Source organism: Ochotona curzoniae, unplaced genomic scaffold (assembly GCF_017591425.1).
Source record: "Ochotona curzoniae isolate NIBS_2020 unplaced genomic scaffold, NIBS_Ocur_1.0 contig_584, whole genome shotgun sequence".
In the NCBI taxonomy this organism is placed as follows: domain Eukaryota; kingdom Metazoa; phylum Chordata; class Mammalia; order Lagomorpha; family Ochotonidae; genus Ochotona; species Ochotona curzoniae.
The window spans coordinates 365,653-639,846 of record NW_024466480.1 but is presented as its reverse complement, the minus strand read 5'-3'; the positions used below and the strand labels follow the sequence as shown (position 1 = coordinate 639,846).

The 274,194-nt window shown below is 49.2% G+C and overlaps 11 protein-coding genes and 1 pseudogene across 12 annotated transcripts; 3 read left to right on the top strand and 9 right to left on the bottom strand.

The window, feature by feature from the left end:
* The first annotated feature begins 31,140 nt into the window (after positions 1–31,140).
* On the top strand, positions 31,141–45,092 carry LOC121162894 (vomeronasal type-2 receptor 116-like). Its single transcript, XM_040990129.1, has 6 exons — positions 31,141–31,538; positions 38,448–38,739; positions 40,323–41,129; positions 42,492–42,719; positions 43,002–43,125; positions 44,179–45,092. The coding sequence occupies exons 1-6, from the start codon at positions 31,141–31,143 to the stop codon at positions 45,090–45,092; spliced, it is 2,763 nt and encodes a 920-aa protein (XP_040846063.1).
* A 2,784-nt stretch (positions 45,093–47,876) lies between these two features.
* LOC121162893 lies at positions 47,877–73,180 on the bottom strand (annotated as a pseudogene).
* On the bottom strand, positions 72,587–85,345 carry ZNF558 (zinc finger protein 558). Of its 2 annotated transcripts, none has more exons than XM_040990090.1 (9): positions 85,278–85,345; positions 84,641–84,716; positions 81,612–81,895; positions 80,773–80,848; positions 79,998–80,062; positions 79,350–79,476; positions 75,806–75,901; positions 75,378–75,460; positions 72,587–74,826 (listed from the first exon to the last, which is right to left on the bottom strand). In XM_040990090.1, exons 3-9 carry the CDS (start codon positions 81,732–81,734, stop codon positions 74,044–74,046), a joined length of 1,353 nt encoding a protein of 450 aa, XP_040846024.1. In that variant the 5' UTR covers positions 81,735–81,895; positions 84,641–84,716; positions 85,278–85,345; the 3' UTR covers positions 72,587–74,043. The 2 variants fall into 2 exon arrangements, with proteins under 2 accessions (XP_040846024.1, XP_040846025.1); XM_040990091.1 differs by having other exon boundaries at positions 72,587–74,857; positions 75,397–75,460.
* A 1,107-nt stretch (positions 85,346–86,452) lies between these two features.
* Positions 86,453–87,034, bottom strand: MBD3L1 (methyl-CpG binding domain protein 3 like 1). Its single transcript, XM_040990128.1, has one exon. It carries the CDS (start codon positions 87,032–87,034, stop codon positions 86,453–86,455), a length of 582 nt encoding a protein of 193 aa, XP_040846062.1.
* A 4,984-nt stretch (positions 87,035–92,018) lies between these two features.
* MUC16 (mucin 16, cell surface associated) lies at positions 92,019–140,228 on the bottom strand. The gene is given in 58 exon segments (XM_040990127.1): positions 92,019–92,200; positions 93,639–93,718; positions 94,030–94,071; positions 94,988–95,154; positions 96,333–96,400; positions 97,245–97,408; positions 98,904–99,055; positions 100,679–100,746; positions 101,531–101,664; positions 105,992–106,164; positions 106,324–106,391; positions 106,474–106,595; positions 107,454–107,519; positions 108,606–108,641; positions 109,721–109,893; positions 111,202–111,269; positions 111,363–111,484; positions 112,660–112,695; positions 113,290–113,445; positions 113,790–113,874; positions 114,014–114,138; positions 115,380–115,415; positions 116,170–116,342; positions 116,876–116,946; positions 117,175–117,302; positions 117,729–117,767; positions 117,879–118,051; positions 118,189–118,256; positions 118,416–118,540; positions 118,987–119,022; positions 119,119–119,291; positions 119,377–119,444; positions 119,611–119,735; positions 120,184–120,219; positions 120,640–120,812; positions 121,346–121,413; positions 121,587–121,711; positions 122,221–122,489; positions 122,833–122,900; positions 123,017–123,153; positions 124,892–124,927; positions 125,265–125,437; positions 126,691–126,758; positions 127,403–127,578; positions 127,772–127,807; positions 127,897–128,096; positions 128,575–128,642; positions 128,832–128,959; positions 132,494–132,559; positions 132,749–132,784; positions 133,085–133,257; positions 133,532–133,599; positions 133,815–133,939; positions 134,849–134,880; positions 134,963–135,005; positions 137,025–137,197; positions 139,936–140,003; positions 140,121–140,228. Coding segments are annotated over 58 exon segments (6,075 nt in total). The 3' UTR covers positions 92,019–92,098.
* A 19,823-nt stretch (positions 140,229–160,051) lies between these two features.
* On the bottom strand, positions 160,052–170,841 carry LOC121162890 (mucin-16-like). The gene is made up of 4 exons (XM_040990125.1): positions 170,559–170,841; positions 168,298–168,875; positions 163,666–164,685; positions 160,052–160,108 (listed from the first exon to the last, which is right to left on the bottom strand). Exons 1-4 carry the CDS (start codon positions 170,821–170,823, stop codon positions 160,052–160,054), a joined length of 1,920 nt encoding a protein of 639 aa, XP_040846059.1. The 5' UTR covers positions 170,824–170,841.
* A 41,862-nt stretch (positions 170,842–212,703) lies between these two features.
* Positions 212,704–213,645, bottom strand: LOC121162889 (olfactory receptor 24-like). Its single transcript, XM_040990124.1, has one exon. It carries the CDS (start codon positions 213,643–213,645, stop codon positions 212,704–212,706), a length of 942 nt encoding a protein of 313 aa, XP_040846058.1.
* A 7,830-nt stretch (positions 213,646–221,475) lies between these two features.
* On the bottom strand, positions 221,476–222,468 carry LOC121162888 (olfactory receptor 7G2-like). Its single transcript, XM_040990123.1, has one exon. It carries the CDS (start codon positions 222,466–222,468, stop codon positions 221,476–221,478), a length of 993 nt encoding a protein of 330 aa, XP_040846057.1.
* A 6,312-nt stretch (positions 222,469–228,780) lies between these two features.
* Positions 228,781–240,500, bottom strand: LOC121162886 (olfactory receptor 7G1-like). Its single transcript, XM_040990122.1, has 3 exons — positions 240,490–240,500; positions 230,976–231,876; positions 228,781–228,816 (listed from the first exon to the last, which is right to left on the bottom strand). The coding sequence occupies exons 1-3, from the start codon at positions 240,498–240,500 to the stop codon at positions 228,781–228,783; spliced, it is 948 nt and encodes a 315-aa protein (XP_040846056.1).
* Positions 240,501–241,600: 1,100 nt separating this feature from the next.
* Positions 241,601–249,143, top strand: ZNF317 (zinc finger protein 317). The gene is made up of 8 exons (XM_040990088.1): positions 241,601–241,712; positions 243,399–243,416; positions 243,455–243,532; positions 243,863–244,002; positions 244,222–244,348; positions 245,022–245,150; positions 246,176–246,258; positions 247,702–249,143. The coding sequence occupies exons 3-8, from the start codon at positions 243,502–243,504 to the stop codon at positions 249,046–249,048; spliced, it is 1,857 nt and encodes a 618-aa protein (XP_040846022.1). The 5' UTR covers positions 241,601–241,712; positions 243,399–243,416; positions 243,455–243,501; the 3' UTR covers positions 249,049–249,143.
* Positions 249,144–255,936: 6,793 nt separating this feature from the next.
* On the bottom strand, positions 255,937–256,881 carry LOC121162851 (olfactory receptor 7D4-like). Its single transcript, XM_040990086.1, has one exon. The coding sequence runs from the start codon at positions 256,879–256,881 to the stop codon at positions 255,937–255,939; it is 945 nt and encodes a 314-aa protein (XP_040846020.1).
* A 10,690-nt stretch (positions 256,882–267,571) lies between these two features.
* On the top strand, positions 267,572–268,516 carry LOC121162850 (olfactory receptor 7D4-like). Its single transcript, XM_040990085.1, has one exon. The coding sequence runs from the start codon at positions 267,572–267,574 to the stop codon at positions 268,514–268,516; it is 945 nt and encodes a 314-aa protein (XP_040846019.1).
* Positions 268,517–274,194: the final 5,678 nt, after the last annotated feature.

Sequence of the window (274,194 nt, the reverse complement as noted above, 5' to 3'; positions counted from 1 at the left end):
GACAATGTTGGGTGTAGGTTCTGAGTACTTCGTATGTTCACAATGTTAAGGATGTAACCAGGAAGTAATACGATAGCTCTCTAACAGTGTATGTGCAGTAGCTCCCTGTCAGCAGTGTATGTAGAAGTATTGATTTCATGCCTTGTAGGAATCCACAAACAGTCTTGACAAATACACATCTCCTGTCTCTTGTTTTGAACTCAGTGTGATTTACTCAAAGGACTTGGTCCAGACTGTGTCATGCAGCAGTGGATGGTGATGGAGGCTCCCTAACAGAATCAACGTGTCAGCTGAGCACTGTTAGGTAGTAGGTCATATACAATCAGGTGGCATTAGTAACACTAAAGCAAGTATCTTGAAAGAGTGAGTGAATGTGTGCCAGGAGAAGAACAGTGCACTGTGATTCCATTGCCACTATGCCTAAGACAATGGATTTCCCATATGTGGGTTATGTGTTTTATACCTGTCTGATTGGAAATTTCCCCCTCTGCACAGGAAACACAAGTGTAGCAGCAGACAGCCGATCCTTCCTCTGGCATTTTCCTGAATGCTGGCCCACAGCTCTGGCTACACACAGATGTTGGAGTCTGAGGGAGCATCAAGAAGCATTGGTCAGGGTTTGGCACATCACGACACACTTTGAGAAGGTGCCACTGTTTCCCCCATCACCATCACAAGACTGGCCTGCATCACCATGCCTTCCTCAGTCTTGGTCCTGTTAACAGCACATAACCCTAGAATTTAGTGTTTCTTGATGTTCATTCAAGATATTCAACTCATTCCCAGATAGTGTCAAGACATCTAATCACATTCATTTCATTCATTTCCAGACATATGCCTATGGCAATTTTATGTTTCTGTTGAACTACTTGAACTGAAATCTTACAGATCAGGGTGTAACCATGAGCATATTGAAGGAGTGTGTGCTGAGAACTTGTCACTGTGCCCTGAACCTTGGCAGGAGGACGTAAGGCCTTTGGGAGTCCTTGAGACACGCCCCTAATGGCAGGTACATGAGTTGCCCCTTTGGAACATTGCCTATGTTACAGGCTCTACCAGAGTACTATCGGCACACTCTCCCTGAGCTTGCTTTTGTCCTTTTCAAGCAACTGTAACTTATCATCTAGAAAAGGAATGAAAGTTCATGAGACTTAGACATCACATTAGAAGCAGTGACTTGTTTATAACTGTGCATGGTGTAAACTATGTCTCTGTGTCAACTGTGTCAACTGCCTAGAAGACAGATGTCCCTGCATCCCTATCATCCCAGGATTGCCTGTTCTCAATGGTTGTTAAGAGATCCAGGTAGAATGGATGTAAGGAAAGCTGGCAGTAAGCATTTCCTTGGACCTATGGAATTTAGTTCCCTGTGACTTTTTAATATACCAGTGCTCCCCCTCTGATGTTGTGAAATCCAAGGAGATCCTCACTCACTCAGAGCCTTTTGAGCATGTCCAGAATTCTCCCCAGAACCATACCTCCTTGAATGCAACAGGCCATTTTATCATGTCTTCCCTGATGACCGGGTCTTGGTCACGTCCACTCCCAGAGGAAAACTTTCCAATGTTAACCATCACTCGGAGGCCTGCAGGAAAGTTGACAATGTTCTGAATATTGTAGTGTTCCTGATGAGGTGTTGCTTTGTAGAGGGACACATGATCCCCAGCATTGTTGGTGAACTGTGTTGTCCTCAGAAGTGGATGTAGCTGGATGGGAAGCAGAGTTAGAAACCAGAAAGCAATCCAATTAGAGATGGGAGGCACATATTCCTAGGAAATTCTTCCTTTTCCTTCACTTTATGCCCTGAGACGATACTGGCTGGATGCACAGGGGTCTGAGCAGTCATTCTGGCATGAGTTCAATTCAGGATAACTTGCTGTCACGATGTCTCCACTGATGTGAAGTAAACTTCATAAATGTTCCATTAGCTTCTCTCTGATCACCTTCATAATCCATTAACTTACTGCTTTAAATGTGAGGCCAGCATGTCCCAACTTGTGTGTGAGCTCTTATTGCAAGTAGGCCTAGAGTTTATACAGTGAAGCAATTTTTCTTGATTTCAAATTACATAGAAACCTAACGACAAAAATGTGAGCATGCCTTTTGTGAGACATTCCCTTTGTGTGATTAACGCAACTAATTTGGTTAGTACAATTTACTGTACATGCATGAAGATTGTAGTATCTCAATTGTCTCACATGGTAACAAGTTGTAATAAGGCAGGGTTAAAATCCAGAGGACTTTATTTATATATCTTGAGAGGTGCATTGTGTTTACAAATGCTCAGATGTCAAATTTAGTGAATGGTCTCTTAATAATCAAAGCTGGATTCAAAAGTAAGCTGTGAAAATTACATTTCTACATGCAGATGTTAGAATTTAGGCTTCTATTTCAGACCACATCTAGATATCATATCAAGATTTATGGAAAAACTAAATACTTAACCTGAAGTGATCCAATTACTAGAGAAAATTCTTTGAAATGCATAAGGATTAACCTCAGCCAAGAACCCTTTGGTAATACCTCAGACACAGAAGCAATAAAGACAGCTAGCCACTTGAGTTTCATCAAGCTAGGTTATCGGGGTCCCTCGTCCCGCGAGCAAAACCCTGATACAGTAAAGACTCTTTAAAAAGTTTATTGGTCAAGACTTCATGCGTAGTGGCAAAGAAAAGAAAAGAAAAGAAAGAAAAAGTTGCAACAGTTGTAAGATTTATTACAGTGAAGTAATTACAGCATAACCTTGAAGCATGCCCAGGGGAATCTCCTTTTAACCATTTTCTTACCCACAACCTTTTACATTACTCAAACCAATCCATACACAGCTCCTCACGTCATGCGATAAACACACCAATCATGACTTAGGTCACGTAGCTTCCCTGCGTGCTCGGCCCAATCCTCAGTAACTTCCCAAAACCTGTTTACCACCTTTGTGCCACGAAGCAATGGTCAGCAAGCGCTATCTTTGAGGCGCGGCTCCGCTCTCCACAGCTCCCCCTTTTTGTTTTATTAAAATAAGGGACCATGCCTGTCTTAGGTGTTCCGAATCCAGACTTTCCTTACCCGTCATGGGCTAACCACGTGGCTAAAGGCGTGGCGCCTGTCTTAGGTCGGTAAAGCTGTATCAGATACTTACCTGTCTCTGGCTACCGGTCAAGCATATTAAGCCAGGTACCTGAGGAATCACGCTTGTGGAGAGCAAACACAGCTTGAGCCATGATCTGTTGTTGCTGAAGCTGCTTACGTGAGGCACAATAAACGTAGCAATTAAAAATGAGTAACAATACCAGCACGCCAATAATACAACTTAAAGGAATAAACAATGCAGAAAAATAATGAGCAGTGGATGAACTAGAAAAAAGAAAATCCCACCATCTATTATTAGAATCCTGTATTACTGCAGTCTGTACTTGCAGTAACTTACCACTAGCTACAGTTGTAGCTACTCGATATTCTTCTAACTATCTTTCATTACATTTCAGATAGGCTTTCAATTCTTCAGAATTATGGAGAATTTGAGAAATAGGGAAAGAAACTGCAAGTTGGGGAATAGGTAACATACGAGGCACCCAAGATAATCGAACATCATCCACTAAATCAGGCAATAAAAAGAACACTTCATCAAAGCAAAAAAGAACCTAAAGTTGTTCTATGCATCCAACAAGTGGAGAGGGCAATTTCATACGAATTAAATCATCAGGCCTAGCATACGCTAAGCAAATATGCTCTAATCGGATTTCATACAGCACTGAATAATTAGCAACTGGAAACACAGTGAAATGCCATACATTGATAGCATGAGTAAGTAAACAAGGTTCCACAGCACGAACAAGACCGTTACACACTGGACCTCTATCAGTAGGGACACAATCTTGCAACTGATAAGTAACATTATGTTCATCAATATGGGTTGCATCAATTTGAGGCCTTAGAAAATTGGAATCAATTAATACAGGCAACACATGAAAGGAACACAACACTTTGGTAACTTGGGGAACATAATACACTACCATGCCATAACACCAAGTTGGGGTACAATTAGCAGGGGAGTGTGTCTTAGAAACCCAAGCATCTTCAGATATTTGTAACATAACACGCCACATGTCCGCATATCCTTGCATCAGCAGCCGCTGGGCATTCTCCTTTTGTATTAGCGCATAGATGTTTTGCATAGAGCACGTGGCCCAACTAAAAAATCTAGAAATGTTCCGAATGATCATGCTTAATCGAACAGCAGTATCATTGAAGACTTGCAATAGATGTTTCTCATATCCAAGAGTTTGTTGATGAGGGATCACAGTAGAAGGTAGCCATTGAGCATTAATACTGATGGCTTCTCCCACATCATGTCCAACTTGTTTGATTTTATGTTTCAAAGTCTCCAAATCTATAGAGTTGGCAATTCCAAATCCTGTTCCGGCTCCTCCTAACAAGGTATCATACCATGCTCTCTTACATTGAAGACAAGGGCGCAAGCTTGGAAAAGACATATTAAAATAGATAACATTTCTAAGAGCAACAATAGAAACATTAGTACAAGTGCGGGGAATTCGTACAATTTGAGTATCATTGAAATATCTAGTTTTATATGATCCTATACTAACCCAAACATGATCAGCCCAATGGATACGTCCAGAAATAGGAGTGCCATTAGTACATAATATAAATTGAGAAAAAGAAACATTAAAACTCAGTTCAGACTGATTACAGCTTAAAGCTGCATTCCACACACTTTGCACAAAACGATATTGTGTTGAAAGATTCACACGACAGCACTTAATACTGACTTGGGGAAGGAAAGACAACATGACATCAGTAGAACTAAATAATACTGTCCGATAGCTCTTTCTTTCTTTTGCCTGCCACAGGGTAATATTATTGGCAGAAGAGGCATTAATGTGAAGAAAGTAACAAACTTGGTTTGCGGCACAAGTGAAGCTGTCCTGGGTTCGACTGTGGGTGGAGTGCAGCCATCTCCACTTTCAGACAACATGCTTGGCTGTAATAGACTTAGTCATTGAGAACCCGGGGGTCCAAGCTTCCGTCATCTGAAGAAATATCAACCCGGTCAGCATCCACCACATCCAAAAGTTCATCTTGCTCTGGCTTTTTTATAATTCGCGTCAAACGTTCCGGCACCCACACTGGTCCGTCCAAATCCTGTGGAAAAACACAAACCGCACCTCGCATCCGTCGTAAAACAGGATGCGGGCCCTTCCATTGCTTTGTTAGTACATCCTTCCACATTATCCAATCTTTACAAGAACCTGGGCCTGTCGCATGACGTTCAGCAGCAGAGCAACCATCCAAATCCAAAATTAAGAAATTAAAAATATAAGTCACCAAAGCCAGCTGATGCTTAGGACTAGAGGGATATAGGGAGGCCCCTATTCCCCCTTTTTGTTTTATTAATAATGTTTTAAGGACCGAATGGGCACGCTCTACCACGGCTTGACCAGTAGGATTGTAAGGTATGCCTGTGGAATGCTTTATGCCAAATTCAGTGCAAAAGGTGGCAAAAGCTTTGGCTGCATATGCAGGCCCATTATCTGTCTTATAACATTGAGGAACACCCCAAGCAGCAAAGGCTTGCAGACAATGGGAAATAACATCCCGAACTTTTTCTCCAGTATGGGCAGAGGCAAAAAGGACTCCAGAACAAGTATCAATAGACACATGAACAAAGAAAGACGCCCAAAACTAGGAACATGAGTCACATCCATCTGCCAAATATGATTAGGCAGGAGACCGCGAGGGTTAACTCCTACCGAGGGTTGAGAGAGAAAAGGAACACAAGCCTGGCAGTGTCTGACAATATCACGAGCAGCTTTCCGAGAAATGGAAAAGCGTTTGGTCAATGTTTGAGCACTGACATGCCAACGTTGGTGAAAACATTTTGCTTCATCTTCCACTGAAAAAGCCAAAAGAAATCTAGAAGCAAAATCTGCAATGGCATTTCCCCTAGTTAAGGGCCCGGGCAAATTGGAATGTGCCCTAATAAAGCCCACGTATAGGGGGTTGCTTCTAGTCATTAGCAGCTGTCTTACTTGAGATAAAGCCGTATGCACCGTAGAACGAGGCGCGATATATTCTACCATTTCTAGGCGCTTAACAGCATTTACCACATAAAGACTGTCTGAGAGAATATTTAAAGAGCCAGGCACCAATTTTAAAGTTAAAGCAACAGCAGCCAATTCTGCAGCCTGAGGAGAAGATGTAGCGATTGCAACAGGAAAAATCTGATTATCAATCATTACTGCTCCTGTACCACCCTTGGCTCCGTCCGTAAAGGCGAGCCTAGCTCCATGGATGGGCCGCTCTTTGACTATTTTAGGAAAACATAAGGGGACTTCCTTACAAAATTGTAACCATGGGTGGGAAGGATAGTGGGTATCAAACTGCAAAGAAAAACAAGATATTAAAATAGCCCAAATATCAATGGTTTGGCACAAATTTGCAATCATTTCCTTAGAATAAGGAGTGATGCATAGACTAGGATAGATGCCAAAATTTTCACGAGCTCGTTCTATTGCTTTAAGAATTACCTGGCCCATTAATTCTGGAAAAGTAGCTAAAACTTTAGAGGGCTGCATAGATAAATATACCCAGACCAAAGGCCCACCCTGCCACAGCAATGCAGCAGGAATACTCTCAGGCAACACCATGATAGACAATGGTTGCGTAGGATCGCAACGTTCCACCTGAGCTTCTTGGAGTTTACACTGGACCAACTCAAGAGCTCTATGGCCTTCAGGAGTAAGTTCTTGGGGGGAATCTAATGCCGAGTCTCCATGCAAAATAGAAAAAAGAGGTTCCAAATCCTTAGTAGTAATACGGAGATAGGGCCGAATCCAATTAATATGACCTAATAGTTGCTGAAAATCATTAAGGGTTTTTAATCTATCCATCCTAATTTTAACCTGTAAAGGGGCAACATGATGAGCCATCATCTGTAAACCTAAATACTTAACAGTGTAGCCTTCTTGAATCTTTTCAGGGGCAATGTACAGACGCCAAAGTGCCAATGCTTGTTTCAGGCACACCAAGGCAGCCTGTACATCCGCCATACGCTCGCCTGCCAAAAGAACATCATCCATATAATGATAAAGGCAGAGATGAGGAAACTGTTTTCTCACTGGAATTAATGCCCGTGCCACATATAACTGACACATAGTAGGGCTATTCATCATGCCTTGTGGAAGTACTGCCCACTGGAACCTTTGAGCTGGGCCCTGGTGATTAATAGAAGGCAAAGTAACGGCAAAGCGTTCTGAATCTTGGGGATGTAGGGGTATAGAAAAAAAAAACAATCCTTTATATCAATCACAATGAGATACCATTCTCTAGGCACTGCGGTGGCTAATGGCACACCAGGTTGTACTGAACCCATAGGTTGCATAGTGGCATTAATGGCACGGAGATCATGTAAAAGTCTCCACTTCCCTGATTTCTTTTTAATAACAAAAATAGGTGTATTCCATGGAGATGTAGAAGGCACTATATGTCCTAAAGACAACTGTTCTGTAATTAATTCCTGGGCAGCCTTTAATTTTTCTGAGGTTAGGGGCCACTGCGACACCCATACGGGTTCATCTGACACCCAGGTAATTTTCAGTGGTTGCTGTCCTGCAGTGGCCCCGACTGAAAACCCAGTCCTGTTTTTCCCAGACATTGTGCAACTGAGATTGGTTCTATTCTTCCTTGTTCCTCTTTACCTAAACCTTTTCCTGAATAACCCGTATTTGCCATAATATTCCATGCTTGTTGGCTTCCCCTTTGGTAGGACTCATTACTTAAGTGAAGCCCCATAGCACTCAAAACTTCATGCCCCCAAAGGGTTACAGGAATGGCACAAACATAAGGTTGAAAAAATCCTCTGCGACCTTCACGGTCCACCCAGGAGATAACAGAGGCACTTTGTTGTGGCTGGTTAGCTACCCCAAGGCCTCGCAGGGTCTGGTTAGACTGCTTTAGAGGCCATTCTTTTGGCCAGTCAGATTGTCTAATAATACTGACATCTGCTCCAGTGTCCAAAAGGCCTTCAAAGGGGGTACCTTGTAACATGAGTGTAGCCACAGGTCGGTCCTGTAAGGAGACAGACAAATTAACTAAGGCATCTCCAGAGGACCCAAAACTTTTATTTCCACGAGTAGTGTGGCGACTCCGCCAGGCCTCATGACAACTAGGAAGAACTAACAATTGAGCAATACGCTCTCCAGGAGCAATAACAGCAATTCCCTTTGGTGAGGAAAGCATAACTTTAACAGTGCCAGTATAATCCGAATCAATTATGCCTGGGTGAACAAGCAGACCCTGCATAGTTTTGGAACTTCGTCTAAGCACCAATCCCACTGTGCCATTAGGAAGAGGGCCACAAAAGTCTGTATCAAGTGCTTGTGGGCCCATTTCAGGAGTCAATACCAAGTGGGAGGCGGCGCAGAGGTCCAATCCTGTGCTCCCGAGCGTGGCTCGGCGAACCGTCTGGTCATCGAGTCTGTCTGGTCTGAGTACACCCCGTATGCTCTGTAGGGGCCCCGGGGTGGCGGGCCCCTCTGGCCGTATTTTGGCCCAAACTCATTTTCTAAAGCACGGCCAGAGATATCCCTCCTAGAACGACATTCATTAGCCCAATGATTACCTTTGCCACATCTAGGGCATAGGCCAGGGCGAGGTGAAGGACGGCGATTTGGCACCCTCTGGCAACAGTCTTTTCTCATATGTCCAGGCTTACCACAGCGAAAGCAAGTCCTTTCCTGTTCTTTCCCTTGTACTACGGCCCCCAAGACCTTAGCTTGTTCCCTAGCTTGAAACACTCCTGCAGTAATCTGGTCATGTACATCCCGACAGATCTTAATCCACAGATCTAAAGTTTTATGTTTCCAAGGGCGTATAGCCTCTCGGCACCACTTATTGGCATTCTCATAGGCCAGCTGCTTCACAAGCGGCATGGCTTGCTCTACATCTGGAAACAACTTGCCAGTGACCTCCACAAGGCGGCTGACAAAATCAGCATACGGCTCATTAGGTCCTTGAATCACTTTTGAGATGGAAAACCGTATGTCACCCTTGCTCTGTACTGCTTTCCAGGCATTTTTGCCTATATTGGCAATCTGCAGATAAACTGGTTCAGGATATCTAATTTGATTGTGTTGGCCAACCCAGGCCCCTTCTCCAAGCAGAACATCCACATTCCATTCTGCATTTCCAGTCTGAGCATTGCGGCGAGCTGTGTCCAGAGCCAATTCCCTACATGCTGACCGTCAGACTAAGTACTGCCCTGGCGAAAGAGTGGCCTTGGCCAAATTCTGCCAGTCTTCAGGGGTCAAGGAATCACAAACAATCTGCTCTAGTACAGCCAAGGTGAAAGGCGCATGAATGCCATACGAGTCAACAGCCATTTTAAGATCTTTAACCAATTTAAAATTCAATATCTCATGTGAGCGAAATGGTGGATCTTGAGTACGGTCTTCTCTCACCGGAAACACTTGCCCTGCCTCTGCAAAATCACGCCACGATCGGGCACGATCAGGCAAAGCCTCAGTCGTCTGCTGAGTTCCTGATTGTGGCCAAGGAGGCGCACTAGGCAATAAAGGGCGTCTAGGAGATGACGGGGGTGGCCAGGCAGGCTTCTGAGAGCCCAAAGACACCCCTTCCAAGTTTTTTGCAATTTGATCTAATTCATCTCCAGATTTCTCTGACTCACTTCCCAAATCTGGTTCTTCTTTATGGCTTGTTGCCCGAGAGGACGCTTCCTCTTGTATATCCTTAAGCACTTCCCTTCCTTCCTGTAACAAATCCTTAAATTTATCTGTCTTATCTACCAAGCAGGACCTTATCAAAGTCCAAAATCCCACAGTGCCCGGAGGGAGAGGTTTAACTTGATCAGCTTTAGACAGGTCTCTTCCAAGGTGCTCCCACTGTGGCACATTCAACATGCCCTCTTCTATGAACCAAGGGGCATGCCGCTGCACTGTTTGCAGAAATGATAGTACCGTCCCAGCCTTTACAGGCGTTCCATGCTTTTGTAGCAGTTTCTGTAATAAGTTCTGCATACGTGCTGAGGAAGCCAAGTTCCCCATATTGCTCAGCACTGCAGACTTAGGCTTGTCCCTTTACCGGGAACTTGACTCGTCCCTTTACCGGGTACCTGGATTGTCGCCAACCTGTAACCCTGGCGAACCTGACGTGCACGTCCCCGCTGCAATTAGCGGCTCCCTGAGGTAAACAAGACCTCAGTTTAAATGGGCCCTCCGCTGTTGCGGCTTCCTGGGTATTAATCTCAGTTTCTTTCTAGGCAAATGCCGCCTAGCTTCTTATCTGAATTCACTTACCTATTATGATGCAAATTCTCTCAGGTCAAGGAGTCACGCACCAAATATCTTCTATCCGAGTCACGGCACCAAATATCGGGGTCCCTCGACCCGCGAGCAAGACCCTGATACAGTAAAGATCTTAAAAAAGTTTATTGGTCAAGACTTCAAGCGTTGTGGCAAAGTGAAAGCAAATTACAGCACTTGTAAGATTTATTACAGCAAAGCAAAGCAGCCTAGTGCTAGCTAGCAATAGCCTTGAAGTGATAGTGCTAGCTCTAGCTCTAGCCTAGCCTTGAAGTGCGCCTGGTGGAATCTCCTCATTAACTATTTTTCACCCAGACCTTTATACATTATACAAACCAATCCATACACAGTTCCTCACATCATGTGGTAAGCACACCAATCATGACTTAGGTCACGTAGCTTCCCTACGTGCTCGGCCCAATCCTCAGTAACTTCCCAAAACCTGTTTACCACCTTTGTGCCACGAAGCAATGGTCAACAAGCGCCATCTTTGAGGCGCGGCACCGCTCTCCACACTAGGTAACTTGTGTGACAGTACCCAACAGAGTGTAGCGACAATTGAATGAATAGAAAGCTAGACTTCTTTATATGTGTTCCACCACATATGATATCCCAAATATACCAGGCTAGAGAAACTCATCATAACAAGAAGATGATCCCAGCAATATGAGGGTTATGGATATAAATAGGCATTTTTCACGGATGAAACTGACATGACCAGAAATACATCAGCACAGTGAGGTTTTGCCTCACCATATTTGCAAGCCTAGCAGGAAAAAAAATTTTTAAAAAATGATAAACCCTGGTCATGGGTACATGTCTAGAGCAGTCACATCAATATTGAAATATGGACTCAGACATGAGTGGCTAAACAAAAGGTGTTGTATTATCATGGTGGAATATTACTCAGTCACCATACTAAATAAAATCATCACCTTTGAAACAAAATGCAATGAATTGCAGATTAGGAAACTGTGCAATGAACCAGACTCACCCAGGAAAACAGTCATACTTTATCATGTTTGTAATAGAGAATAAAAGCTCTGTCGCTGTCAGATGATTTACAAAGCAGTTATAAACATTGTTTCCTAGAATCTTCCCAGGAAATACAGCAGACTGAGAAAGATTACAATTTCTTTCAAGACTTATCATGCTGATGTCAAAATGAAATGTCCAAAAGACATATATCTGCCATCTGATGCTGAGTGCATGTCCTGTTGTGGAGGAGGCTTACCTGCCAGGGAAGAATCAGAGCTTGAGCTGTGTCTTCTGGGAAATCCATTTCTTCTTTCTCCAGAAACACCCGATGCAGTGCATGGGCCACTGCATACACAGCATTGTACACAAAATAGCTGGAGTCAGACACGGCCAGCATGTCAATGTGTCCTGGGAAATTTTTAAGGGAAACATTGGGACGGCAGACTCCTATGTGTCCACAAGCTAATACATCAGGTAGGCAGTGAAAAAAACGAAACCACAGCTCCCTGAAGTAGACATCTTCTGGGTAGTGGGAAGGATTCACTGTCTTGAGAAAAGTTTTGAGTCCTGGGATTTTGCCCTTGTGTTGTGAGAAGGAAAAGCCCCCATGGAAAGAGTGCAACATGTGATGTGTCTCATCCACAACAATGTCCCACTTGGCTGTCATGAGCCACACTTTCCCCACGGTTAGATAGTATGCACCAAGGTGTTCCATGGTAAAGAGGCACCTGATGTTACTGCACAGTATATGCACATTTGCAGAGGAAATGCTGATCCAATATAGGTAAGAGCTGTCAGTGGATTCATGCTTTGTCTTTGTCTCAGGGAGCTTGAAGGCAAAGGCCAAGCAGACTCCTCTCTTAACCATCTCAGCTTGGATGTCCTGATGGAACTGCTCTCTTTTCATGTCATCAGACACCAAGAGTCCCACCCATGTCCAGCCAAAACGCAGAAGAAGGGAGAACATGGCATGGGCCAGAGAGCTGTCACTGGTGGCCATCTGATAGAGTGAAGGGAACTGCTTCTTATCATTCAGCATGGGATCAAAAGGACCATAAGTGAGCTGAAAGAAAATCAGCATTAGCTGTCATGAGAAACATGAAAAAGTATGTCCCACAAAGAGAACATAATATTATTGGGTAAGGAAAATCTGCAGTTGAGATGGCCAAGTTCCATCCTATGGGTACGGAGAAGGGTATGTTTCACATGGGAAACCTCATTTGTGTCATTAGAGGAAATGTGTGAGTTCATCATCCAGGATAAGAACAGATGGGGCTTGAGTTTTGGATACAAGATCCAGAGCTGAGGCCACATGAAGGCAGAAACGTGAGCCTCTTGGGAATTGATCCAGTTCCCAGGTGTGACACCATGCAGAAGCTCAAGAGCTACAGAATGTCAATATTTAATCCTTCCCATTTAACCTGCTTCCACAGCTTCACCTGATTCTCCTTGAAGGATACCATCAGCTATGCTCTCTGAGTGTTGGTCAAAGGGATTTTCAGCCTAGACTCATCATTGGCTATTTTCTCTGTGTATTATGGATTCCAGAGTTACATGTGTCTGCATTGGGTCCCTTCTAGAATCTCGGAAAAGCTTAGAGTCTGAGAGGCAGCACCAATAGCCTGTGAAATGGACTTCCAGTCCCCTATTTGAAATACTTGAATGAATGGCAGGGTCCTGGAATTCACTACAGCCAGGCAACATTGGCACCATTGCAAATTTTCATGATTCAACCACGGAAAGGGAATCCACTGCTTGCAATGTTTGTTTTCATTTCTCTGCTTTCAAAGGTATAAACAATCACATATGCATACACACACACATGCACAAACACACGGTTCACTTTGAATGAAGCCTGTAAAATTAACTATGAATCTAAGTTGATGTCTGATTGGGTGTATATGAGCAGGGAAGAGTTAGGCAGAGGGCCTGAGGGACATCTGATTTAAGTGGAACTGTGGGGTGCTTTGACACTGTCATGGTCCTAGGAGAGATCCAAATGGAAGCTAGATACTTCTACATTATCACTTCATGACACATGTCAGAGTGACTTGGGAGGAGATTAAGGGTTTGCTCAACAGAATTCACATTCCACTCACCTGTGGGATTTTGTAGAGCTCCAAAATGGTCCCCATTTCAGCAGAAAACACTGAGCTTGTTCCAGCAAGGACAACAAATGATTTACTCCGTGTCTGGCAGATGTAGTTGGGAGTCAAGCTAAGGTCCCCTGTCAGCCAGTGCATGGCATTCAACAGTGTGAAGCTGTGACTGGCCAAAGCATTGTACAACTGGAAAACCAAGGACTTGTTTGGGAGCAGGTGGTGATCCCTATTGATCTCCTGGATGGCAAAGTAAAAGGCCAGCACGTATTGGTAGTTCTTCCACAGCCACCAAAGCAGAGGGGCAGTCACACAGAGGAGAATCAGACCATAGAATTCAGGGCAGCCACACAGCAATGCAATTGAGCAACAATAGACAGAATCAGGCACCATTCTGGGGTGGCTCAGCCATTCTGGGGAGCTGCAGAGAGGAGCTCAGCAGAGCTCTGCAGGATTTCAGAATGGCTCTTGGACACCTCTGCTCAAGCATCCCCATGAACCATCTAGGAAAAGCTCAATGTGCCCCAACCTGGACACACAGAGAGTAGAAAGCATTTCATTTATCCCTGATTTCAGCAATACTTTCAATTCTTCCTTGTTTGTCGGTTACTCCAATATTTTGGGAGTATTGTCCTCTTAAATAGATCCAAGAAAGCACTTTCCTGAGCCCTTTCTGAAAGTTCCACTGCCACATGTCAACTCCCATGGAAGCAACTGGTTAAGTTATATTTGCCTGACAAATTAACATTTGGCTCATGACTTCTCACAGCTTTTGCTTCACTTTCATTCATTCTTTTCCTCCTGCACTGAATTCTAACTTTTCAGTTTTGCATTGTTTTGCATTGCATTGTTTTTTATTTAGCTTGAGTGGAAGGATGGGGTTTAGTAAATGATCCTGGTTAGTATAAGTTGGACTGGAAGTTTTGTTATCTCAAAATACATACCTTTGCTACTGCTTTTATGAAACTTCTCATGTGATTTGTGGCAAAATGCATGTGTATCAGTTTCAAAAAAGAAGTATAACTAGAATGATTACTTTGGGCATTCATTCTAGAATCCAAGGCCACAATGGAACAGGACTTAAACGGCTCCATGGATTATTTTCTTGTAAGCATTGAAGTCATATAGATGCTGATATGGTTAACATTATACACAGAATGATGAAAAACATACACTTTTTACAACATGTCATGTTTAATAAACATGCACAATTATTTTGATGCCGATAAAAATCTAGATATGAAATTACTGTGTGAAGCAAATGGTACAAGGCATAGCCTGGAGAAAATATAGATTTATTCTCCAGTAATGGGTGCCATTTGCAAAAGATCCCAAATGCTATGAGTCAGTTCATATGAAATGCTTATCTGTGGAAGATCCAGGACACACCAGGTGAACTGGATGGGATGGAAGTACTGAGAAATGGGGACACACTGAAAACAGGAATGGGGACTGTGAGAGTGATGACCAACATGAATCACCATCAGGTGCTCACAAGTCTTGTACTGAGAAAGATCCAATTTCTGATCTTTGTGTGTGGAAGGTCGATCTCAGACACAATACGCTGAGCGCTCAGGGACAGTTTTTAAAAGCAATTCTTTAGACTGAGAGCCTAGACCTACATTGACCTCATGCCAAATCACCATTGCATGTGGTTAGCTCTGGGATGGAGAGGTTGAGACTAGAGTTCTGTCTGCCCCATTCATTTCAGAAATTTTAGGAGATAATGAGGACTCAATCAATGGAGAGCATATGAAATATTTCCTCTCTTCTCTTTCACCCTCCATTTCTTACTCTTGCCTTTTCTCATTAATCTGTGTTTGAAGGCATGGGGAGAGCAAATAGAAAAGTGGGAATGGAAGCATATTAAAGGGAAAGGGAGGAAGGACACACCAGCTTTCATCGGTGTGTCTTGAGGCAGCTTCTGTAGACATTGTTGAGAATTCTGAACAGGGAGTAAACACAGGGAGACACAAGCAGACACTCACACGCAGACATAAGCACAGCTCACACACAACTCAACCTTGGGCTTACCTGTCTGCTGCTACTTTATTGTTTGGCTGGGTTAGGAATAATAAACGGATCCTGGCTGAATCTGGTTTTATGTAGTAAAGGGGGAAAAACACACCCAGCAGCAGGTCTCCATCAGCGTCGATACTGGAGCCCAATGGCTTACAGCAGTGCTGGGGCTGGCTGCCCTGGGAACTGCCCCAAACATTCAGGCACAGAAACACCACAGGCAATGGCATGGTATAGCATCCCATTACAGGGTTCAAGCCCCAAGCAACTGCAGATAGTAAGAGAATTTGAGCTGGTTTTTGTTAGCATTCTCAGCTGTTTCTGTGGAGGCTAAAGCAGCATGCAGGGCACCCCCATTTCCATCTCCAGTCCTGCTGTATGCCTCCTCAGTCTCCAAGGCATTGACTCACCACTTGGATTATTGTGCGTGTCCCACCAGTGCCTAATCACTGGGCTAAGCTTCAAAGTTTGAAAAGTGAAATGAAAGTTTAGTTTGATTGGGTCAACAATGTGCAACTCCATGAAATAAATGTTCATTATTCACCTGTCGTGATAAAATATACCTTCTAATACCTTCTTAGCATAACTTGCTAAACATGCGTTTATGTAATCCACTCAGTTCTACCATGACATATTGTTGTTAGCTCCATTAACTCTTAGAAGGACATAAAATAGGTTTGTGTCTTTCTCTATATTGGTCTCCTGTATGAGGATTTACATTTCATTTGATATCCCAAGGATCAGTGTTTGCCCCAATTTCTGATATCTGCTTAAAAGCTATGTAGAGAGTGTTTTTCAGCTTGTTTGCTGGGTCACATGTCCATTACACAGGGCATAACTGATATGTCTTTGTTGAAACCACTATTATTTAAGTCTTCAAGAACTTGAAGACTTAGCATTCCCCACATCCAGAATGATTTTTTGGGAACCGAAGCTGATTTCAAGTGTGTTTCTCAGAGTTGAGTATAGGCAAGAACATGACATCCATCAACTATTCCTCTTCCTGTTCTAACATGGCAAAGACTGTGAGTCTGTTCACTAGTAGTCATTTTCCCTTGCTTATTTATTTAAAGAAAGAAGGGGGAAAAAAAGAAAGAAGTTATTCCAGTTGTTCATGAACAGTAGTGAAAATATCCTTTCCAGGGTTTTCCTGAAGCTAACCCAGATGTTGTTGCACGGTGCTAGTCCTAAGGAGTAGGTCAGTCAGTGAAGGGGGTGGGTGGACACAAAACTTTTCCTCTGTTTTTTCATTCTTTTGCATGTGGTCTCATATTCTAGAATCTGAAGAGCCATTTTTTGGACCATGGTGACAAAAGCCACAGTCCACTAAACAGAAGAAGAAAGTCAGTGGTTTGCATTCCTCAGAAGCTTCTCATTAACTAGCAGCTCCAAGTTGCTTCTGTGATTAAGGGCAATGCATCATCGACTTAGTTCAACCCCAAGTAATGTGCGGTTCACTTTTGAGTTGATGTAGCAGTAACTTTCAGCTAAATGGAGTAACCGATAAACCTATTCATTTTATTCATGTTTCATGTTTCTTTGAAAAGAATGCATATTCTCTGCTACTTGGACACAGTACGTGAACACAGCCTAATTGTGTTTTCAAATATAGTTTGTGTATTCAATTTCTTTATTCAGCAATGGAGGCTGTGAAGTTTTCCACTATGGTTACACATTGACATTCTTTCTGTAATTCTGTTCTTTTAAATTTACATACTTCATGTGCTATAAGCACATACAAGATTAGACGTGCTCATGTAATTTGTTCTTCATGAAGGGACCATGTTTTTATATAGAAAAAGATTACAATATATAAAAAGACATAGTGAAACATTTATACAGCACCTCTCATAAAACAAGCACTCTTGTAATTCTTTATGAGGTTAATGACTACACATCGTTGTATTATTGGTATTAATAATTATTATATTTTATGATCTTATGTAATCACATGTATGTCCATTATGTCTATTTTATGAATGAGAAAGAGGCTACAGTGTACTCTTCACTGGCTTATAACATACAATCCAAATTTGAAACCATATTTGACTAATAGCAACATTTAATGCATTTCTGTATGTCAAGCGAAGACCTATCATGAAAACACTTCATCCTAATTATGGTGAGACAGATATTAAAGATTTTTAACGTACATATTCTTTAAAACATGAAAATACTAAGAGATAGTTAATGGGGATTGGAAATATAATTTCATATAGAACAGGAAAGGGGCAAAACTCAGTTAAGCCCATTTGATCAGAGACCTGAGTGAGTGGTACACTGTACCATGTGAAGTTGTGTACTAAAACCAGTCTTAGCATGCAGAGGGTCAAATCCAGCAACTGTGACTAGAGTAGAAGAGCTGAGGAGGGATAGGTTGTGTTATAATCAGAGATATGACAGCTCCTAATCTTGCTGGGCCTTATGGATCATTGCAGGGATGTAATTTTCAATGAGTTGGCTGACCAGAGTCCCAGGAGGGAATGGCTGACACCCTCTGACTAGGACAATTCAGGTTGAACTTTCATAAAGGGGTTATAGAGTTGTGAACAGGATACAGGCAAGTCTCAAAATGTAGTGAAGCACTCGGTGGCTTGTTGATATCCAAACTCTGATGAAATTAGGTGAGGGAACAATTGCCCAAATCTGGAAATGACAGGGTGACATTCCAGGAGTTTATTGGGAGGTCATGTGGCAGCCAGTGCTGGATTTTTCAAGATAGAGTGAAGGCAGACTGCACACTCCATCCTTATGGAGTCAAAGCCTGGGCTTCCCCATAGGTAGAACCAAACCAACATCCACGGCCAGAGAGGTAACCTTCCTAGATATGGCAGGGTAGAGAAGGTGGACCATTAGTAAACGAGCTGAAACTAACCAGGAGTAGGTACCTTTTTAAAGTATTGAAATCTATTCTTCTCAATCACCTGGGTGAAAAGTTCCATATACCTTCTGAGGAATTTTTGTCAGCTCATTGTTTGTCCTAGGATCCTCTCAAGTGTGTTGATGCTTCCATTTGAAGCCTAAAACTTACAACTAATGCCAGTGTTCCTCACACAGGATGGTAAATAAGAGTATAGGAGGAAAAATGCAGCAATTAAACCCAAATCTTTGGATCCAGAGGAGGAACGCTTTGAGCAGGTAACCTGGTGGAAGAGTTCTGTTGAACTTTAGGCTGTCATAGTTTCCATACTAGCATATGTTAATATGCCTTACCATCATGAGTTAATGTTACCTGAATGAAGTGGGGCTGTTTTTAATTCCTTGGGGGCAGGAAGGAGAACGTTTGATATTCAAAATTTCCCTAATTAGTTCTCTTGATGTGCTTCATACTTTAATTTTTTTTGGTAAAGGGAGCATCAGGGTCCTAAGAAAGGCATGGTGAAGATGTGTCCAGATCTGTAGGTGTGAGGATCTGGATTAGACCTTCAACTATGTGTTGGGAATAGGCCTGATTGGGAATCTAAGGGGATTTCCTGGCTGTAATGTAGTTCCCAATGGTGAGATGAAGGGCAGAATCGGGCAACAATCTGGACTGAACATGGCCACAGTGTGCATTAGCATAGGTGTGGACTGCGTGTGAGGAGCTTCAGAATGGGCTAGATTGTAGAACCTACTGGTGCTTGTGAGACCCATGCTGGTTGGGTGTAGGATGGGCTGGGCTAGGTCTTGGCTCCCACTGAACCGCACGACAACTGAGTCAGGGGTGTGAACCAGGTGTTACTGGGATGAAACACCCAACAGTAAGAACCAGAATGGTTGTGGGCTGGTTGGGCGGGGCCATTGTTCTTGCCAGGACAAGAAGTGGACTCAGCCTGGGCCGAGGACACACTATTGTGCTTAAGATCTGTCACTGGGAGGGGAGATGATAGAGGAGCTTGGGGAAACTCCTTTGTCAGGACTGAGTCCCTAAAGTGAGCAGAAGAATGAAGGCAAGTAGTCTAGACCAGGCCTGGTTACAGTACATGCCAGCATATATGTGTGGCGGGGTCAGTTCATAACACCTACCAGCAGATCTGAGAAGAAGCATGATTTGCAGCAAAGGCCACTTTGGGCAGCAGCATCCATCAGCAGGAGCTTGAACTGGGGACAGACCAGGCTTGGCCAGGATAAAGCACTTGTTGGCATATTCTGAACTGAGCAGGGCATACCAGACTGGGCTGTACACGTGAGGCTCTGAGGCGAGCGTGATTGAACCTGGTAGGGGAGCTCTGGGGACTTCCCTGATTTGGGCCACTGCTCCTGCTGGTGAGTGTGAGATCTGCCCCTGGGGCAGACCAGGCTGCGCATTCAGTAACTGCACATGGCCTGCATGTGAACTGGGTTAGTGGGAGAGCCAGACTGGATTAATTGACTTTGCCTGTATCCACTGATGGAGGCATGGCATGAACCAGAGTAAATCCATGGAAACCTGTGGAGCACTTCTGGTACCATAGCAGAGGAAAAAAAGAGCAGAACAAATTGGGCAAAAAGGGCAGAGGAAAACTTGTAGCCCAGCGAATCTTGACTTCAAATTTCTGGGTGAGTGGAGACTTGGAGGTGGACTATGTCAGCCAACAGACCTTGGAAGGATTCCCTCATCCTTAGATCTATGAGACTAACAGTATGTCAGAACTACCAACGCCACTTTGACAGAACCTTTAGAACATGCTCCACATCGGGAACCTTGAGATGATGTCAGGTGACCATATCCCGTACAAGGGTACTGAGGTGGTTGTGAGGTGTATATGGCTTCTCCCCTTATCTCTCCCATTCCACCAGACACAGAAAGAGGAAAAAGATAACTCAGAAATAATGATCTTACCCACACTCCCCTAACCCTCAACCCCTCTTATCCTAATCAACTATTTAAACATCATCAAAAATAAGACTCAAAAGTAAATACATAAAAGCAAAGGTGAAATAAAAAAACCTAAAAACCCTCAAAGTATGCATTTTAAAGAACCAGCAATCTTTTAAAGAAGAAGAAATTTCTTTTAAAGAATCAACAGACTAATGATAACTTTGAACAGAACACAAGGCAATGAGAAGTATTGGAAGGTATCATGGAGATGCCATGCCTACCTAAATTTTTAAAAAAAACCTAAAAAATATCCTACACAAATGAAGAGAAACATATTTTTCAGCAGGACTTTCAAAAAACAAACTGGACACACTGAGCTTTGTAACAACACTGGAGAAAGCGCTAGAGTTTGTCACGCTGAAGGAAAATGATATTGTGTGGAGTTCAGGCAATGAAAAAACATAAAACAAATAAATATAAAGGAATATTAACTGTTTGACATAACCCTGTGTAGAATTAAAACATTCATTTCTAGGTACGTGTGGGGACATCTATGCTTTTTCTAAGTGAAATGCTCTGAAAAATACATCAAACTGTTCCTCTCAAAATAGAGAGAAGGCCATTCAAGAGAAACTGAGTCCTTCCTACAAGATGAGCCCTTCCTACAATGTGGGTCATCCCAGCAGAGTGTTATCTGTACCAGTAGGAGAGTTGACAGAGTCCTATCACGGGACTACCAAGCCTCTTCTAAATCAGAGACCACACACTAGTGGATCAGAGCAAGCAAAGCTTCTATCCAGACTAAACCAGGATTGGTGAGCAGCACCCAAGTCATGTCTACCATTAGAAATGGTAGATGCACTCCAAAGGGAATTTTTAAACTGCCTCTCAACTCTGGAGAATGGAGATCTCATAACCAGGGGCCTACACAATGCATACCAAGTAGGTAACCCAGTGACTGCTAGTCCCCCCAACACCACATAGAATAGAAGCTATTAAAGAGACCCTTCTTGTTCCAGTGGCTAGAGGTTAAACAAAGCCCCACGGAATAACTACCCCTACTTTCTACCATCTTCCCAGACTAGACAGAGTCATAGCCACATCAAGTTAACCTCCAGAGCCACCAAGCCCACTGTGGAGTTGCCAAGGAATGTCTCCATCATGTGACTCATGTAAAAATAGCAGCGTAAATAAACTTCCTATTCCCATACATATGTACAATTATATTTTCATGTAAATTTCTGATTGTGTCAGTCTGCACTTTACCCACTGGAGAGATGATGAGGACCATCCCCTGATGTGAATATCCACTGAGTTCCTGTGTCAAGAAGCCAGAAGGGAAGTCCCTGCATTTCCCATGGAGCCACAGGCTGTGAGCATCTCCACACTGAGGGAGCAAGGCCAATGGTACAGGAGGACTCTATGCCAACTCTTCTCCACCTCAGCCCTCTCTGGTGAGTAGAGAACCCACAGGGATAGCAAGAACATCCACCCATGTCCCTTTCCCTTCATGTCACTCTGACTTCCTCCACAGTGTTCTTCAGAGAGTGTTAGCTTGGAGCTTCTCTCCCTGCTGTTAGCTCAGAGAGAGTCCAAGTCTACATTTTCATAGAAGCCGATTTCTTGGGATGATGGGCCAGATTATCCTTCCACAATGATGTATTTACTTATTTAACTGAAAAGTAGAGTTAAATTGGAATGGGCTGCTGGAGAGGATATTCTATCTACTAATTCACTAGAGGTTTCTCCCACATTTATTTCCATATTATTTGCAAGGCAGAGTTAAGCACAATGCTGAGAGAGAGGATCTGCCATGAGTCACTATGTTCCCCAAATGGCCCCAGTGGCTCTTCCTTGGCCAAGAGGAAGTCAGGAGCCTGGGATTTCTGTTATTTTGATGATGTTTACATAGTTGATTAGGGCACAATGGTCGAGGGCTACAAGAAAGTTGGTAAGAGCATTGTTTCCACATTCTTCTTTTTCTGTGTCTGGGGTATGGAGGCAGGCAAAAGGAGAAGCCCCACTCAGACTGCCACTCATCCCACATCACTGACATGGGGCATGCTCTGTGGGCACTGTTGAAGTGATTCTGATAGTTCAACAGTTCTGAATTGCTGCCAATCCGGCCATTCCAAGCATGATGAAGTCTCTCCAGAATCCACCTTGGAGTCTCCATTTGCCAATTTTCACTGCCAACAAAGGGCATGTCCTCCATCCTCAGTTGTGGCACCAGGTGCCCTCTGCACGTTCAAATGGACTGCCATATCCTTCACGTGCACCTGGGTATGCTGTCCACTGTTCTGTCGGTGCTTCTGAGGAGGCTCAGGTTTTGACACCTGCACTCCATGATCAGACCATGGAACCTGCACTTCTCTTCATGGTTGGGGTTCTGATATCAGCAAGTGAGTTGGATGTATCCCAAGGAAAGTTTTTCTGATGCAATCCCATAACCGATTCTGGTGTGTGCATGCCAGTAGAGGGTCTGGCAGCATCTGTCGCCCAATCAGATTATGCACATGCTGGTGATTGCAGTTGATGGGTCAGTTCTATTTCCAAATTTATCTTCCACTTGAACCCATGGGTATTGCAGTCTAGCCTGATCCTGCCCACCATACACTTGGCCCTCACTCAAACCAGCAGGAACTGTAACATAGTCAGAGTGACCACAATAACCCCCACCAGGCTTCCCCCCAGCCCTAGGTCCCATGCTTGCCAGTATGTGTAGCAGACTGGTCCAGTCTGTCCCACATCCCATTCAGTTCTCAGACATGGAGATGGGCATTGAAGCCTAGTCAACTGAGGCATTTTCAGGATCAGAAAATTGGCCTATTATAACCAGCTTAATGATTTCCTTCCTTTAGAGAGAAATACATCACAAGAACTCCAAAGCCATCCTTGTAACACTCAGCTTTCTAGTTCTTAACAATTCCTCATTGAGTTACACTCTTTCATCTTGTATATTCACACAATATTTGATATTTATGCATTTGTGGAAACTGCTATGGACATCCATAAGTATTGCACCACCCTATAGCCTGCCCCTCAGCCAGGAAGCAGGCCCTGGTGTGTCCATGAGACCACAGGTAAATGCTACCATCTGTCTCCTTCAACTTCTATAGATGAAGAAGCATGAAATGTAAAATCTCTACACATGCCTCATAATCTATGACTATAAAGACCATTTCCCCAGCAGGCACTAGAGACAAGTGAAAAATGTCAGTCCAAGTCACGAGGACAGGCTGGGGCACACAGAGAGGAAACAATGATTGCCATCAACCCCTCATCCATATGCAATGATGCATTTGGCTGCTCTGTCCATCCCAGCATCAACTCTTTCACAATTGCCAAACCCACTCAGCAGTCCACTGCCCACACCTCCCATGGTCCCTGTGCACACAAGTTCACAGAGCTGCTGTCCAAGCCTGAGGTGGTCTCCAGGGCCCTATTGGGCCATGATGCAATCAAAGAGAGCAGGAGGCAAGGAGAGTCCACAACATGTTTTTCTCAAGTGTGAATCCCAGAAAGCATGATGACAGGTGCATAGCTTCAAGGCAGGACAATCCCTGGAGTGTCCCATGTGAGAAATTCAGGGCTGCAAGTGCATGCTAAATACAGGGCCAAAGAGGTGACATTGTAACAGTGCAGATCAGCTAGGCTTTGCCCCAACAGCAGTGTCCACTCTAGCCATCCCCCTATTCCTCATGCTTGTAAGCACACTCAGCATCTGTGTCTCCTGACAAGATGTGGTCTATGAGCATCCTCTTCCTGCTGTTGCCCATGCTGCATATATCACAAGGCATGACGCTTGATGAGTGCTTTACCTTCAATAAGCAGAGTGTGACCAGACATGGGGACCTGATGTTGGGTGGCTTTTTCCCCCTTTTCTACCCGGGAAGAAACAGCAGCAGCACCCAGCTCACACTGTCTTACTCTTCTCGGTCTTGGTAAGTTCATGTTTTCTGTGATTGTGATTGTGAGTGTAAGTGCCAATCGTGGTGTTTAATCCTTTCTGAGAGTGCTGAAACAATGTGCAACTGTTGCAGTAATGTTTACTAAGGAAAGCCCAGGTTCTATCTACATTTGTTCCTTCCATGCCTTAGCTACTAATTTTACATTTGCCTCTCTGTGCTGTGGGGACACAACAGAGTGACATCACCATTTCTGTGTCTGCTGCATTGGTTAGATCTCCAAGATGCAATGCTAGAAATGTTAGCGTTAGAGTCTTGGGATCACACATCCTGTGCTGTCAGCATTCATGGAATGGGCATAGAATTAAGGAGTCAGGATGGATGTCAGTGCTGATAGGAATGCTGTTGTGTGGCTGCTGGTAAGTTGTGTGTTCCTTGATTCTACCAGCAACCCAGACTGGGTTCCACCCCATGTAAAATACAGAAAAACTACATGATGAAGGTTTCAAATGCTGGACACAATACCAATAAAGGGGTTCATTCTTCCTGAGGGTTTACTAAGACCCTGAAGATTCTTTACTAAAAATGACACAGAAGCTGCATTACTCCTGGGTTTAGCACATCTGTGCAGCCTGTGTTTCTAGAACTGAGATTTTGCATCAATGCCTAACGAGGACATTGGGATGAGCAAGTCTGTGCCTGCATCCTTGTTGGTGGCCACAGTGCAGGATGCTCAGAAGGCAGTGAGGCCATGAACTGACTGTTCAGTTGGCATGTGTGCCTGCCCTTGCCAGTCTTAGGATTCCCTGCAATTCATCTCAAAATATTGCTATACATTGTGTGGCTGGGGATGAGTCAACTGAGGGAGGAGTTGGTTATCTGTGAAGCTTTCACTGTGTAGCCTGTAATCTCTCCCAGCCTGTGGCTTCACACTCTCCTTGTTCTTTCTCACTGTCTGCTTGAGTCTTCCTCTCTTGTGAGGGTGAAGGAATCTCTCCTCTTAATTGTGTCATATGGGAATCAGTGAGGACCTGCCTTGCTCATGTTCTCTGTGTGAGATTCTTCAGGCCGTGCCACACAGAGACAAGACTTTGCTCTCTGTTTTCATATCTCAGGTACAAATGTGTCTAGCTGTCCTTTCTTGTGCAGGTGTAATAGCCTTCATGTGCTGTCACACCCCAGAATGGCAGGTGCTTCAGTTTCATCTAGGCCATATGGATCCTGATTGATAAATTGTCCTGGAGTTGGACTCCAGTGCAGTGAGTGTACCTCCCTCCAAGTTCTGGAGCTCGGCTATAAGCCAGACAGACTCATTGAATCCATGCTGGGCACTAGATTTGATATTTACTTAGTGTGACTGCAGCAGCCTGGTGATGAAGTTAATTTGATAATTTTCACAAAGCTCTCAGATTGAGGTAACTTGGGTGAAGTAGTGAGTATGAGATAGTCTTTAATCAAGATTCTTGAATACCTACCAAATCATTGTTGAGTAACCTGTAGATTTTCCTCATCCTTTCCCAAATACCCACACTCTTTCTCAGTGTCTCACTGTCTCCCCTTGCCATGGGACAACCAAGGTGCCTATGGCTCTGTGCTTTTGCCTGTGATGGACACTTGGCATGAAGTGACCTGGGAGGAGAGCTTACATGCTTTCTCTATGTTCAGTTTGCAGCAACATTTGGTGTGTTTTTCTCAAATATCTTCCTATCTATGTGTGCTTCTGTGTAAGAAATGGTGATTGACTCCAAGAATCACTCTGCAGGTGTACAAGTTAAACTCCGTCAACTTAGCCTTTAGGAAAAAAGAGTTAAGCTGGTGAGCCTTCAGCTGGTAGCAAGTGGTAAAAAAGAATCCCAGGAACAAGAAATGTGCAATTCAAACAAATAATGTAAATTAGTAGGACCACATGATGAAAAGGAAATAGTATCTCAATAACTCAGATTTATAATTCTATTAATCAAGTTGAAGCTATGGATGGGTTGAATTTAAGGCAAGATGATTTTTTCTTCAGGGAATCTTTTACAGAATCTGAAAAACTAATGTGTTTAAGTGTATATAGAATACTACCATTTACCGAAAGCATACGATGGCATTTCAAATTGCAAATGTATAAATGTAAGATATTGTGTGAAAGGATCATGAAATGCTGCTTCAATAAAATCAAAACGCTGTCAATTACAGATTCTATCGTCTCTAAGTGGGGACAAGAAAATATCTTATTCAAGCAAAGGAAACAAACAAAAAGTCCCATAATTTTCAGTGAAACTAAAACATTTTCAGTGCAACTAAAGGACTTGTTATATTAATATATTACTTTCCTATCATTCATTAACATAAAGACTTCTATTAGCATTCAAATGATGCAGCATGTTTCAGGAAACTAGAGCCAACAACCAATAGTGAGAAAACAGATCTTCTGTTCTCTTAGTCCCATCAAGTGTGAGAGCCATTGTTACATTCCAAGAAGTCATATTTTCCCTTAAGAAACATGGTATGCTTGTAAAGTAAATTGAAACCACGGTATATCAAACAGTAAAAGGAAAAAGAATGGGGCAGATTGAGGGTAGGAAGAAATATGTTCATCTTCTTAGAATGTAATCTATGAAAATGTGAAATTGTTTTTTTTACTTTAAGCCATGTTTTAACACATGCAGGAAAAGGAAGAACCATGCAAGAGTAAATGATGGCATGCTAGTTGAGAATTCAGTACAGAAAAGTGAATAAATCAAACTAAGTGAACAGCCTGCATGATGTAACCAAGAGTTTGTCAATCAAATGCTGCTGTCTCAAAGTGAATGAGAAGTAGTACAACTGGTCTGATCAAGTGAAGCTTTAAGGTGGGGATTGCAGCAAGACCAGGGGAAACAGCCCAGGTGCAGCTGTTTACAGAGGCATGTGTCCTGTGATTTTAGAGTGCCAATGAGTCAGGTGGTTTTGAAGTGACCCCAAAGATCACTGACAACAGAAAGCTTGCACTTGCCTTTTTGCCCAGGTTTGAAGACATTGAGACTTATCTGGAGAATTAGTGAAGTGTCATGAATGCTGGAACCACTTCCTTCAGAGGGGTCCAAAGGCCACTCTGACATGCACTGGAGCTCTGGCAACCTTCCTCTCAGCCACTCCTTGTGCCAGGGCTGTGCCAGCACACAATGGCACCTGCGTCTGTGGCTGGTTCAGGGCTAGACTGTGCTATTGCTCTGAATTCCATGGTCTGATCTTTCTCTCTGGTGTTGGCTCATGTTTAGGTGGCTGTGGAAGAACTACCAATATGTGTTGTCCTTTTACTTTGCCATCCAAGAGATCAACAAGGATCCCCACCTGCTCCCTAACCTGACCCTGGGATTCCAGTGGTACAATGCCTTTCCCAGTGAACAGTTCACTTTCTGGTGCCTCCTGCACTGGTTGACTGGGAACACTGGTACTTTACCTAACTATAACTGCCAGACACAAGGCATGCCAGTGGCCACCTTTGTCGGAACCACTTCAGCAATGTCTACTGAATTTGGAACCCTTCTGGAGCTCTACAAAACCCCACAGGTCAGTGAGGTTTGAATCTGGAGGAGAGACATGTTTGAATCTTTCTAACCCATTTGGAATGAAGGTGGCCCAGTGCACACATCTGACTGTGATGTGGGAGGGATTCAAGCATTTACGGGTATATGCAATTTCAACTAGTACAAGCAGAATGGGATAAGTGAAAGAGCGGTGAATATTGAGACTGCCTAGATTCCTGCCTAGTGTCCAATTATGCTACTTCCGTATGCTGGTTACCACTTCTGTTTCATGTTGACACCTGATAGATTCTAAATGATGTGCCTGACATGCTGAAGTATCCTGTGGAAGGAGAACATTGTCATAAGATGCCACCCAAAACCTTTAGTGCTGGGGTTATGTAGTCCTCATATTGTTCCATTTTGGAAAAGATTGGTTCTGAAGTTGTAAAGGCTTGTTTTAAAAGACACATTTTTGGGCCACAATCACCGCCACTATGTTGGGGCAGAGGCCTCGGGCTTCTCCTGTCCCAGGAGCACGTAAATCCCCTCATGGGTGAGTACCCATAAGAGATTGCTGGGAGCTGGGGTATATTCCTAGCTCTGCCCTGCCCCGGAAGCCAAATGCTGGTGGCAGGACAGGTCGGGTGGGTCCCAGTCTCAGGGCAAGGGGCAGGCTTAATCCCACCCCCAAGGTGGCACTTGTGGGGGCGCTCCTGCCGGACAGAACCCCGTTGGGGTCTCGGCCATATTCCCCGCAGCAAGGCAGGGGCAGAGGCCTTGGCCTTGGGCGGCCAGTGCACCAAGTGGTACCAGTCTCTGCCTTCTATCTGCCCAGCGGCAAGCTCTGGGTTTTTTATGATATGAAAAACCTGCTAAGGAACACCCATAAGTAAGACCAGCATTAGTGTAGGTGAGGCACGGATTTCTGGTGATTCTCAGGAACAGGGACATGAAACCTTAATGCAAGCATGGCACTGAGACCTGAAGGTTTGGACTAAGCAAACTTTAGCCCCCAAGTATGATGGAACACAGGGTGGAGCTCAGGACAAGCCCAGCTAGGTTTTGGCTTCAACTGGTCCACATTAACCACAGAGTTGAGCCATGGTGTCTAAGGCAGGAGTTTTGACAGATGGAAGGGGCTGCGGTTGGGTCTGGATACAGTTGTTGTCTCCCTTGGCACAAGTGTGGACTGGAACAAGACACACTGGGCCGGGCCAGACCACAACACCTTCTGGTGCTTTGGAGGGTAGATGTGGGACAGACTAGGCTAGGTCTCAACCCCAACTGAGACATATACGAGTTATATGGGATTTGGATGAGCCGTGGCTGGGCTGAAACATCCTACAGCAAGAACCAGAATGGGATGAAGGTCAGTCAGGAAAGGCCCTGTTCCTGCTAGGACAGGAGGCGAACTGGCACTTGGACCCATTGGTATGCACGAAACCTGGCACTTGGACGGGTTCTGATGGAGGAGCCCAGGAAACTCCTCTGGCAGGACACAGACCCTGCAGGTCAGCGCAAGAAATATGGAAGGTAATAGCCAAGATGTCATGGAAAGTGTCCCACTGGCATGCATTTGACATGGTTCGGGGGCAGACTAGGCTGAATCTGTTCACGTCATCCACTGGTAAATCCGAACGCCAAAGCAGAGCATGGGTCAAACCAGGTCCAGTCATGACAAAAGCAATACACAATTTGGAATGCCAAGGTGAGGTAGCCTGTGCCGGATGCAGCCACAGCGCCCAACCAACACACGGGTCTTAGGGTGGGTGGGAAACTGGATGGGCCATCTTCCTCTATATCCCACTTTACCTAAGATATATGAAGGAAGTGGTATGAAATTGATGGTCTTGCCCACTTCCCTTTAGCCCTTGAAGCTTTTTTACCCTAATAAAATATGTAAAGATTGTCAAATATAATAAAAATATATATCTGTTAAAAAAAAGATACATTTATGTGTCCACTTGAAACCCAAAACAAGGGAAAAGTGACAGCAGGGACTAGGCATATATAAAAGAAATCAAGGTTCTTTGATCCACTGTTTCAAAGCCCACAGTCATATAGCAGGTAGCTCTGATCCAGGCACAGCCATGAGGCATGTGTCACTTGAGTTGTCCAATATGGCAGCAAAATCCTAGTTCTTCAGTCATACTTGACTATCTTGATGGACATATTTGTTGCCAGCCGCATCTTTATGTACTGGCCACATGCCGTACCCAAAATGGCGCTGGCCGGAAAAGCCACACCTTGGTTCCTGATGGAGAGTTACATAGCTTTTACGGTACTGCGCAGGCGCCTAGCGCATGCGCAGTGAGCTGAGGCGTGGCCGGCGCATGAACACTGGGACTGACGAATCCAGTCACCCCGGACCCTGAATAATCATGATGCAGACCTATCATTGGCAGAGGCGGGTCCAGTCAGCACATAAGAGCAGACAGCCTGCTGGGGTCGGAGCCTTTCCCTCCTCATCTTGGTGCGCGCAATAAAGATTACCGCAGAAGACTTCACTCGCGTCTGCCTCTTATGGACGGATGATAAGAAACGTGGGCGCAACACATATTAGCAGGAAAATGGGTCAGAAGCTGATTAGCCTGAATTGGAATGTGTGCTTTGACATGGAATACTAGTATGGAAATCATCACTTTAACTCACAAGCCCATGGCAGTGTTGAGATTATATTGGAGCAGTAAGTATTCTTGAGTGCAATGGCAGATTTTCGCAGCCTTTAAAATGACCATGGCACATACCCATGCATTCAGACATAATTCCGTCCATGTTTATTTGAGGAGAGAGGCAAACAAAGAGCACCCACCTTTTGGTTTACACAGCAACATGACAGATGTGTACAGCCAGGAACTCATTCCACTGACCAACGTAACTCAATGAATTAAGTCACCATTACTGCCTTCCCAGACTTACCTGGCATCTCAGAAAGATGTCACCAGGGACCCCCAACCTGAGTCAGAATCAAGACGTGTGCCTTTCAGACATAGGCTACCTTGTCATCACAAGGAAATCTTCATGGGAAAATTTCTCTGTCCACAATCAAATTGGGTTTAATGAGGATATTTGAACAGATTCAATAATTTCTATCACTGATCAGTTATCTCCAAATAACAGGAGTTAATACAGTAGAGATTTCTGTCTGAAGTATAGTTGATTCCAAGAGTGGCTGCTTGTTCTATCAATGACAATCCACTAGGAGATGGGAAGCAGAAGGATCATGGTCCCAGCACAGGTCACAAAGAAGAAAGAGAAATGGATGTACTTTCTCTAAAGATATTAATGTAACTTCTATGTATTGTCTGGAAGCAATGATCACCTGAACCATGGTCTTCTCTGTGACCAGCAGAGTAGCAAGTTTCATCTCTACTGCACACTTCCTCTTCAATAAAAAAAAGTGAATGACTGAAGTCCACCCTGGGATAATTGTTTTCATTCAAGTCCATTTCGCATACTCAAGAATCACATGGGGTGATTTTGATTTTTTTCTTCTTTCAGCTGACCTATGGCCCTTTTGATCCCATGCTAAATGAGAAGAAGCAGTTCCCATCCCTGTATCAGATGGCCAGCAGTGACAGCTCTCTGGGCATTGCAATGCTGTCACTGCTGCTGCATTTTGGCTGGACATGGGTGGCGCTCTTTGTGTCTGATGACATGAAAGGAGAGCAGTTCCTGCAGGACATCCAAGCAGAGATGCTGAAGAGAGGAGTCTGTGTGGCCTTCACAGTGAAGCTCCCTGTCACCAAGAGGCTGTATCAAGAGAGTGATCTGACTTTCATGAGCAGGATCCAAGCTTCAACTGCAAATGTGCACATCCTCTATGGTGATGTAAGGGCCCTCATTGCTGTGGACATTTCAGTGGAATTCTTTCTAACCATGGGGAAGGTGTGGGTGATGGCATCCAAGTGGGACATCGTTGTGTATGAGACAGACCACATGCTGCACTCTTTGCATGGAGGCTTCTCATTTTCCCTCCACAGGGAGGAGATCCCTGGCCTCAAGAATTTTCTCAAGACAGTGGAGCCTTCTCTCTTCCCAGAGGACTTTTACTTCAATAAATTATGGCTCTTGCATCTGGACTGCTCACCAGCAGGGTCATTTTGTGGACGCATTGGAAACTGCTCACCAAATGCATCCTTGGAGTTTCTTCCACCATACATTGACCTGATGACCCTCTCTGACTCCAGCTATTTAGTCTACAACGCTGTGTATGCAGTGGCCCATGTCATTCACACAATTCTTATGGAGAAAATGGAGCTGGGATCTCTGGGAGAAGCAGCCCAGCCAATGATTCTTCCCTGGCAGGTAACCCTCCCTCAGATCAACTTAGACATTGACCACTTGATGTACTCAGCTGGTGTTTCTTTGGAATACAACACCATGACACTTCTTTTACAACAAAGACAGCAGGATCAGTTGTAAAGTAGATGGGATCATTTCATGAGTTGCATTTCCGTCTGTTGTTGTCTGCTATGGCTGGAGATCCCATTCATTGGAGATCTTGTGTATTAACTTAGTAATTAGAAATTATTTAAAATGTTCTAGTGTAGGATGCAGTGCTACCAAAGATCCAGTGAAATCTGGGATGAAGTTTAAAAGAAAAAAAAATTGTCACACCAAAGCCAAGCATTGCTTTATCGAAGTTAAAATATAGAGAAATGTTGGCCAAACACTTTTTCCTTTCCTTTAAATTTTTCTGTATCATATTGAAAATTGTGATATTTGTGACTGATTAATCATATGCAGGTATTCTATACATCCACAAATATGAATGTTTCTCGAAACTTGCACCTTCATATCATAAAGAGATGGATTGCAGATAATGTTCTTATTAGGGGGAAGTAGGGTAATGTAATTTACATGGTATGTCTAATATGTCAATACACTACCTGAGTGTTATCCTCATAGTTTACACACAGTGCGAACCAATTTCTAAAAATCCGGGAAATGATGTTTATCTGGTCGGCTGGTGTATTTCTACCAGCCTAGAGATCCCCAGCTCATTACATTTTGTTGCAAATGTTGACCCAGTATGACAGAAGTAATAGACCATGATGAAATAAAATACATTTGTGAGAATAGAAATGAATTGCCTACACTTTCTTTGAATGATAGAATATGGATTTGAGCTATTAGACCCAATTTCCTGCAAAAGTACAGAGGGCATTTCTTACAAATGAGGCACAGGAGTTTAATTCATCTGAACTCAGGAAATGTTTGAGCATCCAGAGAAAAGTCATGCCCTATCAAATAAGAGAATATGGATACTGAGCACAACAAAGAAGACTTGTTCAGCACCTGTGCCCAAACACAACTGACTTGGATATTCTCCTTGTCTCCAATTCTGCCTGTCCTCCAGCTCCACCCAGTTCTGAGGAAACTCCAGTTCAGAAACAGTGCTGGAGATGATGTATCCATGTGTGAACCAAGACGTGGTGTGGCACGTTATGATATTCAGAATGTTGTGAATTTTCCTGCTGGATTGAGCTTGCTGGAGAAAATTGGAGAGTTTACCTGTACCAGTTCACATGAGCAGGGGCTGCTCATCCATGAAGACCTGATAGAATGGCCTACTGCCTTCAAGGAGGTATGGTTCTGTTTGGATGTATGATACCTCCTGGGAGATCTGAATGGAGCTGTTTGAAAAAAAAAAATTGTGAGGTGAATACTGCTAGGTTCTGTTGTTGTTATTGAGAGGCTTAAAGAGCAGCAATGGCCATGATGTGGTGCTGCAATGAATGCTTAGAAAACATCTCCAATTAGGGGGAGAGGATTCAGTTGTGACCTTCAAGTGAAAATGAAATGTATGTTGTGAGAGTGAATACACTGACATGCTTTGGAGTGGCTGATAACGCAGCAAATCATGCCCACGATTTCTCTTTCCCCTTCAGACTCCTCAGTCTGTGTGTAGCCAGAGCTGTGAGGTCCAGGATTCAGGATCTTGCCACAGGAAGGAAGACCCATCTGCTGCTACACCTGTGTGTTCTGTCCAGAGAGAGAAATGTCCAACCAGACAGGTAAAGTATGTAGAAATTCCAATGCATATAGCTTTACTTTCCTAATCCTTTCTCCATGAAAGGAAAACAAAAGTGTTTTGCAAGCTATGTGGGTGTCAAGTGCATGACAGTTTTCAATGCACAGATGCATTTGTTCATGCAATCTATCTGTTTAGATTCATTGTAGCCACTTGTGAATTTATCTGGCATTCCTTAGAGTGATGCCCTCCTCAGGAATCATTCAGAATCGTATCAGTGCCTGCCAGAAAAGAGTCCTCATCTGAATGATGCAGCTAGATAAATTGCATTCTAACTAAAACATGTCATTGTCATAATCACCAGTTTTTCATGAGCACATACAAACTTGATTACATCATGTTTAACATCCCAGTTCAGAAACATGGAATAGGTTCAGCTGGTGTGAATATCACATTTACATGAGGATGGATCAGAACTGTGTTTTAATTAATTGCCACACACCTAATGGCACTTTGAGTATATAGTAAAATCTTTTGAAGAACTGATGTGCCTTTATTTGAAAAATAGAATTATTTCTCCATCAATAACTTGATGAATATCACAACACCCAGATTTCCTACCATTACAACATATATATTTAAATCCCAGTTTTGTTTATTCAGTAAACTAAACCACAGCATCACATAGAAAAATGATCAAAAGTTTTCCAAGAGAATGAAGATGCTAAATGAGGGTGCACATGTTCTGTCATTTACTATATGAGAACTGAGAGCAATGGTTTTAGTAAGATAGCCATAGTTGTTTGCCTCTGCTCACGTCTGGGAGAGAAGAATCTAAAGTTGATGTCCCTAAGCAATACACAATGGTGACACACGACTTGACATGAAGGAGCATGAAAGGATGGATGAGGTGAAGGCTGGAAGACCCCATGTCCAAGGGGTCCTCATCAGGTCACAGAATGAGCATAACTTAGCACATGTCTGTTAAGATTTCTTTGAATGTGTTTCTTCCCATCAGCAGATGAGCACTCTGCCCTAGAAACAGGCTCTATTGTGCCCTAGTGCACAACACAACTGATCTGTATTTTAGGTACACTGCAGAGCTGACCCATTTTCACAACAGGGAATGATTCTGAATTTCCACAATGGATGCTCTGACTGTATCTCTTCCTATAGATGCAGAGCAGTGCATCCAGTGCCCAGAGCTGGAGTACCCAAACAAGGAGAGAACTCACTGCCTCCCCAAGCTCCTGACATTCCTGACCTTTGAGGATTCTCTGGGGACCACTTTGGCCTGCATGGCTCTGACCCTCACTCTCCTCACTGTTATGGTGTTGGGGGTCTTTGTGAAGCACTGAGACACACCCATCGTCAAGGCCAATAACCGCAACCTCAGCTACATCCTTCTCATCTCACTCCTCCTCTGCTTCCTCTGTTCCTTCCATCTCCTCCCTTTGTGGACACAGATGCACACTCTGAGCATGGACACATCATCCTCTTGTGCAACGAGGGCTCCATCACTGCCTTCTACTGTGTGCTGGGCTTCCTGGGCTCATTGGCCTTTGGCACCTTCACTGTAGCTTTCCTTGCCAGGAAGCTGCCTGACACGTTCAATGAAGCCAAGTTCCTGACATTCAGCATGCTGGTGTTCTGCAGTGTGTGGGTGACCTTCCTGCCTGTGTACCAGAGCACCAAGGCGAAGGTGATGGTGGCCGTGGAGGTCTTCTCCATCTTGGCCTCTGGTGTTGGGCTCCTGGGCTGCATCTTTGCCCCTAAATGCTACATCATTCTCCTAAGCCCTGAGAGGAATTGTTTGGAAGGTTTTAAGAAAAGAACATGCTCTAGGAGATTCTAAAACATATTTTTTTTCTTGTTCTGCTGTCATATTTTGAGAGGTATGAGCCTACAAGCATTATTGAACTTACATGCACACCATAAATATCATTAAGTAAAATCATTTGCTTAAGAGATTGTATATACAGCATTTAGCGGAGTAATCTGAGTTATTGACATCATCTTTGGTCTCTGGCTCCTTGTCTGTACTTCTGATGCCTTGGGTCTCTGGTAGCAAGTGCTGAAGTCTCATATGCCCTGGTTCTTATTTGCCCAGGTGAGGATACAAAGTTTTTCTCCTTGTTGGTTTGGTCACAACTCTGATGAGACATTGCGATGCATAGATGTGAGGTGTAGAGTAGAAGACTCCTCTGTCTCTGTCAGTAGCTTTCTGTTGTCTCCATCTCAGAAGAAGTGATGAAGACTGGAAAAGCATTTATATTCAGTAAAAATAAGACATGTGATAAGTGGATATTGCCATGTGCCCATCAAGCCTACAACACTTATGTCATTTATAGCTACAATGAAGATGAAATATAAAGACTGAATTACATTCTGTTCAGTTGTCCTGTGCAAATAATGTAATTGCTCAAATTTTCTATGATGTCCAAGTCACACATATTTTATATTTTGTACCACTAGCTTGTTTCATGCAAGTTATGTGTGATTTCTTTGCCAGTGATACTAGTCTGTTTGTGATGTAGTGCTACTCTGTGGGACACTGGACTGGCTAAAAGCATCTTAATAAATATTTATTATCAATCTTTGATGGAATGTATTTATTCTTGTATAAGTTATCTTCAATCATATAGGACACTGATTCTACACTTGCATGTCCATGAGCCAATGCATTGCTTTATCTTCTGATTTTGCTTTAAATTTTCATCTTCCCATTTACTTGGGGAAACAACTGTGTCTTGATGGATATCGAATACTCTAGCCATGATGAACCATTCCAAACTGGCTCATTCACAGTGGACATTTCCAATCGATATAGTTTGTCATTCAGCTTGCAACTTATCTAGAAAAACGCTTCTATATATGGACAAAACTGATTTTTATACCCTGATAAACTCTCTACAAATGATTTTAGCTTTAGTGTCCATGTTCTGGAACATCCTCTTCTTTTAAATATATTTTTTATTGAAAAGTCAGATACAGAGAGGAGAAGAGATAGACAGAAATGTGTTCTGTCTGCTGATTCACTCCACACGTGACCAAAACAGCAGGAGATGAGCTGAATCCAGGAGCCAGGAGCTTCTTTCGTTCTCATGCAAGGGTGCAGGGTCTCAAGGCTTTGGGCTGTCCTCGACTGATTTCCCAGGCCACATGCAAGGAGCTGGATGGCAACTGGGGCTGTTGGGATTAGAACCAGCATCCACATGGTGAATCAGTGTATACAAGGTGAGGATTTAGCCAATAGGCTGCCACACCTGGCCCTTGAGGACATCTTCTAAGCACTCATTGAATCCATGTTGCGCACTAGATTTGATATTTACTTTGTGTGACTGCAGCAGCCAGGTGATGTAGCTGACTTAATTAGTTTCACATAGCTCTCAGATTGAGGTAACGGGTGAAGTAGTGAGTAATGATAGTCTTTAATCAAGATTCTTGATTACCTACCAAATCATTGCTGATTAACTTGTAGATTTTCCTCATCCTACCCCAAACCCCACACACATGATGAAAAGGAAATAGTATTTCAATAACTTAGGTTTATAATTCTATTAATGAAGTTGAAGCTATGGATGGGCTGAATTTCAAGGCAAGATGGTATTTTCTTCAGGGAATCCTTTACAGAATCTGAAAAGCTAATGTGTTTAAGTGTGTATAGAATACTACCATTTACCTAGAGCATACAATAGCATTTCAGATTGCAAATGTATAAATGTAAGATATTGTGTGACAGGATCATGAAATGCTGCTTCACTAAAAGCAAAACACTGTCAATTAGAGATTCTATCATTTCTAAGTGTGGACAAGAAGACAGAAAAACATCTTATTCAAGCAAAGCAAAAAAAAACCCATAATTTTCAGTGTACCTAAGGGACTGGTTATATGAATATATTACATTCCTAACATTCATTAACATAAGGACCTGTGTTAGCATTCAAATCATGGAGCATATATAGTAAATTAGAAAAATCCAAGAGACGTATTTCAGGAAACTAGAACCAAGAATCCATAATGAGAAAACAGACCGTCCGTTCTCTTAGGCACATCAAGTGTGAGAGCCATTCTTACATTCCAGGAAGTCATATTTTCACTTAAGAGACATGGTATGGTTGTAAAGCAAATTCAAACCACGGTAGATCAAACATTCAAAGGACAAAGAATGGGGCAGATTGAGGGAAGCAGTGAATATGTTCATCATTTTAGAATGATATCTATGAAAATGTGAAATTGGTTTTTTACATTAAGCTATGTTTTAACACATGCAGGAAAAGGAAGAACCATGCAAGAATAAATGATGACATGCTAGTTGAGAATTCAGTACAGAAAAGTGAATAAATCAAACTAAGTGAACAGCCTGCATGATGTAACCAAGAGTTTGTCAATCAAATGCTGCTGTCTTAAAGAGAATGAGAGGTAGTACAACTGATCTGACCAAGTGAAGCTTTAAGGTGGGGTAATGCAGCAAGACCAGTGGGAAACAGCCCAGGTGCAGTTGCTTACAGAGGCAAGTGTCCTGTGATTTTAGAGTGCGGTTGAGTCAGGTGGTTTTCACTGACAACAGAAAGCCTTGCTCTTGCCTGTGTCTCCAGGTTTGAGCACCTTGAGGTTTCCCTGGAGGAATAGTGAAGGGTCATGAATGCTAGGATCACTTCTTTAAGCGTGTTCTAAAGCCCACACTGACATGCTCTGGAGCTCTTGGAACCATCCTCTCAACTGCTCCCTGTGCCAGGGCTATGACAGAACAGAATGGCACCTGCGTCTATCTGTTGCTGATTCAGGGCTAGACTGTGCTATTGCTCTGAATTCCATGGTCTGATCTTTCTCTCTGATGTTGGCTCATGTTTAGGTGGCTGTGGAAGAACTACCAATATGTGTTGGCCTTTTACTTTGCCATCCAGGAGATCAACAAGGATCCCCACCTGCTCCCCAACCTGACCCTGGGATTCCAGTGGTACAATGCCTTTCCCAGTGAACAGTTCACCTTACGGAGCCTCCTGCAGTGGTTGAATGGGAATACTGGTACTTTACCTAACTACAAGTACCAGACACAAGGCATGCCAGTGGCCACCATTGTCGGAACCACTTCAGCATTGTCCCTTGAATTTGGAACCCTTTTGGAGCTCTACAAAACCCCACAGGTCAGTGAGTTTTGAATCTGAAGGAGAGAAATGTTTGAATCTTTCTAACACATTTGGAATGAAGTTGGTCCAGTGCACACATCTGACTGTGATGTGGGAAGGATTCAAGCATTTTGGGGGGACATGTAATTATTCCTTGTGCAAGCAAAATGGGATAGGGGAAAGAGCAGTGAATAATGAGTCTGCCTCGATTCCTGCCTAGTGTCCAATTATGCTACTTCCATGTGCTGGTTACCACTTCTGTTTCATGTTGACACCTGATAGATTCTAAATGATGTGCCCAGCATGCTGAAGTATCCTGTGGAAGGAGAACATTGTCATAGATGCCCCCAAAACCATTAGAGCTGGGGATATGCAGACCTCAACTTCTGGTTTCGTTTGGAACAGATTGGTTCTGAATGTGTGAAGTCATATTTTAAAAGATACATTTATGTGTGCCCTTGAACCTCTAAACAAGTGAAAAGGAGGCAGGGACTAAGCATATATAAGAGCAATCAAGGGTCTTTGATCCACTGGTTCAATACCCACAGTCCCACAGCAGGTAGGTCTGATCCAGGTACAGCCTTGAGGCATGTGTCACTTGAGTTGTCCAATGTGGCAGCAAAATCCTAGTTCCTCAGTCATATGTGACTATCTTGATGGACATATTAGCAGGAACCTGGGTCAGAACCTGATTAGTCTGTATTGGAACGGGTGCTCTGACATGGAATACTAGTATGAAAATCAAAAATTAACCCACTGGCCCATGGGGGTGTTGAGATTTTCTTGTAGTAGATAAGTATTCTAGAGTGCAATGGCAGATTTTCTCAGCCTTTTCAACGACCATGGCACATAATCATGCATTCAGACATACTTTTGTCCATCTTTATTTGAGGAGAGAGGCAAACAAAGAGCACCCATCTTCTGCTGTACACGCAAGCATGACAGATGTGTAGAGCCAGGAACTCATTCCAGTGAACACCATGACTCACTTACTGAAGTAACCATTACTGCCTTCCCAGGCTTACCTGGAATCTCAGAAAGATGACTCTCCAACTAAGTAAGAATCAAGACGTGTGCCTTTCAGATATAGGCTACCTTGTCATCACAAGGAAATTTGCATTGGAAAATTTCTCTGTCCCCAATCAAATTGGGTTTAATGAGTATATTTGAACAGATACAATAATTTCTATCCCTGATCAGTTATCTCCAAATAACAGGAGTTAATACAGTAGAGATTTCTGTCTGAACTATAGACAATACCAAGAGTGGCTGCTCTGTCCTACCAATGACACCCACTAGGAGATCGGAAGCAGAATGATGTTGGTCCCAGCACATGTCACAGAGAGTAAAGAGGAATGGATGTACTTTCTTTAAAGCTAAGAGTGTAACTTCTGTGTATTGTCTTGAAGCAATGATCAACTGAACCATGGTCTTGTCTGTGACCAAGAGAGTAGCAAGTTTCTTCTCTATTGAACACTTCCTCTTCAATAATAAAAAAAGTGAATGACTGAAGTCCACCCTGGGGTAATTGTTTTCATTCAAGTGTATTTAGCATACTCAAGACACATATGGGTTTATTTTGATTTTTTTTCTTCTTTCAGCTGACCTATGGCCCTTTTGATCCCATGCTAAATGAGAAGAAGCAGTTCCCATCCCTCTATCAGATGGCCAGCAGTGACAGCTCTCTGGGCATTGCAATGCTGTCACTGCTGCTGCATTTTGGCTGGACATGGGTGGCGCTCTTTGTGTCTGATGACATGAAAGGAGAGCAGTTCCTGCAGGACATCCAAGCAGAGATGCTGAAGAGAGGAGTCTGTGTGGCCCTGACAGTGAAGCTCCCTGTCACCAAGAGGCTGTATCAAGAGAGTGATCTGACTTTCATGAGCAGGATCCAAGCTTCAACTGCAAATGTGCACATCCTCTATGGTGATGTAAGGGCCCTCATTGCTGTGGACATTTCAGTGGAATTCTTTCTAACCATGGGGAAGGTGTGGGTGATGGCATCCAAGTGGGACATCGTTGTGTATGAGACAGACCACATGCTGCACTCTTTGCATGGAGGCTTCTCATTTTCCCCCCACAGGGAGGAGATCCCTGGCCTCAATGATTTTCTCAAGACAGTGGAGCCTTCTCTCTTCCCAGAGGACTTTTACTTCAATAAATTATGGCTCTTGCATCTGGACTGCTCACCAGCAGGGTCATTTTGTGGACGCATTGGAAACTGCTCACCAAATGCATCCTTGGAGTTTCTTCCACCATACATTGACCTGATGACCCTCTCTGACTCCAGCTATTTAGTCTACAACGCTGTGTATGCCGTGGCCCATGTCATTCACACAATGCTTATGGAGAAAATGGAGCTGGGATCTCTGGGAGAAGCAGCCCAGCCAATGATTCTTCCCTGGCAGGTAACCCTCCCTCAGATCAGCTCAGGCACTGGCCACTTGATGCACTCAGCTGGTGTTTCTTTGGAATACAACACCATGAAACTTCCTATACCTCAAAGTCAGCAGGATCAGGTATAAGAAAGATGGGATCATTTTATGAGTTCCATTTCATCTGTTTCTTTCTGCTACGGCTGGTGATCCCATTCACTGCTGATCTTGAATATTTAGTTTGTAATTAGAAATTATTCTTAAAATGTTCTAGTGTAGGATGCAGTGCTACCAAAGATCAAGTAAAATCTGGGATGAAGTTTATTAGAAAAAAAATTGTCACACCAAAGCCAAGCACTGCTTCATCAAAGTTAAAATATTGAGAGATGTTGGCCAAACACTTTTTCCTTGCCTTAAAATTTTTTTCTGTGTCCAATTGAAAATTGTGATATTTGTGACTGATTCATCATATGCAGGTATTCTATACATCCATATATGTGAATTTTTCTGGAATCTTGTATATTAATATCACAAGGTGTGGGATTGCAGATAATGTTTTTATTAGGGGGAAGTAGGGCAATGTCATTTACATGGCATGCATAGTGAGTCAATACATTACCTGAGAGTTATCCTCATAGTTTATACTCAGTGCAAACCAATATCTAAGTATCAGGGAATTGATGTTAGTCTGGTTGGCTGGTGTTTTTTTTTTTATTCTATTTTCAAGGTTCAAGGGCTACGGAGAAGTGGGCAAGACCATCTCTTTCATACCACTTCCTTCATGTATCTTAGGTAAAAGGGGATATAGAGGGGAGATATAGAGGAAGAAGCCCCACCCAGTTTCCAACCCACCTTAACTTCCGGATGTGGGGTATGCTCTGAGATACTCGATCAAGTGTTTGCAACAGTTCACCATTCATGGATCATTACCAGTCTCGCCACTCCAAGCACGATGTTGTCTTTGAGGAATCCATTGATTGACGCAGTTCCTTTTAGAGTCTCCATTTGCCCAGTATTTTGCCGTGGAAGGTGATGACACAAGAGGGAGGAGAACACTATTTCGCTCCCAGGTCGCTCTCACTCCCATGATGAAATGAGATACTTTTTGTGAGCGTAGAAATGAATTGCATACAGCTTCTTGAAACGATAGGATATGGACTTTGAGCTATTAGACCCACTTCCCTGCAAAAGTACAGAGGGCGTTTCTTACAAATGAGACAGAGGAGTTCAATTCATCTGAACTCAGGAAAGGTTTGAGCATTCAGAGAAAAATCATGCCCTATCAAATAAGAGAATCTGGATACTGAGCACAACAAAGAAGCCTTGTTCAGCACCTGTACCAAACCACAGCTAACTTGGATATTCTCCTTGTCTCCAATTCTGCCTGTCCTCCAGCTCCACCCAGTTCTGAGGAAACTCCAGTTCAGAAACAGTGCTGGAGATGATGTATCCATGCGTGAACCAAGACGTGGCGTGGCACGTTATGATATTCAGAATGTTGTGAATTTTCCTGCTGGATTGAGCTTGCTGGAGAAAATTGGAGAGTTTACCCACACCAGTTCACATGAGCAGGGGCTGCTCATCCATGAAGACCTGATAGAATGGCCTACTGCCTTCAAGGAGGTATGGTTCAAGGAGATCTGAATGGAGCTGTTTGAAAAAATTGTGAGGTGAATACTACTAGGTTCTGTTGTTGTAATTGAGAGAGGCTTAAAGAAGCAACAATGACCATGATGTGATGCTGCAATGAATGCATAGGGAACACCTCCAAATACAGGGGGAGTGGATTCAGTTGTGACCTTCAAGTGAAAGTGAAAGGTATCTTGTGAGAGTGAATACACTGACATGCTTTGGAGTAACTGATAACGCAGCAAATCATGCCCACGGTTTCTCTTTCCCCTTCAGACTCCTCAGTCTGTGTGTAGCCAGAGCTGTGTTCCAGGATTCAGGATCATGCCACAGGAAGGCAGACCCATCTGCTGCTACACCTGTGTGTTCTGTCCAGAGAGAGAAATGTCCAATCAGACAGGTAAAGTATGTAGAAATTCCAATGCATATAACTTTACTTTCCTAATCCTTTCTCCATGAAAAGACAATAAAAGAGGTTTACTGGCAGTGTGGGTGTCAACTGCACCATAGTTTTCAATGCACAGATGCAATTGTTCATGCAATCTATCTGTTTAGATTCATTGTAGCCACTTGTGTATTTATCTGGCATTCCTTAGAGAAATGCCTGCCTCAGCACTCATTCAGAATGGTATCAGTGCCTGCCAGAAAGGAGTCCTCATCTGAATGATGCAGGTAGATAAATTACATTGAAACTAAAATGTGTCAGTGCCATAATCACCAGTTTTCCATGAGCACATGGAAACTTGATTAGAACATGTTTTGCATCCCAGTTCAGAAACATGTGGAATAGGTTCTGCTTGTGTGCATATCACATTTACATGGGTCTAGATCAGAATTATGTTTAGGGGAATTACCGCACACCTAATGTCACTTTGAGTATATAGCAAAATCTTTTAAAGTACTGATATGCCTTAACTTGAAAAATAAAATTGTTTCTTCATCAATAACTTGATGAATATCACAAAACACCCCAATTTTCTATCATCAAAACATCTATATTCAAATCGCAAATGAGGATCCACATGTTCTGTTATTTACAATATGAGAATTGAGAGCATTGGTTTTACTATGGTTGCCATAGGTGTTTGGGTCTGCTTACGTATGGGAGAGAAGGCTACAAAATTGATGTGCCTATGCATTATGCAATGGTTACACAGGACTTGACATGAGGGAGACTTAAAGTGATGGATAAGGTGATGGTTGGAAGCACCCGTGTCCAAGGGATCCTCATCAGGTCACAGAATGAGCCCACCTTAGCACATGTCTGCTCAGATCTCTTTGTGCTTTTCCCATCAGCAGATGAGAACTCTAACCTAGAAAAAGGCTGTATTGAGCTCTGGTACACATCACAAGTGATCCATATTTTAGGCACACTGCAGAGCTGACCCATTTCACAACAGGGAATGATTCTGAATTTCCAAAATGGACACCCTGACTCTACCTCTTCCTATAGATGCAGAGCAGTGTTTCCGGTGCTCAGAGCAGGAGTACCCAAACTTGAACAGGACTCACTGCCTCCTGAAGCTGGTGACATTCCTGGAGTTTGAGGATTCTCTGGGGACCGCTCTGGCCTGCATGGCTCTGACCCTCACTCTCCTCACTGTTATGGTGTTGGGGGTCTTTGTGAAGCACCGAGACACACCCATCGTCAAGGCCAATAACCGCAACCTCAGCTACATCCTGCTCATCTCACTCCTCCTCTGCTTCCTCTGCTCCTTCCTCTTCATTGGCCATCCCAACACAGCCACCTGCCTCCTAAGACAAATCACATTTGCCCTGGTGTTCACAGTGGCTGTTTCTGCCGTGCTGGCCAAAACCATCACTGTGGTTCTGGCCTTCAGGGCCATGAAGCCTGGAAGGACCATGAGGAGATTGCTGGTGTCAGGAGCCCCAAACACTGTCATTCCCATCTGCTTCCTCATTCAACTCACTCTCTGTGCCATCTGGCTGGCAACATCTCCTCCCTTTGTGGACACAGATGCACACTCTGAGCATGGACACATCATCCTCTTGTGCAACGAGGGCTCCATCACTGCCTTCTACTGTGTGCTGGGCTTCCTGGGTTCATTGGCCCTGGGCACCTTCACTGTGGCTTTCCTTGCCAGGAAGCTGCCTGACACGTTCAATGAAGCCAAGTTCCTGACATTCAGCATGCTGGTGTTCTGCAGTGTGTGGGTGACCTTCCTGCCTGTGTACCAGAGCACCAAGGGGAAGGTGATGGTGGCCGTGGAGGTCTTCTCCATCTTGGCCTCTGGTGCTGGTCTCCTGGGCTGCATCTTTGTCCCCAAGTCCTACATCATTCTCCTAAGCCCTGAGAGGAATTGTTTGGAAGGTTTCAAGAAAAGAACATGCTCTAGGAGATTCTAATACATATTTTTTTTCTTGTTCTGCTGTCATATAGTGAGAGGTATGAGCCTACAAGCATTATTGAACTTACATGCACACCATAAATATCATTAAGTAAAATCATTTGCTTAAGAGATTGTATATACAGCATTTAGCGGAGTAATCTGAGTTATTGACATCATCTTTGGTCTCTGGCTCCTTGTCTGTACTTCTGATGTCTTCGGTCCCTGGAAGCAAGTGCTGAAGGCTTATGTGCCCTGGTTCTTGTCACCTACGTGAGGATACAAAGTTTTTCTTCTTGTTAGTTTGGTCATAACCCTGATGAGACATTGGGATGCATAGATGTGAGGTGTACAATGGAAGACATCTCTGTCTCTTTCAATAGCTTTCCATTGCCTGCATCTCAGAAGTGATGAAGATTGGAAAAGCATTTATATTCAGTAAAAATAAGACATGTGGTAAGTGATATTGCCATGTGCCCATCAAGGCTACAACACTCATGTCATTTATAGCTACAATGAAGTTGAAATATAGAGACTGAATTGCATTCTGTTCAGTTGTCATGTGCAAATAATGTAATTTTTCAAATTTTCTATGACACTCAAGTCACACAGATTTTATGTTTTCTACGCCCAGCTTGTTTACTGCAAGTTATGTGTGATTTCTTTGCCAATGACATGAGTCTCTCCGTCATCTAGTGTTACTCTGTTGGGGACACTGGACTGGCTAAAAGTATCTTAATAAATAATGAATATCAATCTATGTTGGAATGTCTTTATTCATGCATAGGGGATCTGCAATCATACATGACACTGATTCTATACTTGTATGTCCATGAGCCAATGCATTGCTTTATCTTCTGATTTTGCTTTAATTTTCTTCTTCCCACATACTTGGGGATACAACTGTGTCTTGATGGATATCGAATACTCTAGCCATGATGAACCATTCCAAACTGGCTCATTCACAGTGCACATTTCAAAGGTATATACTTTGGCCATTCGGCTTGCAACTTATCTAGAAAAAACATTTCTATATATGGACAAAACTGATTTTTATACCCTGATAAACTCTCTACAAATGATTTTAGCTTTAGTGTCCATGTTCTGGAACATCCTTTTATTTTAAATATATTTTAAATATATTTTTTATTGAAAAGTCAGATACAGAGAGGAGAAGAGATAGACTGTAATGTGTTCTGTCTGCTGATTCACTCCACAAATGACCGCAACAGCTGGAGATGAGCTGAAGGCAGGAGCCAGGAGCCAGAAGCTTCTTTCGTTCTCATGCAAGGGTGCAGGGTCTCAAGGCTTTGGGCTGTCCTCAACTGTTTTCCCAGGCCACATGCAAGGAGCTGGATGGCAACTGGGGCATCCTCTCTTTACCACCTGGGGCGGGGGGGGGGGGGGGGGGGGGGGGGGGGGGGGGGGGGGGGGGGGCCCCCCCGGCGGAGGAGGAAAAGAGAGGATGCCCCAGTTGCCATGCAGCTCCTTGCATGTGGCCTGGGAAATCAGTCGAGGACAGCCCAAAGCCTTGAGACCCTGCACCCTTGCATGAGAACGAAAGAAGCTTCTGGCTCCTGGCTCCTGCCTTCAGCTCATCTCCAGCTGTTGCGGTCATTTGTGGAGTGAATCAGCAGACAGAACACATTACAGTCTATCTCTTCTCCTCTCTGTATCTGACTTTTCAATAAAAAATATATTAAAAAAAAAGGATGTTCCAGAACATGGACACTAAAGCTAAAATCATTTGTAGAGAGTTTATCAGGGTATAAAAATCAGTTTTGTCCATATATAAAAATGTTTTTTCTAGATAAGTTGCAAGCTGAATGGCCAAACTATATACCTTTGAAATGTGCACTGTGAATGAGCCAGTTTGGAATGGTTCATCATGGCTAGAGTATTCGATATCCATCAAGACACAGTTGTATCCCCAAGTATGTGGGAAGAAGAAAATTAAAGCAAAATCAGAAGATAAAGCAATGCATTGGCTCATGGACATACAAGTATAGAATCAGTGTCATGTATGATTGCAGATCCCCTATGCATGAATAAAGACATTCCAACATAGATTGATATTCATTATTTAATAAGATACTTTTAGCCAGTCCAGTGTCCCAAAGAGTAACACTAGATGACAGAGAGACTCATGTCATTGGCAAAGAAATCACACATAACTTGCAGTAAACAAGCTGGGCGTACAAAACATAAAATCTGTGTGACTTGAGTGTCATAGAAAATTTGAAAAATTACATTATTTGCACATGACAACTGAACAGAATGCAACTCAGTCTCTATATTTCAACTTCATTGTAGCTATAAATGACATGACTGTTGTAGCCTTGATGGGCACATGGCAATATCACTAACCACATGTCTTATTTTACTGAATATAAATGCTTTTCCCATCTTCATCACTTCTGAGATGGAGGCAATGGAAAGCTATTGAAAGAGACAGAGATGTCTTCCATTGTACACCTCACATCTATGCATCCCAATGTCTCATCAGGGTTATGACCAAACTAACAAGAAGAAAAACTTTGTATCCTCACGTAGGTGACAAGAACCAGGGCACATGAGCCTTCAGCACTTGCTTCCAGGGACCCAAGACATCAGAAGTACAGACAAGGAGCCAGAGACCAAAGATGATGTCAATAACTCAGATTACTCGGCTAAATGCTGTGTATACAATCTCTTAAGCAAATGATTTTACTTAATGATATTTATGGTGTGCATGTAAGTTCAATAATGCTTGTAGGCTCATACCTCTCACTATATGACAGCAGAACAAGAAAAAAAATATGTATTAGAATCTCCTAGAGCATGTTCTTTTCTTGAAACCTTCCAAACAATTCCTCTCAGGGCTTAGGAGAATGATGTAGCACTTGGGGACAAAGATGCAGCCCAGGAGACCAGCACCAGAGGCCAAGATGGAGAAGACCTCCACGGCCACCATCACCTTCCCCTTGGTGCTCTGGTACACAGGCAGGAAGGTCACCCACACACTGCAGAACACCAGCATGCTGAATGTCAGGAACTTGGCTTCATTGAACGTGTCAGGCAGCTTCCTGGCAAGGAAAGCCACAGTGAAGGTGCCCAGGGCCAATGAACCCAGGAAGCCCAGCACACAGTAGAAGGCAGTGATGGAGCCCTCGTTGCACAAGAGGATGATGTGTCCATGCTCAGAGTGTGCATCTGTGTCCACAAAGGGGGGAGATGTTGCCAGCCAGATGGCACAGAGAGTGAGTTGGATGAGGAAGCAGATGGGAATGACAGTGTTTGGGGCTCCTGACACCAGCAATCGCCTCATGGTCCTTCCAGGCTTCATGGCCCTGAAGGCCAGAACCACAGTGATGGTTTTGGCCAGCACGGCAGAAACAGCCACTGTGAACACCAGGGCAAATGTGATTTGTCTTAGGAGGCAGGTGGCTGTGTTGGGATGGCCAATGAAGAGGAAGGAGCAGAGGAAGCAGAGGAGGAGTGAGATGAGCAGGATGTAGCTGAGGGTGTGGTTATTGGCCTTGACGATAGGTGTGTCTCGGTGCTTCACAAAGACCCCCAACACCATAAGAGTGAGGAGAGTGAGGATCAGAGCCATGCAGGCCAGAGCAGTCCCCAGAGAATCCTCAAACTCCAGGAATGTCACCAGCTTCAGGAGGCAGTGAGTCCTGTTCAAGTTTGGGTACTCCTGCTCTGAGCACCGGAAACACTGCTCTGCATCTATAGGAAGAGGTAGAGTCAGGGTGTCCATTTTGGAAATTCAGAATCATTCCCTGTTGTGAAATGGGTCAGCTCTGCAGTGTGCCTAAAATATGGATCACTTGTGATGTGTACCAGAGCTCAATACAGCCTTTTTCTAGGTTAGAGTTCTCATCTGCTGATGGGAAAAGCACAAAGAGATCTTAGCAGACATGTGCTAAGGTGGGCTCATTCTGTGACCTGATGAGGATCCCTTGGACATGGGTGCTTCCAACCTTCACCTTATCCATCACTTTAAGTCTCCCTCATGTCAAATCCTATGTAACCATTGCGTATTGCATAGGCACATCAATTTTGTAGCCTTCTCTCCAATACGTAAGCAGACGCAAACACCTATGGCAACCGTAGTAAAACCAATGCTCTCAATTCTCATATTGTAAATAACAGAACATGTGCATCCTCATTTGCGATTTGAATATAGGTGTTTCGATGATAGAAAATTGGGGTGTTTTGTGATATTCATCAAGTTATTGATGAAGAAACAATTTTATTTTTCAAGTTAAGGCATATCAGTACTTTAAAAGATATTAATGTATACTCAAAGTGACATTAGGTGTGTGGTAATTCCCCTAAACATAATTCTGATCTAGACCCATGTAAATGTGATATGCACACAAGCAGAACCTATTCCACATGTTTCTGAACTGGGATGCAAAACATGTTCTAATCAAGTTTCCATGTGCTCATGGAAAACTGGTGATTATGGCACTGACACATATTAGTTTTAATGTAATTTATCTACCTGCATCATTCAGATGAGGACTCTTTTCTGGCAGGCACTGATACCATTCTGAATGAGTGCTGAGGCTGACATTACTCTAAGGAATGCCAGATAAATACACAAGTGGCTACAATGAATCTAAACAGATAGATTGCATGAACACATGCATCTGTGCATTGAAAGCTATGGTGCACTTGACACCCACACTGCCAGTAAACCTCTTTTATTGTCTTTTCATGGAGAAAGGATTAGGAAAGTAAAGTTATATGCATTGGAATTTCTACATACTTTACCTGTCTGATTGGACATTTCTCTCTCTGGACAGAACACACAGGTGTAGCAGCAGATGGGTCTGCCTTCCTGTGGCATGATCCTGAATCCTGGAACACAGCTCTGGCTACACACAGACTGAGGAGTCTGAAGGGGAAAGAGAAACCGTGGGCATGATTTCCTGCGTTATCAGTTACTCCAAAGCATGTCAGTGTATTCACTCTCACAAGATACCTTTCACTTTCACTTGAAGGTCACAACTGAATCCACTCCCCCTGTATTTGGAGGTGTTTCCTATGCATTCATTGCAGCATCACATCATGGTCATTGTTGCTTCCTTAAGCCTCTCTCAATTACAACAACAGAACCTAGTAGTATTCACCTCACAATTTTTTCAAACAGCTCCATTCAGATCTCCCAAAAGATATTATACATCCAAAGAAAACCATACCTCCTTGAAGGCAGTAGGCCATTCTATCAGGTCTTCATGGATGAGCAGCCCCTGCTCATGTGAACTGGTATGGGTAAACTCTCCAATTTTCTCCAGCAAGCTCAATCCAGCAGGAAAATTCACAACATTCTGAATATCATAACGTGCCACGCCACGTCTTGGTTCACGCACGGATACATCATCTCCAGCACTGTTTCTGAACTGGAGTTTCCTCAGAACTGGGTGGAGCTGGAGGACAGGCAGAATTGGAGACAAGGAGAATATCCAAGTTAGCTGTGGTTTGGTACAGGTGCTGAACAAGGCTTCTTTGTTGTGCTCAGTATCCAGACTCTCTTATGGGATATAGCATGATTTTTCTCTGAATGCTCAAACCTTTCCTGAGTTCAGATGAATTGAACTCCTCTGTCTCATTTGTAAGAAACGCCCTCTGTACTTTTGCAGGGAAGTGGGTCTAATAGCTCAAAGTCCATATCCTATCGTTTCAAGAAGCTGTATGCAATTCATTTCTACGCTCACAAAAAGTATCTCATTTCATCATGGGAGTGAGAGCGACCTGGGAGCGAAATAGTGTTCTCCTCCCTCTTGTGTCATCACCTTCCACGGCAAAATACTGGGCAAATGGAGACTCTAAAAGGAACTGCGTCAATCAATGAATTCCTCAAAGACAACATCGTGCTTGGAGTGGCGAGACTGGTAATGATCCATGAATGGTGAACTATTGCAAACACTTGATCGAGTATCTCAGAGCATACCCCACATCCGGAAGTTAAGGGGGGTTGGAAACTGGGTGGGGCTTCTTCCTCTATACCCCCCCTCTATATCCCCTTTTACCTAAGATACATGAAGGAAGTGGTATGAAAGAGATGGTCTTGCCCACTTCTCCGTAGCCCTTGAACCTTGAAAATAAAATAAAAAAAAAACACACCAGCCAACCAGACTAACATCAATTCCCTGATACTTAGATATTGGTTTGCACTGAGTATAAACTATGAGGATAACTCTCAGGTAATGTATTGACTCACTATGCATGCCATGTAAATGACATTGCCCTACTTCCCCCTAATAAAAACATTATCTGCAATCCCACAAATTGTGATATTAATATACAAGATTCCAGAAAAATTCACATATATGGATGTATAGAATACCTGCATATGATGAATCAGTCACAAATATCACAATTTTCAATTGGACAGAGAAAAAAATTTTAAGGCAAGGAAAAAGTGTTTGGCCAACATCTCTCAATATTTTAACTTTGATGAAGCAGTGCTTGGCTTTGGTGTGACAATTTTTTTTCTAATAAACTTCATCCCAGATTTTACTTGATCTTTGGTAGCACTGCATCCTACGCTAGAAATTTTAAAAATAATTTCTAATTGCAAACTAAATATTCAAGATCAGCAGTGAATGGGATCACCAGCCATAGCAGAAAGAAACAGATGAAATGGAACTCATAAAATGATCCCATCTTTCTTATACCTGATCCTGCTGACTTTGAGGTATAGGAAGTTTCATGGTGTTGTATTCCAAAGAAACACCAGCTGAGTGCATCAAGTGGTCAATGTTTGAGCTGATCTGAGGGAGGGTTACCTGCCAGGGAAGAATCATTGGCTGGGCTGCTTCTCCCAGAGATCCCAGCTCCATTTTCTCCATCAGAATTGTGTGAATGACATGGGCCACGGCATACACAGCGTTGTAGACTAAATAGCTGGAGTCAGAGAGGGTCATCAGGTCAATGTATGGTGGAAGAAACTCCAAGGATGCATTTGGTGAGCAGTTTCCAATGCGTCCACAAAATGACCCTGCTGGTGAGCAGTCCAGATGCAAGAGCCATAATTTATTGAAGTAAAAGTCCTCTGGGAAGAGAGAAGGCTCCACTGTCTTGAGAAAATCATTGAGGCCAGGGATCTCCTCCCTGTGGGGGGAAAATGAGAAGCCTCCATGCAAAGAGTGCAGCATGTGGTCTGTCTCATACACAACGATGTCCCACTTGGATGCCATCACCCACACCTTCCCCATGGTTAGAAAGAATTCCACTGAAATGTCCACAGCAATGAGGGCCCTTACATCACCATAGAGGATGTGCACATTTGCAGTTGAAGCTTGGATCCTGCTCATGAAAGTCAGATCACTCTCTTCATACAGCCTCTTGGTGACAGGGAGCTTCACTGTCAGGGCCACACAGACTCCTCTCTTCAGCATCTCTGCTTGGATGTCCTGCAGGAACTGCTCTCCTTTCATGTCATCAGACACAAAGAGCGCCACCCATGTCCAGCCAAAATGCAGCAGCAGTGACAACATTGCAATGCCCAGAGAGCTGTCACTGCTGGCCATCTGATAGAGGGATGGAACTGCTTCTTGTCATTTAGCATGGGATCAAAAGGACCATAGGTCAGCTGAAAGAAGAAAAAAATCAAAATAAACCCATATGTGTCTTGAGTATGCGAAATACACTTGAATGAAAACAATTACCCCAGGGTGGACTTCAGTCATTCACTTTTTTTATTATTGAAGAGGAAGTGTTCAATAGAGAAGAAACTTGCTACTCTCTTGGTCACAGACAAGACCATGGTTCAGTTGATCATTGCTTCAAGACAATACACAGAAGTTACACTCTTAGCTTTAAAGAAAGTACATCCATTCCTCTTTACTCTCTGTGACATGTGCTGGGACCAACATCATTCTGCTTCCGATCTCCTAGTGGGTGTCATTGGTAGGACAGAGCAGCCACTCTTGGTATTGGCTATAGTTCAGACAGAAATCTCTACTGTATTAATTCCTGTTATTTGGAGATAACTGATCAGTGATACAAATTAATGTATCTGTTCAAATATACTCATTAAACCCAATTTGATTGGGGACAGAGAAATTTTCCAATGCAAATTTCCTTGTGATGACAAGGTAGCCTATGTCTGAAAGGCACACGTCTTGATTCTGACTCAGTTGGAGAGTCATCTTTCTGAGATACCAGGTAAGCCTGGGAAGGCAATAATGGTGACTTAATTAAGTGAGTCATGTTGTTCACTGGAATGAGTTCCTGGCTCTACACATCTGTCATGCTTGCGTGTACAGCAGAAGATGAGTGCTCTTTGTTTGCCTCTCTCCTCAAATAAAGATGGAAGGAAGTATGTCTGAATGCATGGGCATGTGCCATGGTCGTTGAAAAGGCTGAGAAAATCTGCCATTGCACTCAAGAATACTTATCTACTACAAGAAAATCTCAACACCCCCATGGGCCAGTGGGTTAATTTCTGATTTTCATACTAGTATTCCATGTCAGAGCACCCATTCCAATACAGACTAATCAGGTTCTGACCCAGGTTCCTGCTAATATGTACATCAAGATAGTCACGTATGACTGAGGAACTAGGATTTTGCTGCCACATTGGACAACTCAAGTGACACATGCCTCAAGGCTGTACCTGGATCAGACCTACCTGCTGTGGGACTGTGGGTATTGAACCAGTGGATCAAAGACCCTTGATTGCTCTTATATATGCATAGTCCCTGCCCTCCTTTTCCCGTGTTTGGGGTTTCAAGTGGACACATAAATGTATCTCTTTTTTTTCTAACATGTATATGTGTTTATTATATTTTGACAATCTTTACATAGTTAATTAGGGTGAAAAAGCTTCAAGGGCGACAAGGAAGTGGGCAAGACCATCACTTCCATACCACTCTCTTCATGTATCTGAGGTAAAGGGGGGTATAGAGGTAGAAGCCCCACCCACTTTCCCACCCACTCTAAGTCCCGGATGTGGGGCATGCTCTGAGATACTCGGTCAAGTGGTTCCAATAGTTCACCATTCATGGATCGCTACCAGTCTCGCCACTCCAAGCACGATGTGGTCTTTGAAGAATCCATTGATTGACACAGTCCCTTCTAGAGTCTCCATTTGCCCAGTATTTTGCTACCACAAAACTGTATCCAGACCCAACCGCAGGCCCATCCACCTGTCGCAACCACTGCCTTAGACACCATGGCTCAACTCTGTGGTTAATGTGGACCAGTTGGAGCCAAAACCCAGCTGGGCATGTCCTGAGCTCCACCCTGTGTTCCAATCATGCTTGTGGGCTAAAGTTTGCTTAGTCCAAACCTTCAGGTCTCAGTCCCACACTTGCATTAAGGTTTCATGTCCCTGTTCCTGGGAATCACCAGAAATTCGTGCCTCACCTACACTAACGCTGGTCTTATTTATGGGTGTCCCTTAGCAGCTATTTCATATCATAAAAATCCCAGAGCTCGCTGCTGGGTGGGCAACAGGCAGAGACTGGCACCACTTGGTGCACTGGCCGCCCAAGGCCGAGGCCTCTGCCTGTGCCTTGCGGCGGGGACTGTGGCCAAGACACCAGCAGAGTTCCGTCTGGCAGGAGCGCCCCCGACAAGTGCCACCTTGGGGGGGAGGGGTTAAGCCTGCCACTTGCCCTGAAACTGGGACCCACCCAACCTGTCCTGCCGCCAGCATTTGGCTAGCGGGGAGCAGGGCAGAGCTAGGAATTTACCCCAGCTGCCAGCCATCTCTCACGGGTACTCACCCATGAGGGGCTTTAGGTGCTCCTGGGCCAGGAGAAGACCAAGGCCTCGGCCCCCACCTTGCGGTGGGGCCTGTGGCCCATAAATGTATCTTTTAAAACATGACTTCACACCTTCAGAACCAATCTTTTCCAAAAACAACCAGAAGTTGAGGTCTGCAAATCCCCAGCTCTAATGGTTTTGGGTGGCATCTTATGACAATGTTCTCCTTCCACAGGGTGATTCAGCATGCTGGGCACATCATTGAGAAACTATCAGGTGTCAACATGAAACAGAAGTGGTAACCAGCACATGGAAGTAGCATAATTGGACACTAGGCAGGAATCTAGGCAGACTCAATATTCACTGCTCTTTCCCCTATCCCATTCTGCTTGTACTTGGAGTAATTGCATATCCCCCAAAATGCTTGAATCCTTCCCACATCACAGTCAGATGTATGTACTGGGCCATCTTCATTCCAAATGGGTTAAAAAGATTCAAACATGTCTCTCCAGATTCAAAACTCACTGACCTGTGGGGTTTTGTAGAGCTCCAGAACGGTTCCAAATTCAATGGACAATGCTGAAGTGGCTCCAACAATGGTGGCCACCGGCATGCCTTGTGTCTGGTAGGTGTAGTTAGGTAAATCCTCAGTGTTCCCATTCAACCAGTGCAGGAGGCTCGATAAGGTGAACTGTTCACTGGGAAAGGCATTGTACCACTCGAATCCCAGGGTCAGGTTGGGGAGGAGGAGGGGATCCTTGTTGATCTCTTGGATGGCAAAGTAAAAGGCCAACACATATTGGTAGTTCTTCCACAGCCACCTAAACATGAGCCAACACCAGAGAGAAAGATCAGACCATGGAATTCAGAGCAATAGCACAGTCTAGCCTTGAACCAGCCACAGACAGATAGACGCAGGTGCCATTCTGTGCTGTCATAGCCCTGGCACAGGGAGTGGCTGAGACGAAGGTTGCCAGAACTCTAGAGCATGTCAGAGTGGCCTTTGGACCCCTCTGAAGGAAGTGGTCCTAGCAGTCATGACCCTTCACTAATCCTCCAGGGAAACCTCAAGGTGCTCAAACCTGGGGGAAAAGGCAAGAGCAAGCTTTCTGTTGTCACCGATCTCTGGGGTCACTTGTAAACCACCTGACTCATCAGCACTCTAAAATCACAGGACACATGCCTCTGTAAGCAGCTGCACCTGGGCTGTTTCCCACTGGTCTTGCTGCAATTCCCACCTCAAAGCTTCACTTGATCAGATCAGTTGTACTACTTCTCATCCCCTTGAGACAGCAGCATTTGATTGACAAACTCTTGGTTACATCATGCAGGCTGTTCACTTAGTTTGATTTATTCACTTTGCTGTACTGAATTCTCAACTAGCATGTCATCATTTACTCTTGCATGGTTCTTCCTTTTCCTGCATGTGTGAAAACATAGCTTAATGTGAAAAACCAATTTCACATTTTCATAGAAATCATTCTAAGAGGATGAACATATTCCTTCCTTCCCTCAATCTGCCTCATTCTTTGTTCCTTTGAATGTTTGATATACCATAGTTTCAATTTACATTTTAACCACACCATGTGTCTTGAGTGAAAATATGACTTCCTGGAATGTAAGAATGGCTCTCACACTTGAAGTGCCTAAGAGAACGGACGGTCTGTTTTCTCACTATGGTTTCTCGGCTCTAGTTTCCTGAAACATGCTCCATCATTTGAATGCTAAGAGAAGTCTTTATGTTAATGAATGATAGGAGTCTAATATATTCATATAACCAGTCCTTTAGTTGCACTGAAATTTATGTTTTAGTTGCACTCAAAATTATGGGGCTTTTTGTTTGTTTCCTTTGCTTGAATAAGATTTTTTCTGTCTTCTTGTCCACACTTGATATAATCTCTAATTGACAGTGTTTTGCTTTTAGTGAAGCAGCATTTCATGATCCTGTCACACAATATCTTACATTTATACATTTGCAATATGAAATGCCATCGTATCCTCTAGGTAAATGGTAGTATTCTATACACACTTAAACACATCAGCTTTTCAGATTCTGTACAGGATTCCCTGAAGAAAAACTCAATCTGACCTGGAAATTCTGCCCATCCATAGCTTCAACTTCATTGATAGAATTACAAATCTAAGTTATTGAGATACTATTTCCTTTTCATCATGTGGTCCTACTAATTTACATTATTTGTTGTAAATTGCACATTGCTTGTTCCTGGGGATCTATTTAGCTCTTGCTACCAGCTGGAGGCTCACCTCCTTCATTCTTTTTTCCTAAATGCTAGGTTGGCAGAGGTTAACTTGTACACATGCAGAGTCATTCTTGGAGTGAACCACCGCTTCCTACACAGAAGCACACATAGATAGGAAGATATTTGAGAAAAACAGACCAAATGTTGCTACAAACTGAACATAGAGAAAGCATGTAAGCTCTCATCCTGTGTAACTTCACGCCAAGTTTCCATCACAGGCAAGAACACAGAGCCATAGGCACATTGGTTGTCCCATGGCAAGGGAAGACAGTGAGACACTGAGAAAGAGTGTGGGGATTTGGGGAAGGATGATGAAAATCTACAGGTTACTCAGCAATGATTTGGTAGGTATTCAAGAATCTTGATTAAAGACTATCTCATTACTCACTACTTCACCCAAGTTACCTCCATCTGAAACCTTTGTGAAACTTATGAAATTAACTTCAACACCAGGCTGATGCAGTCACACAAAGTAAATAACAAATCTACTGCCCAGCATGGATTCAATGAGTGTGGCTTATAGCCAAGCTCCAGAACTTGGAGGGAGGTACACTCACTGCACTGGAGTCCAACTTCCGGACAATTTACCAATCAGGATCCATATGGCCTTGGTGAGATTGAAGCACCTGCCATTCTGGGGTGTGACAGCATGTGAAGGCTATTAGACCCGCACAAGCAAGGACAGCCAGACACTTTTATAACTGAGGTATGAAAGCAGAGAGCAAAGTTTTGTCTCTGTGTGGCATGACCTGGAGAATCTCACACAGAGAACATGAGCAAGGCAGGTCCCCACTGATTCCCATGTGGCACAGCTAAGAGGAGAGATTCCTTTACCCTCACAAGAGAGGAAAACTCAAGCAGACAGTGAGAAAGAACAAGGAGAGTGTGAAGCGACAGAGAGCGAGAGATTACAGACTACACAGTGAAAGTCAGCTTCACAGATAACCAACTCCTCCCTTGTCAGGAGCCGTGTACTGTAGCCACACTGAAGCCATTTTGAATATAGAACTATGGGCCAGTGGAAAATCCCTGGCTGGCTAGATGCTTGGGAAAGAAGTTATGAAACTAATCACACGCTTAGCTTCAATTGTTTGTAGCAACTGTTTTAGAATGTGATTTATGTTGTACCTGCCGACATCTTGTTACTGATTACCTATGCTATTGTTGATATGCTGGTTACTATGGTTGATATGGTGGCTGCTCAAGAACAATCGGTCTGGAGACCATGGCTTGCGTCCTAGTTTCTCCTTTCCTCCCTGAGCCTTAGTTACTGAAGAATATAAAAACCCTCAGTTGAAATCAATAAATTGACAGCTTGATCAGACATCCTGTCTTGCTGTCCATTCTTCGTGTCTCTTGTCCCCCAATCTCTCCTAGGTGGTTGCGACCCCCGTTGACTGTCCTGCTGGACGGGACAATTTGGCGCCCAACGTGGCTGGTGTGCAGACCACCGACAGGGAGATCGCCACGCAAAAGGAGAGGCCTCTCGAAGTGGTGTTGAGTAGAACACCGAGTGAGCAGTTTCACGGTTGACCCGCCGGAAGTCGTGCTCGTGGAAATTCGTGGCGCAAATCTTACGGGGTTAAGGTAAGATGGGACAAGCATTATCACAGCAAGAATTATTCTTGCAAGGTTTTATCAGTCTTATAGACTTATTCAAGACACGAGGAATTTGGGTGATTAAAAAAGACCTCAAAACCTTTTTGGATTTTGTTGGTCAGATTTTTCCCTGGCATCCCCAGGAAGGTTCTATATAAGTCAGTTAAGGTTTATATAAAAAAAAAAAACAAAAACAAAAAAAAATGTGTTCTGTAACTTGATTTAACAAAAGTAATCTAATATAGAGTGGTCCAAATCCACTGTTAAATTAACCTAAAGCATGAGATGAATTATGTGTGCTTGTTTTACAAAATATCTCCAGGTGAAAGTATTTCAAAGAAGAGATTGGAAGTTGCAAAAGATAAAACAGTTATGTATCTCTGTTCTGATATGTTTGGTGTTTGTGTTTATGTTTCTTTTGTCAATATTGTTTCTGTTCTATTATTTTTGTCCGGACAAAAACTAAATTTTGTTTTAATACTCTTCCTCCACTTGTGTCTTTGTCTTGAATTGTTAAGTTGTTGTTCTTGTTGTGAATTGGGTGCATGTGTGACTGACTGACAGACGAGATGGGACGGACCGAGACTAACCTCCTTTTTCTCTCCTCGTAAATAATTTTAGAGAGGTCTAACAGATTTAACAGGACCTGGCCAGACCATACTCCCCATCTCCACCAGGGAAATGTTCTTGTGTCATTTTCTTGCTGTTTGGTCTTCAACTTACAGTGTTGTCCTTGCATTGATTAGGTCTAACATACAGTATTCAATATGTTCAGTTAAATGCTAAAGGTACTTTTTGTTTAACTCATTTAGACCTCTAAATTCTTCATAGTTCTAAACCAAGTCTCATACATTTGAGGGTTCTAGTAGGATCCCTGGAACTCTCAAAGATTGAGACAAAATTTGAATAATGTGCTTGTCATTTAAAATAATTTGGATTATAATCTCACAATATTATAAAAGTATGCTAAATTTGTTGCATCATATATGCTATTAAAGTAGGTGAGCATTTATGCTCATTGGTTGAAATGTTTCCTATTCATAAAATTGATTCAGATTGTAAATTACTTGTGTTCTGATTTACAAGGAAGTATGTGAGATTTTGCCTTGCAGGAGAACAATGAATTCTTTAAAGATGCATAGTAAAACTGCTCATAATGTGTATATATTTCTGAATGTTTGCCTTTAAAACAATGGAACTGAAGTCTGATTCTTTGTAAAAAATAACAGTGTTTTAAAATCTCCTTTTCAGTTATTTTCATCTTATTAATAACTAAACCTATTAACTAACTTCAGTAAATTCCAAGGTAGTCTTTCAAGACAACAGCCAAACTGAAATTTTTTCAGCTCTTTTAACTTCAATAAAACAGAAGCTAAAGAAAAGCTCCAGGCCCATCAGCCATAAAACAAGGAAGAAACATGCTTGGAGTCTGCGCTTTGAAGAATTTGGGACTTTGACTTTGTCCCGGTTGTGGTAATTCTTATCTGCCTTCATTTAAAAAAAAAAAAAATCCAAATCAGCTAAAAGAAGGTTGTTTGAAAAAACTTCTCTTTCCTGGTTTTAAAGTGGATTTGTGCTCAAATATGTTTCCATGAATTAGAAAAATGGTTGAAAATTGTTTAAAGCATTGTATTTAAAAGTTAGTATGCTTTTATTTAGAAAATGTCTTAAGAAAAGTTGAGGAATAAATCTTATAAGCTTTACATATAATTGGCTATAATTTTAAAGATACTATTACAACATTGTTTAAGTTTTTAACATTAATACCTAATACGAGCTGACGTTAGAATTGATACCCGTGTTCAAAAAGTTTTTGAAGTGTGCATACACAGAAATGCTAGTAAATATCTAAAAATAAAAATATCTCCAATTTTGAAAGCTGTTAAAAAAAAAAAAATTGAAGCATTGAACCTTAGGTAGTCTCTGTTTAATTGGTGAATTTGTCAATTCTCTATCCAGCTTCAGTAAGCTCTATTCTTATTCCAACTTTTGAATTTGTTAAAGTTCTGAAAAAGTTATGAGATGATTTTATGCACTAATTCCTATGTTTAAGGTTATATTTGGTGATTGACTAAGGAAATATACATTTTGCCTTTCAGTTAGGTAATCCCTTGCGTTCTGTATATTGCCTTTGTTAAATTCTCATGATTTAAGAGAACTGTGTTTTCAAGGGTATTTTCTGGTATGTATTTACTTTGAAATGTTTGGGTGATCATTTAGAAGTGAAAAAAAAATTTTGATCTATTGCTGTTTGAATCAGTCTGACTAAATGGGTGATTATTATAATGAGAAATCTTTGATCAAATACTTTAAGGCCTCTTAGCATAATTAATAGACTTAACTCTTCTGGTTCTGGGATTTCTAATAAATAAATAAATAATAAAATAATAAAAATTGAGGGGGTGAGGGGAATTGCAGAAAAGACATTGGGAAACCTTGCCAGTGGGAAGCCACAACTAGATATAATCCTGCCAGGAAGGTTAGCTCTAAAAAGTACAAGAGTGTGTAAAATCCTACAGGTCATATCACAGCGCTGAACATAGAGACTTTGTATTCTAGAATTCCAGCAGACCTATTGTATCCATTAAAGCTAAAGTTTAATTGTAAACTATAGGTAAGGTTTATTCAGACTACTAAGAGCAAAATGTAATTCTAAACAATTGGTAATTTTAACACACTTAAGAGAATTCTCAAGTAGCTCTTAAAAGCTGTTGTTTTATGTGTGTTACCTGATATGTATGTGCATGTTTATGAATGAGAATTGTTAAGCTAAATCCTTTTTTTTAAAAATAATGTATAGATGCATAATTAGGCTCTTAGAGAGTCATGTCCATTATTGTTTTCCCAGGACCTACAAGATCTGTTCAGCTCAATAGTTTAACATGATTTCAAATGCATTTACTGCTAGGGTACAGTTTCAAGACTGGCCATGGAGCCCAAATCCACATAAGTTAAATGGAAAATATATGGGTATATGTATGCAAGTGTTTAATGATAACTCAGATCTCAGAGAATGTTAAAATGCTCCAACATGGGAAGCAGCTCCTACAGCAGACTCATAGACTGACAATTTTGAGTAGCACTCAGTGGCCTCAGAATCAGCCCAAAAGGCATTCTGGTCTGACAGGAGAGCCAGCAAAAGAACAAGCATATCAAGTGTGGAATGCCAGGACACTGCTGCTAAGAGTGTCCCTCCCTGAAGGACCTCAGTGGTCCACACCCCAGTGCAAAGAAGCAGCCATCAAGGACGGTTGTGCTCTTCTCTCAATGGAGGAGAGAACTTCCACTTTGTGTGTGGTCTTGTCTAATGGGGTTGTTGTGGATTCAAGAGGCTTCCACAGCCTAAACACCATTTGTCTGGAACCTCAGGTGATCACTGACGTCACACATAAGAGTGCTAATTTGTTAAATCCACTAGAGTCACTGTGTACACTGTCTTCCAATGCAGGAGCTGTATATTCAGAGTCATAGTAAAATTAATAGTACACCTTGCTGTATTTTAGTATAAAGATTTATCATCTCAGTTTTGGTTATGTCTGAATATTTAACTCTTTTGCCCTAAGAAGTCAGTTTGCATTTACCTGTCCTGTGATGGGCTTATATCCTGATGCTGTATGCTAATCCTTGCATTGTTACTGTGCCTTCTGATTAATCTAGGTTACCAGTTTTATGCAGCTCAGAAGTTTCATGTGTTCCATTAAGCTTATTGGGTATGTTCCAAAATTTGAGACTTAAAGAAGTTAATTTAGACAGATACAAATCTAGTCCATAGTCTTAAATTAATGTTCACTCTGACAAAAGTTGAAACCTAACAATTCTCTTACATCTAAGTTCTGATGTTCAAATATTCAAACTGCTAACTGAACTCACAATATGCTAGGCTAGGAAGAGTTATAACTATGTTATGTTTTGCTATTTAGATTTCAACACAGAGAAACTTTTCAAGTGCCAGGATGTACACCAAACACCTGATGACTTCTGCCTTTTATCAGGAACCACAAGATGGACCCCCAACAGCTGCTGTTACCCAACGGCGCCCCCTCTCAGCAGGAAGTAGCTAAGAGCAGATGACAACGCCCTTTCTCCCTAAAAACAGTTGGGGTTCATTTCTGTTTGAAAATGTAGGAGTCAGATGGGATGATAGGCAGTTAGAGTCTCTGGTTCCTGATAAAACTGTTTTGTATACATGTAACATCTTAGCACTATGTGATTCTGGAATGTTAGTATTTTCAACAATACTTGTACATTGTTAAGTATGTCTTCTTGAATCTCACCAGCCAGCTGCTCCCCAATATACCATCATATATGTATCACCCCAGTATAAGTTCACAATATTTCGGCCAGAGTGATAAAAATTAATCAACACCTCTGGGGACAATGGTCTAACACCTTAGTAAATTTTACCAGTCAATTAGCCACCAGTATAATAATCAAAGTAAATGAGACCCCAGTTCTACCCATGTCAGGGAAAGTTATTGTAAATGGCATTAAGCTGGCAACTTGCATGTTCAAGAAATGCAGTGAGGTTATGGCCTTAAAAAACCTTGACGGTTACTGCAATGGCTCAAGCTCCCCAAGTGATAACCCCCCACATTGTGCTATGCGGCTCCAGTCTTCAAAGAGGCTCATCTAATATAATGAGGCATGGCTTTTCCTGGGTAAGCATTTAGCCAATGACGGGCATCTTTCTGATACCCCGCCAACCTAAGACAGGGAGCCCTGGATGACTGGCAGGGCTGCCCAGAGACGGGTAAGAGTTGAGGGTCCCTCAGAATGAGCCTAAGACAGGCAGTGCTTATCTTGCCTCAAGGAACCTTTTTCTTTTCGCCGCTTTCATTGATATATAGAAAAGAGGGGGAGATGTCAGGAGCCGTGTACTGTAGCCACACTGAAGCCATTTTGAATATAGAACTATGGGCCAGTGGAAAATCCCTGGCTGGCTAGATGCTTGGGAAAGAAGTTATGAAACTAATCACACGCTTAGCTTCAATTGTTTGTAGCAACTGTTTTAGAATGTGATTTATGTTGTACCTGCCGACATCTTGTTACTGATTACCTATGCTATTGTTGGTATGCTGGTTACTATGGTTGATATGGTGGCTGCTCAAGAACAATCGGTCTGGAGACCATGGCTTGCGTCCTAGTTTCTCCTTTCCTCCCTGAGCCTTAGTTACTGAAGAATATAAAAACCCTCAGTTGAAATCAATAAATTGACAGCTTGATCAGACATCCTGTCTTGCTGTCCATTCTTCGTGTCTCTTGTCCCCCAATCTCTCCTAGGTGGTTGCGACCCCCGTTGACTGTCCTGCTGGACGGGACACTCCCTCAGTTGATTCATCCCCAGCCGCACAATGTATGGCAAGCTTTTGAGATGAAATGCAGGGAATCCTAAGAATGACAAAGGCAGGCACATGCCAACTGAACAAACGGTTCATGGCCTCACTGCCTTCTGAGCATCCTGCACTGTGGCCACCAACAAGGATGCAGGCACAGACTTGCTCATCCCAATGCACTGTTGAGCATTGACGCAGCATCTCAGTTCCAGAAACACAGGCTACACAGATGTGCTAAACCCAGAACTAATGCAGCTTCCGTGTCATCTTTGGAAAAGCATCTTCAGGGTCTTAGTAAACCCTCAAGAAGGATGAACCCCTTTATTGGTATTGTGTCCAGCATTTGAAACCTTCATCATGTAGTTTTTCAGTATTTTATATAGGGTGGAACCCAGTCTGGGTTGCTGCTAGAATCAAGGAACACACAACCTTACCAGCAGCCACACAACAGCATCCCTATCAGCACTGACACCCATACTGACTCCTTAATTCTATGCCCATTCCATGCATGCTGGCAGTAGAGGATGTTTGGTCTCAACACTCTAACTCTAAGAATCCAAGCATTGTGTCTGGGAAATCTAACGAATGCAGCAGACACAGAAATGGTGATGTCACTCCGTTGTCCCCCCACAGCACAGAGAGGCAAATGCAAAATAAGTAGCAAAGGCATGGAAGGAACAAATGTGGATAGAACCTGGGCCTTCCTTAGTCAATATTACTGTGACAGTTGCACATTGTTTCAGCACTCTCAGAAAGGAATAAATACCAAGATTGCCACATACATTCACAATCACAACCACAATTACAAAAAACTTGAACTTACCAAGACTGAGAAGAGTAAGAAAGTGTGAGTTGGGTGCTGCTGCTGTTTCTTCCCGGGTAAAAAAGGGGGAAAAAGCCACCCAACATCAGGTCCCCATGTCTGTTCACATGCCACTTCCTGAATGTAAAGCAATCATCATGCGTCATGCCTTGGGTTACATGCAGCATGGGCAACAGCAGGAAGAGGATGCTCACAGACCACATCTTGTCAGGAGACACAGATGCTGAGTCTGGGTTCAAGCATGAGAAATAGAGGGCTGGCTGGAGTGGACACTGCTCTTGGGGCAGAGCCTAGCTGATCTGCACTGTTACAATGTCACCTCTTTGGCCCTGTATTTAGCATGCACTTGCAGCCCTGAATCTCTCACATGGGACACTCCAGGGATTGTCCTGCCTTGAAGCTATGCACCTGTCATCATGTGTTCTGGCATTAACACTCGAGAAAAACATGTTGTGAACTCTCCTTGCCTCCTGCTCTCTTTGATTGCACCATGGCCCAATAGGGCCCTGGAGACCACCTCAGGCTTGGACAGCAACTCTGTGAACTTGTGTGCACAGGGACCAGGGGAGGTGTGGGCAGTGGACTGCTGAGTGGTTTGGCAATTGTGAAAGAGTTGATGGTGGGATGGACAGAGCAGCCAAATGCATCATTGCATATGGAGTGAGGGGTTGATCATGGGTTCCTCCCTGTGTGCCCCAGTCTGTCCTCGTGACTTGGACTGACATCTTTCACTTGTCTGCAGTGCCAGCTGGGGAAATGGTCTTTAGAGTCAGAGATTATGAGGCATGTGCAGAGAATTTACATTTCATGCTTCTTCATCTATAGAAGTTGATGGAGACAGATGGTAGCATTTTCCTGTGGTCTCATGGACACACCAGGGCCTGCTTCATGGCTGAGGGGCAGGATATGGGGTGGTGCAATAGTTATGGATGTACATAGTGGTGATGTTTGCCCAAATGCATAAATATCCAATATTGAGTAAATATGCAAGAATGAAAGAGTGTAACGCCATGGGGAATTGTTAAGAAGTAGAATGCTGAGTGTTACAAGGATGGCTTTGGAGTTCTTGTAATGTATCTCTCTCTGAAAGAAGGAAATCATTAAGCTGGTTATAATAGGCCAATTTTCTGATCCTGAGAATGGCTGACTTGCCTAGGCTTCAATGCCCATTTCCATGTCTGAGAACTGAATGGGATGTGGGACAGACTGGACCAGTCTGCTATATATACTGGCTAGCACGGGAACTAGGGCGAGGGTAAGCCTGGTGCGGGTTATTGCGGTCACTCTAGTTACAGTTCCCACTGGTTTGAGTGAGGGCCAAGTGTATGGTGGGCAGGATCAGGCTAGACTGCAATGCCCATGGGTTCAAGTGGAAGATAAGACTGGAAATAGAACTGACCCAGCAACTGAAAATACCAGCCTGTCATAAGCCGATGGGGCGACAGATGGTGCCAGACCCTGTACTGGCATATGCACACACCAGAACCGGATCTGGGATCACCTCAGATGAAGTTTCCTTGGGATCCATCCAACTCACTTGCTGATATCAGAACCCCAACCATGAAGAGAAGTGCAGGTTCCATGGTCTGACCATGGAGTGAAGGCATCAAAAGCTGAGCCTCCTCAGAAGCTCAGACGGAGCAGTGGACAGCGTACCCAGGTGCACGTGGAGAATATATCTGTGCATTTGAACGTGCAGAGGGCACCTGGTGCAACGGCACAGTGGGCTTCATGGCTCTGGAGGTTAACTTGATGTGGCTATCCCTCTGTCTAGTCTGGGAAGATGACAGAAGGTGGGGGTAGTTATTCCGTGGGGCTTTGTTTAACCTCTAGCCACTGGAACAAGAAGGGTCTCTTTAATAGCTTCCATTGTATGTGGTGTTGGGGCGACTAGCAGTCACTGGGTTACCTACTTGGTATGCACTGTGTAGGCCCGTGATTATGAGATCTCCATTCTCCAGAGTTGAGAGGCAGTTAAAAAAGGCCCTTTGGAGTGTGTCTACCATTTCTAATGGTAGACATGACTTGGGTGCTGGTTGAAATTCTCCCCAACCCTGGTTCTGTCTCTGGATAGAAGCTTTGCTTGCTCTGATCCACTGGTGTGTGGTCTCTGAGTTAGAAGAGGCTTGGTAGTCCCGTGATAGGACTCTGTCAACTCTCCACTGGTACAGATAACACTCTGCTGGGATGACCCACATTGTAGGAAGGGCTCATCTTGTAGGAAGGACTCAGTTTCTCTTGGATGGCCTTCTCTCTATTTTGAGAGGAACAGTCTGATGTATTTTTCAGAGCATTTCACTTAGAAAAAGCATAGATGTCCCCACACTTACCTAGAAATAAATGTTTTAATTCTATACAAGGTTATGTTAAACAGTAAATATTCCTTTATATTTATTTGTTTTATGTGTTTTCATTGCCTGAACTCCACACAATATCATTTTCCTTCAGCGTGACAAACTCTAGCGCTTTCTCCAGTGTTGCTATAATGCTGAGTGTGTGCAGTTTGTTTTTTGAAAGTCCTGCTGAAAAATATGTTTCTCTTCATTTCTGTAGGATATTTTTCAGGATTTTTACAAATTTAGGTAGTCATGGCATCTCCGTGATACCTTCCATCCTTCTAAGGTCCATTGGCTGACATGGTCCACCTCTGAGTCTCCACTCACCCAGAAATTTGCTGTCAAGCTTTGCTGGGGTAGAAGTTTTGCTCTGCCCTTTTTGTCTGCCCTTATTGCCCAATTTGTTCTGCCCCTTTTCCTCTGCTATGGTAGCAGAAGTGCTCCACAGGTTCCCATGGACTTACTCTGGTTCATGCCATGCCTCCATCAGTGGATGCAGTCAATTAATCCAGTCTGACTCTCCCACTAAACCAGTTCACATGTGGGTCATGTGCAGTTATTGCTCTGCCCAGCCTTGTCTGCCACAGGGGCAGATCTCACACTCTGCAGCAGGAACAGTGATCCAAATCAGGGAAGTCCCCACAGAACCCCTACCAGGCTCAATCAAGCTCACCTCAGAGCCTCACGTGTACAGACCAGTCTTGTATGAACTGCTCAGCTCTGCATATGCCACTCGGGGCTTTAGCCTGGCCAGCCTGGTCTGTCCCCAGTTCTAGCTCCTGCTGGTGGGTGCTGCTGCCCAAACCAGCCTGTCCTGCACTCCATGCTTCTTCTCAGATCTGCCAGTAGGTGTTATGTACTGACCCAGTCTGGCATTCGCACATGTATGCCTGCAAGTACTGTAACCAGGCCTGGTCTAGACTACTTGCCTTCATTCTTCTGCTCACTTTAGGGACTCAGTCCTGACAAAGGAGTTTCCCCAAGCTCCTCTATCAGCTCTCTTCCCAGTGACAGATCTTAAGCACAACAGTGTGTCCTCGGCCCAGGCTGAGTCCACTTCTTGTCCTGGCAAGAACAATGGCCACGCCCAACCAGCCCACAACCATTCTGGTTCTTACTGTTGGGTGTTTCATCCCAGGGACCCCTGGTTCACACCCCTGACTCAGTTGTCATGTGGTTCAGTGGGAGCCAAGATCTAGCCAAGCCCATCTTCACCATGCCTTTCTTAGGACCCAGTTGCTCCCTTTACCATAAAAAATTAAAGTATGAAGTACATCAAGAGAACTAATTAGAGAAAGATTTGAATATCAAATGTTCTCCTTCCTGCCCCCAAGGAATTAAAAACAGCCCCACTTCATTCAGGTAACATTAACTCATGATGGTAAGGCATATTAACATACGCTAGTATGGCAACCATGATGGCTTAAAGTTCAACAGAACTCTTCCACCAGGTTACCTGGTCAAAGCGTTCCTCCTCTCGATCCAAAGTTTCGGGCTTATATGCTGCACTTTTCCTCCTAGAGTCTTATTTACCATCCTGTGTAGGAACACTGGTATTAGTTGTAAAAACTTTAGGCTTCAAATGGAAGCATTAACACACTTGAGAGGCTCCTAGGACAGCCAATGAGCTGGCAAGAATTCCTCTAAGGCATATGGAACTTTTCACCCAGGTGATTGAGAAGAATAGATTTTAAGGCTTTAAAAAGGTACCTACTCCTGGTTAGTTTCAGCTCGTTTACTAGTGGTTCACCTTCTCTACCCTGCCATATCTAGGAAGGCTAACTCTCTGGCCGTGGATGTTGGTTTGGGTTCTACCTATGGGGAAGCCCAGGCTTTGACTCCATAAGGATGGAGTGTGCAGTCTGCCTTCACTCTATCTTGAAAAATCTAGCACTGGCTGCCACATGACCTCCCAAAAAACTCCTGGAATGTCACCCTGTCATTTCCAGATTTGGGCAATTGTTCCCTCACCTAATATCATCAGAGTTTGAATATCAACAAGCTACTGAGTACTTCACTACATTTTGAGACTTGCCTGTATCCTGTTCACAACTCTGTAACCCCTTTATGAAAGTTCTACCTGAATTGTCCTAGTCAGATGGTGTCAACCATTCCCTCCTGGGACTCTGATCAGCCAACTCATTGAAAATTACATCCCTGCAATGATCCATAAGGCCCAGCAAGATTAGGAGCTGTCATATCTCTGACTATAACACAACCTATCCCTCCTCAGCTCTTCTACTCTAGTCGCAGTTGCTGGTTTTGACCCTCTGCATGCTAAGACTGGTTTAAGCACACAACTTCACATGGTACACTGTACCATCCACTCAGGTCTCTGATCAAATGGGCTTCACTGAGTTTTGCCCCTTTCCTGTTCTATATGAAATTATATTTCCAATCCCCCTTAGTTATCTCTAAGTATTTTCATGTTTTACAGAATATGTATTTTAAAATTCTTTAATGTCTGTCTCACCTTAATCAGGATGAAGTGTTTTCATGATAGGTCTTCACTTGACATACAGAAATATATTAGACTAATAGGAACATTCCTATTAGTCAACTAGGGTTTCAATTCTGGATTGTATCAGTTATAACCCAGTAAACTCACGCAGGTAACTGAACTACAGCATACCCACTTTCTCATTCATCAAATAGGGATATTGGATGTACATATTATTATACAGGATCACAAAATAGGTTAATTATAATAACAATAGTACAACAATAGATAGTCAATAATCTTCATATGGAATTAGAAGAGTGCTTAGTATATGAGAGGTGCTGCATAAATGTTTCACTATGTCTTATTCATGTATTATATCTTTTTCTATGTAAAAACATGGTCCCTTCACAAAGAAGAAATCATATGAAAATATCTAATCTTGTATGTGGATACAGCACATACAATATATAAATTAAATAGAACAGGATTACAGAAAGAACGTTAATGTGTAACCATAGTGGAAAATTTCACAACCTCCATTGCTAACTAAAGAAATAGAATACACAAACTATATTTGAAAACACAATTAGGCTGTGTTCACGTACTGTGTCCAAGTAGCAGAGAATATGCATTCTTTTCAAAGAAACATGAAACATGGATAAAATAAGTAGGTTTATCGTTTACTCCATTTAGCTGAAAGTTGCTGCTACATCAACTCAAAAGTGAACCTGACTGGATTACTGCTACACATACTGGCAAACCAGGGTAGGGGGCGGGCCTAGTGGGGGTTATTGTGGTTAGCTCCAACTAGGCTGCAGCTCCCACTGGTTTATGTGAGGGCCAAGTATGTGCTGGGCAGAACCAGGCTGGACTGCAACATCCATTGGTTCCAGTGGAAGTCGGAAGTGAAAACAGAACCAACCCAGCAATTGCAACCACCAGCTGATCAGGACGATGGACTGTGCCGGGCCCTGTACTTGCTAGTACACACAAGAATCTGGTTTGATTCTCAGACAAAGTTTCTTTGGTGATCTCCCCAATCAAAATGCTGGACTCAGAACCCTAACCAAGAAAAGAGAGAAGACGGAACAGGTCACCCAACCATCTCAGCTATAGGATGGACTGTCATAATCCGTGGATTCTTCAAGGACCTCATAGCGCTTGGAGTGGCAAGATTGGCAGTGACTCATAACTGTTGAAATATCAAAACCACTTGAGCAAGAACCTCAGAGCATACCCTACATCCGGGACCTGGGGAGGGTGGGAAATTGGGTGGGCCTTCTCCCTTAACACCCCCCTTTAAACATGAAGGAAACAATATGGAAAAAATAATAGTCTTACCCACTTTTCTGTAGCCCTTGAACCTTTTTACCCTAATTAACTATGGAAAGACTGTCAAAATGAAAAAATTTTTAAGAAAAGTGAACTGCGCATTACTTGGGGTTGAACTAAGTCGATGATGCATTGTCCTTAATCACAGAAGCAACCTGGAGCTGCTAGTTCATGAGAGGCTTCTGAGGAATGCAAACCACTGACTTTCTTCTGCTTAGTGGATTGTGGCTTTTGTCACCGTGGTCCAAAAAATGGCTCTTCAGATTCTAGACTATGAGACCACATGCAAAAGAATGAAAAAACAGAGAAAAAGTCTTGTGTCCACCCGCCCCCATCACTGACTGACCTACTCCTTAGGACTAGCAGCGTGCAACAACACCTGGGTTAGCTTCAGGAAAACCCTGGAAAAAGTTATTTTCAATACTGTTCATGGACAACTGGAATAACCTCTCTTTCTTTCTTTAAATAAATGAGCAAGGGAGAGTGAATCATAGTGAACAGACTTACAGTATCTGCCATGTTAGAACAGGAAGAACAAAAAAGAAGTTCATAGAATTTGGGAAAAATACCCCCAAATCAAAAGCATTCAGGAGTTATTCCAAAATAGCTTTAAAAAAAAAAGAGAGAGAGAGAATCACAACAGGTTGTTAAAATCATGAATTGAAATGGAGGTTAATTTCAGGCAGTAGTTATAGCCATGCGTGGAAAGCAAAGGCAGAATGAATGAACCAGAGTTCCACGCTGCAGATGAGAGGGACAAAGCAATCCGACACTGCTACATCCAGGGGCTTCAGTCCCTGCGATAATCACCTTACAGCTACTTGAGGAAGAATTGAGGGGGAGGTACCCTAACACTGCCTGCATCCCTAGGATTTTCCATGAGCATGCGTACTCACACCTACAACACAAAGCGGATTAAGAATTTATCCGAAATGAATATACTCACTGGATTTTCCTCCAGAAAAGGATCTTCCTGTTTTTACCGTTAAGAGGCATCACTGAATAGGCCGGCTCTAGTTCTTGATTTTCACAAGTTTCTTGGTAGTTTCTTTCTTTGCACAGGAGTCTCACCAAATATGGGGCTACTGATGACCCCCAACAGCAAATCTCGGCTAAAAATTCCATTACGCTGGACCTAACTTATAAGACATGAACAGGCGTGAAAGATGGAAGACCATCCAGTGGTGTGCGTCCGTAGCGACTTGGTTATAGCCACACTAAATCTACCAAAACTTGGCTTATAGCAGTAGGTACAAGTTTTAGCATTTGTGCCCTAAGATCTTGATCCCCCCAAATCTACTTGCTAAACCGATGTCAGGGGCCTGTTTGATTTCTCCATCTTATAGGAAAATGTTGACTACCTTCTACTTTGGGGTATGGACCCCCCTCCCCCCAAAAAAATGATTTGGGCCTCTGTATCTGCAGTTGGTAATTAGCAGATTTTTTTTTGAAAAAGTTGTGATTTAGGAATGTTCCAATCATAAAAAGGTACATCACATATACACTTTAACCCAGCGTGCCCTTATCATACTGAATGAAAATCTGTGTGTGTCAATGACTGAGGTGGACTGGCTCATGCCAAAGAAGCAACAGGGAGGCTGGGAATTCCTTTTTTGCTCAATTGGGTACAATTCTATTCTTTGCGTGGTGTCCTTTTGTGGGGGGTATATGAGTGTACGAACACACATTTATTTGTGTTAACCCTACTTCTTGGGAGTTTTTCCTCTTGGTTTAGTCCTTCATCCCTGGCCAATTTTTTCACCAAGTTCTCTCTCTGGCAATTACCAGCAACACTGAAGGCAAGGAGCAGGTAGGTTCCTGGCAACGTCCTGGGCCATTTCTCTTGTGAAGAGTTAGAATTCTGTACATATCATTACCGTAGGGTTGTTTCTGTCACACAGCATCTGTGGATGAGGGTCCTTCTTGCACCATACCCTGTGAGTCACGACTCCCCTTGCCACAGCACTGCGTGTCACTATCAATACATTGAATCTACAACACTTACCAGGGCCAGCCATGTTATTTAAACACGTGTCTATACATACATTCTGCTTTTAAAACACATTCTTCAAAAAGTAACAACAAAAACAAGTAGATACCTGCTTTTTAAAAAGACTCTTAAAAAAAAAAGTTAAAAGACAATCATCTGAGGCTTTCCCATATTCAACGCAGTGAGATGACCCCAGCACCTTTTCGCTCACTCAAGGGACCGTTTGTGCTGTAGGTTTTCCGTGCGTCTCATGAGCGCGATTTCCCACGTCTGCATTCTGCCAATGTTCTCAGGGATTTCTTTCTCTTAGTGTCAACTGTCACGTGACTCCTCTGGAAGACACCGTTATCGCCTCATTTATAGATACTCTACTCCTCCGGCTTTTCCCCAGGACACAACCTTTGGGCGCCACGGTGTGAGAGGAAAGCTCTGACGTGCATGTCATACTGCTAAGGCTCCCCTGGCAGAGCGGATCGAATAGGGCAGCTATGGAAGACTCTATCCCATTCCTCAAACAGTGAGGCTGAGCTGAAAGCTCTTCTCCGTCGGTTTCACAGCAGGTTCCCCTCACTAGTTCTCAAATGATGTTCACCCCTCAGTGTTTTTGCCCTGAGTAGTTGCTGTCTCGGGACGAAACAACGAACACGCAGGTGGAATCGTGACTGTCGGTGGCTGGACCATGGGAGACTCTCTGACTTTCACACACACGTTCTCTTGGCTCACTCTGGGAGGAACTTGCCATCACGCAAGTCAATCAGCTCTACTGAGGCCGACACGAGGAGGCATGGAAGGTCTTCTGTAGAGAACCAGCTCCGATTGTGTTGGGCACGAGAAAAGGCTGAAGACGCTACCTTCCAGTGGATCCCTTCGGCAACGAAACCTTCAGTTGACTGCAGTTCTGGCTCACACCTTGAGGCCAACTTCACGGTTGTGGACTCAGAGCCAGAACTCTAGGCCCAAGCTGTTCCCGAATTCCCAACTTCTTGACATTCTGACACACTAAGGGGCTGATGTCACAGTTTGGGAGGGGAACTCGTTATCTGGCGGCAGGTTAACTCCCAACACCCACGAGTTCTGTCAGGTGTCTCTGAGGGGCGGGAAATCAACGGAGGGCTTCCTCGTGGACCACGCATGGCAACTCAGATCCACCTGCTGTGTATTCTCTTGTGCACAGACAGGTAAGAGTTACTGGTGAAGGATTTCCCACAGTGGTTACATTCGTAGGGTTTTTCTCCAGTGTGAGTTCTCAGGTGTTTCTTGACAGCGGAGAGATTGTTGAAGGCCTTCCCGCAGTCGCTGCACTGGTAGGGCTTCTCGCCCGTGTGTATGCGCCTGTGCACGGTGAGGGAAAAGCTACTGCTGAAAGATTTGCCGCACTCACTGCACCTGTAGGGTTTCTCTCCCGTGTGAGTTCTCACGTGCTGTGTCAGGTAGGAGCTCTTCCTAAAGGCCTTCCCGCAGTCGTGACACTCGTAAGGTTTCTCCCCCGTGTGGATGCTGTTGTGTCCGGTGAGGGAGGACCTGGTGCTAAAAGCCTTCCCGCACTGGTTACACTCATGGTGATTGTCCCCGGTGTGAATTCTCTTGTGGCTTTTGAGGTTACAACTGGTGCGGAAGACGTGGAAGCACTGGTTACACTCATAGGGTTTCTCCCCGGTGTGAATTCTCACGTGCAGTCGGAGCGACGAGGGGTCGCTGAAGGCCTTCCGGCAGTGATGGCACTGGTAGGGCTTCTCCCCATTATGGATGCGCCTGTGAATGGTGAGGTAAGATCGGCTGCTGAAGGATTTCCCGCACTGGTTGCAGCCGTAGGGTTTTTCTCCGGTATGGATTCTCTTGTGCTGAGTGAGGTTGGATTTGGTACTGAAGACCTTAAAACACTGATTGCATTCGTTGAGTTTGGCCCCTCGGTGACTTCCTTCCTGTTGATGAAGAGATTTATGGTCACTATCGCTTTCCAGTTGTTCACATATGCAAGCCTGTTCCAAGAGTTCCCTCACCCAGGGAATTCTGTTCATCGTTATATGACGCTCTGGATACGTTCAGAGCTTACATAGGACCCCTGCCCAGTTTGAGAACATAGAGGGCAAAAATGATGGATGCTCTGTCACGGTCTCTACCATATGCCCAAACCATTTTCTGAGAAGTTTAAGGCCAATCTGTTTGGGAACAGTCGATATCCAAGCTACATTTAAGGAACGATTTACCAGTGGGAACTGTCAGCGAACAAATCTAGAACTAAAAAAAAAAAAAAAAAAGAAAAGAAACAAAAAATGGAAAAAAAACCCCATAAAACAAAACAACAACAACAACAACAAAAAAAACAAATCTGGAGCTAACTTACAGTCACAAATTTGAAGCTCCCCAAAGTTTCACAGTACCTGTTCCAGGATACCACGTTCTCAAGTGCACAGGACACTTTATTTGTATTTTCCTACTGTGGAAAAGCAGGAACAGTTCATGCTGGTCTTACCATGTGGGCACCTTTGGATTGTTCTTTTTCAAAGCCATGCTTCCGAGGAGCTAAACACTTGGCTTTCAAAGCAGGCTCTGGATCTGGAATCAATGGGAAAAAAAAAAAATTGAGGTGGCCTATGATGCGAAAGCTGAATATACACGCAATGGCAGATTCTGAGCGATGCTGGTTTTTGGAGGAAGTCTGCAATGAAAGCAACAGGGCTATGGAAATTTTAGGTATTAATTTTCAGAAGAAAGGATTCTAGAAACACATTGATTGTAGGGGTTGTCAACAGGAGGAATGATCAGCAACGCACATGAACAATAAAACGGATTTAATTGCCCTTGGAGCCAAAGTAAAGTACGGGACAGGAAAGGGAGGCACTACAACGGACAGTAACTAATGCAGTTCACTAATTCCTCACACAGGTACCGGGCGCTCACCTGGACGAGGGCTGGGGAGGATTCTTCTCTCCTCTGTCTTGACCCTGTCTTCCTGCTCCAGTTGGGTTATCAGTTTGGGCTTAGCAACACGACATCCTAGTTACGGAGAAAAAAAAAAACCACTCGTGAGGCAGGGACACTGGGAGGGTGATGAGCTGACGCAAAAAAAGTGGAACTCAGGAGCAGTAAAAACAAAAATCATTATGCATAAACTCTAATGAATCACTTAGCGCTCCTAAGAAACAAAATAGCAAGCATCCTCCATTCAATATTTGGGGTGGCAGGGTGGAAATAGTACCTGAAACCCGCACGCGTGGGCAGTTCCAAACCTTTTAACTACGGAGGATACTAAGAGAGGGCAAGAAACAGGCATTTAGTGCTTAAGGACAACACTCTTAAGGGTTGGATGCCTGCCTGTGTCATCCGCCACTGAATTCTGACATCCTTATCCACACCTCAGACACTGAGATGCTTAAGAAAAACTTGCAACGAGTGGGACAAACTGCCCTACACAAATAAAGGAGGGAGGTGAGGGCGGGACGGGAAGGTGGGCGTGTGGTGCAGTGGTTAGGACACTGCCTGGGCTGTCCAGGTCCTGTACTAGAGTGCCTGCCATTGGGTCCTGCCTCAGCTTCAGCTCCAGCTTCGTCCCATATCCTGAGAGGCAGCAGGTGATGGCTCAAGAATTCTGGAACCTTCCACATGGAGAATCTGGACAGCTTCCAGCTCCCAGCTTCCACCTGGCCCAGCTCCAGCTGCTGGGGGTGTTTGGAGTATAAACCAGTGAACAGGGAACAGCATTCTGTCACATTCTCTCTCTCTCTATCACATACACACACACACATTCTCTCTCTCTCTCTCTCTCCCTTTAGTCTCTCTGCCTTGTGAATGTCATTAATGCATCTAACTTAGGCTGAAACAAAAGGAAAACAGAGTATAATGTGAATTCACATAAATAAAAAGGCAAACACCAATAAGATCAATACAGAAATAAATCTAGAAGTCAAACACAAAATACTTTTGGTTTACAAACTCTTCACTTTCGTACAGAATTTCAACGCAAACTCTTCAAGCACGAATTTGATAACACACATAGAAAGGAAACAGCAAGCAGGTAGAATAACAAATAATAGGTCTGCAGAAATAAGTCACTTATTAGCTATTAAATAAAAACTTTAGGGCCCGGCGGCGTGGCCTAGAGGCTAAACTCCTCGCCTTGAACGTGCCGGGATCCCATATGGGCGCCGGTTCTAATCCTAGCTGCTCCACTTCCCATCCAGCTCCCTGCTTGTGGCCTGGGAAAATAGCAGAGGACAGCCCAAAATTTGGGACCCTGCACCCGTGTGGGAGACCCGGAAGAAGTTCCTGGCTCCTGGCACCGGATCGGCATAGCATCGGCCATTGCGCTGACTTGGGGAGTGAATCATCAGATGGAAGATCTTCCTCTCTGTCTCTCCTCCTCTCTGTATATCTGTATATTCCTTTCTGTATATTTATTTAATAAATACATAAATCTTTAAAATAAATAAATAAATTAATTAATCAATTAATTAATTAAAAAATTTTAAAAACGAACAAATGAAAACATTAAACTCTCCAACTAAAATGCAGAGAAGCACTTCAAAATGGACTTAGGACAGTTTATGAAGGACCCTACCGCTGCAACACAGGGGAAAATCAGTATGGGGGAGGACAACGGGAGAGGGAAGAAGGGGCATCCCAGGGCCTAGGAAACTGCATTATAAAATCAGATTTTCAAAACGTTCAAATGTAGAGCAATCTAAAACAAACAAAAAACTCAATCTTCAGCGACCTCTTAGAGACTTCTTTCACACGCAAATACTCTAACGTTCAAAGGGACAGAACAGAAAAAAACTAAAGATTGTGTGGCTATACCAGTACAAGCCTAAAGGGATCTTAAGGTTAAAAACTGAAACACAGGACCCGGCGCGGTGGCGCAAGTGGTTAAGGCCCTCGCCTTGCACACCCGGGATCCCATATGGGTGCTGGTTCTAATCCCGGCAGCCCCGCTTCCCTTCCAGCTTCCTGCCTGTGGCCTGGGAAAGCAGTGGAGGACGGCCCAAAGTTTTGGGACCCTGCACCCATGTGGGAGACCCAGAAGAGGCTCCTGGCTTCGGATTGGCATAGCATCGGCCGTTGCGCTCACTTGGGGAGTGAATCATCGGACGGAAGATCTTCCTCTCTGTATATCCTCATTTCCAATGGAAAAAATAATAAAAATAAATCTTTAAAAAAAAAAAAAACAACTGAAACACCACACACAGACATCTGCATCGATGGCCGATTCATCAAGAAAACCCAGTAAGGAGGCACTTTGGTTGGTAAGAGCCGTTTGGGAGGTCCACAGCCCACATGACAGTGCCCGACTCAAGTGCTAGCTGCGTTGCTTTTTTTTAAAGATTTATTTTATTTTTATTGGAAAGTCAGATATACAGCATTCTATCTCTAGGTAGATCTCAAGAGGATAGCTGTTTAAAAAAAAAAGTGTACATAAATATTTCTAGCCATATTAGTCATAACTGTCAGAGTCATAACAGTGCAGAGAGAAACGGATACTTCCAGGGCCTGGTCTCCCCAAGGGTTAACTCCACAGCCTAGCTTCTCTCTCAAGGGGTAACAGGATGGGCAATCTTGACCTGATACCTTTAGCCCCTGGCTTAACTGCAAATTCCTGCTTCCCTGCATCCCGGTTGTCAAGACGCCCCCAGGGGATCTTAGGAGCTGCTTGAACATTGGGAGGAACTAGGCAGAGTATAAAAAGGCAGGCGGGGATTCAATAAACGGCATTCTCTTTACAAGAATGACCCAGTGCGTGTTGTCTTCTTTTCAACCCTAGTTCCTCCGCTCGACTTGGGGTACGTGGTGACGCGGGCATTGCTGACAGGTACTAACTGTTTCAGGGGTTGTCTTAGTCTGACTGCTGATACCTTAGCCAGTTACCTGAGGCTGGGGGCTTTCCAAGGAAAGGTGTGTGTCTCGGCTCACAACAGTTGGTGCTGGGAAACTCCCAGAGCAAAGCAACAGTGTCCATCAGGGTCCCTAGCTGTGCCAAATGCGGCAGAGAAGCAACTAGGAAAGCACATGTCAGCCTCCCATCCTGATAACCCACCCTCTTGAGAATTAATCGTAGTCCATCAGACCTGACACACTGCTATGAAATGGCTCTCAATTGCTCCAGTACGTCCAAAAAACACTTAATCATCTCTCTCTGGCTCTCCCTCTTCGAAGTACCCACCACATCGTACCGCTGCACTGGGACATAATTCCAAAATGCTTCCAGGCCATTAACCTTAGGGAGAAAATAAAACTAACTCAAGCCATAGCAGGGGATAACAAAACGGCCTGAGATGACAGTGCTGATGGAAAAGCCATTGAATATGCACACATTTTATGTCGTTAAGATGGCGACTTCGATGCTCTGTGAATTCTACTTCAATTCAGAAACAAACAAGGAAAAGAGACAGAGAGCGCGCAGCATGTTACCCCGGTGTGGGGTCAATGCGGGAAGTGACACAGTGCTTACCCAGTGAGGCCAGGTTTCGGCAGTTCTCCAGCGTCACGTCTCGGTACAGCGTTCTCTGTGAAGGGTCCAGCAAGGCCCACTCCTCCTGGTTGAACTCCACAGCTACATCGTCAAAGGTCACCAGATCCTAAACCATCGCAAAGCATGTGACTTGGCTTCGGGTCGCAGCCAGCAGCACGGACAGGAAGAGAGTGGAGGAGGACTGAAGGCAAAAGGGATGGGCAAGGGGCCCACCCACCGCTCAAGATGTGAGGGTTCCTCCTATTGGCTTTTGGGGTTCAACCCTCAACTCTTTTATCACCTATGCCCCTCAGGTCCACCTGCCAAGGTCCTGGGAATGCTACATAGAGATTTGCTTTCTTTAACTTACGACTGAGTTCCTGCAATTTCATTGCCCTCAGTCCCATGGTTATACAAAGACCTGGAAAGTTTCAGAAGTTGGATAAAGTGAACTAATAATCTCATCAGGTCCACGAGAAACTGTGTGAGTTTAGGACACGGTGACGTCTTTACTTGGCTTCCCTCAAACTCTTGGCTGCATGTGAAGTGCGTAGGGATGCTGGAGGGGGGGCTATCGTGTCGTAACTGGTATCAGGGTACCCTGACAGTAGATGAGAGAGTGGAAGAAGGATCAGCTATCTGACTCACCTGTAACCAGCTGGTCAGGGATTCCTTAGCCAGTGTCACCTCTGTGCAACCTGTTTGCTGAGAGACTGGAAGAAACACAAAGCACCAAGCTACAGCAGGAGACATGTGGCCAGCAAGCCCAGCTGCCCTGGCTTCCCTCACCCACAGTCCTGGACACACCTTCCCCAAATCTGGGATTGGTCACATCCCGACACCCACACAGACACGCCGCTGAGCACCCCACTAGCACAAACCTGTACTCCTATTCCCACGGACACCCCCAATCACTCCACACACTCAACCCTATACCTCTACACTAGACAGAAACCCCCTTATCACCATGCACAGCATCCCAAGGCCTACAGAAACATCTCCTGAACACCCCACATACCTCAACCCCATACCGCAGTGCCCACGCAGACACCCCCCGAGTGCCTGGCACAGCTCAATCCTGTACCCTAAGGAGCCAGAGCACAGCGCCCTGTCTCACCCAGGTCAGAAAACAGGACTCCAGAAGGAGACCACTTCCATCTCGGAGACAAAAATCGGGGTGCAGATGGCACCTCTATTCTTACCGTGTAGGCAGGAAAAACTAAACACGTGATTCCAAAGTACGTAGTGTGGGGGGCCACATCCACTGACAGCCGAGCCCAGAGCTGTCCGGCAGACACCCCAGTGTCCTTGACGCCCTAGGGACTCCACCCCAATCTCACCCGCTCCACCTAGCCCTCGGGGGCCTCCTGCTCTGTGCCCAGAGAACCTGACCTCTGAGGGCTGCCAGGGCCCAGAGACTCACTGCAAGTGGGGGGCAGGACCACAGCTGCCATGCTCAGCACGAGGCCGGTGGGGGCACCAGGAGCTTGTCTTCTCACCTACCCAGGGAAGAAACAGAACAAAGGGTCTTGATGGTTTCTCCTGGTTGCCAAGGCGTAGCCCTCATGCTAGACTCTACCACGCATGCTCTGCCTGTAACCTTGGGCCAGCATCCTGCTTGGCAGGTGAGACGGGCAGAGAAGACACATGGGAGGCCCACGGTACCCCGATTCCAGCCCCTCTGACACCTCCTGGCTTCTCTGTCCCAGCTGGGTCCCCTACATGCCCCCTGGCAACCCTGGCTCCTGTCCCCCTTGGATTTCCTTCCTCCTGCGAGGCCTATCTCGGCTGGGTGACAGCAGAGACCCTATGACGGCTCCTCTGTGCCCTCAGTGCCAACATGTCCACGGAACCTGTCGTGCCCTGTCATCATCCCCTGGTACTGTTCCTCCTCCTCCTCACTGCACATTAACCTGGGGCCAGATACCGACGCCTCTTATTTTGACAGATGTCCTCACCCTACCCCCCAACCTTCAGTCTAGGATTGCAAGCCCCTTCTGCCCCGTGGTTCCTTTTGGATATAGCAGTCAGCAAATGGGCTCCCACTCCAGACATGCATGCAAGGACATCAATGAGAAAGGAAGTTCTTGACCTTGCCGGACCATCAATCCTACGAGTCAACGTGGCTTCCCACTTTCACTTTGGCATCGCCTCCTTCCTCTGTGGGAATCAGCATCCTAGAACAGCCCTCCATGATCTAACGCTTCCCAGCGCTCACAACGAACCGACCAAGGCTGTGTCCCGGAAGACGGTGGCTCCCACCTTGGTCTCCTTGGTGCTTGCTCCAGGGGGACCCCACTGCTGTGTGGCCAAGGCACCCAGGAGCTCCGTGGAGAGGCCTAGGCAGAGAGGCATTGAGGTCTCTTGCCAGCAGCTGGAGCCCATGCATCAGCCATGCCTGGGAGGCCGGTAGAGGCGAAGCGTTGAGCGGCAGTCGGGGCCTGTTGACAATGTGGTTCAGCACACAGCGTCCTGTAGCCTCTTCAGAGTCCCAGGACAGAACCTTCCAGGCCAGCCGCCGCGCCCGAGTTCCTGAACCACAAACACTGTAACAGACAACAAATGATTACTTTGCCTTGAGGGATGAGGGCAGTGATGGACACTGAATTGTGGGTCTGTCAGATGATCCTGTACCCTGCTTCTTCTCAGAGAAGAAACCTGGTCCTCAACTGCCTGCGTAGCCACCAGTACTGTCCCCTGCTCTCCGACTTCCTCCTCATCTCCCGCCTCCTGCCATCAATGAGGCACTGTCCCTCTTTCTCTGTGTGGGGACAGCTCCGTCTTGCAGACTATCCTCCTGTTCCAGGGGAGCCCTCAGTGCCCCCTAGATCTCTGCCTGTCAGCTCATTGGGCTCCAAGAAGGAGGTGGGCAAAGAGGGTGCAGGGAGGTGGATGGCTCCGGGGGGAGGGGGAGAGGGGTCCCCGTCAAGGTTACCTAGCAACCGAACTCTATTCGGGCTGGAGGCATTTGGAGTCGGTCTAGAGCTGTGGCGGCCCCAGTCCTGCCCCAGCTGTGTTGCTGCAATTGGCAGATGGTCACAGCGGATGGGCCTCCTTGGGGCCAGTGCTGCCCAGTATAACTTTGGAACGACAGCAAAAATGTTCTGCTATTCTGTTCTTGGAATCAGCCACGTGCAGCTGACCAGCACTTGAAATGTGGCTAGCGTGACGGCCACAAATCATTGGCTAGCCGTCTGTGTTTTCCCTGAACTTGTTTGGAGAACTCCAGAGAGCTGGCAGGCATCATGGGGGGTTATGTGGTCCTGAGGGTCTTCGGGATACAGAGGAGGGGGCCCTTGGAGTGGCAGCCGTGCAGGAGGGGCTGCCAGGAGCAGGTGTCTAAACTATACGAGGAACGCCCCTCTCAGCTCCAAGACTCCTCTTTTTGGGTTACATCTGTTCTCTCTGCCGTCACCACCCAGGCCAGAAAATGATAGCTTCATTCCTAAACGTCCCCCTGACATCCTCCCGTCATGTCTCTATAAGGTCTTCACTCTGAACCTTCTCAGGGCCACGTGCTCTGACCAAACTGCGTCCTCCTCCTCCTCCTCTCTTGGCTGTCCTCAGCGGGATGGCTTCTGCCGGTCCCCATCCCCTCTGTCCCCTGCTCGGCTCACACCTTTCCCCTCTGGGGTGTCTCAGCTCTGGACACTCCATCTGGTCCATTCGTGGGATATGCTGATCTCCCTCCCCGCTCTGGATGCTATCTTAGCAATCCCATGTCCCACTCCAGTCTAACCTGGCAACCTGCTAAACCCAGCCCAACCACAGCCGTACTTCACCTGTCTGTCCTTCCCGCTAGGCTGTCCTTCCCATCCCTCAGACTGGGCCGCAGGTGCCTGGCTCCCCCCATCCCTCCTGCTGTTGAGAGTATGCAGCCCTTTTCCCTGCCAGCGTATACACTCCACAGAGGCGGGCAGAGGTGTGTGTTAGCTCTGCTGGCTTCCCTGTGCATCTGGACCAGGGCCCAGCTCCTAGAGGTCAGCGGTTTAACATCCAGATCAATCTAGAACCATCCTGGCTTTGACACTCAAGGGCCCACATCTCAGCAAATCCTGTGGTCCTGACTATGCAGGATGGCTGGTCAAAAAAGGGTCACACCTATACAATTTCTGTAAGACAGTATCACGTGAATGACTCCAGTAAGAATCACCATAGTGCTATTAGCAAACAGGTTTTAAGAAACAAAGTTAACTCCTCTGAGGAGGCAAGTTCTAGAACACAGCCTGTTTAGGAAGCCATCACCCATCAGCCTTGAGGTAGCAGCACCATATCCTTCCACGTGCTTTCAGTTTTTAAAATTTTATTTTGCTATTCAACATTTTTTTTTTAATTGGAAAAGTAAATGTACAGAGAAGGAGAGACAGAGAGAAAAAGATCTTCCATCCCATTTCTCACCCCAGATGGCTGCAGCGGCCGGAGCTGAGCCGAACCGATCTGAAGCCACGAACCAAGAGCTTTCTCTGGGTCTTCCATGCAGGTGTAGAGTCCCAAGGGCTTTGGGCCATCCTCTACTGCTTTCCCAGACCACAAGCAGGGAGCTGGATGGGAAGTGGAGCAGCCGGGACTCGAACAGGTGTCCATAGAGGATCCTACACTTGCAAGGTGAGGATTTAGCCACTGAGCCATCACACGGGAACAAATGCTTTCAGACTTCACAAAGGACGCCTGAACCCTCTCAGGCGTTTCAATTCTTAAATTTCTGCTGCTATGATCAGGGGGCTTAAACCCTGTCAAGGAGGTCCCCCGAGGAGGATTCTCAGGTCTTTACAAAGCCCAGCTCCATGGGCCCAAATCTGGGGGTTGCCAAGTCCTATTCCTTCTTAGCAGGAAGTCGTACGCTATCGCACGCGTGCCTGGCACTATTTTATATAGCATGTGATAACAGGAATACAGTTTGGCCCAGGAGAAATTTGTGCTGAAATGCGATCCCCGTTAGAAGTGTAGAGCAGGGACTTTGAAAAGGTGACCATGAATGGATGACTCCTTTCGTGGGACGAATGGGTTAACAGGTTATCGTGCCAGTGGGGCTGTTAGTGAGGTCCCCTGGCATACCATCCCACCTGGTGCCCTACGCTGCCTCCTTGCCTGGGCAGGAAGGCTGGGCATCCTAAGTGGCCCTTTGACCCTGGACAAAAATCAATCTTTTTTTTCCCCCCCTTACAATTGACCTCGTCTGTGACATTGCATCACAATTGCACACTGTCTCACCCCTAGCAGCCCTTGCTCAGATGACAACCTCCCCTCCTGCCCCCCCAACACCTGTTCCAAAGCTCCCCATGGACACTCACCTGGTGGCACAGAAATTCGGGGATCCCTGAGCCCAGGTGAACTCAGGTTTCAGCACCGGTGGGAGCTGGAGGGATGCTTTTGAGGAGAAAAAAAATAATTAAAAAATGGGTTTTTTCCCCCAGTAGCGCAGTTTGCACCCCACTTGTTGGACGCTGTCAGAAACTTGGCTCCTTAAGCCAAAATGACAGCCGTGTCAAGCACCCCTGTTTCCTTCACTGTTCCTGGAGCAGCGGCGTGGAGGTGAGGAACCATCCTAGGCTGATTCCTCAAGCTGATTCCCAAGGACTCCCGGGATCTTGGGGGAGTTTCCAGCACCCAAGTTCAGCCCACAGGACAATGCTGGGGAAACAGGGGGCCGGCTGCCCCGGGCAGTGTGGGGTGTCTTGCAGAACGTCTCCGTCCTGCTGGGTGCCCCTCTTTGCCACTTGCAGACAAACCCCAAAGGGGCCCGGGGGCTCCACGCGGGGCGCAGCAGCATCGCCCCTTGCCGAGAAAGCAGAGGGATGCTCTCAACACAGCAAGCCCAGCAGAGCTTCGCGCAGGTCTGGAGGGAGGAAGCGGGGTCCCCGCGAAGGGTGACAGCGAGCCCCAACTCCCGGACCCGAACCCCACGCACCCACCCATGCATCAACTCACCCGGGTGCCCCCATCAACCCAGGCCGGAGACAGCCGGCCGACTCGCCGCCCATGGACAAACCGGTCCAGCCCCGCGCTTCCGCTTCCGGCCGTGGGCGGCCCGTCCCCGCCCTCTCCGGGCTTCCACTTCCGGCGCCCCGGGACTGAGGGCTGGCTGGAATGAGGGATGCCTGGCGTTTCGGGGGGATCGGTGCAGCAGCAAGGCTAACGGGGCTTTGTAGCTAACGGGGTGGGGGCTGCTGGGTGAAGACGGGCTGGGTCGGAGAGGCAGCCGAGCTGCGGGGGTTCGGGGAGCCGGGGCGGACCGGGTGGTTTTGGGGGTGCGGGTGGAGGAGTGTGGATTCTGGGGGTACGATCCCCAAATCGGGGGGGCTTACCTTAGGACCCGGGGCGTGCTGCGCGGGACTTGGAAAACGTATTTTCTCTTTTAAGGGTTTGGGGTGTTTGGAGGAGGAAGGCTAGGTTACCCCGCTTCCAGACCCCGCCCCCCATATAATCCAGTTTTGTAAATCAGAGTGGCAGAGAAACGCTAATAGCCGTTTTCAGGGTGGTTAAGTATTGTTATATGTATAAACATACATGTATAAATAAATCATTGCCCATGTAAATATGTATTTGTACTTAATGTAATGTATGTGCTAGACATAAATATGTATTTATATACAATGTATAATGTAATGGCATGCATTTATAGGCATCTTAATTCGATGTATATTTACATTAATATGTAACCTATATATCATAATCTGTTATAAATATCAAGAGATCCTACAGGTGTCTATAAAATATATGTACACATTATGACACATAATTGGTGTTATAGAAATTGTGTAAAGAAGTATTTTGTTTATATATTTATAAATATATATATTTAAAGGGTAAGTGATCTTTCTGTGGGCTGAGTAGCGTCTATAGCATAGATACATAAAAAAAATAAATCGCGTGCTTAGTCAATGGGTATGTAAAACATTAAAAAGCAAAAAAAAAAAAATCCTCTTTTTCTTCATCTGAAATCCAATCTCTCTGCCCCCCCACGAAAGAAGTACATAGATTTTTCTAAGAGTTTCACGTTCTCAAAGCAAAAAAAATACAAAAAAACAAAACAAAAACCCAAAATGGCGGACACTGCAAAGATGTTTGGAAGTATTCACACAGCATTCCGGGTACCCTTCTCTTTATTGGGGTTTCCCTTCCCCAGTTTCATCAGTTCTCTTTCCCAGCCCCCTCACCTTTTCTCTTTCACTGGCTAGCCTGTCTGCGATCATTGCTAGGGCGAGCCTCTCTCTGGCTGTCTCCACTTTCTTTTCCTGCCTCTTAATATCTTCCTCAGTCACCAGAAATGGTTTGTAGAAGCTGTGAGAGAGACCCAGATGCTCTCCTCCTGGCGTCGGCTCCGGCCAAGGTGAGTGTCGGGCCAGGGCAGGTGCGGTCTCAGCCTGTGGCGGGGATACCCCTGCGCCATTAGATGCCAGTTGCTGCAAGACTTTGGCGAGATCCGGGGTGCTCAGTTGTTCTCCTGTGCTGCTGGAGGCCTGGAGGCCTTGCATTCTCTTCTGCCAGCAGACCTGCTGTGGCTTGTCCAGGGTCTCGTCCCACTGGTGGTACCTGACCTCATTGCCGGCGTGGGAGGTCACCCGGGTAACTGGCCTCTTGAGGATGTAACTGGACATCCTCAGAGGGCTGGAGGTGCTCCAGGCAGCCCTTGCTTTAGGTGGACTTGGAGAGTCACGCAGCCTCTTCTGAGAAGTCTTCGTCATGATGCTGGTTTTCCTCTGAACCTGTACAAATCAATCATGAAATTCTGTCAAGACAATCCACTGCTAGCGTGCGTGTTGGCTGTCTCACGGGGGAAGCTCAAAGGGCCAAAAAGAATGATTGAGGTTGGATAACAGGTGCAAAAACATATACAACAAAGCAGCACTTTCCAATGTCCTCGAGCGCATCGGGGTGGCCACAGCTCATACTGTCACATAACTGGGATGGCCTGAAAGGTAAACTGAGGTAGGGGTAGGCATTTAGCCTGGTTGGGTAAGCAGTTGGAGTCAGAGTCCCTCCCTGACTCAAAGCCCTGGGTCCTTTCCTGACCCCAGCCTCCTGCTAAAGGAGACCTAGGAGGCAGCCGTGATGGCTCAAAAGGTTGAGTCCTCCACTGGTCCAGCTGTGGACATGGAGAACATTAGGGGAGTCGAACAGTGGATGCGTGTGCATTAGGCACGGATTATTTTGGTGTGTTCTGGATTCGGCGGTCTGCGAGTGTGGACATAATATATCCATAACTGGTAAATATGACCAGTACTAAATGCAAATAGGCTCATTTGGAGCCCCATGCCTCCCCCCGCCCCCAGGAGGAGGCCTGACCAGGCCGGCTGGGGTCAGAGTTCTTGGCCTGATCCCAAATTCCTGCAACGTTGAGTCTGTGTGATCTGAAGGTCTGTACGGGGTCGCCCCTCACTGACTTGGTGTTCAGAGCTCCCCGGAGTGCTTAAAAAATCAACAGACGGTCACCCCATCTCTCTTAGAGGCACCACTGTACCCCAGATACAGGAGTTATTCGAATATCCCACCCTCGACCTGGCGCCATTCCTTCTTGCTCACAGCTCCGTGAAATTCGTGCAGGTCAAGCCATCCACCAATCAGCTGTAACCCGGCATTCCACCTGAGACTCCCACCCAATCTCCCAGCCCCTTCCCCCAACCCCGCCCACTCACCAATCATCCCTAGGCATTCACCTGCAGGGACCAATCCCCTGGACCCTGCCCTCAATCCCTCCCAATCCCCACCCCCTCCCACACCTTGCGGGGCCTACCTGCATGAAAGGGCCCCAAGTACTTCCTTCTCCCCCTTTTTTTCTGATCTCCACCACCCCCACCCTGTTCCTGCCCCACTGGACTAAACCTCCTAAGATACCTCGTTGCGTCTGGTGTGTTCAGCTCACGGTGAAGAACCAGCTTGTGGGAATTCGCTGCACGTAATAATAGCGTGATATTGTATGAACTAGAACTAGAACTCAACGACTGTTTTAAATAACTAACATCCAAATGGGCAGACAGACTCAAAAGACAAATGTTTCGGAGAAGGTGTGTGTGTGTGTTCATCGCAAGATGCTGGTTTCCGGGTTTTTCACTCAAACACCCAGAGAGATTCCTCACTGCTCTATTTTCAGTCGTCCCCACCTCCCACTACCACCAACCTTTTTAAAATTGAAAAAAAAAAAATAGATGTGTGTACCCAGAGAGCTATGTGATCATTCGATACATGAAGATGCTGGGTAATGATCCAATGACAGTCACTGGCTCGTCCATCTCTTTAGACTTTATTTCCTTGTACCATGGTCACCCGGCTGTGCTGTGTGGATACTGGAACTCCATGTCACCTTAGATTATCTCTTAGCTTAGAAGCCAGTATTTGTGATCTCAGATAATTCCTTCAGAATAAAAGTTCCGGTCCCGGGGCGATAGCATAGTGATTAAGGTCCTTGTCTTGAACGCGCCGGGATCCCATATGAGTGCCGGTTCTAATCCCGGCAGCTCCACTTCCCATCCAGCTCCCTGCTTGTGGCCCGGGAAAGCAGTCGAGGACGGCCCAAAGTCTTGGGACCCTGCACCTGCGTGGGGAGACCCGGAAAGAAGTTCCTGGCTCCTGGCTTCGGATCGGCACAGCACCGGTTGTTGCGCTCACTTGGGGAGTGAATCATCGGATGGAAGACCTTCCTCTCTGTCTCTCCTCTCTGTACACCTGCCTTTCCAATAAAATTAATCTTGAAATCCTTTTTTTAAAAAAAAAAAAAAAAGAATAAAAGTTCCTCACTACTCTGAAATCTGCCCTTGAGACTTCAGACTTGAAAGAACCCGTTAGCTACCACACCATAGCTCCTGCGGTTCTTATGCTAATGATTGGAGTGTCTTGATGCCATTACAGATACCAAGGAGGAAGCATTTGTCATTAAAAGAGATTTTTCCTCTTTTCTTTGTGGTAACTTGTTACCTTCTTGATTTCTCCCCTAGCCTTGTTTCAGAATTTCACTTTTTTGTTTTCCCTGTATGTATTTCGCTCACCTTCCCCCGGGTTGATCTGAGGCTCACTCCTTCCTCCTCCTTGGTAACCTTAAGTCTCCCATCTTCCACTCTAGCCCCCCCCCCCCCGAGTTGAAATCTTGCTTCAGCACTTAAATGTTTTCCCATCTCTCCCAAGGACAACTTTCTGCTCCCTTTCCTGGAACCTCTCTTCAGCCATTACTTTTCTGTGTCTTGGCTTTACCTGTGAGCCGTGGACAGAAAGTCGTCAACCTCCCCTTTTCTCTGCTGCCAGCTCCTGACGCCACTCCAAGACTTCTACCTGCCTTCACCATTCCGTGTCTCTTTGCCTTGGTAAGGTCACAATGACCCGTTGTCATCAGACCCCAAAGGAATCTGGCATGATTCTTTTTTGCTGTGCTCTTGAAGTGGAAAACTTTGACATCGTGTTGGGAGCAACCTGGGCATGTTGAATTTCACAAACTCTGGAGACAGGGCAGGTGTATTGAATAAAGTTCAACTAGCAAACAGGGGGAATGTGTTGTACATGGAAAGTACAAATTGGATTTCTGGGAAAGGTGGCCCGGAAACAAAAAGAATGCAAATTAGCTCATCAATTCTCACCTGGATTGCAGGCACAAAGAAGAGTACATCATCTATACTTGATTGAAGCACACTTTGGAGATTAGTTTTATCTGCTTGCCTTCAGATCTCGAAAGAATTTTAATTTCTATACTATAGAGACCTCGACACTGGCCAGGCGTAGCCAGAAGAAGGCAACATCTGATTAAGACCCAGCTTCCTTGAGGTGCCTACCTCCCCTGTCACAGTTCCCTGGGTTCGAGTCCCGGGCTCCACCACTGATTCCAGTTTGGGGATAATGTGTGTCCTAGAGGCCAAGGCATGTTGGCTCAGATTCTCACCCAGGTGGAAGGAATCAGGTTGGGTTCGAGATCTATTTTTTTTTTCTCAAAGAAGGCAATGTGCCCCCCTAGTCTGGTGAACTCCCTCACACCCCAATACTTCCACACACGCCTGCATTCCCGTAACTTCTTCTCGGATGCCAGAGGGAACATTTCCAAATACAAGCAGTCTTGGTGTCGATTCAGCGTGTCAGAGATCAACAAATGTAGTTTACTAAAGACAGACAGATATTTTTTTTTCCTTCGGCTCAGTGATGCTGGCTACTTTTAGAAATATCATGGGAATCTCTCAAGGGCAGTGTCTTAATGTGTTTTGTGCTGCAGGAATTGGGTAATTTGTCCCGTTTATACATGTACTGTTTCGTAGTTGGGGAAGCTGGGAAACCCCAATTTTAGGGTGCCGGCATCTGAGGCGGGACTCTCTTGTATTCTCACACTGTGAAAGGCAGAATGGCAAAAGAGGATGAACAATGGGTCCTCAGATGGCAAAAGAATAGGAGAGAGAGCCTCCTGCCACACCACATTTTAAAAACAAGATATATATGTATTCCAAAGGCAGTGTGATTGGGTGGGGGTAGGGCGAGATCTTCTGTTGGTTCATTCACTCCCAAATGGCTATGAGAAACAACTTGTGGCGCACGCAAGGAGCCAGGAACTCTATCTTGGTGTTCTGCATGGGTGAATGGGGCCCAGGTACTTGGACCATCTACTGCTGCTTTCCCAGGCACGTTATCAGGGGAGGCTGGATTGGGCATCAATCTATTTGTGAGCTCACAGCCTTCATGGCCTAAATATCTCGTTAGAGGCACCCCCTTCTCAAGGTCATGGTAGTAGACATTTAAGTTTCCAATGTGGGAATTTCAGATGGGGCACAATCGAACCATAGCAAACCCAGGCTGTAATTCAGATAATACACACAGAGCTTGCCAACCAATGGTGTTTAGCAGATAACGGAGAAATCAATAAGTGATAGCCATTACAGATTTGAGCATCCCATATCTGGAATGTTTGGCATCAGAATATTTGCATAGATTACGTGGCTTTTGGAGTATCTTGGATTACCCAAGTTAGAGGTTATAGAACCCAGTCTGGAAGCGCAGGATGTATATTGCAGTTTTAATCCCTGGCGAGTTGGTACTTGGGGTAGTCTGCAAATCACACAGTCATCATGAGAACTATTCCCCACCCTTCTGCAGGTCCTAAAAACAGCAGTGCATCTGGCCTCGCGCCCGGGTTGCTTGGCAGTCAGTGTGCAGTTGGAGTCGGTCCATAGAAAGAAGGGAGACAAACTCTTTTATTCATCTTGACACCCAGAGCAGGCATTACGCTCCCTAAAATCTTGGCATGACATTGGCTTCCCACCATCTCAGCTTTCCAAATCCCCAAAGCTGATGATGTAGCCATTTTTTACGCACGTGTTCCTTCTGGCTCCTTTCTCATCTTGGAGCATCCTTGAGGGGTGGGTGAGGAACCATTGGGGACAATTGATCCAGAAGGCCCAACAAACCTGAGCTTCAGCAAATCAAGCAGTAAAAACCCAACTTGAGATTCTGCCGAGGAGCTGGCGAGCAGGGAAATAGAGAAGAGCAGATGCAGGCATGATGGGGGTCAGGGGCAGGTGTGTAGCAGGGATGTTGATTTAATGACGCAGCAATTCTGACATCCCTGAGGGGAGACACGGCATCAATCCACAAAAACACAACTGTGGGTGGATGTCATGACTTAGTGAAGAAAGACTTCTCTTGTGGTCTCCGTGAGCCACTCAGGGTCAAGTCAAGAAAGGTCCTGAGGCTGTGTGTGTGTCCAACCAATGTGGTTTATTTCTGCCCCAGCCAAACCGCTCCAGGACCTGGCCGGGCTCACAGGGTCCTCAGGCATTGGGTACTCATTGCAGTTTCCTGAAGTCCAAGTGTGGCAGGTAGTAGCTCAGACGGGGACGACGCTGGACCTCGTAGTCTGCCTCCTTCCTCCTCTGGCAGGTGGTCACCTGTGAGGGCCGAGAGAGGCCGTCAGAATGGACGGGTGAGCTGTGCAACTGGAGGAGACCACGAGGCTGAGGACAGGGCTGGAACCAGAGCCTCCATGCCTCCAGATGTCCTTCCTTCCTCCTGGTGGCTTCTCTCTCTCAGCCCTTCTTCCCCTCTTCCCACTTATTTAACTGCTCTCTCCCCACTTGCACTCACATTTTTGTAACCTCTCTGTTGTCTCTCCCTGTTAACCATCGTCTATTGCTTCTTCCCAGCATCTCTCTCTGATGTATCAATCGTCCGCGTATCAAGTTACTTTCTCAATTATCTAGACCCGTCCAGCTCTGTCATCTCTGACCCAGCTATCTATGGTCTAACTATCGAACTCTCTGGTTTTTGTCTTTTGGGCTTGGCCTCTTTTCTCTGTGTCTAGAATTTGTTTCTTAGTAGAATGCCACAGTATACAGTCTGTTGTGGTCTGGTTTGTTGCATTTGTCCTGAATATTTGTAATATATGCACGTTACTGCATGCATCAGTAATTCTTGCCTGGGACAGGCGTTGTGGTGCCACGGGCAAAGGCATTGCTTATTATACTGACATCCTGGGTCAGATAGAGTGGCCGAGCTGACTAATCCTCTACCCTGTAGTGCTGCTAGCCCATGTGGGTGCTGGTTTGAGTCTTGACTGCTGCCATTTCCAATTCAGCTCCCTTGTTAATACTGGGGAAGCAGCAGAGAATGGCCCAAGACACGTGGGGGACTAAGACAAAGTCCGTGGCTCCAGGCTTCAGACTGGCTCAACCGCAGCCATTTTAGCCATTTGGGTAAGGAGCCAGCAGATGAAAGATTCCCTCCCTCTCTCTGTAACTCTGCCTTTCCAACAGAGAGAGGAGGGGAGGAAGTGAAAGCAAGAAGAGAGATTGCTCTCCCACCTGCAGATTCACTCCCCCGACGTGGCCACCACACCCCGTCTGGGCCTCGCCAAAACCAGTAGCTAGGGACTCTATCCAGGTCTCACACCATGTGAGCACTTGTGTGATCCTGTGCAACCTTTCCTAGCACGTGAGCTGGCAACTGGACCAGAAGTGGAGCAGCTTAGGATTCCAACAGACGTTCCCGTATGAGGTGCAGGTGTCACAAGTGGCGGTCAACATGCTGAGTCACAACGTCGGCCCCCTATCCTCTGATTCCGTTTCCATCAGCTTTTTGAAGCACCCTTGTATACAGTCACACATTGCTAACTGATGGGAATCTGAGAAATGCCCCCCATTGGGTGATTTTTTGTCTCTGGAGGAACGTCCTAGAGTGTGCCTAAGCTAAGATGGCTACAGTCAAACGAGTGCAAGGACCTTCTGCAACTAGCATGGCGTGTAGTCCTCTGGCGGCCGTGACATCATTGTGCATTCAAGTTCCTGGCATCTCAATGATTAGAACACAAACAGCCCTCCCCTGGCTCACCAGAAAGCAGCAGATCAGGCATGTGATGAGTCCCAGGAGTCCAACCAAACAGATGAGGATGACTGCCCAGAAGGGAAGGCCTGGAGAGACAAGGATGGGGATGAGCCTGCTCTGATTGGCTCGCTTGAGGATCCTGTGTAGCTTGAGCTGGCTATGGACTTGGGCAACTTGTGGCCCAACATCACCTGGGTCTGAAGCACCCCCCAAGAGTGCCCCCTTTGTTGTAAACCACAATCTCTTCCCATGGTGCCTCAACAGTCCTGGCCACAGGCTGGCCAATTTTCAATGTCCTCCAGGTCCGCCTGTCCATGCAACTCTTTAAAAACAAAGCAAAGAAAGCAACATGCCACACCTTCCTTATTTGGGGTTGGGAGAACTCTTTGAGTCTTACCAGAATTCTTAGTCACAGCATCATTTCTGCTTGGAGGATATCCTGGAAAGGAATAGAGGGTACAGAGTCCAACTGAGGGAGAGTGCTTTAATCTTTCTTTAAAATGCTCACTTACACGCAGGGGAGAGAGAGAAAGAGAACCGATGCTCTAGTTCCCAAATGCCTGCAAATGACCAGGCTCAATGCAGGCAGAGGGGAACTCTCCCCAGGTCTCCCGCATGGGTGGCAGAGATCCAACTAGCTGAGCCACCATCTTCTGCCTTTCACGGTGTGCGTCGGCAGGCAGCTGGAGCGAAGGACTGACCAGATGCTGCTGCTGCTGCTGCAGCGGCCATTTATGGAAAAAAAGTAATATCTTCTGTTCCATGTTCTGCCTCAGCAGCATGGTCTTGTAGGATGACACAGAACCCCAGGGTAGCGCACCAGGCACTAGGGGAAGCCCACGTCACGTGATCCACATCACGTGATCCATAAGGTGGAAAAGTCTGCCTATTTCTTCAGTCACTATGTGTTAGGCGTTCACTGCAGGCCACGGACAACATGGGCTCTTGGGCAACGAGTAACAAATAGACAAGGCCACTCTCCTCCTCCGTTCCTGACGCATAGTGTCACGTACACAACCCTTCTCTGGGGTGGGGGAAAATTTGGATATGGGAGGTTTAACCACCATGGAGGCAGCTCTTGGCTAAGGATGGATTCCCACTTAACTTGGATTTAAAAGCCCGCACGGGGCCAGAGGATATCCCTAGCTTGTGGTCCCAGAACAAGCCAGGAGAGGGCGAAAGTGCCCCCAAGTCCCACTCCTTATCTCTTCCTCAGTGGTGCTAAGGACCCGAGAGGATGACACAGCCTGCTTCCAGGGTCCAGGTGGACTCGTCGCTAGGCCTCCAGGTTGCCTGTGAAGGAGTGCAGTGGGGAAGGTTCCATCCCAGCCCCCGGAGTGACCAGAGAACCTTACCGTCCACAAGGACGCTATGCCTGTCCAGAGTGAAGTTCTGCAGCCTGGTGCCATTCTGGGTCATCCGCAAAAATTCCTCATAGATGGTGACTTTGGTCAACATCCGACCCGAAAACGAGAAGCCACACAGGGAATCCACCTTGGTGTGGTTGCTGTTGACGATGGATCTGGAGGGGCGCAAAGAGGGTAAAGCTAAGGGAACGGACACCCTACAGGCCCGCTCTAGAACCTTCCGCAGTGAGATGAACATTGCGTGTCTCCATTAAGCAGTACCATGCTTATTACCCTCAATCATATGGAGCACTCGGGGCTGGGATGGGTGAAGGACTGAATCTGTAGTTTAGTTCATAAATAGCCCAGGTGGACATTCGGTTTAGCACTTAAAATGCCGCTTGGGACACCTGCATCCCATAGAGGAGCCAGTGCACACCTTGGGGGGGCAGCCCATGATTGTTCAAGTGCTTGGGCCCCTGGCACCCCAATGCATTGGACTCCTGGCTCCTGGCTCGCTTGACCTAGCTCTGGCTACTGTGGGCATTAGTGGAATGAAACACTGGATGGACAGTCTTTGTCCGTATCTCTAGTTATTCTGCCTTTCCAATAAATAAATCAACCTTTACAAATTAATCAAAAATAAATCAATAAAAAATAAACAGCTAAAAATATAAATAAAGACATAAACATAAAACAAAAATATTATATTTCATATTATGTTAGTTATAGTTATATATTTTATATATTTATAGATGATTCTATATATAAATCTATAAATATATCTATTATATAGCATGTTATATTAATATAAAAATAGCATATAATATACAATATATTATATAATGTACTATTAGTAGTTATTAATAATAAATACTAATAAATAATAGTTTTATACAATACATGTATTATATATGGTGCATGTATTATACATCATATAATATATCTTATATGTTGTATGTCACGTGTCATATTATTATATTGAAATATACTAGTATATATTTTATATTTATACATAATATATATAGCGATCAATATATAATATGTAAATATATGTTCTATTAATTTTATAAATAAAAATAAAATCTAGAAAATATAAGATAAAGAAGCTATAAAATAAAGCTCCACTTCCCATCCAGCTCCCTGCCTGTGACCCGGGAAAGCAGTGGAGGACAGCCCAAAGCCTTGGGACCCTGCACCCGCGTGGGAGACCCGGAAGAAGTTCCTGGATCCTGGCTTTGGATCGGCATAGCATCGGCCATTGCGCTGACTTGGGGAGTGAATCATCGGATGGAAGATCTTCCACTCTGTCTCTCCTCCTCTCTGTAGATCTGACTCCTGAGTTGCAACTTACCGAAATGCAACAACATGGCATTCAGAAAAGTGACTCTTGATGCTGCTGTTCAGGAAGAGCTGGTTGAGCTGAAAGACAGGGCAGTGTTTCTGTGATGTATGCACGTAGAGCCCCCAAGCATACATCTCTCTTTTTTTTTTTTCTTGGTTCAAAAATACTAGTCCAGGTGTGTGCACCAAGGGACGTTCTATTCCAGGGTGTGACTAGGATGTACAGCCCTGGTTCAGTTATGGACACTCTCCGTGCCTGCTGCTTAATATGCAAAGTGGGAATAAGAACCTATCTTACTTCACTAGGTGGGACACAAAGATTAGTAACGCCTCACTGGGGTATTGGGGATTTCTCTGCACACCCATCCTACATTAATAATAAAATGTATTGTACCTAAACTGATAATTGTATGGAATCACATTGAATACAAACCAAAATTGAAATGTCTATGAGGAAGGATGTAGTTAAGAAACCGCATCTTCCCATCAACATACTATTAATCAATGTCATGTCAATTGATGCCATGAGGTTGTAAATGGCTGTCGAGGGCATGTCGGGGCCTTTTATCGTTTGGGATGAAGCTTAGCTGGACTTACCTTCAGACCAGAGATGGTCCCACCAAGAAATCACTGAACCCACTAAGATAATAAGACACTGGACTTAATCTTTCCAATGAAAGAACCACAACTGAATTTAAACTGTGGTAATGCAACAAGGTGGAGAAATCCACCATGGGGGGAGGGTTCGGGGAGAGGTTGGGGGAATCCAAGTGCCCATAACACTGTGTCACATAATGCAGTACAATTAATAAAATTAAAAAAAAAAAGAACCTGTCTCCACGAATTGCCATAAAAGGTCACTGTGGACCCCTCAGTGTGCAGAGATCAAAGGGAGTGGGCGTGGGTACAACCACATTCTCACCGCGTTCTCGACACTCCTTTTGTTCCGCTGGTGTTTGGCACTCCCTTCCTGGGATATGTCTTGGGAATAGAGCAGGTTGGTGATGGTGAAATTCAGCTGGAATTCCTGGAAGTTGGAACTGCTGGTTGGTTTTTCTGTCGGGAGATGAACTGTTGGTTCCACCTCTACAATTTAAAAAAGATGCGAAAATCCCACATTAAGGTACATTTATTTTTTTTTATGAGAGGTCATTCATGCCTACTTACTCCTGGCAAAGTGATCTGAGCTAGCTTCTGGTTTTGCTTTGTTTTGTTTTTAAAGATTTATTTATTTTTATTGGAAAAGATATACAGAGAGGAGAGACAGAGAGGAAGATCTTCCGTCCAATGATTCACTCCCCAAGTGACCGTAACAGCCAGAGCTGTGCTGATCTGAAGGCCAGGAGCCAGGAACTTCTTCCAGGTCTCCCACATGGGTGCAGGGTCCCAAGGCTTTGGGCTGTCCTCGACTGCTTTCCCAGGCCACAGGCAGGGAGCTGGATGGGAAGTGGAGCTGCCGGGATTAGAACCAGCACCCATATGGGATGCCGGTGCATTCAAGGTAAGGACTCTAGCCGCTAGGCCACCGCACTGGTCCCGACCTGAGCTAGTTTTTAAAGGTGAGTTACAGAAAACCTCCCTCCGCCTGCCCACTTTGTGGTCATGCACCTGTCTGTGTGTCTGATTCTATTTCCACTAAACATGACGACAGCGCATTGCCATACAGAAAGGAGGAAGGTGGGTCTCCCTCGGCAGGTGTGGACCACCCTTAGTTTCCTAGTAGGTCTTTCTCTGGGCCTCCTTCTAGCCCATTCTCTATACAGTATCCAGAGGAAGCTCTTTCTAAAGCAGAACTCTGGGCCTGGCACGATAGCCCAGTGCCTAAAGTCCTCACCTTGCATGCACCAGGATCCCATATGGGCCTATAAAACAATCCTGGCAGCTCCACTTCCCATCCAGCTCCCTGCCTATGGCCTGAGAAATCAGTGGAGGACAGCCCAAAGCCTTGGGACCCTGCACCCGTGTGGGAGACCTGGAGGAAGCTCCTGGTTTAGGATCGGTGTAGCAACGACCATTGCGCTCACTTGGGGAGTGAATCATCGGATGGAAGATCTTCCTCTCTGTCTCTCCTCCTCTCTGTAGATCTGACTTTCCAATAAATAAATAAATCTTTAAAAAAAAAGAAGAAGAATAATTAGAAGAGAGTTGTTTGAAGTTTCTAATGAAAAGAAATGACCCATGCTTGAGACAATTGCACAATACCCTGAACATGACATACATATGTTGGACTACCATGATGCACTGCGTAGTTATACATACTTTGCTTCACTTCTTAAAGGAAAAAAAAAGTATTTGTTGAATGAATATGCAGCTCATAACTGGGAGACCCAAGGAAGAAAACTCAAGATGCTCCACATTTGGGGTTGGAAGAGAAATGACCACTTCCCTCAAGCATCATTGCCACATGTTCTCTGGCCCTAGATGGATGGATGGATGGTACCTAGAACAGCAATCTCCAGGAAGACCCCTTTCCCTTCCTGAGCCTGTCTACTCCAGTCACTGGAGCAGCTCAGCGACTCCAGCCTTTCCCAGAGTCCCCTAGCTCAAGCGGCCATAAATTTGGCCTCCCCGCCTTATATACCTGTCACATGCAGGTCGGTCAGCTGGTATGTGGCTCCCAGCCAGCAGGATGAGGCATTCAGGGTCTTTTCTAGAAAAACTTGCTTTACCAGGTTGGGGTTCAGGTCGGAGGATGAGAAGAACACTTTCATAGTGACCAACACGGAGCCCGACCTGGAAGACACACACCAATGAGATTCAACCAGCAGAGTCTCATGTCACTGGCTTCAAGGGGTCAGCAGTGGGGGACATCACTGAACATCCTCCTCCTTCCCTCTTCTTGAGAAAGATCCTAAACAAGCTGGGGAAGCTTCCAGGAGCTGGAGCTAGAAGCAGCAACAGTAACAGTAATGAGGCTGAACTGAGCCTTTGCTCTGTATGGGGATCCTTCACCATCAGGTTGGCAGGAAGCATAACCCTAAGTGTTCCTAACGTCATGGGGCCACCGTTGAGGGACAACAGGTTATAGGGTCGGCTGCTCTGCTTCCGGTCCAGCTCCCTACTAACGCACCTGGGACAGTAGCCCACGTGCTTGGCTGTGGTGGTCATCCGGGGATTAAATGAGAGCATGGAACTTGCCTCTGCCTCTATTTATAACTCTTTCAAATAAATATAATCTTCTTATAAAACAAAACAAAAACACAAAAAAACAAACAAGTATCTCCTTACCCCCATACTACAGAGAAAGTGATGGTTGGACATATTCAAGTGACATGTTGTGTGTCCCGGAACCCTCCTTCCCCTCAGGACAAGTGTCTTAACTTCCTGCAGAGACCTGGGTTCAAATCTCCTTGGGAGATTCACTTCCCCTCTCCGAGCCTCATTTTTCCCAGCTTAACAATGGGAATAATCCTCCTATCCACCTCACAGGGGGCTATTGTGAGAATTCAGCCAGATCATCCCATGAAGGAATGTTGAGTAGGGAATCCAGGCTGATGGTCAATGTTCCTTATTGGGCTGACATGTGGAGTTCTGCACATCAGCTTGTTGTCTGGTCCAAGTGTCCAGGACCAAAGGAGTGGATGGCAGGGTCTATAGTGGAAGTAGAATGGGTGACAGGGAGGGATGTGGAGTAGAAGGAAGAACAGACACTGCGTGGGGGACTTGTCCCTGATGGGAAGCCCACACACACACACGTGATCAGCTCAGACAAGTGGATAATCGCAGGGATAGTGCTGCGGCTCAGAGAGCCAGGCTTCTGCCTACAATGCCAGCATCCCATCCCGGAGCACCAGTTTGAGTCCCGGCTGCTCCATTTCCACCGCAGTTCCTTGCTATTGCACCTGAGAAAAGAAGCTGCAGATGGCCCAAGCACTTGAACCCTGGCCACCCAGCCGTTGCACAGTGAGCCAGCGGATAGAAGAACTCTTGCTCACCGTGCTAGTCTTTCAGAAGAATCAGCACAGATGTAAGTGTGTGTGTGCGTGCGTGTGTGTGTGTGTATATATACAAAGTGGATGAACCCAAGATGAAATCAAACATCTTGCAGGTAAGCACAGATCCAGGGGATATAGTCATATTATTCAAGACTGCAGCGACTCAGACAAGATGCCCGAATATCTGGGCCGATCGTGAAGTCTCCAGCGATGACCTGAGGCTTTGGGTCTGCACAATCTGTGTTCTCTGAATCCCCCCCACACCCCTTTTCCTTTAAAACCTCCTTGCCCACGCTCATAGCTTCTTGGGCCTTGTGTATTTCCCATGCAATGCTTCCCCTCCACCTCCCCCCCCAAAAAAAAGAAAGAAGAGCTGTTAGTCTCTGAAGGATCCCACCATTTCTCAGCCTGTAGAACTTACGTCAAGTTGGTGACCAGGCATGAGTGGAACACATCTCGGAGTTGACTCCCTGTGTAGACTGCGGTGACCTGCAAGGACAGAAAGGTTGGAAGAGTGTGTGAGACGGTTGCCTCCTGCAGGTACGCGGGAAGTAGAAAGAACGCAGAGGCTGGAGCCAGAGAGACCCGGGTTCAAATCCTGACTCCACTCCTAAACTCCTGTGTGACTCCTGGGACACCAGGCTTCATTTTGAACCCTTGTCTTTTCCCACCCTGGGAAAGGAGGAAGGCAGTCGGGGGTCCCTCCTTTATTAACCGCGAGAACCCAAAACACACAAAGAGTTGAAATCGTCACTTCATAGGCATTTGCTGCGGTTTGAATTCAATGTGTGCCCTCTGAAACATAATGTTATAGTTTAGTTATTGTGGCAATGTGGGAAGAGGGAGATAATTTCTAATATGACTGTGGTGAATAGGTGATTTTTGACTCAATGAGGTCATCATGGTGGAACCCCTCCCCGCGATGGATCCTAAGAAGGGGGACAGAGACAGACAGACATGCAACCAGGATTTCCATCTGGGTCTCTCACGAGGATAGCAGAGGACCCAAGTGCTTGAGACCACACGTGCTGCCTCCAGAGCTGTGCGTTAGCAGGAAGGTGGAGCCAGGAATAAGGCTGGAATGTGAAGATCTGGTATGCCTTGCGAGTGTCCCCACTGGTCCCTAAAATCAGTGCTCTGGAAGACTGCCTCCTGTCTTCTTCAGAACTGACCCAGCCTGTGGGACTGCGGTGCTGGCGACAGGAAAGTGGAGGAATGGAAGCGCAAGTCCCACAGGGCTCTGTGAGATGGGGAGGGAGACGGGAGAGCCCACCTTGTCTTGGATGTCTGTCAGCAGGGCGAGGTACTCGGCAGAGCTGGGGTCAGCATCGCTGAGTCTCCAGTTGATGATGTGGAAATTGAGCTGGTACTCACTCCGGATGGGTGCCACGTCTGGGGGTGCATAGCCTGGAACCACGGAGGGGAACAAAAGACAGAAGGTGGGGGGAGAAATCCTTCAGTTTCTGCAAAGCCAGAATGACCCGTCCTTGTGGGGTGGAGGGTCTCCCGCCTGCCACCAGAATCAGCCAAAATCAGAGTTGCCATGTGGGGAGTTGTGGGACTCTCACAGGAACATCCCTCTGAGGTGCAGGAAGCTGCTACTTTATAGGGATTCTTCTGGATGGAGTTTTTCTGCTTAAAATAGCAAACAAACAAACAAACAAAAAACCTGCATATCTGTTTTAGTTAGTTATTTGTGAGATAGGAAGAAATCTCTCATCTGCTAGCTTATTCCACAAATGCCTGCAATGGCCAGGACTAGGCTGGGTGAAGCCAAGTGCTAGGCACTCAATCCAGGCTTCCCATGTGGGTGGCAGAGACTCAACTCTGTGGGAACCCAAAGCTGATGCCTCCCAGGGTATGCATTAGAAGGAAGCTGGACTCGGGAGTGGAGCCAGGACTCAACTTGAAGCACTCGGAGAAAGGGGGTGTGGGCATCTCAACCAGGACCCGAACTTGTGTGTCAGCTTTCCTGTTGGTGCTGTGCCATTCCTATTTCCTGCAAGATTCATTCAGTCTCTCCTTTTCCTGGAAAACTCCTATATAGGCTTCAGAAACCCCAATGAGATGAAGCTCCAGGAGAAGGACCCCCATCTTTCTGATTCTACGTCCTGAGACTTAGCATAGGGCTAGGTAAGAAACAGCCCCTTTCAGGAAGCCCTCCTTGACTTGTCCCTTCCTCTGAGCGCCCACAGTACTGTTAATATCAGTAATGTGCCTCAACATAGTAACGATGCATGATGGACCCCCAGTGAGCTTGACTCTGATGGGGGAAGAGTCGAAACACTGCCTTGTACCATCAGGAACATTCCTTGTAAGATTCAGCATGGTACTAGAAGTCTTAGCCAGAGCTGTTAGGTAGGAGAAAGAAGCAAAGGGCTCCCGGTCTGAAAATGAGGGCATTTAAATGGTCCTTGTTTGCAAGCATCATAATCTCAGGTACTGAAAAACCAAAATGAAAAACTATGGGAAATAATAGAAGAACCCAGCAAAGTTACAGGATGCAGGGCTCATGTACAAGACGCAGTAGCATTTCTATGTCCCTAACGTCTTTTTATTTTATTTTTATTAGAAAGGCAGAGAGATTAAGAGAGAAAGAGAAGAAGCATTCCTCCATCTGCTGGTTCACTCACTAAGTGCCTGCAATATTAGGGGCTGGGATGGAATGAAACCACGAACCAGGAGTTGAATTCCCACCTCTCACTGCATGAGCACATACAGCGTGCTGCCTCCTAGGATGTACTTTATTTTTTTTTAAAGATTTATTTTTATTGGAAAGGCGGATATACAGAGAGGAAGACCTTCCGTCCCATGATTTACTCCCCAAGTGAGCGCAACGGCCGATGCTATGCCGATCCGAAGCCAGGATCCAGGAACTTCTTCCGGTTCTCCCACGCAGGTGCAGGGTCCCAAGGCTTTGGGCTGTCCTCCACTGCTTTCTCAGGCCACAAGCAGGGAGCTAGACGGGAAGTGGGGCTGCCGGGATTAGAACCGGCGCCCATATGGGATCCCGGGCATGCAAGGCGAGGACCTTAACCATTGCACCATTGCGCCGGGCCCATATGATGTACTTTAGCAGGAAGCTGGATGCGGTGCCAGCCCTGGAAATCAGGTACTCCAATCTGGGGTGCAAGTATCCCGCAAACTTGCAGCTTCACTGCTAAGCCAAATGTCCCACCCCACCACCAAGTAACCCAAGGGAGCACCATCACCCACGTACAAGCGTGTTTGTTGAAAGAATGAGTGTGGGGTGGCGAAAGGCTAAGTGAAAGGAATTAGAGCATGACAAATACTACGCGACTTCACTCACACACAGAAGCTGACCTATTGAAGTGAGTCCAATGGGGCTTAACCGGAGGAGCAGTGTCGGTGGAGAAGATGGTTAGGCGTTGGTCGGAGGACACAGACTTCCACTTGGAAGAACACGCCATGGGTACCTAACGTATGACACAGTGAACGTCCCTGATATTCTACAAGATTGTTTCTTAAAAGTTCAGGAACCGGGCCCGGCGCGGTGGCGCAAGTGGTTAAAGGTCCTCGCCTTGCACGCCCGGGATCCCATATGGGCACCGGTTCTAATCCCGGCAGCTCCACTTCCCATCCAGCTCCCTGGTTGTGGCCTGGAAAAGCAGTGGAGGACGGCCCAAAGCTTTGGGACCCTGCACCCGTGTGGGAGACCCAGAAGAAGCTCCTGGCACCGGACCGGCATAGCATCGGCCGTTGCGCTCACTTGGGGAGTGAATCACCGGACGGAAGATCTTCCTCTCTGTCTCTCCTCCTCTCTGTAGATCCGCCTTTCCACTAAAAATAAAATAAATCTTAAAAAAAAAAAAGTTCAGGGACCTCAGCTATTTGTTGGCAGCGAAACACTGGGCAAAGAGAGACTCCTGTGTCAATCTGTGGATTCTTCGATGACCTCATTGTCCTTGGAGAGGCAAGACTGGTAGCGATCCATCAATGGTGAACTAACGAAACCAACTGAGCAATAATCTCAGAACATGCCCCACATGTGGGACTTGGGGTGGGTGGGAAACTGGGTGGGGCCTTTCCCTCAATATCCCCCTTTATCTCAGATACATGAAGGAAGCAGTATGGAAATGGTGGTCTTACCCAATTCCCTGTAGCCCTTGAACCTTTTTTACCCTAATTAACTATGTAAAGATTGTCAAAATATAATAAAAACATATATATATATTTAAAAAGTTCAAGGAACATATGTCCTATGAGAAACCTCTGCATGGATTTTTTTTTTTTTAGGTTAACAGCATAAACTATTTTTGCTGTTTCCCAATGTGTTGGTTTCTCGTCCTCCTAACAGTTCAGACAAGAATAACCTCTGGATAATAATAAGAATTATTATGCATTGAAGAATCTACTGAGGAGGCTTGGCAGTTGGGTTACGGCCTCGCTTTTGTAGACCGAATTTTTCTAGCCAACTTTCAAATCTCTCCACAACCTTTTCTAGTTAAAAAAAAAAAATAGCATCTTGGGCCTGGCGCGGTGGCACAAGTGGTTAAGGGCCTCGCCTTGCACGCCTGGGATCCCATATGGGCGCCGGTTCTATCCCGGTGGCCCCGCTTCCCTTCCAGCTCCCTGCCTGTGGCCCAGGAAAGCAGTGGAGGCCGGCCCAAGGCTTTGGGACCCTGCACCTGCATGGGAGACCCGGAAGAGGCTCCTGGCTTCGGATCGGCATAGCATTGGCCATTGGGGTCACTTGGGGAGTGAGTCATCGGATGGAAGATCTTCCTCTCTGTCTCTCCTCTCTGTATATCCGCCTTTCCAATAAAAAAATAATTTAAAAAAATCTTCAAAAAAATGCCATCTTTGAAATCATCAGGGTTAATACTTTTACAGATCAGAAACTGAGCCACGAGACTCTATGACGATAATAGTTCATTTGACCAAGTCTCCCAAACACATCTTGTTATCGGTTTTCTCAAAGGTAATGTATATTGGCCGTTTCCACTGGCCGGCAGCAGGTTCTCTTCCACTCATGGCTCCCATGGCTTCTACGGTATCACTTTTCCTCCCGACTTCGTTTGTTTTCAGCCTAAAGAATCCCCTCTTCTATTTGGCCACCAGCTGCTAATTTTTTAAAACATCTGATTGCTTTTTCACCATACTCACTTCTCATTCGTAATCTGTCCTATATATCTTCTGGATGTTGTAGCTTTAGGCATCTATTTAAGCACAACCAACATCCTTGTGTACAGTATTCTTACCCTCTCAAAAACAGCCCACCCAGCCAGGTGCAAGGTCTTCTTCAGCGGGCCCACCATGTCTACCCTCCACTGCATGGATTTCACAATGGTTTTGGTATGTTTCTTTTAATTCCATTTTTTTTTTCCTAAAGTTTTTTTTTTTTTTAAGTACTTTCATATTGGATATTTGAAATTTTCTAAGGCAAGAGGTCTTAGATATTCTGTGGCTTTTACACTCACAGTGTATATGAAGCAATGGGCTTATTAACTGGCTCAAGTTGTGGTATGCATCTCAGAAGATAATACATAGGTGGGTGGATAGATGGATGCAGAGATGGAAGGAGAGACCGAGGGCTGTATTATACCATCTCAAATGTGTACAATCTTAAGTGTCCCTCCCTCTGGTAACTGTAAAGAAAGGTGTTTATCCCACCCAGCTTTAGGGCTGACTTTTTGATTCTTTGGAGAAGAAAGGCAATAGCACAGGGTCAGGAGATAACCATCAAAAATCCAAGTTCAGCATGGCCACTCACCATTGACAAAGAGGCTGTCTTTGACCAGGCTGTAGAGGCCCAGTTGGGTGACGCCCTGGGTCAGCTGGTTCAACTCTGCATACAGCTGCCGCACATCCAGTCCTAAGCCCACGGGAGCGGGGCGATAGCTGCAGGTGACGTCCACATGGGTGCCCATGCTGTCCTTCTCAGGCCTAGGGAGAGAGAGATCATCAGGGGTTCTCGAGACCTCTGGGGGCCAGGGTCCAAGTAGGGAGGCTCGGCTTGCTGGAAATCAGAGGGCAGATTGAGAATGGAGCGGTCACACACACACAAGATGGTTGTTACGGGCAAATGGTTAAGGAGTATCTTACCTGAGGGACATCAGGTTGCAACCAGAGTGGAAGGGCCCCAGGCTGCTGTTGTGAAACAAGGATCCAAGCTAGGGAGGAATAGGAGGAGGGTAAGCAGGAGGGGAAGGGTGGGACTTGCACCACCAGGAAGTGTTGGGACCACCACCTCACCAGGTACTGCAGGTTCTGCTCAGTGGAGTTGAACGTGGCTGACCCACGGCCCATGTCTGGTGAATAGGGGAGGTTGGAGATGGTGAAGTTGAGTGTGAGGGTCTTCAGGTTGTGTCCTATGACTGCAGGAAGACAGGAGGAGAGGGGGCAGGGGAAGAGACACGTATAAGAGTTGGCCCGAGACCAGGTGGCAGTCCTGCTTGCATTAGCATCTTTATTGTGGCAGCAGACTCACCACCCCTGCCCACTGCTGTGGTCCTCCAAGTCAAAACCTATGTATCTCCTCCCATCCATCCTAGGTGTCCCTGGATGTCAGGTGTCTCATGTCATCCCTGTTCCAGTTCAGATCTTGTCTTGCCTGTCCTGGCACCCCAGGGCATACACTGTACATTCGATCTAAAAAATGAGAAGAATTTTCCTGAAACAGGATGTTCACTAGGACCCCATGCTCCAGTAATGTCTGCAATTCATTCCCTACTGCCTTCCATGAGACATTGAAGCCCATGGGGTTGGCACTCAAGGCACCTTCCCGGTGTGCCTCCTGCTGACCTCTCACCACACCAGCATAAGCCCGGTGCCTCATGCCAACCAACTCCTCTTGGCTCTCCCCCACATGCATTATGCTGCTTCTCACTGCTACGTCTTTTCTTGCAGGAACCTCTGTTCCAGGAACCCCCTTCAGGCCCTACTTGCCTTAGATCATTGCTATTCATCATCGAAGACTCAGCTCAGATGACACTGCCTCCCAAAAGCCTTGTCCCCTCCACATTAAGCCAGGTGACCCTCCCCCAAATACCCAAACTTGGTTCCAGCCCCATTCACCCCCATCCCCCCGCCTTGGGAGCTCTGTGAGGGCAGAAGTCTAAGCTGCCAATCTTCATCCTGAGAATCACATGACACCACTGGAATCCTCAGAATCAGTTTCTGTAGGTGTGGGGCTGAGGAGTTGTTCTTGGGGAGGAAGAGGGTCACCCAGATACCTGTGGTGGCTTCTGGTCGCACAGATGTGGGTAAAGAAGTCGGTAATGGGGTAGCCGGCTCAGGAGCTGCAGAAGAAGTTACCATCAATGAGGGACCCAGCTCTCCCCATGGTGGGAAAAGCCAACAAGGAGTTTCTCCCAGTCTTGAGCAGCGGTTGTGCATGCCAAGGCTACCATTTGCAGGTGGCATGTAACAGAATGAGGGGAAGAGACTGTGTGAAACCAACCCAGATATGGAAGAGCAGAATGCGGACAGGAGGGAAAAAAATGAACTGGCAGAAAAATGGGAGGGGTAATTGGATGATCAGGAGGAAAAGCGGACCAGTGAAGGGTCAGAAGTAAAGGTAAGAATAAAGTAATAAATAAAAGTTAGAAAGATGGAAGGACAGAGGGAAGGAAGGAGAAGCAGGTGAATGGGCAAACAGAGGAACGGATGGATGGATGGATGGATGGATGGATGGATGGATGGATGGATGGATGGAGGGCTGGGTGGAAGGAAGGGTGGGTGAGTGGGTGGGTGGATTGATGGATGGATGTATGAATGGATAGAAGAAGGGTGAGTGGATGGATGGAAGGAAGGGTGGGTGAAGGGTGGATGGATGGATGAATGGATGGATGGAAGGGTGGGTGGGTGGATGGATGGATGGATGGATGGAAGGGTGGGTGGATGGATGGATGGATGCATGGATGGATGGATGGAAGAAAGGGTGGGTGGGTGGTGGGTAGATAGATGGATGGAAGGGCGGGTGGATGGATAAATGGACTGGGCAGGAGAATTGGTGAATAGCCAGATGAACAGATGGCAGGGTGATAGCCAAGAAGAAAGATGATTGGAAGAGTGGAAGACTGGCTAACTGGATAGGTAGATGCATGGACTGCTGGATGAGAGAATGGGAACATTCAGCCAAAGTTAAATGAAAAGGCTCTGGGGTTTGCAGCTGGACAACAGGACCTGTTGCAGGGACCCTGTAGATTTTGTCATCAGAGGGCAGGAGTACAGAGTCATCCTCTGACCCCAGTTCCTATCTCTGGAGGGAACAATTTTATTCTAATCTTTCTGAGTCTGGGGAAAGTTCCCTTTGCGAATGAGGAGAATGGCTTGAGCCAAGAACCATAGAACCTGAGGTGGTAACTGGATTCGAAATCACATACTTGTAGGAGGCTCCTCAGGGCCGTGCTCATTGTAACCTGGAAACAAACAAATTCCAGTCAGGGCAGGTGGTAGAGCCATCCCAGGGCTGAGCGCATCTCTATGCTGGTACCAGATATTCTATGCTTTGTTCCAGGTAGGGTCCTGCCTGGATCCCTTGCCCTCCCTGGACAGTGGACATGCGCTCACCATCAAAGATGTGGCTATGAGGGATTTCAGAAAAGTTCATGAAAATGCTTATCCCGAAAAAGCTGTGCAGGAATTTAAAAAATGTTTTGCACCTAAGCAAGCCTATCTTCTAGTTCTAATTCCCACACACATTCCATAGAGCCAAACAGAATGATCCCTGACATACATGACATACATGGAGTTTACATGACATACTCAAGCCATCTCTTTGCTCCAGGCACCCATATTCTAGCAGATACCCAACAGACACAAAGCACACACATTATACAGTGAACAAGAGGACCAGTCAGAACCAGACTGGCTGCAAACTGACCCTAGGTGGAGCCCTATCTGCGGAAGCCTAGGACATCCCCTTGCCTGCCTCCTCTGGCGATGAGTTGCCAGGCACCACACCCAGCTTGAGGATGGAAGATAGACTTAGGATGTTCTCTGGCCAACCATTTCACTTGCCACACCTCCTCTGACAGAACCCCCACCCTCCCAAATGCTGTCCCTGCCAAGCTGTTGCCCTCGCTGGGAGTGCAGAGCACCTGTGGTAGGAAGAACCCACTTGGGAAAGAAGCCCACCCTTGGCCAAGGGTGAGAAGGAACCAGGGATGGGACACGAAGGTAGTTCCTGTCCTCCAGACCTCCTCGGAAGGACTCCTCTGGGAATGGAGCCAGACCCTAGCTAGGTGTTGGAAGCTGGGACTTTCCAGCCACAGCCACTGCAGCAAATGGTTTAGCCTCTCTAGGTCTCAGTTTGTCCATCTGTAAAAGGCGGGGGGAGGTCAGGCAGGGACTGGCTTTGTAGGATAGCCGGGTGGAGAAGAGGGCCTGGGGGTTCAGTTGAGATTTACCTCCGGAGCCTACCTCACAGAGAACTATTCAATGGGCATCTGCCTGAGCTGCACAGTGGCCTGGGGAGGTGGGGCCGAGGGCTGCTCACCATCCAGGTACAGGCTGTCTTTGTCCAAGGTGTAGGGGCCCAGCTGCATGATGCCACGGGTCTGCCAGCTCAGCTCATGAAACACCCGCTGAGCAGACAGCCCTGGGCTGCCAGGGGGCCGCCGGTAGGCACAGAGAAAGTCCACCTGTGTCTGAGCAAGGTTCTTCACAGACCTGGGGAGGGACAGGCATACCTTTGAGAGATGCGGGTCATCCAGCACCAGCCTACCTGTGGCCCCTGCACAACCTGTAGCTTCATGCCATCCTTTTTAAACCACTTCTGGAATCTTCCCTGGCCATGCTCAATCCTTCAGGGTCTTTGCATGTGTAGTTTACTTCTGGATGGATGCTTCTCCCCTACTTTCCTACCGTGGGTCACTTCCTGGTCATCCTGGAGGCCTTAGTTCTGACAGCTCTTCCTCCTCTTCCCTGACCTTTCCCAAACTGGGTCAGGTGGCTCACCAGGGTCCCCTAATCCCTGGTGCCTTCATTGTCATCATCAATGTCTTATCCCTGTGCCTATTGGGATATGACCTCTTGTCAGGAGCCATGTACTGTAGCCACACTGAAGCCATTTTGAATATAGAACTGTGGGCCAGTGGAAAACCCCCGGCTGGCTAGATGCTTGGGAAAGAAGTTATGAAACTAATCACACGCTTAGCTTCAATTGTTTCTAGCAACTGTCTTAGAATGTGATTTATGCTGTACCTGCCGACATCTTGTTACTGACTACCTATGCTATTGTTGATATGCTGGTTACTATGGTTGATATGGTGACTGCTCAAGAACAATCGGTCTTGAGACCATGGCTTGCGTCCTAGTTTCTCCTTTCCTCCCTGAGCCTTAGTTACTGAAGAGTATAAAAACCCTCAATTAAAATCAATAAACTGACAGCTTGATCAGACATCCTGTCTTGCTGTCCATTCTTCGTGTCTCTTGTCCCTTCGTTCTCTCCTAGGTGGTTGCGGCCCCCGTTGACTGTCCTGCTGGACGGGACAACCTCTGTGAAGGCAAGAGCTAGACCTGCCCAGGACACTGTTGTCAAGAAAAGTTCTAGTATCTGGTACACTCTCCACCCCAGAGAGAAAGCGGAGTGTGAATGAATGAACCAAAGCTATATGGGGACGTACAGATGGAACATTATTCAACCCTGAAAAGGAAGGATGTTCCGACATCTGTGACAATAGAGATGATTTATTCGTAAGGGCAGGACAGAACACATGCGCATTTATAATCATTACGCTCATAGAGGTAGGAAGCAGAGTGGTGGGTGATGAGCCTGGGGGCGGGACATTTGGAGAGCGAATCAGCCAATGGGAAGATCTTCTCTCAATTAAAAAAAAAAAGCATTGTTGAAAAATGAAGAATTTAAGTAGCACAGCAACCAACTAATACAACCCCAGGGCACTTGGAAGTCCACGCCCTTCCTTGGTGGACTGTGGGTGGGGTGGGAGGAGGTAGGGAGTGGGAGTGGATTCTCACCTTAGAGCCATGACCCTGCAGCCAGTATACCGGGCACCCAGGCTGCTCCTCTGGAACAGGGGGCTGAGCTGGAGTGGACAGAGAGAGTCAGCACTGGTCAGAGGCAGCCGAGAGCCCCAGGATGGGCATGGAGGAATGGTGGGGAGGAGCAGGCCTCCTACCAGGTGCTGCATGAGGCTGTCCGTGATGTTGAACTTCAGGGAGCCAGGCCGGCCCATGAGGGCTGAGTAACGCAGGTTGTTGATGGTGAAATTCAGTGTGAAGGGCTCGTTGATATCCCCAGCTAAGGTGGGCAACGGGAAAAAGAGCTTACAGGGAGGGTAGCTATTGGGGGAGGGAGCTCTCGAGGGCCCCTTGTCTATCTCCTGAGAGATGCAAAGAGTCAGACAACAGCCAAGAAGGCACCTCAATGTCTGGGGTACTGAGGACCATTTCCTGGCAGATACAGAGTGCAGGTGCTGGGGGAAGCCCCGTCTGTACACCTGCTCCCCTGCTCCATCCCTTCTCTGACCCTCCCTTCCGTGCCCTCTGCCTCTGAATCCAGCTGTGAAGACAGCCAGGGACCCTAGCAGCTGGCACCAACCCCTGTGTGCGTTGATTTACTCTGTAAAATGAGATGGCTGTCCTGAGGATTAAGAAAGCGAATCTGTATGAAGTGTGTGAGTGCTCCCAGGCACAGAGGAGATGTTATGGAAATGTTTATTACAGAAACTTCTCCCTGCTCATCCTCTCTGCCTCTATTTTCGTCTCTGCTTTCATTTCTCTTGCCACTCCTATGTACTCCTTCCTTCCTACATTCTCTCTTTCCATCCATCCATCCATCCATCCATCCATCCATCCATCCATCCATCCATCCATCCACCCATCCATCCATCCATCCATTCATCCATCCATTCATCCATCCATCCATCCATCCATCCATCCATCCATCCATCCATCCATCCCTCTTCTTCCTTCCATCCCTTCCTTTTTAGTCTCTCCACCCATCCAGCCATCCACCATCTATCCATCCAGTCATCACCAACCTGTTCATTCAACAAATCTATTTATTCTCGTATCCATCTTCTCTTTCTCCTTCATTCTCTCTTCCTTCTTTTTATTCTTATTTACTTCTCATTTTTTGTCTATAATTCCATCTGTGACCTTATTCCAGGCAAGCCTCTTTGTTTCTGCCTTTGTCTCTTCACCCATCTTTCCACCCATCTTATCCACCCTTCCTTACTTTCTTCACTGTTTATCCATCTTGTCTCCCATCCTGCCTCCTTTTTCTCTTCATCCCTCTCTTCTTCCACTTGTCCCTGCTATCTTCCTTCCTCCTCACGTCCTCCTCATGACCTGATCACCTGTGTAGACACTGCCTCAGACAACAGGAAGAATCAAACACTGTTGTAGCTATTCCCCTCAGTAAGGAGAGGTATTGTCCAACTCAATACAGGGGCCAGGCCCGGGAATACTCACTGGTGGTAGTCGGGGCCATAGCGCCATAGGTGTAATCTGCAGAGAAAACATGAGAAGGATTTGAATCACATCCAGGTGAACACCAAGGATGAAGATAAAGGGAAGGGTGCCCAGCGGTGTTGTGGCATAGCCAGCTCAGCTGATATCTGCAACACAGGTGCTCCATAAGACTCGTCTCTTGGCTGCTCTGCTTCTGATCCAGCTCTCTGCTGGCGTGTTTGGGAAAGCAGTGGAAGACAGCCTGAGTTCCCATTCCTTCTGCCTGTGTGGGAAGCCCAGATGAAGCTCCTGGCTTTGGTCTGGCCCCCACTCTGTCTCTCCCTCTTTCTCTAGCTGCCTTTCAAATACATAAATCTTAAGAGAGAGAGAGAGAGATAAAAGGAGGGTTTGGGGACAAGGCAGGGGACTGAGGCAGTAAAATGGATGTTCTTGGAGAAGGTTACCAGGTGTTGATATTGGAGGTGGCTGGCCTATGTTGCTGAGCCAAGGTTAATTTGGATTCATCACCGGAAAGATGGAATGTAGCCCCGGAGGAAGTGTGAGTCAAAAACTTGAGATCTTTATTCCCAGCTTCAAAAAGCACTGGACTAGTAGCAGGAGAGAGGCTGTGGCTGCAACACGACGGCTCACCGTTGACATAGAGGCTGTCCTTGTCCAGGGCGAAGGGCCCCAGCTGGGTGATGCCATAGGTCTCCCGGCTGAGCTCCCAGTATAGCTGCTCTCTGCTCAGCCTAGGGTGCGAGGGCTCAGAGTGGAAGGTACAGATGAAGTTCACACGAGTGGCTGCTCCGCCCTTCTCCAGGCTGAGGAAGGAAACACACATGGAGATGCTGAAGAGGAAGGGGCCCTGAGCATTCTGGGGTGCGAGTGGGAGTGGGGTAGGCAAAGCAGAAAGTGGAAGACAGATGCTGTCATGTCAGGAGGGGCTCACACAAGGGAGACCGAGCACAGGCTCCTTAGAACTTGCAGATAGCCATGGTGGTTCTGACCTGTGAGAACCACCTGCTCACAGGGAGGGAGCCGGAGGGCATCCTGGTGGGGCTGCAGTGATGTCAGCGGTGCCTGAGTCCCTGATGGCCAGAGCCGGCTATGAGTGCCCACCCTGCCTGATGAGTCACTTCAATCCCCACCCCCAGGGGTCTCTTACCTGAGTGTTGTCAAGTCACAGCCAGTGTAGAAGGTGCCAACGCTGGTTTTATTGAATAAGATGTTGAGCTGGAAGGAGATGAGGGTATGATAAATGAAGAGCATCACAAGTGGAGGTGGTGGGAAGATGCTGAGGGAGTAGGTGGGTAGGTGTGAGCAGGGCTGGTGGCAGCTGTTGGGTGGGTGGGTGGGGGCATGGGGTCCTCACCCTGTGCTGTAGGATCCTCTTGGTGGCGTTGAACCCTGAAGAACCTGGGTGCCCCATCTCCTGTGTGTAGCGCATGTTGGTGATGGTGAAGTTGAGGCTGAAGGGGAGCGGGCTTAGAGGGGTGGCTGCAATGGTGGGGAAGGAGGAGAGTGTCCAGTGTGGGCCACAGCAGTGACCCAGGTCTCCTCCAATCCTATCGAGCGCCAGCTGTGGGCGCAGCATGGCTATGACCGTGTGCTGCAGGAGCCGAAGCAGAGAACATTCTGGAATGCCCAGAACATACCGACCCTTCACTCCTTCAGCTTTTATGGAGTGCTTATGGTATATGTACAAGATTCCAGGCTGGGCTCTGTGGTCCCCAGATGAGGAGGACACAGTCTTTCCCGGTCTGCGATCGCAGTGGAAGCTACATGGTGGTGCTCACCCAACACTTCTCAGAACAAGCATCTTTCCAGGCATGACCCAAAGCTCGGTAAAAATGAAGGGAGCAGGAGCTGAGCAGGTGGAAAGTGTGTTCCAGGCAGAAGGAACCACCTGGGGTGAGGACCCACCTGGGGGCAGAGCCTGGCACACCGGTGGAACCCGAAGTTCAGGGGAAAAGTGAGAGTGGAGATGGGAGAGGCAGTGACCGCAGCACACAGATGTTGAAGTGGCCTACTGGCCAGATACATCCAAAGGTAGATACTGAGACAGCAGGGTTACACCCTGCCTCGGTGTTGACAAGGGGGAAAAGAACCAGTTTGAGAGACAACGATAATATCAGGGGCCAAAGGCCAAGGGTTGGGTGGGCAGGGGGAGAACCCAAGTGAGGTCCAGGAGTTAGGAAACGGTACATGATACAGTGTATGGACCCTGAATTGCGTTGGTCACTGGAATCCACAGAATTGAGAGTTCCTTGGAGGCCATGCACTGAGAGAAGTGATTGGCACCAATGATGTTGTTGTGAGCTATTTTGACCAAGACCCTCCTACCTGTGGGCGAGGCTGGGGGCGATGGAGCCACAGGTGATGCTGGCGACGACATGGCAGTCATTGTGGTCCCAGCTGCTGAGAATTAAAAATGAACAGGTTCAACCCCAAGTGTCACATTACTAAGGGAGAGAGAACAGCGGTGAGGCTGTAGTTATGAAATGTGGAATCCCTCTCTCTCTCTCTCTCTCTCTCTCTCTCTCTGGCCCCTCCTTGCTTAGAATTAGGGGAATCACCTTCCAGTGAGTGACACCTGCTACCTTTGATTCAGTGCCCGTTTCTCAACCTCCATCGCGTGCCTTGTCACTCAGAGAGTGAGCATCAGAAACAGCAGCTGCTACTAATGTTTAGTTGGCAGGGAGGTGGTCCCAGACACACAGGGGGGCTGGACTACTCACTTTCAGGGGTCGTGCCGGAGGCTGGACGGGTATAGCCTGAAGAGACAAAGAGAGATGGTGAGGACAGAGGGAATTGGGAGCAGACAGCTTGGCCATTGGAGGGCGGACTGCTGGATGGAGGCGGGGGGTGGTCACTGGAAAGGGATGTGCCGGTTCATCCAGCACAGGTGTCTGTTGGACCATCCCAGCTGTGGCACATTGCAAGGAGGGCAAGAGCCCCACTTGGCAGGTCTCAAAAAATCCAACCCTCACACTCTTCAGGGATCAGATTTCCTGCTGATGTGAGATGTGGGTGCAGGGATCTATGGCGGCAGAATCTGCTCAGCACCAGGGCACAAGGAGACCCCACCTCAACCCCACAGCCACCCCACACAGCTCTTTATCACTCAAGGCAGACATGAGCATGGCAGAAGCTTGGAAAGGAAACAAGTGCTTGGACCGGGGACTCCATCTGTCACTCTGAACATGTCAGGGCGGAGGAATTGTGTCAGGGGACTGGTGTACACTTGAGACTGGAGGCGGGCTGGGGTGGAGAGCGGAGACTGTGTTGTACCAGTCTCCTATTCCTGAGTACCTAGAACATGGGAGGGGGGCGGGCAGCAGGAAGCTTCAAAATATTGAGGCTGGGATTGGTGGCATGGCAGACATCTGGCAGGTGTGCCTTGCGGGCAAAGGGGAGCAAGGGAAGGAAGAGGCAAGGGAGAGGGGACAGGAGGAGAGCAAAGAGAGACGGAGAGAGAGTAGAAATATGGGACCCTTGAAGCTGTAAAAAAGGAAGAGAGTTCCTCACCGCTGACATAGAGGCTGCCTGGATCCAGGGTGTAGGGTCCCAGTTGGGTGATGCCATGGGTCAACTGCTCCAGCTCCCAGTACAGCCGCTCTCTGTCCAGCCCAGGGTCTGTAGAGAGGACTCGGTAGGTGCAGGTAGCGTCTACCCCGGTGGCGGTCCCATCTTTCTCGGGCCTGGGAAGAGTGCATTGTGGGTATGGCAATAAGCGGATTACCTGGAAGAGGAGCCCTGAGCTTGTTGGAGAGGGGGGGGATATAGAAGCCTGAAGAGGCAGATTTTTTTCACTGCAGCCAACCTGGCGTCAAGCAGGGACACGGATAGATACAGACTGGGGCGTATTCACGGTGTGTGTGTATTTCTACTTCTATGTAATTGCAAATGACTAAATCTGTCTGAAACAAGTGTGGCAGTAGAATCCAAGGTCAACGCAAGCAGAGAAGGCAATGCTTTGTTTTGAAAGACATCTTGGGGGCAGAGACTTTAAACCAGAAGGTCCAACAGAGAAGGGGTTCAGATGGGAAGACCAAGGTGGGACGGGACCCGCTGATTGACCCCTGATGGTCTGTGAAGGGAGCTGATCTGGGAGTGGGATGAGGGAGGCTGGAGCAGCTGCTTCCCAAATTCCATTCTGCTGAAGGAGGACAGAAAGGAAACCTACCCGAGTGCCCCAGAGTCCCTGGACCCGCAAGGCACCTTGAGGTCTCACCTGAGCATATTCAGTCTACAGCCAGAGTACAGGGCATTGAGGATGCTGGTGTTTTTGAGCAGGGGGTCCAGCTGTAAGGAAAGGGGAGGCAGAGGAGATGGGCCCGGTCAGGGCAAGGCCATCACCATTGGACAGAGTGGGCATCAACATGTGTGAGAGATGGGAGTTGGTAAGCAGGGCCTCAGACCGGTATGCAAGGCAGAGGACAGCGAGCCCAGGGTCAGCACCAGTGAGTGGGACAGAGGTGAGACTGGAAGAGCCAGAAAAGGGACCTGGGGTGAGTGAGGCGTGGCTGTCACCTGGTGCTGTAGGAGTCTCCCTGTGGTGTTGAACTTCCGGGAGCCTGGAGGCTGCATGGCCTCCGCGTAGGGCAGGTTGGTGATGGTGAAGCTCAGAGTGAAGGATGCTGCCGGAGGTGGTTGGGTGGCTGCAGTAGAGAGGGAGGGAGAGGTGGGCCATGCTGAGCCAGGCCAGATGCAGACACAGGAGCAGGCAGGGGCTTGAGCCCAGGGTCGATCCCACTGGAGTCCCTAGCAACAGACTGAATGCCAGAAGCGCCAGCTGTGAGCATTTGACCATCCCGTGCTGCAGCTGAAGGTGAGCGTGGCTTGGAAAGCACCACGCTCTAGAGGAGACCTTCCGGTCCAGCTCATCAACTTGCAGGAAGGATGCCACAGCATTACCCACCTGCTCATCACTTTCTACCTGGTCAGGATGCAGGTGGCTCAGACCAGTTGGTTCTTGCCCTCAGCCCCGGAGACTTTGCCTGCCTGGCCATTGGGAAATGTGGCTCTCTTCCCTGGCTGCAGATGAGGTGTTGGAGAGACAGTTATAAGGATTCATGAGGACTCACCATGGGTGGTGGCAATGGTTGTTTTCTGATGAGTGTAACCTGTAGAGAGGGAGAGGGATTGAGAGGGAAGGAACTAGAAGGGAAAGAGGGCTTACAGGAGGCGTGGAGAAGAGGGCAGCAGGCTCAACAGCACAAAGGACTGTTGCTCACCGTTGACATAGAGGCTGTTCTGGTCCAGGGTGTAGTTGCCCAACCGAGTGACGCCCTGGGTCAGCTGGCTCAGCTCCCAGTACAGCTGTTCTCTGTTCAGCTGGGGGCCTGTTGGTTCATGGTAGTAGGTGCAGACAGCGCCCACCTCTGTGGCCGCCGCATCCTTCCTGGGCCTGAGGAGGGCGGGTAAATAGAGAAGAGTCCATGGTTCTCTGAAAAAAGGCTCCTCGGGTTCCTGGGCCAGGATGGTGACCAGCTAGAGGAGAATCTCTGGGCCGCGCTAAGCCTAGTAGCTCTCCCCAAGCCTCACCTCAGTAAGACCAGCCTGCAGCTATGGTACAGAGGACCGACACTGGAGTTCCTGAACAGAGGTCCGAGCTGCAGAGAAAAGAGGGGGTTCAGAGGTCTGAGACTCAGGGCCAGACAGGTACCATCCATCACTGGTTGCCGCCAGCAGCCAGCCCAGCTGAGGGCCAGGTGGGCAGGCCTAGTGGGTGCCCAAGGGCAAGGGCAGGGGTGACTCTGGTCTCCTCTCACCAGCCGCTGCAGGAGCTTCTCTGTTCTTTGGAACATCTGGGAGCCAGGAGGTTGCATGCCCTCTGCATAAGGCAGGTTGATGATGGTGAAGTTGAGGGTGAACGGCACTAGGGGTGGCCCTGGGGCTGCAGCAGGGGAAGGGAGAGGAGAGCCATGGGATGGATACCCGGGGTAAGGCAGACAGGATTCTGGGAACACAGGCTTGAGACACACAACCGTCCCACAGGAGACCCTGGTCCTTAGGTCCTTGTGCCACACACACACACCAGCTGGATGTTAACACCACTGCAGGCTGCAGGCAGAGGTGGGATGAACCAGAAGCCACAGAACTTTGCAGATGACCCTCTCCAACCTGACATGGTCACAGACAGTGTTTCTACTAAGATGCTCCTTTGTTCTGCCTCATCCAACAGCAATGGCACGGAAGAGGTCAACAGATGGTACTTGCTGGAAGGACTTTTCTGCCTATGCCCCCAACATCATCTTCCTAACAGCTGGAGATGCGGCTAAGAGCCTGGAGCTCCCTTGCCTGTGTCTGGATCAGCTCTTCTGCGATTCAGTGAGGACTCACCACTGGAAACAGGTGCTGCAGTCTTGTGGGTGTAACCTGCAGAGTGGAGGGAAGGAGAGAGAGGTGCTGCTGGGAGCTGGAGACAGCTTCAAGGAGACAGAGAACGGCAAAGTATGGATGGTGACTGCTCACCGTTGACATAGAGGCTGTCCTGGTCCAGGGTATAGTTGCCCAACCGAGTGACGCCCTGGGTCAGTTGGCTCAGCTCCCAGTACAGCTGTTCTCTGTCCAGTTTGGGGCCCATGCGATCAGGGCGGTAGGTACAGACAGCGCCTACTTCAGTGGCTGTCCCGTTCTTCCAGGGCCTGGGAAGGGCAGGTTAACATAGGACAACTAAATTTTCTGGAACAGGCCAGCCAAGTCCCTTGGGTGAGTGGCTCAAGGTCTCACCTAAGCATGATTAGTCTGAAGTCTGAGTACAGATGGCCAATGCTGGTGATCTTGAACAGGGGACCAAACTGTTGGGGGAAGGGAGAAGCAGGGGAGAAGATCTGAAAGTTGGGGCAAGGCTGTCACCATTGGTCAGGGTGGGAGGAAGAGGGTGGACAGGCGGGGCTGGCAACAGCACGCAGGGCAATTATGTCTCATGCAGCGCCGGCCCAGTGGGTGGAATGTGGCTCTCACCAGGCGCTGCAGGGCCTTCTCGGTGATGTTGAACTCCCAGGAGCCTGCAGGCTGCATGCCGTCCACATACTTCAGGTTGGTGATGGTGAGGTTGAGAGTGAATGGGACCAAGGGTGGTCCCGGCGCTAGAGCCGAGGGAGGGAGGGAAAAGAGGGACCATCCTGGGTCAGGCTGGAGATGGACCCTGGGCCAGGCAGGGCCAGGCAGGGCCAGACAGGGGACTTCCTGGGGACCCTAGCAAGAGCTGAGTCTCCCTAGGGCCTACTACCCAGAGATAGCAGATAGCAATGCAAGAGCATTACATGGCTGCCAGTGAGAGAGGGAATATTCTGGAAATCACCAAGTTTAGAGGCTGTTGGCAAGTGGGGGTTCTCGTTTGTGGCGCTTCTGTTGCACTGTTCTTCTACATGGCTCCATCAACTCACACACACAGAGTGATAACAAATGGCCCGCAGCAGCCAGCTGATTGTTACTGTACGCGTGGCCTGTCCCACCCTCCCTGACAGCTGGAAATGTGGCCAGAAGCTGAATCTCCCCTCCCCAGTTTTAGATTAGGTGTTCTGGGGTACTCACCACTGGGGCTGGATACTGTGCTCCGGTGGGTATAACCTGCACAGGGGAGAGGAGGTGAGACAGATGAGGTGCTAGGTGGCGGACAAGGCTTAAAAGGGCTGGCATGGTGGCATAATGGGTTAAGCTGCCACCTGCAATGCTGGCAGCCCATATGGGTGCTGGTTCGAGGCCCAGCTGCTCAACTTCCAGCCCAGCTCTCTGCATTAGCATTAGCACCTGGGAAAGCAACACAAGATGGCCCAAGTTCTTAGGCTCTTGCTCCCTTGTGGAAGATTCGATAAAGTTCTTGATTCCTGCCTTAAGCCTGGCCCCAGTGCTGGCTACTGTGGCCACGTAGGGAGTGAGCCAATGGATGGGAGGCCTCCCTCTCCCCCTCTCTATAACCGTTTGGCAAATCAATAAAATCCTTTTAAAATTTTTTCATAGAAGAGCAGAGCACAAATGGCTGTGGCTCACCGTTGACATAGAGGCTGTCCTGGTCCAGGGTGTAGTTGCCCAGTCGGGTGACGCCCTGGGTCAGTTGGCTCAGCTCCCAGTACAGCCGCTCTCTGTCCAGTTTGGGGCTCCTGCGGTCAGGGCAGTAGGTGCAGACAGCGCCCACTTCGGTGGCTGTCCCGTTCTTCCTGGGCCTGGGAAGGGCAGGTTAACAGAGGACAATTAAATTCATTCCCCTGGGGAAAGGTCCTAGACAGCAATGGGGCAGAGGAGACGAGAAGCCGGGGACAGAGCTGAACTGATGGTCTCTGATTCTGACAACCCCAAGACCGTGTGCACAGGAAGTGAGGTGGGGGTTAGTATTAGTAAAGTGGCATATGCAGAATCTGCAGGCTCAAGACCTAGGAATTGGAGAGCGTCTCCTTTTAGGGTGCTGCTGGAGCTGGGGACTGACCCACACGGAGAAGGACAAGTTCATCTTGAGAGAACTCCCGCAGACACCCTTGAGAATCTAGAAGCAATGCCTGTCTTATTGAAAGGAGAGGAGAAGGCGTGGAGTGCAGAGAGGGGCAGCCGGGATCAGGATCCAGCGTGCTGATGGACCTGCAGAATCTGAGAGCAGGGGGGCAGACTGAAAGCAGAAGGAGGTACCCTTGTGCTGGAGCCAGTACCCCCTTAACTGCAGCTGCAGTGCTCACAAGAAGGGCTGAGTCGCCCCACGTCTTACCTGAGCGAGGTGATTCTGCAGCCCAAGTACAGGGGGCCGATGCTCGTGGTCTTGAACAGGGGGCCAAGCTGTCAAGGGGTTAAGAGGAGAAGCAGGGGAGAAGGCGTGAGAATCATTGTTGCTGGGCGGGGTTGGTCATCCATGTGGGAGGGCCAAGAGTCATGGGCGAGGCTGGCATCACCCGTGGGTGGGGCAAGAGTGAGGGTGACACCAGCGGGTGGGCAGCGAGCATGGCTCTCACCAGGCCCTGCAGCTCCTCCTCCGTGCTGTTGAACTTCCAGGAGCCTGAGGACTGCATGTCGTCTGTGTAGGGCAGGTTGGTGATGGTGAAGCTGACGGTAAACGGCACCAGGGATGGTGCTGTGGCTGTAGCGGGGAGGAGGAAGAGCAGTCAGACCCTGGACCAACAGCAGGGGGCAGACTGTGCCCGAGGGACCACCACCCTACTGCAGACCCTAGTAAAGATGGGCGGGTCCTTAGGCTCTGCTGCTTAGAAGCATCAGTTAGGGACATCGGAGCATCACACACACACACACTGCAGGGGAAGAAGAAAACGATTCGGAAGCTACACGCTTGGGAAGGGACAGTGTGAGTCTGAATTTCCATTGACTTCTTCACAAGCTCTTCTACATTCATCCCTTCCCCTATATGCTGTATCCAACAGTTAGTGGTATCTCTCAAGGCCTGAGAGTGGAGAAAGAATCAACAGATAATTCCTATTGCCCTGATTCCCCCCATGACCCCAGCTCCTCCCAGCCCTGACAGCTGGAAATGCAGCCAGGGACCAGTTACATCCTTTCCTAGCGGAGGCAGCATCGCGCGTGTCACTGAAGACTCACCTGTGGGAATGGATGCTGCAGTCTTGTGGGTGTAACCTGCAGAGTGGAGGGAAGGAGAGAGAGGAGCTGCTGGGAGCTGGAGACAGCTTCAAGGAGACAGAGAAGGGCAAAGTATGGATGGTGACTGCTCACCGTTGACATAGAGGCTGTCCTGGTCCAGGGTGTAGTTGCCCAGCTGGGTGATGCCCTGGGTCAGTTGGCTCAGCTCCCAGTACAGCTGTTCTCTGTCCAGTTTGGGGCCCATGCGATCAGGGCGGTAGGTACAGACAGCGCCTACTTCAGTGGCTGTCCCATTCTTCCTGGGCCTGGGAAGAACGGGAGAAGAAAATGAGGTGTGGTGAACATCCTGCAAAGGGGTTCTGAGAGTCTTTGGAGGAAGAAGGAGGGGAAGCTGCAGCGAAGGCGACACCCAGCAGGGATGTCTAGATCCTGTGATGGCTACCTCATCTTCCCCAGGCTCAGGGAGGACAGGATGGAGGGACAGGAGACCACAGGGACCTACAGGATGAAGGTTCCTGAGACCATTGAGAGAGCATCGTAGGGAAAGTTAGGTTGTATGTGGTGTGACTTGCTGCCCTATCCCCTCGCCTGCTTATGGATTTCCGGCACTGGCATACCTGGCCAGACCATCTTCCCCCAAGGACTCACCTGAGCAAGGTCAGTCTGCAGCCAGTGTAGAGGGGGCCGAGCGTGCTACTCTTGAACAAGGACCATAGCTGTGAAGAGGGAGAGGAGTGGTAGATCTGAATGGGTCAAGGGCAGGACTGGGATTCAGTGGGCGGGGTTGGCCTCTGTAGGCAGGACAAGAGGATGATGTGGGCAGGGCACCTACCAGGCGTTGGAGAATTTTCTCTGTTCTGTTGAATTCCCTAGAGCCTGGGCGCTGCATTCCCTCCACGTAACTCAGGTTGCTGATGGTGAAGTTAAGGGTGAAGGGCGTCAGGGTTGGGCTGGCCCCTATAGGAAAATCTGGAGAGGAAATTAAAAAAAAAGTCACACGTGGGGTCATGATTATCTCGATCTGGGTGTGAGAGATTGGGGGGAGGCTGGATCCCACTTCCCCTGTGTCCAGGGGGTTCATATCTGGAACATGAGCTCAAAATGCTTCTCCTAGAATAAAAAACAACATCCTGTAAGCATCATCACAGCTATTTTAGGGCAGAAGCTCAAGCCTTAGACTAGACTAGGTTTGGATCTTGCCCACCTGTTGGCTGAGTCACCTGGGAAAAGCTCTGAGCTGCTCTCCAGCACCCCTAACATGGAAAAATCCTGTGCAGCGTCTCTATGGGATTGGAGCTGCAGAGCAGGCTCCCTGGTGCAGAAGACTGCCATCTCTGCATCGCTGTTGGGACTATTCACAGCCTCATCAGACTCTGCTCTTTGGGAATGTGTCCCGGCTTTGCCCTTGACTATTTTCTTTCCATTGTAAGAGAAAGTGAACTCAAGTGCCTAAGACCCAAAGACAGATGGTCCTTGTCACTAGCTAACTCCTGGGAGGTTACTTGGGAGAGATTGTAAAAGCCACTGCAAATTATTCCTGCTCCTCTATCTGCACACAACTGCCTGTGCTGCTGTGGCCCCTTCCACTGTGCACCAGCCTGTGGTGCTGAGGCCCCGCCCACTGTGCACCTGCCTGTGATGCTGAGGCCCCGCCCACTGTGCACCAGTCTGTGTTGTTGAGGCCCCGCCCACTGTGCACCTGCCTGTGATGCTGAGGCCCCTCCCACTGTGCACCTGCCTGTGATGTTGAGGCCCCGCCCACTGTACACCAGCCTGTACTGTTGAGGCCCCTCCCACTGTGCACCTGCCTGTGATGTTGAGGCCCCACCCACTGTGCACCTGCCTGTGATGTTGAGTCCCCTCCCACTGTGCACCTGCCTGTGGTGTTGAGGCCCCGCCCACTGTGCACCAGCCTGTTGTTGAGTCCCCTCCCAGCTCTTAGCTACAGCTTGGCCCTGACTGGCTTGGGCCAGTGGAGGCTAGGCCAATATGGGCTAGGCATCACTCCGGACATAGTCACTCGCCCTCTCTTGCTGCGAATGAATCTGTGGCCCCCATTTGCACAAGGCAGAGCCAGCCTGTGGGAAGAAGGAATCCCACGTGGAGGCGAGCTGGCCTGCAGGTGACTGCATCGACCTAGGGAAACAGTTGCTCCCAGCTGACGTCCACAGCAGTGAACAGTAGCAAACGGCTGTTGCAATCCAATATATGCAGAGGTTCTTCGTTGTGCCCTTAGTCTGGGACTGACATCCTGCAGTCCTGAAGAGCAGGCTGCACTGGTGTGTATCAGAAGGGTACATCCTCCAAGATTTCCCCACCCTGTCTTGTCTTCACGCCCGGACCTACTTGTGCAGACTCTATTTTGCCCTTCTCATTGCTTACCAGAGAAGCGTGGAGTTAAGGAGAAAGGAGAGCAGGTGAGTGGATGATGCCTACCTGTGGGGCCAGAGGAGGAGGTGGTAGCAGTTGATATTCCCAAAGGGTGGACCACTGCGGCTGAAGAGGAAACACAGGATAAAGGGCTACAATGCAGTTTCATCAACTTGGAGGTGGAGACAGGGGTGCTTGGTAAGAGAGGTGGGGCTGTGTGAATGACCAGCCTCTCCCACTACCCAGGCTTCCTGCCTCTGCACGTGGTAAAAGGAGATACCAGCTCCCCAGCACAGGGCTGGGGAGTCCTGGGGCCATCTATGGCTTGAACACTTACCACTGGGGACAGCGGTCAAGAGTGGCCTGGTGTAACCTGCAGGGGCAAGAGCAAGGGGGCTGTTGGAAGGTGGCTCGGGGCAGGGTAAAGGGACTGGGCTGTTAGTGTGAAAACAGATGCTGTCAGAATGACTTGGAGGGGCAGCCTGGGCTCAGAGGTGACTTCCTATCAAGACAGTGGGTGGCTGGCACCTCCTACAACCTTGCTCTCCCACCTTCTTTCTCTTAGAGCAGGGAAGGGCAAATTCCCCCCCAAAAAGGAAGGGAAGGCAGGGAAAACCCTAAAAGCAAACAGATGTGATGCGTATCAGCTCAACAGCAGAATGCACCTGGAGTGGCAAGAAGGGGGACCCCCGTGGCCATCAGACACTCACCGTTGACGTAGAGGTGATCTCTGTCCAGGATGTAAGGGCCTAGCCGGGAGACCTCATGAGTCAGCTGGCTCAACTCCCAGTACAGCTTCTCCCTGTCCAGTCCACGGCCCGCAGGATGGGGATGGTGGCTACAGATGGCGTCCACTCCGGTGGCCGTTCCACCTCTCTCAGGTCTAAGGAGGTAAGGATGTGGGGATGGAGAGAGCACCCAGAAACATCGTTTTGGGGGACCCTCTCCCCTCACTCATGCCCCTTGCTTGTGGATGCCTGTTAATCGGCCATTGTGGGCCAGGTAAGGAGCACGTGTGTGCGGTGTGGATAACGCTGTCACCATTTGGATGCCAGGTCAAGGGTTCACAAAGAGTTGATGTTAAAACATTTAGCGCAGGGTCCGGGTGCATTGAAGATCCTCTTTAATGCTTTGCTCAGGTGCACAGAGGGCACCCACAGCCCCTGGTGAGACTAGACTTTCACCTCTGCGAAGAGAGATCCTTTTGATCTTGGGGAGTTAAGCCCAGGTGTTACTTTCTGGACATCAACATCTGAGCATGAGAAAAGAGATAGGCCTGAACTCACTGCCCATCTGCCTGCTCCATTGTTGTCTCTCTAGGGCACCAGGACAAGCGAGGGCAACCGTGGAGGGGAGGTGGCAGGGGCGAGACCAACAGACTATAAGCACTGATGGCAAACGGACTGCCCCTTGTATCTCAGCAGGAGGGAAGCGACCTTGAGCCGGGCTGTAGCTGTAGCTGGGGTCTGCTGGATTGCCCTGAGAGAGGTGCAGTATCAGTTACCTTCCCTGGCCGTGTTGCATAGGCTGGGAGGAACCTCAGGTTGATGACCTACATCTGCCTTTGCTTGGGAGGCCATCAGGGAACCTGAGCACCATGCAGAAAGTCACTGGGCTGTCCTTGGTGTGGCGATCCTGTTATTCAGGGAGGTGCTGGCCCCTCTTTGGGACATGGGCGTATCAAGTCACAGTAAACTCCTTCATCTATCCAGTGAGGTCTCATCTTCTCGCCTCGGAGAGGGTCACCCAAGATGTGAGAGAGAGGGCTCTTGCCAAGGTGAGGTGTCCAAGGTCCCACTGACTGACATACTGGTTCCTGTCCTCATCCTTGGTGATGAATGAGGGCCTTTTTGGGGGTCTAATAGGATGTGACGTGACTTCATGAGCCCCCTGCCCATCCCAAACTAACCCTAGCAGCAAGATGAGGCTAACACAGCATTTAAGGCGGTATCATCATTTTCAGGGTTGTACAAAATGCAGGAATGGAAGGCAACTGAGCGTACGGTGTCATTGAACATCACGCCCCGCCCTCCGCCCCATCTCACTGACTCCAGGGCCTGGCCAACCTCCTCCCCGGCCCACTCCCTCCTGTACTTCCTGCAGGTGACACGGGGGCGGGGGGGGGGGAAGGCTCACCTCAGGGTGGCCAGTCTGCATCCAGTGTAAAGTGGGCCCAGGCTGCTGGTGGTGAACAGGTCCCTTAGCTGAGGACGCGTAAAGACAGAACAAGTAAATGTCAGAATCACCCTTGTTCTGGATTCCTTGGGGCGACAGGGCATCCATAATCTACAAAAACGACGCCATTTATAGATAACCAGAGGAGAAGGGCTCGAAGGTTCCCGAACCTGCAGACAGGCTGTCTTTGAGGAAGAGATCAAAATGCTGATTACCTTGACGTACATCCCATATCCCTTAAACAGTTCACAAAGATGTCATTTAAAAAATGATGAGAATATGGTGCTTTTTGGAAGATGAAAATCTATTGGTGTGGGCATCCCTATTGGGGCTTGTACAAATGCCTACAACTGCCAGGGCTGAACAGGACGGAAGCCAGGATCCAGAAACACCCTCTGGATGTGCCATGTGGGTAGCAGGAACCCAGCTCCTGGAGCCATCACCTGTTGCCTGGCACCTTCTGCATTAACAGGAAGTGGGGATTACAAGTGGAGCTGGGGCACAAGCCCAGGTTCTCTGACATACGGGCATCTTGCATCTGTGCCGAACGCCCACTCCCACCCCAAGTTTTGAATGGTCCAGATGAGCCAGCATTCTCACAGGGGGACCCAAAGAGGCCAGTGGGAGGAAGTCAGTAAAGAGAGAGGGAAGCAGGTGGCAGGGGGGTTCCTACCAGGCGTTGTAGGATTGACTGTGTGAAGTTGAACTTGGCAGAGCCGGGTTGCATGTCCTCGATGTAGGGCATGTTGGTGATGGTGAAGTTGAGGGTGAAGGGGACCAGTGCAGGACTGGCAGCTGCTGATGGTGAGGAGATCAACATCTCTGAAGACAGGGTGGCCACCATGGAAGCTGGGAGGAAGGAAAAAAGCAGGTGTCTAGGGCGGGGACCACGTCGCCTTGGAGATGGGATGACCGAACCCAAGGCAAGAAGGGTCTAGGAGTGGGGTAGAGAGTGCACGCACAGGGGCCCAATCTCTTCTCAAGAAATAGGACTGCACTTTGTAGAAGGGGGCAGGGGATTAGGAACCCTCAAAGTACTCACTCGTAGGGGTAGTGGCCAGGGTCTGGTGGGTGTAACCTGCAGACACACGTACAGAGAACAGGTGAGGAAGGGGTTGCTCAAGGGAGGTAGAGGCACAGAAGCGGAGGTTGTGGGCTTGACCATACAGCAAAGCACTGGCAGCCACTGCTCACCGTTGACGTAAAGACTAGCCTGGTCCAAGGCATAGGGGCCCAGCTTGGTGACGCCATGGGTCAGCCGGCTCAGCTCCCAGTACAGCCGCTCTCTGTCCAGTCCATGGCCCGTGAGGTTGGTGCGGTAGGTGCAGATGGAGTGTACACCTGTAGCTGCTCCATCCTTCTCCGACCTGGGGAGGGCATGAAAAGTGGCCGCAATCATCAAACTTTCCAGGGACGGGATCCCGAGAAGCAAGGACCAAGGGGATCCAAGAACTAGGCTTGGATTTCCTAACCATATGAAGTTGGGGCAAGACTGAGGTTGGCGAAAGAGCAGATAGATGGATGGTAGGGGAGGAAGCTAGTGAGTCATGGGACTGTACACTGCCCGCAGACTCATGGCATTTGTCCAGGGAGTTCATGGCTCAGAGGTAAGAGCTGGCATTCAACATCCACACAAGGGGAGAAGGCATGTTCCTCTCAAGAGAATTGCAAAACGCAAAGGAAGGTGGGCGTATGGAAGGCAGGGCGGAGCTAGAGGCCAGCGATGCCGATGGACTCTAGGGGCATCCTACATGTTCATCAGTGCCAAGGACAGTCCTGGGGAGGGAGGGCGGTGGGGAAGCACTTGAGGCAGCCCCGACGAGGGAGCCTCCCGTGGTCTCTCACCTGAGCGAGGTGAGTGTGCAGGCAGAGTACCGGGCACCGATGCTGGTGTTCCTGAACAAATACCCAAACTGTGAGAGAAAAGGAGGTGGGGGTGGGTCAAAGGAGAAGCCTCAGGGGGTCGGGACAGGGCCAGTGAGGTGAGCACGGCTCTGACATCCGTGGGAGAGGGGAGGGGGATTTGTCCTCATGGGTGTGGCCTAGGTGAGGTGGGCGGGGCTTGCAGGGATGGGCAGGGCATGGTGGGGCGAAGCTCTCACCAGTTTCTGCAAGATCTTCTCTGTCCTCTTAAAGCTCCTGGAGCCAGGGCGACTCAATTCAGCCCCGTAGCGCAGGTTCACAATGGTGAAATTGAGGGTGAAGGGTACCTCGAGGAACGGGGCAGTGCCTGCAGTGGGGAGCGGGAGGGAGACATGGTGTTTTAGCTTTTGGCGCACCTGAGCAGAAGGCATAACCGCTGTGAATCTTCAGACGGGAACACACACACACACACACACACACACACACACACACACACGCATCAGCATTTATCTGAGGGGCGCTGGGCACAAGTGTGAGAGCTTGCGCTGTAGCGCAGGGGGCTGGGAAATCATCGCAAAGGTTTGTGGAAAATGGAATTAAAAGATGCGTATTCGGGCGCCAAAAAGAATATCGAATTCTATGCAGATGAGGGGTTGTCAGAGAGTTCAAGGACAAGGGCTATTGTAAAAATACTACACAGGGGTTGCAAAGAATTTTTTTGCACCAAAGTAAACTTCCCAGTGAATTTCACTACATTTTTTTTGTTGTTACATCAGACTCTGTTCTAAAATGTCCACTTACAATCGGATCATTGCTTCAGAGAAGGAATAACGGGGATATTATCCCTCTTAAGCAGCCTGAGCCAAAGGGTATTCGACAGTGTGCTTGCTTGCGACCTGGGCTTTGTGTTCCCAGCATCTGTGCTCCTAACCTTCCACCTGAGATTTCCAGGGCAGGTGCGGGCGGCCTGAGTGGTCAATGGTCAGAACGCCCTTGGGAAACACGAACAGGTATGTGGGCGCCTAGTGGGACAGTCATGATGCTGGCTCCCGCAAGGCCTTGCTCCTAGCTGGTGGGTGATACAGAAACCTGCTTTGGGAGGGCCTGGGAGCAAGATTAGCGCTCCTGGCTGCAATTGGAAAGGCAGGGGACGGGTTCGGTCCATGCAACTCCAGAATCTCACACACACACGTGAGTTCCGATTCTCTCCTCCAGAGGGCTCCACCTGGCAAGGAGCTAGCTGCACACTGTCCTACCGAGCTGCCTTTTCTCACTTCGTCCTTCTTCCAAGAGTTCTGGATTTGCGGCTGCCTAAAAGTGCCTCTGAGGACTTCCCCCAGATTGGCCTGGTGCTGTGACCAGACTCGTGCTTAGGGGCCCTCGTTAACAACCATAAGTCCTTTGTTCCTGGTTACAAGGCACCATCACGCAGGGACACGCGTGTCCAAGCTAAGAAAACAAAGATCGCATCAGCTACCTCGACCGTGGGCGTATGATAATAGCTTGAAAAACACCTGAACGGCTAACATGAACATAATGAAGCGGCCCGCAGTCCCCGAGGCCTGAGGGACAAGGGGTCAATGGAGTGGCCCCTAAGTCAGGGATGGCTCAGGGCACAGAGGAGACGCAGCTCCCGAAGGAGGGGCTCTATAAAAGCACCCACAGAGAGGTGAAGAATTCGCATGGCTTCCTTCCACCCTACTCGCCCCCATCGTCACCCATGCTGCCTCCAAACCAACAAGGGGCACTTGGCAAGTGGAGCTGTCTCGAAGATGAGTCACTCCTCACTCAGGCGTTGAAGATTTCTCTGCACGCCCCTCCTAAAACTCTCCTGCACCTCAACTGTTGATATATGCCTTGTTAGACTTACAAGCCAGTTTAGACTATCCTAAGATCTGCCAAGTTTAGCAAAACGATGCTTCAGCACTAGAAACTGCTAAATACTAAAATGGAAATAGACACGAGACAGCTGAAGAGTACCCTATAGTCATTTTAAGGTGTATAACAGCCGGTTCTGTGTATAAACTAAAATTGAAATGTCAACGAAGTAGTCTCAGGGTGTGGTTAAGAACTTGCATTTTTTTTTTTAACATATTGGTTACTCAATACCATGTCAATGAATTCCATAATGTTGTAAATGGTTGTTGATGTTGTGTTTGGGCTTTTAATTGATCGGGATGATATTCTGCCCGCTCTGCCTTCAGACCAGAGATGGTCTCCCCAAGAAAACGTTGACTTTATCTGGACAATAAGATACTGGACTCTATGCTTGGTATATGTTTGCAAACAAAGAACCTTGACTCAATTGGAACTGTAATACTGCAACAAGGTGGAGGAATCCACCATGGGGGGAGGGCACAGGGAGGGGCTGGGGGAATCCCAGAGCCTATGAAACAGTGTCACATAATGCAATGTAATTAATAATAATAATAATAATCAATAATAGAGAAAGTGAAGCTGTCAGCCTTTCAACCCACACATGCCTGCTGGAAAACCAAGACCGTCTGTGCCCAAGCGAGTCTAGAATCGTGTGACATTTGGTAGCAGGTGCCCTGGGCCGGGGGAGGGATGTTGTGTTGCTGAAGATACTGTAATTGTTCAGGAAAAATAAAAGGTGGATGCTAGTATCTGTTACCCTGTCGCTCTACCGCAAGAAGGTGCTGGGGTAGACAGCTCAGAATCACGAAGCAGTGTCACAGCTGATCAACAGAAATGAGCTGAGCAAACGTGTGGGTTTTCATGACTGACTTTTAAATAGGCAACGGGATTTAAAATGAGTGATAAAGTGGAAGTTTCCCATGCCTCGTCGAAGATGACAATTTTATAATAACAAAAGGAAATTTTGTTTTCTCATAAAGAAAAACATAGCCAATCACACAGTTAGCCATAGACCGTAGCTCTGAGTACACACTTGGTACATATTTGGTAATGGTCTCTAATCTCTTTAATAACCATCATCATCATTTCCATCAGTACCACCACTGCTGTGGCTTGGGTGTGTCTCCCAGAGTCCTTAAGCCCCAGAGTCATCTGGGGATAGGATTTGCAGATAGGGGTTAAATAAGGGCGTGAGGAAGAAGAGGGGAGAACTGAGCTGGTGCACTCACATTTCTTTGTGTGTGTGGCCACACAGGACCCTGAAAAGCTAAAGTCTTCTTCACCGACTGGGGGCTCTTGATCTTAGATCTTTAAAACCATGAACTGGGCCCGGCGGCGTGGCCTAGCGGCTAAAGTCCTCGCTTTGAACACGCCGGGATCCCACACGGGCACCGGTTCTAATCCCAGCAGTTCTGCTTCCCATCCAGCTCCCTGCTTGTGGCCTGGGAAAGCAGTCGAGGACGGCCCAAAGCCTTGGGACCCTGCACCCGTGTGGGATACCCGGGGGAGGTTCCTGGCTCCTGGCCTCGGATCGGCATAGCATTGGCCGTTGTGCTCACTTGGGGAATGAATCATCGGACGGAAGATCTTCCTTTCTGTCTCGCCTCCTCTCTGTATATCTGACTTTGTAATAAAAATGGATAAATCTTTAAAAAAAAAACCCACGAACTGAATAAACCGTTGTCCTTTATAAAGGGCCAAACGAATTCAACAGAGCAACAGGAAGTCATCATCATTGCTAAATGTAATACTTTCATCATTGCTTCTAACCACGTTCTGTAGCAGCAACATTCTCTTCACCACCACCTTCATCAAAGTCACAGTAATCTAAGCTCCCTCTGTTGTGGTCTGTGTGCTGTGTCCCTAGGGTCCAGCCCAGAGCTGAGCGAAGGCTGTCGGCTGAGTCAGGATCCTTGGGGTTAGTCATGACTTTGCATCTTCAACAAATGAATAATATCATTGTGTGTGTGTGTGTGTGGAGGGGGGTGGCCCTCTCACAGGGATGCCACGTTCTGGTACTTACCCACAGGGACAGGAGAGGAGGATTGAAGCCCAGACATTCCCAGGTCCCCCGTGGAGGTCTCGGGAGCTACGGAGAAGCCCTCATTGATGACAGGGCCAAGACACTCTTATATATATATATTTATATATGCATTTATACCAGGAGGAGGGATTATTCATGGGGCAACCTAGGACAGACCTGGGCTTCTCGGGACAGCTCCCAGCCCACCTGGGGAGGGATGCTGAAAGGGCACGGGGCCACCATGTGGGTACTCACTGTTGGCTGTGGTGGCCGAATTCCTGCCCGCGAAACCTGCAGCGAGAGGAAGGGAGGACAGTGGGTCGCGAACACGTGAGAGAGGTAGGGGGGAGGGGGTGAAGCCAAGGGGTTTTCATGGAGCAGAGACCCCAGGGGAAAATCTCTAACAGAACCCTACACAGTGAGGAAGAAGGGAAGAGGTTGAAGTCAGCCCCCAGAGGAGGCAAAAAATCCACGAGCTGCAGACCTGAATCCACACACGTACACAGCACGCATGGCGGAGCCTGCACCGACCAGGCAGCGCGTGCAGGCTGCCCAGGAGGACGGAATTCTAACCACACCTCCGCTACTCACCATCCACGCAGAGGCTCTCCCTGTCCAGGCTGTAGTGTCCGAGAGAAGTGACACCGTGTGTCAGCCGGCTCAGCTCCCAGTATATCTCCTCCCTGTGCAGTCCCACGCCTTCCGGGTCAGGGCGATGTCTGCAGATGGTGTCCACTCCGGTGGCCGCCCCGTCCCTCTCGGACCTGGACAAGAACCTCCCGTGGTTAGTCCAACTGTCCCTCCATCCTTCCATCTCCTTTGCCAGCCTGTGCTGCAGGAACTGGGAAGGTGGCAAGGCAGCTTGCTGGTGTCCCCCAAGGAGACCCCCCCCCATCCCCATCTCTCAGGAAGCCAACACTGGCTGCTGCCCTCACTGTTGATGCTGAGTGTCCACGGGGAAGCAGCAGCTGCCAGGATGGGCAGGGTCAGGGTACCCAGAGCCCTCGGCCCATCCCGCTTCATTGGGCAAGGGCTCACCTGAGCGACACCAGACTGCATCCAGAGTAGAGGTGTCCCAGGCTGCTCTTCTTGAACAAAGGTGTGAGCTGTGAGGAACGACAGAGAAGCAGAGGAGGAAGGAGGCTGAGGGAGGGCATTTGTGGTATGGAAGAAACAGGGGTGTCCTGGGAGGAGCTGGTACCATGCGCTATGGCCTGCCTGGATGAGGTGGGTGGGGCCGGCACCGGGGGGGCGGGGTCGGGACATTGTGGGCGGGGTTTGCATTAGTGGGTGGGAGCTAGCCTCACTGGATGAAGCCTACCAGACCCTGCAGGATCTTCTCTGTGCTGTTAAACTTCCGGGAGCCCGGGAGCAGCATGTCCTGTTCATATTGTAGGTTGGTGATGGTGAAGTTAAGGGTGAAAGTGACCATCAGAGGCACTGCAGCTAGGGGAGAGAAGAAAAGGAGACCACCCGTGAGGCAGGCCTGGAAGGGGCCCTAAGATAACTCCTGAGGACCCAGGCAGAGGAGTTGAGCCCAACAGGCCAGCACCCCCTCAGCCGGGTCTTTCTCTTTCCAAATAAATTGCATAAAAGCCCATAAAGACAAAAAGGGCATGGGGTCTGGTGCTATATCCTAGCTGCTAAAGTCCTCACCTTGCACCTGCCGGGATCCCATATAGGCACCAATTCTAATCCTAGGGGCTCTACTTCCCAGCCGGCTCCCTGCTTGTGGCCTAGGAAAGCAGTCGAGGACGAGCCAAAGCCTTGGGACCCTATACCTGCGTGAGGGACCCAGAAGAGCCTCTTGGCTCCTGGGTTCGGATTGGCTCAGCTCTGGCTATTGTGGCCGCTTAGGGAGTGAATCAATGGATGGAAGATCTTCCTCTCTGTTTCTCCTCTTCTCTGTATATCTGACTTTCTGATGAAAGTAAAATACATCTTAAAAAAAAAAAAAAAAACAGACAGGGCCCGGCGGCGTGGTCTAACGGCTAAAGTCCTTGAATGCCCCGGGATCCTATATGGGCACCGGTTCTAATCCCGGCAGCCCCGCTTCCCATCCAGCTCCCTGCCTGTGGCCTGGGAAAGCAGTCGAGGACGGCCCCAAAGCCTGGAGACCTTGCACCTGCGTGGGAGACCTGGAATAAGTTCCTGGATCCTGGCTTGGGATCTGCACAGCATCGGCCGTTGCGGCCACTTGGGGAGTGAATCATTGGAAGGAAGATCTTCCTCTCTGTCTCTTCTCCTCTCTGGATATCTGACTTTGCAATAGCAATAAAATCAATCTTTTGATAAAATAAAGAATTCGGGCTGAGATCAAGACCTCAGAAGGACCCTGGGGCTGTTTGGGGGGGCATGAGGCAGCAGGGAGGGAGGGAGGGGAGGAGCTGCAGGGCCTCTTCCCAGGAGTGCTCTATCCGAGGAGGAGGAAGGATTCTACGGACCCTGTGGCATTATGCCAGCACTGACTACTCACTGCTGGTGGCAGGAGTCCAGGATCCGGGGTTGTAACCTGTAGAGAGGGAAGAAAGAGTTAGAAGGGACTTTGACCCAGAGGGCTGAGGGCAGTACCGGAAATACAAATCATCAAGGAACCTTCCGAGGTTCACCAACGTTCAGTGGCCTCCTGTGCTTTGTCCTTCAGGCATAATGAGCACTGCGATTGGTGTGATGATTACCAAAGCAAAAACTATCCTTAGATAGATAAGAGATGACTGCATCCATCAGGAGCACGGGAGGTCCCCATGGTGATGCTACATGTAGCAAAGATGAAAGAATGCCTTTCGCAACAGGTGTATGTCCAATCTTAATGTGTCCACACAGAGAAGTAGCTTTCCTCCCCCCCCCCCCCCCCCCCGCCAAGTTGTTACTTATGTATTTGAAAGGCAGGGTGTTAGGGAAAGAGAACAAATGATCTTCTCACGACCGTCTCACTCCCCAGATGCCTGCAGTAGCCAGGGCTGCACCCAGCCTTTGAAACCAGGAGCCTGGAAAGCCTTCCAGATCTCTCCTGTGGGTACAGGGACCCCAGTACTTAAGGCTGTCTTCTGCTGCTTTCCCAGGTACAGTAGCAAGGAGCTGGGACCAGACGTGACGCACACAGGACTTGTACCCATGTTCCGATATGGGATGCTAACCTTGCAGGTCTCAGTACCACAACAGAGGCTCCAGAAAAGAAATTGTATGTCTTCCTTCCCTAGATTTTATGATAGCATCCTTCCCAGCTGCCCCGTGTCCACAAGCCTAGTTGCTTTTTCGCTTTCTTTTTTAGAGGGGGTGAGGAGGGAGTGATGTTGAGTTGATGGGATTGTGGTAAGTTGAGCAGTAGGGGGCATGTAGGGTAAATGTTTTTGAGAACCGGAAGTTAGGGCAATTCCTGTTGGTTTGGGATATCAGGGAAAGCTGAGAAAAAGGAGTACAGTGGTGAAAAAGGGGAAGGGAGACTTGAGGGCTGTGTAACAGGTTAGGCAAGTACAGACAGGACCAAGGAGAACACCTTGCCCTTGACTGGGCAAGGTCAATTGCCTCCTTTGCTCATCAGAACGGTCCCATCCGCTGGATGTTTTTAATTGCGTCTGACAGATGGGACACGGAAGTCTACAAATGTTGGATAGTTCATCTAGAACCCCACAGGTTACCCAAACCGGATCTACACGGCTGGGAACTGGTGTCAAGGCCCTGTGAGTTAAATACCTGCTTGGGACACCAGAGCGCCCATTGGAGTCCAGCCCTACTTCCAATCCAGCCCCTTTATTCAGCTAGAGACAGTTCAAGTCCTTGGGGCCCTGCCACCCAATGTGGAAGACCCGGACAGAGTTCTGGACTCCTGGATTCTGGCTTCACTGGGTTCAGGCTGCAGTCATCGGGAGGAGTGAGTGTCATTTTGCCTTTTAAATAACTAGATGAATCTTAAAAAGATCGACAGGATTTGCCAGTGTTGTAAATCGATCTCAGTTCTAGAACTTAACCTCTGGATGCAGCCGAGCATGTCCTGTTGATCGTACTAGGACTTATAAATTTCAAACCGGATGTAAAAGAAAGTTCCAGAGGGACACAGAGAGCAACACAACGAGTTAAGCGTTCAATTAGGATGGCAGACTGCAGCCTATTAACGGCCCTTCCTGAGCTGGGATGTGGCCTTGCTCTGTCTGGTGGCCTGCAGGGAGCCAGTTCAGAGCTGTCTGCAGGCTTTGATGGGCATCTCCATTCTGTCATGCACGGTCATGGACAGACTCTTTCTCCACAAATGCGTGACAGCTGTCTATCAAAACGAGCACCGCCACCTAGAGTGATGGATGAGAATCCTAACGCAAGCTTGAGTTCTCCCCACACCTGTGCTGGTACCCAGCAAAACCCTGGAGCTACTGTTTCAGCAGCTTTGCAGGGGGCGGCCCTGCTGCCCTCTGTGCTAAACAGTCAACACCCAGGACATGTTCGCTGAAGAGGGGATTACTTTACAAAGAATTGCCAAATTTGCTGCTGTCGAGAATCAGTGGTAGATGGAGATACGGGGCATCTGCAGGGTGCTCACCGTTGATGTAGAGGCTGCTGCTGTCCAGGGTGAAGGGGCCCAGTCGGGTGACACCATCAGTCAGCTGGCTCAGTTCCCGGTACAGCTGCTCTCTCTGCAGACTGGGGTGCATGGGGTGAGGAGAGTATGTGCAGACCGTGTCCACTCCAGTGGCTGTCCCGTTCTTCTCTGGCCTGGAGTGACAGGGGGAGTTAGACACCTTTGTTCAACTTCTCCAACGGGGCTGCCCCATCCCATTTTGTCCCATTTTGGCTGCACATCTCTCTTAGGTTTCCCCGCCCCCCTCCTCTGGCTTCTCAGATGCATTCCTTCCTGGGATCTCTTGCGAAGAACTTAGATGTTTTCTGCCTTTTGTAGTTCCTGCCTTAATGGCTTGGCTGGGGGCTGTGTGAACTCCAGGACACCTGGCAGGTCACATTGGCAGACCACTCCTCAGGAAGGAGGTACCTGGTGTTTGATAAGATCCACCGCCCTCTAGCTCATCCATTTGTACTTTTTGAAAGTTGCTTGCCTCAAACCCACCAACAGAAGCCTGCTAAATCATGACTATATAATTCATAGCCTAAAATGTATAAGAATGCTGTGCTGTTCTACCGGGGGGCTCTCACTCGCTGGCTCCCTCCTTTGTTCTCCCTGCGGATCTTGCAGCAGCCTCTGCTGCGGCTGCCCCTCTCCCACCAGCCCTGCTGGGCTGGGGGAGGTGGCTGGGAGACCTAGGCTAACCTGAATAAACCACCTTTATGCCTTAGCCCTGACTTCAGACTTGATGATTTGCTGGGGATTTCAAAATCTGGCACAGCACTTTCACCCTCTCTCTTGTTCCCCACTCTGTAAAACAATCTGTAGGGTTTTATTCTCAACCACCTTCTATTTCTTCTTCTTGGGTCTGTTGGTTCCTACGCATCATTTCAACATTTCCGCTACCATGAAACCCAGTCTCTAGACAAGACCTCTCTCCCCAGCTCTGCCTCATGTGACTAACAGCCTTGGGGAAATCCTCTAGACCCTTGGGTTCCATAGACCTCAAATCAAGCTCATCATATCCACTCCCCTAAAAACACAGCACCCTGTTGTGGTGGTGGTGGTGGTGGTGGTGGTGGTGGCTATTGTTCAAATCCGTACCAGTTGTTGACCTTGTTTCATGGCTTCTCATTTATGGAAATATATAGTGATGGGGTACTGGGGTCTACCATGTCCAGATGTGGGGGTACAATGCAACATGCATCGCTGCTTCCACACAAAAGATGGACTCCCAATGAAACTGTTGGACATGTGTACACAGTGGGATGCCGGACTGTCTGACACTATTTATACCAGCAATGTCGGGGCACACTTAAATAAGAGACTGATGGAATTATGACTCCTTATGAAGGACCATACTATTGTATCAACATGGGGAAAACCTGTCGGAGGGGAGGTGGGAGTTGGAGGGGAATCCCAAATAAAATAAAATTTAAAATAAATAAATCAATCATTTAAAAAAATCATCTTAAAACACACACCCAGTATCCTATTCCTTCCCCTAACTTTCCGTATCAGTGTCAGATCGGAAGCTCCCTGGCCTGGTATTCTTTCTCCCCACGTCTGACTCTTCTTAACTCTTCTTAAGTCCAGCCCAGCCCCACAGCGGTCCGTCCATCTTCTATCCCACCATGACACCGTCACCAGCGCTCTTATGAACGATGCCCTCGTGTCAGGGTCCTGCCTGTGACAACTCCACGGCTGCCTACAGAACGAATCACGACCGGGATTGATGGGAGCCCAACATTTTACATTTGCTGTCCCATTTGTAACAACTATGAAGATTCAGGTGCTGTTACCGCCATCCATCCCAGAAACACACCCATCGCCTCGCAGAGTGACTTTGTGTGACAGTTGGGAGGCGTGAGAACACCAAAAACTGCCCTCAGCACGTCTGAAGTCTACAGGACAGCTACAGTACAGTTATTGACAGGAATTGTTTTATAATCAATGAAACAAGGCCACATTGTGTGTGGTGCCAGATAGAATGGGACTGGATGTGTTTGGGTACCGGGAACCTTAATGCCTACCTTTTTAACATTGCTGGGCACGATTCTATAGAAACTCGCCTCAGTGGCTTTTAATCCCAATTCCAGCCTGAATTTTCCATGATACCCATTCAACTTGGAATTCATCCGTGGCTCGTAGGACGGTGCCACTCAGCAGTCTGCCACTGTCCTGCCAGCTTGAGCCTGCCATGTCATATTCTCTCTCACTTGCTCTGCTCTTGTCCTCTCACCCACTCTCTCCCTCCCTCTCTCCTTCCTTCTCTCTTCCTTTCTCTCTCCATCCTTCCCTCTCTTCTGCTGTCATTCATTCATTCCATTGCTGTTTATCCTATTCTACCGTCCAACGCGATGCGATTGTTCTTGGGTGTGTCTCCTATCTTTCGGACTACTCAGAGATGTTGCCCCTGATATTTCCTACTTGGAAATATCTCAGCCATTAAAGTTTGGATCAGCCATCTTTCTCCAAGACAGCCTCCACCTAACTACCGCCCCCCCCCGCCCCGCCCAACCCCGGTAGAGCCCCAAATTCCTTTCCTTGGGCTCTTGGGGCCCCTGGGTAGAGCTCAAAAGTGAGGCCGATTCTCTTTCTGTTATGGCTTCCTGTTCAGCTGGCTCCCGCCTTCTTTACCTTGTTGGCTAAAGGATCAACGTCATCTTCCCTGGAAAGTGGGCCTTGGATGATGCACAGCCTCTGCTCATCCAAATAATTTTATAACCCTTTGAAAGACCCCTCTTCCAGAAAGCCTTCTCTGGTGTAGTCAACTGCAGGAGAAAGCTTCCAGGCTTGATTTGGTTCTAGGAGTCACGCTTAGGACCCCACTTCTAAGTGAGCTTACCTATGGCCATGCTACTCTGCGTAGGATGAGGGCAGGAGGTCTCACCTGAACCAGGTCAGCCTGCAGTCAGAGTAGCTGGATCCAAGACTGGTGTTCTTGAACAAGAGTCGCAGCTACAAGGAGGGCAGGGAAGGAGGTCGGTCGGGTGGAGCGGGGTGGCGTGGGGGGACGCGATACTGGTTACGGACTAAGAGCGAGGTGGGCCAGGCTGGGCCCTGGGAGGATCTTACCAGGCGATTCAGGGCCTTCTCAGTGGAAGTGAAATTCCAGGAGCCTGGGTACCCCATATCTGAGGTGTAACGCAGGTTGGTGATGGTGAAGTTGAGGGTAAATGGCATCAGCTCTGGGCCTGCAGCTGGGAGGGAAAGCAGGAGGAGACAGAGAGAGAGAGAGAGAGAGAGAGAGAGATGCCATGGATTTTAGTCCTGAGCTTGGATGTGGAGTTCAGGGATAGCCCTGTCTGAGAATGGCCATATTGTTCAGTGGGTGGGGCCCGAATTGTCCCAACTGGGCTATTCTTCAGCCATCTCAAGGAAAGGGGGGGGCGGTCCTCCAAGATGGAGATGGACATTGTCTTTAGCTCCATAGGGGATCTCAGACCTCTAGTCTCAGAGTGGCCAACGCCTGGCACATTTCATAGAGAAGACAAGGGGCCAAGCCCTTTCGCCATGCTCAGGTCTTGAGGGTCAGGAACTCAGCATATCAGCCATCCAAACAGTAACGAAGACCATGCAACAGACTAGAAACTTGCCACTTGCAGGCTGTGTTTGGGAGTGGAGGGAGAGAAATGCTACTTGATAGAAAGTGACCTTGGCAAAAGCGTGCTGAGTGAAGACAGGAGGGAAGAAGGAATCGGCACAGCTGAGTTTCAAGAACAGCAGGTGCAATGTCTCTGAAGCTGGAGGGAACAGAATCTGGGCCCTGAGGGAACAGCATTGAGACCGATGTGGCCAGAGAGGACAGAAGCAAGGGACAGAGTGCACAGGCTGAGGGTGGGTGAGCACCAGGGTCCAGATCAGCTACCAATGCTGAAGTTCATGATTTGTTTGAAAAACAGATACCCAACAGGTGATGGGTGGAGAGAGCTTGTCCCTCTTCCCAAATGTCTACAGTGACTGGGACCAAGTCAAGCCAAAACCATTTTCCCACATGGATAGCAGGAACCCCAGTATTGGAGCCATCACGTTATGGGATGGAGGCCTCCCAGGTGGTATCTTTACCTACCACACAGATGTCCACCCAAGAAATCAGGTTCTTACCTGTAGCCTTGGAGGTGGAGGTCACAGATGATGTTGGGGTCCCTGGAGGGAATGTGGTCACGGGACCTGAAATATACATAAGACATTCTGTGGCCCTGATGTGCAGTGCTGTGGTCAAAGTTGGTACCAGGAACTTGCATATACTATTGGCTCAACCTGAAACTTGCTGTCGTCCCCGGGGCTGACAACCCGGAGCAAGGGGGCTACTGTGCTCCAAGGGGACGGCCTTAAGGAGGTGGGGGCCCAGGGCAGCAGGGTGTTTAAGGCTGGCATTACTCACAGATCGTGGTGGGAGGCCTGGACTGATAGTTGCAACCTACAGAGGGGAAGAAAGAGATGATGGGAGGGGATTGGGGACAGGGTGTGGGGAAGAAAAAAAAATGCCAGGCGACAGTCCTGCCCCAGGGCTCCCTCCGAGAACCGCTGCCCATCATCAGCACGCTGCCGCCTCCTCGTTGCCCATGACCTCCCAAAGTCCCAAGCCTTGTTTGTTTCTCTGTAGTGTGTGTGTGTGTGTGTAATTACTCTTCATGCATGGTTCGTACAGTGTATCATGATGACACATAAACCGTCAGAGCGGCTCACCATTGACGTAGAGACTGTTCCTGTCCAGGGTATAGGGGCCCAGTGAAGTGGTCCAGTGGGTCAGCTGGTTCAGCTCCCGGTACAGCCGTACTCTGTTCAGCATGGGGTCCGGGTGGAAGGTGCAGACCATATCGGCTCGGGTGCTTGTTCTGGCTTTTTTGGGCCTGCGGAGGGAGCATCATAGAGATCTGAGTATTCTGGGCAACAATGTCCTCTGGTTGTGCCCATTGGTCTTTTGTTTTTTTTTTTTTGAGTCTACAAGTCGCTGATTTATTCATTCATTCATCTAGTCCACAGATATTTATTAAATCCCTAAACCAGGGCCTAGCACGGTGGCCTAGCAGCTCAAGTCCTCGCCTTGAATGTGCCAGGATCCCATATGGGCACCAGTTCTAATCCTGGCAACCCCACCTCCCATCCAACTCCCTGCTTGTGGCATGGGAAGGCAATCAAGGATGGCTCAAAGCCTCGGTGCCCATTGGTTTTCTTACTCCATTTTTGTTTCAATGCGTTTATTTGAAATGTCAAGAGGCAGACAGAGAGAGAGAGAGAGAGGGAGAGAGGGAGAAGGTCTTCCATCCCCCTAAAAGGACGCAGTAGGAACCCCATTCATGTCTCCCATGTGGATGAGCAAGGGCATGGCCAACTTGGACCGTCTCCCAGATGCATTAGCAAGAAGATGGGTTTGGAAGCAGAACAGCCAGGGACTCCATCTGGTGCTCCTAAATGGGATACCAGCATCGGCAAGTAGCAGCTTACCATGCTACATGACAGTACTGGCCCCTCCCATGGGTGGGTCACTGTTGCCTAGGAGTCATCTGCTTGCTCCAGCTCATGTTTGATTTCACTTGTGGATCCAGCCTCCTGCTGCCAGCCACACCCATTGGATACAGCATTCTCCAGGGCTCCACCTCCTCCTTAGTTAACTTTTCTAGAGCTTCTATTTTTTTTTTTTCAAAGATTTAGCATCAATGAAAAGTCAGATATACAGAGAGGAGAGACAGAGAGGAAGATCTTCCGTCTGATGATTCACTGCCCAAATGATCGCAACAGCCGGTGCTGCTTCGACCCGAACCCAGGAGCCAGGAGCCTCTTGCGGGTCTCCCACGTGGGTGGCAGGGTCCCAAGGCTTTGGGCCGTCCTCCACTGCTTTCCCAGGCCACAAGCAGGGAGCTGGATGGGAAGCGGAGCTGCCAGGATTAGAAGCAGCACCCATACGGGATCCTGGCACATTCAAGGCCAAGGACATTAGTCACTAGGCCACCACGCGGGCCCCTTCCATTTATTTCAAAGCAAAGAAATAGAGACAGATTCCCCCAATGCCCATAAAAGCGAGGCCTGGGCCAAAGTCAGAAGCCAGGAGCTCCATGAAGGTTTCACGCAGGCCTCCCATGTGTTTGACGGAGACCTGAGTGCTTGAGCCAAAATCACCTGGTGCCTCGCTGGAACTGGAAGCAAAGCTGGGACTCACACTTTGAGGCCCCCAAAAGGCCTGCAAGAGTTCATCAAATGGAAGAATTTTTTTTTTTGCAAGTAGGCACAAAGTAGAATTTTCTGTGAGACCCAAGGCAGAAGCAGATAAATTCTTCCACTAAGCCAGACACGTGCAAAATAAAACAATACCCTTCTCTCATTTCAGCCCTTATTATTATTTCTGTTTTGATTCGAAAGGCAGAGTTACAAAGGAAGGAGGAGGGAGCAAGGGAAGAAATAAGGAAAAAGGAAAGAAAAGGAGAGAGAGAGAAAAAACAGGTATATTTGCTACCCGCTGAGTTACTCCCCGGATAGCTCCAACAGCTGCAGCCAGCTACGCCAAAGCTGGGATACCTGAATTGCTTCCTGATCTCCCGAATGGGTGGCAGGCACCCAAGGATTTGTACTATCCTCCACTGCTTCTCCCAGGCCATTAGCAGGGATCAAAAATAGAGAAACTGGGCCCGGTGCGATAGTCTAGTGGCTATAAAGTCCTCGCCTTGAATGTGCCAGGATCCCATATGGGCGCTGGTTCTAATCCCGGCAGCCCCGCTTCCCATCCAGCTCCCTGCCTGTGGCCTGGGAAAGCAGTGGAGGACGGCCCAAAGCCTTGGGACCCTGCACCCGCGTGGGAGACCCAGAAGAAGCTCCTGGCTTCGGATCAGCTCAGCACCGCCTGTTGTGGTCACTTGGGGAGTGACTCATCGGATGGAAGATCTTCCTCTCTGTCTCTCCTCCTCTCTGCGTATCTGACTTTGCAATAAAAATAAATAAATCTGAAATGAAAACATAGAGAAACTTGAGACTAAAACCCATGTTAGATACTAGCACATCAAGTGCTGGCTTTACTCTCCACCTCACAACGCCTAGCCATGTCGCGTCTTCAGCCTTGGCTGGGATGTGAAAAAGATTATGATTATTCCTAAAAATGCATCTCTGTTTTTTGCAACATTATATGCTATATAGTGACTATGCATTTCTACATAGTATATATTGTATCAAAATTGTTACAACTTCAAAATATGGGTTTTCAAATAATTAGTATAAAAATAATATGAGGGGCCCAGCGTGATAGCCTGGTGACTAAAGTCCTTGCCTTGCATGTACCGGGATCCCATATAGGCACCAGTTCTAATCCCAGTGGCCCCACTTCCCATCTAGTTCCCTGCTTGTGGCCTGAAAGCAGTTAAGAACAGTCTAATGCTTTGGGATGCTGCCCCTACGTGAGAGACCCGGAAGAAGTTCCTGGCTCCTGGCTTTAGATCGACTCAGTTCCGGCCGTTATGGTCACTTGGGGAATGAATTATCGGATGGGAAATCTTCCTCTCTGTCTCTTCTCCTCTATATCTGCCTTTCCAATAAAAATAAATGTTTTTAAAAATAATATAAGATGTTTTATTACGTTTGCATATCGTAAGCTCAGTTTTCATTAATGAATAATAAATAAGAGCTTTCCCCAGCATAATTTTTATAACAGTAAACGTTGGTATCCTTTGAAACCTTAATTTTTTTTTAAGAATGTGTAAGTTTTTCTGCCCTTAGATCTTTCTGCCTTTCCAATAAACATAATTAGTAAAAATTTGGGGGAGGTAGGAAAGAGACGCTATTGGTCCCAAGTTGGAGCTGGTGATAAGTTAGAACACGTTAAACTATCGCTTGCAGTGTGACACCAGCATCCCGGGATAGGAGTGCCGGTTCAAGTTCCAGCTCTTCCCGTTTCTGCTCTTACTTCCTGCCAACACATCTGGGAAGGCTGTAGGTGCCTGATGATTTGGAATACTTGGGCCCCTGCCACCCACGTAGGAGATCCAGGTGAGTTCATGGCTCCTGGCTTCCTCCTGTCCCCAGTCCTGGCTGTTGTGCATATTCGGGAAGTATACCAGTAGATGGAGAATCGATCTCTCTCTCCCACTCCTATTATTCCCTCTCTTTGTCTCTCCCCCTCCTTTTCTTGCCCTCTCCACCTTCATCCCCAATCTCTCTACCTTCCGAAGAATTCAATAGGCATGTTTAAAGGGGATTAGACTGTTTCTACTATAAGATGCTAAATCTGTGCTGAAATCGGTAAAGGCAGTTTGGCCACTGTCGCTTTGTATCCCTGACGTTTTGCTAAGGATCAGGCTCACACAATCTCAGTACACACCCAGGTGGCAGCTGTGTCAAGGAGCTTGGCCTGCTGACAAGCGGGGCCGCGGTGGCCATTTCACAGTGTCTGCTGCCTGTGCCAACGCGGAGAGTCGCACGCCTTCAGTAAACACAGGTTATGAACCTGTTCGCAGTATCACAAGGTGTTGAAAGACGTTTGTTGACCCAGTGGTCTCCTGGGTTACGTGCAGGGCTTCTAGAACCCAGAACACTGAGGTCAAACATGGCTGCCCTCAAGTGACTGACTTGAGTGTTCGGAGTCTAACCCATCTGCAAGGTGGGATTGCTCTAGGGTGCTTACAGAGATGACTGTGGGATGGCAGGAGGGAAGACCTGTGTTATAAGTGAATGGAGCAGTTGGGATGGGTGGAGCTCAGCCAAGGACACTTGTGACACATAGTAAGCAAGAAATCTCTATTCCATAGTGTGCGTGGAGGACCTTCCTTCTGGCTGAAGACCCCCGGCTCCACTATGTTCCCCGTAGCCATCATTGTCTCGGTATAAGAAATAGAGAAACCACAGGGTCATGAAGTATCGCAAAGGCGTGCTGTGCCCAGAGGACCTTGGAGGACGCCAAGGGGGCATAGGTAGAGAGATGAGTAGACAGGCTATTCCGATGAGTAGATGGGCTATTCAAAGAGTTTAGGGGCACCTGAGCATCTTACAACTGGCAAAAAAATACCCCCCATCGAAGCTTGACATTGATTATGGTTTTCAGTAGCGCTTCCTTTGTGCAAGCATCTCCCCCCTCTTTTCAGAGAACTAACTTTGGATCTGCAGTGTCCAGCGTCTGTCCCCGGTACAGTAGAGACAGGCCAGGGCAGGAAAGTTGTCTGGAACTCCGGGAATATCATTGGCAAGGAGGGTACTCCAGTAGTTGCTATTACAAAATCTAGCTATCGGAGGGATGACACCGTGCGGAATGACTGACAACCTCAGGAATTATGGGCTGGCATTGCTGTTTTGCAGGGAAAGCCCACAGTCTTGTATCTTGCCCACAATCACACAGCTACAGCAAGGGTGAGATCAGGGGTTCAAAGCCAGATATTTTGGGTCCAGCGGGCTGCATTGCCTCCAGCAAAGACCCACATAGCTGTGGTCGGCTGGGGTGTTGGAGCCCAAGAAAAAACAGCAGTGGGATTGCTGGAAGTGCCATGCAGGCAGGGAGGTCTCACCTGAGCCCGGTCAGCCTACAGCCGGTATAGAGGAAACCAACACTGCTATTCTGGAACAAGGTCTGGAGCTGGGAGGCAATAAGATGGAGAGTGAGCAGGAAGGAAGACTCAAGGCAGCAGTGTGGGGCAGGGTCAAAGCAAGGAGTGCACGGGGTCAGGGGTTCTCACCAGGTCCTGCAGAGTCCTCTCCGTGGCATTGAACATCCCAGTGCATGGGCGCCCCATGTCCACCATGTAGGGCAAGTTAGTGATGGTGAAGTTGACAGCAAAAGACGTTAAGATGGGAGCCCCTGTTGCAGTGGGGGAAGATAAAGAGGGATGCATCCTGAATCAGGTCCTGGATTGGGGGGTGGTGAGTGGAAAGGCCCTGAGGACGCCAAGTCTTTTCTTATGCCCAGCTGTGACCTGGCCTGTGTGTCCAACGGGAACTACTCCAGTGAGCAGTCACTGTGTGTCCACCTATCCTGGCTTGCACGGGCATCGTGTGCGTCCAGGGCATCTGCATTTTGGGATTTCAGAAGGGAGTCACTCCTGGGATGAGTATAGGTCCTTGCTGTCTCCATGGCCCTTACTAGGCTCAGCACACACCAGACCTTGCACCTGTTTGTCTCGGGGGGAGAGGGAAGGGGTTAGCAGACCCAGGGAGCATCCCTGCAAACAGCGGCTCACAGGATTGGTAGGTGAAGACCCTAGCTCCTTCATCCCTCTGATGGGATGACTCCACGGTACCTAGTTTTTGCATTTACCCAGCGTCTTTCTTGGAGACTGTAAGTTTCTGTTGGTTAAGCTACCCAGCTTGCGCCATTTCTTCTTACAGCAATCCCAACAAATGAACATACCCAGAAATTTTTTCAAAGTCTAAAACAGGGGACTCCAAAAGACCCCAACACGCTGATTCATTGTGGCATTATTCGCAATGATCGGTGAATCAAAGCGTTCCCCAATCTCCATCAACACCTGAGTGGATAAAGGAAGTGTGTTCTGTCCAGACAGCAGAATAGCATTTATCCACACAAGGGAATAAACTTATGGCACACACTGCAACACAATGAAATTAGCCAGACACAGCAGAGCAGACAGGGGTGTTAATTTCACTTAGGTGAAACATCAAAATTGTGCAAAATTTTAAGAAGCATTAACTTGATTAGAAATTAGCAGTGGCTGGCAGGCACGGGGCACAGGAAGTGACTGCTTCATGGAGTTCATTCAGAATGGATTTTAGGGACTAGCATGATGGCCCAATTACCTAATCCTTCCACTGGGTCCCAGCTGCTTCACTTTCCATCCAACTTCCTGCTTATGGCATGGGAAAGCAACAGAGAATGGTTCAAAGCTTTGGGACCCTACATGTATGTGGGAGACCCAGAAGGGTCCTATCTTAGATCGGCCATTGCAGCCACTTGGGGATTGAACCAGAAGACAGAAGATCATTCTCTTTCCTTCTCTCTGTATATCTGCCTTCCCAAATAAAATAACTTTTTTTGAAAGAATGGGCTTTGTTGGAACGGTAAAGGTGGAGGAGGAACAGGCAGTGATATTTACATAATAACTGAATGTATGACTAATACCACTGGATGATATATCTGCGGTGGTTAGGAAGGTAACTTGCGTGTTACACATTTTGCCACCATGAGTTGTTTTTGCTTAATTCCTGAAGTCACACGCTCACGGGCTAAGGTGGACCACCAAGACATGCCCACAGGGGCTAAAGGGGGCTGTGGCCACAGAGAGAGAGACAGTGGGGGCTGCAACCTGCGGCAGCTATGTTACTGATCATATCAGCCATGGTTATCACGGTCTTATTCCTTTTCTGTGAGTAGTTGTGGGTGACCTTGGGCTCTCTGAAAGTATCCCGTGACCTGGCAAGATTGGGGAGTCCAACTGAGGCTACAAGTAGTGAGGTTTCTGTGAGCTATCAAGTTATAGGATGGTGGGGACATTGACAATCCCAGGGCATCTGGGAGAGACAGCCGGGATGGAAATACCTGTGCTGACATATGCTGAAGTGTCCCATAAGCCTGTGGGAAAGGCTGAAGCTGGGGTGGTTGTGCTGGTCTCTGTCTGAGGATGCGCGGATGGCGAGGATGTTTCCATCGTAGCATCCGTCGGAGGTGGAAATGAGATGCTTGATTCAGCACTTGGGTGGGTGATCCGCAAGGCTGTGGTCCGTGGTTCACCAGGAGAGTGAGTCATCCCTGGAAAATCTGTACTCTTCACCGCTCCAGAAGTCATCGCATGGGAGGTCACCATATCTCGTTCACCCTGTGACTCAGGCTTTGCTGACACAACTGAGCTGCTTTCAGACACGGGGTGGGTAATCCGTGAGGCTGTGAATTGATCTGGAGACGTCATCAGGGTTGGAAACGCAGCGGGCTGTGTTCCAGCAGAGGTGACCCGTGAGGTTGCTAAGTCTGTTGTTTTAAGAGGGATGCTCAGGGTTGAGGGAGCCAAGCTGACTTCTGACTCAGGGTGGGTGATCCTGAAGGCTGTAGTCTCTGCTACACCGGAAGATGGAGTCGTCGTTGGAACAGCTGCACTCTCCATCGCTCGAGAAGTTGGAGCCTGTGAGGTCACCATGTCTCGTTCATGCTGTGACAAGGTCCTCGTTGACACAACTGAGCTGACTTTAGACTCAGGGTGGGTGACCCATGAGGCTGTGGTCTCTTGTTGATCTGGGGACTTTGCCAGATTTGAAATCCCCGTACTGGTCACTTCCGTGGAACTACTGAGTACTGAATTCAGGAGTTCATCAGGAACCCAAAGTGAAGTATTAGGTGTTGGAATATCTGAATTCGCTTCTATCCCAGAACTGGAACCAACTGGGATTGTGGTGTCTGATTCACTAAAGGAAAAGGGGGGTGTTGTTCTGAGCACTGCTGTACTGGTTTCAGGAGGCTGAGTGAATAATGCAGTTTCTGAATAAGGATTAGATAGGTGAAAATCCCGAGCTGAAGCAGTAGGACTAAGATCTGCCTCAGGGTAAGTAGCCCAGGAGGCGACAGTGGTCCCCAGAAGGTCTGGGGATGCAGTCAGCTCAGGAATGGTTGTGCCTGTGTCTGTCTCAGGGCTGGTTCCCAGCAACGTCACCTTCCCTGCTATAGCAGGTGCACCTGTTGGATTTGAAGCTGGTATACTGGTACCAGATCCAAGATGGGTATCCATTGAGGCTGTGGTCACAAGTTCAGATGGAGAATGACTCGGGGGTACCAGTGTGGCTCTGCTGGTTGTCTCAGCGCTAGGTGAAACCGTTGTGGCTGGAATGTCTGGTGTGACTTCTTCCCCGGGACTAGCAGCTATTAAGGAGGTGTCCTCAAAACTTGAAGTGGCACTGAGTGCTGTTGGGCTGGACTCTGCACGAGAAGTGACCCAGGAGTCTGCCGTTGCTTGTTTCACAAAAGTTGTCCCCATGTTTGTCCCAGAGGGAGTGGCCAGTGATGTCAGATCATCTGGGACACTGGGTGAGACAGGTGTTTTGGGAAGAGATGAACTCACCGTTGCCCCAGGATGGTTGGCCACCGAGGGTGGGGCATATACTACGCTATGAGGGAAGCTGGCAGTTGTTCTGGATACAGGTGGGCTGGTCTCCGCAGCAACAGTGACCTCCGAGGCTGCTGAACCTGGTTGACCACGGAGGATAGTCCAAATTGAATCTGTTGAGGTGGCCCCTGCCCCCAGGCTTGTCCCAAGCTCGGGCTTTCTGGGGGAGACTGTTGCAGGTGGAATGGAAGAGCTGGTCTGTGGTCCAGCAGGAGGGACCCACGAGGCTGTGGTGTCTGGTCCATCTGGAGGATCAGTGCTTGACATCCGCATTCTTGTATCTGTCCCAGGGCTGCTAGTTGGCGAGGTCACCACCTCTGAGACAGCAGCAGAGGCAGCAGGAGTTGGATCCGCTGAACCAACCTCAGGACCGGTGCTTATGGAGGCTGTGGTGAGTGATTCTCTGTGGGAGACTCCCGGGGCTGGCTTGGAAATACTTGAGGCGGTCTCCGCATTATGGCTGACCCATGAGGCTGTTGCGTCTGACTCACCAGGTGCAACAGTCTGAGTCTGAACAGCTGGACTGCTCTCTGTCCCCAGATCAGGAGTTGATGGGACTGTGCTCTCCTGTGCATTCCTGACAACAGGTGTAGTTGTCCTGGGCACAGGTGAACGTGGGCTCCCGGCCAGGGAGGGCATAGTAGCATCCCCAAGGCTGGACTCAGCCCTAGAGAGTGGACCGGTTGAGAAGGCAGATGAGCTGGCTCCTGGCATTCTGGAGGCAGGAGGTGACGTCATGGACCCCGAAGGCAACATTTCCGTGCCCAGGTGATGAGCACTTTCTGACACAGGCATAGTCAACTTGGATCTTGGAAATGAGCTTATTTCAGTGGTCTGGGTAGCAGGTGGAGAAGCATAAACTTGTGTGACATTCTCTACTGGTGTGTCAGTAGGATGTGAAGGTGCTGGCTGCTGTGAGGCCAGTGTGTTCACAGAGGAGTTGAGATCAGCCACAGAACTGTGCACAAGGTGAGTGAACGCAGGAGATGAGATATTGTTGGGTATGGCTGTGCTGGTGTCCAGGGACATGCTGTGTTCCTTCAATCCGGAAGCTGAATTGGAAATCGGTTCTGCCTCAGAACTTGTGGACTCCACGTTTGTCGGCAATGATGATTGAATAGTGGCCTTGCCCATGGAGGAGGTTGTGACCATTGGATATGTGGCTTTGGATGACTCAGACTGGGTTAGGGAAGCAGTCAGCTCAGGAATGGTTGTGCCTGTGTCTGTCTCAGGGCTGGTTCCCAGCAACGTCACCTTCCCTGCTATAGCAGGTGCACCTGTTGGAATTGAAGGTGGAATACTGGTACCAGATCCAAGATGGGTATCCATTGAGGCTGTGGTCACAAGTTCAGATGGAGAATGACTCGGGGGTACCAGTGTGGCTCTGCTGGTTGTCTCAGCGCTAGGTGAAACCGTTGTGGCTGTAATGTCTGGTGTGACTTCTTCCCCGGGACTAGCAGCTATTAAGGAGGTGTCCTCAAAACTTGAAGTGGCACTGAGTGCTGTTGGGCTGGACTCTGCACGAGGAGTGACCCAGGAGTCTGCCGTTGCTTGTTTCACAAAAGTTGTCCCCATGTTTGTCCCAGAGGGAGTGGCCAGTGATGTCAGATCATCTGGGACACTGGGTGAGACAGGTGTTTTGGGAAGAGATGAACTCACCGTTGCCCCAGGATGGTTGGCCACCGAGGGTGGGGCATATACTACGCTATGAGGGAAGCTGGCAGTTGTTCTGGATACAGGTGGGCTGGTCTCCGCAGCAACAGTGACCTCCGAGGCTGCTGAACCTGGTTGACCACGGAGGATAGTCCAAATTGAATCTGTTGAGGTGGCCCCTGCTCCCAGGCTTGTCCCAAGCTCGGGCTTTCTAGGGGAGACTGTTGCAGGTGGAATGGAAGAGCTGGTCTGTGGTCCAGCAGGAGGCACCCATGAGGCTGTGGTGTCTGGTCCATCTGGAGGATCAGTGCTTGACATCCGCATTCTTGTATCTGTCCCAGGGCTGCTAGTTGGCGAGGTCACCACCTCTGAGACAGCAGCAGAGGCAGCAGGAGTTGGATCCGCTGAACCAACCTCAGGACCGGTGCTTATGGAGGCTGTGGTGAGTGATTCTTTGTGGGAGACTCCCGGGACTGCCTTTGAAATACTTGAGGTGGTCTCCGCATTATGGCTGACCCACGATGCTGTTGCGTCTGACTCAACAGGTGCAACAGTCTGAGTCTGAACAGCTGGACTGCTCTCTGTCCCCAGATCAGGAGTTGATGGAACTGTGCTCTCCTGTGCATTCCTGACAACAGGTGTAGTTATACTTGGCCCAGCTGTGCTGGCCTCAACTCCGTGTCTGGTGGCAGGTGAGGCTGTCGTCAGCGGGACATCAGAGGACACAGCTGAGGTTGTAATGTCCATTTGTGCTGTGTGTGTGCTGCCTGCTTGCACTGAGGTTATGCTTGGCATCGTTGTTCCTGAGGCTAGAGTAGAGTCTCTTATTCTTGGGTCAGGGACCTCTGTTCCTTCCATTCCTGTAGATTGAGGAATGCACAGAAAGTGGACACAAATCCATTATGCAGAGTGGACTATCACAATTTTCCTCCACAGAAAGATAGGGAGATGAATATCTCAGAGATGGACTGCCTACCAAGCTTCTGCCATGACAACAGGGTTTAGCACTGCTGGTCCCTCACCCTACTCGTCTCATCATGGAGGAGTACCCACCCAGAGCATAGCTGTTCCCACCCGCGTCTTTACTCCCCACCCTTCAAGTCTTGCTTCCGGCTCTTCTCTCAGTCTTCAACAACTGCCCGTCATCAGATGCCTATATTCCTGCACTTCTTCAATCCCTAGCCCAGATCAATCTTCACCAAGCCATGCTGGCACTCATCTCTCCCTACTCCATAAATAAGGACTTGGAGAAGTTTATGGAGGGGTGATCATTTAATGCAGTGCTTTAGCCCCAACCTAGGATGCCTGTATCCCACCTTGAAGGGCTTGGGTTTGAATGACAACTCTTTGTTGTTTCCCTGCTACCTGCTAACGCACCTCCTGGATGGCTCAAGTAGTTGGATTCCTGCCACATCGTATGAGACCTGGATCGAGTTCTCAGCTCCAGATTTTGGACTGGTCTAAGCCCTGGCATGTGTGGAGTGAACCGGTAGATAACAGGCTTCTTTTTTCCTCTGTCTCCGTCTCAGGAATGTCACCGGATTCACACATGTGAAAGGCAGGAACCAAAGTACTTGAAGCAGCCATTATCTGACACCTCCCAGGAACATTCTCAGAGTGCTGGCTTGTAAGAGTTGGTAAAATTCCATGCCAGGCACTCCAAAATTGGGTAGAGGTGTCCTAAGCCGTGGCGTACACCTGCTGTACCACAGTACCCATCCTATCATACATTTACAAAGGTATAACCTCATTGTTTCTCTCCATTGCCATCTCTCCTTCTGGAATGGGCACTGCACAGGCGCATGGTGTTAAAAAAAAAAAGTGGCATCGGTATGTCTTCAGATGAGAGCATAGACTCTGAGACATGGTAAGTTATCAATTAGCATCTTCAGAATTTGAGTTAGTCACATTTGCAAAGTTGATGCATCTGTGCTCGGACCAAGCTCACTCAGTCTACTCCAAAGGAAACAAACATGGTGGCCTATACCTTCTCATCACTAAGCACAGATGCAGCTCACACATCCCAGGCACATGCAGGGCTCATAGAAACCAACCACCTGTGTCTCTCTTGCAAACGAATTAGAGCTACATGTAGGCTTGCTGTGGAGTAATCCAAGTCAAGGCTACCTTTAGGATGAGCAGGTGCTGTGGATGCCATGGAGTTTTTGACTGGACTTTTGGTGCCTCTGGGGCTTTCTCCATCATGCTTGCCCGGGGCGTGCTTCACTGTGCCTGTCGTTCCTGCAGGTGAGGGAGGGGAACAAAATCAGAGCCATTCTTCATGTCCACAGGGAAAGCTCTTCCTGCAAGGCTGCACTTCAGTGACCATGCCACATCGTCTTCACCAGCTGCCCTGTACGCCTTTGAACGATCAGTGGTTCCATTATCCCTGAATCCATCCCTTGACCTTCACTCAGAGCAGTCATTCTTCCCTCCACCCGTCATCGGATCAGATCACTTTCTCTCCCATCTTTCCACTCTCATTTATGCTTTCTTGGGCCTTTCATCCTTTCTTTCCCTTGTCATTTTGGCCCCCCCCTTTTCTTGCATATTTATTCCATGTCATCTTTCCTTCCATCTCTGTGTCCTTCAGTCCTTCCTTTTTTTCATCCATCCATCATTCCTTCCACTCCTCCACCTTCTCCAGTCTTCCTTTCATCCTTCCATTCATGCAACCATACCTGATGCCCCCTTACAACGTTTGCGCTCACTCTTTTACTGCACACCCATGACCCAACTACTGAGCCACGCTTGACCATTTGGATCAGTAGCTCCCAACACGGTTAACGACCAAAGCTGGACCCATTTCTGAGGACTGCAGTCCCTGACAACTTTATTCCTTTATCTAGTGATCTTCTGAAAGTAGCGCCTCCATCCTGTCTTAATGCCTACACGTCCTTAGAGAACTCTTTTGTCACATTTCATTCCCTCACCTTTTTCTTTGTCCTCTCCCTTGCCTTCGACTCTATTGTCAATGTGGAATCGGGCTAAACTCAAAGTGGGCTGTCCCTGGTGTGCGCATAGCATTCTAGCTCTTTGTACTAACATCTTCACCTCCCTCCACTTGAGTTCCCTACATCACCGAAGCGATCGCCCCTCTCAACTTGACTTTTCCATAGCACGTGGAAAAACTACCATTTCTCCTTCTCATTTCCCTCATCATTTTGCCCAAACAGGCTTATTAGGGTCCTAGATTTGAACAGTGTTACCATAAGGATTAAGTAAATTAATCAGACAATGCATGATTTAAAAAAAGGAACCAGGATTGTCACCACCATCCGGATTGTTGGTTATACCAGGTTACTGTGTGTCATGGTATTATAATTACTCATCTGCTTTCTTAAAGCTTGAATTTCCAAGGACTGGTCCTACACCTGGAGCTGAAATTTAGACCAACAAGTGCTTGCTAAAAGAATTCCCAGTGTAGGAATTGACTCTTAATCAACTCCGTTTTACCTCCCATTGGTAGCTGGATTGGAGGGGAGCATCACTTCTCACAAGAACACAAAAGAGTGGGAATGCAGGAGCTGTGGGTTCTTACTTGTGAACTCGGTTGCAAGGGCAGGAACCTGAGATGCACTTGTCATTTTTTCTGAGTCAACCTGCTGAGTCATGTTAGCACCCAGAATGGGCTGGTTCCAAGCAGTAGTGCTGCTCTCTGTGCCAAGATGGGTCTCTACCATGTGTGAGGTAGCTGGAGAGGAACCTAACCCAGAGGGAATGGGGCTGGTTGACGAGTCAACTGCAGTGAGGTTGGGAGAGTGGAATGGCATTGATGCTGGTGAACGTGGGCTCCCGGCCAGGGAGGGCATAGTAGCATCCCCAAGGCTGGACTCAGCCCTAGAGAGTGGACCGGTTGAGAAGGCAGATGAGCTGGCTCCTGGCATTCTGGAGGCAGGAGGTGACGTCATGGACCCCGAAGGCATCATTTCCATGCCCAGGTGATGGGTACTTTCTGACACAGGCATAGTCAAATTGGATCTTGGAAATGAGCTTATTTCAGTGGTCTGGGTAGCAGGTGGAGAAGCATAAACTTGCGAGTCATTCTCTACTGGTGTGTCAGTAGGATGTGAAGGTGCTGGCTGCTGTGAGGAGAGTGTGTTCACAGAAAAGTTGAGATCAGCCACAGAACTGTGCACAAGGTGAGTGAACGCAGGAGATGAGATATTGTTGGGTATGGCTGTGCTGGTGTCCAGGGACATGCTGTGTTCCTTCAATCCGGAAGCTGAATTGGAAATTGGTTCTGCCTCAGAACTTGTGGACTCCATGTTTGTCGGCAATGATGATTGAATAGTGGCCTTGCCCATGGAGGAGGTTGTGACCATTGGATATGTGGCTTTGGATGACTCAGACTGGGTTGGGGAAGCAGTCAGCTCAGGAATGGTTGTGCCTGTGTCTGTCTCAGGGCTGGTTCCCAGCAACGTCACCTTCCCTGCTATAGCAGGTGCACCTGTTGGAATTGAAGCTGGTATACTGGTACCAGATCCAAGATGTGTATCCATTGAGGCTGTGGTCACAAGTTCAGATGGAGAATGACTCGGGGGTACCGGTGTGGTTCTGGTGGTTGTCTCAGAGTTAGTAATCCATGAACTCACATCCCCTGGTGCCGTGGGTGAGACCATTGTTGCTGTAATATCTGATGTGACTTCTTCCCCTTGTGTACTAGGAATGGCCATGGTGCTCTCTGGTAATATGGAGGCATGAGGCGTAGTTGTGGTCATGGCAGGAAAAGGCACTGTTTCCTCTGTTGAGCTGGACCCCCTCACAGAGGCTGTGCTCATCTGCAATGCATCCTCTGGATAGGGACTAACGGCCATGATGGTTATTTCTGAGTGTGGGAATTCCTCATTCACAAGCAAATGGGTCTCTGCCTGTGTGTCTGTGGCCCTTATTTCCCCACTGAGTGTACTCTGCCTTGTGGTCCCAAGAGGACCCACTTGGGTGGTCACGGCCATCTCCGTGGTTTCAGTCATGATGAGGGAGGTAGAGTGCCTGGTGATGCTCCCGGTGGAAACGCCTGATGGCTTCGTGAGGGGAAGAGAGCCAGAGATGGGTGTCCTAGCGGGGAAGATGGCTTCGGTCATGGAGAGCTCAGTGGTTGTGCCAGGAGGCCCTGCCCATTGGCCATAGCTTGTCTCTGTGACTGAGCTGATCACGGAGGGACTTGTCTCCCTCGGTGTGGAAGCCACGGAGGAGACCAACTTCATTACAGTCTTTATGTCAGACAAGCCAGGCGTTGCCGTGGGAACAACAGCCTCCAGCGTGGTGAGATTAGTAACCAGTGCAGATGTAGATCTGGATGTATCTGAGATACCCTGGAAAGAGGACATGGATTCTTGTTCAACAGGGCTTTTGTACACAGTAGTCACTGTTGTGCTTGTGGAAGGATGCCTTACATTAGTGTCTATAGGAGTCACATCAGTGGCCAGCCTCTCTGAGATACCATGCCTACTGGGCGCTGAATTACTTCCGGGAGCAGGGCTTTTGCCCATCACCTCGGTGGTTTTCAGCAGTCCAGCAGACAGCAATGAAGTCACGGATGGAGCAGTGGAGGGGCCCCTCTCAGCTAAGCCGGAGGAACCGGAAGCTGGTGAGATTGTGGCAGCTAAAGGTGTTGCATAGGAGGTAGAGATGGTTTTTCCCACAGGAAGACTGCTGGTTCTCCACGTTGTCTGAGGATGGCTGCTGGTAACGGTCCTCTCCCCTCTCTGGGGAAATCTCTGAGCCACAGTGGAGTGGGTCACTGGCCAAGAGGCTCTCTGTGAGATGTCCCATTGATGAGTGCTATTGCTTGTGTGTGTGGGTGGCCCAGTTTGGGTTGGGACACTCGTGTCTGCAGATTCCACCGTGAGAATGGAGGTGGTGGAAGGCCTGGTGATGTCAGCTGAGTGAGGAAGTGACGTCATGAATCGAGCAAGGTTTGGATCAGATGTTCTGTTCAAGGAGCTGAGCTCTGAGCCGGAGCTCTCTGTAGGAACGTGGGGAGATGCTTCGGAAGGACCAGAGCGCAAATCCTGGAAGGTGCTGGTATCTTTCAACATGGAGGTCGGGGAGTATGCAGTCTGAGTCTCCCTGTGTAGAACCAGAGCAGAGTCATGCGCTGTCGCAGAAACCGAGGTCTCCCCTAAGGCAGATGTGAAAACCTTTGGTGATGTGGCTTCAGATGTCCTTGAGTCAGCCAGCACAGCACTGGTGCTTCCCACGGTGGTCACTGCTGTGCTTGTGGAAGGATTTTCTGCTTCAGTGCCTGCAGTGGCTTCATACGGAGGCACTGTATCCCCTGGAGTGCTCCTCATGGTTGGAATTAAACTGCTTTGCGATCCTGGGCTTGATGCGGTCACATGTGTGTTCTTCATTGTCACAGCCGTAAGCTGTGAAGTGACACGAGGAGAGGAAGGACTCTCCTCTCCCAGAGTGGAGGAGGCAGGCAAAGGTGAAGTCATGGCAGGGGAAGATGGCAGAAGAGAGCCAGAGGTTGTTTCATCCACCGAGGGTGGGTGTGGCTTTGGGACAGTGCTAGGATCCCCGCTCAGAAGAGCAGTCACCTCTGAATGGGGCAGACTCTGAGTCACAATTGAGGAGGTCCCCGCCCAGGAGGATGAGGTGGAGGAGGTTTCCTGGGTAAGAGTGGCCTGCGCTGTCATCCCAGGATGACCTGACAAGGCGGCGATGGTCTCATCCATAGACTCTGTCATGACAGGAGAGCTGGAGAATTCGGAGATCTTTGCAGTGGCCATAGCTGGTAAATGTGTGGATTGAGCAGCCTGGATGTGTGTTCTGGTAGAGGAGATGTCTTCTGTCCCAGGGTCCGATGTCCCAGTACCAGTGGACTCTTCCAGAAGCCAAGTACTTGTCTTTACAGTTGAGCTGATTTCCTCAGAGGAACTCATCTTCCATAGTTCAGTAGCCAGGGGGAAAGTTGGCTCTGGAGGGATCCTCAGAGTATGTGAGAAGGCAGGAGTTACAGAAGAAGAAACACTCTGATCCTTTATAATAGAGGTGGGCATTTCTAAAGATGTGACTTTGCGCTTCTCGGAATCAGCTGAGACAGAGAAAGAAAAAACACGTGCAGAACTGGTGGTCCTCAGAGTGACCATGGATGTCCCTCTGGAAGGATGCTCTGTAATGGCCAGTGGCTCTCCTGAGGTACCCCTCATATTTGGAGTTGAATGTGTTTGTGGAGCTAGACTGGGACCTAACACACGGGGGTAAGAAGTGAAATGTGAGGGGACAGGAAAAGAAGAGGAGGGCCTGTCCTCTGATGGTGTGGAGGAAGCAGAGGATGAGGATGTGGCTGAGGAAGGCACCAAGGATGAGGATGAGGCTGAGTCGGTGCTATCCACAGAGGTAGTGCCCATCCTAGCCACTGTCCCTGGATCACTGCTCATGAGAAGGTGACCTTCAGGCTGGGCAGAGTCTGCTGTCACAGAGGAGTGGGTCCTTGGCCAAGATGTTGTGTTAGACGTGTTCCAATAATGGGTACCGTATGATACACCCACGGGTGGCTGAGTCACATATGCAGATTTGGTCACAGGAAGGGAGATAGACACCTGGTTGACAGTTCCAGTTGGTAGATCCAGTGACGTCACAGAATGAACAGCATCTGGGGTAGATGCCTCACTCAGGGAGATGACTTTCATCCCAGCAACCTCAGTAGTAGCTACACTAGGTGAATCGGCAAGGCCAATGCTTGTCCGTACAGAGCCAGTTGATGCAGAGGTGGCTTGCTCTCTCAGTCTACTAATCAAGGAAGACAGCGGAATGGTTGCCGGCTCAATGCTTGCACCCAAATCGTGTGTGGCCTGCACCAGGTCAGGCATGATCAGGGAAGAACTGGTAAGAGGAGAGGAGAAGTCTCCTTCTGATGATACAGAGGAAAGAGCAGATGAGGTCACGACAGGATGAGGAGAAGATGGAAGGGATGACGCATCCTGTATTCCGCCCACGGTGACAGGGCTTGAACTTGACACAGTCTCAGAACCCGTGCTCGTTGGAGTAGTTACTTTAGAGGAGGGAAAACGATGAATTCCACTCGAGAGATTGTCTACCCATGACCTTGAGGTTGATCTATACCCAGTGAAAATGCTCTGTGATGTAGTCTCGGGATGACCTGACTGGATGGAGGTGATCTTGTCCGCATGTGCTGTCATGAGGATGGAGCTGGAGAACTCCGATACCTTGTCAAAAATGACGTCTGATGACCGTGTGGCTAGAGTTGGATATGGGAGAGGCGTCTTCCCAGAAGAGAGGATTTGTGTCTTGGGCACCTCGGTGGTAGATCCAGTGTCCCTTTCAGAGAGACCAGTGCTCGTCTCTGCTGCTGAGCTGACCCCCTCAGAGGTACTTCTTGCTGTCAATCCTGAAGTTGAGGACATTGGTTTTTCTGGAGTCCTTGTAATGTCAAGGGGGTCAAGAGTCGAAGAAATACTGGTATCCTCCGAGGCAGAGACGGTCACCTGTAGGGATGTGGCTGAGGATATCCCTGGGTCAGCTGGGAGAGAGGGATATGATTCTTGTCTAGGATCCTTTGCTCTTAACACATTCTCAGGCCCTGTGCCATGAGCTGACTCCAGGATGTGTGTCCTGTTGGTAGAGATGACTTCTGCCCTGGATACCTCAGTGGTAGCACCAGTGTCCCCCTCAGAAAGACCAGGACTCGTCTCTGCTGTTGAGTTCGTCTCTGAAGCACTGGATGATCTCAATCCAGGGGTCAGAGAGGGGGCCAGCCCTCTGGGTATCCATGTTGTGGTAAAGAGGTCAGGGGTTGATGGTGAAATGCTTGCATCCCCAGAGGAGGAGGAGGTGGTCATCTGCGGAGATGTGGCTTTGGCTATCTCTAGGTCAGCTGGGATGGAGGAACCAGTGGGGTCCATCATGGTCACTGACGTGTCTGAGGAAGATGAAGCCTGCTGTGACTCTGTTTTGACTTCAGATGAGTTCAGAACATGCCCTGGGGCACTAGTCAGATGTGGAGAGAGACCAGATTCTGGTTCCAGGATTGTACTTAAAACTTCAGTAATCTCCATCAGACCAGAAGTGACGGTCAGAGGGGAGGGGGTACTGCTCTCTGTTATCGTGGAGGAGACAGACGACCAAGTGTTTATGGCAGAGAGAGAAAAGGAGGCCAAGTGTGAGGTTGCCTCACCCACAGAGGTCGTGCTTGCCCTCGACACATTCTCAGGATCCGTGCTTAGAAGATTGGTCCTCTCTGAGTTGCGAGTCTCCACTGACGTGGTCCCTGCCCACCATGACGTGGTTGACTTTTTCCCAGCGATGGTGCTCTGTATTATTGTCCCTGGAGAACCCGTATCATTGATGGTAGTCATCTTGGCAGGTTCCATCATGTCAAGGGGATTAGAGAAAGTGGAGCTCTTCCTGCTAGGGGTTTGTGGTGACTCTGCAGGTGGAGCTGTACCATATTCCTGGCTAGAAAACAATTCTGTCTTGGACACCTCGGTCATAGCAGCGGCAGGCGATTCAGAAAGGTCTCTGTTGGTCTCTGCAGTTGAGCTTGCTGCCTCAGAGCTACTGGCCTCTCTCGATCCCGTCGTCAGGAAAGGAGGGGGACTGGTTACCAGAACCGGGCTCATGCTCAGGTCCTGTGTGGTCTCGTTCAGCCCAGATGTGAGCGCTGAAGGAATGGAAGCGGAAAAAAGAGTGTTGTCCTGTGCTAACACGGAGGACTCAGGGGTCAAGACCTCCACAGGGGAAGATGAGGGGGAGGACTCAGAAGTTGTTTCAGTCGCTGAAAGTGGACTTGTCCTTGACACACTCCCCAGAGCAGTCCCCTCTGAATGACGAAGACTGTGAGTCGGTGTTGAAGGAATCCCTGTCCAGATGGTTGGAGCTGGTGTGTCCCCACTGTGGGTCCTCTGTGTAGGCCCCAGGCTATGGTCTGCCTGGACAGAAAGTGTCGGGTCTGCTGATTCCACCATGGTAGAGAAGCTGTTTCCAGTGGTGATGTCTGGTGATGGTGGGGTTTGAGCTGATTGTGGAGTGGGTATCCCACGAGCAGAAATGTCTTCTTCTGTCCTGGATACCTCAGTGGTTGCCCCAGGATGTCCTGCAGAAAGGCCAGGGCTTGCCTCTGCTATTGAGCTGATCTCAAAGGTGCTGGTTACTCTGAATTCAGTGGTTAGAGAGGAGGTTGACCCTCTGTGCATCCTTGTAGTATTGAAAAGGACAAGAGTCGGTGAGGAAATACTTGGATCCCCCAAGGAGGAGGAAGTCACATTAGATGCATCTGAGCTAGCCAGGAGAGAGGAAGAGGATTCTTGTCCTGCGCTGGTGCTGTCTGCCATGGTTATCGCCATGTCTGAGGGAGGAGGACTCTTGTCTGACTCTGTGGTGATGTCAGAGGGGCCCAGTCCATCCACTGAGGTGCTAGTCAGACTTGGAAAGGAGTCAGGTTGCTGCCAGCTTGTGCTCATGACTTCGGTGGTCTTCTGACTTGTTACTGGTTCCAGGATTGTGATGAAAGTTCCACTGGTCAGTGAAGAAGTAGGAGGTGGGGAAGATGGGGGACCCTGCTGTTTTTGCAGAAAGGAAACAGCAGGAGGTGAGGTCATGGCAGGTTGAGACACTGCAGGAGGATCGGAGATGGTTCTGATCACAGAGGGAGGAAGGGATGACCCAGACGTAAGGTCAGGACTTAGACTTCTAAGAGTAGTCTCCTCTGAGTGGGGTGGACTCTGAGCCACAGTCAAGGTAGTGCTTGTCCACCAGTGTGTGGCTGGTGTGTCCCCATGGGGAGTGCTCTGTGACGGGCCCTCAGGACGACCGGACTGGTTGGTGACGACGGCCTTTGCTAAAGATTGTGTCATGGTGGGAGACTCGGAGAACCTGGAGCTCATTCCAGTGTAGGTGTGTGGTGACTCTACGGATGGAGCTGGGCTGGGCACGGGTGCTTGGCTAGGGGAGACGATTCCTGTTCCACCTGCCTTGGTGGTAGCACTAGTGGGCAATTCAGAAGGGTCAGTGCTGGTCTGTGCTGTTGAGCTGGTTGCCTCAGAGTTTGTGGCCTCTCTCAACCCCATGGTCACGGAAGAAAGCTGACCGATGGCCATGCCCTGATGTGTCTTCAAGCGCTCTGTGTCTTCAAGCTTCTGGCCAGATGTGAGCAGTGACGAAGTGGAAAGGGATAAAGCGGGGCTGTCCTCTGCAACAGCAGAAGCTGGGGTGGGTGCAGTCATGACAGCGGGTAACAGCGGGGAAGGGCCAAAAGGGGGTACGTTCACAGGAGGTGGCTGTGTGCTTGACACACTCTCAGAACCCATAATTCTGACAGCGGTCATCTCGGAGTGAGGGAGACTCTGAGCCACAGTCAAGGGAATCTTCCTCCATGTGGTCCTGGCCGATGTCTTTGTGTTAAGCGGGCTCTGCGTCGTTGCTCCAATAGGGCCTGACCGGATGGAGGTGGTCACATCTGCAGTTTCTGTCATGGCTGGAGAGCTAGAGTACATAAAGATCCTTCCGGCTGTGATGGGTGGCGGCTGCAGCTCAAGCGTCCTTCCAGCAGAGGGGACATCTGTCCAGGGTGCCTTGTTGGCAGCAGCAGTGGCCCCTTCAGAAAGGCCAAGACTTGTGTCTGCTGTTGAGCTGGTCCCCTCAGAGGTACCGCTTGCTGTCAATCCTGTGGCCAGGAGGGCTGTTGGCCCGTGGTACATTCCTGTGGCCTCAAAGGGGTCAGGAGCTGATGAGGAGACACTCAAGTACTGTGAAGAAGAGGACAGAGTAAGTGGAGGAGAACCGGCTGTGGCCACGTCCAAATCAGCTGAGGCAGAGGAAGGGAGCTCTCGTCCCGGACTGGTGGTCTCCAGCATGGTCACTGCTGTGTCTGAGGAAGTTGGAATGTCCTGTGACTCTGCGGGGATGTCAGAGATAGCCAGTGCATCCCCTGCGGTACTACTCAACATGGTAGGTGGACCAGTTGCTGGCTGTGGGCTTGCGCTCATGACATCAGGGTTTTTCATCAGACCAGAGGTGAGCAGTGAAGAAGTGGTCAGGGGAGAAGAGAAGCTGCTCTCTGTTGAAACAGGAACTGGAGTCACGTGACGGGCAGAATTCCGAGCATCCTCGGAGGCTGTTGTAGCTACAGAGATGGTGCTTGTCCATGAGGCATGCTCGGGTTTCCAGCTTCGAAAAGTGGTCGTTTCCAAGTGGAAAGGACTCTGAGTCACAGCACTACGGGGTCCTGTTCTTGAGTTTGTGGTTGGCTTTTCCCCTAGAAGGGTGCTTTGTGCCATAGGGGAGGCTGGAAACCCGGAGCTCTTCCCAGTGGGAGTGCGTGGTGACCCTGGTGGCTGGACTGGGCCTGTGCTATGTGCTTGGTGAGCAGAGATGGTTCTTGTCCCAGTGACCTCAGTGGTAGCTCCAACAGCCCCTTCAGAAAGGCCAGTTGTCTTTGCTGTAGAGCTGCCATCCTCGGAGGCACTGGTTGCTCTCCATCCAGTGGTCCAGGAAAACGTTGGCCCTCTGTGACTCTTGGTTGTATCAAAGAAGGCAGGGGTTGATGGGAAAATACTTGTATCCCCTAAGGGGACATCAGTCACCCGTTGAGATGTAGCTGTGGTTGTCTCTGGGGAAGCCAGGACAGAAGAGACTGGTTCTTGTCCAACACTGACGGTGTCCACCACGGTCACTGCTGATTCTAAGGAAGGAGGACTCCTGTCCGACTCTGTGTGGACATCAGAGAAAGGTAATGCATCAACTGAGGTACTACTGGGATTTAGAGACAAGTTGGTTTCCGGTGGCGGGGTTGTGTTCATCTCTGTGGTCTGCGTCAGACCAGGGGTGAGCAGTGAAGCAGTGGTCAGGGGAGAGAAGGGGCTGCTGTCTGCTGATGTGGACGAAGCAGGAGATGATGAGGTCACCGCAGGTGAAGATCGGTGAGCAGGACCATAGGTTGTATCATTCACGCTCGAGCGGGATGCCACGCCAGACACAACAGCAAGGGAAGTGGGGCCCCTCTCTGGTGTTACAGACGAAGCAGGAAAAGATGAAGTCCCATCATGGGAGGATTTCCAGGAAACCTCAGAGGCTGTTTTGTCCCTAGAGGTCGTGCTTGCCCTTGACACATTGTCAGGACCTGTGTCTTCACTTGTGGTCCTCTCTGGAAGACTCTGTATCGTGCTGGAGGTGGTGCCCACCCATGTGGATCTGACCGATGGGCCCTCAGTAAGCGTCTTCTGTGATGCAGCCTCATGATGACCTGGCTGGTTGGAGGTAGCCATGGCTACAGATGCCATCACGAACTCAGAGGGCTTTCTGGTAGGAGTGCCGGAGAACTGTGTGTGTGGAGTTGGCTCTGGGGTGGGTTTCTTCACAGAAGAGAGGACTTGTGTCCCGGACACCTCAGTGGTAACTCCAGTGGCCCCTTCAGAAAGGCCAGGACTTGTCTCTGCTGTCCAGCTAGCCCCCTCAGACGTTCTGGTGGCTGCTAATCCTGTGATCAGAGAAGCCGCTGGCACCCCGTGTGTCCTGGTAGCCTCAGAGAAGGCAGGGCTGGTTGGAGAAATATTGCTAACCCCCAAGAGCGCAGCAGTTCCCTGTGGAGATGTAGCTTTGTGGGTCTCTGGGTCAGGTGCGACAGAGGAAAGAGAGTCTCGTCCAGCACTGATGGTGTCCACCATAGCCAATGGTGTGTCTGAGGAAGACGTGTCTTGTGAATCTGTGGTGACGTCAGCGGAGGCCAGTGCATCCTCTGGGGTGCTACTCGACATTGTAGGTGGACCGGTTGCTGGTGGTGGACTCATGCTTGTAACATCTGTGGTCTTTGTCAGACCAGAGGTGAACTGGGCGGAAGCTAGCAGAGGAGGGGAGGGTCCGGTCTTGGGGAGTGTGGAGAGAACAGGAGAAGGTGAGGTCCCAGCAGGTGAGACTGCAGTGGCCTGCTCCTCGATGGCCGTGCTCGCCCTTGGCATGTTCTCAGGAACTGTGTCTGGAAGCCTTGGACCCTCTGGGCTGGGGAGACTCTGAGCCCCCATTGCTATGGTCCCAGCCTGCCAGATTGATGCAGATGTGTTCACAGCATGGGGTCTCTGTGTCGCCACCCTGGAATGACCTGTCTGTCTGGTGAGGGTCAGGCCAGCATGTTCTGTTATGTCAGGATAGCTAGAGAACTCGACACTCTTTCCACTGGGAGTGTCTGTGGACTCCCTGGGTCCAGCGATACCCAAGGTGGGATTCCCTTCCAAGGAGGTGGCCTCTGTTCCAGAGGTCTCCCTGGCAACCCCGGTTAACAGGCCAGGAGGGCCTGAGGCTGTCTGTGCTGTGGGGAACACAACCTTAGAAGTGCTGGTCTCTTTCAGTGGCTCAGTCGGTGAGGGTGTTATCCCTATGTGTGTCCTAACAGAGTCGGGGAAGGTAGGTGTTGTGGTCAGCAATCCTGGATTTCCCGTGGTGGCATCTGAAATAGATGTGGCTGTGCCGGCTTCTGGGTCTGCTGGACCAAGCGACCTGGGACCTGGGGTATCCACATTGGCCATGGCTCTTCCTGAGAAAGATGGAACCTTGTCTCTATCTGTGGTGTCTGCGGAGGTGGTCCGTATTGCTAGTGAGATGGCACTTGAATTTAGAGATGGCCTGCTTCTGGCTTCTTGGGCTGTGGTTAAGCCATCTGTGGCCTTCACCGCAGCAGAGGGACGCGGTGAGGAAATGACGACAAGGGAAAGTGGGCTACTCTCTGGTGATGAGGAGGCCACAGGAAAAGGCGAGGTCCCATGGTACAAAGTGTCGGGGGAGCTGTCAGTGGTTGTTTCATCCCCAGAAGACGTACCTGCCCTGGATATATGCTTAGGACTCATGTCCATGTCAGAAGGACTCTGAGTCACAGCCGTATGAGACTCTACCCATAAGCTGGTGGTTGACTTCCCCCCAGTGAGGATGCCACGTGTTGCCCCTGCAGGATCACTTGTGTGGGTGGCCATGGAGATGTGTTCAGAGTCTGTCGTGGCAGGAAGGTTAGAGATCTCTCCAGTGGGGGTATGCAGTGTGTCTGTGGATTGAACTGGGCGTGGGGTGTGTGCTGGGCTAGAAGACGTGACTTCTGTCCCGGTGGTGACCCCAGGGGGCATTTCAGAAAGGTCAGAGTTGGCCTCTTCAGCTGAGCCACTTGCTTCAGAGCTGCTGGTCTCTGTAACTCCTGTGATCAGGACAGAAGACGGACTGGTTTCCACTTCCGGGTCAGTGGTCCTCTTCAGGCTGGACGTAAGCAGAAAAGATGTAGTAAAAGCAAAAGAGGGACTGTCCTGTGTCAACGCAGACATGGAAGCTGAGGTCATGACTGAGGATGACGGCAGCAAAGGCTCAGAAGTTATTCTATCCACAGAGGGTGGGCTGGACCTGGGCACGTTCTCAGGGCCCTTGCTGCTAACAGCAATGACCTCTGAGTAAGAAAGTCGCTGAGCCACAGTAGAGGCGGTCCCTACTGATGTGTCCCTGCTGAAGGTGCTATGGGTTGCTGTCCCATCGTGCCTGGGCAGAGTAGAGATGGTTGCGTCTGTAGATTCCACCATGACAGAGGAGCTAGGGAACCCAGAGGTCATTCTGGTGGTGATGTCTGCAGACGGTGTTGGTTGAGCCAGGTGTGGGTGGGGGGTCCTGCTGGAGAAGGTGACTTCTGCCCTGGGTGCCTCAAGGGTAGCCCCACTGACCCCTTCTGAAACACCACTGCTTATTTCTGCTGTCGAGTTGTTCTCTTCAGAAGCGCTGGTTGATTCCAATGCAGTGGTCAGAGAGGAGGCTGGCCCTCTGGGTACCCAAGTGGTATCAAAGAGGTCAAGGGTTGATGGGGAAACAGTTGCATCCCCAGGGAAGGAGGCAGTCACCTGTGGAGATGTGGCTCTGGGGGTCTCTGTATCAGCAGGGACTGAGGAAGGCGATTGTTGTCTAGGACTAGGGGTCCCCCACAGGGTGGCTGCTGTGTCTGCGGAAGGAGGACTCTTGCCCGACTCCGTTTTGACTGCAGCGGAGGCTAGTGCTTTATCACTACTCAGATTTAGGAAGGGAGTAGATTCAGAGTCTGGGCTTGCATTGCCAACTTCTGCGGTCTTCGTCCGTCTAAAGGTAAGCCTGGAGGCATGGCTCATGGGATGGGAGGGGTTGCTCCCGGGGAACCCAGGGAATGTTGAGGGAACAGGAAAGGGTGAGGTCGTGACAGGGGAAGACTGGAGGACAGAGTCAGAGGTTGCTTCAGTCTCAGAGGGCGTGCTTGCACTCAACATGGGCTCTGGGCCTGTGCTCAGAGGACTGGACTCCTCCCAGGGGTGAGTCTCCATCAAAGTGGTTGCAGCCAGCCATGCTGTGGTTGACTTTTCCCCAGCAAAGATGCTCCGTGTGAGTGCCCTGGGAGACCCTGTGTCGGTGTTGATGGCTGCACGAGCAGATTCTGTAACGTAATGTGACTCAGACAGAATGGTCCTTCCAGCGGGGGAGTGTGGCAACTCTGTGGATTCAGCTGGGATGGGGATATGTGTTGGGCTAGAGGACACTTCCGTGGTCACCCTGGCAGGCAGTTCAGAAAGTTCAGAGTTCATCTCTGTGGTGGAGCTCTTTCCTGCAGAAATCCTGCTGTCCCTCACCCCTGTGGTCAGGAGAGGGGATGGACTGCTCGCTGTGTCCATGCTGGCGCTTACAACGTTGGAGGTCTTGGTAAGGCCGGAAGTCGGAAGTGAAGGAGTGACGGCAGAAAAAGAGGCGGGGTCCTCTGTTGAAACGAAGGATGTGGTAGGAGCCGACAGCGGGGAAGGGTCAGCAGTTACATCATCCACAGAGGCTTGGTGAGTCCTTAACGCATTCTCAGGACCTGCGTTCGTAAGGACGGTTGCTTGCAGATGAGAAAGACCGTGTGTCCCGTTAGAGGGGGCTCCCATCCACGTTGAAGTGTCACCCCTGGTGGTCCTTGGAGTTGTTGCTGAGCTACAGCAGGCCTGGATGGAAGGGGTCACGTCCACAGATTGTGTCATGGCCAGGGAGCTGGTGAATGCAGAGATCTCTCCAGAGGTGTTGTCTGGTGATTGGGTGTCTTCACCCGGCTGTGGGTTGGTCGCCCTGCCTGAAAAGATGACTTTTTCACTGGACACCTCAGTGTAGGCACTGAAGCCAGGGCTTGGCTCTGCAGCGGAGCTGGTCCCCTCAGAGGTACTTGTTGCTCTCAGCCCTGTGGTCAGGGAGGACATTGGCCCTTTGGGGGTCCTTGAAGCATCAAGGAGGTCAGGGGTGGATGGCAAAGTACTTGTATGCCCCAAGGAGGAGGCAATCCTCTGTAGAGATGTGTCTATGGATGGTTCTGGGCCAGCTGGATCAGAGAAGAGGGATTCTTGTCCAGGAATGGTGGTCTCCACTGTGGTCGATGCTGAGTCTGAGTGAGGAAGAGTTTTGTCTGATTGCATGGTGATGGCAGAGAAGGCCACGGTGCTGACTGGGGCACTACTCAAACCTAGAGAAGGATTGGATGCTGGGGACTGGCTTGTACTCAAGACTTCTGTGGTTTCTGGCAGACCAGAGAGGAGCTGTAAAGAATCCATCATAGAAGAGGGGCTGCCCTCTGCTAACGTGGGAGAGGCAGGAGAAGGTGAGGCCGAGACGGGAAGTGGCAGAGAGACAGGAGCCAAAGTTGCTTCACCCACAGAGGCCGAGCTTGCTCTCCATGGGTTCTCAGGACCCGTTCTTGGAAGACTGGTCATTTCTGTGTGCTGAGTCTCCATGGATGTGGTCCCCGCCCACCACGTTGACTTCTCGCTGGTGAGAGCGCTCTGCGTTGTCATTGCAGAAGGAGCTGTTCGAGTGGTGATGGCCGTGGGTGCTGATTCTGTCGTGACAGGGGACTTAATGAGCATGGTGGTCTTCCCAGGGGCAGTGTCTGGTGACTCTGTGGAGTGAGCTGGACTGCGGGAGGGTCCTTGGATCGCGCTGCTGACTTCCGTCCTGGTGATCTCGGTAGTGGCAACAGTGGGCGATCGGGACACATCAGTCCGTGCCATTGAGCCGCTTGCTTCAGCCCTGCTGGTCTCTGTTAATCCCGTGACCAGGAAGGAAGGGAGACTGGAGTCCCTCTCCAGGCTCGTGTGCAGAGCATATGTGGTCTTGCTCAGGTCAGATGGGGGCAGAGATGGAGCAGGAGGAAAAGAAGTGCTGCCATGTGTTAACGTGGAAGACACGGGAAGTGAGGTCATGAGAGAGGAAGACAAAGGAGGAGAGCCGGAAGTTGTTTCGTCCACAGAGGGTGGACTTGACCTCGAAATGCTCTTGGGGTCCACGCTTCCAAGAACTGAGGCCTCTGATGGAGGGTGGGTCTGAGACACAGTTGAGGGAGTCCCCACCCACGCCGTTCTCTTTGCTGCGTCCTCCCTGGAAGTCCAGTGTGTTGGAGCCCTGTGACGCCCTGGCTGAGCGAAGATGCTGGCGTCCCCAGATGCTATCAAATCTGGGGAGCTCGAGAATCCAGAGGGCTTTCCAGATGTGTTATCCAGGGACTGTGTGGTTTGAGATGGCTGTTGAGTGGGTGTCTGACCAGAAGTGATGAGTTCTGTCCTGGCCATCCCAGTGACAACATCAGTGGCCATTTTAGAAAAGCCATGATTTGTCTCTGCTGTCCAGCTAGCCCCCTCAGATGTTCTGGTGGCTGCTAATCTTGTGATCAGAGAAGCTGTTGGCACCCCGTGTATCCTGGTAGCCTCCGAGAAGGCAGGGCTGGATGGAGAAATATTGCTAACCCCCAAGAGCGCAGCAGTTCCCTGTGGAGATGTAGCTTTGTGGGTCTCTGGGACAGGTGCGACAGAGGAAGATTTTTGTCCAGTATCTTTAGAAAGGCCAGGGCTTGTGTTTGCTGCTGAACTGGCACCCTCAATGGTGCTTGTGGTACCCAATCCCATGGTCAGGGAGGATGTTGGCTCCCTGGGGGTCTTTATGGTATCAAAGACGTCAGAGGTAGGTGGCAAAACACTTGGATCTCCTAAGGAGAAAAAAGTCACCCGTGGAGCTGTGTCTGTGGATGATTCTAGTTCAGCTAGGACAGAGGAAGTCGGTCCCTGTCTGGTATGGGTGGTCTCCACAGTGGTTGCTGTTGCAACTGAGGAAGGAAGAGTTTTGTCTAACTCTGTGGTCATGTCAGAGGAGGCCAGTGCATCATCTGGGACACTTCTCAGATTTGGACGACTGGTTTCTGCGAGTGGAGTGGTCACAGAAGGGAGCTGTGAAGAATCCATCCGAGAAAAGGAACTGTTCTCTGGTAGTGCTGGGAGGACAGGGGAAGGTGAGGGCACAGCAGGAGACAGGGCAGCAGGGGCCAAAGTTGATTGACTCACAGCAGCCGTGCTCTCCCTGGACACATGCTCAGGGCCCACGCTCACTTCTGGGTGGTGCGTTTCCCTTGATGCGATCCCTGCCTGCTGTGTTGCGGTTGACTCTTCCCCGGTGTGAGTCTCCTGTAACACTGCTCCTGGAGGTTCTGTTTGGATGGTGACAGTCAAGTGTGCAGGTTCTGTCACAACGGAAGACATCTTTCCAGCGTGGGTGTGCAGGGACTCTGTGAATTGAGCTGGGACAGGGCTAGAGGACATGACGTCTGTCCTGGTCACCTCTGCTGTGGCATCGGTGGCCAGTTCAGAAGGGTTGGTGCTGGTCTCTGCAGTTGAGCTGCTTGTCTCTGAGTTTTGGATTGCCTCTCTGAGTCCCATGGTCAAGGAGGAAGGTGGATGAATCACCACTTGCAGGCTGCTGTCCGAATTCTCTGTGGTCTTCTTCAGGCCAGATGACAGCAGGGATGGGGTGGGAAGAGACAAAGGGATACTGTCCTTGGCTAAAGCAGAGGAAATAGGAGGGGAAGTCACTGAATGGGGAGATGGCAGAGAGGACTCAGAAGTTGTTTCATCCACAGAGGGAGGGCTGGCCCCAGATACAAGTTCAGGATCTGTGCTGCTAAGAGCAGAAATGGTCAGAGGAGAGGAGGGGCTGCTCTTGGGTAAAGCAGAAGGGACAGGGGAAGGTGAGGCCATGGCAGAGGAAGAAGGCAGGAGGGCCGAGTAGGAGGTTGTTTTACCCACAGAGGCCGTGCTTGCTCTCAACCCAGGCTCAGGGTCTGTCTTCAGAAGACGGGTCTCCTGGGAGTGCTGAGTCTCCATCGACATGGCCCTGGCCCACCATGTCATGGCTGACTTTTCCCCAGCAAGAGTACTGTCTACCGTAGCCTCAGGATGCCCTGATTGGGCTGTTCTGGTTACATCTGCAGACTCTCCCCTGGGTGGGGAACTAGGGGATGCCGAGATCTGTCCAACAGGGCTGTGTGGTGGCTCCATGGATTGCGTTGGGTTGAGGATGTGTACTCTTCCAGAGGAGAGAGCATGTGTCTTGGAATCCCCTGTGGATGCACCAGCAGGCAGTTGGGAAAGGTCCACAATTGGTTCTCTGCTTGAGCCGGCCTCTGTGGGGTCTGAGGTCTCCAGAAACCCACCTGTGAGGTAGGAAGCTTGGTGTGTGGAAGCCCTCGTCGCATTGGAGAAGCCAGGAGTGTCCGTGGGAACACGTGCATCCCCTGCGGTAGCTGTGACAACCTTGCGTGTCCCTGAGTCAGAAGCAGAAGACGCACGGGATCCCTGCGTTGATCTCTGGGCCCCTGGATCAGCCAGTGCTGTCCCTTCGGAAGGGAGTACCGTTTGCGTATCCGCTGTTGCTTCATGAGTGGCCAGCTCCTCCCTCGCAGTGCTCCTCACCCCTGGAGTGGAGCTTGGCCTCGGGGTGGTGCTTGTGCCCGACAGCTCTGTGCTGAGCAATGAGGTCACATAAGGGGAAACGGTGTTGCTAGTTCCTGATGATACGGAAGAAAGAAGGGAGGCTGAGGTTACTGCAGGTGAAGGGACCGGGAACACAGAGACCCAATTCAAGGATGACTTGTCCGTGGAACATCTTCACCTTTGCTCGAAATGCTGGTCACCTCCCATAGGAAACTCTTAGACGCAGCCATCGGGACCCCTGCCTGGAAGGCTGTGCAGTCTCTCTTTTCAACCCCAGTATACCATGTTTGCAACCCTGCCATGACCCACCTGAACCAGGTGTTTGAAGGAGTCAGCAGGAAGCATTGATTTCCTGCCACATATCCTCCTATTCTTAGTTTCTAGTCTGGAATGGGAAGTGGGGTAGGCTTTGAGAAGAACTAAACTTGTATTCTGGGGTGCTGGGGGAGTACCACCCAACTTTACCAGAAAATACCAAAGGCTCTTGTGGACCGAATGGACCTGCCAGTAGCCAATTTCACCCAACAGTGTACATTCATCCTCTACAACCAGAAGCATTCAATGCTCTGCAGCTTTCATTGGATACACTGTGACCACCCTGATGTCACCCATTCTTGCCGGAGTCACACACATCAACACGAGTCCAGGGCACACGGTTCAGCCCAGAGGACACAACCAGGTCTTATCCAAGCATGACTCTCCCAGTTACAAGGAAGCAAGCACTTGCTCTGCCAATATTCCAGGTAGAAATTCAAGTCTCAACCCACAATCCAACAACACTGTGTATCTCCATCTACTGTTTTCAAAGGCCAAGGACAGATGACCAGAGATGGGGCATGTGGGAAGACCATACCCACGTCTGAGCCTCAGGCACAACCCTCCCAGCCGGTGCACAGGAAGAAACTCTCCCACCTGCATTGTTCTCAGAACTGTGGGTGTCCCTAGACCATGGGGTTCTTGGAATTCATCGTTCACACGCTCAGAAGAGTGCATCTCAGCGGAGACTGCTGTATTTGAGTCTGGCTCTAGCCTGGCCGTACTACTTACTAGCAGCAGGTTTCCAAAGGGAATTGGGATTCTTTCTTGTGTGCCTTCAGTAACTTAGGCAACTTCAAATAATAAGGCAACTTCAGTAAGTTCCTGGGGGAGGGGCCGACATGATGGCTCAACTGGATAATCCTCCTGCAAGCTCCGGCATCGCACATGGGTACCAGTTTGTGTCCCTGCTGCTGCACATCCAATTTAGCTCCCTGCTTATGGACTGAGAAAGCAATGGCTGATGGCTCAAGTCCCTGGGCTCCTGTACCCATGTGGGAGACCCGGAAGAAGCTCCTGGCTCATGACTTTGAATCAGCCGCACTTGTAGTCATTTGGGGAGGAAACCAGCAGATGGAAGACCTTCCTCTTTATCTCTCCTCTCTGTAAATATGCCTTCCCAAGAAAAATAAATAAATCTTTAAAAGGAAAAAAAAATAAAGTTTTTGCGTAAACGGAGGTGTTTATTTTCAAGTAAACATGTTTCAGCACCCACACAGTTTGTTCACATTTTCCATGAATCTCAGACGATTCCTCATCTTGGATTCTAAAATAAGGTTTGCACCAAAATTAGCTTTTCTTATAGTTTCTGTTAGATTCGCCGCTTGCCAAATGTTACATTCGCCAACCACCAGGGGAAGAATAACTCAGCCAAAAATACGAAAAGAATTTAGATGGTTTCAGGGAACCACGGTCCTGGCTGTTTCCCTTCCCCACGCACCAGAGGAAGAAGAACACGGAAGAGATGGAGAAGGGGTCCTTTTAAACTCTCCTTGAAACAGAAGCAGAGAGGGGGGTGGCCTCGGCCCTTATTGGTGGCAGGATATGGGTCTGTGCCCCTCATTGGTGCAACGGTGGTCTCACAGCCTGAGGGCCCCGCCAGAATTCCACCATCCGTTCCGGGTCTGGTTGGAGACAAACTCCACCCTTCTCCGGTTACCGTGGTAACCATCAGTTTCATTTTGCGCAAGCTTTTAACAAAGGTTATATGTTAAAAGCAGAAAGAGACATAGGGAAACATACAGCAATCCTTGATCTGTTAGGTTGACTCTTTTAATGCCTGCCTTAACCCAGGAACCAGGGATTCAACAGGGGTCCCACATGTGGGGGGCAGGGACCCATGTACCCTGAGCTATCATATGCCACACACTTGGGATACGCCTTAGCAATAAGCTGGAAGAGGAAGCAAAGAGGAAACTGAAGCCCAGAAGCTTCGATATGAAATGCAGGCACTCCCAGCAGTGTCTTCATTGTTGTCCCAAACACCTACCCTCCTATGAGCTTTTGGAAGTGGAAAGAGACATTTTTCATTTGATATTTTCACTCCCCAGTTGGTTGCAATGGAAAGGACTGGGCCAAAGTCAAAACCGGGAGCCAGGATCTCCTTTCGGGTCTCCCAAGTGGGTGACAAGGGCCCAAGAGCTTGGTTTGTCCTCCACTGTTTTGTTCAGACCTTTTAGCATAGAGCTGGATGGGAAGCAGAGAACAAAAAGGGAGCGAAAAGACATGAGGGGTAACTTTTGATATCTACTCTGTGTGTACCAGTGCCGGGCAGCTAAGTCACCTGTTGAGATACCTGCATCCCATACCAGTGCCAGCTCCTGGTTGTTGTGCCTGCCTCTTGTGATAGCTTGCCAACTTGGACTCTTCACCACCAGCAGCTACAGCAAGTTCAATGTGGGTAAACCAGTCCAACTTCCTGCTAATGCCGACCCTGGGAGTCAACAGTGATAGCTTGAGAACTTGGGCATCCTGCCACCCACGTGGGATAATGAAAGACCTGGATTGAGCTCTGAGCCCTAACCCAACCCCAACCACTGTGGACATTAAGCAAGTGAACCTCTCTCTCTCTCTCTCTCTCTCTCTCCCTCTCTTTCTCTCTCTTCTCTCTCTCTCTCTCTCTCAATAAAAACAAACAAAAAACTTTTTAGATCCTCCGTTGCCACAGAGAAAGGCTCTTGACCCAAGAGAAGCCAGGATCTGTTTCTCTTCCTGGGAAAGTGGTATCCTTCCCAGTCTTGTTTCCTGTTACCGGTCTCATCTGGTCATTTGCAACCACGGTGACTAATTCCTATTGTTTTACCACTGAACTAGCTACATGATACCAGTAACCTTCCAACGTTCCCGAACAATAAATCCGAGTAAACTATAATGCATAAATTTATACCATTTTTTTTTTTGCACCAAGGTAAAGTTACCTTTGAATTCCATGTTCCAGGAGTGGTTTTGAGAAACCTTCATACATATGCAAAAACACGCACCCCAATGCACACCAAACACACTCCCACTCAATCACACTCCACACACACACACACACACACACACACACGGCAGGAATTCAATTTCTAGAGCTCTGGGTTTCCTCCTGGATCTACCTCAACGATTATATCTCAGTTCCCCCCATGCTTAAAGACGAGGAATAAATGAATAATAAAGCATCTACATCTTGCCTGGGGTGTAATGCGAGTTAGTTGCAGCAGCTGTTTTTTAGCCAGCAAGTGCAGCAGATGAATTAATTGTGCATTTAGAGCAACAAGTCCCCTAACCCTTCGAGTCTCAGCTTCTCTATGAGGGCTCCCACGACCCCACTCAGCGCAACACTGACCTTGCCTCTCACACCCCGTCTCCGACTTCTGCACCCTAACCCTTCTCTCCCAGGCATGACCTCAGTACAGCATGCTGTATATACATCACCACCCTGGCGGATGGTGTGCCTACCTGCCTTTGCTAGAACAATCTGCTCAGCGGGTGTCACAGCACAGCTGTGACCCCACAGCCCAGAACAGTTCCTGATACACCGTAGGTGCCCGAGAAGTACTCTTGCAACAAATAAATGTTGCCCAGGGAACTCAAAATTCACAGGATAAAATGGGGGGAGGGGAAGAAAACATGGCTTTTTTGCGGGGGGGAGCGGGGAACAGGTGTTTAACAGCAGCAATACCAGCACCCCATACCCAAGGAATCTAGATGCAAGTCGCCCTTCCGGCTCCTGATTACAGCTCCCCACTGGAGGTCGCAATGATGGATCATCACGTGATTTGGTTCCCGCCACTCAACGTGGGAGACCTGGGTTGTATTTTCCTTTTAAAGATTTATTTATTTGCCTTTGAAAGACAGTTACAACATAGAGCGAGAGGGCCCGGCGGCGTGGCTTAGCGGCTAAAGTCCTCGCCTAGAACGCACCAGGATCCTATATAGGTGCCCGTTTCTAATCCCGGTGGCTCCACTTCCCTTCCAGCTCCCTGCTTGTGGCCTGGGAAAGCAGTCCAGGATGGCCCAAAGCTTTGGGACCTTGCACCTGCGTGGGATACTGGGAAGAAATTCCTGGCTCCTGGCTTTGGATCGGCCATTGCGTTCACTTGGGGAGTGAATCATCGGATGGAAGATCTTCCTCTCTGTCTCTCCTCCTCTCTGTAGATCTGACTTTCCAATAAAGAAATAAATCTTTAAAAAAAAAAACATGGAACGAGAAGAAGAAACAGAGCGAGCGAGAGAGAGAGAGAGAGATAGTGTATCTTCCAATTACTGATTTATTCCTCAAATGGCTAGGGTAGCCAGCCCTGGGCCAATCAGAAGCCAAGAGTCATAAACTTCTTCCAAGATCTCGCAGGTGGGTGCAGGGGCTCAAGCCAGCTTTCCAGGTGAACTAACAGGGAGCTGGACTGGAAGTGGAGCTCCCAGGACTCAAACCGGTACCTGCATGGGATACCAGCACTGCAGGCAGAGGCTCATCCTACTGTGCCCCTACAGGCCTGGCACCATTGTGAAGTATTTCTATTCCTAAATCTGTCGCCAACCTCGTCCTGTTGTAGGAATTTGAGGAGAGGAGTGAATCGGTAAATGAAAGCTCTCTCTCTTTCTTTCTCTCTCTCTCTTCTCTCTGTATCAGATAAATAGCTTGTAAAAGATAAGCTTATTTCCGGTGCAAAAAGATTTTTGAAATTCATTTTTTTTCTGTAACCTGCATTTTGCTTGAAATTTGAAGGTTTTTTTTTTTTTGGCATGCATTTTGCCCCAGATTAAGATTCCAAATTTTTTTTTTTTTAATTTACTCATTTTTATTTGGAAGGCAGGGAAACACTAAGTAGTCATGGAGAGAGATTTTTCCACGCACTGGCTTGTTTCCCACTGTGTTACAGCCTGGGATGCACCAGGCCACAGCTGGGGACAGGAAATTCCATCTGTGCAAATAGGGACCAAGTACGTATGGTCATTCTCCCGCTGCTGCCTCCCAGGGAACGTAGGGAGCTAGATGGGAAAACGGTCCCTTGATGCAAGGTGGGGGCAGCCCCAAGGAGTATCCTTCACTAATGGCGTCACAATATGTCTGTTTGTGAAAAATTCTGTTTTCACGTGAACTGTGTTTGCAGGTAACCCCCTTCGTGGAATTAGCAGTGGGTAGAGAGGTGGTGGGGGGCGGAGGGGACTCTTCCTGAAACCCTGGGCAGGCTGGGTGGGATTGGGGGGAGGGGATTGGGGGAGGGGAAGGGATGGCGGAGGGAGAGGGGACGGAGGGAGGGGGAGGGGGCAGGCTGTTGTCTCCAGTGGAAGGAAGCAGAGAATACCCCCGCCTCCCTCCCCTACCCTGAGAATCCTTCTCCTTTGCCAGGGAGAGAGGGCACGGCTTGGAGGGAAAGGAGAACCCTCTTAGGTGGCTCTGTTGGCTTTTGGCTTGAACACTTTTTTTCTTATTTATTTAAAAGGCAGAATTACAGACTTAGTTTTAGTTTTAAGGTCTGTTTTTTAGTTTACCTAAAAGGCAGAATTATGGGAGGAAGGGAGGGGGGAAGGGAGGGAGGGAGGGGGAATTTTCCAGCCTCTATTTCTTTTTATTTTAAGTTTTATTTATTTGTTTTTATTGTTATTAACATTGTATTATGTGATACAGTTTTATAGGCACTGGGTTTCCCCCACCCCTCCCACAACCCTCCCCGCCTAGTGGATTCCTCCACCTTGCTGCATAACCACAGTTCAAGTTCAGTTGAGATTCCTTCATTGCAAGCATATACCTAGCATGAAGTCCAGCATCTTATTGTCCAAATAAGTTCAGTGTCCAGCCTCTATTTCACTCCTCCAAATGGCCACAGCGGCCAAAGCTGGACCAGGCTGAAGCCAGGAGCCTGGAATTCCAAGACTCCCATGTGAGTGGCAGAGACCCAAGGACTTGGGGCGCCATCACTTACTGCCTCCCAGGGTGCTCAGAAGCAGGGAGCTGGATTCCAAGTGGTGATGGGACTGGATCCCAGGCGTGCTGGTATGGGATGCAGTTTGTCACCTGCGGTGGTTTGGCCCACTGCACCACCACACACCCGTCCCAAGGAATCCAACATAGGTTGCTCACAGATGTCAGCCCGGTACAATGACTCCATCAGCAAATCCTCACCCATCCAACACCAGGATCCCAAACGGGTACCGATTAGTCTCCCAGCTGCTCCAACTCCCATCCAGCTCCCTGCCTGTGGCCTGGGAAAGCGATGGAGAGAGAGCCCAAACCCCTGGGCTCTCCTGCACCCATGAGGGAGACCTGAAAGAAGCTCCCGATTCCTGGCTTCAGATCAGCACAGCTCCAGCCATTGCAACCACTTGGCGAGTGGACCAGTCGATGGAAGATATTTCTATCTCTCTTCTGTAAATCTGCCTTTCTAATAAAAAAAATAAATCTTAAAATAAAAAACAAGGTGAGCGGGTGTTGTGCTGTAGCGGGTTAAGCTACTGCTCGAGTGCAGAGTCTGGAATGACTCTCTCTGTCCAATCCAGCTTCCTGTGAATTATCTGTTCCTAAGTCCTTATCAATCATGTAGAAGGACAGAACGGAATTCCAGGCTAACAGATTTGGCAGCCCCAGCTGTTGGAGGCACTTGGGGAACGAAACGGCAGCTACAAGATCTCTTGTGTTTTTTTTTTTTTTTAAGATTTATTTATTTTTTATTACAAAGTCGGATATACAGAGAGGAGGAGAGACAGAGAGGAAGATCTTCCGTCCGATGACTCACTCCCCAAGTGAGCGCAACGGCCGGTGCTGCGCCAATCCAGAGCCAGGATCCAGGAGCCTCTTCCGGGTCTCCCACGCAGGTGCAGGGTCCCAAGGCTTTGGGCCGTCCTTGACTGCTTTCCCAGGCCACAAGCAGGGAGCTGGATGGGAAATGGGGCTGCCGGGATTAGAACCTGCGCCTATATGGGATCCCAGTGCATTCAACGCGAAGACTTTAGTTGCTAAGCTACATTGCAGGACCTGAAGATCTCCTGTCTTTCTGTCTCCTTTCTCTCTGCCTGCCTTTTAAACAGTTTTTTTTTTCTTTTCCAAAAAGTGAATTTTGGTGCAACAAACCTGAAACCCATGTATCTAAGGGATCTTCCAAAAAGTTCATGGATGGCCTGGTGGCGTGGCCTAATGGCTAAAGTCCTCGCCTTGAACACACCGGGATCCCACATGAGCTCCTGTTCTAATCCCAGCAGCTCCACTTCCCTTCCAGCTCCCTGCCTGTGGCCTGGGAAAGCAGTCAAGGACGGCCCAAAACCTTGGGACCCTGCACCCGCGTGGGATACCCAGAAGAAGTTCCTGGCTCCTGGCTCCAGATCGGCACAGCTCCGGCCGTTGCGCTCACATGGGGAGTGAATCATCGGACAGAAGATCTTCCTCTCTGTCTCTCCTCCTCTATGTAGATCTGACTTTGTAATAAAAAAATAAATAAATCTTTTAAAAAAAAAGTTCATGGAAAATATGTACTTTAAAAAGAAAAAAGCATACTCAAAGGAACAATCTTCATTTTCCCCTGTAACAGGATATATGAAAAAAGTTCACATGGAATTAAAAGATGTCGATTTTACTACAAAATACTCTGAATTCTATGCAGCGTTTTATAATACACATTGTTGTCTTTTTGTAAAGAAGAAAAGCGAAAGAGAGCTTTCACTCATAATACTTATTTTCATGAACTAAAAAAAAATATATTTCCTTGTAACCTTTTCTTTTTTAACTTACTTACAAGACAGGCAGATTAAAAACAGGCAGACGGGCCCGGCGCGATGGCGCAAGTGGTTAAGGTCCTTGCCTTGCACACCCGGGATCCCATATGGGCGCCGGTTCTAATCCCGGCAGCCCCACTTCCCATCCAGCTCCCTGCCTGTGGCCTGGGAGAGCAGTGGAGGACGGCCCAAAGCCTTGGGACCCTGCACCTGCGTGGGAGATCCGGAAGAGGCTCCTGGCTTCGGATTGGCAAAGCATCGGCCATTGCGCTCACTTGGGGAGTGAATCATTGGACGGAAGATCTTCCTCTCTGTCTCTCCTCCTCTCTGTAGATCCGCCTTTCCAATTAAAAAAATAATAAAACTAATCTTAAAAAAAAAAAATAACAGGCAGATATCCTACTCATTGGTTCACTTCCCCAGACTCCACATCCTCTGGTGTGAGGCCACCAAAGCCAGGATTGGGATGTTCCATCTGGGTCTTCTTCCACGTGGGATGTAAGGACCTACACGAAATCACCTGTCCCATCTCTTCCTGCTCCCCAGGGTGCCCAAACAGCTGGAACTCGAAGAGGAGCCAAAAAAAAAAAAGTCCAACCCAGAGGCCAGCGCTATGGTGTGGCAAGTAAAACTACCCCCAGCGCATCGGCATCCCATATGGGTACCAGTTCAAGTCCCGGCTGCCCCACTCCCCATCCAGCTCCCCGCTAACAACTTGGAAAAGCAGCTGAAGATGACCCGAGTGTTTGGTCTCTGCACCCATGTGGGAGACCCAGGAGAAGCTGATGCTGGGTCCTTGCCTGCAGCCCGGCCCAGCTCCCTAGCTGTTGAGGACCATGTGAGAAGTGAGCCAGATGATGACGAACAATCAATCAACCAATCAATCAATACACCTATGTCTCTCCAATGAAACTCTGAGTTTCAAATAAATAAGGCTCTCATCCATAATATGTGTATTTCAAACACCCTTCCAAACACTCCACAAGAGGTTCAGTTTGTCCATTCAAATCAACATCATTGAATTCCATTTTCCAAAAATAAAAGATGGATTGGTTTTTTTTTTTTTTTTTTGAAAGTCTGAGTTAACATAGAGAAAAAGAATCTTCCACCCACTGATTCACTCTCTAAATGACTGAAGTTAGGGCAGGCCAAAGTCAGGTTCCAGGAGCTTCTTCTGGGTTTCCAAGGATCCCATATCCTTTTCTGAAGTGCCTCCCTGCTTGTTTGTGCTGGGGTCCGAGGTTTAGACAAAAGCTCGAAGATAGAAAACCAGAACGAGGGAGCAGAAGGGCAGTGATGTTCACAACAGGTGCCCAGCAGGTCCCCATCACGGCCCTCCTGGTGATTGACGCTGACTCTGTGCCTGACTGGCAGTGGGGAGCAGACGGAGCTTGGAAACCATGAGCCAAAGTGAGGGTTATGTCCCAGGAGGGGCAGCGCCGGCATCCCACTCCTTAGAACCACACACCATCTACCACCTGTGTTCTTCTCATTGTCAAGGGTGGAACGGAAACCTGAGGCGGGGACCTACGTGACCTGTGGGGAGTCTGCCCAGAGAGGTCTCAGAAGAGCAGGGCCAGCACATGGGGAATGAGCAACGCAGAGAAGGCCTTCCAGGGACCTTGGGGACACAGGAGGGCAGGACCATCCGGGACAGGGGCTGGACACCGAGTTGTGTAATGAGAGGGTATCCCCCAGGTCTGGATTATTTAATCTATTCAACTGGATATATATTTACCTATATCTACCTATATGTATTGATACATTTATCTCCCAATGTATTTGTGTCTCAGCTATTTTTGCCTCCCTGTTTACCCATCCATGCACCCATCTGCATCCACGTATTTCTCTGTATACCCATCTCTCGACCTATGTTTTGTGTTTACATATTTATGTCTGTATCTGTGTTTTTTATTTGTATGTGTATTTGTGCCTTCGACTATGCCTCCATGCATCCATTTATCTATATTTCCATATTTCCATGTATCTATGCATATATCTATCTGGAGCTAGATTTATCCATCTGTCTAAGACAGCTCCCATCTGCCGATTCGTTCCTCAATGCCCACAACACACAGATCTGGGCCAGGCTTGACACTGGGAACTTCCTTTAGGGTCTTTCATGAGTGAGTGGTAGAGACCCAGGTATTTGAGCCGTTGTCCCCTGTTCCCCCACCCGCCGTCAGCAGGAAGCAGGAGTCAAGAGCAGAGCCAGGACCCAAGCCCAGGTATTTCCATGGAAGACAAGACAGCATTCTCACTGCTAGACCAGGCTGCTGCCTCCAGTTCTGTAATGCCCTGGGAAAGACATGTGCTTTAAGGCCAAAGACGTACAGTCCATCCATCAGAAGCAGCGGACCCAGATTCCTGCCCCAGAAGTTGGAGGAGATTTTCTGCAGGTGTTTTATAGAAAAACGACTAAAGGGATGTCAGGATTGTGGGAAGCATGAGGGTCGAGAGAGGAATATCAGCCACGGGGAGCTACCCTCCCTGGGATCAGAACAGAAGCAAGAGGCCGCCATCCCCTGGGCCAGCATCCACTCCGTGGTGAGCCCTTGGTGACGGAAGCAGTTAACCCAGAACCTGACTCTGTGATGACTTGGGAGCAGCTCGGAGCCCTACCTGAGGTGGTGGTGTATAATTCAACCCTTTGTGTTCAGGTCTCACAATGGTCTCCAACAGACTCAGGACTGGGGGCCCTGGGGCCACCTCCTCGAGTAAGGGAGGTGACATCATGGGGGTCCCGCCCCATCTCAGGCTGTGCCTCCTCCTATTACTCAAAAAAGAACAGAAACCCAAACCCTGGTGTGGCCAGGTGCCCCTCCGACAAGCTCCAGGTTGTCTTGGCTACCACAAGGGTTTGTATGCCAGCCATCTCCACTTCCTAACTAGCAAGAAACAATAGTGGGGGGGGGGGGGGGCTATGCCTCCCAGGGAGCTTGGTTAGTACCCCTTCCCTACCCCTACCCCACACACACCACCAAGCAGGAACCCAGCCTCTCCCCGGGGAACTTTTTCTCTTGTCAACAAGGCCCACACTGACCTCCTTCCCCCTCTCAAGTGACCCAGAGACCACAAGAGTCTCCCCTTAGACCCACCAATGAGTATACGTCTATCCATCCCAGGCTGCTAAGCTTAATGCTTTTGCACCTGCTCGGAGCATCCCCCATCACACGGCCACATTCGTTCATTCACAATGACCCAATTGAGTCTGGCATTTCCTGCCGCTGCCCCTGCCCTCACGGCGGCACCCCTTCTGCAGAATGGTGCCTGCCCAGTTCGTGGCCAAACTCTGTGGAAACCCAGGGCACTTTAGGCAGAGGGCTTCCGGCACCTTTTAATGCCCGCTCAACCTCACACATCAGGTTTCTGTCAGTCTCTAGAAGGCCCTAGAAGCCACAGGATCCACGCTTCTCCCAACTACCCAAGAGCCAGAGGTGTAAACCTACTCTCCCCCCCCCCCCCCAGGAACCCTGCCTGTGGCCTTGAATTTGCCCCAAGCTGATACAGGAATAGGCCTCAGCTGGCAAAGACAGGCAAACTCCAGAGAAGATCTCCTTGCCCCCATCACGGGCGCAGGGAAATCTTGGGGCACCTGTGCTATCTGTCGCTGCCATCCTCACCTGGCTCCAGTCCAACCCCACGTACCTGGTCTGCAGGTGAAGAGGAAGCTCACAGCCAGAACAAACAGGTGCCCGTGCCAGTGCCCCAGGTGTGCAGGTACCTCCTGGCCCATCTTTGTGCCCTGTTGTGCTCCTCACCCTTGGGGCGAGTCTCTGAGACTGAACCCAGCCCAGCCTGAGGACACACCTTATCAATTCCCCAGGAGGGGCCGGTCTTGCCCTTAGGGGAAAGCAGTGGGTGCCACCTCTGCTGGCCCAGGTCAGCCTTCATTATTCAGTGGCTGTGTGGTGACTCATACCAGCAGGCTCCTACCCTTGGAGAGGATGGGGTCCCCGTGCGGACCCCCTCCACAGAGGACAGCTACTTCCTAAGAATGTGGCCAAACCAAGATTTCTTGCAGGGACCCACAAAGAAAAATACAATCCCAGGCACAGGTCTGCCTCCATGCTCCCAAGTCCTCGGCTCCAGCCTCTGTCCTACACCGGCCTCTCTGAGACTGGTACCACCCGACCGGAGCTGGGCGGAACCTCACTGGGCTGCCTCTGGTTGGGCTGGAATGCGTAGGAGTGAGAGCAACCCTGAGCTTGCACGCTTGCACACTTGCACGCTTGCCCGTGGGAGCCTCTACTGCCCAGGGAGCTGAGCTCTGGGTTTCTCAAACTTCTCAGGAGTAACGCCCACCCCTGTTCTGCCATCAGAACTGGCCTTACTCTACATTGACTTCCGACTGCTGTCCCACTGGGTCTCCATGGCCACCGTAGGTGTTAGAAGTCCCCGCTCCTCCCCACACTGCCCTTTGGCTGCCCGCATGGTGGCAGAGCTTGGCGCAAAGAGCTGGTACGAGATACAGACATGGGCTTGGGATATTCTGCATCCTCCTGGTTAACTCTGCAACCTCCACCCATGCCTGGCTGGGGCAGCAGCTGCCCCGGAGGTAGGTTCTGCCTCCCAGCTGCTCAGAACCATATTTTCTTGGGACCCCTGCTGCACCTCCCTAGTCCCCCGTGTTCAGCAGCCTCCCTGCCCCCTCCAGACTCCAAAAGAGGAGAGCTGGGTTTTGTTAGCACCATCTCCCAGAGGATGCCAATAGTGGTACCTAGGGTACAGATGGCAGGTGGTAGATTCAGTCCTTGGCAAATTGGATGTCTCATCAGGCCTCACGCCCCTTGGCCTCTCATGCCCAGGGACCCGTGTCCCCAGGCAAGCTATTTAACATACCCCTTGGCTCTCCGTTGCTCTCCATACAATGTCCTATTAACCTGACTTGGCCTGGCACCCTCAGCACACACCCTGCCTTGAGCCCCTCGACCCACACTCCAGACGTTGGAGCCTAGGTCGGGGTGGACTCAGGAACAACAAACGGATGACGGGGCTGGAATGCAGAGGTCGGTGGGAGACAATACACCCAGGCTGCGAGGGGGAATCCTGGAAGAGGTTCCTTCCTGTGTGTAGCGTTGGGAGGTGAGGAGGAAGAGGCTGTGAGAGCAGAGCTCTTCCCACCACGCCCCCTATAGCAGCACACTCACGACTTTAGGAGTTCAAGTCCTGGTGGTTCCACTTTGGGTCTAGCCCCCTGCTGATGTACTTGGGAAAGGAAGAGGGGATGGCCCAGGTGCTTGGGCCCCTGCACCCACTCCTGGGAGCGCCAACTGGAGAGTTCCTGGCTTCTGCCTGGCCCAGCCTCAACCACTGGGGACCTTTGGCGAATGAAGCCCTGGACGGAAGCTCTCTCTCCCAACCCTGCTGCCTGTCTCGCTCCCTCTCTGTTCGGCTCCAATGTTTAAGTCCAAGAAGAGAAATACATAAGCATGGTAGAAAACGGTGCCCAAGGAGAGTTCCCCAAGGAAGTGATACAGAAAGCTCCAGAAATGCTCTGAGTGTGTGTATGTGTGTGTGTGTGTGTACAGGAAAACCTGGATGAGACTGCAACATCACATCGGCAAGGCTGGAGGGAGGGACAGGGGAGCAGGTGGTGGAGGAGCAACCCCTACTTTTCGATGGCAGCAGTGATGACTACAGACAACAACGATAAAGAGGGAACAGGAAGAAGGGGTGCCGGGGGGCTGAGATCAATGACCTTAAACCCTGGTAAGGGTTTGTCTGAGCTACGTCCCACCCCATGCGGAGCTAATTGGCACCCCCAGGGGTGTGCCTGTGCTGTCACAAACCTATTTCACAGTAGAAAAAGCAGAGGCATGAGGAAGTGACAAGACTCCCCCACAGCACCACCTCACCCCTCAACTGCCGTATCCGTATGCTGCAGGTTTGTCCCCTCGACCCCTCCATCCCAATACGCTGGGACAGTTGAACCCGACGGTGAAAGAGAAGCTAAGTCCGAATGATCTTCTCGGGGTTGGGGGAAGGTACTGGCTGAGAAAAGGATACTGAAAGAAACTTCTAGAACTCAGGTACCCGGAAGGACATCTGGCAATGACGGAACTGGGGTGATGAAAGCTGCTGGCATTGAGAGACAGAGAGAGAGAGAGACAGAGAGCCTCCCCCTCATGCTGATTCGCTTCTCAAATGCCCAGAACGGCCAGCACTGGGCTACGCTGCAAACAGGAGCCAGGAGGTTTCATGTCATCTCAAGTTGGTGACAAGGGCCAAGGATTTGACATGCTGCCTGTCAGAGTGTTCATTTGGAGGATGAATGTATTTTCTCTCTCTCTCTCTCTCTCTCTCTCCATTCTCCCTCCTTCTATTTTTCAATCCAATCTTTAAAAAAATAATAATAGGGCCCGGCGCGGTGGCGCAAGTGGTTAAGGTCCTCGCCTTGCACGCCCGGGAGCCCATATGGGCGCCGGTTCTAATCCCGGCAGCCCCGCTTCCCTTCCAGCTCCCTGCCTGTGGCCTGGGAAAGCAGTGGAGGACGGCCCAAAGCTTTGGGACCCTGCACCCGCGTGGGAGACCCGGAAGAGGCTCCTGGCTTCAGATCGGCATAGTACCAGCCGTTGCGGCTCACTTGGGGAGTGAATCATTGGACGGAAGATCTTCCTCTCTGTATCTCCTCTCTGTATATCCGCCTTTCCAATAAAAAATAAAATTAAAAAAAATAATAATAATAAAATTGGCAAGTGGAACTAGGGTTTGATCTGGCCCTCTGAAATGGCACATGGGCATCTCAAATGGCCACTTAATGGTGGGCCCGGTGTCTGCAGGTCTCACCGTGGTGGGGCTGACTCTGCTTGCTCCCTGGCCACATGCCCCTCACACGGCCTCAGCACAGCCTTCAAGCACTAGTCAAGCAATTAAAAAAAACAAACAAAAAAAAAGGAAGGCGCTAGAACTCCCTCTGCAGAGTCAGAAAGGGCCCTTTGCTCATGATATCTGACTGTGTGTGTGGCGGGGGGGGGGGGCTACAACAGCCTCGGGAGGGGGGGAGGAAGGAGGCAGGCCTCCTGGGACGCTGTCTGCGAAGTGCTGCTCCCTTCCAGAACCTTCTGCGTGATTCTGGCCTCTGTCCACACCTCTGACATTTTGCACATCACCTGCCACCGCCCCACCCTCTCTCGTTTCCCCCTGTAGCAGACCATGACCTCTGAAAAATGCAGAACCGGTCAGCTCCACCCCTGCTGCGGATTCCTCAGGGCGTTCTCATCAGGCCGGGGTCAGGCCAAGTTCTCCAACCTGGTAGCCAAGGTATCCGAAGCCCCGATCCCTTGCTGGGATGTGCCCCCTACCCCCCACACCCCACAAGCTGGCTCCGTAGCTGCAAGCCTTCGCCAAGCTGTGTCTGTGCCGGGCTTGCCCTTGCTCCCTGCTTACGCGCCCTTGTCCAAGGTTTAGCTACTCTGCCTCGCCATCCTCCCGCCACCCCCACCCCGCTGAATCTCCACGCCTCCCCGCTGCCTCCCTCAAACACTGCGCTCCCAGCGTCCAGAGCCCTCGCCTTGTAACCGTCTCCATGAACACGCAAGGATGACGGTGTTTTCATCTCCAGCACCGATTCCATTGATGAGGATCACACAGGAACATGACCCACAGCGGACAGGCAAAAAAGAAAGTGGTGTGCTGAGTCCCCACCTAGGACGCCCACACCCCATATGCAAGTCCCCAGCTCCTCTGCTTCCTGTCCCGGCTCCCTGCTTAACGCAGACCCCGGATACAACAGATGGTGGCTTTTAATGAGTCCTCCACCACCTCCCGTGTGGGAGACTGGGATCTCCCCACTCCCTCCAGCATATCTATTAGCCCGCATGTGAATGGCAAGTAGAGGAGCCAGGACTGCCACCTGCATTTCTGTGTGGGATATAAAATCCCCAGGGGCAGTTTCATTCACTGTACCACCCTCCAACCCCCAGCGTTTGCTGAGCATCGTCCTTCCTGCCGTCTCGGGAGATTAGGTCAAGGGGAGGAGGTTGGGGACCAGTCAAGGGGATGTTGGGTTTTGGGATTTATTTATCCAGATGGAGAGGGAGAAAGAGGGAGATAGGAAAAGAGAGGGAGAAGAGAGAGACAGAGAGAGACAGAGAGGGAGAGAGAAAGAGAGAGAGACAGAGAGAGAGAGAGAGAGAGAGAGGAAGAGAGGGAGAGAGAGGAAGAGAGAGGGAGGGGGATAGAGAGAGAGAGAGACACCCCAGCAAGGAGCCTAGGAGCTCTATCCAGGTCTCCATGCACTTGGGCCGTCCGCTGCTGCTTTCCCAGGTATAATAGCAGGACACCAGATGGAAAGCAGAGAAGCTGGGTCTAAACCCACTCTCTGTCATGGGGTACTTGGGGTCAGGAACAGGGGGCACCATGATGCTGGTCCCCAGACTTGCTGGTTTGGAATCCCAGCTTTTCCACTCCGGGGCTGGGATGGAGCCACACGGCTCACACCACTGTCACTCACTTAGCAACTTCATCCATGAAACATGTGTGTGCATGTATATCTCGGGAGGGTAGTAAGCGTTGCTCTGGATGCCAGCTCCACAGAAGCCATGGGAGTGGGCAGCCGGGAGGCAGGGACCCTTGAACGCTTCCAGCCGAACCCAGGACACCTTGACCTGGTCACGTCCTCAGCAACTGCCCCTGTGGACACTTGAGCTTAGCAGGCCCATTGTGGTGGCGTTACCCGAGCCGACTGGCACCCATGGGTGTGCCCAGGTGAGCATGAAGAACAGCACAGCAAAACCATCATTACAGCAACAGCAGCAGGTGGCAGTCCTCTCACCCCCCGCCACCAAGGTGGCTGTGAGGGCCGGTCAGAGGAGGTTAACATTGCTGACCCCACCCTGAGCAGCTGGCAAGAGCTGGACATGAAGGAGTTGGGGGTGGGGGAGATGTGGGCTTTGTTTTCCGATTCAGAGAAAGGAGACATAGCTGTCCCATTGTCCCCAGCTTCCTGGGGATGTTCAGTTCACGTGTTTGGCAAATATTTACTGAACACCTGCCATGTGGACTTGTGTGTACCCAGCACAAAGATGCACAGAGAGCAGTGGGGATGTGAGCCTCTTTTGTTTGCAGAGGCTGCAAATCAACAGATTCTATTTTTTCAAAAGTGGGGCTGGGGGCTAGATGAGCAAAAGACTAGAGGCCTCTTCATTAGTGGCAGTCAGGGAAAGTTACTTTGAAGAGTTGATCTTTGAGCCAAAAAAAAAAATAGCTAGAATGAAGGGGGAGCCTCCCACCCCCCGCAGGGCAAGGCATCACCAAAGGTGGAACAGCTTTGCCAAAGCTCTGAACAAAGGGCAGCCTTGGGGGTACAGCGGGCACAGTAGCTCACGGGAACATGGGTAACCCGTATCAAGAGGCTGGTGTGAGTGCCAGCTAGTTGGTTTGCAATCCAGCTCCCTGCCAATGAGCCTGGGAGAATAGGACGCCATGGCCCACTTCCTTGGACCCCTGCCACCCGTGTGAGAGAACTGAATGGGGTTCTTGGCTCCTGAATTCCCCATGCAGGCCATTTGGGGAGTGAACCAGTGAATGGAAAAATCATCTCTCATTCTCTCCCTCTCTTGTTGATTCTCTCTCATTCACTCTACATTTCAGGGATATTAATACATCTTTGGCTGGTGCCATGGTATAGTAGGTTATACTTCAGCCTGCGGTGCCCGCATCCCGTATGGGTGCCAGTTCGAGTCCTGGCTGCTCTGCTTCTCACCCAGCTCCCCGTTAGTGAGCTGGGAAAGTAGCAGAAGGCGGCCCAAGTCCTTTTGGGATTGACTCATCTCTGCCCATTGCTGCTACTTAGGGAATGAATCAGTGGATGGAAGATCTCTCTCTCTCTCTCTCTCTCTCTCTCTTCCTCTCTGAAACTTTGCCTTTCAAATAAAAATAAAATAAATCCATTAAAAAAAAAAAGCCAGGGGCCCAGCACAGTGGTCTAGCAGCTAAAGTCCTCGCCTTGAATGCACCGGGATCCCATATGGGCACTGGTTCTAACCCCGGCAGCTCCACTTCCCATCCAGCTCCCTGCTTGTGGCCTGGGAAAGCAGTCGAGGACGGCCCAAAGCCTTGGGACCCTGCACCCACATGGGAGCCCTGGAGGAAGTTCCTGGCTCCTGGCACCGGACCGGCACAGCACCAGCCATCGTGTTTACTTTGGAGTGAATCAGCGGAAGGAAGATCTTCCTCTCTGTCTCTCCTCCTCTCTGTATATCTGACTTCGCAATAAAAATAAAGAGATGCTAAAAAAATAAAATAAAATAAAATAAACAGGTCATGAGAGCTCTTGCTGCCATGCGTCCTACTGTCCCCCGCACCACCTGTTGGGCCACGACAGCTTGTCTGAGACCCGTCTCTCTATTGAGTGTCTTGAAGCCCAGCCACTCCTTTCCCCTCCTCTGGCCTTAGGCACAGTTTGAGCATCTCTGAAATCAAGGAATAAATAAATGTGCAGAATGTATAAATAAATAGTAGCCCTGGGGTCAGGCATTAAGACACCACCACTTGGGATACCCACATTCCATAGCAGAAGACCTCGGTTCAAATTCCCACACTGCCTCCTGCTTATGCACACCCTAAGAGGGAAGCAGCAGGTGACTGCTCAGGTCAGCCTTTCGATCCCTGCACCGCAATGTGGGTAGCCCAGGTGGAGTTTCTGGCTCATCTTTGTTTATCGCAGGTGTTGGGGGAACCTTATCGAGAGATGAGGAATATGTGTCTGTCTGTCCATCTTGCTTTCTGCCTTTCAAATAAATAAAATAAGAGAGGCAGGACCTCGTGAGAGACCCTTGGCTCATCAGGGGCATTGCCCTTGCATGGGAACCTTGGTGTTCTGAAGCAAGTACTCAGGAGAGCACATTATTGTAAAAGCCGACCCCTGACCCCAAGTCTCTCTCTGGCTTTCTGGTTGGAGGTGTGGTCACTTCTTCCCATGCACACACACGCTTGTCATCCACCGTGGCAACCATGCTAGCACCACGCTATTTTGACTTTCAGCATCCAAAACTGAGTGAAGCAAACTCCCCCTTCTTTTATGAAGTTACCCTTCCTCGGGTATTTTGTTATAGTAACAGAAAAGCGGATGAGTGCCCTCGGATACTTCTCCCGTTTGCTGGAGCTCTGGCTTGGATGGAGAGGCCATTGCAAGGGCTCGGCATCATGCTGTCTCAGATCTGTGCAGGTGCACATCATGGCATCCTTACAACAACCCAACCACCAAACAGCACACTTCTCTGAATCTATCCATGTCACTAAGCCATGTGTGAGCTACCTTCTAACCATCACAGTGCACATAGCCATGGACATGCAATGCCTCTCAGTTTGAAAAGAAAGAGAGAAAACTTCACAAATCCCAGGAAACCAAAGGCAATAGCCAACTCAGGGTCTTATCAGAAGATTTTAAAAAGCAAGGACTTACCATGCCTGGTCCTGGTACGAGGGCCTGGCCACCTCTTCAACCCTGAGTGTAGATGGTATAACCAGGCAGGGAGCAGCCCAAAGCCTCCTGGGTCCCATTCCTGGTCCCCAGTGTCTGGCCTCCTCCAGGAGCTCAAAGGATGGTCCAGACTCAGGGGTGACGTGGAGAGATCTGGGCTAGACTCAGCTTCTGTAATTGGTTTCCTCTTCTTCAACCATCCCCCGGCATCCACAGAAGAATCACTCATGTTCCTGGATGGTGGATGTGTCCCTGGGGATCTCCTGGGGGAGACGGGCACATCAGGGTGCAGACCCTCCGGAGAAGGCTGAGGTGTGGATACATGCTGAGCCCCCAGGATGCCTGAAGCTACAGCAAGTCTTCGTAGGGCTCTGGTTTCCAGGTGAGTGGCAGCCCCTGGGAGGGAGGGAAAGGGAGACAGATCAACTTTACCTCTGTTTGAGCTAGCCATCCCTGCCCTGCCAGTGCCCTCAGTTACAAGTAGCTTCTGCACTCAAAGGATGAATCTAGCCCTAATCTAACCAGCCCAGTTCTAGAAGCTGCAGGAATAAAAGAGAAGAAAGGAAAGAAGGAAGGAAATAAGGATGAGTGGACAAGTGGATGGATGGATGGATGGATGGATGGATGAGTGGATAGGTAGGTGGATGGATGGATAGATGGATGCATGGATGGATGGATGGTTAAGTGGATGGATGGATGGATGGATAGGTGCATGGATTGATGGATGGATGGTTAAGTGGATGGATGGAGGATAGGTGAACGGATGGATGGATGCATGGATGATAGATGGGTAGGTAGATGGATGGATGAGTAGATAGATGGGTGGATGGGAGATGGGTGGATAGATGGATGGATGGATGAGTGGATGGGTGATGGGTAGATGGATGGATGGTTAAGTGGATGGATGGATGGATGGGTGATGGGTAGACAGATGGATAGATGGATGGACGAATGGATGGATAGGTGATGGGTGGATAGATGGATGGATGGATGAGTGGATGGATGGATGGATGGATGAATACATAGATGGAAGATGAATGGATAAATGGAAGGAAGAGAAGGCAGGATAGTTGGGTAAAAGGATGGATGGATTTATAGATGAATGGATGGATGATGAGCACGTAGTTGGGTAGACAGATGGATACACACATGAACAGATGGAAGAATGGATGGATGGGTAAGCAAATAGGTGGATGAGTGGAAAGTGAACCTCCTCAGCCCTACGCCTCTTCCTGTGTCTCAGCTGCCAGAGCACGGCTCCACCGGTGCATGCAGGAGCCAGAGTTAAGTGCAGACTGGTCAGCTCTTGCTGCAGCATCAGCTGGCAATGCTGGGAATGGGAGCAAATCCTGTCAAGCTAGACTACAGAACCACCTGGAAACTGCAAGAGCCAGAACTGGGAGTGGGCCTAGCAGGGAAACTGTGGGTACCCCTCTGATTGGTTGCAGTTCCCACCAGTGAACATGCGAACCAGGGCTGGGTTTGGGCTTGGTTGTACAGGCAAGTAGTACCCTATATGTGCTACTGCCTGTAGCATGAGTGTGAGCTGAATGGTAGGGTCGGCTCCGCTGAGCTAACTGGCAGCATTCGTTGGCGTGTACAAAAGCTGAATGGAATACAGGAACCAGGGCTGGGGATGGGCCTGGTGGGATTATCAGGGGTCGTTCCGACTATGCTGCAGTTACCACTGATGTACTTGAGGGTTGGGTATGTGATGGGCAGGGTTGGTCTGGACCACAGCATCCATTAGCTTGCTTAAGAGATGGGGCTGGAAGCAGAACTGACCCACCAGTGTAACTACAGACATCAGTGTGTGTGTAGGCTGATGTGGGTTACAGACTAAGCTGGACCCTGTACTGGCTGGCACGCAGAGGAGTTAGGTCTGGGGTCACCTCAGGTGAGGTTTCTTTGGTAACCTCCCGCCTTCGCCACCTCCCCAACTGAACCACTCAGATCTCAGAACTCCAACCATGGGGAGAACTGTAAGATCTGTAACCACCATGAAGTACATGTGAAGTACATGTGTCTTCATTTACTGAAGACGGTGTGGTGGACAGCATTCCCAGATGCACATGGGGGACCTGAGAGATCACTGAAGCAACCATGGGAGCTTGCAGAGGACATCTGGTACCACAGTGTAGGATGGAGCTGGAGCAACGAGATCAACGGCATTTCAGAACTATTGAAACCGATTGAGCAGAACCCTCGAAGCATGCTCCACTTTAGGGCCCCTGCAATGACGTTGGGGTGGCTGTCCCCCAACCCCAGGTACTGAGGTGTTGGAGATGCTGGATGCGACTTCTCCCTATTTCTTCTCCCTTCCTCCAGATAGTGTAAGAAAAAGAAAATTGGAAAACAACGGGTTTCTTTCACTTTGCCCTATTGCTTATCACTTCCCACCCTAAGCAGTGGTTTGCACGGACACGCATCCTACTCAACAAAAATAAATTTGAAAAAAGAGAGAGAGAGAAAGCAAAAAGTCAGTGAGGGATCAGTATTGTTGTGCAGGTCATTAAGCCACCATTTGCGATGCTAGTATCCCATCCCAGAATGTCAGTTCAAATCCCAGCGGTTCTACTTCCAGTCCATGTCCCTGCTAATCTGCCATAGTCCAAGATTTTGGATTCCTAGACCCATGTGGGAGACCCGGATGGAACTCCTGGCTTCTAGCTTTAGCCTGGTCCAGACCCAGTCATTGTGCCCAAGATGGATGTCAGTCTCTTTTTTTCTCTCCCCCGTCCTCCACCCTCCCACCCTTTCGTTTCATCCCTCTCTGACACTCTGCCTTTCAACTAAAAAAATCTTTCATAGAGAAATGATTACATAGAATTGTTTTGCCCATTCCCAGAGAAAACGTATTTCTCACATGGAAACACTTCTTGCAAGGTGTAGGCGCCGCCCAAAGAGAGACGGGAGAAAGAAAGAGGGAAGAGGATAAAGTTTCAGATGTGGGTGCCCCAGAGGAAAGGCCTTGTTCCAGGACAAAGCCATCCCAGACGGGACCTAAGGCCTGGGCTGTCTCACCCCTGGGAACACCTGTGGGGTTGATGAGCTCAGCCCACAGTAAAGCTCTAATCAAACAGTACCGTTCCAGGAAGACAACATCCCCTCCCCGCCAGGTTCCTGCGCAAACCACAGGGTGCAAAATGGCACCCAGAGATTAAATACCGTGAGCTCCTTGCTGAGAAACAGGGAAGCTGGCGCTGGGTGTTGTCTGCACGCAGCAAGCCCAGGACAGCAGCCAAAGCCTCCTCTCTGGGCGGTGCCTACGTCTTACAGAAGTTTCTGCAAGTTTCTCAAAGCAGGTCTTAGAGACCACTGTTGACTAAGTCATTTTGACTAAGTCATGGGACATACGCGTGCACGGATTTTTGGAATCCATGAAAATACTGGGACTCAGTATGCAGGGGACATAAAATGGACAATCCCACGACACTGCCAACACTCATTTTTGACCAAAAACCATCAGTTGAACACAATTTGACCTAGTGTTATCCCATGCAGCTTAGACCAAAGTTGCACATAGAGGGTGGGCAATGGCACCTGCTTGCCTTGGTCCCTGGTCTTTCTGGCAGCAGCCTGGAGGCAGCCGTATTGCACACACGCCCTGCTTTGGGACCCCAGCCAGGGGCTGCTGACCAGTGGGCAGGTGGACCAAATCTTGACCAAAGAGCTTTCTCTCTCTTTCTCTCTATAAATCTGCTTTTCAATAAAAAAAAAAAACACAAATCTTTCTTTTTTAAAAAAGAGAGGGTGAGACAGAGAAAGACATTTTCTATCCACCGGTTTACTCCACAAACAGCCACAATAGTCGGAGCCACAGTAGACGGAAGCCAGGAATCAAAAACTTCATCTTGGTTTTCCATAGAGGTGTCAAGGGGCCAGGTACTCGGGCCGTCTGCTGCTGTTTTCCCAGATACATAAGCAGAGAGCTGGATCAAAAATGGAACAAGCAAGGGACCAGCATGGTGGTGTGAAAAATACCCCTTCACCTGCAGCATCCCATATGGGCACCAGTTCGAGTCCCGGCTGCTTCGCTTCCTAATCCAGTTCCCTGCTTATGGTCTGGTGGTCACTATGCTGGATTGTGGCCTCTAAGACCTGCTTCGTTAAGTGTGTCGACACCTTTGAAGCACTTTGTGAATGGCCAGGACTGTGCATGGGTGTGCTCGGTACACAGCATATAGGCGTTCATTACTGACAATGAATGAAGTCAAGTATATTGATGATAAAAACGGATAAAAACCGTGTGTGTGTATGGTATACTACTATGTAATGCTCTTACATCTATAAATGGGGGTGTTCATTCCCCAAATGGCCACAACAGTTAGAGCTGGGCCAGGTGGAAGCAAGGAGCCTGGAGCTCCATCCAGGTCTCCTACATGGGTGGGAGGGTCCCAGGCATTTGGGCCATCCTCTGCTGCTTTTCCAGGTAGGCATGAGCAGAGAAGTGGGTTGAAGTGGAGCAGCGTGGCCTTGAGCTCATGTTGTAATAACAGCTCATGTTGATGTTGAGAGAGGGAGACAGAGCGAGATCTTCCATCTGCTGCTTTAATCCCCCAAATGGTTGCCAACAGCCAGAGCTGAACTGATCCAAAGCCAGGAACCAGCTAGGAGCTTCTTCCAGGTCTCCCACGTTGGGTGCAGGATCCCAAGGCTTTGTTTGGCCCACCCTCTACTGCTTTCCCAGGCCACAAGCAGGGAGCTGGTTGGGAAGTGCAGCAGCCGGGACACGAACCGGCGCCCAAATGAGATGCCTGCACGAGGAGGCAGAGGTTAGCTACAAGCCATGGTGTCCGTGCCTCCATGTACTATTACATAGACCACGAACGGGATAGTCTGCTTTGGAACCCCAGCTTTTGTAGATTCAGTTTAATGAACGTTCAGAACGGTGGGTGGGTGTTCAGCCTTGAGGTTGAACCCCCAACTTGGGATGCCCACATCCCTAACCTAAGTGCCTGGGTTTGAGTCCTAGCTCCTGCTTCTGACTCCAGCTTCCTGCTCCTGCATTCAACTGTTCAGATCACTGCCATCCATGTGGGAGACACAGTGGGGTTCCTGGCTGTTTGCTGCAGCCTCACCCAGCACTGGCTGTTACAGCCACTTGGGGGTGTGAGCCAGTGCGTGGGAAATTGCTGTCCCCACTGCCTCCTCCATCACTGTTCCTTTCAAATAAATAAAGCGTACACACTTATTAACAAAGATAAGCATTGGGGCACAGTTCATAAACTGCATCATGGCATGCCCACCTTTGAAAGGACATTATAGTTTGCCACGCAGAGCCAGAGCTTTGGGAGGGCTCCAAGTTTTCTGGGAAGGTCCCAGGAGGAGTTAATATGGCAATGAACAGACAGGAAACTCCCTACTGGGCAGTTAGGTAAGAGCAGAAACCTGCTCGACAACAAGTTGTGTATTGGGGAACTGTCTCTTGCTGTTGACATGTAATTGGTCCCGAGGCCTAAGTGACAACTTTTTTTTTTTTAATTGGAAAGGTGGATATACAGACAGGAGAGACAGAGAGGAAGATCTTCCGTCCGATGATTCACTCCCCAAGTGAGCGCAACGGTCGATGCTATGCCCATCCGAAGCCAGGAGCCTCTTCCGGGTCTCCCACGCGGGTGCAGGGTCCCAAAGCTTTGGGCCGTCCTCCACTGCTTTCCCAGGCCACAGGCAGGGAGCTGGAAGGGAAGCGGGGCTGCCGGGATTAGAACCCGGCGCCCATATGGGATCCCGGGTGTGCAAGGCGAGGACCTTTAACCACTTGCGCCACCGCGCCGGGCCCGACAACTTTCTTTTAAACTTCTAATGCTGAAAATAAACTTCGGCTATCTTAACCATCGCGTTCTCTGCGTACCAAGTCCACTGCTGCAGGACGTCGAATACACGTCCAGTTCAACTCCTAGCTTTTCTGGACTTCTAGTCCAGGTTCCTCATGATGCAATTGTGAAGCAATATCACACAGTACTTATATTTAAGATTTATTTATTTATTGGAAAGTCAGATCTACAGAGAGGAGGAGAGACAGAGAGGAAGATCTTCCGTCCAATGATTCACTCCCCAAGTGAGCTGCAACGGCCGATGCTATGCCGATCCGAAGCCAGGAGCCAGGAATTTCATCCAGGTCTCCCACACGGGTGCAGGGTCCCCAAGGCTTTGGGCCATCCTCCACTGCTTTCCCAGGCCACAAGCAGGGAGCTGGATGGGAAGCAGAGCTGCCTGGATTAGAACCAGTGCCCAAATGGGATCCTGGGGCGTTCAAGGCGAGGACTTTAGCAGCTAGGCCACGCCGCCGGGCCCCACCCTGCCTTTTAAATCAATCAATCTTTACAGAAAACCATACTCTCTGGCATCCCCAGACTTACCCACCCAGAGCTACACGACACCATATTGACTCTACTCGTTACAGGTCTACACTGGGACTCCGGGGTCCACACTGGAATGTCCTCTCGGGGGGGGGGGGACACCGACTCCCAAAATGCACCCAGCAGGATTGCAGCACAAACCCACACTCAGAAGTCTGCTCTTGGTTCTTAGGACAGCACCTTTGCAGGGGACTCAGCACCACGACCAGCAGGAGCTGACCCACAGGGCACCCCTTGGGACAGGTAAACCTAAACCTACCTTTCCCCCCCCACCTCTACACACACACACACACACACACGCACGCACGCATGCTGATCTGCTCCTCGTCTATTACAAGAGGGGAGATTTCCGAAAACCACAACTCGATATGCAAACCTGGTGTTCTGCCATCCAGAGAAGCCAGAGGTGGGGGGAAAAAAAATAGGCGAGAGTTCTTTAAAACACAAAAAGTGGAGTGCAAAGATAAATTTGGGGGAACAGGTTGGTTCAGGTGGCAAGACACGGCTTAGGACACCCACATTCCCATGTCACATTTGCTAGGTCCACATTCTGGTGGCTCCACTTCCAGGCGCAGCTTCCTGCCGCTGCTCACTCCCAAGTGATGGCTCTAGGGTTGGCGTCACTGCCAACCCTGTGGCAGACCCAGCTGGAGTTTCTTACTCTAAGCTCTGACCGGGCTCAGCCCTGGCTGTGCTGAGAGCGTTTAGGGAGTGACGCAGGGGATAGGAGACGCGTCAGGCTCTTCCCGCTGTCCCGAGCATCCTTGCAACCAGACAGCTCGGTAGCTGTCCTTCTTTATCCATTTGTCCTCTTAGCTCTGTCACTCACTCCCTCCCTTGCCAAAGAAGGAGCATCATACATGGCTGTAGAATGGAAAGGGTTTTTGCTCCCATCGTCCACCTGTTTTCTTTCTCCCGCTATAATATTCTCCTTATTCCTGCCTCCTCCCACCACTGGGGCAGGCATGGCACCCGGAATACCCACGTCTCGAAGGGGAGCCTGGCTCAGCTTTCTGCTAACGTCCCTGGGAAGGCAACGGATGATGGCTGCTATAACTAGGGGCCTGCCATCCATGTGAGAGACCAGATGGAATTTTCCAGTCTTGGGTGTTTGGGGAATAAACCCTCCCGCTTCGACGTTCTGATCTGCCTCCCCGCTGAGGATGAAAGGCAATGCCCCGCCCTCAGTACATGATGTCACAGAGGAAAACAGGGAGGAGCCGCTGTACTAACAGTTACCATGGTTACCGTGGTCATTAATCAGCATAGTTACATCAGTTTTTGGGGTATGGTTTACTTCTCAAATGGCTGTAGCAGCTGAGGTTGGACCAAGCCAGGAGCCAGGAGCTTCCTCCAGGTCTCCCACGTGGTTGCAGGGACCCAAAGACTTGGACCATTTTTTCACTGCTCTCCCAAGCACATTCACAGGAAGCTGGGTTGGAAGCGGAGCAGCTGGGACTTGACCCAGTCAGTACTCACACTGAATATGGGTTACAATGATCACACAGGCATTGGCTTAACTGGCTGTGCCCCAGCTTTTGAAAAATTCCACGTTTTCATTAACTTTTACAAGTACCCTCCTAGGAATGTACCTAATCCTTAAACAACTATTTCTTTTATTTTAGCTTTAGTTCTATTTCAAGGGCAGAGTTACAGAGAGAAGGAGAGACAGAGAGAGATCTCCCATCCATTGATGTTGGATGTTCACCCAACTCCCCAGTTGGCTGCAACAGCCAGAGCTGAGCTGATCCAAAATCAGGAGCTTCCTCTAGGTCTCCCACATGGGTGTAGGGGCCCAAGGTTTTGTTGTCTGTTTCCTTCCTAGGCAATAAGCAGGGAGCTGGGATGGGAAGTGGAGCAGCTGGGACTTTGATCCAGCGTCCATTTGGGAAGCTGGTGCCATAGGTGGGAGTCTAACCTTCTGTGCCAATGATAGCAAACCCCAAGTAAGGATTTCTCTAAGGTGAAAAGTTGGGGGTGAACTCTGGGGGCCGTGGAAACAGGTTGACCTTGGGTGTGACACATTTTGGGGGGGGGTCAGGCTCAGAAACTGGAGAGAAAGTGGAATAGCTGGGGCCAAAACTGGCACCCCTATTTCATGCTGGCACCAAGAGTGGAGGTCTGGCTGACTACACCACAGCGCCAAGCCCTAGCACTAAGGTAAAAGTTTATGTAAATAGAGATGTTAATGAGAGAGGTTAGGCAATAGTGTGCGATGCTAATAACCTAAGCATCAAATGCTTGCTGTCATCTTAGCCGCAGGAACCATCCCCAAAGCCCCATGTCACTTAAGCTTTGGGGTTTTTGTTTATTGACGGATGGGTGGAAACGCATATCCATCCCAGGATATCTTAGTGACAGGACCCAAGTCCCAACATAAAATTCTTTTCTCTTCCACACAGACCTTACACACGCATTCCATTTTAGAGAATACTCCAGTGTGCCCGTGACCCAGCTCACGCAGGTTGGATGGACATTCCCTCATAGCTATAGCATCAAGTGAGTGCCTAGGAAGCTTTCATTCTGGAACATTGCAGCTTTCAGATGCACACTGCCCGATTTCCGGGAGCCCTCCACCCTCTGCCTTTCCTGCTGTGCACCCCCCCCCCCATGAGTCTTCTCTCTTCCTCTCTGTCTCCCTCCCCTTAGCTGCCTGCCTCCTGCCAGAGCAATCTCTCACCCCCTCCAGCTTCCCTTCCCCCAGCCCTGCATCTCTCATTTTCTCTGTCCCTCACTTGTGGGTCCTCTCTCCCTCCCTCTGGTCACCTGGAAGGTAGCCCAGTGCTGGCAGTGGGACACCAGCTAATCCTAGGCAAACAGAAGTTGGGTCTCATTTCCTTCTGTAACCACAAAAGCAGGCCTGGGGCAAAACCCACAGACAAAGCCCAGGGGCGGGCCAGAGCCCTCCCTTCCATCCCCCCCCCCCCCCGCCCAGTATTTATTTTTGTTTCTTCAAAACTTGGATGCCAGAAAAGAAAAAATTGTTAGGTGGGAACACAGGGACTTTCCTTAAGGTAACAGCATCGCCTGGAGTCCAGCCAGGGCTAAGTCAGCCTGAGCTTACTGGGAAGCTCTCTTTCCAGCTCCTCCTCCGGGCAGGCAAGGCCACACCCATGGGATTGGTTTTCCCTGGAGCCCTGAGGGTGGCCAGTGGTCCAGTAGAACGTGGCAAGACCGCAGTGGCCTCTGCCAGCTCCGGCTGGCCTCCCTGAGCCATGTTCCCTGGTTTTAATATCAGGAAGGGGCGATAGTCTGCTACCAAGTGGTGGTACCTCATAGAGGTAGGACCCTGGGACGGGAGCTAAGGATGGCAGGTGGCATGAGGGCTCTTCAGAAAGTTCTGGAGTCGGAGGGGAAAAGATAACTGTATTTTTGAGGGAGAGAAAAAAAAAAAAAACAACCTTCTAGAAGTGTCGTCGGGGAATGTAGCCTGCCTTCTCTGAGCATCATCACACTCCGGTAGCAGGTGCCAAGCAGTGCCCTTCCCTTCTGAAGGCTTCGTAGACACAACTGGCATTCGATCCTGCAGTTCCATGTCTGGAGCTACACCCCGCAAAGACTCTATAAAAGAAGTACTTGCACGCCCACATTCATAGCAGCATTGCTCGGGGAAGCCAAGAAGGGGACAGACCCTAAAATGTGCATCAAGGTATGGCAGGATAAAAGAGAACATGGGACAGTTTGTAGCATAGGGAGTTAGGCCTCCACTTAGGGTGAACGCATCTCATATCAAAGCACCGGTTCAAGACCCGGCAACTGCATTTCTGCTCCGGCTTCCTGCTAATGCTCCTACGAAGGCAGCAGGGGACGGGGCCAAGTATTGGGGTTGCTACTAGCTACGTGGGAGACCCACATGAAGCTGCAGGGTCCTGAATCTGGCCTGGCCTAGCTCTGGCTGTTCCAGGCATTTGGGGAGTAAAGCAACATAGGGAAGACCCTCTCTCTCTCTCTCTTCATTTCAAATAAATAAAAAAATTAACATTCTTTAAAATGTGATTTATAATAATCCTTCATCCCTCAGTATCCAGGGGGGAGTCAGACCAGCCCAGATGAGAGAAGCTAACTTCCACAAGTTCACGGAAAGACAGAATGAGAGGTAAGTTCGGGCGTGGGTGTTGTGGGTTAAGCTGCCACTTGCCAAGCCAGCATCCCATATCAGAGTGCTGGCTTGAATCCTAGATGCTCTACTTCTGATCCAGCTTCCTACCGATACACTTGACAAGGACCCAAGTCCTCGAGTCCCTGGCACCTACGTACATGAGACACCTGCAGGTGTAATTCCAGGCTCCTGGCTCCAGTCTGGATAAGACCCGCGGGTCGGTCGGTCGGTCGGTCATTTTTGGAGTGATTTTGCTGCTCTGGTTTGCACACATCAAATTTATTTTGATGCAAACGTTTTCAAATCCATGCACAGTTCTCTACAATGCCCATTTCCCCCGGAACCTGCTGAAAACGCCGCTTATTCACAATTGTAAAAGCAAAAGAAAATCTTCCACCGAGACCGGTGTCTCTCTCCACTTCATGTCCCACGGACGTTCGGAAGTGCGCCATTGCCGTTTTCCCTGAAGATGCCATGGAACAATCAGATTTTTTTAAAAAAGATTTATTTTTATTATTTGTTTTATTGGAAAGGCGGATATACAGAGAGGAGGAGAGACAGAGAGGAAGATCTTCCATCCGATGATTCACTCCCTAAGTGAGCGCAACAGCCAATGCTATGCCAATCCGAAGCCAGGAGCCTCTTCCGGGTCTCCCACACGGGTGCAGGGTCCCAAGGCTTTGGGCCGTCCTCTGCTGCTTTCCCAGGCCACAGGCAGGGAGCTGGAAGGGAAGTGGGGCTGCTGGGATTAGAACCGGCGCCCGTATGGGATTCCGGGCGTGCAAGGCGAGGACCTTAACCACTGCGCCATCGCGCTGGGCCCAACAATCAGATTTTTTTTTCCGGCTTGTGACACTGAGGTCCTTCAAGCTACTGTCAACCGTCTGGCTTCGACTTGGCCTAGAACTGCATACTGCAACCTCATTTAAGCATGCCTTCCTGTGACAAGCAGCCATGCCACCGCCCGGCTGTGTCACAAGCTGGCACGTTTGTCCATACAAGCAAGCGTAAGCAAGGCAGCCAGCCCAGCTTCCTTCAGCATCATGCCCTGTCATTTCCATCACCGTTGCCTGGCACTTGCGTGTCACATGGGATGGGCTGCGTGGTGCTCTCTGCACTTGTCCTGGCTGGCTCATTGTTCAAATCAACGCTGCTCACCTGAATGGCTCTAAGGTTTTTGAGTTTTGAATTAGTTTTTACTTGCTTAATTAATGTGAGGGACAGAGAGAGAGAGAGAGAGAGAGAGAGAGAATCTTCAATGATCTGGTTCACTCCCCCTATAGGCTGCAGCCAGGGCATGGCCAGGTGCTGGGAGCTTTATCCGGGGCTCCCATGTGGGTGCACGGGTCCCAGCACTTGGGCCATCCTGCTGCCCCGCCCCTCCAGGTTCCACATTAGCAGTGAGCATGCGTCAGAGCCAGTGATGAAACTCAAGCCCAGATTCTCCGACATTGGACTCAGGCAAACACCTGCCACAAAGCTTTTCTCTGAACACAGCCGGGGCCCCCTCACTCACTGAGTGTGTCCCTGGGCCAGATGGAATCCAAGAAATCCCTGCTGAACCCACTCACCATGTCCTGTGAAGCAGGTGCTAATGGCGGCATTGTCGTGCCCATTTCACAGGTGGGGATAACTGAGGCTCAGTAAGATCAAGTTGCGGGGGAAGGGGGGGGGGCTTCAGGAGTCCAACTCTGTGACAGGCACGGAAAGGATTCAATTCCCAAATGTGAGCCTTCAGTCACCCTAGCTCCAACACCAGCATACTGAGCCAATAGTGTGAGAGACCAACACTGGGGCATAGCATCCCCTGTGGGTGCTGGTTCAAGTCCCAGATGCTCCACTCTGACCCAACTCGCTGCTAATGAGCACGGTGAAGCAGCAGGAGATGGCCCAAAGCTCCTGGCTTTGGACCTGCACAACTTCGGCTCTTGTACTGAGGCAACAGATGGAAGATTCTCTCTCTCTCTCTCTCTCTCTCTCTCTCTCCAATTTTCAAACAAAATTCTTCCGTGCATTCTTCTCCAATCTCCTAACACTTTAAAAAATATATACATTTTGTGAGGACCCACTGGGCCCCCAGCACTGTTCCAGGCTCTGAGCGCACATCGGTAAGCAAACCCATGTCCCTTGAGCGGACACTGTGGCACCGTGGGTTAAGCGACTGCCCGTGACAGCGGCATCCCATACGCTTCAAGTCCCAGCTGCCCCATTTCCCGTTCACCTCCAGCTAATGCAGCTGGCATGGCAAGCACAGATGCTGGTCTCAAGTGCTTGGGATTCTGCACCCGTGTGGATGACCCAGAGGAAGTTCCTGGCTCCAGGCCTTGGTGGGGGCCCAGCCCTGTCTGTTGCAGCCATTTAGGGAGTGAACCAACAAATCAACATGTAGAAAAGTTTATCCCTCTCTCTCTCTTTCTCTCTTTCCTTCTCTCTCCTGCTTCTTCTCTCCCTCCCTTCCTTCTCCCCCATCTCTCTCTGTAACTCTGCTTTTTAAATAGAAAAAAAAAAATTTTTTTTAAGTAATAAATTGGGCCCGGCACAATGGCGCAATGGTTAAGGTCCTTGCCTTGCACGCCCGGAATCCCATACGGGCGCCGGTTCTAATCCCGGCAGCCCCGCTTCCCATCCAGCTCCCTGCCTGTGGCCTGGGAAAGCAGTGGAGGACAGCCCAAAGCCTTGAGCCGCCTGGGGAGTGAACCATCGGAAGGAAGATCTTCCTCTCTGTCTCTCCTCTCTGTATATCCACCTTTCCAATAAAAATAAAAATAAATCTTAAAAAAAAAGTAATAAATGTAAACCATGCCCTTGCCAGCAAGGGGTTCACAGGCCCCCAAGAGAGTTCAAGAAACAAGAACTGTGGTGTGTTGAAAGATGAGAGAGAGAGAGAGAGAGAGAGAGAGAGAGAGAGAGAGAGAGAGAGATGGGAGGGGACAGGGTTGTATAGAGCAGGTGAGTGACCAGGGCAGCAGCGGCCCCTTACCTGTGGGCAGCAGGTGGCTCAGCAGCAGAAGAACCAGGAGCCAGCACAGGCTTAGAAGGGAGCCCTGCTTCGGGCCGGCCATTCACGGCATTAAGAAGATATTTCTTGTCCCTAGATGCAGCCCCCCAGGCCAAACCCACAGGCAGGGCATGGCTCGCACCCCTGCCCCAAGGCCAGGCCTCCAGGTGGCTGTATGCCCGCAGGTGTCAAGTGTGCTCAAGTTGGTTTAATCCCTGAAAGGCTGGGAGGGCGGGGTGGGAAGGGGCCCCTTGCTGGTTCCCAGGCCCCAATTGGCCTCCCTGGGTCTTGGGATCATTCTGCCTGGGTTCTGGGGAAAGACGAGGGTTTGCCAAGCTCAGCTGTGGGTGCCAAGCCCCACCCCATCCCCGCCACCCCGCATGTCCCATCACTTTTATTGTCTGCCCTGTTTGAAAATTCGTATCATTACGTTTTGCAACCGCTCTGGTGTATAGCTAAATACCATCTGGGCCAGATTCAATTGATTTTATCTGATTCTGCATTCTTCCCCTTTTCCTCTGCCATCTCAGGAAGAGGGGCCAGTGCTCCTGAGAGGAGTTAGGCTGGGTGGTAGGAAGTAGGGGCCCTTTCTGTCTCAGAGCCCCCTCTTGTCACTAGGATGAGAGTCTCCTTTCTCAACTTTTCTAACAAATGTTGCTTTAAAACTAAACTGTGTCCGCACAAAAATTCTTCTTTCCTGCGACACAAGAATTGAGGTTGTTGCCGTATTCGGGCTCAAAAACCCTACAACACTCCCATATGCAGGAGCCCCACTTCTCTGTCTCCGAGGCTGGGGTACTGGGTTATGCAGGGCCCCGTGTCGCTGTCTCTGAGGCTGGGGTCCTGGGTTATGCTGGACCCCGGGTCACCGTCTCCTAGGCTGGGGTCCTGGTTTATGCAGCTCCCCGCGTTGCTGTCTCCTAGGCTGGGGTCCTGGGTTATGCTGGACCCCGGGTCGCTGTCTCTGAGGCTGGGGTCCTGGGTTATGGTGAACCCCGGGTCACTGTCTCTGAGTCTGGGGTCCTGGGTTATGCTGGACCCCGGGTCACCGTCTCCTAGGCTGGGGTCCTGGTTTATGCAGCTCCCCGCGTTGCTGTCTCCTAGGCTGGGGTCCTGGGTTATGCTGAACCCCGTGTCGCCGTCTCTGAGGCTGGGGTCCTGGGTTATGCTGAACCCCGCGTCACTGTCTCCGAGGCTGGGGTCCTCGGTTATGCTGGACCCCGGGTCACTGTCTCCGAGGCTGGGGTCCCGGCTGAGACTGTGTCCCACATTTTATGCTCGGGTGTTCCTTAGCCTGACCCTCCACAGGGATCCAGCTGGCTTTTCTTGTCATGTAATCTGGGGTTGTGCACTTGTGTGTGTGTGTGTGTGTGTGTGTGGCAGGGACAGTGATAGAAATCAAAGCACAAGCACTCTGAGCTGCTGTCACCATGTTTTGGGGAGACTGGTTTCGAGGGAAAGCATGCCAGGTCTCCCTGCTATAAAAGAAATGTTGGCATCAGTGCCTACAAACAAGATTGCCGAGCTTTTTTTTTTTTTTAAGATTTATTTTATTTTTATTACAAAGTCAGATATACAGAGAGGAGGAGACATAGAGAGAAGTGGAGCCGCCGGGATTAGAACCAGTGACCATATGGGATCCTGGCTCATTCAAGGCGAGGACCTTAGCCGTTGGGCCCAAGTTGTTGTTGTTGTTGTTGTTGTTGTTTTAAATAGCAATTGTTTATTTCAAAGTCAGAATTAGGGAGAAACACAGGTCTTCCAACCTCTGGTTCCCTCCTCAAATGGCTACCACAGCTGCGATGAGGCCAGCCAAAGCCAGAAGCAGCTCCATTCAGATCTCCCACGTGGGTGCAGGGTCCCAGACGCCTGGACCATTCCTCCACTGCGTCCTATGCCACGTTAGCAGAGACCAAGCCTAGCTTTGTGAAAAACTGCCCAGTGCATGCTGCCCTTCATGGTGCAGTGGATTCCGCAGCAGCCCCAAGTGCCGGCTGCACCCCCGTTCCAGGATGGAAAGGCAGCTCAGGGTGACCCCAAGTCCTCGGGCTGCTGCCCCCAACCCAAGAGACCCAGGATAGAGCTTCTGATTCCAGATTCCCGCTTGGCTTAGCCCTGGCGGCGGCAGCCATGCGTGGAGGCGACTGGCGGATGGAAAAATGAATTGGCCTCTTTCTCTTCTCCCACCCCCATCCCTCTGCCTTTCAAATACATAAATAAAAGTTTCAACGACAACAACAAAAAAAAGACACTTGTCATGCTGTCTTGCAAAGTGGCTGCGTCGTGTTGCGTTTCATTACCCAGAGTGTGTGCACCTGGCACGTTGCATCTCCCTCCGAGATTGCTGTACGTTCGTTTGGGTTTGAGTCGTTCCAGCCAACCTGTAGAGGTGGGCCCCCATCTGCCTCGCACCCCAAAGGATGACTTACAATAGTCAACTATGCAGACATGGAACATAAAAAAAAAAGTCAGAAAACAATAAAATAGACAGATAATGCTTATTACCAGGTAGCCAGGGTGACAGGTTGTCCGTCCGTGGTTATATGTGCGTCTTGCGCTAACAGTATGTTAGAACAGGCTCGGGGGTTCACGAAGACAATGGCCAGACCTGGGAATGGGGTTGAAGGAGGCCCTTGTGGATGCCGTGTTCCCTTGGGAAGGCGCAGTCAGCGCTCTGCCTGTGGCTTCCACAATTGTTCCAACTCCCTGGTCCTGACCTGGCCCGCCGTGAGCCCAGCAGCTGCCTTCCCAGCTTGGAATGCAGTGTCATCTCTCCCCTGTCCCCTCTGGCAAGTAGAGGTCTGGCTCCCTAGGGCAGCGGCTCCTGGCTCCCTGGAAACGTCCCCTGCCCCGGCTCTTGCTCATGCCCATTGCCCCTGTAGCTGCTGTCACTTGCAGATGTGGCGCAAAAGTCCAGGGTTTGGGTTGGGTTGGATGGGGGGGGGGTGGACTCCAAGTCCAAGATCAGGCAGGCCCTGTAGGGTTTAGCGCTGGCGTAGTGCCAGAGTGGCTCAAGGCATGCTGGCAGCCCGAGAAAGTGGCAGAAGATGACCCTGCTGCTTGTGCCCCCTGCAACCCACGCTGAAGACCCAGAAAAAGCTCCTGGCTTCGGATCGTCCCAGTGCTACTTGTTAGGACCTCCTGAGAAATCTTATACTCTCTGCTTCATTTTCCAAATAGCTATAGTGGCCAGGGCTGAGCCATACTGAAATCGGGGGCCTCTGGGACTTGGTCCCCTACCCCGGGCCGGGTGCTCACACACTCAGCTTGCACTCTGCTCTTTGTCCAGACGCACTAGCAGGGAGCTGGACCCCAAGTGCAGCAGCCAGGACTCGAACCAGCTGCTGCACTTTTTGAGTGTTTCGCAACCCCTTTTTTTATCTCCAGTGCTGCGGCTCTCTGAGCAAATTCGTCAGCCCTCCCGGTTGTCTCCCATTCCTGGGACCTCCCCCAGCCTCTGGGAACCATCACTCCAGCCTCCGGCTCCTGCCAGCTGGAATGTAGATTCCACTGTTGCAGCATTAACAACCCTGGGCGTGGCTCGCTTCACCTACCATTTTATCCTCCAGGGTTCAGTCCCGGGTCACGCAGCAGCAAGAATGCCAGGAATGCCATGGTGGGGAGAGGGGCTTTGTTCTCACGAAGGATGATCTGGCAGGCAAACCACAGGAGGGGGCACCACCCGAGCAGGCGAGGGCTTCCTCCCCAGCGAGGGTGACGGGACCTGGGACACCTGAGTCCCATTGCCCAGTGCCTAGGTTCCGATCCTGGTTTCACTTCCTGCTCCGATTGCCACCCCGGGAAGTGTCCGCAGCACCACCCTCCCCACGGGGGAGCTGGAGGTTGGCTTGCAGGCTCCCAGCTTGATGGCAGCGGTCCATCTTTGCAGGCAGTGCAGGGGGCTGAATTTCTCTCTGCTTCTTTCCAGATGTTGTTCTGTCTTTGGAACGAATAGAAACCAGACTTTGAAAAAGCTTCTGTTGCTGATTTGAAAAGCAGAGTGGCGGGCAGCGATGGGGAGATGGAGTGAGTGAGAAAATGACAGAGAGAGAGAGAGAGAGAGCTAGATCTTCTGAAGAACTGAGATGTTTTCCGCCTTTTTTGTGATTCCTGCCTTAATGGCTTGGCTGGGGGCTGTGTGAACTCTAGGACACCTGGCAGGTCACGTAGGCAGACCACTCCTCAGGAAGGAGGTACCTGGTGTTTAAGATCCACCGCCCTATAGCTCAGCAATCTGTAGTTTTTGAAAGTTGCTGTTGAGCCGGGAGCCCTGGCTCCCTCCCTGCGGATCCTGCAGCAGCCTCGGCTGCCCCTTCCCCTCCCAGCTCTGCAGGGCTGGGGGAGGTGGCTGGGAGACCTAGGCTAACCTGAACAAGCCACCTTTACGCCTTAGCGCCGACTTCAGACTTGATGATTTGCTGGGGATTTCAAAATCCGGCACAGCACTTCCACCTGCTAGTTTATTTGCCTAAATGGCTACAACAGCCAGGGCTGAAGCCAGGAGCCAGGAACCTCCCTTTGGGTATCTCCCGTGGGTGGCAGACACCCAAACACTTAGCCTACCAACTGGGATGGGAAGTGCAGAGCCCTGGGACCCTGGGACTGGCTAGATAAGAGCATTCTAAGTGGTGGCTTAACCCATTGCAAAAAAAAATTAAAATGAATAAATAAATAAAAGCCCCAGGATCCGGCGCAGTAGCCTAGGTGCTAAAGTCCTTGCCTTGAACGTGCCAGGGCCACCCCCCTCCCCCATATTCTACTTGTGATTTAGCTCCCTGCTAAGGAAGCTTAGAAAGCAGTGCAAGAAGGCCCAAGTGTCTGGGTCCCTGTCGTTTACATGGGAGATGCGGAAGAGGCTTCTGCCTTCAGCCTGTCCTGGCCCTGGCCAGTGCGTTCATTTAGGAAGTGAACCAGAGGGGTTACATCCTCTCTCTGTCACTCCATCTTTCCAACAAATCTTTTCTAAAATGAAAAAGATGCTTTTAAAGAAAGAATGACATTTCTGCAACAGCTAAGCTCCTGCTGGGGCCGGTCTCATTTTCTATGGGATCCAGGGGTTCGAGTCCTGACTCTGCCCTCAACCCAGCTTCCCACCAACGCGTCTCCAGCAGGCTGTGGGTGATGTTGGCTCCTGGACCGGGAGCCCGGCTGCCCAAGGGTGGAGTTCCAGGCTCCTGGGCACACGGAGCGGGAATCAATGAACCAGAGACCCTTAATCTTTTCCCCCTCTCTCTGCCCATCCCTCTAATGGCCAACAGCTAAAAACCATTCATTTGCTTGCTGTGGGTCTCTAGTAACTTTGAGCGAATTGATTCGTTACATTGTTTCTCACCGATTTGTGTCTTGCCTGGAGGTCCTTGCCTTTCCTGTTGTTGTTTTTAATGATTTATTTAGTTAGAAGAGACCTCTTCCTCGTGCTGCTGATTCCCTCCCCAAATGAGCAGTACTGGATCCCTGGCAGGTGCACGGTGCTTGGGTCATCTTCCACTGCTTTCCCAGGCACGTGAGCAGGGAGCTGGACCAGACCCAGAGCAGCTGGGACTCAAACCAGCTTAACCCATTACACCAATACACCATAGGTGTGGAGTGGGGTGTCCCCCTGTTTCTGCCGCTCCAGTGGGAAGAGAAGAAGGGGGACTAAGACGCAAGAGCCCAGCGTGTGAGGTGTCTTTTCCCTGTGTGTCTCGGCGTGGGAAGCCCTTCGGCTTGAGGGGTGCGGGGGAGTTTCTGAGAGTGAAAGGCTTGGGGACCCAGCACAGCCCCAGTGTCAGGGATGCCAAGTGCTCTGGGTGCGTTTCCGCCGGTGTCTGCTGCCCTCGTGCCTCCGCACTCGGAACTGCACCCACCTGAAGTCCAGTCTGATGGCCGTCTGCTTTAGCACCAAGGCCCAGCTTCCAAGGGGACACCAGCTCGGAGGACGCTGGTGTGGTGGGCATTCTTGAAGATAATTAAGCAAGATTTCAAAGACTCTTGCCTCCTCTCCTCCCCCTCCCCTCTCCTCCCCTCCCCCTCCCCTCTCCCCCTCCCCTCCCCTCCCCTCCCCTCCCCTCCCCTCCCCTCCCCTCCCCATCCCCTCCCCTCCCCTCCCCATCCCCTCCCCTCCCCTCCCCTCCTCTCCCCTCCCCTCCCCTCCCCTTCCATCCGCCGGTTCAGCCCCTACATGGCCACAATGGCCGTGGCTGGTGGGATGGACCAAATCCAGGAGCCTTGAATTCCCAAATCCAGGAGCCTGGAATTCCCACACGAGTGGCTGATGCCGGAGCACTTGGGCCTTCTGCTGCGGCTTTTCCAGGTGTGTCAGCAGGACGTTGGACCAGACCTGGAGCAGCTGGGACTCCAGAACGGGTACCCACATGGGGTCCAGGCACTGCAGACAACGGTTGACCCTACTGAGACGCGATCCGAGGTCCCTGGAGTATATTACTACTTACAAGTTTACTGTAAACCACTACACCTGGAAAGTCAAAGGCAGCCTCGCGTAGCTCATGTTTACTGTGCTTCTTTCTTTATTTGAAAGAGCAACAGAGAGAGGGAAATATCTTCCATCCACTGAGTCCTCTTCCGAATGATTTTAATAGCCAGGTGGTCTGAGCCAGGAGCCAAGAATTTCATGCCAGTCTCTCTCATGGGTGACAGGGCCACAAGCAACTGGGCCATCTTCTGCTGCGTCGCTTCCCATCCAGCTCCCTGCTTGTGGCCTGGGAAAGCAGTGGAGGACGACCCAAAGCCTTGGGACCCTGCACCTGTGTGGGAGAGCCGGAAGAGGCTCCTGGCTCCTGGCTTTAGATTGGCTCAGCTCCAGCCATTGTGGCCACTTGGGGAGTGACCCAGCGCATGAAAGAGCTTTCTCTCTGCATCTCCTTCTCTGTTGAAATCTGCCTTTCCAAGAAAAAGAAATAGAGAGAAAGAAAGAAGAAAGAAAGAAAGAAAGAGAAAAGAGCGAGAGAGAGAGAGAAAGAAAGAGGAAAGGAAAGAAAAGAAAAGAAAAAGGGAAAAGAAGAGAAATTGAGCAACTGGGACTCAAACCAGTACTCTGATAACCAGACACCAATGCCCCAAGCAGTGGCTTGATGCCCTGTGCCACGAGGCTGGCCCTGCCAAGTCCCTTCTTGGATGAAGAAGGCCACATCGGGCACTTGACATATGCCATCAGGGATCGGATGGAAGTCCACTCTGGTGTTGACATGATGGGTGATGCTTTCCTGGAATGTTCCTGTCGCCCCATCGCCCTCCCCGACCTCCTCCCGCACCCCGTTTTGAGCAGTTAACACGAGACTACGTGTGTGTGCGCGCGCGCGTCTAGCGTGAGTTCTGAACCAGAGTGGTCCTATCTGACACCTGTCACCGCATCATTCCCCCAGTGCTGTGGTGGTCAGGGTGACAAGGCGACCTTCCTGTGGACGAGCTTTCTGAGGGCCCCCTTCAGGTCCCTGTTCCTCAGGCTGTAGATGAAGGGGTTCAGCATGGGGGTGACGGCCGTGTACATGACGGCCGCGGCCTTTTCTTTGTCAGCTGTGCGGACAGAGGAGGGACACAGGTAGACCCCGATGGTGGTGCCGTAGAAGAGGGTCACCACCGAGAGATGGGAACCGCACGTGGAGAAGGCTTTCCTCCTGCCCCCGGCAGAGGAGACCCCCACGACAGCCACCATGATCCGTGCGTAAGAGGCCAGGATGCAGACGAAGGGCGCTGCGATCACCATCCCCGCCACCACAAGCACAAAGATCCTGTTGACCGCGGTGTCCGTGCAGGAAAGGCGGAGGAGGGGCGTGAGGTCGCAGAAGTAGTGGGGCAGCTCGTTGTGGTCGCAGAAAACCAGGCGCGCCACGAGCAGGACGTGGGTGACGGACACGGAGCAGGAGAAGAGCCACAGGCCACCGACCAGGAAGCCGCAGAGGCGCGGACTCATGACCGTGGCGTAACGCAGAGGGTGACAGATGGCCACGAAGCGGTCGTACGCCATGACGGCTAGGAGGACGCTGTCCACGATGCCGAAAAAATGGAAGAAGTACATTTGGACCAGGCAGCAGGAGTAAGAGATGGATTTGCTTTTGGTCTGCAGGTTTACCAACATCTTGGGGATGGTGTCGGTGGCCAGGCACAAGTCCACCCAGGAGAGATTGGCCAGGAAGAAATACATGGGGGTGTGGAGGTGGGAGTCCCAGCTGATGGCCAGGACGATGAGCAGGTTGCCCACGACTGTGACCAGGTACATGCAGAGAAAGAGCGAGAAGAGAAGAGTCTCTCGTTCTGGGTTTTCTGCAAGGCCCAGAAGGATGAACTCGGATGCGCTGGTTTGGTTGCTGGGTTCCATGGCTGTGAGCGTTCTGGAAGTACTGATAGGGAGGGTTACAAGATGTTAGACGGCTTTATTATTTTTTTAGTTTAAAGGCAGAGTTACTGAGAGACTGAAGATCCCCATCCGCTAGTTCGCTCTCCCAGAGTGGCAGCAACAGCCAGAATTGGACCGGTTCAAACCCAGGAGCGAGGAGCCTTTTCCAGGTCACCTACATGGTAACTTGGGTCACTCTTCTGCTGCTTTTCCTGGGGGGCGCGGGCATTAACAGGGTGCTGGATGGGAAGCGGAGCAGCCACAGGACACGAACCGGCACCCAGATGGGAGATGCTGGTCACGATCGACAGAGGTTTAGCCTAGGATACCACAACGCAAGCCACAGGGCGCAGAAGGGATACCACAAGGCACTGATGGATTTTTGGAAACTGAGCGTCCAATGAGATCGCCAGCTGCTCCTCACCTGAGCTAGTTAGGATGCAAAGGTGTGTGTGTGTGTGCATTGCTTGTTCCTTCGATGATGTGTCCACAGCAGACCCATCTGCTGCCTCCTCTTCCTATGAAGATGGTGAGGTTAGGACTCTGCTTGATGCATGGGTCCTTTTTTTGAAAGAAGCCCTGAGGCTGCGCCCCAGAACAAAACATGCCAACTCCAGGAAGGAGTGGCGTCGGGGGAGTGGCAGTCAAACCAAGGGGTTGGAATGTAGATGGGAGAACAGCTCGCCGTGCTTTCAATACTCAGGAATAACAAGGAGGGGTGTGATGAACAAAAGTGCTACCCGTGGATAAAGAAGCGGGGGGGGCGCTGGCATTCATGTGCGTGATTCTCAGACTGAATTGCAGAATAGAAAGAGGCCTGATTCACGTTCAGGTGCAACCATGAAAAAGGGGACATAGAAGTTTGAACTTCTGGGCTCGCCGCGATAGCCTGGTGGCTAAAGTCCTCGCCTTGCACGCGCTGGGATCCCATACGGGCGCCGGTTCTAATCCCGGTGCTCTGCTTCCCATCCAGCTCCCTGCTTGTGGCCTGGGAAAGCAGTGGAGGACGGCCCAAAGCCTTGGGACCCTGCACCTGCGTGGGAGACCCAGAAGAGCTCCTGGCTCCTGGCTTTGGTTTGGCACAGCATCAGCTGTTGTGGTCACTTGGGGAGTGAATGAGAGGATGGAAGATCTTCCTCTCTGTCTCTCCTCCTCTCTGTAGATCTACCTTTCCAATAAAAATAAAGAAATCTTAAAATGTTTTAATGCCTGGCTTGGCAGAAAAATGCTAGAGACACAAAGAGATTCTGACAAACCAAGTTAAAGTTAGAGTGGAAACAGGAGTTGGCCCTTCTTAGTAAACGGGGAATACGTTGAAAAAAAAAAATTGCATTTCTGCTGAGCAAGTATAAAAATCAATCAGCATTGCTTATGTGCGATGTGAGGGTTTTTGTGTCTAGTGAGGCGGTTGGGAAGAGGGTAGGTCCTGAAATGAAACCCCATGGATACTAAGGGATAATTGTGTAAAAGAGTAAATCAGAATGATTACCAGACGTATGTTCAGATGCGACATGCTAAGCTATTCTGTATGTGATCTGTCCTATATGGCTATTGGTTCAAGTTTTGGCTGCTGTCCCGCTTCTAATCCCGGTCCCTGCTACCATGACTGGGAAGGAACAGAAAAGAGTCCACGTACAGGGCCCTGCAGCCCATGGAGAAAACCCATATGCAGCTCCTAACCCTTCTGGCGGGAAGCTCCCACCTGGGCCCTGTCGACCCTTGGGTCTGAGGTCTCACTCTGGACAGATCTTGAAAGATGATTTCCAAGATGCAGCGAGAGGACTGACCCCAAACGGGAGCCAGAGAAACCACAGGGGGAACCGCTCTCTTGATGCGTTCGAACGCTGGGCTGGGAACGCTTGACCCAGCTACTAAGAACAAAAACCACAGCGTGGCTTGGTAGCCTCAGAGCTGGATTGCGTCAAGCCCTCGGATTCTGGGCTTGGAGGTGGGTGCTGCTTGGCCAGGCAGAACCTTCTCGCTCCTATGTGTCTGAGATCACAGAACTTGCCACGAACTGCTGATATTCAACTTTCCTCTCTCTCTCTCTCTCTCTCTCTCTCTCTCTCTCTCCTCTCTCTCCATCACTTACTTTGCTGTCTTCTTTCTCGTTGTGTTCATTCGGCTCAGTCTCTTCTCTTGGCACGCGACAGCAAAGTCCGCTTCCTGGAAAGGACCAGAAGAGGACCCCGCAGGTGCACACATCCGCACTCCCGCCCCGCACTGCCCTCAAATCTGCCCACACAGGAGGAGCTGGGCTGGGGGATAAACTGCAGGAACCGGAGGGATATGTATCATTTCTGAGCCAAGAAGGAGCCAGTTCCCAAGGCTCCTTGTTAGACAAATTGTTCAATTTTCCCTCGATTCCCTGGGCAGTTCACTTTCCTGCCGGGACCGGCACACGGTAGCCAGAAACCTGTGTGGACCACGCAAGGTCTCCTGGGAGACACCTGCAGGATGAGCCTCCTGTTTCCCCACCCCCAGTTTCCTCAGATCAGAAATTCTTGGCAAGTTCCTTGTTCTCTTCATGGCTTAAAGAACCACGAAGCCAGCCAGGGCAGGCCATGGGCTCAGGGTTGTGGACACAATGGCTTGGCAATCCCACATGTCAACCTCAGAGCATCAAGTCATTAGTTCCACTCTCCATCTCCATGCCAGCTTGCTTGCCATGCGCACCCTGGCTGGCAGCAGGGAGGGCTTAAAGAGTCGGGGTTCCGGCCATTCATGCGGGAGACCCAGACTGAGTTTTCGACTCAGGAGCTTCAGCCTGTCTCAGCCCTGGCTGTCGTAGGCCAGGACCTCCTCCCGGCTCGGCTCAGGACGGGACAACAGTGCTTCCTGGTGGGCACGATCGAATACACAGGCAGGTCCTCACCAACAGTGCCCACTGCAGTGGCGTCTCGGTGGGCATGTCCAATGTGAATTTTCAAGAACGTAGACCAGTTGAGCAGCTCGCGGACATGCTCAGTAAACACAAGATGGGATTTGTTTGGTGTGCTATGGGCCAGTTGGACCAAGCCCTGAATTTCCCAACCCTGCTTGTGGCCTGGGAAAGCAGTCGAGGACGGCCCTAAGCCTTGGGACCTTGCACTCACGTGGGAGACCTGGATGAAGTTCCTGGCTCCTGGCTTCAGATCGGTGCAATACAGGCCGTTGCGCTCACTTGGGGAGTGAATCATCGGACGGAAGATCTTCCTCTCTGTCTCTCCTCTCTGTAGATCTGACTTTCCAATAAAAATAAAATAAATCTTTAGAAAAAGATCGCGCTTGGGACGCCTGCATCCCACAGTGCGTGTGTGTGTGTGCCCAGGTTCTTGCTGTGGCTTCACTCCCACTTTCAATTTCGGCTTCCAACTCCCATCCCACTCTCTGGCTCCTGACCCCAGCTTTCTGCTCATGTGCCCCCCCCCCATTTCCGGGGGCTACTCCAGTAGCTTAGCCACTACCCTCCCGCATGGAAGACCTGCGTGGAGTTCCTGGCTTCAAGCTGGCCCAGCCCTGGATAGGGTGGTGTATACCCCGGGGGTACCTGCCTACGGCTGCAGGCAACAGTAGCCACATGCATGTCCACATCCGGGCACAGGCAAACACGCCTAGCTGCTCATCCCACAGACAACAGCGGCCTGGAGCCAAGCCATTCCACAAGAGGCTGGTGGGGCAGCTTGCCAAGCAGGTGGACCTGTGGGTTACCATGACAACTGCTCACCATGCAGGAACAGAGGTGTGGGATGTGTGGAGTTGAGGGGGGCAAGGGCAAAAGGTATGGGGGGGGGAACATGCCAACTTCACCTGCCCAATTTCATCTCCTCTACCCATGGGCACTGGGGGGGGAAACCAGTTGATGAGAGCTCTCTCTCTCTCTCTCTTCCTCTCTCTGTCTCTCTCTCTCTCAGGTGAATTTATTTTTTTAAAGATTTATTTATTTTTTTTATTGGAAAGGCAGATGTACAGAGAGGATGATTCACTCCCCAAGTGACTACAATGGCTGGTGCTGCGCCAATCCAGAGCCAGGAGCCAGGAGCGTTTTCCGGGTCTCCCACACGCGGGTGCAGGGTCCCAAGACTTTGGGCCGTCCTCGACTGCTTTCTCAGGCCACAAACAGGGAGCTGGATGGGAAGTGGAGCTGCCGGGATTAGAAGCAGCGCCCATATGGGATCCCGGTGCATTCAAGGCGAGGACTTTAACTGCTACGCTATAGCGCCGGACCCTCTCGGGTGAATTTAAAGCAAAGAGTGGCTCAGTCCTGCCTTAGCAGGAAGCTGGAGTTGGGAAAGCCAGCATGGGTGGCTGGGCGCAGGTGATGGCTGAGCCACCCTCTTTGCTGCCAGCATTTGGAGATGCTGTTGGGTATGAGATAGAAGCTCGTGGCCATAGAAGCTGTGGCTGCTTTCCATTCGGATTTCCCTCATGCTGCACGCCTTTCATCTCTGTGTTCCTTTAAATCCGTTTTCTTGTTTCTATTAAGTCTTTGACCCACTTTTTTTTTTTAAGACTTTTGCTTTATTGGGAAAGCCAAATTACGGACAGAAGGAGAGACAGAGAGAGAAAGATCTTTCATTCTCTGATTCTTCCCTCAGATGGTCGAAAGCCAGGAGCCAGGAGCTTTTTCTGGGTCTCCCACCCACCCAGGTCCAGGGTCCCATGACTCATCCTTCGCTGCTTTCTCAGGCCACAAGCAGGTGGCTAGACGGGAAGTGCAACTGCTCGACTCTGGACCAGCGTCCTTACGGGATGCTGGCTCTTGCAGGTAGAGGATTAACTAGTTGAGCCATCGCACCCGTCCTTTGACCCATTTCTTTTTTTTAAAAAAAATTGGATTCTTAGAGAGTTGAATCTTAACACTTCTTTATGTTGTTAGACTGGAAGCACCCGCAGAGCGCGAGGCAGCAGCGCCCTCCAGTGGCGGGAAGCACGCCTGGCGAGCCACTCGCTTCCTAGGCGGTCCCTGTCATCTGCAGGTCAGACACCTGCGTGTGACGGACGCCTTTTGCCTAACACCGCAGCCTTGAGATGCTCACACGTTGCAGTTATGTGAAGGAATATTCTGCTTTTGGGGGGGGGCAAGGGTGACAATTCCATTCTGGAGTTGTTCTGCATTATTATTATTATTATTTTTAAAAGATTTATTCACTTTTATTACAAGTCAGATATACAGAGAGGAGGAGAGACAGAGAGGAAGATCTTCCGGCTGATGATTCACTCCCCAAATGAGCCGCAACGGCTGGTGCTGCGCCAGTCCGAAGCCGGGAACCAGGAACCTCTTCTGGGTCTCCCACGCAGGTGCAGGGTCCCAAAGCTTTGGGCCGTCCTCGACTGCTTTCTCAGGCCACAAGCAGGGAGCTGGAAGGGAAGCGGGGCCGCTGGGATTAGAACCGGCGCCCATATGGGATCCCGGTGCGTTCAAGGCTAGGCCACGCCACCAGGCCCCATTTCTGCATTATTTTTTAAAGATAGATTTTTTTGTTGTTGTTGGTTTTTGAAATGCAGAGTTAACAGAGAGAGAAGGAGACAGAAGGGAGATTCTCTGTCTGCTGTTTCTTTCCATAAACGGGACACAGAGGCCAAAGCTGGGCCTGTTCAAATTCAGGAACCAGGAGCCCAGGGCCTCCTCTGGGACCCCCACCCCGTGTGGCGGTTGTAGGGCCCCAAGCACTTGGGTCATCCTCCGTTGATTTCCCCAGGTCAAAAACAGGGAGCTGGATGGGAAGTAGAGCAACCGGGACTCGAACCGGCGCCCGTATGGTATGCCGGCGCTGCGCGCAGAGGTTTAACGCGCTACAGCACAGCACGTCTAGCGTATCTCTTTATCTGTCAGGTGCGTTTGGGCTGTTTGCACTTTCCGGCTGCTACGAATGAGCTTGTAACATCAACGGGCGTCCAAATATTTCTCTCTGCATGCTGCTCGCGGTTCTTCCAGGTGTCTAGCCAAGCAGTGGGACTGCTGGATCCTAGAATAATTCAAAATTTCTGCCGACAGGACATAGGATTTTGGTTGCTTACCACCACCTGTTATATTCTGCTTTGGGCAGCAGATGGCGCGCTCTGTGGTTTAGCTCAGGGCAGTGTTCTTTCTAATGACCCGTGGGTGGGCTTTAGCATCTTTCCATAACCGTGTTGGCCACGGGACCACCCGCACAATTGGTCTCCCAGATCAATGTTTCTGTGATTAGTTGCACAAAACCCAGAAGTCTACACATCTTATTAACAGGAAGTTATTCTGTTATATGCAGCAAACTGAATTAAAAAAAAAAAATAGGTGATTGTTCTGATACATGCAATAAAAGCAATTGGAAGGGCCCAGTGCAGTAGCCTAGTGGTTCAAGGCCTCTCCTTGAATGCGCCGGGATCCCATATGAGTGCCAGTTCTAACCCCAGTGGCCCCTCCACTTCCCACCCAGCTCCCTGCTTGTGGCCTGGGAAAGTAGTCGGGGATGGCCTAAAGCCTTGGGACCCTGCACCTGCATGTGGGAGACCCAGAGGAGGTTCCTGGCTCCTGGCTTCAGAACAACTCACCTCTGACCGTTGTCGCCCCTTGGGGAGCGAATCATCGGCCGGAAGCTCTTCCTCTCTGTCTCTCCTGCCCTCTGTAGAGCTGACTTTCCAAAAATCAAATAGCCTTTAAAAAAGCAAATGGAAAAGCATTGAATCCATGGCACTCGATATGATTCGATGTGTTTTTTTTTTTTGATATCATAGCCCTCTAAGAGAGGGTGTTCCTTGGGCGATGTGCTCCAGCCATGGAGGCGTAGAGGCTCAGGGGCGGCCACAGTAGACCGATCAAACAGGAAAAAAAACGGGACCAGAGCCAGATCCGTGGGTATTAGGGCCATGCATGCGTGTATCCCAGAAGTGGCAGCACAGAGAGGCTGGCACGGGGGCACAGTGGGTTCAGCCGCCGCCTGTGACACCAGCATCTCCTATGGCAATGCCGGTGCAGGTCTCGGCCACTCTGTTTTCGGTCCACCTGCCCGCTCACGTTGCCTGGGGAAGCCACGGAAGATGGGCCAGGTGCCTGAGTCCCTGCCGTGCACACGGGGGTTCGTGGCTCCTGGCTTCAGCCTCGTGCAGCTCTGGCTGTTGCGTCCATCGGGGGAGTGATCCAGCACGTGGAAGACAGAGCGATCTCTCTCTCTCCCACTCAGCCTCTTCCTCTGTCACTCTGACTTTCAGATAAATATATATATGTATATATATATATATATATATATTTTTTTTTTACAGGTGGCACTGCAATGAAAAAGCGTGAATTCTTAGGAAAGGCCGTCAGTAAAATTGATGATTTATGTAGATGAAATGAAATCAGATGCCCAAGTCAGATCTACAGAGAGGAGGAGAGACAGAGAGGAAGATCTTCCGGCCGATGATTCACTCCCCAAGTGAGCGCAACGGCCGATGCTACGCCGATCCGGAGCCAGGAGCCAGGAGCCTCCTTCCAGGTCCCCCACATGCAGGTGCAGGGTCCCAAGGTTTTGGGCTGTCCTCCACTGCTTTCCCAGGCCACAGGCAGGGAGCTGGATGGGAAGTGGAGCTGGCAGGATTAGAACCGGCGGCCCCTGTGGGATCCAGGCGCGTGCAAGGCGAGGACCTTAGCCTCTAGGCCATGCTGCTGGGCCCCCAAATGGGAACTTCTATCTCAGTGTTTAAAAAAAAAAAGACATTGAATATAGAGAATTGCAATTCACTTCCCAGACCCGGCAGATCTAGACTTAAGAGAAACAACAGGTCGAGTTTCAAGACTTAACTGCGCATGCTTGGAGTCTTTTGGTCACCCTGTTAGGTTCCCGTGGGTGGAACGTCATGGGGGGGATGGGCTCAGGGCTTCTTGCTCTGTGACTGATTCTGTGCGACCCAGGTCTGAAGAGAACGCCCCATCACCGCCGACAGGGCCGCCTTCATGTCCGCGTTCCTCAAACTGTAGATAAAGGGGTTCATTATCTGGGGGACCACGGAGTACATGGCTGAGGCTGCAGCACCCTGCCTGGATGAGCTGCTCATGGCAGAACCAACATACGCGCCCAGCCCAGTGCCGTAGAACAAGGACACCACCGACAGGTGGGCCCCGCAGGTGGAAAAGGCTTTGTGCCTCCCCCGGGCTGACGGCATCCTCAGGACCGAGGAGACGATGCGAACGTAGGAGAGCAGGATCCCGGCAAAAGGCACGCCACCGAACCCACAAGCAGCCACGTAGACCAGGAGGTGGTTGAGGAAGGTGTCGGAGCAGGCGAGCCGGATGACCTGAGCCAACTCGCAGAAGAAAAGGGGGACCTCTAGGTCCGTGCAGAAGGCCAGACGCAGTGCTGGGAGGCTGAGCAGGAGGGCGTTGAGGAGGCTGATGCACAGCGAGAGCAGGACCAGCAGGATGCACAGGCGTGGGTTCATCAGCAGTGTGTATCTCAGCGGCTGGCAGATGGCCACGTAGCGGTCATAGGCCATCGCGGCCAGCAGACAGTTCTCCAAACCGGCAAAAACCAGAACCACACAGGCCTGGGTGAGGCAGCCGGCGTAGGTGATGCTGTGGTCCCCAGTCCAGAGGTTGGTCAACATCTTGGGGACGGTGGTGGTGCTGAAACAGATGTCTACAAAGGACAGGCCGCAGAGGAAGAAGTACATGGGGGTGTGGAGGTGGGCATCGCAGTACACGGCCAGGATGATGAGCAGGTTCCCCAGCACGGTGACCAGGTAGACGCACAGGAACAGGCCGAAGAGGAGGGGCTGCAGGGCCGGGTCATCCGTGAGGCCGAGCAGCAGGAACTGGGAAACAGCTGTCTGGTTTCTAGCTTCCGGGGCCATGCTGTGGATGGACATGAGAGCGTGAAAAGGCAGGAAAATTCCAGACCAGCAGCAAGCAGCCTGGTCTGGGGACATTATAGAAATGGCAGTTCTTGGGATGGGCGTCTGTGCCATTGGTTGAGTTGCCATTGAAGATGCCTGTGGTCTCAGCTGGGAAGGTCTGGTCCCTCTCCTGGCTTCTCCACTCCCACCATGGATAGCAGGTGATGGCTCAAGTGCCCGGGTCCCTGATACCCATGTGAGAGACCCGGGTGGAGTTGCAACCATTTGGGGAATGAAGCCCCATGGGAGATTCTTTTGGCCTAGGTATGTATATTTCAGATACAATTGTGATCGGATTTATTTTAATGATTTGAAAGGCAGTTACTAAGAAAAAAGGAAGGAGGGAGAAGGAGAGAGAGAGAGAGAGAGAGAGAGAGAGAGAGAGAGAAAGAGAGAGCTTCCACTGCTGGCTCACTACTCCAATGACTGCAGTGGCCCAGGCTGGAGCCTGGAGCCTACAACGCCATCCACGTTTCCCCACATGAGTGACAGTGGTCCATGTACCATGTTTTGCTGCCAGTGACCTGGACCAGAACTCAAGCAGCCAGAATCCAATATGCTGGCCCTGCAAGCAGAGGTCTACCCACTCGCTACACCACAGTGCTGGCTTGTCAGATACATTTAAAGGCAAAAGAAGAAGAAAAAAAAGCAAACTAGGAAGCCTGTCTCCTAGACTTTGGCCTTTCAAGTCATCAGGAGACCTTGTGCAGGGACAGCTGTCCCGTCCATCAAGCCATGAGGACACTTGGGCAGGGCTGACAATGGATGTGAACTGCACAGTCAGGAATTGTCGCAGACGCATCTGACCCATCCCCACGAAAGCCTCGCGCGATGACGCTGAGCAAGCTTTGCCGAGCCAGCGCTTGGAATCTGCCATCTCCTGTTAACGCTGTGGGATCTGCTTTCCAACCCAAGCCCTTGGGTGTCGGCCTCTATCCATCAAGTTAGTCACAGCAGGTGGATGGCGTGCATCAAGGCGGACAAGAGCCAAGGTGGGAGTCTGTTAGCCATCCGCTGATGCACCCGGAGTGCCCATGAGAGCTGAAACTGGTTAGCTGTGGGGGGACTCAATCCTGGTCTCTCAGGTGGAAGAAAGGGACCCAGCTATTTGAAGTACCACCTGCTGTTTTTGTCCCAGCATCTGCGTTAGTGGAAAAACCAGAGTCAGGAGCGCAGCTGGGACTCAGTACTACATCATCACATGTGGGATGAAGCGACTGAACCATTAAGCTCTTCATTTGCCCCCTAAGCATCTATGCCTTTCCTTAGCCTATATATTCTATAGGATCCGTGGGGGATGCTTTGACATAATAAACAGAACAAAAACCACCAACGCAGAGCTGGGTAGATTAGGGTCCTCGGTGGACCGTCTTCCATCATAGATAATTCATTCTCTATCACAAACAATTGCACGTGGCACTGCTCACCTTCCACAAGGGGGCAGTGAGAAAAGGCGAGGGGGCCCCTCTCCGTGGTAAGGAATGCGAATTCTGGCAAAGGGCTGATGCCGCCTCTAGACACCTTGGCCAGACAGGAAAAAAATTACAAAACAAACAGTGACACCCAGTATTCCCTTAGCATGGCTACAAGGCGAAACGCAGAGCAGGGGAAGGCATTTAGGGCAGGGTTATGACACTGCTCGGTTAAGCCTGAGCTCAAACCCCTCTGCTTTTAGCATCCTACGAGAGCAGAGGAAGACTCAAGTCCTTAGATCCCTGCCATCCATGTGGGAGACCCAAAGGAAGCTCCCGGCTCCTGCCTCCAGCGTGACTGTGACAGGCATACGAGATGCGAATCAGCAAACGGAAGATCTCTTTCTGTCTCGGAACCTCTCCCTATCACTTGGCCTGTCAAACAACAAATTGTAAGAAATTAAGTAGCAGTTCTAGAAACAGAAGCAGGAGGACCAGGAAGGGGGACCGGGTGCGCCTCTGCCTGCCTTGCCCTAAGTCCTTTGCAACCAGCAGGTACAGACCACGCCGGAGCTGCCTGGGCAATGATGACACAGAGCCAGCGAGAGAGAACCAAATCAGAGCTGGCAGGTCAGGGCTGAATCCTGTGTTCCCATCTGCAGGGTAAATTCCCTTTTCTCTGCCACACGTCCCACTCTTGGAACAGGCTACCCGCGGGGTAAGCTGGCTGGAGCAAGCGTGCAAACTCTGTGTTACTCCACATTGGTTTTCTTGTCGTTTCCCCCTCATTCTGTGGCAACCCCACATGGAGCTCGTGTCAACGGATAGGCAGTCTGCGACGAAAAGTTTTAAAAAGGGCAAGCCAGGAGAAAGGGGAGAGAGGGAGGGTGAGGAGAATGGAAGAGAAGAGGCAGGAGAGGAGAGGAGAGGAGAGGAGAGGAGAGGAGAGGAGAGGAGAGGAGAGGAGAGGAGAGGAGAGGAGAGGGAAGGAAGGAAGGAAGGAAGAGAGGAAGGGAAGAAGGAAGGAAGGAAAGAGGAAGGGAGGCAGGAAGGAACGAAGGGAGGGAGGGAAGGAGGGAGAGAGAGAGGGGGAGAGAGGGAGCGAGGGAGGGAGAGAGAGAGAGAGATGGAGAGAGGGAGAGAGGAAGGGAGGGAGGAAGGGAGGGAGGGAGGGAGGGAGGGAAGGAGGGAGAGAGAGAGATGGAGAGAGGGAGAAAGGAAGGGAGGGAGGGAGGGAAGGAGGGGGAGAGAGAGAGAGATGGAGAGAGGGAGCGAGGGAGGGAGGGAGGGAAGGAGGGAGAGAGAGAGATGGAGAGAGGGAGAAAGGAAGGGAAGGAGGAAGGGAGGGAGGGAAGGAGGGAGAGAGAGAGAGATGGAGAGAGGGAGAAAGGAAGGGAGGGAGGGAGGGAGGGAGAGAGAGAGAGAGATGGAGAGAGGGAGAAAGGAAGGGAGGGAGGGAGGGAGGGAAGGAGGGAGAGAGAGAGAGAGATGGAGAGAGGGAGAAAGGAAGGGAGGGAGGGAGGGAAGGAGGGAGAGAGAGAGAGAGATGGAGAGAGGGAGCGAGGGAGGGAGGGAGGGAGGGAAGGAGGGAGAGAGAGAGATGGGGAGAGGGAGAAAGGAAGGGAAGGAGGAAGGGAGGGAGGGAAGGAGGGAGAGAGAGGGAGGGAGAGAGGGAGGGAGGAGGAAGGGAGCAGGGAGGGAGGGAAGGAAGGAGCGAGGGAGAGAAAGATGGAGAGATGGAGAGATGGCGAGAGGGAGAAAGGAAGGGAGGGAGAGATGGAGAGAGGGAGAGAGGGAGGGAAGGAAGGAGGGAGAGAGAGATGGAGAGAGAGAGAAAGGGAGGGAGGGAGGGAGGGAGAGAGAGAGATGGAGAGAGGGAGAAAGGAAGGGAGGTAGGGAGGGAGGGAAGGAGGGAGAGAGGGAGAGAGAGATGGAGAGAGGGAGAGAGGGGGAGACAGATGGAGAGAGGGAGAGAGGAAAGGAGGGAGGAAGGGAGGGAGGGAAGGAGGGAGAGATGGAGAGAGGGAGAGAGGGGGGAGGGAAGGAGGGAGAGGAGAGAGAGATGGAGAGAGGGAGGGAGGGAGAGAGGAAGGGAGCAGGGAGGGAGGGAAGGAGGGAGAGAGGCAGGGAGAGAGGAAGGGAGCAGGGAGGGAGGGAGAGCCAGAGGGAAGGAAGCAGATAAGAAACTGCAAGCCCTCCACACCTTGCCAGTGCGTATGCAGGAGATTTCAGGCAGCTGTGGCAAAGCACCTTATCTCCTCCCCTCACTCCCACAGACTTTCAGAAAGTGCCTCGTGTCTGGAAATGGTTCCCAGAAGAAACAAAGTGAACCCGAGGCGGCGGTGAGCATGGGCCCTCATCCGGTCTGATGGGTCCTAAGAGCCCAGGCATTCGTCACATGGAAGGACAGCCATAGGAGGCCACAGGGAGGGGGTGGCTTCCGCCAGTTTCTCTGTCTCCGGACTCCCGGCCTTCAGAGGAGAAACATCCACCATGGCTGATGAGCTTCCGGAGCTGTGCACGTCAGCGCAACAACTTTGGAAAATGTTAACGCGCTTAGCCAAGTGTTTAACGCAGTGGTGAAGCCTGCCATCAGGCAGGCCACGGCAGAGTGCCGTGGGTTCAAGTCCCGGCTCCGCTCCTGATGCCACATCCCCAGCGAAGTGCATCCTGGGAGGCGGCAGGTGGTATAGCCACCTGAACTTCAAACTGCCGGCTGGAACCCCAACTGATGCAGGCATTTATGGACCAGAACAACAGGTGGAAGATGCTTTGGCTCTGCCTCTCCTTCTGTCTGTCTCTCTCTCTCTCTCTCTGGATCTCTGCCTTTCAAATAAACTTTCAAAAACAAGAAAAAACTGCTCCTCCCTCCCCACCTGCCACACTTCAGGTGCATATAAGGATGGGCTCAGCCCTTGGAAAGAATAGTCCCAGCACAGCGAGAACCAGGCGAGGCCACGGCGCCAATGGGAATGAGAACCAAAGAAGGTGACAGGCATGCTGGCAAGGTTCTCGCAGGCGACCTGTTTCTCTCACTCACGTTCGGTCCTCTGTGTTTCTCTGGCGGTTAAATCCTAGCACGATACTTAACCCTCACATCCAAAGCATTAGCTAAGGGACTTTGGATTGCCTGGTTGGCATTGAGGGGAATGACGTCCAATAGCTTACCTGCATGCTAAAGGTACAAGATCTGTCCTCTGGGAAGGTCTAGGGTGGGAGGGGTGGTGGTCCCAGGCTCCTGGACTGGCAGGTTCATCTCCAGGCGGGGAGCTCAGGTGTGCGGCATCCTAACGGCGCAGGTGCCATGATGTGAGGTGGCTACGGACCAACCCTGATGGCCTCTATATCCCCAACGTTCCTTCCTCGTTAGAGCAGCTACTTCAGTGCCATCCAGATCCCCAGGGAACAGATCCTTAAGGACCAAAGCTACAAAAAAAAAAAAAAAGCAGTTCAGAAAAAAACACACTCCCCGACCCCAGAGACCAGCGGACACCATCCAGTCCTGTCCACTCCGCCTGCTCACCTTTGTTCTAACCCCTTTGCAGACAACGGAGTGTCTTTAATTCATGACCTCGGGCAGCCTGGCTCCTATACTTTTATTTATTTGCAAGTAAAATGAGCCAAAGGGGTTTATCCACTGCGCACCACAATTAAGAGTTGTGCACGGGTCAAAATGATAGAACTTGGAACTCAATTCGGGCCTCCTATGTATCGGGTGGTGAGGGAACCCCGTGCTTGGGGGAATCATCTGGCTGCCCACTCAGACACAGGAGCTCAAGTCGGGAATCGAACCCACACCTTCCGATGCAGGATGTGGATTTCCCCCAAGCACTGTCCTTTGGAAATTTATTCTTGAAAATATGTATTTATTTTTATTTGAAAGGCAGACTCACAGAGAGGAGACAAAGATTGCGCCTCCACTGGCTCACTCCCCCAGTGGCCGGAGCTGAGCTGATCCGAAGCCAGGAGCTTCTTCTGGGTCTTCCATATGGGTACAGGGTCCCAAGGACTTGGATCATCCTCCTGCTGCTTTCCCAGGCCATTAGCACAGAACTGGATTGGAAGTGGAGCAGCCAGAACACGAACTGGCACCTGTATGGGATGCTGGTGCTTCCAGCCTGTTGAGTCACCCCACCAGCCCCCCAGGCAGCGTCTTCAGGCGAAGCCACAGCTGACAATGTCAGCATCCCACGTGGGTACAGCTTCAAGTCCCAGCTGCTGGACTTCTGAGTCTGTTCCCTGCTCATGTGCCTGGGAGAGCAGTGAAAGATGGCCCACGTGCTTGGGCTCCCTGCCACCAATGTCATGCGGGAGACCCAGATGGAGTTCCTGGCTCCTGGCTTTGGTTTGGAAAGTCAGATCTACAGAGAGGAGGAGAGACAGCGAGGAAGATCTTCTGGCTGATGATTCATTGCCCAAATGAGCGCAACGGCCGATGCTGTGCCCATCCGAAGCTGGGAACCAGCAACTTCCTCTGGGTCTCCCACACGCAGGTGCAGGGTCCCAAAGGCTTAGGCCGTTCTCGACTCCTTTCCCAGGCCACAATCAGGGAGCTGGATGGGAAGTGGAGCTGCTGGGATTAGAACCAGCACCCATATGGGATCCCGGCGCATTCAAAGCAAGGACTTTAGCCACTAGGCCACGCTGCTGGGCCCCCTGGCTTTGGTTTGGACCAACCCTAGTTCTTGTGGCCATTTGGGACTGAACCAAAAGATGATAGATTCATACTAATCCCTCCCTTTCTCTCTCTATTCTTTCCTCCCTCCGCCCCCTCCTTCTCTCTCCTCTTTCTCCCTTCCTCTTCTCTCCCCCCCCCCCAACCTTGCCCTAAATATTTAATATATAGACATAGGGAAAATAATACACATATTAGCTAAGATGGTGTCAAAATGGAACTACTTCGAAGGACCTCATCTTAAAGATTGCTGAATGTTTGCCAAACTCTAACTTTTGAGCTTTATATGTTATGGGATTGTACTTCCCATTTAAGTTTTGAAAGTAACTTTTTCAATTCTCTCCCAGTCGCCATCATTCCCATCTTTCCGTCATATTAGGGGACAATGAGATGAAATCACATTTCTTCCTTAAAAAAAAAAAAAACTTATTTCATTTAGAGAGAGATCTCTTCAAATACCCACGGTCCAGGTCGAAGCTAGGAGCTAGGAACTCCTTCCGGGTCTCCCATGTGAACGGCAAGGGTTCAGGTTCATGAGCCAACCTTTGCTACATTCCAAGAAGTTGGGTCAGAATGCAAGGCCCAAACACAAGCCCCTGAAAATGACATAACACTGGCAACATCTCTCTCTCTCTTTTTTTTTTTTTTAAGATTTATTTATTTTTGTTGCAAAGGCAGATATAGAGAGAGGAGGAGGAGAGACAGAGAGGAAGATCCTCCATCCGATGGTTCATTCCCCAAGTGACTGCTTCGGCCAGGGCTGCGCTGATCCGAAGCCAGGAGCCTCCTCCGGGACTCCTACATGGATGCAGGGTCCCAAGGCTTTGGGCCGTCCTCCACTGCTTTCCCAGGCCACAGGCAGGGAGCTGGATGGGAAGTGGAGCAGCCGGGATTAGAACCGGCGACCACATGGCATCCTGGCATTTGCAAGGAGAGGACTTTAACCACTACGCCATCATGCTGGGTCCTCGGTCTTCCATCTGCTGGTTCACTCCCCGCATGGCCACAGTGGCCCAGGTTGTACCGGGCTGCAGCCAGAAGCGTCGACTCCATCTGAATCACCCAGAGGGATGGCAGGTGCAGAAACCCCAAACCATGGCCTTCTCATGCAGCTTTGGCAAGTGGAGCAGCTGGGACCCAAACCAACACTCATACTGGATGCTGGTGTCGAGACAGGCAGCAGCTTAATCTGTAAAGCCACAGGGCCAGGCTCCGCTCACTTAATTTTTTTTTAAAAGATTTATTTATTTGTTGGAAAGTTAGATATACAGAGAGGAGGAGAGACAGAGAGGAAGATCTTGCATCCGATGATTCATTCCCCAAGTGAGCTGCAACAGTTGATGCTATGCCGAGCTGAAGCCAGGAACCAGGAGCTTCTTCCGGGTCTCCCCATGCGGGTGCAGGGTCCCAAGGCTTTGGGCCGTCCTCCACTGCTTTCCCAGGCCACAGGCAGGGAGCTGGAAGGGAAGCGGGGCTGCGGGGATAAGAACCCGGCGCCCATATGGGATCCCAGGTGCAAGGTGAGGACCTTAACCACTTGCGCCACTGCGCCGGGCCCTCAAATCAATTTTTTTTTTTTAAAAAAAAACATATTTATTTCTTTTTATTACAAAGTCAGATCTACAGAGAGGAGGAGAGACAGAGAGGAAGATCCTCCGACCTCTGATTCACTCCCCAAGTGAGCGCAACGGCCGGTACTGCGCTGATCTGATCAGGAGCCAGGAACTTCCTCCAGGTCTCCCATGCGGGTGCAGTGTCCTAAGACCTTGGGCCATCCTCCACTGCTTTCCCAGGCCACAGGCAGGGAGCTGGATGGGAAGTGGAGCTGCCGGGATTAGAACCAGCGACATATGGGATCCCAGAGTGTTCAGGGCAAGAGCATTAGCCACTAAGCCACCGTGCCAGGCACATAAATAAATAAACTTTTAAAAACTTCTTGTTTGTTATAAAGGCAGATTAACAATGAGAGCAGAGACAGAAAGCTCTTCCGTTCACTGTTTTACTCTCCAAATGGCCACAATGGGCTTAGCCGAGTTGATCTGAAGATTGGTGCCAGAAGCTTCCTCCATGTCTCCCACAGAGGTGCAGGGTCCCAAGGCTTTGGGCTATCACCTACCGCTTTCCCAGGCCATAGCAGAGAGCTGGATGGGAAGCTGGAGCATTTGGGACATGAACCAGAACTTTCATGGGATGCTGGCATTTAAAGCTGAAGGACTAGCTTGTGGTGGCCCCATCAGAGAAGTAACCATTTTGAAAGCGAATTTACCTAGCATCATGCCCGCTAGTCATTTCGGAAGAATCCCGTGATGAAGAGTCAGACATTTGGGCTTCCTGCTCTTTTTTCCATCATTTTAAGTCCTCCCGAAGAGGCAAGCGCAATGCCGCTGACACACGAGGCTCCTCAAGGCCCCCTTCATTTCCCTGTTCCTCAGGCTGTAGATGAAGGGGTTCATCATCTGGGGGACCACAATGTACATCATGGAGGCCACAACACTTCCCATGGAAGATTCACCCACGGCCGAGCTCATGTAGACCCCGAACGCTGTCCCATAGAACAAGGACACCACTGACAGATGGGCCCCGCAGGTGGAAAAGGCTTTGTGCCTCCCCCTGGCTGACGGCATCCTCAGGACCGAGGAGACGATCCTGCCGTAAGAGAAGATGATGCCAGTAAGAGGGATGCCAGCAAACAGGCTGGTCACGAAATAGATCAGGAGTTGGTTGAGGAAGGTGTCGGAGCAGGCGAGCCGGATGACGGGCACCAGCTCGCAGAAGAAGTGACGGATCTCCAGGCGCGTGCAGAAGGCCAGGCGCAGCACCATCAGGCAGTGCAGGAGGGCGTTGAGGAGGCTGACGCACAGCGAGAGCAGGACCAGCAGGATGCACAGGCGTGGGTTCATCAGCAGTGTGTATCTCAGCGGCTGGCAGATGGCCACGTAGCGGTCATAGGCCATCGCGGCCAGCAGACAGCTTTCAAAGCCACCCAGGATCAACACGTAGCAGATTTGGGTGAGGCAGCCGGCGTAGGTGATGCTGTGGTCCCCAGTCCAGAGGTTGGTCAACATCTTGGGGACGGTGGTGGTGCTGATCCACATGTCTGTAAAAGACAGGCTGCCGAGGAAGAAGTACATGGGGGTGTGGAGGTGGGCATCGCAGTACACGGCCAGGATGATGAGCAGGTTCCCCAGCACGGTGACCAGGTAGACGCACAGGAACAGGCCGAAGAGGAGGGGCCGCAGGGCCGGGTCATCCGTGAGGCCGAGCAGCAGGAACTGGGAAACAGCTGTCTGGTTTCTAGCTTCCGGGCTATGGATGCGTCTGAGAGAAAGAGATGGAAACGAACGTAATTCAATTCACCCCTAAGAACAGCGGTGGCCAGGGCATCTGGAAACTGATTCTCCTGCAAACACAGGGTCCCCACGCCTGACCTGCTGGGTCCTGCTGTGTCGTGAGAAGCTGACATGTATGTGTGAACGAGGCCACCAAGTGAACGTGACTTAAGATGGAAGTCGCGTACCTCTATTTAGATCTAGTGCTGTTGTCCTGGCTGCTCCAGTTGGAAGCCAGCTCCCTGCTGATTGGCTGGAAAAACAGCAGAGGATACCCCAAAGCTTTAGACCCCCGTACCCATGTGGGAGACCTGAAAGGAGCTCTTGGCTTTGGAACTGCTCAACCCTGGTCGTTGTAATCATTTATTTTTAGTTATTATTATTATTTTAAATTTATCTATTTATTGGAAAGTCAGATCTACAGAGAGGAGGAGAGACAGAGAGGAAGATCTTCCGGCAGATGATTCACTCCCCAAGTGAGCGCAACGGCCGATGCTATGCCGGTCCGGAGCCAGGAACTGCCGGGATTAGAACTGGCGCCCATATGGGATCCCGGCGCGTTCAAGGTCAGGACTTTTAGCCACTAGGCCAGGCTGCTGGGCCCCTTGTGACCATTTAGAGAGTGAACTTAAAGGAGGCAAATTTCTCTCTCTCTCTCTCTCCCTCTCTCTATAACTCTGCCCTTCAAGCAAAAACAAATCTTAAAGTTATTGAATATTTCAAAGTGTCTGGTAGAGAGGGGATTTTTTTTAATGTCCCCACCCCAAAGACAGGACAAATATTTAAGGTAATAAACATGCTGGTTACACATTGTACCCGGGTATTAAAATAATCAAATACCCCATAACATTGATACAAGCATATGTGTGATTTAGTGCAATTTTATCTTTGAAAGCATCAGATTTGTTTTTTAATTTGAAAGGCACAGTGAGAGAGATTAAGATACTAAAGGAAGAGCCAGCGTTCTGACGTGGTGGGTTGAACCACCGCCTACGGTGCCAGCATCCCATGTGGGCGGTGGTTCGAGCCCCAGCTGCTGCACCTCTTTTTTTGTTTTGGAAAGGCGGATATACAGAGAGGAGAGACAGAGAGGAAGATCTTCCGTCCGATGATTCACTCCCTAAGTGAGCACAACGGCCGATACTATGCCGATCCGAAGCCAGGAGCCTCTTCCGGGTCTCCCACGTGGGTGCAGGGTCCCAAAGCTTTGGGCCGTCCTCCACTGCTTTCCCGGGCCACAGGCAGGGAGCTGGATGGGAAGTGGAGCAGCCGGGATTAGAACCGGCGCCCATATGGGATCCCGGGCGTGCAAGGTGAGGACTTTAACCACTGTGCTATCGCGCTGGGCCCAGCTGCTCCACTTCTAACCCAGCGCCGTGATGGAGTGCCTGGGAAGGCAGCAGAGGGTGGGCCAAGGGTTTGTACCCTTGCACCACTGCGGGAGACCCAGATGGAACTCCAGTTTCTGGCTTCGGCCTGGCCTGTCCATGGCTGTTGTGGACATTTGGGGGAGGGGGAGGGATGGAGGAATCTCTGTCTCTCTCCCTTCCCTCTGTAACACTGAGATTTTTTCCATGAATGAGTAAATGCATCTTTCCAAGAAGGCTAGAGACAGCAGTGCAGTGTCACAGCAGGTCAAGCCACCATGTGTGACACCAGCATCCCAAACCAGCACTGATTTAACTCCTAACACCTTTGCTTCCACTTTAGCTCCCCACGGAGGAAGTTGGGAAAACACCGAACGATGCCCCCAGGTTCTTGGACCCCTGCAACCCATGTGAGGGGTTATTTATATATATTTGAATATATAAAAAATATGTAAATATATAAAAATATATTTTGAATACATTTATGTATTTAATTCACATATTATATATTTCAATATATATTTATATATATTTATAAGTATATATGCTATACATTTATATATCTATATACAATATATAATATTGTATAATATATAATATATATAATTATATATAACATAGTATAATATATTATATAATATCTTATTATTATATTATATATTATAATATATTATTATATATCATATAATATATTATATATATAATTTATATATATAATATATAATACATATTATCTATAATATATAATATATAAATATATAAATATTATATTATCTATAATATATATTAATATATAATTATATATCATATATACAATTATATAATAATATTATAATATATTTTAATAATATATAATTATATATTAATATATATTAATATGTTATTATAATATATATTATAATAATATATAAATATATAATATATAATATATTATACATATAATAATATATAATATATAATAATTATATATAATTATATATTATGTGTAATATATAATTATAATATATCTAATATATATAATAATATTATATTTCAAAGACAGTAACAGGAGAAGGTGGAGGAAGAGGAAAGAGACATTTTCTATCCCCTGGTTCACTCCCCAAATGTCTGCAACAGCCAAGGCTGGGACAGGATGGAGCCAGGAACCTGGAACTCCCAGTCTGTCCTTCTCCGTGGGTGTTAGACCCCTTGGCGTGTAACACTGAGTCATCTCCCACTGCCTTCCCACACATGTTAGCTGGGCGCTGAGTCCGAAATGGGGCAGCAGGGACTTGAACTGGTAACACACGTTCCCTGGCCCCTGAGTCCTCATATCTGTTTTGCAGTGAAAGCTATCCTTGCATCCTACAGGACTGTGGCAATAGGGAGAAGAGAATAAATAAAAAGCCTAGAGCTGTGCTGACCATTTTGTTTAATTCCGATACATTTGTGTATTTTTTGAAAGATTCATTTTTATTGAAAAGTCACATACATAGCGAGGAGGAGAGACAAAGTTCCTCCATCCGCTGATTCACTCTCCAAGTGGCCACAACGGCCGGAGCTGAGCTCCGATCTGAAGCCAGAAGCCAGGAGCTTCTTCTGGGTCTCCCATGTGGATGCAGGGTCCCAAAGCTTTGGGCTGTCCTCAATTGCCTTCCCAGGCCACAATCAGGAAGCTGGAAGGGAAGTGGAGCAGCCGGGATTAGAACCGGTGTTCATGTGGGGTGCTGGCACTTGGCGGTAGAGGATTAACCACTTGAGCCATTGCACCAGCCCCAAATTCTCATGCCAGAGAGAAGAGAAATAGATGGAAAGGCGGAGATCTTCAAATGGCCAGTACACTCCCCGAGGCTAGGAGTCAGAACTCAGTCTGTGTCTCCCGTGTGGATGATGGAGAATCAGAGATTTGAGCCATTATCCACTGCCTCCCAGGTACGTACTACAAGGAACCTGGAATTGGGCGCAGGGCCATATCCCGATTCCCCGCACTCTGATGGGGGACCCAGGGATCCCACAGGTGTCTTAGCCACCGTCCCCAACGCCCACATGACATTTGATAGGTTGTCTTTTCCACCCATGGACAATAGCACCTGCCATGGGTAATAGCACATGATGGAGTCGGGGACGATATTGGGGGTGTCTCTCAATTACTGTCAAGTTCAGGGAAGTTTCCACGCTGAAACCACCCCTCCCCCTTTGGGAATCTTGGTTACAATACACAAGAAAGGCAGAAAATTAAGCGTGGTGCCAACAACGATTTAACATGGATGTACAATGGACGATATGCCCACGAAAAGTGGACTGAATGCTACAATGAACTGAACACGTAAGTCAACAGAAAGATCAAGAACCTACAAGATAAAATATGTCTGAGGACAGAGAACCCACAGCATTAGAAAAATGCATTATGGGCCAGCGTTGTGGCAGAGTGGGAAAAGCCACTGCCTGCAACCCTAGCATACATGGGCACCGCTGTTGAGTCCTGGCTGCTGTACTTCCAATAGGATTCCCTACAAATACGGCTAGGAAAGTAGCAAAAGGCGGCTCTCTGCCACCCACATGGGAGACCTGGGTGGAGCTTCAGTCTCCTGCCTGTGACCTGGGCCAGACCTGGTTATTGCAACTGTTTGAGTAAACCAGTAGATAAAAGACCTCTGATTCTCCTTTGCTTTCTAGCACTCAGCCTTTTAAAGAACTCTGTAAAAAAAAAAAATAGAATATATGTGCCAGCCTGGTGGCATAGCACGCTAAGTTCCTGCCCACAAGACCAGCATCCTATATACGGGAGCTGGTTTCAGTCCTGGCTGTTCTACTTGCAATCCAGCTTCCTATTAGTGGCCTGTAAAAGCAGCAAAAAAAAAAAAAAATGGCCCATGTCCTTGGGCTCCTGTACCCATGGGGGTAACCCAGAAGCCCCAGGTTTCAGATCAACTCAGCTCTAGCTGTTGCAGCCATTTGAGAAGAGAGTCAGTGGATGGAAGAGGTCTCTGTGTGTAACTCTGCCTTTCAAATAAAATACAAGTGAAATCCAAACATTCAGAAAAAAAAAAAGATGAGAACCCCCTCTTCCTCTCCACCCACCTATGCCTCAGTCACTCCCAGCCTCCAGGGCTGTGAGCAGAGAGATGATTTTTGGGGGGCAGAGTCACCTTGGTGGTGCTGTGCCCTGGCAGCTCTAGGGAACCCCTACACTAGTCAGAATTCTCTCTCTCCCCATCGCCACCAGCAGCACCACCATCACCACCGGACTTCAGAGAAGGGCTGGGGTATTTCACAGCAGCCGTGGTGTTTGAGAGCTGGGGATTTACACTCAGGAGGCGGTTGAACGAGGAGAAGAGGGAGGAAGCAAGCCGAGGCCAGCAGAGTCTGATCTGATGGCCGAGTGTGGGCTAAACTTACGCGACACCTGTTGAGGTTCCTATACGTAGCTCCTCCTGCCTCACAGTTCCCTGGAGCCAAACCCTAGCGAAACACCGAGCCTTAGGTTCAAAGCAAAACTGGGAGACACGGGCACCTGATTGATGGCAGGACACCTGACGTTTTCCGCCTTACCTGGGCGTGGAAGATCTGTCTTCAGGAAGGATGGACACACCCGGCGGGGCTCCAGGCTCCTGGTGCGGAGGGTTCATCTCTGCGGAGGAGGGCTCAGGTAAGCAGCATCCTGACCGGGCAGGAGCTGTTGGGTGAGGTGGCCACGGGCCAACTCCGACAGCCTCTATATCCCCACTGCTCCTCATTAGAGCGGCGACTTCAGCGCTGTTTGCATCCCCAAGGGGACAGATCCTTAAAGAGCAAAGCTCCAGACAAGAGCAGTTCTGGAAAACGGATTCCCTGACCCAGGAGACTTCAGTGGCCACTGGCTCTCCCTGCTCACCTGCCCGCCGCGTTACTGTCACGCATGCGTTCTATCTCTTTCTCTGCATGAATTGCAGTGTTGCATTCAGTTACTGTCGTTAGGAGGGCATCAATATCTAATTCATGGTGTCAGGATGCCTGGTTCCAATTTGAGCGTGAAAATCAAATGTTAGGGGCCAGTAGTGTGGTATAGTAGTGGGTCAAGCTGCTGATTGTGAAGCTGGCATCCCATATGGGTGCTGGTTTGTGTCCTGGCTGCTCCACTTGTTATCCAGCTCCCTGCTGATGTACCTGGGAGAGCAGTGGAGGATGGCCCAAATCCTTGGACACTTGTACCCGCATGGGAGACCCCGAACAAATTCCTGGATCCTGGCTCCTCTTGGGCCAGTCCTGGCTCCTGCAGCCACCTGGAGAATGAACCAGTGGATAGAAGAGTTTTTCTTTGTTTCTGTAACTCTGACTTTTCAAATTTATAAAATTTTTCAAATGTGAAAATGTATCTATTTGGATGTAAGATATAGCTAAAGCATATTTAAAATGTTTCTCATTAAGAATCAAGCCCAGTGTGGTAGCGTAGCAGCTGAAGTCTTCGCCTTGTAAGTGCTGGGATCCCATATGGACGCCGGTTCTAATCCCGGCTGCTCTACTTCCCATCCAGCTCACTGCTTGTGGCCTGGGACAGCAATCAAGTATGGCCCAAGGCCTTGGGACCCTGCACCTGCATGGGAGACCTGGAAGAGGCTCCTGGCTCCTGGCTTTGGATTGGCGCAGCTCCAGCCGTGGCGGCTACTTGGGGAGTGAATCAGCAGATGGAAGATCTTCCTCTCTATCTCTCCTCCTCTCTGTAGATCTGCCTTCCCAATAAAAAAAAAAATCAGTGTTTCCTGTACCTCATTTATTTTGTGATCTATATATATATATTTTTTAAAGATTTATTTTTATTATTTTTTTCATTGGAAAGGCAGATATACAGAGAGGAGAGACAGAGAGGAAGATCTTCCATCTGATGATTTACTCCCCAAGTGAGCGCAACGGCTGATGCTATGCCAATCCGAAGCCAGGAGCCTCTTCCGGGTCTCCCACACAGGTGCAGGGTTCCAAAGCTTTGGGCCGTCCTCCACTGCTTTCCCGGGCCACAGGCAGGGAGCTGGAAGGGAAGCGGGGCTGCCGGGATTAGAACCGGTGCCCATATGGGATCCCGGGCGTGCAAGGCGAGGACTTAACCACTTGCGCCACCGCGCCGGGCCCTGTGATCTATATTTTACTAAACAGATTCTAATGTATAACCTGTGACCATTTAAAAAATATTTCTATTTTTTTTTTGAAAGGCATAGAAAAATATAGAACTTCCATCTGCTGATTTAGTCCCCAAATATCACAGCAATCTGGAAAATGGGAAAAACCCTGTGGATGGATTCCGAGCTGTTATCACTAAATATATTTTCTATAAACTTTTGGATGCATTCTTTATTTATTTATTTATTTATTTAAAGATTTATTTTATTTTTATTGGAAAGGCGGATATACAGAGAGGAGAGACAGAGAGGAAGATCTTCCGTCCGATGATTCACTCCCTAAGTGAGCGCAATGGCCAATGCTATGCCGATCTGGAAGCCAGGAGCCTCTTCCGGGTCTCCCACGCGGGTGCAGGGTCCCAAAGCTTTGGGCCGTCCTCCACTGCTTTCCCAGGCCACAGGCAGGGAGCTGGAAGGGAAGCGGGGCTGCCGGGATTAGAACCGGCGCCCATATGGGATCCCGGGCGTGCAAGGGGAGGACCTTAACCACTGCGCCACTGCGCCGGGCCCAGATGCATTCTTTTGAAAAGATGTATTTATTTATTGGTTTTGAAGTCAGAGTTCTAGGGAGAGAGAGAGAGAGAGAGAGAGAGATTGTTCACGCGCTGCTTCCCTCCTCCTCAACCGTAACAGTCAGTGCTGGACCAGGCTGAAGCTGGGATGCAGGAACTCCTTCCAGATCTTCCTCAAGATGCCCAAGTGCTTAGGGCATCTTCTTTCCAGGTGCATTCCAGGAAGCTGGAGCGAAATGAAGCCACCGGGACTCGAAGCAGCGTGTGTAGGAGACGCTGGCCTTGTGGGTGGTGGTGGTGGTGGTGGTGGTGGCTTGAGCTGCCACACAGCAGTTGCCCGGATTCTTGAATCACTCATCAACATCCGGGTATTGTGTCCTTGTCCCCACCATCTGTCTCCAGAACACCTTCATTTTCCCAAAAGCGACACTGCTCCCCCCGAGACAGCACTCCTGCTCCCACTGGCACCCCAGCCCCATTCTACTTTCTGTCTCAAGGGATCTGATCACCCCAGGGTCTTGGTACATAAGTGGAATCGTATGATCCAGGCGTGTGGACATCCAAATAGTTCAAAACACTTGTGGATTGAAACATGCTAGGTGTGAGAGCCATGCTGTGATGACTCCGGCCAGTCTTACAGGTAAGTAAGTATTCCCATATATTCAGGGAGAATTATGGTCCCTAAACAAAACGATTTCAGAATATGTCAGGGAAAACGACTTTTTCTTGCTTTTGTGGGGACTTGAGCCAGCCTCCCATTGCTGTGCCAGACGCACGTGCAAGGCACTTGAGAAGATCTTTCTCTATCCTTGAAATAAAAATGGAAATCAATCCATATGTTTAAAAACGAATTTAATAAGACGAGTTAAGGGAGAGATAGGGTCGCCGGCACACCCATTACTGCATTCCTTTGATTCATTCTAGAACCTTCTACCCAAGGCAGAAACTCAGAAAAAGGAAAAATACTGCAGAGATGAGTTTCCTCAAGGCTCCCGTCACCTCCCTGCTCTTCGGACTCAGTAAGAAGAAGGGGGCCCCTCGCATGCACAGCCACCACGCACCGTACTGAGGCCGCCGTAGTCTTCCTAGGAGTGCCAGAGTGCCACAGCGAGGCAGACCCCAGGCTGTGTCCCCAAAACAGGGCAACAGAAGACACAACCCTGAGACTTACTTTCCACTGCCCCAATCCTGCCTCACCCTGTTGTAACAGCCGGGGCTGGGCCAGGCCAAAGAAGTCAAGAACTGAGAACTCATTCTGGCTCTTCCACAGGAGTGGCAGAGACACACATGCTTGCACTATGACCTGCTGCCTCTTAGGATGCCCACTGGCAGGAAGCTAAAATCTGCATCCAGGTATGGGATACAAGTATCCCAAGCGTGGTCTTAGCCACTGGCCCAAATGCTCGCTATTTAAAAAAAATTTGGTTTGCATTTTGGATGCTCCTTTTATATCGCTGAACTCAATGCTTTGAGATGTGTTTATTTATTTATTTATTTATTTTTATTAATTACATTGCATTATGTGACACAGTGTTATGGGCACTGGGATTCCCCCTACCCTTCCCCAAACTCTCCCCCCATGGTGGATTTCTCCACCTTGTTGCATTACCACAGTTCAAATTCAGCTGAGGTTCTTTCATTGGAAGTATTTACCAAGCATAAAGTCCAGCGTCTTATTATCCTAGTGGGTTCAACGATTTCTTGGTGAGACCATTTCTGGTCTGAAGGTAAAGCCGGCAAAGCTTCACCCCAATCAATTAAAAGCCCCGACATAACATCATCAACAATTTACAACCTTATGGCATTAATTGACGTGGTATTGATTAACAATATGTTAATAGGAAAATGCAGGTTCTTAACTACATCCTGTGACTTCTTCATAGGCATTTCAATTTTGGTTTATATTTAACCAGGTTCTATACACCTCAAAATGGCTACAGATTACTATTCAGCTGTCTCGTGTCTATTTTCATTTTTTAATCTGAAAAAAAAATTGGTACTATTACGTACAACCATGACCACGCCATCTACACAGTTGTCTTACAAACGTTTCAAGATTTATGATTTTTTTTTGCTCGAAATGCAATTTACAGAGAAAAGGAGAAACCAAGAGATTTTTCATCTGCTGGTTTTCATCCCCAAACTGTGCGTTTTTCATCCCCCAACTGCTACGATAGCTGGAGCTGAGCTGATGTGAGGTTGGAAGCCAGCAGTTTCCATATTGAGCACAGGGGCCAAAGGCGTTGGGCCATCTTCTACCGCTTTCCCAGGCCACAAGCAGGGAGCTGGATGGGAAGTGGAGCTGCCGGGATTAGAACCGGTGCCTATATGGGATCCTGGGATGGGAAAGGCGAGGGCTTTAGCTGCTAGGCCACACTGCCAGGCCCGGAAAAGACTTTTCATCAAGCAACTGTGATTCTGATTCTCATGGCTCACATCACACATCCCCTGCTGTCTCAGCACGCTGCAATTCAGGGTTAAGTACCGCCTGGGGCTAGACTGCTGAATTCCCAGGATACAAATTCCTATTCCATCTGGGAACCGCGGCCACGAGCTTATAAACTACATTTCCCAGAAGCCTCTGCCCGCCCCGCAGGCGGGCCAGTGCCAGCCAATGGAAGTCCCGCGAGATGCAGAAAGGCGGAAGTGAAGCGGAAGCCATTACCCCGGTAGGCGATGGCCGCTGGACACATGGGTCAGCTGTGACTTCCTCAGACTTGCGGGGGACGTGCCGCTTCCCCTCGGTGTGGCTCTTCCCGTCCACGGCGGCAGCTTCCGGGACCTCTGCATCGTGTAAGCCCGGCGTCCGTGAGGGGAAAACGGGAAGTGCCACGCAGGAAGGCAGGGAGAAGCGGGTACCGGGAGAAGGGGGTGCAGGGAGAAGGGGGTGCAGCGAGAAGGGGATGCAGAGGGAACGGGGTGCACAGGGGACGGGATGCTGGGAGAAGAAGGTGCAGAGGGAACGAGGTGCAGAGGGAGCGGGGTGCAGGGAAAAGGGGCATGCAGAGGGAACGGGGTGCAGGGGGAAGGGGGTGCAGAGGGAACGGGTACGGGGAGAAGAGGGGGCAGGGAGAAGGGGGTGCAGAGGTAACGGGGTGCAGGGAGAAGGTACTACAGGGACAAGGGTGCAGAAGGAATGGGGTGCAGGGAGAAGGGGCGTGCAGAGGGAACGGGGTGCAGGGGGAAGGGGGTGCAGAGGGAACGGGGTACGGGGAGAAGAGGGGGCAGGGAGAAGGGGGTGCAGAGGGAACGGGGTGCAGGGAGAAGGTGCTACAGGGACAAGGGTGCAGAAGGAATGGGGTGCAGGGAGAAGGGGCGTGCAGAGGCAACGGGGTGCAGGGGGAAGGGGGTGCAGAGGGAACGGGGTACAGGGAGAAGAGGGGGCAGGGAGAAGGGGGTGCAGAGGGAACGGGGTGCAGGGAGAAGGTGCCACAGGGACAAGGGTGCAAAAGGAATGGCGTGCAGGGAGAAGGGGCGTGCAGAGGGAACGGGGTGCAGGGGGAAGGGGGTACAGGGAGAAGAGGGCGCGGGGATAATGGGGTACAGGGAGAAAGGGGGTGTGGGGAGAAGCAGGTGCTAGGAGAAGGGGTACGGGGTGAAGGGGTGCAGGGAGAAGGGGTGCTAGGGGAACGTGGTACAAGGAGGAGGGGGTACAGGAAGAATAAGGGTGCTGATCCTCCACGCGGGGAGGTGTCTGTGTTTCTAGACCCCTGAGCTTTTGGCAGGGCGGGCGGAGGTGGATCCTGGCCCTTTGGGGGGCAGCAAGGAGAGACCCCCTCCCTTCCACTCAAGAGAACCCGGTGGTTTTGTATCTTTTTCTCTCTTCACTTGAGGAGCAGTTGCACGTTCAGTCAGCCCCTCCTTCGGTGCCCGTATTTGCGTTTCATTGACACCCCTTTGTGCCTCGCCCAGGTGTCGCACTGGGTCCCCACATTCTGTGGTTTTAACCAAGCTCATCCAAGATGCTTAGCATTTCTGTAGACCCCGTGCTCAACCTTTTCTTCTGATTCTTACGCGGTTCTTACGCTCTTTGCTCGGGTTCTTTCTTCCTGCAGTGCATCTAAAAAGAATGTCTGCTAAATGAGTGGGAAGTTCAAAGTATGGGTATTTTGTTGCCTTTTTCAGTCAATGTTCAGATGGTTATAGGATTTTATATTTCAGTTTTTTAATGTGTATTATTATTATTGCTGTTGTTGTGTTTTCATCTGCTTGAAATGCAGAGTGGGAGAGAGGTGGCTTCCAGTTGCATCCTCGAGCCAGGTATAAGGGTCGGGAGGGTGTGCCTGGTGCCTGTTGCTTGGGGACAGGGCATCTGAGTGCTGTGTGGAGCTCAGGCAGATCCAGGAAAGGCCCAGAATCAAGCAGAAGCTGCTGCTCGGAAGAAATGAAGGGAAAATAGAACTCAGAATTGTCCCCAAAGAGTGAGCAGCAGGTGGAGTGGCCTGTCACTGCTCGTGGTCTACTGTCATTTGCCTGCAGGTGCCAGCTTGGAGAGGCCTGGGAGAGCCAGGGGGAAGCATCCTTATCTTCTGGGGGGGGGGGAGCCTGCTTGTTGGGACCCGTGGACTGTCCTGCTTGCAGAATGGCGGCTCTTGGTCTGTCCGCCGTTCCTGGTAAGTTCCTGGGGTTAACGCGTGCCTTCAGAGCTTAGAGAGATGGCTGTTTTTCCCACGGGTGGAAGGGACGCAGCCATAGGGAAGGCTGTGGGTGGAAAGGAGCCGGGGGTTTGGAGGGTGGGGTGGTCTAACGGACCGAGTTGGAAGAGGGCTGGTGGCCAAGCAAGCCTGCTGTGGTATGCTCGGAGCGCGTGCACCTGTGTGTGTGTGTGTGTGTGTGAGAGACAGAGATGTTTGGGGTTGTGTTTGCTCAGCGGTTGTGCACGGATCAGTGTCTGAATGACAGGGCAGGCTTTGTTTGGCCCTGACGATCCCTCTCTGCTCCAGCTCTGTCCATCCAGGATCCCGCCTCTCCCCAGGAGTCAGAATTTCCTCCTCCTTCCCAAGACCGTTCCTGTCCCCGGAATCTGGACCTGTTTGTTTGCAATGGGCTGGAGCTACCCACACCACCCTCTGTCGGTTCCCAGGTACTCCAGGTTTCGGGATCTCCTGAGGATGGGAGATGCTTGGAGCATCCCTCATTGTCACGGGCTGAACTTGGTTCTGTTGCCGCGTAGGCTGGTGGATGCCTGCATGGGGCTCAGACTCTCCAGGGAAAAACCCCAGTCCTGTGGCCCGGCTGGCTTTTTTTATTGGACACGGACGGGTCCGTGTCTCCCGGGCCTCACGTGCGTGTGCTGTTGCAGGAGTCCGTAACATTCCAAGACGTGGCCGTGGACTTCACGGAGAAGGAGTGGCCCTTGCTGGATTCGTCCCAGAGGAAACTGTACATTGATGTCATGCTGGAAAACTACAGCAACCTCACTTCCCTGGGTGAGCCTGCCCTCGCCAGGAACCCACTCTTTTCTTTTCTCAAGCCACGCCCAAGTGCACCTGCTTAAGGGGGCGTGGCAATAACGGATTTCGTACATGAGTAAAGGAGTAAACTTCCAAAAGTTTGTGGAAAACGGAACTTCCGTCTATTTTGTTATCCCCCACCCTCTGCCCTGCGCTTCAAAAAAGAAGTTGAAAGCCATAGCCTGGAGCTTGGATCTCCATCCGGGTCTCTCCCAGGTGGGGGTGGCAGGGCACTGGTACCTCGGGTCTTTTTTTTTTTTTGCCACCTCCCAGGCACAGTTAGTGAGGAGCTGGCTCAGGAGCACAGCAGCCAGGACACACCAGGGGGGGCCCCCAGTGTAGGATGCTCGTATTTCCAAATGATGCTTTTCTGTGCTGCATCACGATGCCAGTGCCTTCAGCTTAGCTTCCCGAGGAAAAAAAAAAAAAACACCATCGTTTCGGAGGACAGAATGTGTGGCTTGGTTGGTTTTCCAAAAGGCTTTTAAAGCAGCGTGCCTCCTTAGAAAGCGGGCGCTACCCGTCTGCTGGTTGCAAGTCAGACTCGTCTTTCTTCCTATGACTGAAGACCCTGGTCTAAAAATTAAAAAAAAAACTGGGTTGTGCCCTGCCCAGTCCCTCCTCAGTGTGTGTCTTTGCCTGCGTCCAGGGTATCAGGTTGGCAAACCCAGCCTCATCTCGCACCTGGAACAAGGAGAGGAGCCGAGGACGGAGGAGGAGACTCGGGGAGATGCTGGTCCAGGTGGGGGCACATGGCCACATAGAAGAAGTGCTTCTGGTGTCGGGGTGGAGGGTGGGTGGTGGTGGTGGTGGGTGCCCTGTTGCTCAAACAGAACGCTGGGGGGACTGGATAATGGTGCCAGGAAAGAGGTTTCCCTAGTTCCCGGGTCCGGATGCTGTGCAGCGTGGTATCTGAGGAGAGTGGCCTCATGGTATGAGCCCAGGCACCTGAAGGAAGCCTGAGAGGGGGGCCAGTCTTGCTGTGTTGGACCCCAGCTCCCTCTCACGGGGGCTCACGTATCCTGTAAGACCCCCGGTATTGGGTCCCCCCGCCCCAGTGTAGGGGCGTGGCCTCCAGTTAACCCAGTTACTGCCCACGGGGCCCTGCCTCTACCATGACACCGAGGGCCAGCCTCCCCAACAACACATGAGCCTTTGTGGGAGTGCCCCTCCCAACCACCCACGAATCAGGGGCTGGAGATGTGGCACAGCTGGCTGGCAGAGTCATTACCTGTCATGCCATAGAAGCACCAGTTCATGGGCCCGGCGCGGTGGCGCAAGTGGTTAAGGTCCTCGCCTTGCATGCCCGGGATCCCATAGGGGCGCCGGTTCTAATCCCGGCAGCCCCTCTTCCCTTCCAGCTCCCTGCCTGTGGCCTGGGAAAGCAGCAGAGGACGGCCCAAAGCTTTGGGACCCTGCACCCCTGTGGGAGACCCTGAAGAGGCTCCTGGCTTCAGATCGGCATAGCATCGGCCGTTGCGCTCACTTGGGGAGTGAATCATCGGCCGGAAGATCTTCCTCTCTGTCTCTCCTCTCTGTATATCCGCCTTTCCAATAAATAAATAATAAAAAACAAATCTTTAAAAAAAGAAGCACCGGTTCATGTTTAGGTGCTAACCCCCCTCCCCCCCCAAAAAATATGGCCTTCAAGCCATTAGAGGGGGGGTTCCATCAGGACATGTCACTTGAGGAATCTGGAAACTCTTTTTGCTGCCTGTTCACACTTTGCCAATACCATGTTGCTATGTCCTTCTTCCGGTGTGTTATCATTCTGTTTTCTTTGTTTTTCTTTTTTGCTCTCAGATTGGGAGACCGCGTTGAAACCCAAGTGGTCGATTCTCATTGAGGATATTTCTGGGAAGGAAACGGCCAGCGGTGTAACCATGGTAAGATTCCCTTAGGATAATTTTGGGTCTGAAGCAGCCCGAGTTGGGAAAAAAAAAAAACAAAACCAAAAACAGTTCACAAAAGAGGCGAGTGACCTTCCCCCAGGGAAGCTGGACAGCCACTGCCAGGCTCTGGATCCAGGACTCCCCAAAGACGTCACAGCCTGCGGGTGTCCCAGGTCACAGCCTGCGGGTGTCCCAGGCACCGTTGATACAGTGTTTGCCTGTGGGCCAGGTTTTCGAAGTCTTTTTTTTTTTTTTTTAAAGATGTATTTATTTATTGGTAAGTCAGATCTACAGAGAGGAGGAGAGACAGAGAGGAAGATCTTCTGGCCGATGATTCACTCCCCAAGTGAGCGCAATGGCTGATGCTATGCCCATCCGAAGCCAGGAGCCAGGAGCTTCTTCCGGGTCTCCCACACGGGTGCAGGGTCCCAAAGCTTTGGGCCGTCCTCCACTGCTTTCCCAGGCCACAGGCAGGGAGCTGGATGGGAAGTGGAGCTGCCAGGATTAGAACCGGCGCTCATATGCGATACTGGCGCGTTCAAGGCGAGGGCTTTAGCAGCTAGGCCACGGCGCTGCCGGGCCCTCTAAGTCATTTTTACATGACCAAGCCCATTTGTTTTTTCACCTGTGGGTAATTGAATTAGTAAAACACAATCGCCACGTAAGTCATAATTCACCCATATTGTTGAACAAATTAGGGGCCTGCTGCCGAACCACTGTGTTCGGAGCACAACGTTTTTACTTCTGCTGTTGGTAATCGAACGGGTTGAGTTCTTTGATCCAAACTTTGCACTTTTCATGGACCTGCCTGTGGTTTCTGTTGCGGGGGCGGTTGGGGATGGCGGGGAGACCCTAAACCAAGCCCCTCGAAGCTCTCCCGTTTCCCCGGGAGTGAATGTTGTCCAAGGCCATGCCTCAGATGCCAAGCCCCGGGGCTTAAAGCCCACGTCAGATGTCAGCCTGATTCCACACACGGGACTTGGTAAGAGCAACACGTTGGGGCCCGGCAGCGTGGCCTAGCGGCTAAAGTCCTCGCCTTGAACGCCCCGGGATCCCATATGGGCTGCCGGTTCTAATCCCGGCAGCCCCACTTCCCATCCGGCTCCCTGCTTGTGGCCTGGGAAAGCAGTGGAGGACGGCCCAAAGCCTTGGGACCCTGCACCCGCGTGGGAGACCCGGAAGAAGTTCCTGGCTCCTGGCTTCAGATTGGGGAGCGGATGATCGGAGGGAAGATCTTCCTCTCTGTCTCTCCTCCTCTCTGTAGATCTGACTTTCCAATAAATAAATCTTTAAAAAAAAAAAAAAAGCAACACCTTGGTGGGGCCTTGGAGCGTCTTCAAACTTCCTATGATGGTGATGGCGGGGACGTGGTTCGTTTTTTAGGACTGTCCCGCACATGGGGCCTCCCCTACTCATCCCTCATGGCTTAACCCACAGGAAAGAACTCCTCCTGGGGAGAAACCCGCCGAATATGCTCGCTTGTTGGAAGCGTTAAGCCTGGATGCTCAGCAGGTGGGCAGGCCTGCTGCCAGGAGGCCCCATCACCACCACCAGCACCGCCGCCTCCGTAGCCGCGACTACGACTACCACCGGGCCGTGGGTTTCAGGGACAGGTCCCCCATGGCCCAGCGCGTGAGCGTGTGCGACGGGAGAAAAGTGCACGAGTGTCATCAGTGCCAGAAGGCCTTCACCACGAGCGCCTCCCTCACGCGCCACCGGCGCATCCACACGGGGGAGAAACCGTACGAGTGCACGGACTGCGGCAAAGCTTTCAACGACCCCTCGGCCCTCCGGAGTCACTCGAGGACCCACCTCAAGGAGAAACCGTTCGACTGCGCTCAGTGCGGCAACGCCTTCCGGACCCTGTCGGCCCTGAGGATCCACACCCGGGTGCACACGGGCGAGAGGCCCTACAAGTGCGAGCAGTGCGGCAAGGCTTACGGCCGGAGCTGCCATCTCATCGCCCACAAGAGGACGCACACGGGCGAGAGGCCCTACGAGTGTCAGGACTGCGGCAAGGCCTTCCAGCATCCCTCGCACCTCAAGGAGCACATCCGGAACCACACCGGGGAGAAGCCCTACGCGTGCGCCCAGTGCGGCAAAGCCTTCCGCTGGAAGTCCAACTTCAACCTGCACAAGAAGAACCACGCGGTGCAGAAGACCTACGAATGCAAAGAGTGCGGCAAGTCCTTCGGGGACCTCGTGGCCCGGAGGAAACACGCCAGGACCCACGTGATCAAGAAACCCATCGAGTGCCGCCAGTGTGGCAAGGCTTTCCGGAACCAGTCCATCCTCAGGACCCACATGAACTCGCACACGGGCGAGAAACCCTACGGCTGCGACCTGTGCGGGAAGGCCTTCAGCGCCAGCTCCAACCTCACCGCCCACCGCAAGATCCACACCCAGGAGCGACGCTACGAGTGCCCGGCCTGCGGCAAGGTGTTCGGGGACTACCTGTCCCGCAGGAGGCACATGAGCGTGCACCTGGTGAAGAAACGCGTGGAGTGCAGGCAGTGCGGCAAAGCCTTCCGCAACCAGTCGACCCTGAAGACGCACATGAGGAGCCACACGGGCGAGAAACCCTACGAGTGCGACCACTGCGGGAAAGCCTTCAGCATCGGCTCCAACCTGAACGTGCACAGGAGGATCCACACGGGCGAGAAGCCCTACGAGTGTCTGGCCTGCGGGAAGGCCTTCAGCGACCACTCGTCCCTCCGCAGCCACGTCAAGACCCACCGAGGCGAGAAGCTCTTCGTGTCGTCCGCCTGGAAGAGGCTCCAGTGAAGCGAGCCTGCCCTCACGCAACGCAGGTGCACGGCGGCCGAAGGGAAGCCTTCGGAAGGCCTAAGGGATGTCCGGGTACCATTCTGAGCATCAGAAGGGCCTGTGAAAAACAAACAAAAAAAAACCCGAGCCATGTGACATCTGCGGGGACACCAGGGAGACATCCCCGGGGCTACCGTGCAGAGACAAACTTCCTGATAACATTCAGCCCCCCCGAACGAACGTGGGACAAGCTCCTGCTTGGCGTTTTATGTCAGGCGTTACTAGTGTTCTGGACAAAAGAATACTAAATACAGGAGGGAAAAAAAAATCCTGATTGGGGAGACACATTGTATTTATGACTGACCCCCTCACCCCCCCCAAAAAAAATTGAAGAATCTGAGAAAACGGGCAGGGGAGCAGCTGTCTTAGAGCTGATGCTATCCAACAAATAAGAAGGATGGTTTCCTTTTTAAAAAGAGGAAGAAGATCTCGCAAGTCCTGCATGGTTCCCTGAAGCCTGTAGTCCTTGCTCCCCGGCCCTTTACGGGAAAAGCTGCCAGGCCTGGTGCACGGCAGTGGTCCCGGGCTGGGGAGAAAGAAGGACAGCAGGTGGCTGAGGGTGGGAAGCTGGCGTGGGTATTGCTACGTTGGCGTGGGTATCCGTCCTTTGGTGCACCGGCTTGCCACACCACGAAGAACTGTGCCCCCCCACACCCCCCCAAGGGTGAGCACTGCTCAGGCTGAGAGCCACGTCCAGTGTTCTTCACTCATTGCCTATGGCGATCCCTCCGTTATTTATGAATCTTTGGAGCATCCACACCAGGAGGAGTGTCACAGATCCATACTGGCCGGTGTGGTTATTTTCAGTAAGGTCCCCCTACCCTCCGCCCACCAACCCCCGCCATGGATTTCACAGTGTCGCTTCTACACCAGCCCGCGAGGAAGGGGCTCCACGCGCAGTCCCATCACTCGAGTGTGCGGAAGAAAATTGCAAACAAACAAACCCCGATGGGATTACCCGGTGAGGGTGGCGACTCCAGTGGACAGCCTTGAATCGCCAAAACAGACTGTCGACCCGCTCACTTCCGGTCCTTGTTCTTGAATTTTCTGCCACTCAACCCTCGAGCACTATGGTGCAGGGTTTGTATAATAGTTGTTTCACTGTGACTGCATCCTGTGTCTTTTGGAAGCAACGACTCAACCCATGGCCTGTATAGATCGAACGCCGCGTATACCAAGCAGCAGCTGTGTGTCTTTTGGCACCTGTTTTATGAACCAGCATCTGGATTCGAAAGCATTGCAGTCACAGCCTGATGTCACAAAGAGTGGCATATACTTCCGTTTGATTTCTCTAGTAGGCGCAACTCTCGCCTTCCTTATTAAGAGAATTCAGGTGCCGTCAGGTTAAGACCACGTCAGGACGAATCCTCTCAAGTTTTCATACTGGTCCCCGTTTTTGGTACAGACCTTACCTCCGGCCGAAGACGTGCAGACACAGCACTGTATGAGCTTCTAGAAAAATTCCTCAAAACACGGGCCATTCTTAACCTGGGTTTTTTTTTTTTTTTTCCCTCCTCTGTTTGATTCAAGCTTTGCTGTTTCCCCAGCTCCTCACCCTGGAAGGAGATCCAGGACCCCGTGTGTCTTGTGACCCTGAGGGTGAAAGCTACCCTTGGAATACTGCGGACAAGTTGGGAAGGTCCTGGTCCCCATTCCTGTGGCTCCAGTGTCTGTACCAACCCCGGACTGGTGACTTCCAGCCTGCTTATCATGTGACAAAACTAATAATAAAACGTTGCTGGCTTAAGTTGTGGTGGATATTTTACTGTCTTTTTTTTATTTTGCTTCTTGATTGGGGAAAAGTTCTCAGCTGGCTGTTATGTGGGACCCACACATAGCATGAGTTTTTATAGAACTACGATCTCAACATGGGTGTAACATGTACTCTTGCCAGTTAACTTTTTAATTTTAAAAATGGTATTTAAAGTCCTGGTACCTAAACCTTTTCTTTAGATCTTGGTAGTAAATAGATGCTTTTTAACTCATAATAGGATTATGGGTCAACCCGTTATAACCTTTGTTTTAAAGATTTATTTTTATTACAAAGCCGGATATACAGAGAGGAGGAGAGACAGAGAGGAAGATCTTCCATCCGATGATTCACTCCCCAAGTGACCGCAACGGCCAGTGCTGTGCCGATCCAAAGCCAGGAGCCAGGAAGCTCTTCCGGGTCTCCCACGCGGGTGCAGGGTCCCAAATCTTTGGGCTGTCCTTGACTGCTTTCCCAGGCCACAAGCAGGGAGCTGGATGGGAAGTGGAGCTGCCGGGATTAGAACCGGTGCCCCTATGGGATACTGGTGCGTTTAAGGTGCGTTCAAGGTGAGGACTTTAGCAGCAAGGCCATGCCACCAGCCCCTAACCCATTATAACTTGAGAGTGCATTGAATACCCCAATAGATTCATTGTAAAAAGTGGAATCTGGGTAAGTTCAGGTGCTCCCCAGGGTGTCATAGGGTGCAGTCATGCTAAACCTAGTGTAATAATAATAATAATAAACCTTCCAAGCTGGACTAATCTAGTTGAGGGTCATCAGCAGGAAATAGCAGGTATGGTCAGCGCCTCCACTTTGCTCTTGGGGAATTGGAAAATTCAGGTTCCTTGTTAGCCAATCCTTGATAGATGGGAATTGCTGAGGTCACACCTCCGATGGGTCAACAACAGCAGCGACAGGATTTTGGCCCTAAATGATGCTTTCGTTGTAGTGGGAGAATGGGTACCTGAGAGTTCCATCCACACTCTGTGCGTTAGCTAACGGTGTGTCGGGGGAGGATGCGTTGGCGTGGTGGTGATCAGAGTGGTTGAGGAGTTGTGGAGGGCGAGCGGTGGATGGGTGGTTTTCGGACAAGCTTTTGTCTGGCTGTTTGGAGCACAGACCCAAGTGAAGTGCCAGGGCTTCAGCAGAGACTCCTGGGAGTTTGGAAGAGTGAGCCAGCAGACAGAAGACTTTTCTATCGCCTTTCTCTTAACAGAGGGACCCCAATATGATGCCCTTGTGCATGTGCCATGTATTAAAAACTCTGCCCCAGAGCTCAAGGATGTCATTGTTCTTACTTTAAGCTTTCACACAGAGGCAGGAAGAGAAAAAAATCCCCCATTCGTTCCCCTCCAACACAGGCTGAGCCTGGCCAAAGCTGCTTAGCCTGGAACTCCAGGTCTCCCATGAGAGCGAGAAAAACCCAAGTCTGTCACAGGTGCACCAGCAGCAAACCAGATAAACAGACCAAGGTAGAAACTCAGGCACTCCAACATGGGACAGGGGCATCCCAAGTAGTGACTCAACTTGCCCTCGTCTTTGCCTTAGAGTCCACGGGTGCCTGGTCTAACTTTGGGACTTTGTGTTGTAATTGATCGCTGTGTAACACAGTGTTGAACTCCCAGGGGCTGGTAGATTCATAGCCACATTGAATGTCTTGAAGTAGACTTTCCCCTGATGGTTATTCCTTTTTTGGTTGCTTTTGCTGATTGTTGCTTTCTTTTTGTTGTGCCCCCCTGTTTTCCAAATGCATTTGCCTATTGGACAACTTCGTCGTGAGTTCATGGATAGATTACTGGTGTTGCCCTGCTTTGGTCAGTGAATGTGGGGTGAACTAACACCTTTATGTTATCAACCAAGAGCGGGGCCTGCCGTGGTTCAACACTATTAAGTTTGTGAGAAATGTTTTAGGATTTTTGGTTATAACAATATTTGTGCACTTGTTCAACATTTCCCCTGGGGTGTTCATTTTTTTTCAATAAGAGACATACCCCTGTCTTCATAATTTGAATATGTGAAAACAACTGGTATCTCTCTCCTAATTTCATAACCTGCCACTTTATTGGGTTTCTCATTTTTTGCTGTTTATTTTTCTCATTGTTTTTCTGTGATGTTCCAGATACACTGCCTTACAATTGGATATAGTTTACATTTTTTATAAGATGATTAATTTAGAAGGCAGAATCTTACACACACACACACACACACACACATACAGAATTTTCTGGTTTCAGATTCACTCTCCAAATGGTATTATACTGGCTGGGCTCAGCCAGCTGAAGCCTGGAGTCTGATTCTCCATTAGGGTCTCCCACCTGGTGAGTGGGGACTCAAGAAGTCAGGGCTTCTTTCTCCATTTCCCAGGTTCCATTTGCAGGGAGTTGGATCGGAAGCAGAGCTGCCAGTGTTTGAGTCACAGCTCCCATGCGTTGCTTGTGTCATTTTAACCTTCACTACCACCGCATGCTGAGAGAGCTTTAATTTCCTGGTTTACCCATCTTGCCTCCTAATTGCTTTCGCTCACCTAGTCACATTGGCTAATAACTTCCCATGCAGTGGTTAGTGAAGGCAGAGATAACAGACGGTGCTCTGTTATCTTAGGGCAAGATGTTAAAATGCTTAAAAGTTATTGCAACCCACTCTAGGGCTCAACCTAACCCTATATACCCTCATCCCCAACCCTCAACCTTGATCTAGCCATGAACTTAAGCATGACCCAATCTTAGCTAAATTTTCTTTTGAAAAATTAAGGAAAACCAAAGTCAATGCTTATTCTTCCTTATTCTACCAGACATTCCAGAACTCTTTTTTTTTTTTTTAAAGATTTATTTATTTATTGGAAAGTCAGATCTATAGAGAGGAGGAGAGACAGAGAGGAAGATCTTCCATCCATTGATTCACTCCCCAAGTGAGCCGCAATGGCCGATGCTATGCCGATCTGAAGCCAGGAGCCAGGAGCCTCTTCCGGGTCTCCCACGCGGGTGCAGGGTCCCCAAGGCTTTGGGCCGTCCTCCAGTGCTTTCTCAGGCCACAGGCAGGGAGCTGGATGGGAAGTGGAGCTGCCGGGATTAGAACCGGCAGCACCTATATGGGATCCCAGGACGTTCATGGCGTGGGCTTTAGCCACTAGGCCACCACCAGGCCCAACACTACTGGGATTTACACACATGGCGTAGACTAAGGGACCATCCAGTGTTGTTCCTTACTGGAGTTGACAGCAGCATGCATTACAAATTCTTGAGGATTTTCAACCTGGGCACTGGCTTAGAGGTTTGGGGTATATTCATTTACTTGAAAAGCATCTGTATATTGTGGTACATTGGTCTTTTTTGAAAAACCTTAAAGACCTTCAAATGTAGGTCTGAGCTTGGGCATTTATTTTATGGATAAGAGATTTCCGCAAGTCCCTTCGGTGCCATGAGGATGAGTGTATGCGTGCGTCTCTTAAGAAGGTTCTCAGCAAATCTGACCGATGCAAGGGCGTGACTTGGCACAGGGGATCCCGCCACCCCTCTCCATGGCTTCCTGCGTGTACTGAGTCAAGGTGCTTAAGGATGCAGTAGCCTCATCCTAGCTATAGCCTAGCAGCCCTTCTGCTCAGGTTTCCTACTTAGGCTCTGATGGTCCTGGGTCCCCCTGTCTGTGCTTTTCCCCCCAACAGCAGGGCAGGCTATCATAGCTAAAGCCAAAGCAGTTATTATGGTCATTCAGGGGACCGGAAGTGGCAGTCCTTGGCTGGATGCTTAACACTCTCTCTGCACCATGATCTGGTGAGCACCTGGCTGGCCCTCATGGATTCCATCATGGCCAGCATTGATTGAGTGCCTCTATCGGACACTGTTCTGGACTCTCTGACGTCTAGCATGGATCCCCACTTCCATGCTCCAGGAAAGGTATCGTCATAACTGCAGGTGAGGATCCAGTGGATCAAGATGTTACCATTAGCAAGTGCTAAAGACAGAACTGAGCACACAGCCCTCGTCATCACTATGCATTGCTTCCTTTAACATGTGGGTACTCTGAGAGCGGGAACTGATGAGGGCACAGTGGAAGACCTCTGCAAGGAGCTGAGGGTTGGGATGTGAAGCTTAAATTGTATGAAGGAGCTAACTATAGGAAGCCATGGGGAGCTCTAGGCGAGGCAAGAATGAGCAAGCAGATGGCTTTGGGCTAATGTTTCATATCTACTGACTTAGCATTATCCACCAAGAACAGACCATAACTTTTTTTTACAGTCAAGTAGACACAGTGAGCTCTTTAAGAGAATTTTCTTTTTAAAAAGATGTAGTTTATTATATTTGCTTTGAAAGGCAGATTAACAGTGAGAAGGACAGAACACAAAAGAACTTTTTCCACTGGTTCGCTCCCCAAATAGCCATGTGGTCAAAGCAAAGCTGATCCAAAGCCAGGAGTCAGGAGACTCAACAAGATCTTCCACATGGATGCTTGGGCCAAGGCTTTGGGCCATCTTGTGCTGATTTCCGATGCCAGCAGCAGGGAGCTGGATGGGATGTGGAACAGCTGGGACATGTACCAGCACCAATCCCAGTGCTTGCAAAGTGAGGATTTAGGCACTGAGACATTTCGCTGTCCTACTAAGATATTTCTGATCAAACTCTTGGTCTATCCTGATCAATAAGGACCACCAAAGAGAGACCCCAAGAAAAATTGTTGGAGGAGAGATGTAGGTTAATATGAGTCAAATCAGAAAATTATGTTTCCAGACCAAGAATGTGGAAGACACAGACCAACAAGCATGTAACAAAAGCAGACACAAGTCATCAAAGTGAGCCAACAACAATGACACAAACCATTTGCTGCTCTTGTCACCCCTTCCTGACTTGCTGTCCACTCCACTGATACTTGGACATGCTTTTGTGAGAAGTCTGGCTATTGGATGGCCATCTGTCTATCATTCTCCCCAGCAGGTAACCAGCCCCTTGGTCTGCTGCTCAGGCTTGTCTTCTGTTCTAGAAACCTCTCTTCTGCTGTATCACGATTAGAGTTTCTTTTCTTCCAAGTCTTGGCATTCCTTAACCAGCTCAGACACAAGCCAGTTAGCAGAACCTGGAGGACTGCTGTCTTACCTGCTGTTATCTCACTGAGAGCAAGCGACTCTGTTGAAGGAGCTTCCTCAAAGCCCCCTTCATGTCCTTGTTCCTCAAGCTGTAGATGAAGGGGTTCAGCGTGGGGCTCACCACCGTGTACATCACGGAACATACTGAGCTTGTTTTGGAGGGACGCACCATTCCAAAGCTGAGGTAGACCCCAAGGCCCGCACCATAGAACAAGGAGACCACTGAGAGGTGAGAGCCACAGGTGGAGAAGGCTTTGTACTTGCCTGCCGCAGAGGAAATACTCAATATGGACGAGATGATTCTAGAATAAGAAAAAAGGATTGCACTCAGCGGGATGATACCCAACAGTCCAGTTATAAAGTATTGCACAATATTACTGGCCATGGTGTCAGAGCAGGCAAGCTTGAGAATCTGTGCGAGTTCACAGAAAAAGTGGGGGATTTTTGTTTCCCTGCAGAAAGACACCCTCAGTGCCAGGAGAACCTGCAGTGAAGACTGTCCCAGGGAGATGGACCAACAAAGCAGAAGCAGGAGACCACAAAGCCGAGGGTTCATGATGACCGTGTAGTGCAGTGGGTGGCAGATGGCCACAAACCGGTCATAGGCCATCACTGTCAGGAGCATGCTGTCCAGAGAAGCAAAAATCATGAAAAAGTACATCTGGGCAAGACAGCCTTCATACGAGATGGCTTTGCTCTGTGTCTGGATGTTCACTAACATCTTGGGTACCGTGGTAGAGATGAAACAGATGTCATTGAGGGACAAGTTGGAGAGGAAGAAGTACATGGGCGTGTGGAGGTGGGCATCGAAGGTGATGGCTAGGACGATGAGCAGGTTGCCTAGAACACAGACCACGTCCGTGGACAGGAACAGCCCAAAGAGGAGGGGCTGCAGGGCTGCATCCTCGGAAAGCCCCAGCAGGAGGAACGTGCTCATGGCTGTCTGGTTTCTTGGTTCCATGAAGTGTCTGCAGAGTTCCTGGAGAGAAGCAAGAGGAGAGTGTGAGGGCAGTGAGACAGGAAGATGGCACCCATGTCAAAGTCATCGTCTGTGAAGCCTTGTGTTGCATGTCCGTGTTCAGAGTCCCCTTGCTCACCTAGATCTCTTTCTTTCTTTTTTTTTTTAATTAATTACATTGCATTATGAGACACAGTTTCATAGTCTCTCGGATTTCCTCCATCCCCTGCCCATGCCCTTCCTCTATGGTGGATTCCTCCACCTTGTTGCAGTATTCCAGTTCAAATTCAGTCAAGATTTTTTCTTTGCAAACATATGCTAAGCATAGCTTCCAGCATCTTATTGTGCAGATAAAATTGAATGGTTTCTTGGGGAGACCATCTCTGGTCTGAGTTTAGAGTTGGCAGAATATCATCCCGGTGAATTAAAAGGCCCAACATAACATCAACAACCATTTACAACATTATGGCATTAATTGACATGGTTTTGAGTAATCAGTATGTTAAAAAAAAAAAAAAGAAACTGCAAGTTACCAAGATCTCTTGATGCTCCGTTTCTTCCCTCACTCTCTCACTAAGAGCTGGAAGGTCTTGTCTTGAGCGTTGCAGGGCTTGGGCTGTGGTAGGTCACACCACACCGCACATCAACAGGGTCCTGGTTACTGTGCTTCAGATGCTGCTCCCTGCTCCTGGACCAAGGAATGCAGCAGAAGATGGTCCAAGTAGTGGGGCTTCTTCCAGACACGTGGGATTTCAGCTGGAGTCATTGGCTGTTGGCTTTCCACTTGGGTCTTGGACCAATGGACCAGTGGGTTATATTGGCTATGGTTTTGCTATAATCAGTGGACTTAAGGAAGCCAACCAGATGCCTTTACTATGCTCTTGAAGTTTCAGCTTTATTTCGTCTCTGTCTTCTGATTTCCCTCTCTTTTAAGAGTTTAATACTTTTTAAATAGGAAGATTTAAAAGGAGAGACAGAAAGATTGTTCATTCTGGTTTACTCTCCAAACGGCCACACATCCAAAGAGGAGTGGATATAAAATTAACCAGGAGGTTTTTCTGAGCCGCAGTCGTGGGCACAGGGGTGCAAGGGTAGGAAGCATCCTCTACAACTTTTCCAGTGCAAAGGTAGGGAGTTCATTCGGAAATGGAACAGCTGGCCTGGCAGAGAGACTAATGACAAATTCCCTGCCTGGCATGTGCTGGGATCCCATGGGGTGCTGGTTCATGTCCTGGCTCTTCCTCTTCCCATTCAGGTCCCTGCTTGTGGCCAGGTAAGTCAACAGAGGATGGCCCAAACCTTGAGAAGCTGAACTCATGCGGGAAAGCCAGGAGAAGCTCCTGGCTCAGCTCCACTCATTCCGGCTACTTGGGGAGAACTCAAAGATGGAGCATGTCTCTTTCTGTCTGTCCTTCTTTCCATAAATATACCTTTACAAGAAAGACAAAGAGATGTTTAAAACATGTAACCCGTTGATCTGCTGAGACTTGATAAAGCACGCATATAGGATGCTAGCACTGAAGGCTGAGGATGAACTCACTGCACTATGGTATTAGCCCTCCCAGCTTTATCCCCTGTTGGCTTCCTCACCACTAGGTTAAAGACACCTTTCTAAGAATGCAAGGATGCTCATTTGCATTTGCACAGGAAGGGCCATTGAGCCCAGCAAATCCCTGCTCTGACCTGAGATCCTCAATGTTCCACCTGCAGGAACATCCCGTGCACTTGTTGTTCTTGCAGCTCCAGGCCTTTGTGCCTTCCTGCCCTCCAGACCCAAAGTCCCCTTCATCAAGCCCTTGTTGACCTGGGATGTTCCTGTCCCCCTTTGCAGGTGCTGTCCTGAAGTCCTCATTGCTATCCACAGACAGTGATGCGCACTCAGCCATGGATTCCCATGGTCATCTGTAGGAAATCAACAAGGGACTAAAAACCAAAGATGGAAAACATTCAAGAGGATGGAGGCAGTTTTAGGAAGACGGAGGAACAAAGATTGAGTTAGAATAAGAATGTACGGTGAATGCGCTTACCTGTCCTCCCTCCTGAGCCGGGGACTCCGAGTTGATTTTGGCTGTCTCTCTCTCTCTCTCTTTCTCCCTCTCTCTGCTTCTTTCTCCTTCCCTCTCCTTGTACATGCCTCCCTCTTACTTCTCTGCCACTTTCTGAATGAAGCCAGGCGAGGCAGCTCTGTGGTTTGGGCTCCAGTATCTCTCATCTTTGCCTCTCCCAATGGGGACAAGCAGAGACACCATGGCAGCCCCAGAGGGCTCAGCATCAGAGAGCCTCCTGGGGACCCAGGGCCAGGCTTGCTCCCACACATGGCCCAAGGGCATTTCCTCAGGCCCTGGGCTAGGATGGGCAGGGATGAAAGACACAGGGGCAATTATTGGAGGGGCTCAGTTCCTTTCTGTCTCATTAACTATATTGTTGCTTGGAGTGAGTGTTTCTGCAGAGATGCCCCATGGGGTCAGGGGAGTTGATTTGTTCTGCCTTGCTTCCCATAGGGAGCAGAGTTGGAGCAATGGGTGGGCTCTGCCTCCTTGACTGCCTGCAGCCCCTACTGGGCCTGTTCCTGCCTAATCCAGTTCTGGTCCTCTGGGGTGCAGCCTCTGCTGGTAGCTAGCACTCCCCTTCAAGACTGCCTTTATGCACTGGCAATTGGCTTCCAAGTCTAAAAATCTAGTTGAGTCTTCCTTACTTGTCTTAAATATATCATTGAGACACATGAGAGAGGAACTGGCATGTTCATCAGTTTTATCAAGAGGAGTCAGTGGAACTTGGTTTACTCTAATGGCTGCAAGATCACCTCCAGAGGGTAGGTTTCCAATGATCTCTAAATAGGAAAGTTGCAAAAAATAAAGATAGCAATTTCTGCATTGGAACCTCAAAAGAGCAATGGAGAAATATGGCGTCCCATCTCTGTTTTTAGGACACTTGAGAGTGGAAGGTGCTAATTGCACACACAGGGGATTCCTTTTGTATAAGTGGAAACATGTTCTTTCATGAAACAAAATATTTATTGGGCCCACCATGGCATCCTTGTGATTAAAGACCTTGTCTTGCACACACAAGAATTCCATATGGTCAGCAGTTCTAATCCTGGCGTCCCAGGTTCAAATCCAGGTCCTTGCTTGTGCCTTGGAAAGCAGTCCAGGATGGCCCAAGCCTTGGGACCTTGAACCCACGTGGGAGACCTGGAAGAGTCTCCTGGCTCCTGACTAGGATCAGCACAGCTCCAGCCATGCAGTCAGTTGGGAGTGAATCAATGGATGGAAGATCTGCCCCTCAGTCTCTCCCCCTTCTCTATATCTGACGTCCCAATGAAAATAAAATATTTTTTTAAAGGTTCATTTATTTGAAAGGCAGAGTTTCAGCGAGAAAGAGAAGGAGCTGAGGCAGTGAGATTCATCTATTGGCTGGTTCACTTCCAGCTGACTGGAACCAGCAGAGCCAAACCAGGAAAAGCCAGGAGTCAGAGAGATGGGTGATGATGGGAAGAGAGGGAAAATCAGAAATCTTCAGCATACTGCTCTTTCTTAGGGGAGATATTTTGTGCATCGAAGGATGCATCAGTTTGCTGTAAAAAATCTTGAGAGGCAATGTTGTAGCACCATAGGTTAAGCCCCATCTTGGATGCCAGTTATCGATATGGAAACGCTGGTTTGAGTCCCAGCAGAGCCCCTTCTGGTCCTGTTCTCTGGTAATGCCCCTGGGAGGGCAGCAGAGGACAGCCCAAGTGCTTGAGCCTCTCCCACCCACATGGGAGCTGGAGCTCCTGGTTCCTGGCTTCAGCCTGGCTCAGCTATGGCTGTCGTGGGCTTCTGCAGGAGCAAAGCTGTGCATGGAAGATCTCTTCTCTGACTTTGTTGATGTGTTTCTTTATTACCTGGTGTTCAAACAAGCAACCTGCTGTGTGTTAACCAGTTTCTCTGCCCTCGAGTTAAGGGATGTCATTTTCCTTTGAAGGTTTGAAAGAATGGCGGGGAGTGAATGAAATCCTCCATTCGTTCCCCTATGTCCACAAACTGACTGAGCCTGGCCAAAGCTCCAAGCCTGGACCTCCAGGATCTCCCAGGATTGAGAGGAAGTCAAGGTGGTCCCCTGCTGCCTTGCAGATGCACCAATGGGAATGCAGAGAAGAAACGGAGCAAGGCAGGACGCAGGCAGTCCAACATGGGCTGTGCGCACACAAGCAGTGTCTAAACTCCTTCCTACGACTTGGTCATCTGCTAGGAGCCCATCTGTGCCTGGTCCAACTTTGGGACATGGTATTGCAGTTTTTCACTGTATAATACAGTGTTGAACTCAGAGGGACTGTGGCAGATGGAGACTAGAATCTAAAGTCTTGACCCTAAGTTCCCCTTGATTATTATTCCTCTTTTGTTGGTGTCTTGTTGTTGCGCCCAATTTTTCCTATTGGACAACTCCCTCATGAGCTCATGGATATTTTACTGGTTTTGCCCACCCTTGGTCAGTGAACATGGGGAGAACTAACAGCTTTATGTTATCAACCAAGAGCAGGGGCTGCTGGTGTTCAACATTTAAGTTTGTGAGAAATGTTTCAAAAGTTTTATTGTAACAACACCTGCACACGTTAAAAATTTCGCATGGGGAGTTCATCATTTTCAATAAGAGATTTATTCTTTACCGTGGTCTTCTGTTCATAATATTAATATATAAAAATAAATGATATTTCTTTCCTAATTTTATAACCTGCCACCTTATTGGATTTTTAATTTTTTACCATTTATTTTTCTTATTGCTTTTCTGGGATGTTCCAGATACACCGACTTACAAATTGATGTGGTTTATGTTTTTTAAGAGATGATCAATTTGGAAGGCAGAATCTTTTTTTTTTTTTTAAATTTATTATTATTTTTTTAAAGATTTATTTTTATCATTTTTTTATTGGAAAGGCGGATATACACAGAGGAGAGACAGAGAGGAAGATCTTCCGTCCGATGATTCACTCCCCAAGTGAGCGCAATGGCCGATGCTATGCCGATATGGGATCCCAGGCATGCAAGGCGAGGACCTTAACCACTTGAGCCACTGCGCCGGGCCCAGATTTATTTATTTTTATTACAAAATCAGATATACAAAGAGGAGGAGAGACAGAGGGGAAGATTTTCCGTCCGATGATTCACTCCTCAAGTGAACCGCAACTGCCGGTGCCATGTCAATCCGAAACTGGGAACCAGGAACCTCTTCCAGGTCTCCCACGCAGGTACAGGGTCCCAAGGCTTTGGGCCGTCCTCCACTGCTTTCCCAGGCCACAGGCAGGGAGCTGGATGGGAAGTGGAGTCACCGAGACCAGAACCAGTGCCCGTATGGGATCCTGGTGCGTTCAAGGCTGGGTCCCTAGCAGCCAGGCCACGCTGCTGGGCCCTGGAAGGCAGAGTCTTACACACACACACACAAACACAGAATTTTCTAGTCTCAGATTCACTCTCCAAATGGTATTATACTGGCTGGGCTCAGCCAGGCTGTAGCCTGGAGTCTGATTCTCCATTAGGGTCTCCCACCTGGTGAGTGGGGACTCAAGAAGTCAGGGCTTCTTTCTCCATTTCCCAGGTTCCATTTGCAGGGAGTTGGATCGGAAGCAGAGCTGCCAGTGTTTGAGTCACAGCTCCTATGCGTTGCTTGTGTCATTTTAACCTTTGCTATAACTACAGTGAATACTTAACATCTTTTAAAAAGCTTTTTGGGGTCCGGCGCGATGGCGCAAGTGGTTGGGGTCCTCGCCTTGCACGCCCCGGGATCCCATATGGGCACCGGTTCTATCCTGGCAGCCCCGCTTCCCTTCCAGCTCCCTGCTTGTGGCCTGGGAAAGCAGTGGAGGACGGCCCAAAGCCTTGGGACCCTGCACCTGCGTGTGGGAGACCCGGAAGAGTCTCTTGGCTTCAGACAGGCATAGCATCGGCCGTTGCGCTCACTTGGGGAGTGAGTCATCGGACGGAAGAACTTCCTCTCTGTCTCTCCTCTCGGTATATCTGCCTTTCCAATAAAATAATAATAATAATAATAAAAGTCTTTTTGAAAGACATATTTTATTATTATAAAGTTAGGTACACAGAGATGGGGAGAAACAGAGAGGGAAGATCTTACATCCATAGATTCACTCGCCAATTGGTGACAATATTAGTGCTGAGCAAAGCTGTAGCTAAAACCAGGACACTCTTCCAGGGTTACCATGAGGGTTCAGGGTCCCAAGGCTTTGGCTGTCTTCAACTGCTTTCTCAGGTCACAAACAAGGACCTGGAATGGAAGTGGGGCTGCTAGGGTTAGAACCGGCGCCCATATGAGCTCCGGGCACATGCAAGGCAAGGATTTTAGCCACTCGGATACTGCACTGGACCCAGTAAATACTTTTCTAATGGAACAAATGCATATTTATTTATTCAAAATGAAATTTGAGTGTGTGTTTTCACTCACAAGTGTCCTAGAAACACATAGCTGACCACCAACTCACCATGGCTTCATTTACGTTCCAATTTAGGAATTGTTATCCTGCCTCTTATGGAACTGTTACCACTTAGAGATCATTGCAAACCCATCCTTGGACCTTATGTGCTGCAGTTAGGGTAAAACAAGTTCCGCTCACTCTTCTTGATAAAACTGATGAACATGGCAGTTCCTCTCTCATGTGTCTCAATGATATATTTAAGACAAGTAAGGAAGACTCAACTAGATTTTTAGACTTGGAAGCCAAATGCCAGTGCATAAAGGCAGTCTTGAAGGGGAGTGCTAGCTACCAGCAGAGGCTGCACCCCAGAGGACCAGGACTGGATTAGGCAGGAACAGGCCCAGTAGGGGCTGCAGGCAGTCAAGGAGGCAGAGCCCACCCATTGCTCCAACTCTGCTCCCTATGGGAAGCAAGGCAGAACAAATCAACTCCCCTGACCCCAAGGGGCATCTCTGCAGAAACACTCACTCCAAGCAACAATATATTTGATGAGACAGAAAGGAACTGAGCCCCTCCAAAATAATTGCCCCTGTGTCTTTCATCCCTGCCCCTCCTAGCCCAGGGCCTGAGGAAATGCCGTTGGGCCATGTGTGGGAGCAAGCCTGGCCCTGGGTCCCCAGGAGGCTCTCTGATGCTGAGCCCTCTGGGGCTGCCCTGGTGTCTCTGCTTGTCCCCATTGGGAGAGGCAAAGATGAGAGATGCTGGAGCCCAAACCACAGAGCTGCCTAGCCTGGCTTCATTCAGAAAGTGGCAGAGAAGTAAGAGGGAGGCATATACAAGGAGAGGGAAGGAGAAAGAAGCAGAGAGAGGGAGAAAGAGAGAGAGAGACAGCCAAAATCAACTCAGAGACCCTGGCTCAGGAGGAAGGACAGGTAAGAGCATTCACCTTACATTCTTATTCTAACTCAATCTTTGTTGTGTCTTCCTAAAACTGCCTCCATCCTCTTGAGTGTTTTCCATCTTTGGTTTCAGTCCCTTGTTGATTTCCTACAGATGACCATGGGAATTCATGACTGAGTGCGCATCACTGTGTGTGGATAGCAATGAGGACTTCAGAACAGCACCTGAAAAGGGGGACAGGAACATCCCAGGTCAACAAGGGCTTGATGAAGGGGACTTTGGGTCTGGAGGGCAGGAAGGCACAAAGGCCTGGAGCTGCAAGAACAACAAGTGCACAGGATGTTCCTGCAGGTGGAACACAGAGCAGGGATTTTTCTTCCTATTATTTACATTGGATTTTGTGACACAGTTTCATAGGGTCTGGGATTCCCATCCCCTCTCTGAGCCCTCCCCCATAGTGGATTCCTCCACATTGTTGCAGTATTATAGTTCAAGTTCTCTCAAGGTTCTTACATTGCAGGCATATACCAAGGGTAGAGTCCAGCATCTCCCTGTCCAGATAAATTCATCCGTTTCTTCGGGAGACCCTCTCTGGTCTGAAATTAGAGTTGCCAGAATATCATCCTGATTGATGAAACTCCCCAATATAACATCAACAACCGTTTACACATGATGGAATCAATTGACATGGCATTGAGTAACCGAGATGTTAAAAAGATGCAAGTTCTTAACCACAGCCTGTGACTACTTCATGGTCATTTTAATTTTACTTTATATACAACCAGGTTCTACACATCTTTAAATGGCAATAGGGTACTCTTCAGCTGTCTTGTGTCTATTTTCATTTTAGTATTTAGCAGTATATAGTGTTGGAGTATAAGTTTGTTAAACCTGGCTGTTTTTCAGGTAGTCTAGACTGGCTTATAACTCTAACAAGGCCTCTGTCAACTGCTTAGGTGCAGAACAGTTTTAGGAGGCGTGTGCAGAGAAATCTTCAATACCCCAGTGAGGAGTAACTAACCATTTGTGTCCTACCTAGTAACGTATGTGTCAGTCCACGCCGATCTTTTCCTGTCTGATTCTAAGCTTTTTTTTTATTGTTCTCCGTCTATGTATTCTAGTTTGTTTGTTGTTTGTTTGTTTGTTTTGAGGGGGCTCTGGAGCGATCCTGATGGTCATTGCAAGAGAGGATGTGGACCCAAAGTTGGAACTAAGTAAGGACCAGAGCAAGCTCCTCTCCCTAGTCCCGAAGGAAGTTTACTGTTCTTCTGTTTCTGCGGACCGCTCAGTGCTCCTGGTTGTAGTTCCGATGACCTCGGATCCTGCAAGGAAGGATTTGGGCTTCTTCCATCCCATGTGATAGATCCAAACCGGGGTGGTTGACCTCAGAGTTCTAGGCCTCCAAAGGCACTCCAATTCCCCGTGGTCTCCTTGGCAGTTGGGATGTAGTCCTTGGTGCTCCATAGTCTTGGTGAGGATCTGGGAGTCTTCACGGTTGGGATACAAGATTCCTCCTGCCCATCTGCCCCACTCAGGGGTCCACCTCCCATGCTTTGTATGTATGACCTCCTGTTAAGAGGTTGTCAGGATCGCTCCTGATTCATCCTATATGTGTTTGTAGTTTTGCTATTGTCTAATGCTGATTCGAGTTACCAGATATGTTCCTGATAGCTTATACTTCAGGTCTTCCTCCCACTTTCTAAGGAGATGGAAGATTTCTCTGCAAGCAGGGATTTGCTAGGGCTCAATGCAGCTTGTTGTGCAAATACAAAGCGAGCATCCTTGCATTCATATAAAGGCGTCTTTAACCTAGTAGTGAGGAAAGCAGCAGGAGCTAAAGCTGGGAGGGCTAATACCATAGTGCAGTGGGTTAATCCTCTGTCTTCACTGCTAACATCCCATATGTGTGCGGGCTCAAGTCTCAGCAGATCAACGGCTTATATTTTCAATGATGTCTTTGTCTTTCTTGTAAAGGTATATTTATGCAAAGAAGGACAGACAGAAAGAGACATGCTCCATCTTTGGGTTCTCCCCAAGTAGCCGGAATGAGTGGAGCTGAGCCAGGAGCTTCTCCTGGCTTTCCCGCATGAGTTCAGCTTCTCAAGGTTTGGGCCATCCTCTGTTGACTTACGTGGCCACAAGCAGGGACCTGAATGGGAAGCGGAAGAGCTAAGACATGAACCAGCACCCTATGGGATCCCAGCACATGCCAGGCGGGGAATTTGCCATTAGTCTCTCTGCCAGGCCAGCTGTTCCATTTCCGAATGAACTCCCTACTATTGCACTGGAAAAGCTGTAGAGGATGCTTCCTACCCTTGCACCCCTGTGCCCATGTCTGAGGCTCAGAAAAACCTCCTCGTTAACTCTTCTTTGGATGTTGTGGCATTTGGAGAGTTAACCAATATGAATAACCATTCTGTCTCTCCTTCTTTTAAATCTCAGTACATTAAAAAGTATTAATCTTTTTAAAGATAGGGAACTTGGGCTAAACAGAAATAAAATAAAGCTGAACCTTCCAGTGCATAGTAATGGCATCTGCCTGGCTTCCAAGAGCCCATGATCATAGCAAAACCATAGCCAGTATAACCCACTGGACCATTGGTTCAACAGCCAATGGGAAAGCAGGTGCCCTTAACTCCACCTGAAACCCCACGTATCTGGAAGGAGTCCTACCACTTGGACCATCTTCTGCTGCATTCCTCGGTCCAGGAGCAGGGAGCAGCATCTGAAGCACAGTAACCAGGACCTTGTTGATGTACGGTGTGGTGTGACCTACCACAGCCCAAGCCCTGCAACGCTCAAGACAAGACCTTCCAGCTCTTAGTGAGAGAGTGAGGGAAGAAACGGAGGCATCAAGAGATCTTGGTAACTTGCAGTTTCTTTTTTTTTTTTTTTAACATATTGATTACTCAAAACCATGTCAATTAATGCCATAATGTTGTAATTGGTTGTTGATGTTATGTTGGGCCTTTTAATTCACTGGGATGATATTCAGCCAACTCTAAATTCAGACCAGAGATGGTCTCCCCAAGAAACCGTTCAATTTTATCTGCACAATAAGATGCTGGAAGCTATGCTTAGTATTTGTTTGCAAAGAAAAAATCTTGACTGAATTTGAACTGGAATACTGCAGCAAGGTGGAGGAATCCACCATAGGGAAGGGCATGGGCAGGGGTTCGGGAAATCCCAGAGACTATGAAACTGTGTCTCATAATGCAATGTAATTAATTAAAGAAAAAAAGAAAGAGATCTAGGTGAGCAAGGGGACTCTGAACACGGACATGCAACACAAGGCTTCACAGACGATGACTTTGACATGGGTGCCACCTTCCTGTCTCACTGCCCTCACACTCTCCTCTTGCTTCTCTCCAGGAACGCTCCAGACACTTCATGGAACCAAGAAACCAGACAGCCATGAGCACGTTCCTCCTGCTGGGGCTTTCCCAAGATGCAGCCCTGCAGCCCCTCCTCTTTGGGCTGTTCCTGTCCACGGATGTGGTCTGTGTTCTAGGCAACCTGCTCATCGTCCTAGCCATCACCTTCGATGCCCACCTCCACACGCCCATGTACTTCTTCCTCTCCAACTTGTCCCTCAATGACATCTGTTTCATCTCTACCACAGTACCCAAGATGTTAGTGAACATCCAGACACAGAGCAAAGCCATCTCGTATGAAGGCTGTCTTGCCCAGATGTATTGTTTCTTGATTTTTTCTTCTCTGGAGAGTATGCTCCTGACAGTGATGGCCTATGACCGGTTTGTGGCCATCTGCCACCCACTGCACTACATGGTCATCATGAACCCTCGGCTTTGTGGCCTCCTGCTTCAGTTTTGTTGGTCCACCTGCCTGGGACAGTCTTCATTGCAGGTTCTCCTGGCACTGAGGGTGTCTTTCTGCAGGGAAACAAAAATCCCCCACTTTTTCTGTGAACTCGCTCAGACTCTCAAGCTTGCCTGCTCTGACCCTATGATCAATACAATTGTGCAATATTTTCTAACAGCACTGTTAGGCATCATCCCGCTGAGTGCAATCCTTTTTTCTTATTCTAGAATCATCTCGTCCATATTGAGCATTTCCTCTGCAGCAGGCAAGTACAAAGCCTTCTCCACCTGTGGCTCTCACCTCTCAGTGGTCTCCTTGTTCTATGGTGCGGGCCTTGGGGTCTACCTCAGCTTTGGAATGGTGCGTCCCTCCAAAATGAGCTCGGTATGTTCTGTGATGTACACAGTGGTGAGCCCCACGCTGAACCCCTTCATCTACAGCTTGAGGAACAAGGACATGAAGGGGGCTTTGAGGAAGCTCCTTCAACAGAGCCGCTTGCTCTCAGTGAGATAACAGCAGGTAAGACAGCAGTTCTCCAGGTTCTGCTAACTGGCTTGTGTCTGAGCTGGTTAAGGAATGCCAAGACTTAGAAGAAAAGAAACTCTAATCGTGATACAGCAGAAGAGAGTTTTCTAGAACAGAAGACAAGCCTGAGCAGCAGACCAAGGGGCTGGTTACCTGCTGGGGAGAATGATAGATAGATGGCCATCCAATAGCCAGACTTCTCAGAAAAGCATGTCCAAGTATCAGTGGAGTGGACAGCAGGTCAGGAAGGGGTGACAAGAGCAGCAAATGGTTTGTGTCATTGTTGTTGGCTCACTTTGATGACTTGTGTCTGCTTTTGCTACATGCTTGTTGGACTGTGTCTTCCACATTCTTGGTCTGGAAACATAATTTTCTGATTTGACTCATATTAACCTACATCTCTCCTCAAACAATTTTTCTTGAGGTCTCTCTTTGGTGGTCCTTATTGCTCAGGATAGACCAAGAGTTTGATAAGAAATATCTTAGTTGGACAGCGAAATGTCTCAGTGCCTAAATCCTCACTTTGCAAGCACTGGGATTGGTGCTGGTACATGTCCCAGCTGTTCCACATCCCATCCAGCTCCCTGCTGCTGGCATCGGAAATCAGCACAAGATGGCCCAAAGCCTTGGCCCAAGCATCCATGTGGAAGATCTTGTTGAGTCTCCTGACTCCTGGCTTTGGATCAGCTTTGCTTTGACCACATGGCTATTTGGGCAGCGAACCAGTGGAAAAAGTTCTTTTGTGTTCTGTCCTTCTCACTGTTACTCTGCCTTTCAAAGCAAATTTAATAAACTACATCTTTTTAAAAAGAAAATTCTCTTAAAGAGCTCACTGTGTCTACTTGACTGTAAATAAAATTCTGTTCTGTTCTTGGTGGATAATGCTAAGTCAGTAGATATGAAACATTAGCCCAAAGCCATCTGCTTGCTCATTCTTGCCTCACCTAGAGCTCCCCATGGCTTCCTATAGTTAGCTCCTTTATACAATTTAAGCTTCACATCCCAACCCTCAGCTCCTTGCAGAGGTCTTCCACTGTGCCCTCATCGGTTCCCGCTCTCAGAGTACCCACATGTTAAAGGAAGCAATGCATAGTGATGACGAGGGCTGTGTGCTCAGTTCTGTCTTTAGCACTTGCTAATGGTAACATCTTGATCCACTGTATCCTCATCTGCAGTTATGACGATGCCTTTCCTGGAGCATGGAAGTGGGGATCCATGCTAGACGTCAGAGAGTCCAGAACAGTGTCCGATAGAGGCACTCAATCAATGCTGGCCATGATGGAATCCATGAGGGCCAGCCAGGTGCTCACCAGATCATGGCGTAGAGAGAGTGTTAAGCATCCAGCCAAGGACTGCCACTTCCGGTCCCCTGAATGACCATAATAACTGCTTTGGCTTTAGCTATGATAGCCTGCCCTGCTGTTGAGGGGAAAAGCACAAACGGGGGACCCAGGACCATCAGAGCCAAAGTAGGAAAGCTGAGCAGGAGGGCTGCTAGGCTATAGCTAGGATGAGGCTACTGCATCCTTAAGCACCTTGACTCAGTACAGCCAGGAAGCCATGGAGAGGGGTGGTGGGATCCCCTGTGCCAAGCCACGCCCTTGCATCGGTCAGATCTGCTGGGAACCTTCTGGACATAGACACGGGGATTGGGGTTCTCTGTGCCAGACAACTGAGTAGATCAAAGTATCCCATAGCAAAGGTTCAGATCCATGGGCACGTTCTCCTGCACTTGGAGCAAGAAGCTAAACCTTTTGGGCAAGGGCAAGTTAGCAAGAAGGTGGAGGCTGCAGCATGCCGTCTCAGCGGGCAGCCTCAGTCTCGCTGCTCGACAGCCAGCACCTACCCTCTTGCTCCAGCTCAACTCCATCACAACACTGTTGATCATTGTGCCAGTTCTAGAAACGTGGACTCCTTTGAGAAGCTATCTAGAAACATCAGAGTTGAATTCGTAGGGGCTCCATCATAGGGAGATGGGATGGAATAAGAATAGTTTTCAATAGATTCAAAATGGGAAATTGGTAGCTACCAGGTGTCAGACATGTGACTGCTGTTCTGCAGTTATCCAAGCTGTCAGGTGAAAGGGAAGATGGCGGAGGAAGCCTTGACCATTTCAAACATGAGCGTCACCAACGAGCCCTGTCTTCCTCTGAGCTTGGCTCAAGATACCAAGAGACCACCCTGGCTAGTCACCAAATGAAGCAAGAAACCACAAGAAGGAGCAGTCACAGGAGCAAGGAGGCCTGGGGACACGTCAGGTAGATGATGCCAGCATCGGGCCACCTGCTGTGCAGCAAGTGTAGCCATCAAGAAGCCACTCACTTGATGCAGACACAGGACACACAGACAGAGGGATGTTTCCTTTGCGTTTTCACTCCCCACATGGCCACAATGGCTGGAGCTGAGCCAGGACACAGCAGTCAGCAGTCTTTTGCAATCTCCCACTCGGCCCCAAAGCTTTGGGGAGCCACCCTCCGTGTTTTCCCAGGCCACAAGCAAGGGAGCTGGATGGGTAGTGGAGTCACCAGGACACAAACATGCACTCCTATGGGATCTTGGAATTTGCTCACAGCAGGATCAGCCTATTGCACACTTGCACTGGGCCCCATCGAGTTGTTCTTTAAAATGAATGAATGAATTTGAAAGTCAGACTTAGGAGGAGTTGGTCACAAGCATTGGAACAAGATTTCTTATCCACTGGTTCACTCCACAGAGGGCTGCCATGGCTATGGACGGTCCAGGCCAAGCCAAGGGCCTGGAACTCTATCAGATGTCTGTTGTTTATCCCAGCGGGAATATCTGAAGACTGCAGAATGAAATAGGAGTTAAATCTCATAGAATCAATATACATGCACATGACCTGTTTTGTGTGTTGTGCATTCCTGGAAGAAACACATCATACCAGCATGTGAGAATTTAATGACATAAGTGGCGTTTCAACATAGCTGGTCAATGCTTTGACGTCACAGGTAAAGCCACTGCCTGTAGTAACAGCATCCCATATTTGGGCTCAGCCCCAGTCCCAGTGGCTCCTTTTCCAATTCATCTTCCTGCCAATGGTCTGGGATGAGCAGTAGAGGATGGCCCAAGGGTTTGGACCCCTACTACCCGTGTGGAATCCCCAGATATTTCTGCCTACTTTGGCCTGGGCCAGCCCTGACTGTTGTGGTCACCTAGAAAGTAAGCCAGCTAATAAAGAGCTCTCATCCTCTCTTTCTCTGTAACTCTTTTAAACACACACACATAAATATAAACACTTATATTCTTTAAAATAATGAAGGGGGTGGCACAATGGCATAGCAAGCTAATCCCCTGCCTTCCAGCACCAGCATACCATATGGGTTTTCGTTTGAATCCTGGCTACTCCACTTCTGATCCAGCTCTCTGCTTATTAGCTAGAAAAGCAGCGGAGGATGGCCCGAGTCCTTGGGTACCTGCATTGCATGAGAAACTAGGAAGAAGCTCCTGGCTTCCTATCAGCTCAGCTCCGTCCTTTGTGTTCATTTGGGGAGTGACCAACAGATAAAAGGCCTCTATTTCTCCTTCTCTTGCTTCTAAAATCTGCCTTTCAATAATCAAACCCTAGCTCTCAATTAAATAAAGTGAATGCATAATAATGTATCTTGACAAGGTGCCCAAACAGGAGTGGAGGCGGGTTTCTTGGTGAGGAAAAGATGGAGGAATTCTGTCTTTTGTGGACCCTAGGTCTTCATTCAGGATTTTCTTGTTGTGTTTGGCTTATTCACAGAACTTATTGTAGCTTATTGTGCAATTCCTACTGTATCATTCATTGTTACTAGTTTGATGTCACCACCCACAATACAGTACAATTGCTTCCTGTGTTTGATGCTCGGGCCAATGTTTAGGAGACTACTGAGTGGCTGAATTGACAATATGCTGTTTTGAGCTGTTCATGAGGTCACAGTGATGGTTGAAGTTTTTGGTTGTGGCATATCCTGTTGGCCATGGTTTCAACCCTTTTTTTTAGGAGTTAACTTGTCCTTGGTCCCGAGACACTGAGCTATGGCTGTTGACCCCAATCATGGCTCTTCCGTTCCCTAAAATGCATTTTAAAAATTGTGCTCCTGGTTATGATTTCAGTGGTCCACGGTTTCATGTGTTGTCATGGATGTTTTTGCGTTCGTTTTTATCGGATATTCAGCGTTTGCCTTTGTTCGTTTTCTGCCGTATAACCATGACCATGTACGCATGTAGAAAAACAAATGAGATACCGATAAATAGGATCTATTGGAGACAAATGTATTGGGATCCAAGTTCACATTAATGATGTCCCCTTTGTTTGCCATGGAAACCATAGTAGCAGAATTACTTGCATCATCACACTTAATTTCGCTCTGTACTACCCGTTGAGGGAGTTAACATAGCTGGAAACATGATCGTAAAAGGAAGCGGTTAAAGTGATAATGTTGACATCAGATTTGATTACGATTACAGCTATGCACGAAGATCTTTCTGTACGTTATGAGGGGGGATAGTATAAACACATTTTAGGGGAAAGAAAGCTAGGCATTGAGAGTTATCTCACTAAAAGAAGTATTAAGTGGCACAATAAGCTATTTCACTTGAAAGGCGTGTGTTAACTGTTACACCCCTCTCAGGTCATGAGAAGGGATTAATGAGTGAAGGACACAAGCTACTTCCAAATTTTTGTATAAGAGTGACCTCAAGAGGGCCCGGCACAGTGGCCTTGTGGCTGAAGTCCTCGCCTTGCAGGCACCGGGATCCCATATGGGTACTGGTTCTAATCCCAGCGACCCCACTTCCCATCCAGCTCCCTGTTGGTGGCCTGGGGAAGCAAGCCTTGGGACCTTGCACAGAAGATGGACAGAAGATCTTCCTTTCTGTCTCTCTTCCTCTCTGTATATCTGAATTTCCAATGAAAAAAATTCAAAAACAAAATCTTAAAAAGAAATAGGTTACAGTTCTGAGCAGGTGTTTTCCAAAGGTTGGAATTCAAATGCTTAATAGAAACTTGATTCAATTGCTCAGTTTCATGAGCTAGATTCACCAACCATCAGAGAAAATGCAAAAAATAAATAAATAAATAAATAAATAAAACTACAATGATATTCCACCCCGTGCAAGTTAGGGTGACCATCTTAAAAAAATTCTGATGAGGATGTGGAAAAAAAAAAGTGCCTGGATATACTGTTAGTTGGAATGTAAACATGCCACCATGATGGAAAACAGTATGAAGATTTCACGGAAATCTCAAAATACTTGTAGCAAATGAGCCAGCCATCCCAGTCCTGAAAGTTTGTTTACTTAAGGAAATGAAATCAGAGGCCCGGCGGGGTGGCCTAGCGGCCAAAGTCCTCGCCTTGAACGCACCGGGATCCCGTTTGGGCGCTGGTTCTAATCCCAGCAGCTCCACTCTCCATCCAGCTCTCTGCTTGTGGCCTGGGAAAGCAGTGGAGGACGGCCCAAAGCCTTGGGGACCCTGCACCCATGTGGGATACCCAGAGGAAGTTCCTGGCTCCTGGCTTCGGATAGGCATAGCATCAGTTGTTGCGCTCACTTGGGGAGTGAATCATCGGATGGAAGATCTTCCTCTCTGTCTCTCCTCCTCTCTGTAGATCTGACTTTCCAATTAACAAATAAATGTTAAAAAAAAAAGGAAATGAAATCAGCATAGGATTATAGCA

Bases quoted from the DNA above. Each gene is read 5' to 3' on its own strand.
- LOC121162889 (XM_040990124.1), bottom strand. From the start codon at position 213,645: ATGGAACCCAGCAACCAAACCAGCGCATCCGAGTTCATCCTTCTGGGC.
- MBD3L1 (XM_040990128.1), bottom strand. From the start codon at position 87,034: ATGACGAAGACTTCTCAGAAGAGGCTGCGTGACTCTCCAAGTCCACCT.
- ZNF317 (XM_040990088.1), top strand. From the start codon at position 243,502: ATGGCGGCTCTTGGTCTGTCCGCCGTTCCTG. The intron at 243,533-243,862 runs GTAAGTTCCTGG...TCTCTGCTCCAG, and splicing joins TGGTCTGTCCGCCGTTCCTG to CTCTGTCCATCCAGGATCCC. The intron at 245,151-246,175 runs GTGTCGGGGTGG...TTTTGCTCTCAG, and splicing joins ACATAGAAGAAGTGCTTCTG to ATTGGGAGACCGCGTTGAAA.
- LOC121162890 (XM_040990125.1), bottom strand. From the start codon at position 170,823: ATGACCACAGAGTTAGACAAAACTCTTCCTTCCTCAGTTGCAACAGCA. The intron at 168,876-170,558 runs GTGCCAGTTCAG...CCCTGACCACAG, and splicing joins TACCACAAGCACCATTGAGG to GGCTGAGAGCAACAAGTACC. The intron at 164,686-168,297 runs GTGAGGGACAGC...GTAACACCAGAG, and splicing joins CCCCTCTCCTGACCACAGGG to AGGGGCCCCACTTCCCTTGC.
- LOC121162850 (XM_040990085.1), top strand. From the start codon at position 267,572: ATGGAACCAAGAAACCAGACAGCCATGAGCACGTTCCTCCTGCTGGGG.
- LOC121162851 (XM_040990086.1), bottom strand. From the start codon at position 256,881: ATGGAACCAAGAAACCAGACAGCCATGAGCACGTTCCTCCTGCTGGGG.
- LOC121162886 (XM_040990122.1), bottom strand. The intron at 228,817-230,975 runs GTGTGTCAGCGG...CTTTAAGATGAG, and splicing joins AGGGGGCCTTGAGGAGCCTC to GTCCTTCGAAGTAGTTCCAT.
- ZNF558 (XM_040990091.1), bottom strand. From the start codon at position 81,734: ATGGGCTCCAGCTGCTGGCAAGAGACCTCAATGCCTCTCTGCCTAGGC. The intron at 80,063-80,772 runs GTGAGTCTCTGG...TGTTTCTTCCAG, and splicing joins GGTCCTGCCCCCCACTTGCA to TCTCTCAGCAAACAGGTTGC. The intron at 75,902-79,349 runs GTAAGCACTGTG...CTCCGTAACTAG, and splicing joins CCGAAACCTGGCCTCACTGG to GATGTCGTGTTGCTAAGCCC.
- LOC121162888 (XM_040990123.1), bottom strand. From the start codon at position 222,468: ATGTCCATCCACAGCATGGCCCCGGAAGCTAGAAACCAGACAGCTGTT.
- LOC121162894 (XM_040990129.1), top strand. From the start codon at position 31,141: ATGCTAAATGAGAAGAAGCAGTTCCCATCCCTGTATCAGATGGCCAGC. The intron at 31,539-38,447 runs GTATGAGACAGA...GCTCATGTTTAG, and splicing joins TCCAAGTGGGACATCGTTGT to GTGGCTGTGGAAGAACTACC. The intron at 43,126-44,178 runs GTAAAGTATGTA...CTCTTCCTATAG, and splicing joins AGAAATGTCCAATCAGACAG to ATGCAGAGCAGTGTTTCCGG.